Here is a 288,358-nt window from a genome sequence, read left to right as displayed (position 1 = left end):
CAACACCCCCCCCCTCCCCCCCACCCCCATACCAGACACAGTTTATGCACAGTTTTTCATGAAATGTTGTTATTTTTTTCCTGTAAATGCCTGCAAGAAACTGAATTTCAAGATAGAATACAGTAACATAGAAGTATTTAGATCATACATTTACTTGCAACATTGAACTTTGAGTTTTACTATTGATATGGAAAGTGGTCCATTTTGACCCATGATTCATGGCTTCAATTTGTAATGTCAGCAATTCCTTTCCTCCTGCAGTTGCATCCAGTTCCTCCAGCATTTACTCTGATTTCCAACATCTGCAGTATCTCCTGTGTCTATTGCTCCATGTTTTCCAGGGTCTCGCTGTTTTGTAAATGTTCATTGTTGGAGGGAAGAGTGGGTAGTGTGGGCAAATTGGTGAAGGAGCTTGGTCTTCAGGATGTTGACTGGAAGGCTATTCTTATACTTGCTCTGCTAAACAATGCTTGTGGATTGGCCTTTGAGTAGCATAAGCACAACACTTCTCTCAATGACACAGCTATGTTTGACACCTGTCTTCACAAGGTACTTTGTCAGGGCATTAGTATGAATATAATTAACATCAGATTATCACTAATGAACATACTGTATGAGAATACATGGCTGCTACCTGTGACAGAGAACACCTGGTTCTACGTGTCCTTAAACCCATACACACAAACATTGCTTTGTCTCCCTGCTGTCACTGCGCTGCGTGTTCTCCCTGACCTGTTCTGAGAACGGGTCCTGAACTGAGCTGGTGCGCTCAAGATGGCTTTGTGGTGCCCACTTTTTTAGTAATGGGGATGTTCTTTGTATACTGTATTTAAGGTAGATGCTTCTGTTGATTTTGTAATATGATTTTCACTACATTGTGGGGTGCACCATATTTGAATATCATTGGTAGTCTTAAGTTAACTGTTGCAAGTTAAAGATTGTATACTCTAGTATTAAAAAAAAGGGGCTGATCACCCTCAGTGCAGGGTGGGGTGGGGTGGGGTGGGGTGGGGTGGGGTGGGGTGGGGTGGGGTGGGGTGGGGGGGGAGAAGGAGAGAGATTAGGGCTGCCAGGAGTTCACACTGAACAAAAATAGTATGGAGTTATTGTTGTGTTTTCTGGTAGATAACTTTTCGTAAACATTGGCAGTTTTCTTTTGCTATTTTTGCTAATTTTTGTTCAGCAACTCTAGCCATTTTTTTCTTTGGTCATGATGTACATATGCAACACAACCTTTTTATTTCCCGTTATTATTTCCAGTAGCCCTGCCTTTGTCTTACTGCAGCATCATAATGGTTAGTAAAGGGATTCAACTATACATAGCAATATCTAACCCCTGTACAAGAAAATTGCCATGTTCTACAACATCCATTAATTTAATGCTGACATGTTTGTAGGAAGCGGCAAATTTCTTTTCTGAACTTCATTTTAAGAATTGTGTCCATTCCTGACATTTTATTTTCAAGCCTTTATACTTTTCCCCTCTTCTTGCAGCTTGTAATGTTGCCTAGAAACGGGGATGGTGATACACACACAGAGAGATAGAAAGGCTGCTGCAAAAGTGTTGCCTACACTGCCCTTGGTATGTACTGAAATGTGAGGGAGTGGAAAGAACATTCTGCATTGAAATAGGAATAAAGCAGCATGAATTATCACAGTGGGTAAATTTTGCTGGAAAGATGCAGATGCAAATTATCTGCAGTGGACTGGAAATCCTACTCAACCACCTCAGCACAAGTCGTGAATTCTTAATTGTTTGAACAATATCTCCATTGGATTTAATGTGCTGATTTTCCGATTAGAAATAACCCCTCGCTGTTCGTACCAGGCATCTTTCCAGTACTGTATTTCATGAAGCTGCAATCACAAAGTACAAAGCTCTCGTTGTGAGTCATCTTTGGAATACATGTATTAATTGATCAAACAGCATGATCAGTTGCAAGGGACAAACTTGTTAATATCACAGTAGCTATCTTGTGTTGCCATACACCTTCAATATCACATTTGCCTGTCCACAAGTAGTGCTGTTTTAATCACATAGTCAAAAGACTGAAGGAAATTATCTTGTGTTTTTTTTAAAAAAGACTGTCCTTGTGAGGATACATACCTGGGAGTGAGTCAAGTTTGCAGTTGAGTTTTGGCATTCAGTTGGTTTTTGCAAACAGCTGCAAATTATATGCCTCTCGTTCCAAAGGTAGTTATTATTCTATATAAGTCTTGGCTTCTAACTGTGACTGCGGGTGTCTTTAATTTTTCTCAGACATGTTAATATTGGGGTTCAGTATTCCAATCTGTGTGAGTAGAATTAAATAGTATTATCCCTGTTATATTTAGATTTTAGGCTGACAATTCAAAAGCAATCCATGTATTTTTGTTATGAATGTACAATGACCTAAAATGCCAAATAAAGGTGAAGTGATGTTGAAGGTGAGATGTCTGAATGGTCCACATGAAGAGTAAGAGACAGAGAGAAAAACAGGGAGAGAAAGATTGCAACTGGCACTGTAATGTCAAGCTTCTCTGGGGGAAAAAAAAACAAATAGACATGAAATTATTTCCAAAAATAGCTGCAAATGTTGGAAATCAGGAAAAAAAAAACACAGTAAGTGCTATGAAGAGTTTCAGGGAGGGAGGAGAAAGTACAAGCATAAGCATTCAAGTTGATGTTTCATTGGAACTGCTTGTCACTTATCACTTCCTTCCCACTATCCTCAGCACCCTCCACCATGATAGCTGTGAATGCAGATTCCTCAGAGGCTTTGTAAATAACTTAATGGAGAAGGCATATTACAACTGTCTATGTGTAGTTATTATAAATCCAAAAATCTTTGGTGGTGAAAGGTCACTAAGTAGTAGTGAGAAAGTGGAGTTGAAGTGGAGCTTTGTGCATACCATGTAAGTAAAGGACAGATGCAGTTCAATTACCAGGCTTGATGCCCGACTATCCTTGTTGAAATGAGGATTATTCTGTATGCAGCGGTTCTCAGTCCAGCAGGTTTCAGAATTACTATTCTCCTCACTACTATAATGTCAACTATAATTGGTCTATTGTTCTCTTCTCCCTCATGTCTGTCTCTTATTAAAATTTCATCCATGTCTATCACCTTTCCCAACCCTCAAAGTTCTCCGCATATCTGCAATTCCACCTTCTTCTGTACATCTGCTTTCAATCACTCCACCATTACTGGTCAGTCCCTCAACAGTTTGGGCCAGAGCTCTAGGATTCCCTGCCTAAACATCTCCATATTTCCCCTCCTTTGGGTCCTTTGAAGAATAATCTCATGTGCAAATCTTTTTAACCATTCTGGTTCTTGATGTATTCATATGGGAAGATAAAAGAAAACAGGAGAAAATTTACTGTAGAACTTGAAAACAGATAAATAGGTTTAGCAAGTGAAAGCAACACAAGATATCTGAACTATTCACAAAATGATCAGTGCTTTTGCCAGTCAAGGAATAGAGAAACGGGAATAAGGTGACTGCAGAATAGATTGCAGATGCTAAAATCTGGAATGAAAATCAGAGGGCTAAAGGAACTCAGCATGTCAAGCAACATGTGTGGAGGTAAAAGGTGCAAGTCAAAGTTTAGAGTCAAAAATCTGTGCTTCCCTTACTAATTGTTACAAAATAACATGAAAGAAAAAAGTAATGTTGATGGAGTGCAAAAAAAAAGGTTGCTCTGTCCTGATTAACACTCAACTCAATTGCAGTTGGAGTTGCAGTCCTGACATGCGCTTTATCACTGTCTTTGCGATGTCAGGAGGCAAGTTGCCTGCTGCAGGATACCCAGTCTCTGACCTGCTCTTACATACACAGTGTTATGTGGGTTTCTCATCAATAATAACCCCATGACAGCATGGTAGCATAGTGGCCAGATTTATAAATTCTAGGGCCAGCAATGAGCATCCACTTCCCAGCGGTATACATTTCCTCTTTCACTCCAAAGACTTACAGGTTAGGGCAAGTTTATGGGCATGCTATGTTGATGCCAGAAACATAACAACTGAGGCTGCCCCCAGCACATCCTCAGACTGTGTTGGTCGTTGATACAAATGACGCAATATGTTTCAATATACATGTGACAAATCAAGCTAATCTTTAGAAGGAGGACATTGATCATTGGGGACTTTGCTATGGTAATACTGTTTAACACAGATGATTCAATTCTCCCCTTGTGGAGAAGTGGTCATCATCTGAATATTACTTGTGACCTGGATTTTCATCCAGGTCATTCTGAACTCAAGCATAGACAGCTCATTGGCTGAGGAACAACAATAGAATTGAACATCATGCAATCATCAGGAACACTACTGCTCGGTGGAGTCCATTTGTCCAAACCTGGAGTACAGAGAACTGTTAAAGGAAGGATACATTCATCTTCAGGGATATGCCTCACAGATTTGACAAAATGATACTTCAACACCAAGCATTAAAATACTGGTTGAGTTTACGCAAGCTAAGAATGCATTCAAGAAAACTAGAAGGATAAGGTCAATTTTATTGAAGGTTTCAAGATACAAATGAGAACTTACAGGTGGAAAAGTAGAAACTCCATTTCCTTGGATACCCAAATCATGGGGAATAGGTTAAAGATTTGAGACAATCCTCACAAGAATCCTCAGAAAAGTACTGCAGGCAAAGAATAGTCAAAGTTTGAAATTCTTTCTAACAAGCCACAGCAGATGGTGGGAGAATTGTTACTTTTAAATAAAGCAAAAAGATTTCTTTTTAAACGTAGATTTGTGGAAAAGGCAGGCATTTAGAATTTGATCAAAGATAAGCCATGACTTTCAAACGGCAACAGGGCCCCAAGGGACAAAACAGTCTAATTATATTCAACCAGGTAAGTCCAATGAATCTGGGGCATGGATAGCTACATTAGACTGGGATATTATAGCTTTTATAATATATTATATTATATTTTATATTATAGCTTTTATAGCTGGCTGCTAAAGAGAGGAGGGAGGAGTTGCATTTTTGACAAAGATGAATGTCAATAGTCCAAGATGTAATTACTGAAGGATGATCCAGTGAGGCTATGTGGGTGCAGCTGAGAAATAAGGGGATGGTTATCTTGTTGGGAATTGTACTGTAGATCTCCTAATAGTCAGCAGGAATTAGAGGAACTCTTCTGGCCTCTAGAGCCACAATTCGTTTTGTGTGCAGGTCACTTGTATGAACACCACTTCCACTTTCTGTTTTTATATCATTTCCTGTGTGATTAACTTGGATTTCAATTTGAAGCACATGGTGAAAAGACATCCATCTCCATTCCTCTTCATTTGCCCTTAAAACAGCAATATCTGTAAGTCTTGTTAATATTGGTAAACGTCGTCGATATTGGGTAGCAGGATCTCTACCAAAGGAGGTGTAAGGCACTCCTTCCCTCTGCTAGCCTGCAGGTCACTCTTGGGCAAAGTGTAGTACCTGCTAACTCCCCCGATCAGGGTCACATGATGCCAGGAAAGCAGATAGTGGATGAGCAACTGGTGCATATCACAAGTCCTGGTTATGCAAATGACCTGAGCAACATTGATTGCCAAGACCTGGAGGTGAGGTCAGAATATGGTGCATCGATCACACCTTCACAGTGCTTGAACAAATCCATGATTTGCATAGCCACAGCAGGAATTCACAGAAGGCCAAAGTGGCAAGAATGAGGGCTTATACTAAATGCGAAGCTGAGGTGCAAACAGAGACTGCTCATATCAATATGGAGAAAGCATGTATAAACATGTAGAGGTTACATTAAGTGCACTCAGGGAAGAGCATGGAGGTGAGGCTGTCTCAGCAGAGGCAAAGGTGTATGAAGCAGCAGGTGACTGAGATAGTCCATCTGCTGGATGGACCTCTACCTCACTGAGGCCAAACAGCAGCTCTCTGACACCACCTCTTACTTACCCCTGGAACAGGACCCCACCAAAAAACATCAAACCATTGTCTCCCGTACCATCACCTCCCTTATCAACTCCAGAGACCTTCCATCCTCAACCATTAAACTCATAATTCCCACACCCCATACCGCTTGGTTTTACCTCCCCCCCCAAGATCCACAAGCCTGACTGTCCCAGTAGACCCATAGTTTCTGCCTGCTCCTGTCCCACCAAACTTGTATCTGCCTATCTGGACTCATAGTTCAGTCCCTCCCCACCTACATCCAGGATACATCCTATGCCCTCCACCTCTTCAATAACTTCCAGTTCCCCGGTCCCAACCGCTTCATTTTCACTATGGATGTCCCATCCCTATACACCTCCATTCCCCATCAAGAAGGCCTCAAAGCCCTCCGCTACTTTCTGGGTAATAGACCTCACCAGTTCCCCACCACCACTACCCTCCTCCGGTTAGCGGAACTGGTTCTCACACTCAGTCACTTCTCTTTTGGCTCTTCCCACTTTTTTCAGACTAAGGGTGTAGCTATGGGAACTCTCATGGGACCCAGCTACGCCTGCCTCTTCGTTGGTTATGTGGAACAGTCTGTGCTCCAAACCTATTCTGGTACTGCTCCCCAACTTTTCCTTAAGTACATTGACGACTATATTGGTGCTGCTTCCTACACCCATGCTGAGCTCATCAATTTCATCGACTTTACTTCAAACTTCCACCCAGCCCTCAAATTCACCTGGTCTATCTCGGACACTTCTCTCCCCTCTCGATGTCTCGGTCTCCATCTCTGGAGACAGACTGTCCGCTGATACCTTCTACAAGCCCACTGACTCTCATAACTACCTCAACTATACCTCTTCCCACTCCGCCACAAGCAAAAATGCCATTCCCTATTCCCAGTTCCTCCGTCTCTGCCGCATCTGCTCCCAGGATAAGGCTTTCTGTTCCAGGACAACTCAAATGTCCTCTTTCTTTAAGGATGGTGGTTTCCCTTCTGCCATCATCAATGTTGCCCTCACCGCATCTCCTCCATTTCCCGCACTTCGGCCCTCACCCCATCCTCCCCCCACCACAACAGGGACAGAGTTCCCCTTGTCCTCACCTACCACCCCACCAGCCTTCGGATCCAGCACATTATCCTCCGCAGCTTCCACCACCTTCAACAGGATCCCACCACTAAGCACACCTTTCCCCCTCCACCCCCTCCACTTTCCGCAGGGATCAGTACCTCTGCGGCTCCCTGATCCACACGTCCCTCCCCACGGATCTCCCACCTGGTACTTATCCCTGTAAGCGCAAGTGCTACACCTGTCCCTACACCTCCTCTCTTGCCTCCATTCAGGGCCCCAAACAGTCCTTCCAAGTGAGGCACCACTTCACTTGGGAGTCTGTTGGGGTCATCTATTGCATCTGGTGCTCCTAGTGCGGCCTTCTCTACATCGGTGAAACCCGACGCAGATTGGGGGACCGCTTTGTCGAGCACCTCCGCTCTGTCCGCCAAAACATACAGGATCTCCCAGTAGCCACCCACTTCAATTCTGCTTCCCACTCCCATTCAGATATGTCCATACATGACCTCCTCTACTGCCATGATGAGGCTAAACTCAGGTCGGAGGAGCAACACCTCATATACCGTCTAGGTAGTCTCCAGCGCCTTGGTATGAACGTAGAATTCTCCAACTTCTGGTAATTCCCTCCCCCTCCCTTCCCCGATCCCTATGTCACTCTGCCCCCTCCCCCAGCTGCCTATCACCTCCCTCATGGTTCCGCCTCCTTCTACTACCCATTATGTTTTCCCCTATTCTTTCTTCACCTTTCCTGCCTATCACCTCCCTGCCTCCCCTCCCCCACCGCTTTATCTTTCCCCTTACTGGTTTTTCACCTGGAACCTACCAGCCTTCTCCTTCCCACCCTCCCCCCACCTTCTTTATAGGGCCTCTGCCTCCTCCCTCTACAGTCCTGACGAAGGGTTGCGGCCCGAAACATCGACCAATCTTTTCCACGGAAGCTGCCCGACTTGCTGAGTTCCTCCAGCGTGTTGTGAGTGTTGACTGAGATAGTGGCCAGTTTACAACTAGAACCACTCGTGCTTTGCTGTCACAACAGTTGATGCAGTTTACTAAAGAATACTTCTCCAAGCACATTTTAGCTATGAAAAAGACAGTACTCCAGCTCTACAAGGAGAGGCTGTCTACACCACATAGCCAACATGAATTCACATTGTCCAGGTATTGGCAGTCAAGGTCCATAAGAGCAAAGACCTATAACACCCCCTTTCTGCAGTTTCATCACTGGAAAGACTTCGGTCAAGACTTGCTGTGGATGCCAATCACATTTACACAGACAGAGACAGGTTGAGCTTCCATCCATCCCCAGGACACACATTTGGCAAACTGGTCTCTACAATGCCCTCTTCAAGGAGCTTCAGGTGTATTAGATTTAGCTCAGTATCTGGCTCAACTAAACCAAGTCACAGCAGGACTAAAAATGTTCAGCAATCAGTCTGCTAGTTATTTGTCCTGGAATCAAGCTTTTGCAATGCCGTGAAAGAACCAAGTCTCAAACCACATCAAGAGTTAGACCTTCTCTGTAAGTGGCTTGATAGGGAGTCATTGCAAAATGTACAAGGGTTAGTGCAGTGCACATTAATAATCCAGCTACAGGTTTGCAAATGCTGTAGCAGAGGCTGGACAGTGCTATGGCTCTCTAGAGAATCAAAAAATCCCTCCAGCAGACTTAATTTTCCAAAGCTCTCACACAAAGAGTCGCAGAAGCAAATGGAGCTTACCGATCTGTTGTCAGAACTGCAAGGCACAAAAGATGAGGGTTATCTGCCAGGACTGAGTTTCTTGGATTACAGCAATTGGAATAAGCCCTATAGTGAATAAGGGGGTCATCAACTCAGACCATGAGAGGCCTGCGTCAGGCATTTTCATGCCTTACAAGGCGCAGATTGGAAGTCTGTGTGGGGCGTCACTCCTCACAGACACTAGAGCATTGTGTAGTTAAGTGCCTTGCTCAAGGACACAAACACGCTGTCACAGCTGAGGCTCGAACTAATGACCTTCAGATCACTAGACGAACTCCTTAACCACTTGGTCACATGCCCAACACTGAATCCAGTATATAGTAAATAAAATGACGAATAATATGAAAGAACTGTGGATAACTAAAGGGTTCAAATACAAAACAAAGTAACGTGCTCACTGTCCACCATTTTCATTCTTTGTGGAATATATATACTCCAACTCTGGTAACATGTCATTCAAAGAAAGGTCTTTAGCAAAAACCATAGGAAACCAGAACCCTGATCATGGGGAACAAAACTGAAGTAGAAAACTCCATCATGAACTCCGATAGGCAATGCCCTATTGTTAAAAATTCTCACTCCTTAAGGAAATGCAGAGGATTCAGGGGAAACTCAGACTGGAGGCACTTTCTAAAGGAGCACTCAATACGTTTCAAATGTTATGCTTCAATAGAGCAAAAGACTAAAGCTATCATACAGTGCACAGTGACCAGCACATATCAGCACTTGATTCAGGGCCAGCACCTTGGGCTATTACTAGTTCCAGCAGGGCTGAGTATCCATCAGGTGTAGCCATTTCCTCATGCACAGATGCATGTGGGAAAAATTTTTTATATATATGGCAAATCCTGCTCTAAAATGTCTAGCCAACATATACCTGAAAGTACATCCTGAGTAAAATAAAGCTATATATGAAATTAGATGATCAGAGCAATGTACCTTTCGCAAAATCATTTTAAAATCACACAGGACCAGGTAGCATGTTTAGGTATTTCTACTGAATTAGGCATAAGATTTCTCAGCAAAAACCTTATATTTACGGACTCTGGTTCCTGTCTCATCCACAACTAGAAACATTTCCAAAACCACACTTTTTAAAACTGTGCACAGTATTAAATATCTGGAACGATGTTCTGTAAAGTACATCTTTTCATTCTTCAGTCCTTTGACCCACAATCACCAAATTACTTCAGGCCAACTTTGTCTTTGCAGTGGCTAACGGGATCAATATGAGACCTAAAGACTTTGCTATATCTAATGCTCAATAGATTGGGTGGTCATTTTGACAGGTGGTGCATTCTTCCACTGCCTAGGGTCAGCTTCTGTGTGGCTTCAACAGGTCTTGAAATTCTCATTGCTTTTACAGAATGGTTCTTCTCCATTCTGACCTCTGAAAGGAATGTAATACTTTCTGAAGACTTTGAGAACATCCTTATTTTGATCTGTCAGCCTAGTAATCTATTGCAATGGGAAATAGTACACCTGATTTTTGACCTGTTGTTGTGATACAATATAATATGGCCTGCTTAATGAACCTAATTGAGTGTGATGGTCTTCACTGATCAATGTCACCTTCTTGATGGCTTCAGTAACAGGAAGGGTTGTGCCTATAATGGAACAGGCTGAATTTACTATCCTTTGAATTCTCCTGCATTGCAATCCTGTGCATCAGAAGCTCCATACCAGGCTGTGATTCAACCAGGCAGGATACTCTCCATTATACATTCACAGAAATTTGTAAGGGTTCTTGGTGACATACTAAATCTTCTCAAACTCCTAATGAAGTAAAACCACTGGCATGTCTTATTTGGGATTACATCAATGTGTTGGGACCAGGTTAGATCCTCTGAGATGTTGACACCAGAAACTTCAAGCTGCATACCCTTTCTACCACTGACCAATGAGTTATTTGACTTCCCACTCCTTAAGACCAAAATCAACTCCTTGGTCTTGCTGATGTGGAGTCCAAGATTTTTGTTGCAACACCATTCAACAAATCTCACTTCTGTATGCTACCTCATTGCCACCTGAGCTTGTACTAACTATTGTGGTGCCATTGGTATATTTATAGATAGTGTTGGAGCTGTGCCTAGTCAAATAATTATGGGTGCAGAGAACAGAGCTGTTAGCCAATCACACATCCTTAAAACACCTGTTTTGCTCAGCAACAAGGAGATATCATTTCTAATTTGCACTGACTCACAATCTCCCAAGAGGAAATTCAGGATTCAATTGCAGAGGGAAGTACTTGAGAATGAAGTTTTGTAGCTTGTTGGTTAGTACTGAAGGGATGCTAGTATTGAACAAAGAGCTAGAATTGTTCAACAGCAGGCTGACAGGTTTAGTTGTTGTCTAGGTGCTCCAAGGGGTTGTAATGATGGGAACCACACATGCACCCCCCCCCCCCCAGGAACTCAGCCAGTCAAGCAAAATCTACAAAGGGAATAAACAGTTGATATTTCAGACTAAGACCCCTCAGAACTAAAAAGGAACAGGGAAGAAGCAATAAATGGCAGGTGATAGGTGAGGGGGAAAGGTGGTGGTGGTGGGGGGAGAAGAAGAGTGATGAACTAAACAGACAAGGAGGAGAGAGGGGAAGAGGTCAAGAGCTGGAGGAGGATATATTGGGTTAGATAAAATAGTTTGGAATTGCATAGAGCATTAACACTGCATGATGGAATGGCAAAGATTGTGACCCAAGGCACAATGAGTTTATTTCACTAGTATACAGCATCGAGTTGAGGCAAGAGTAGATGCTAGCAATATGTACTTTTTAAAATAACATACTGCATCTCATCCCACTTCCCTTAAATAGTAGTAGAAAGATGCTGTAGGCAAGCTTTAAAAGATCTGTTTAAGATGTTATTGTTCTTTGTTTCATTTGCAAAGCTTATATTAAGCAGAAAAAAAATCACAAGGAATAAGTAACCAAAGTCAAGTTTTCAATCCAATTTCCCTCAGAATGGAAAGAAATTAATGCAATTAGTTTTTAAACTGAAAGATTTTTAAAAGGCAATTTTAGAATTTATTCAGGTTTTGACTTCCAATACAGAGCTTCTGAAAATTTCACTGATTACTTCAGTCATTCTCCTTGTATGGGGAATGCTGCTCTCTGGTGGCCAAGACATGTTACTGCAGTAAAATCATCAGGAACAGCACCACGCCTCAAGTAGCCAGAGCCTTTCATTTCCAAAGAGACTCAACCTCAGTATCTCACTAAGAGCCACACAGTACTGAATTAGCATATCATAAATTGCAGTGTTACCATTTCAGACCCTTCACCCCTAGGCATAAAAAAAAAATGCTCATCTTCCCTCTAATCCCACTATTCACCAAATTTGCCCCTAGTTTTAGAGACCTCTCAGCCCCTCCAATGCACACCTCTAATTGGTGTCTCTTGCACAAAACAATCCTTGTTTATCCAATCACCTTTCATAGGTACAATTTTCTTGTCTCAATTCTTGCAGGTCTGCACTGCATCCTTTACAGTGCAATCACATTTCTTACAATGAGTATCTGAACTCATACTATTTAACTTCTGCATACCCTCTGGTCCAAGCTCAAATTATGTATAATATCTTGAAAGCCTTTCTGAAACCACCTTACTCTTTTCTGCCACCTTAGATGCTTGTGCATACTCTTCCAAAAAAAAGTCATGTTTCATGGGCATTTTTGCTAATGGACAATTCATCTCTGGGGTTCTTCAGGGTTCAGTGTTCTAGTCTTTGCTATTGGTAAAATATATTCATGATTTTAACTGAAAGCTTCCAGATCATACAAAAAAAACCTGCTATATTTGACAGGAAAGGAGACTTTAGAATGGCAGGAAGTTATAGTTTGGACATGGGGCTCTGAAAGATAAAATGAAGTTTAAAACAGATATCTGAAAGATTTGCAGAATTCCACCAAGGCAAGGGAATTAATAACAAAAGAGACAATATTGAGCAGGATTTTGAGTTGTATTTATCAACCATTACTTTTTGGGAAATATCACATGCATCTTTAAAAGGAGGCTAAACTCTTCTTGCCAATTCCTGCTTCCTTTTAAAGATGCATGTGATACTTTTCACAAAGTAATGGTTCCAGGAATTGGCAAGCAGAGTTTAAAATGATTTACTGGATGCTGTACTTTAGCTGATGTTTGGAGCAAAGGTATGCCAAAATTGTTTACAAACCTAGTTAAGCAATCCTTAAGGGGCACATTAACCCCCTTCATTCATTAGGGAAAGAAAAGTAGGAAATAAAAATCTTTCTTTGATAAAATGCTAGTAGAATGTGGAGCTCTGACAATGCAAATTCCATCAGGTGATCCATCCACTCAAGGTAATGCAAATAGAGTTTTCAATAAAGCCCAACAAGATGTGATAAGTAACCAGGTTTATTTTTGCCTTTCATACACCAAGATCCACCATAAAACTTTTGTCTTTAAACCCAATGGTTGAAGAAAAATATTAAAATGATTTAGTTACCAACAAAACTAAAGCAACTAAAAGCAGAGTGACTTCAATTGTCTGTAGCTGACAGAATATCAGATTTCAGTCATTGCTCAGACATGTTCAAATACTTTCACTTTAATGCAAAGAACTGGCACAAGAACAGAAATATGGAACCCAGCTCCTCGCTATCATTTAGGTTTTTAATAGTATTGCTGTATAAAATTGTATAGAGTGGAGTGAAGACATTCTGAGCACTTAATCTCAACCAGTCTCAAAAACTATACAGAATATTGCCATCTTATTCAAGGAATGCCAGGTGTTGCACACAACTCTTCCCATGTAGTTTCAAAACAATCTCTGCATCTTTCCCATTTCTGTCATTCCTTTCATCAAGGAAACATCTTAACAACAGGCCAAGTTTTTCTTGCAGGCAAACTGATCATCTCAGAATCAGTTTCTTGATCACTCACTTCTTCAGGTATTGGTTGAAATTTTCTGAATGATATATAATTTACACTTCATGTCGCACAGTAAGTAATGATTCCTCACTTTCCAATTCCTCTGAAGATGAGTATCTTCCCAATATACTGGCTGCATATGGGTTATGAGTTTTGAAATAGTTTTTGTGCGATCTTTTAAATATCACAAAGCAGAGGGCTAGTGCTAATGACACAAGCAAGAATGCTCCGACAGCAGATGCAGTTAAGATTTCCTTAATGCCAAATGAGAACCGAAAACCAGAATCTGAAAGAAATCAAACATTAACTCAAATTTAATTTACTTTCCTACCCAAAAAAGTTAATCTACTTCATTAACATTAAAGTTGGTTGAATGTTGTTGAAAGGTGGAACATAGAGACATTTAATTTTTCCTGAAAGAAATGAACAGAAAATTCAACTTTTCTGATGACGACATAGAATGGTGGTGGTGAACCTCAGATCATTGCCAATTTTGGCACACACCAAGTAGCACTTACATCCCGTGGTAATTTTGGGTGGAGATTAATGCATTAAGAATAATTATGGACTAAATGGGAAAAAGTCCAAGTCTAGTTCCTTATTTATATGTATTTTGTTTTATTATAGTACTATTAGTATAACAAAGATTGAAAGCATGTTAAAATATTCAGAAATTATTAATATTAATCTTTAAGGTCAATTGAAAAACATTTCTAATTATTGTACCACATAAATGTAAAGATATAACAACTTGGTTATATGCACAAAAGTAAACAATTTACATCAAGACTTTTGTGACTGCACCAACAATGACAATATTTTGTATCTGGCTTGTATTGTTGTTTGAGAGTCATGTATGTAGCATCATTTTCATCAGCAAGACTATGCCTGTAGTGAGACTTTACCAAGATAACTGAAAACAACTCATATCGATAAATGTGTGTTAATATTGCCTTGCAAGATTTTAAAGAGTTAAAAGTTTCAGGGATCAAATTCCAGAGTTTCAGAACCTCTAGCTTAACTTTTTGCTTTGTTCCAGTCACGAACTGATCTCTTGCCAGTATTTTCTAGCTCAGCTTTTAAGTCAAATTTCTGCCTTCAAATTGAGCTGCTTTGTAAAACAATCACATTTCAAGATTATCCAGATCAATCCACAGCAACATTTTCAACTTTCCTCATGTTATCCTGTCAGCATACATTATGAATTTTGCAGTTTCTTTAAATAACCTGATCTTAGTGAATCTTAAAGAAACTTGTTCAGTAGTTCACCAATGATGCTCAAAATTTGCATTGGAAGGCCCAGAATGACTTGTTCCAGGAATTTCAATATTTTTTGGGGGGGGGGGGGGGGGGGGTGTGTGTGTGTGTGTGTGTGTGTTTGTTTTTTTTTTTAAGGTTTGGGAAATATTTAAAGTGCCATTTTCAGCACCAGTTAATTACTTCATTTGATGTCAAAATGTTTTTACATCATACATAACTAAACAGCATTTTACCAGATCCCTGTAATTTGGTGCAAGTTATTTGAATGAGGAGCAATCTGCAAAGCTGTCTGCAAATCCATGCAATCTCAATTCTTGACAAGAAAATTTCACACTCAAAAATTGCATTTATGTGTTCAAATTATTTAGAACAAAAATAAATACAGCACAGGCCCTTTGGCCCACAATGTTGAGCTGACCCTTAACCTTCCCCTCCCACATAGCCCACCATTTTTCTTTTATCCTTGTATCCATCCAAGAGTCTCTGTAACATCCCTGATGTATCTGCCTCTACCACCACAATAACACACCTACCCCACATTTTCCTCCAAACAGCTGAAGGTTGTGCCCTCATTAACTACTTCCACCCTGGAGAAAAAGTCTGGGTGTCCAGTCAATCTGTACCTCTTACTTTGTTCACCTCTATCAAGTCACCTCTCATTCTCCTTCACTTCAAAGACAAAAACTGTTGCTCACTCAACCTGCCCTCATTGGACATGCTCTCTAATCCAGGCAGCATCTTGGTATATCTACTCTGCACCCTCTTAAGGCTCCACCTGCCCCTTGCAGGTGACCAGAACTCAATACATACTACAAGAGTTGTCCAACCAATTTTAAACCTGCAACATTACCTCAGCTCTTGAATTCAATCCTCTGACTAAAAGACCAACACAACATACACAACTAGACCACAAGACACAGGAGCAGAATTAGGCCATTCAGCCCATCAAGTCTGCTCCCCCATTCCATCATGGCTGATCCTGGATCCCACTCAACCCCTTACACCTACCCTCTCTCCATATCCTTAGATTCTTGATTGCAGGGACATCAATCAACTTCCACTTCAAATATACATACAGCCCTGGACTCCACTGCAGTCTGTGGCAGAGCAGTCCACAGATTCACTACTCTGGCTATAAAAAAAAAAAAAAAAATTCCTCCTTACCCATTCTAAAATGTTGCCCCTCAATTTTGAGGATGTACCCTCCAGCTCTGGATTACCCCCACCACCATAGGAAACATCCTCTCCACATCCACCCTATCTAGTCCTTTCAACATTCAGTAGGTTTCAATGAGATCCCCCTGCATTCTTCTAAATTCCAGTGAATATAGGCCCAAAGCTGCCAAGTGCTCATGTTAACCCCTTCATTTTCAGAATCATCCTTGTGAACCTCCTCTGGACTCTCTCCAATGAGAACACATCCTGAGATTATGGGGCAAAACTGTTGACAGTACTCCCAAGTGCAGCCTGACTAGTGTCTTATAAAAGCTCAGCATTATCTCGTTTGTATATTCTATTCCCCTTGAAATACATGCCAACATACCATTTGCCTTTACCATAGACTCAACCTGTAAACCTTCTGGGAGTCCTCTGATGTTCAAACCTTCACCCCATTTAGGTATTAGTCTGCACTATCATTCATTTAACCAAAATGTATTATTTTATGTTTCCCAATACTGCATGCCATCTGCCACATTTTTGCCCATTCTTCCAATTTGTCCAAGTCCTGTTGCAATCGCATTGCATCCTCAGCACTGCCTACACCTCCACCCATCTTCATATCACCTGCAAACTTTGCCAAAGCTATCAACTTCATGATTTAAATCATTGACAATGAAAAGTAACCGTCCCGGTACTGACCAGAGGATCACCACTAGTCACTGACAGCCAGCCAGAAAAGGCCCCCCTCACTGCCTCCTGCTTATCAGCCATTCCACTATCCATGCCGGTACATTTCCAGTAATACCATAGGACTTTATCTTGTTAAGCAGCCTTCTGAAAATCCAAATGACATCTGTTGCCTTTTTGTCCAACCTGCTTATTACTTCCTCAAAGAAATCTAACACATTTGTCAGACTAGATTTCCCGTCACAGAAACCATGCTGACTGACATATCTTTAGTCTCCAAGTACCCCAAAATGAATTCTTAATACTCCAACACCTTCCCCCAACCACGGAGGTTATGCTAACTGACCTACAATTTCCTCTTAGCCCTCCTTAATGCGTGGAGTGACATTTGCAATCTTCCAGTCCTCCAGGACCATGCCAGAACCAAGTGATTCTTGAAAGATCATGAATAATGCATCTGTTATCTCTTCAGCAGCTTCTCGGGATTCTGGGATGTAGTCCATCCTGTCCAGGTGTCTTTCCACCTTAAGACCCAGCACTTTTCCCCCCTTCATAATAGCAAGGGCACTCACTCCTGCTCCCTGACTCAGTTCTCTGGCATACAGCTTGTCTTTCACAATGAAGACTGATGCAAAGTACTTCAGCTCATCTGCCATTTTTTTGTCCCCCATTACTACCTCACCAACTTCATTTTCCAGTGGTCCAATGTCAACTCTCACCTCCCTTTTACATAACTAGAAAAAAAACAACTTAGTATCCTGCTTTATATTGTTGGCTAGTTTTCCCTCATTTCATCTTTTCCCTTATAGCTTTTAGTTGGATTTTTAAAAGCTTCCCAATCATCCAATTTCATTTATTTTCTTTTTAAACCAACTTTTGCCCTTTCCTTGGCTTTTACACAGTCCTCAACCACCCTATCCACTTCTCATTGCCCTCTTCTCATTGTTACCATCAGGAAGGCAGCATAGTGATTCAGGAATAGCTACTCTGCCATCCAATTCTGAAATGGACATTGAACTAACGATCACCACCTAGTTTTACACTAATATTTTAATTTAGCTATTAAATATACATATACTAACAGTAACACGAGGAATTCTGCAGATGTTGGAAATTCAGGCAACACACATCAAGTTTGCTGGTGAACGCAGCAGGCCAGGCTGCACCTCTAGAAAGAGGTACAGTCAACATTTCAGGCTGAGACCCTTCGTCAAGACTAACTGAAGGAAGTGCTAGAAAGAGATTCAAAAGTGGGAGGGAGAGGGGGAGATCCAAAATGATAGGAGAAGACAGGAGGGGGAGGGATGGAGCCAAGAGCTGGACAGGTGATTGGCAAAGGGGATACAAGAGGATCATGGGACAGGAGGTCCAGGGAGAAAGACAAGTGGGGGGGGACCCAGAGGATGGGCAAGGGATATAGTCAGAGGGAGAAAAAGGAGAGTGATAATGGATGGGGTACGAGGGGGAGGTGGGGCATTAGCGGAAGTTAGAGAAGTCGATGTTCATGCCATCAGGTTGGAGGCTACCCAGACGGAATATAAAGTGTTGTTCCTCCAGCCTGAGTGTGGCTTCATCTTTACAGTAGAGGAGGCCGTGGATAGACATGTCAGAATGGGAATGGGATGTGGAATTAAAATGTGTGGCCACTGGGAGATCCTGCTTTCTCTGGCGGACAGAGAGTAGGTGTTCAGCAAAGCGGTCTCCCAGTCTGTGTCGGGTCTCGCCAATATATAGAAGGCCACATCAGGAGCACTGGACGCAGTATATCACCCCAACCGACTCACAGGTGAAGTGTCGCCTCACCTGGAAGGACTGTCTGGGGCCCTGAATGGTGGTAAGGGAGGAAGTGTAAGGGCATGTGTAGCACTTGTTCCGCTTACAAGGATAAGTGCCAGGAGGGAGATCAGTGGGGAGGGATGGGGGGGGGGGGGGAAACGAATGGACAAGGGAGTCGCGTAGGGAGTGATCCCTGTGGAAAGCAGACAGATGGGGGGAGGGAAAGATGTGCTTAGTGGTGGGATCCCATTGGAGGTGGCGGAAGTTACTTAGAATAATATGTTGGACCCGGAGGCTGGTGGGGTGGTAGGTGAGGACCAGGGGAACCCTATTCCTAGTGGGGTGGCGGGAGGGTGGAGTGAGAGCAGATGTACGTGAAATGGGGGAGATACATTTGAGAGCAGAGTTGATAGTGGAGGAAGGGAAGCCCCTTTCTTTAAAAAAGGAGGACATCTCCCTCGTCCTGGAATGAAAAGCCTCATCCTGAGAGCAGATGCGATGGTGATGGAGGAATTGCGAGAAGGGGATAGCATTTTTGAAAGAGACAGGGTGAGAAGAAGAATAGTCCAGATAGCTGAGAGAGTCAGTAGGCTTATAGTAGACATCAGTGGATAAGTTGTCTCCAGAGACAGAAAGATCTAGAAAGGGGAGGGAGGTGTCAGAAATGGACCAGGTAAACTTGAGGGCAGGGTGAAAGTTGGAGGCAAATTAATTTCTATATTTATCATGTATTGCATTGTACTATCACCAAGTGAACAAATTTGCCAGTGATATTAAACCTGATTCCGATCCTGAACTTATGCTGCAACTTTGAGGGATCCATTAATGTGCACCTCAAGATCCCCGTTTCTCCATATTGTTTAGAACCCTGCCAATAACCTTGTACTCTGACTGCAAATTTAACCTCAAAGTGTATCACTTCACTTTTCCCAATTGAACTCCATCTGCTACTTTTCAGCCCAGCTCTGCATTGTCAATGTTCTGTTGTGACCTACCGTACAACATCCTTTAACACTATCCACAACACCACCAACCCATGTCATCTGCAAACTTACTAACCCATCCTTCCACTTCCTCAGATCATATAGGGATCCCAATGATCCACAAATCTGAAATCCTTTCCTGCAGTCCCACATTTGCCAAGTCACCCTACTCTTACCCTCAATGGTGTGTGGCACAGGCAGGAAAGTAGAGACTACTACGCTTGAGGTACTGCTTTTCTGTTTTCTGCCCAACTCCCTATATTCTCTCTTCAGGACCTCATCCCTTTCCAAATCATTGGGACCAATACATACAACATTTGGTTGCTCACCCTCCCCCTTAGGAATTTTGTGGCCCTAACCTAAGACATCCCCCAACTAACATTTGGGAGGCAACACGGCATCCAAGAGAGTCTTTCCACATCCACACGATGGCCCATTGTTTCCCTGTCACCACTCTCCTCCCTTCCCTTCTGAGCCAGACTCAGTTTCAGATAACTGGTCGCTGCAGCTTTCCTCTGGTATGCAATTCCCCACCAACACACTCCACAGTGGTCCTCCACACAAACTGCCTAAACCTTTCCCTCTCCTGACAGTCACCTATCTGTCTGCCTCTTGCAACTTGGGTACGACTACATCCCTGCAAGTTCTTGTCCATCACCTCCTCGTTCTCCCAAGCTGAAGGCCATTCAGCTCCAGTTCTCTGACACTATCTACAAGGAACTAGACCTAGATGCACTGCTCACAGAGGAGGCATCTCCCACATCTTGCTTGATGATCACACCTGGGACTACAGATCCATCATTCCTTGAAAGTGGCATCACATAGGGTTATAGAGAGAGCTTTTGGCACATTGGCCTACATAAAATGAAGTACTGAGATGTTACGTGAAGTTTGCAAGATGTTGTCAAGAGCAAATTTGGAATACTGTGTGCAGTTCTAGTTACCTATGTGCCAATAGGAAAGGCATCAATAAGATTGAAAGAGACAAGAGAAAATTTACAAAGCTGTTGCCAGGACACACATTACAGGGAAAGGTTGTGTCTGTTATAAGATTTTATGCCCTGGAGTGTAGAATTGATAAAAGGTATACAAAATTGAGAGGATATAGATAGAATTAATGCAAGCAGGCTTTTCCCACTGAGGTTAAGTGAAACGTGAACTAGAGGTAATAGATTAAGGCCAAAAAAGTGAAATAATTAAGGGGAACACAAGGAGGAATCTCTCTACTCAGAGCGTGGTAAAAGTGTGGAATAGGCTGCCAAGAAATAGTCGATGCAGGTTGGATTTCAACAGTCAAGTTTGGATAAGTATATTCCCGAGGGGTATGGATGTCTATGGTCTGTGCGCTTGTTGATAGGATGAAACAGCAGAACAGTTCAGCACAGACTAGACAGGCTGAAGGGTCAGCTTGTGTTGTAGTGCTGTGACTACGACATGCATGGAGTTATGGTGACAGTTGCCATTTCCAAGATGTTTAATTTAGAGAAAGGATAGCCATGCATCTTCATTACAGGTGGGGCTTAAAGAATCAAAGGGTAGCACTGCTATCTTGGGCATGTGTGGCTTTGGTTTGCCACCCAATTGTGTAATGAGTATAATAAGTTTCTATAAATTTCAGTTACTGACATTTGAATAATTTTATTCAAGGATTAATTCAAATTTGTTGTTTCAGTGCAAGATCATAAAACCCTGAAAAAAGTCAATGCCCATTTCTATAAACTTTCCTTTATGGTCTCTTACAGCTTCATTTGATTTCATTCTCAAGGAAAACTATGATGAAAAATCATAAGGTATTAATCAAGTTCAAATTTTTGCGATGGGCATACATACCTAGAGTTATAGAGAAGTACAACTCAGGAACAGGCCCTTCAGCCCATCTAGACTGTACTGAACCTTTTCAACTGTCTCATCTCATCGATCTGCACCTGGACCATAATCCTCCATATCCCTCCCACCCACGTATCTATCCAAACTTTTGTTGAAGCAGAGCCGACATGCACCACTGGCATTGGCAGCTCGTTCCACACTTATGACTCAGAAGTTTCCCCTCAGGTTTTCCTTAAACTTTCACCCTTAAAACTACCTCTGGTTGTCATCCCTGCAAACCTCAGTTGTAAAAGCCTGCTTGCATTTACCCTATGCCCTCAATTTTATATACTATACTCATGTATAAATACCATGAAAGTTAGCAGCAGCACAGTACATTACTAACATTTCTGAAAACAAGGTTATTGAATTAGCAAACAGCACAGGAAGATTCAAGCAGACTACAGACCAAGTTTTTAATTAAGCTAACAGTTCCACTCAAATTTCTTGGAAAGCAGTTTTTTCCAAAAGGAGAAGATTTCCCCCCAGTACTACCCTCTGCCATCTACCAACCAAGCCACCTCAGCAGTACTTCGCAAAACATTTAAACCACTTACTTTTGAACAAAGACCCAGTGAAGAATAGGGTATTTGTAACATCTCTGGAATTTTTTTTTGGGTCAGGCAGGTGAAGAGCAGAACTGGCAGGCAAGAAAAGCTGAAGTTGCATTGACAAAATGAACAAATCCAAATGGCAGTGTCAAACACTGAATAAAGTTAGTTTTTTTTAAAAAGTGATCTTAAACATTCATAGCACTTTCACATTGATTTGTGCAAACAGCAACATTTGTTTCTTGTAATGCAAAGGATTTCTGACAATTAATTTCATGGCCATATGATGTGGTCTAAGTTTATACCCATGTTTCATACCTAGTTCCATACTACAGTGAAAGGTGGAGTACTTCATTGTATTGTACACAATACCCCACCATATTCCCAGAACAAGAACTGCTTGCCAGCTCCTCAGTTGTTTCCAACAACTTGTTCTGACTTTGGTAGTTTACAGGTGCCCTGGGTGTGAAACAAGCAAATGGCAGAAGTGCTGTTTGGATATGGTAACATATAATGCAGTAAACCTTGCTACATTCTTTCCCATCATTAGAGAGAAACTGATTGTTTTCTTGAATCAAGTTAACTCTGTAAAGATGTTGATAACCCCAAATGAAAGATCACATCTATCCAACTTTACATATGCACTTAGAGAGGTTGTTGATAATTAAACTGGAAAAACATTCAGCATCTGAACAAAAACAGAGTTTAAAAATCTACAGCTTCACACCAACATACAAATTGAAATATTGTCACAATTAATAATGTGCTTTATTCATCACCATGAACAGGAAAAACCAAATGTAATGAGACAGACCCATGAGGAAGTAGTCTTTCCACATCCCTCTACACTGATCTTTGGTGTGTAAACTAGCTTTCAATTCCACATTTGGCAACTAAAAAATAAAAATTTCCATTTACTGTTGGTATTCAAACTCTAATGAAGCTCCTTCCCAAATCACAAGACTGTGTCAATATTATTGGATTCTTTATATAGCTCCACCAAAAAGATTTTTTTGTATGATCCTGCAATATAAACAAATCGTACTCCGGTGATCCAAGAGCTGTTGATACTGGACTGAATCTGCTGGGAAGTCCTGATACAGGTTTTTGACTTAAAACATCTACAATTCCTTCACTCCCCCACCCCCCTGCCATCCATTCCCCCTTAGATGCTGCTCAACCTATTGAATTCAAATTCGTTCCTCCATACGCAGCCTCTAATAGTGAAAACTACAGACCAAGAGGCCAATATCGCCTTGCATTCACTTCAGACACAAAGATCAAATTTAGTTCTTTCATTTCTGTACCCCCACTGAATAGCAAAACATAACAAAGGGTGAATTTCAGGACTTTAGTTTTGTGGAATAGTATAGCCTATTGATACAAGGGAACAAGGCTACATCTAATAGACGAGTGTCTTTAGTACAATCAGCAGTTATTCCTACTTTGGCACCAAGAATTTTAAGCTCATTTCCTAGCTTTTAAGCAGCATATTTTAATTACCTTTCACTGTTATTGACACCAAGTGGACTTGTCCTTTCTGTATGTTAGCTACCAACTTATTTGACAAGCTGTTCATATGCGTCTGTAGAGTGTGTTGGACATTCTCTCCATTTGGACCAAAGTGCAGTTCATAGACAAAGTGGAATCCTGAAGGACTGATCCTGCAATGAACAATCACTGATATCATGAACAACTACAAATACTGGAAATCCAAAGCAACACAAATAGATGCTGCCTGGCCTGCTGAGTTCCTCCAGCATTGTGCTGCTAACAATCACTGCAAAACTGGATTAGCCAACACTTGACAGTTGAAATAACTTGCTTGTCCATTTACTTCCTCACTAAATTCCAAACCAAGATATTTTTCCCCACGTCTTAAGATGTTGTGCACATTGCTTTGTGTGATCAATACTAGTTTATGCTTCATTAAAAATATTTCACATCTACATTTATAGTCACTGCACAGCACCTTACTGCATTCTTTCACTAGTTCACTGCTGATATACTAGACTTCAAAAATATTATTTAATTGGTCCAAGTTAGTCAAACAGTGAATAATTAAAGAACAAAATTAGACTAAGTGAGCTAAAAATAAAAGAACAGTTGCAGTTTTCACTATTTTCCACAGAGCAGGTAAAATTTCAGATTGTGGGAATGGATTGGAACAACTACTTTAAGCTTTGGATCAATTATTCTTGCATCATAGAATGTACATACATGTTGCATATGCCTATAACAAGAGCAAAGACAATGGAGCCAGACACCATTCACCAGTCGAGTTTAAAATCGAGATTAGTTTTACTTAGAAGTACTGTTTCCCCATGGCCGTTACCAAGATTGGCACAGCAAATATTTGAGTTCATTGAATTGTCAGGCATGTTGTTTGACAATTATACTAATCAGTCTACATGTTTTGACTGATTTACAGAAAATGACTAAGGAAAATTGTGCATTTTTCCATGGAGGTGGCACAGAAGCCCAGTACAACTTCAGGAGCAGTTTCTTCCCCAGCACTATAGGATTCCTGAACAGCCCATGACCACCACCTTGTTATTTGTCTTTTCCACCAATTCTGAAACTCCAATTTTCATCTTCTGCACAGTACTACTGCCACAACACAACTCAGTGACAATAGGGTGCTATAGTACATAGCAGTTAGCACAATGGTATCCCACAGTTCAATTCTGGTGGCGTTCTGTAAGGAACCTTCACACATCCTCCCCGTGGGATGGGTGGATTTTTTTTCCTGGTCATCTGGTTTTCTCTCGGCTTAAAGACATAATGGGTAGGTTAATTGGCCTTGTAAAATTGTCTCTCAGGGATTGCAGGGTTGGCGAGGCTCAAAGGGCCAGAAGAGCCTACTTTGTACTGTATTGCTGAATAAACAGATTCCAATTCCAAATTTTATGATTTTAATGTCCACTCAGTAGTGGTAGACAAGGGAAGGGAACTTAAAGAACAAGGGGATAGCATACTTGATCAAGAGAGCAGAGCTGTGCCGAGTCATGTTTAGGTTGAAATTATGAAAGGCAAAACAAAGATCGTCATGTTGGTGTAGGCCAGACTCTTGAGAAAATAGTTGTCATTAAACTATTCTTTCCAAAGAGTGGAGTTCTCTTGTTAGCATGGCAATTATCCCTTAATGCATTTGTGCATTGCATACGAGTTTAGCCCAATGGGTTGGTGTCAAATATTTGAATTTCAAGATTCAGGATCATTTCTTGTCGTTCAGTACACTGGTGTAAACAGACAACAAAATGATTGTTACTCCAGATCCAATGCAGCATAAAAATACACTAAGCTTAAAGAACAGAAAAAATAAACCCACAATAAATATGGGTTATGGGGAGAACACAGGAAAATGTGGGGGGGGGGTGGTTTGAGGGGGATAATAAATTAGCCATGAAGTTGCAGAACAGACTCCATGGGTCAAATGGCCTAATTCTGATTCTGTCTTAAAACACAAGTCAGAGTGATCTATACATCCCCTAAATGTGACTCTCAGTAGGTCACAGCATGAATGGCAAAATCTCAAAGGGCATAATTGAAGGAAACAGCAATTATCATGGAAGATTTTTAATCTACACATCAATTGGACACTAAATTGGCAAGAATATGGATTGAATTCTTTTCAGAGCAGTTTCTCAGAGCCTACTTGCAGTGGGCTATTTGATCTTTAGGGAGCAGTGTCTCAGAAAGGCAGTGTTCATTATTAAGGACCTCCAGCACCCAGGGCATGCCCTTTTCTCACTGTTACCATCAGGTAGGAGATACAAAAGCCTGAAGGCACTCACTCAGCGATTCAGGAACAGCTTCTTCCCCTCTGCCCTCCGATTCCTAAACGGACATTGAATCTTTAGACAATACCTCACTTTTTAAATATACATTCGTTTTTGCACATTTTAAAATCTATCCAATATATGCAAATTTACTTATTTTTTGTTTTCCTCTGCTAGATTATGTACTGCATTGAACTGCTGCCGCCAACTTAAATTTCATGTCACATACCAGTGATAATAAACCTGATTCTGATTAACTTCAGAAATAGAAGTCAGGAGTTACAGTTTTTACACTCATTGTCTGCAAGAATCTTATAATTTTTTGCTTTTTACATTTGACTTTCCTGTACTCCACTTTGTTAACTTTTGCATTGTTTTTTAGTGCCTAGGTTCCTATCCCTTTGTCATAGTAGTTTAAACCCATCTGAATGGCACTAACAACCCCCCCCTCCCCACACACACACACACACCCCAGGACACTGTCCTCGTCCTGCCCAGGTGCAGACTATTTATTTTATTACTGGTCTCACCTCCCTCTCAACCATTCCTAATGCCCCAGCAATCTGAAACCCTCTCCTGCACTACCATTCAAACCACATTTACCTAAATGGAAAAAGACAAAGCACAGAGCTTTTTGTTCCAATGCATAGAGCACGAAAAGCTGGAGGGCAAGTCCAAAAAGTGGTAAGACAGCAAACACCATTTTTGGTGGTTGTTGCAGAGGATGCAGGTATTTTTGCAATTGGGCAAGCCTCCGTTGAGATACTGCCGACAGTTGTCACCTTATGTAAAAAAAAAATGGCAAGGTTGGAAACAGTACAAGAGGTCTATCAAGTGAATTCCTGGAGATGAGCGTTGTCCTCTGAAAAGAGAAAATTGTTTTGCCCTGTCCTTGAAGTTCAAGATAAGGGTGACATTATTCAAACATACAAGATTCTCAGAGTCTTGACTGGTTAAATGTTGGGATGTTTTCATTAACAGGAAAATCTCAAACTGGGGGACATAACCATAAAGAGCCAGTCATTTAAAACCACAATGTAGAAATTTATACTCAAGCTAGAATTTACTGTCCAAACAGTTGGTGGAAGCTGGAGCATACAAAGTCTTTAAAAGGGAGGTTGTTCAATATTTGGTGGATCAAGTGAGAGGGGAATTTGGAGAAATACTAGAGAAAAGTTGACATCAGCATAGATCAGCCTCGAGGTGCTTCATGGCTCCCATTTTGTGCATTTCATGGGAGTTTACGAGGGGTGATTGATAAGTTCATGACCTAAGGTAGAAGGAATCAATTTTAGAAAGCCTGGCACACTCATTTTTCAACTTAGTCCCCTCCTACATTTACACACTTAGTCCAGAGGTCATGAAGCATGTGGATCTTGGACCTCCAGAAAGTGTCCACAGCAGGGGTGAATGATAAGTTTGTGGCCTACGGTAGGAGATGAATTATTAACTTCAAACTTTCTGCATAATCACTCAGAGTTGAGCTGCATGGGTGTGTAATGAGAGCTGCATAACTTATCTCCTTCTACATGGGGCCACAAACTTATTAATCACCCCCGCTGTAGTCACTTTCTGGAGGTCCAAGATCCGTATACTCCACGACCGCTGGACTTAGTGTGTAAATGTAGGAGGGGACTATGTTGAAAAATAAATGTGCTAGGTTTTCTAAAATTGACTCCTTCTACTTTAGGCCACAAACTTAACAATCACCCCTCGTAATTACCTAACAAAGCCAGTTGTACCTTTTTGCAATATGTCCAAGTCTATCAGCTGAGCCTCAAGCTGCTGATTTCTGCCAACCCTTCTGTCTCTTTCCTCCATCCATACTTCCATGTTGATCTGAACCAAACTCAAGTATCTAGAGATCCAAAAATACTGGGATATATGGGAATGGTTGAGGTGGGGGTGTAGAATTTATGTTCTTCCAAATGGGCTGTCAAGTCAATTTTCTCCTAAACCTCTGCTTGTGTCCAAGAATCCTGAAGTGTCTTGTACCTCACAGGCACATGTGTAGCACCTTAATGTTCCTCTGTGCCTTTTAATTTCATCATTACTAATGAAGGAAATATTTCAGGTTACATTAATCTGTACCTTTTGGCTCCTTTGGGGAGAATTTTCTGCAGAGGTGGGTAAAATGACATCAGACTGTTCATAATCTGCATGAAGAAAAATAAAGACCGTTTAACAAACTTCCCTTGTCTCACCATTGGGAGGGTTAGCAGGGTCAAAAGAACAGGTCCCAATTATTCCTACCAGGTTCTGAACAGATTGCAGGAGCCGTTTTTCCAGATGACGAAGATTCTTATAAACAACATTTGCCAAGTACACTCTGGCAGAAACTTCCAATAAGTGACCTGTACTTTCTAAAAAAAGTTTAGTTTAAAAATAAACAGTTAAAGGACAAAAGTTTGCATCAGTGGTAACTTGCATTTCCTCCATTTAATACTTTCATCTGTTGCATCATTATTCTGTGTTCAATAATTTTGCAGCAATTTAGGATTGTGTCACCAGTCAGACTTGATCAGTCTACCTACATTTTTGCTGAACACTACAGACCAGAAAATGAAGTTGTGGCTGGAAAAGGAAAAAAAAAAAAAGATACTGTGGGGAAAAAACATACCAAATCTGAATATCTATTAGGAACTACAAAAGGATTAAACATCTTTGGATGAACTCCCCCAACATTTCATTCTGGCAATAAACACCACTTACCTACATCTTCATCTTGAAGTTTTGGTACTAATGTCATCGACACAGGTGGATGTGAAACAGATGGATTAATTGTAGGTTGAGCACCAAGTAAACTGGTCTTATCAATCTCCTTTTCAGTAGCTTCAGTATCCTGCTGTACTAGCTCAATAAAAGTCCTGCTACTCAACATTTGTGTTTTTAGCCACTGCACTTCAGAATTCCTGGATTCATTTCCAGTCACCAGACTGGAGTTTGTTTCCAATGTTGTGGGTACATGGCTTGGTGCAATCAATGGCACTGTTTCATCAGTTTGGTACAAAGTCTGCAAACCACCCTCAACTACAAACAAATTCTGGGATTTAGTTTTCATCCATATACAGTCATGAAATGAGGGAGTTAATGAAGAGAGTACCATTTGATCCAGACTAACAGAGTAGATCATTTCAGATTCTCTCATTCCAGCATTGATGATTTCCACTGAGCTCTGAGGCTCCCATGGCTCATTATGATCAGTTTTGGTTTGCATGTATTTATATGTCTGCAATGTTTCCACTGGCAACATCCTTTTATAGCCCAAATTTCCACTACCAAGATTTTCAAACACATCCCAGCTAGGTGAAACCCAGTCATCAGATACAAGATTACTTTCCAGTGCCATCCACCTGTCTGCAGAGTCAAATGATTTCACGAGATCCATTGAGATTCCTTTTGATATATCTAACTGCACAGATTTCCCTCTGTATTGCATTTCCTCTGAAGGGGTGCTTCCATAAAAGCCTACATGGGAAAGTGATGGTCTCAGTAGACTGGAGAATTCAAAATGAGTGGAAGGAAGCGTTTGGGAGATCCTACTGAGTAGTACTGCACAAAGAGAATTCCACAAATGGACATATTCTAAATTTGATGCATGCTGTTGAGCAGATACTTGCACTCCATGGCTGGAAACCAGAAAGTAATCACTTTGCTCAGTGGATTTCCAAGCGCTCTGTTTTTTAGCCATTGGTTGGGCAAATACCTGAAAATGAGCATCACTCCATCTTCCCTCACAATTCCAAGATACCAGTTCTGCAGCTTCACCACTGATCAAATTGTTAGGCTGGTTCACGATAGACTTTTCATCAGCTTCACTGTCAGGAGCAACATTAATTTCCTGGGATATTCCAAAATTAGATAGCATCAGCACAGCATAAAGTGAAGGGCTAGAAGCCTGAATCTCATTTGACATGTGAGACTCAACTTGGAAACACTTTTCAGCTTGGTTTGATCTCCCCGGCTCAAAGGTGGCATACACTGCTAAAACACTATTGACAAAGTTTTGAGTTTTGTTGAGACAGGCTTGTGCCACCTGCTGAGCAATTTGTTGTGAAATACAAATTTCATCCCTATTCTGGTTGCAGTCTTCTGGTGATGAGAATCCGTGTATTTGCACTACAACACCTTTCCAGTGACTTGCTGCAACAGTCCAGTTGCACCATGTGTATTCAAACATACAAGGGTAGACTGCAGTGAGACATTTACCAGAGTCTCCCTCAATGGTCATGTGACAGTTCTTCAATGCAGAGACGAATTGAGAAGAAAGCCTTTGTTTCTGAAATAAAAAAATGTACTTATACTTTTTATAAAAAAAATTAGAACTTGAGCAATAATCATGGAGATTCTGGGTAATTAGTAGGTTCCCCCCTGCCCCCACTAAACTTGTCACTAAGAGCTGCAGAAATATTCAATCTGGGCTAAATGTAAATATTTTTGGACCTTTCCAACAGCTCAAGATTAACATTGCGATTGTGTGGAGAAGGGTAGCATGATGTAGTTAATCTCCAAAATCCCAGAAAGTACAGCCAAGTCTGAGACTCGAAAGAGAACAGCACACTAGTCAACATCTACATAAACAGTATTTTGGACTGAGTGGTGGGGCTGATGTATTTTCAAGTTAAATACTACGTCATAGATAATAACAGTGCCTGCCATTTACAAGATTAGCTGCAAAACCTCAAGACTTTTCTGGCAAGATAATGCATCTGTAACTTGTTATCAAGGAAATCAAAAGCATAGAGGTATCTCTTCCTCTTGTTATAGATCTACAGCAAGTTTTAAGAATCATTCACCTGAGCATCTTCAGTGTAGCCAGTTTTACCATTGACAAGTTAAATAGACAACTTATTTTTCCAGGCCTGTTTTCATCCACCAAATGACATCCATTAAAACCAAATAGATTGAAAAATTTACAAATTTATAAATTATCATGAGCCTGTGAGGAGTACAATTCATCTTAAAGTTTCTTCATAGATTTTAAGTGCAGCAATTTAAAAAAAAATTGAGAATGGACATCTGATAAAATACTGACAACAGCAGCGAAGAATAATGGAATTGTTTTTTCATGTTGGTCATGAGAACTTGCTCTTCTTGAAGACAGTCCTTTGTACAGGCTTTGACAAATTCTAAACTGGAAAATTCTAAGCTCGTCAGTTAATATTCATGTATTTGCTGCAAGTTGCAGTGCAAACTGGACTTGAACCAAATTATCTAGTTACTTTTCTATGCCTTGAAAAAATGATTATGGTGCATACAGATGAGCGTTTAAAACTCGTGACTTATAGGATAGCAAATTCCTCATTGAATAAAATCACAAGTAGAATATTAAATTATGAAAGACAAATTTAGGAGTTACAATTCAGAGTAAATCAACTCATTGAATTTACTTTACTTGAGAGCTATATAAAGAACTGACTTAGAAATACAAATACTCTCACTGCAGACAATAATGATAAATACTTGGATTAACAAAACAAATACTCCAGGACAGAATTAGATAACTCAAAAGTAAAAACAAACAAGTATTGATGAATACAATTTATTTTTGTTTCCAGAAATACATTTTGAAAATAAACATTTAGAATTGTTAACTCAAGAATTCCCAATCCAAACAGGAATGTATTCAACATTATATTCAATAAATTGCTAAAAATCAACAAATTGGTTTAAGACATGCCCACAAAAGATTTTCTGGCTTTCATCCTCCTGGATGCATTGAGCTTTGTAATTTTGAAAACCAACTCAAAAGCACATATATCCAAAGTTCAACACTGCCTCCTGATCATTACAGTCTCAAAACTAAAGAAATTATTCCATACTATTAGCAATTAACCACCCTTCATTGATACCATTCTTCCCTATTGTTCACCAACTCAGGTTAGCAGTTGCAGCATACCAACACTACCCAGGTCAGGAATGTTCTAACCCTTGAACTCGAAGTTTTCATAATGTTTGAAAAACAATTAAACTTTATGGTTAAGACCATTTGAGGGAAGTTACAACACAATTTACAATATTGGTAGCAACTTCAAAATTTTGCATAATCTATATAGATTTTTTTAGTTATCAATGGCAGAAAACAAATGAACATGAATAGTAAATGTCAAAAGCATTGACATAAGGCATCGAGATATTATGCATCTATGAATTAGGAAAACCAATTAGCATATAGCAAGCTTTTCCCACTATCCCACCCCATTGTTTGGGTTGTGTTTTTTTTCCTTAAAAGATGGAATTTCCACGGTCAATTGTTTTGCACTGATTTACATTCAGTGCCATCAAGTTGGTGTCCAACCACAATGTCAACTTGTTCAACTTTCTTGAAGACAATTCTGCTATTTTGTGTTTCAGATTCAAACACTACTAATTCTTCACTTCTCATTTCTTGAGGGAAAAATGGTTCAACCATTGGGAGCAAGTCATCTGAACTCCAGTCACAAGATTCTTTTATTTTGCCTTTTACTCATCACAAAAAGGAGAGCTAAAGTTATTGCCAGGATCAAAATTATAAACGTGATAACACCAGCTAGGATTTTGTGTAAACCAGATGAGGACATAAAGCCAATTTCTATAAAGAGAAAGTCTATATTTACTGAAAATGGTTGACCAAACCCCAAATAGCATATTGAAATACAGCTGTAATAGTCTTCACTATTCTACACTTTGTCAGTTATATTGTTGGCAACAGCTTCCAATCCCACCCTGCATAACTTTTCCAATACACTTTTTAAAAAAACATCCAATACAGATTCTATTAATCCAGCAGCATCTTTGTGTCAACAGATTATGAGTGAGGAAATACTGGGCAGTGGAATACTGCAGGTTCAGACAGTTCCAAACAGTACATTAGATATTAAATATAACCAGGCTAATTTCAGCCAATTTCTCCAACCTTCCCACATAACAGTATTCTGTTATTAGTATTTTTATTCATCTCCAGTAGGATCTTCTTGCAGCATGTCAATAAAACAAAAGATTAAGTTCTGCAGGAAAGCATCCAAGTTGTTGCAGTAGTTAATTGAAACAAACAGCAGAAAACTCATACTTAGCAGGCTTGTGGGGAAGCTAGCTGTTCTACCTTTTGGTTTCTCAATGTTTACAATAATGCTGCAGTGTTAATTCACAATCTTCAACATTACCAAGTACAGCCTCCAATAAGCATAAACATTTCAAATGGCAACCATTGTTAATACAAAATTTTCAAAGTGTATTAAAAATTGTCTTAAGTTACAATTCTATGACACTTACTCCAGTTCTTCAGAAACCCAACCCATCTAGGAAGCTATAATATTTTAATATCCATTTCCCCAACAAAGAAATTCGTAGCAATGGAATTCACTTGCTAGGATGTCAGTTAGAAAGCCAAGAGCAATAATGACTTGCTACAGATCAATTCATAAATACCTGATTTCACATTCTTGACACAGTTGATGCCAGAAGCAATTGAAGATGGGTCATTGAATCCCTTGGCACATTGACAAGAGTAAAAACCAAAAGTATTCAAACAGTTGGCTTCAGGATCACACATGGAAAGCCCAGAGACACATTCATCCACATCTGTAGGATGCATCAAGCAATTAATGTTTCTCCATTCCTCAAAATGGTAAAGTTCAAGTTACTGGCAAGTCAACCATCAATTGTTGGTTGCTTTGAAAGTTTAAACAGTTCATACCCTAAAAATAATAAATCTTTTGCATTAAGATTTAATAAATGATTTTTCAAGAAACATTTCTTTTACCTTCAATAGATGTCAAAACTACTACAGCCTTTCCATAGCGCAAATTAGATACAGATAACAGTTGCTTCACTCTTTTCTCAAGGGAAATGTAGACATTTTCTTGCCCTGAACTGAAATATGACCAATAGGCAAAGACCAAGCCTGGAGCATTGATCCTGAAATTGAAGGACAAGTAAATTAGAGTAAATGCACTTTTGGGGGGGGGAAAAAAAATCAAGAAATTCTTGCAGACTGAACTTTTCATCTTGTACTACAGATATCAAATCAATTCCCTGTGCAAGTTTCAGGACTTCTGTTGCTCCATGAGAAACAGTAATCTCCAAAGGAAATTTTGCCCAGCATCAATCCAATTAAAGAAAGGAACCTATACAGGATGAACACTGATCAGGCAAGTACTGAGCAACTCCAATTAAACATTGTGGACTTCAAATTGCTCTGCTAAACAAGCACATGATGAAACTTCACTCAGCTTAGTGTAGTATTGAAATTCTGAAATCATTTTAAAATCTCTTAGAATCATAAACTGATCAATACAATGTGTAATCTATGCCACTATCTGCAAGGAGTTTCTACATTCTCCCTATGACCATATGGGTTTCCTCCGGGTGCTCAGGTTTCCTCCTACAGCCCAAAGACATACGGGTTGGTAGGTTAACTGGTCACTGCAAATTGTCCCATGATTAGGCCAAGGTTAAATCAAGCGTTGCTGGGCAGCATGAAGGACCAGAATGGCCTTTCCCACACAGTATCTCAATATGTGAAAATTACAAAATGCATAGAAATCATTTGAATTTTACCTCTTAACAGTTAGAAGGAACAACTCTTTAAATGTTGAAAATGTTGAAAGTTTTTCCATTAGCTGAAAAATAGTAAATGATTCAATTAATAAGGAGAAAGGATCTTGGCACAGAAGCAGCAAGCAACTCACCAGTCTTTTAAGCGATCTTGAAATTCTTTTGTCCATCTCTTCAAATTCTTTGAAATTTGCACCAAATTTTACTTCAATAGACACTTGAAACAAATTGTCTGTAGATAGAAATACATTCAGATATATTCAATGTGAATACTGCGAGAAACAAACATTCAGAACATCCTCAGCCAGGGCCAAATTTTTCCAAAGAGCTGGAATCTTTTCTTAGCTCATTCTTTTGCCTTCATGTCAAATTCCTTTCATTTATCAATTTGCTTGTTGTTTGATTAAAAGCTCTGATTACACTGTTAATTGTTATAGGCAACAGCTAACATTAACCTTCAACTTCAGTAAAGACTAATGTTCCACTGCTTGAAGGTTTATTAAAGTCTTCCAACATCTTGAATCCAAATGTGTCTCTTGCTTACACTGGAATAGAAATTTTTAATATTTATTTACTCAAACAAATTGTTACAAGTAGGCAAACGTAACCATATTGCTCATATTGACAGGCTTTAGATTCCAATTTTTTTCCCCTCTAATGAAAGGCAACCCCAAACCAAATTTATTCTCACAATTAGGCCAGATCCCTGATGGCATCTCAGACAAGTCTTCGACCTTTCATTCTTCTCAAGTGTTGGCAGAGCTAGTTTTTGAACCTGATCTGTTGGCAATATCACTCATGTAGTCACATCAAGCAAAAATAATTGGGCCAATTCACGATCACAAGACAGAATAAAACTGGACCATTAGAATTCTGTACTGATGTTTATGTTCTGTAGTAAATGGTTCTCACACTTGGATTCCTGCAATACTCATCCTTTTTTAAACTGATTTTCAGGCAGCCTTTGACAAGGTGCCACACGAGGCTGCTTAATAAGCTTGAGCCCATGGTATTACAGGAAAGATACTAGCATGGATAAAGCAGTGACTGATTTCCAGGAGGCAAAGAGTGGCAATAAAGGGAGCCTTTGCTGGCTGGCTGTCAGAAACTAGTTGTGTTAGATCCTTTTTACATTGTATGCCAATGATTTGAATGACGGAATTCATGGCTTTGTTGCAAAGTTTTCAGACAATACGAATATAGCTGGAGGGGCAGGTAGTTTTGAGGAAGTAGAGGGGCTACTGAAGGACTTAAGAGAGTGGGCAAAGAACTGTCAGATGGATGTATATGGTCATGCACTTTTGGAAAATAAATGAAAGTGTCGACTATTTTCCAAATAGAAGGAAAATACAAAGATCTGAGGCGCAATGGGACTTGGGAGCCCATGTACAGGATTCTCTAAAGGTCGAGTTGCAGTTAAGTCTGGTGACAAAGGCAGATGCAATGTTAGCATTCATTTCAGAGGACTAGAATATAAAAGGATGGAATGTTGAATCATAAAACACTGAGGCCTCACTTGGAGTATTCTGAGCAGGTTTGTGCCCCTTAATCTTAGGATGTGCTGAAACTGGAGAGGTTTCTGTAATGCCCTGGGAAAGATTTTGCTGCTAATGTAAATGGTTTTTCTGTAGCAGCAGTGTTTGGGTTATGATCAGAAATAACCGGGGCTTTGGAATGTGTACCATCCAATGAAGGGAGTGCTTTTTTGTGTGCCTGAGAGCAAGGTGTTCTAGGTCTTCTGTTCAGTGAGAAATGGAGAGAAGATGTGAGAAAGGAGAGATGGTAGACCGCAGGACGGAGTGGACTCGGAGTGGGTCCGGGAGTTGACGAAGCGGTTGGGGGGGGGGGGGGGGGGGAAAAAGGGGTGGTAAAAGGACAATGGAGGACTAATGGACTGGAAACTGAGCTCCAACGTGCACATTAGACTGTTTCATTAAAATGGGCCCTTTTCTTTACTAACCCTCTAGTCAAAATTATAAAGTTAAATCATTAATTACATATGGTGTACTGTCCACTATTTCATGGTACTATTTGTACCAGGGTAACATCACACAGCATCCACACAAAACTCCAGTTCATATCTAAATGATTCCAGGATTGAATGGCTTGAAATCTGAAGAGCATTTGATGGCTCTTTCGGAAGAACAAGATGTGATCTCACTGAATCTTATCAAATGGTACAAGGCCTTGATAGAGTGGGTATGGAGGGGATTTCCCTATGGAAGAGTTGAACACCATCGGACATGACCTCAAAACAGAGGAGTCTAGAACAGATGAGGAACTTCTTTTACCCAGAGGATGGTGAATCTATGGAATTTTTTTGCTACAGGCAGCTGTAGAGGCCAAGTCTATAAATATTTAAGGCAGAGGTTGAGAGATCCTGATTGGTCGGGGCATGAAGGGATATTGGGGCTGAGAGGAAAATTCAATCAGCCATGATGAAATGGTGGAGCAGACTCGTTGGGCCAAATGGCCCAATTCTGCTCCTATATCTTCATGGTCTATCATTAAATCAGACAAGATGTTTTAAGAACTGAACACACTCCAAAATTCCAGTATTTTTGGATTAGGCAGACAACTCCAGCTCATATCTAAAAAGCTATGACAAAGACATCAGTTTTCCTAATTTCAAGTTACCCACTTCCCTCCATCTTCTCTCCCCTAATCTTACAGCTCATTTCTATTTCCACTCCTCCCTCCTCATCACCCTCAGCTCACCTGGAACCGCCTTCCAGTTACCAGCTCTTGTCCCACACTTCCCCTTCGTCTCACCTCTTTCAGTGCAGAGGGAGGGCCACGCCTCAAAAAAAAAAAATGTCAGCTATTTCCCTCCACAAATTCTGCCTGACCTGTGTTCCACCAACACTTTTCTTGCTTGTAAATAGGAACAATTATTTTGTTATCTACAAACAAGTCAATTCATTGAATTCAGTTTCACGATTTGCCAAATGTCTTCACTCCTAATTTAAGATGTGGACCAATATTTTGACAACTATGCATCCAGTAAAAGCCTTAGAGACCACTACAATATTGTGGACTATCTGACATTCCATCCGTTTACCTCCAGGGTGCACTTTTGGTGGATCTGATAGTTCATGAGCCATCTCTCCATCTGTAGAAGAATCATTTCAGACAATACTTAATGCAGAGTTTAGACTGTTACCATGACAAAACATTATTCTGCCAAGTTATGGCTTTGCTTCAAGAGGGCCATTTAAAAGGCCAAATTAAGTTTTCCAGATTACTACATTGAATCAAAAACAATCACAAATCAAAAATAAATTGCACAATGACAAAGCAAATAAAGTACATGAAGAGTCTTAGACTCAAAGAACATAACATAGCTCAATTTATTTCTCCCCTCATAGGAGGAATAGATAATTACTGAGCCATTTCAGAAGGCAGTTAAAAGCTCATTGTTAACATGTCACAATTAGAGCTAACTCAACATATTACAGGAAAATGGAAAGGCACAATTTAGTGTTTTAAAGTGACCATTTGTCATATTTCACACTTACTGGTAGTGTGAATAAGATCAAAAATACACTTTTGACATGTCCAAGTCCAAAACCAGTGTTTACTTCCACAAGCATTTGATTGGATATTGAATTTAACCTTACTGTGAAGAAATGGAAATGACATTACTCATTCTGCAGGTATTTCACCAAATACCAGTTGGAAAGATTCATAAAGGGCAAGAATTTTGTGTCTGAGCAAATAATTACTTTCACAAGTTAACATTTGCCTTTAGTTTTAAATTTGGGCAGCCAGAAATAATGGCAGGAATAATTGTGGAAGTCTATTGGATTCAGACCTATCCTCTGACCGCATTGAAGTGAAAAGATGCCTTTCTGAGAGGTTAGTTTCACTCACATCAGTAAGGAATGACTTGAGAACTGCCCCCCCCCCCGAGATAAAACTCCTTTTCGTTTTGCAGTGAAATACACCACGTGCATGTACAGCTAAAGGCAACATGAAGGATTTCATTGACTATTTTTGTTCTGTGCCATTTCCCAACTTTAACCAACGATAATCACAAAATGCTGGTCCCAGTAATCTATTTATTGGGCATTTTCAAAGTGTTAATATTTTCAATTCAAAACAAGCCAGAACCATTTTGATACATTCATTTCAATACACATGACAGCTCAGGAGGTCAATGCAGGAACCAAGGATACTGTATTTTGTTATGCTTGACAAATCCAACCGCCATAAGTTTATTTTTGAAAAACAGTTAGCAACATTAGTGCCTCAGCTTCATGTGTTGTTGTGTGTTCTGTTTTTTTTTAAAAAGCAAGCCAATGTCAATAACTGATTCTCAATACTGCAGACTTCCTATGCATTGTCATTTTATTCCGATTCTCATCATTTCATTAAAAAAATACATTTTATATCTTATACTCTTGTAGTAGTATACTCAAGGCAAGTTTCCAGTCAGAGAGAAAGGGAATTCCTTTCGTGATCACTGACAGCCCCCCTCTCCTCCTATGTATATCCAAGCAAGGATGTTTAAATACAAAGTACAAACTAGAAAGCTTTGGCAGCATTAAACACACACAATTCATGATACAGGGAGTTCCATGGTTGCACTCAAACAGGTTGTGCCAGACTTCAAGAGCAAAGCAACAACATCCTCGTACATTTTGGTACACAAGGTCCTCCATTCTGACTCAGGCAGAAAGACAAACACCAATTATCTGCTTCAAGTGACAAAGCTTCATTTATTAAGGTAGAACCACTAAAATACTATTTAAGTATACAGCCCCCCCCCCACCTCCACAGCACACCACACATTCTGATCTGTGGTGTTTGAAACTGGCCCATTGGTAAAGCCCAAAAACTACCCCGAAGCACCCCCTCCCATTGATCTTTTATACCCTTTCAACCAATATGCAACATCCTCTTAATGAGGATGTTGCATATTGGTTGAAAGGGTATATTGGTTGAAAACATATGGCAGGTGCAAGTATGCTATTTGAACAGCAGCATGTGCTATTAGCTTCTACTGTATACACCATCTTACAAGTTCCTTCTCTCCCCTGCAGTTAATCTGATCAACCATTCTAGCTGGATCCCACATCTATTAACCCAGTTATGCATTGCACTGTAAACACTAAACCACATTATAGTGTTGTTTGGTTTGTAAATATATGCTGGTAATTATACTCACTCCATATCCATGATTGTAAAGAATTGAGGCTGGAGATTCAATGTTTGAATGTTGTTTTTTCTTCTGCATGCCATGCCAACACCACAGCAAATTCCTGATACATGTAAATGGCAAATAAAGTTTATTCTGAAGAACAAATCCCATCTGTATTTTCAGCTGCTCTGCAAGCATCTGGGAGACAAACCAATCTGCAACAAGTCAATTTCTGAAAACCAAATGCCTTAACTAGTTTACAAAACACTAGTCTACTCGGACAGCTTCATTGTCATTTCATCATTCCCATTCATCTGCAGGTCATAAATTAACCAATCAGGCTAACAAATGATAATCCATTCACCTCAAAATGTTTGTCATGTGTAAACATTCAATGCACCAGTACTATCCATTAGGAATCACGTTTCATTGAACAGTCCAAAGTACCTTAGCTTTGGACCTCAAGGAGCCAGAGCAATTTGTGCATTTGCCAACAAATCTTTCCAGCTAACCACATGAACAACATTTTTCAATACAAGCTATTTTCAGGCACAATCTGATCCTCAGATTCAGCATCTGGCTTGAAGTTAAATGGTGCAAATCAATACAAAAAAATTAGATGGTATTGCATAGATTGGGCCTTTATCACCACAAATGCTGCTGCTGGCTATTTCCAGCAATTATTTATATTTTAATCAAGCTACCATTACATAATAAAAAAACTAGCCTGCACAGGCTGAGATATGTTCCAAAATATAACCATGGCTAATCACATATTTCAATACTTCCAAAACCAAGCTTCCAATACTATAAATGTTTGGATCAGTGCATTCCACTCCAGGGGACAGATTAATGGTTAATTTACCTCTTTCAGACCACCTTTCTGCTTGGCTCTCCAAAATACATGGAACAGCCAAGCACAGGAATAGACTGTTCCGCCTACAATGATTACCTCACCCTACACAAACTGCATCCTCAATCCTCCACATTCTTCCTCTGATGGGAGAAGCAGAGCTCAATGCAATACTCCAAATGCAGTCTAACATGAGTATACAAAACTACATTACTTCTCAATGCCTTGACTAAAAGGCAAGTATATCATTGCCCATGGACCACCCTGTTAACTTGTGCATTTAAGGAGCTATGGACTCCAACCCCAAGATCCCCCTGCTCATCAACACTTTAGGGTCTTGGCATTAGCAGTGTACTGTTTTACATTTGATGTACCAAAGTGTAGCACCTCACTTAGCCAGATTAAACAGCATCTGCCATTTCTCCACTCATATCTGCAGCTGGTTTATATCCTGATGTTTACTTTAACAATCTTCCATGGTTTTCACAAAATGTATCTTGGTAACATCTGCAAACATACCCTCAATCACATTTGTCCCTTCCTCAAAAAGCTCAAGTTGTAAGACACTTACCTCCCCTCCCAAAGCCATGCTGACTGTCCCCAATTAGGTCACAGTTTTCTCAAAAACCAATTCCCATCCTCCAGAATCATCTCCAATAGCTTTCCTACCATTTACTGAGACTCATCAGATTAGTGTCTCATCAGTCTATAGGATTCAGCAGTGACTTGAGTGAGGCAACATCATGTTTGGTGAAGGGAAAGAAGAGAAAATGCTGCACAAAGTTAGAGACAAACATCAAGATAAAACCTAACAGCCATCCACCACCTGTGGTGGTACCAAATGGATCTTGGGTCTGATGTATGAGGAAATACACAGGGTGCTGAGAGTTCCACTAGGTGAAGTGATCAGGGGTGCAGTCACCGACATGGAGTGCAAGACCATCACTGCCATGAATCTACTATACGCTTGGAAATACCAGGATCACCGTGGCTTTAACAGTTGAAGAACTTTCTCCCCAACAAAAAAGGCTAGTCTCAGAGCAATAAAAACGATTAAAAGCCAATCTCCTATTTCTGATCAGAGGAGTCAGAGCCTCACAGAGCACTCAGCATCAGCAATGGAGGCATAAGCCTAGGATCAATCAAACTGAACAGTCCAAGGGGAACAAACTTAGATTTTCCACACTCACATTAAAGATTAGAAATACATTAAAGTCTTACCACGCCTTGGTTTTACAGTCCAATTGTTCAAAAATCCCTGAATAAAAAAAGTTAAAGATCAATTCTATAAACTTAATTAAAATTGCATCAATACAACATCAAATCAGATTATCTTAATTTCTCAATGATAACACCTCTGTGAAGATACCAAATTTTTTAATGAAGTGTTATGTTGACTTTTCAGGACCAATTTTTCTCCACAGGTATTCAAGAGCATTTCTAGCATTGAATTTATGGTTAAATTCACCAGATAGATTATAAAACAAAACATTATCTTTAATCTGCAGGTAATTATATCTAATTTAATTCACAGTACAAGAAAGCACACATCTGAAACTACTTCAAAAGCATACATGCCACACTGCGTGGACCACAATCACTGTTCCACACTGATGGCACTGAAGGCCTTATGTCTAAACCACTTTAATTATCTGTCAAAAACCCATGGGAAGCATTGGGGCATTTAGGTGCCAACATGAACAGTTGTTAACTGATGAGAATTGTTGCAGTCCATAGTCCAAAACTCTACTGAAACTTGGTTACACTTATCCATCAGGCTGACATTCTATCAATATTATCTAATACCATTGCAAATTGAAAACAATGAAACCAAATTTCAGTGCATCTTTTTACTATGCAATACCTTATGTTCTGACACGGGAAATGTGTACTTTTTAAAAACACATCAATAGCTGTTCAAATGGGACATACTTAAACACAAAAAAGTTATGTTTTAACAAGTCTTCACCACTTTCATTTCTGTCACTCAGTTTTTGGGTCTTCAACCATTTAGTTATGTTCTGCCCTCCACTGCTCTGTAACCCACAAAGTTTGATTGAATTTTTCTTCAGTTCTAATGAAAAAAAAAAATCATCGGCTTCATCTCCAGATACTATTTAATCCATTTAGTACCTTCCATATTCAGTGGCTAGTCTAAAAAAAAAAAAACCTGATATTGGGATAATAATCGTGGGACTACTTGACTGGAAGCTCAAGCCAACATAATAAAGGATTCAGACCACTTCAGTTGCTCAATACCAGTATCAGTATCCACACATCTCTTCCTGTGCTCATTTCCTTCCCAAGGCCACAACCACAGCCTTTAGACAAGGGATCCACATCCTTGCCATTTGAGTCAAGTGTTTCACACAATTATTTGGTGGAGTTGGTAATAGCCCTTTCCCTTGCACACCAAGAATACAATATCTGAAACTTTTCATCTACCTTCAGGTCCTCTTGGCCTGCACTTCTACATGGAAGACTTAACCCATTTCAAACTTTCCTAACACATTCATGAATATTGCTAACCATGCAAACACTCATTTCTCCAGTTTCCCCAAACTTTAATAGGAAATCAATACTAGAGTCTACACAATATTCCAAAATGATCTAAACAAGATTCTACACAGCCACAACTTACCTGTCAAAATTACAAACCAAAAGCTTAATTTTCTTTAAGATTTCTAAAATACCATTAACACTTAAATTCTAAACAGCAAAGCTCAAAGGAATTTCATCCTTTTCATTGTAATTAATTCAATAATTGGAAACATAGGCAGGACTTCATATATAGTTTATATCATTGCTGACCCCAGCATTCTGTACAAAACCAAAACTCCACTCACTGACATTCATATTCCATGCAATGTTAAAGAGACAAACAGGTGTCACAACTAGTCCACTTTCATCTGCATAGGGTCTTTCTAAAACTGCAGAAAGTGTTTGGAAATATTAGCAGAATATTTTTGCACTAATTGTATCAAGACAAAAATTAAATCAGTTTATTCCAAGATGGATCCCTTCTGAATTTTATCTTCAATTGGGGCAATCAGGTCCACAGCTTCATATAAAATCAATACAAAATTGACATCTCCAGAACAAAAAAAATGAAATTTGAAGACAATTGAAACTCATCAGAGTAGACCTTAAGTTTAAGTAAGATCTTTAATTTAAATATTCCTACCATGTTCAATGTTTCATCTCCAAGCACCAACTACATTGCAGGAACCAACATAATCAAGCTGTGTTCCACCTCAGAAAGCAAACACATCCTTATTCAACTAAGCAACCAAAACACTAACAATACCAACAGGTTATCTCATAAGCTCCTTGTAGGCTTGCAGCAAGTATTCAAGTTTACTGCTTCATCACCTGTGAAGTATCAAGGCCAACATTCCAGTCCCTTCCTAATTGGTGATGGTATCTACATACTTCATTTTGTGTATAAATACACAGACATCCCCTTACACAGTATCAGTCTGCAGTCTTCATTTAAACACTTTTTCTGCTTTTCTATTCTTTCCAACAAAGCTAAAGGGAACACATAATATTTGTTCAATAAAAAACACTCAAAGTTAGTTCATGCCTTGTTAATACTTTACCATTAGATTCAAGTATTGACACAATTCCTTTTCAATAATAACTGATCATTATATTATTAGAAGGGTTTAAAAGAGACCAACTCACTTCCACAGGAGACACTCTGCTTTCTGTTGCAATATTTTCATTTTGCCATTTAGGACTAGGATCAGCCACAGACTTGGAAACAACTGCACAAAACACAAACAGACTGAAAATAGAAAGAGCCAACCTGCCCATCCCAGCAGTTGGAAACCATAAGACTCAAGGTGACATTTCATAACAACTGAACTGGTTTATATAATTGTTTTCCCAATTATGATTTGACTAATTGATAAATTAGAACAGTCAGCAGGAACGAATTTAGAGGAATGCCAGTTAAAAACAATTCAATGTTTAACTCTTCATTGCCTGAAGAGAGGCTTAAGTTCAAAGTTCAGGTTTAATTGTCATTCAACCATACGAATGAATACATTCAAACAAAACACTGTCTGGGGCCAGGGTGCAAAACACAGAACCAACAGTCACACACAGCAAATATAACACATATAATTAGGATAGCAGAAAAACATACTAAAAAAATTTGAAAATAATAATAATATAGCCAAGACCCTGAGTGTTGTGGTCTGTAGATTGATGGTGAATGGATGTTGTCCTGGAGCCACAACTCTGCAAGAACAGCCCACAGCGGTTCCTCATATCATGTCGTGCAGCTACAGACAAAGGCAATCTTGGGAGTGAACACTGGAGAGCAGCAGTGACGGGGAGGGCCGACCTCCAAACCAGCACTGACGGGAAGGGCCGAACTCCAACCCAGCACTGACGGGAGGGGCCGACCTCCAATCCAGCACTGACGGGAGGGGCCAAAGTCCAACCCAACACTGACGGGAGGGGCCGACCTCCAAACGAGCACTGACAGGAGGGGCCGACCTCCAACCCAGCACTGACGGGAGGGGCCGACCTCCAACCCAGCACTGACGGGAGGGGCCGACCTCCAACCCAGCACTGACGGGAGGGGCTGACCTCCAACCCAGCACTGACGGGAGGGGCCAACCTCCAACCCAGCACTGATGGGAGGGGCGAAAGTCCAACCCAGCACTGACGGGAGAGGCCAAAGTCCAACCCAGCACTGACGGGAGAGGCCAAAGTCCAACCCAGCACTGACGGGAGGGGCCAACCTCCAACCCGGCACTGACGGGAGGGGCCAAAGTCCACCCGGCACTGACAGGAGGCGCCGACCTCCAACCCAGCACTGACGGGAGGGGCCGACCTCCAACCCAGCACTGACGGGAGGGGCCGACCTCCAACCCAGCACTGACGGGAGGGGCGAAAGTCCAACCCAGCACTGACGGGAGGGGCCGACCTCCAACCCAGCACTGACGGGAGGGGCCAACCTCCAACCCAGCACTGACGGGAGAGGCCGACCTCCAACCCAGCACTGACGGGAGGGGCCGACCTCCAACCCAGCACTGACGGGAGGGGCCAAAGTCCACCCGGCACTGACAGGAGGCGCCGACCTCCAACCCAGCACTGACGGGAGGGGCCGACCTCCAACCCAGCACTGACGGGAGGGGCCGACCTCCAACCCAGCACTGACGGGAGGGGCGAAAGTCCAACCCAGCACTGACGGGAGGGGCCGACCTCCAACCCAGCACTGACGGGAGGGGCCAACCTCCAACCCAGCACTGACGGGAGAGGCCGACCTCCAACCCAGCACTGACGGGAGGGGCCGACCTCCAACCCAGCACTGACGGGAGGGGTCAACCTCCAACCCTTCACTGACAGGAGGCGCCGACCTCCAACCCAGCACTGACGGGAGGGGCCGACCTCCAACCCAGCACTGACGGGAGGGGCCGACCTCCAACCCAGCACTGACGGGAGGGGCGAAAGTCCAACCCAGCACTGACGGGAGGGGCCGACCTCCAACCCAGCACTGACGGGAGGGGCCAACCTCCAACCCAGCACTGACGGGAGAGGCCGACCTCCAACCCAGCACTGACGGGAGGGGCCGACCTCCAACCCAGCACTGACGGGAGGGGCCAAAGTCCACCCGGCACTGACAGGAGGCGCCGACCTCCAACCCAGCACTGACGGGAGGGGCCGACCTCCAACCCAGCACTGACGGGAGGGGCCGACCTCCAACCCAGCACTGACGGGAGGGGCGAAAGTCCAACCCAGCACTGACGGGAGGGGCCGACCTCCAACCCAGCACTGACGGGAGGGGCCAACCTCCAACCCAGCACTGACGGGAGAGGCCGACCTCCAACCCAGCACTGACGGGAGGGGCCGACCTCCAACCCAGCACTGACGGGAGGGGTCAACCTCCAACCCTTCACTGACAGGAGGCGCCGACCTCCAACCCAGCACTGACGGGAGGGGCCGACCTCCAACCCAGCACTGACGGGAGGGGCCGACCTCCAACCCAGCACTGACGGGAGGGGCGAAAGTCCAACCCAGCACTGACGGGAGGGGCCGACCTCCAACCCAGCACTGACGGGAGGGGCCAACCTCCAACCCAGCACTGACGGGAGAGGCCGACCTCCAACCCAGCACTGACGGGAGGGGCCGACCTCCAACCCAGCACTGACGGGAGGGGCCAAAGTCCACCCGGCACTGACAGGAGGCGCCGACCTCCAACCCAGCACTGACGGGAGGGGCCGACCTCCAACCCAGCACTGACGGGAGGGGCCGACCTCCAACCCAGCACTGACGGGAGGGGCGAAAGTCCAACCCAGCACTGACGGGAGGGGCCGACCTCCAACCCAGCACTGACGGGAGGGGCCAACCTCCAACCCAGCACTGACGGGAGAGGCCGACCTCCAACCCAGCACTGACGGGAGGGGCCGACCTCCAACCCAGCACTGACGGGAGGGGTCAACCTCCAACCCTTCACTGACAGGAGGGGCCGACCTCCAACCCAGCACTGATGGGAGGGGCCGACCTCCAACCCGGCACTGACGGGAGGGGCCTACCTCCAACCCGGCACTGACGGGAGGGGCCTACCTCCAACCCGGCACTGACGGGAGGGGCCTACCTCCAATCCAGCATTGACGGGAGGGGCCGACCTCCAACCCAGCACTGACAGCAGGAGCCAAAGTCCAACCCAGCACTGACGGGAGGGGCCAAAGTCTAATCCAGCACTGACGGGAGGGGCCAACCTCCAACCCAGCACTGATGGGAGGGGCGAAAGTCCAACCCAGCACTGACGGGAGAGGCCAAAGTCCAACCCAGCACTGACGCGAGGGGCCAACCTCCAACCCGGCACTGACGGGAGGCGCCGACCTCCAACCCAGCACTGACGGGAGGGGCCGACCTCCAACCCAGCACTGACGGGAGGGGCCGACCTCCAATCCAGCACTGACGGGAGGGGCGAAAGTCCAACCCAGCACTGACGGGAGGGGCCGACCTCCAACCCAGCACTGACGGGAGGGGCCGACCTCCAACCCAGCACTGACGGGAGGGGCTGACCTCCAACCCAGCACTGACGGGAGGGGCCGACCTCCAACCCAGCACTGACGGGAGAGGCCGACCTCCAACCCAGCACTGACGGGAGGGGCCGACCTCCAACCCAGCACTGACGGGAGGGGTCAACCTCCAACCCTTCACTGACAGGAGGGGTCGACCTCCAACCCAGCACTGAATGGAGGGGTCGACCTCCAACCCAGCACTGATGGGAGGGGCCGACCTCCAACCCAGCACTGACAGGAGGGGCCGACCTCCAACCCAGCACTGACAGGAGGGGCCGACCTCCAACCCGGCACTGACGGGAGGGGCCTACCTCCAATCCAGCATTTACGGGAGGGGCCGACCTCCAACCCAGCACTGACAGCAGGAGCCAAAGTCCAACCCAGCACTGATGGGAGGGGCCAAAGTCTAACCCAGCACTGACGGGAGGGGCCAAAGTCCAACCCAGCACTGACGGGAGGGGCCGACCTCCAACCCAGCACTGATGGGAGGGGCCAAAGTCCAACCCAGCACTGACGGGAGGGGCCGACCTCCAACCCAGCACTTACGGGAGGGGCCGACCTCCAAACCAGCACTGATGGGAGGGGCAACCTCCAACCCAGCACTGACGGGAGGGGCCAACCTCCAACCCAGCACTGATGGGAGGGGCCAACCTCCAACCCAGCACTGACGGGAGGAGCCAAAGTCCAACCCAGCACTGATGGGAGGGGCCAAAGTCCAACCCAGCACTGACGGGAGGGGCCGACCTCCAACCCAGCACTGGGGACAGGCCAAAGTCCAACCCAGCACTGACGGGAGCAGCCGACCTCCAACCCAGCACTGACAGGAGGGGCCAAAGTCCAACCCAGCACTGACGGGAGGGGCCGACCTCCAACCCAGCACTGACGGGAGGGGCCAACCTCCAACCCAGCACTGACAGGAGGGGCCGACCTCCAACCGAGCACTGACGGGAGGGGCCGACCTCCAACCCAGTGCTGAGTCCAGCAGTATACAGCTGGCTCCGACGTCTCCTTCCTTGGCGGCTGCAAGAATGGACCGGGGCAGATGTCACAGAAGCCTTGTCTACTTCTTCAGTATCAGCAACCCAAGAAAGCAGACGTTTAACACCCAAGTCACACTGCAAATTACATATTCTCATTCTGAGGACAGTGCACACACACTAGATCCCAGCCTGCCCACTGACTGTGGAAGGCCTCCATTATTGCAGCAAATCCACATGCTCCCTCTCCAGGGAGAACGCATGGATAAAGAAAAGACATGGGGGTCACATTAAACTGGAAGAGAAAGAAACACAACAGTAGTTCCGTTTGCATGGAGAGAACATACCTGCACTTGTTTGGGGTGTAAGGGCTGGAAACATGCTGGTCGTCATACTTAAAATTCACCTCAATGTTTGATACAGGACTGCTTTGAGTCGGTGGACTGGACAGGATTCAGGGATTCATCTTCAAGGCTGGATGAATATGCCACAGCTGTCACTGACTTCATTAAAACCTATGCAGATGAGTGTGTGCCTACGGGAACATACCGTAGACACCTGAATCAAAAGCCGTTGGTGAAACAGGGAATTCATAGTCTTCTGAGGGCTAGATCTGTGGCATTCAAGTCTGGTGATTGAGGAATACACAAGAAGGCCAGGTACGATGTATGGAGGGCTATCTCAAGAGCAAAAGAACAATTTTGATTGAGGTTAGAGGTGGAACTAGATGCAAGTCAACTCTGACAGGGTTTCAGGCCATTACTTCGTATAAAACAAACCTAACATAATGAATGGCAGTGATGCTTCACTCGCAGATGAGCTCAATGCCTTTTATTCACACTTTGATAAGGAGAATAAAACCACAACTATGAGGATTCCTTTAGCATCGGGTGACCCTGTGATCTCTGTCTTGGAGGCCAATGTCAGAACATCTTTCAAGAGGGTAAACCTTTACTAGGCAACAGGCCCTGACGGTGTACCTGAAAGGGCTCTGAAAACCTGTGCTAACCAGCTAGTGGGTCTGATCAAAGACATTTTCAGTCTATCATTCAATGGCTACAGTTGGAAGTTCCCACCTGCTTCAAAAGGGCAATAATCATACCAGTGCCAAAAAGAGCGGGTAAACTGCTTTAACAACTAATGTCCAGTAGTGCTCACATCAACAGTTTGAAGTCCTTTGAGAGGTTGGTTATGGTGAGAATCAACTCCTGCCTAAACAAGGACCAGGACCCACTGAAATTTGCATATTGCTACAATAGGTCTGGAGCAGAAGCAATCTCATTGGCTCTTCATGCAGCCTTGGATTACCTGGATAGTATCAATAGTTACGTCAGGCTGCTGTTTATTGTCTACAGCTCAGCATTTAACTCCTACAGTTCTGATTGAGATGTTCCAAAACTTGAGCCTCTGTACCTCTCTCTGCAACTGATCAGAAATAACATCTCCACTTTGCTGACAATCAACACTGGCGCACCTCAAGGATGTGTGTTTAGCTCACTGCTCCTCTCTCTGTACACCAATGACTGTGGCTAGGTACAGCTTAAATGGTATCTATAAATTTACTGGCAACACAAGTACCGTTGGCAGAATTTCAGATGCTGACAAGGAGGAGGATAGGAGCAGGATCGATCAGCTAGTCGAGTGGTTCGCAGCAACAACCTTGCACCCAACGTCGGTGAGATTGAAGAATTGATAGTGGACTTCAGAAAGGGTAAGATGAGGGAACACACATCAGTCCTCACCAAAGAATCAGAAGTGGGAAGTGTGAGCAATTTCAAGTTCCTGAGTGTCAACATTCCTGAGGATCTATCCTGGGCCCAATTATTGGTGCAGTTATAAAGGCGGCACTAGAGACAGCAGATATATTTCATAGGGAGTTTGAAGAGATTTGCTATGTCACCAAAGACACTCAAATTTCTACAAGTGTATTGTGGAGAGCTTTCGAACCAGCTGCATTACCCTCTGGTTGTGGGGGAGGTGCACTGCATAGGATCAATATAGGCTGCAGAAAGTTGTAAACTCCGTCAGTCCACCATGGACACTAGCCTCCCCAGTACGTAAGATGTCTGCTCTTCTCATTGCTACCATCGGGAGTCCGAAGGCACACACACAACAATTTAGTAATTGCTTCTTCCCCACTGCCATCAGATTTCTGAATGGGCAAGGAGCCCATGAATACCACTTTTTTTCTCTCATTTTGCACCACTTACTTAATTTAACCTTTTTTGTATACGTACTGACTGTAATTTCCAGTCACTATTATTATGTATTGCAATGTACTGCTGCCACACAACAACAAATTTCATGACATATGCAGGTGACATTGACCTGATTCTGACAGTGTTTCCATCAGTATGATCAATCAACAGAGCATTTGACCAGCAGAATACTTCCAGCAAAAAGACTGAACTCTGTTGATCCATTCCAAAAGCCAGCAAACTGTATAGTGATTGTTCTTTAAAGAGATCTTGAACGTCCACTCTACTGTGTTAAAGAACAGAGGATCTGATTGTAGTAAAGGAATTAACAAAAAAATCAAAAATTGAATTGAAATCTTCTGTGACAGTTATTAATGGTAAAGCTTTGGTAAACTAATGGGCTAGAAGCTGAATGTAAGATGAATGCAGACACTTTTTATATTCCAAGGTGCTGTGCAGTGCATACTGTAGATGTGTTTGATGATCATTTCCAGAAACTCCTGCAAACAAAATACCTTCAATAACCACATGAAGTGCTGATGTTTTGCTACCAGTAACTATACCTGAGCTCTGAAATCCTGGCTTTGGCATCTCTGCATCTTTTATCACTCCACAACAAATTTCTTATCCCCCTCCCCCATCATACTCAGCATTTCACCAATGTTCCTCACAAACATAGCTTTGCAGGGGACATAGCCTCAAGATTCAGGGAGTAGATTTAAGACGGAGATGAGGAGGAACTGCTTTTCCCAAAGAGTAGTGAATCTGTGGGATTCCCTGCCCAATGAAACAGTGGAGGCTATCTCGGTAAATATATTTAAGACAAGGTTGGATAGATTTTTGCATAGTTGGGGAATTAAAGATTATGGGGAAAAGGCAGATAGGTGGAGATGAGTTCATGGCCAGATCAGCCATGATCTTATTGAATGGCGGAGCAGGCTCGACGGGCCAGATGGCCTACTCCTGCTCCTATTTCTTATGTTCTTAAACAGTGTCCTCGCTTTGTCATGGTGCTTGTCACGGTGAGTGTAGATGATAGGGTATCTGAAAGAACCATGAAGAAGAGCTTTAAAACATTCGACTAAACAAGGGCATTGAAGCACACTGACTTTTTGTTCTACAGGTCAGTGTGCATGGATGTGAGTGTCAGTGTGTGAGCAATCTCTCAAGGAGAAATGGACCAGAGTCTTGGATGAAATACCACAGAGATCCCAGACACTGCAGAACCACTGCTATCATGTGCCAGAACCGTGCAACAATTGATTGTGAACCCTCTTTGATGTACGTCAAATTCCCAACCAGACTCCCAATATAGATAGTTTCCTTGGAAGGTTGGGCCCTCAAAGTCGGTGGTCTTGCCTTCAGCAGAGCGAGGACCTGAGCCATCTGCTGATATAATTTTGCACATATGACCTGAGAATCAGTCTGTGCAAATCCCTCGACATCCGTGCTCCAATCAGTTGTGGCCAATTTGTACCACTGCCTGGGACAGGGGGAGCAAGGGATGATGCGCCTTCAGAGGGTTGTATCCAGCATTGGCATGGATTCAAGGGTCTCAACACAGGTTAGTAAAACTAGGAGTAGCCCTTAACTGCAAGGTAGAGCAGGGGAGCATGAGAGGCTGTGGAAACAGGCCCAAGCAGTGGCACATTAGGCATGGAAATCTGTGAAACTGTTATGCAGTGCAAACCAGAGAATGGAAGGAAGGAAATACAGTATATTCAAAGAAAACCCTCATGAAAAATCTTCATTTCCCGACTGAAATGATGGAAAATTTACTATTTTGTACTCTAAGCAAGAATGAGAATTAAGTTCAAAGTTCAAACTAAATTTATTATCAAAGTGCATGTATGTCACCATATACAACCCGAGATTCATTTTCTTGTGAGCATACTCAGTAAATCCATAATAGAATAATAACCATAATAGAACCAATGGAAGACCACATTCAACCAGTGTGCAAAATACAACACGTTGCAAATACAAAAATAAAATAGTAGTAATAAATAAATAAGCAATAAATGTAGATAATGTGAGATAAAGAGTCTTTGAAAGTGAGTCCATAGGTTGTGGGAACATTTCAATGATGGGGCAAGACCATAAGATACAAGAGCAGAATTAGGCCATCTGGCCCTTCGAGCCTGCTCTGCCAATTAATCATGGCTGATCCTTTTTTTCCATCTTCTCCTCAACCCCAGTTCCCAGCCTTCTCCCCATAATCTTTAATGCTCTATCCAATCAAGAACCTGTCAATCTCTGCCTTAAAAACACCCAACGACCTGGCCTCCACAGCTGCACTTGGCAACAAATTCCACAAATTCACCACCCTTTGGCGAAAGAAATTTCTCCGCATCTCTGTTTTAAATGTACGCCTCCCTATCCTGAGACTGTGCCTCTTGTCGTAGCCTCTCCCACCATGGGAAACAATCTTTCTACATCTACTTTGTGTAGGCCTTTCAACATTTGAAAGGTTTCAATGAGATGCCCCCTCTTCCTCCTGAATTCCAGCGAGTACAGACCCAGAGCCATGAAATGTTCCTCATTTGATAACCCTTTCATTCCTGGAATCATCCTTGTGAACCTCCTATGGACCCTCTCTAATACCAGCACATCTTTTCTAAGATGAGGGGCCCAAAACTGTTCACAATACTTAAGGTGAGGCCTCACCAGTGCCTTATAAAGGCTCAGCATCACGTATTCTGGACCTCTTGAAATGAATGCTAACATGGCATTTGCCTTCCTCACCATGGACTCAAGCTGCAAGTTAACCTTTAGAGTGTTCTGCACAAGGACTCCCAAGTCCCTCTGCATCTCAGATTCTTGGATTTTCTCCCCATTTAGAAAATATTCTGCACATTTGTTTCTACTACCAAAGTGCATGGCCATGCATTTTCCAATATTGTAGTTCATTTGCCACCTTTTTGCCCATTCTCAGAATCTGTCTAAGTCCTTCTGCAGCCTACCTGTTTCCTGAACACCACCTGCCCCTCCATCAATCTTCATATCATCTACAAACTTGGCAACAAAGCCATCTATTCCATCATCTAAATACATTTATATCAACCATAAAGAGAAGTGCCAACAACAACCCCTGCGGAACACCACTTGTCACTGGCAGCCAACCAGACAAGGATCCTGTTATTCCCATTCGCTGCCTCATACCAATCAGCCAATGCCTAACCATGTTAGTAACTTTCCTGTAATACCATGGGCTCTTAACTTCATAAGTAGCCTCATGTATGGCACCTTATCAAAGGTCTTCTGAAAGTCCAAATATACAACATCCTCTGCATCCCCTTTATCTATCCTACTTGTAATCTCTCAAAGAATTCCAACAGGTTCATCAGGCAGGATTTTTTCTGAAGGAAACCATGCTGACTTTGTACTATCTTGTCCTATGTCACCAAATACTCCATAATCTCATCCTTAACAGTTGACTAAAGGCTTTTTTTAAAGTATATAAAGGGTAAAAGAGAGTCGAGGGTAGATATAGGACCAATACAAAATGACACTGGAGATATTGTAATGAGAGATGCAGAGATGGCAGAGGAACTGAATGTGTATTTTGCATCAGTCTTCACAGTGGAAGACATCTGCAGTATACCGGGCATTCAAGAGTGTCAGGGAAGTGAAGTATGTGCAGTGAAAATTACGACTGAGAAGGTGCTCAGGAAGCTTAATGGTCTGAGGGTGGATAAATCTCCTGGACCTGATGGAATGCACCCTCGGGTTCTGAAGGAAGTAGTTGGAGAGACTGCGGAGGCATTAACAATGATCTTTCAAGAATCGATAGATCCTGGCATTGTACTGGATGACTGGAAAATTGCAAATGTTACTCCGCTATTTAAGAAGGGTGGGAGGCAGCAGAAAGGAAATTATAGAGCTGTTAGCCTGACATCAGTGGTTGGGAAGTTGCTGGCATTGATAATCAGAGATGAGATTACGGTGTATCTGGCAGCACATGACAAGATAGGCCAAAGCCAGCATGGTTTCCTGAAAGGAAGATCCTGCCTGACAAACCTACTGAAATTCTTTGAGGAAATTACAAGCAGGGTAGACAAAGGAGATGCAGTAGACGTGGTGTACTTGAATTGTCAGAGGGACTTTGACAAGTTGCCGCACATGAGGCTGTTTAGCAAGATAAGAGCCCATGAAATTTCAGAGAAGTTACTAGTGTGGGTGGAGCATTGTCTGGTCGGCAGAAAACAGAGAGTGGGAATAAAGGGATCCTATTCTGGCCGGCTGCCGGTTACCAGTGGAGTTCCTCAGGGGTCGTTGTTGGAACTGTTACTTTTTACGATGATTAGGACTACGGTATTAAGGGATTTGGGGCTAAATTTGCCAATGATACAAAGATAGGTGGACCAGCAGGTGGTGTTGAGGAAACAGAGAGCCTGCAGAGAGACTTAGATATTTAGGGGAATGGGCAAATAAGTGGCAAATGAAATACAATGTTGGAAAGTGTATGGTCATGCACTTTGCTGGAAGAAATAAACGGGCAGACTATTATTTAGATGGGGAGAGAATTCAAAATGCATAGATGCAAAGGGACTTGGAAGTCCTTGTGCAAGCTACCCTAAAGGTTAACCTGCAGGTTGAGTCAGTTGTGAAGAAGGCAAATGCAATGTTGGCATTCATTTCTAGAGGTATAGAATATAAGAGCAGGGATGTGATGTTGAGGCTCTATAAGGCACTCATGAGACCACACTTGGAGTACTGTGTGCAGTTTTGGGCTCCCTATTCTAGAAAGGATATACTGACATTGGAGAGGGTTCAGAGAAGATTCACGAGAATGATTCCAGGAATGAGAGGGTTACCGTTTGAGGAACGTCTGGCAGCTCTTGGACTGTACTCCCTGGAGTTTAGGGGAATGAGGGAGGATCTCATATAAACATTCCAAATGTTAAAAGGCCTGAACAGATTAGATATGGCAAAGTTATTTCCCATGGTAGGGGATTCTAGGACAAGAGGGCATGACTTCAGAATTGAAGGACGTCTTTTTAGAACTGAGATGCAGAGAAATTACTTTTGTCAGAAGGGGGTAAATCTGTGGAATTTGTTGCCATGAGCAGCTGTGGAAGCCAAGTCATTGGGTGTATTTAAGGCAGAGATAAATAGGTTCTTGATTAGCCAGGGCATCAAAGGGTATGGGGTGAAAGCAGGGGAGTGGGGTTGACTGGATGAAGTGGATCAGCCCATGATTAAATGGCGGAGCAGACTCGATGGGCCAAATGGCCCACTTCTGCTCCTATATCTTACGGTCTTATGGACTCTTAACATCTTCCCAACCACTGAGGTCAGGCTAATTGGTCTATAATTTTCCTCCTGCTGCTTTCCTCCTTTCTTAAAGAGTAGAGTAACATTTGCAATTTTCCAGTTCTCTGGCACCATGTCAGAGTCCAATGATTTTTGAAAGATCATTTTTAATGCCATCACAATCTCTAACATTATCTCAAAAGTTACCCTAGGGTGCAGTTCATCTGGTCTGGGTGACTCATATACCTTCAGGTCTTCAGGCTTTTTGAGCACCTTCTCTCTTGTAACAATAACTGCACCCACTTCTCTTCCCTCACACACTACAACATCAGGCATACTGCTGCTGTCTTCCATGGTGAAAACTGACACAAAATACTCATTTAGTTCATCAGCCATCTCCTTGTCCCCTGCTATTATTTCTCCTGCTTCATATTCTAGCAGTCTTCTATCCATTCTCATTTCTCTTTTAATTTTAACATACTTGAAAAAATTTCTACTGTCCACTTTGATATTATTTGCTAGCTTGCTTTCATATTTCATTTTTCCCCTTTTAATGATTTGTTTTAGATGCCCTCTGTAGGTTTTTAAAAACTTCCCAATCCTCTATCTCCCCACTAATTTTTGCTTTGTTGTATGCCCTTTCTTTTGCTTTTACAACAGCTTTGACTTCCCTTGTCAGCCACGGTTGTACTATTTTACCATTTGAGTACTTCTTCATTTTTAGAACACACATGTCCTGCACCTTCCTCATTTTCCCCAGGAATGCACACCATTGCTGCTCTGCTGACATCCCTGCTAGAAGCTCCTTCCAATTTACTTTGGCCATCTCCTCTCTCATACCACTGTAATTTCCCTTACGCCACTAAAATACTGCTACATCAGACTTTACTTTCTCCCAATCAATTTTCAAGTTGAACACAATCATATTGTGATCACCAGTTCCTAAGGGTTCTTTTACCTTGAACTCCCTCACTGCCTCCGGTTCATTACGTAACAGCCAATCCAGTATAGGTGATCCCCTCGTAGGCTCAAATGCAAACTACTCCAAAAAGCTATCTCTTAAGCTTTCAACAAACTCACTCTCTTGAGATCCATTACCAACCTGATTTTCCCAATTGACCTGCATGTTAAAGTCTCCCATGACTACCATAACATTGCCCTTTTGACTCACCTTTTCTATTTCCTGTTGTAACCTGTGGTCCACCTCCCAGCCACTGTTGGGAGGCCTGGATATAACTGCCATCAACGTCCTTTTGCCCTTGCAGTTTCTTAACTCAACCCACAACATCTTCTGATCCTATGTCACATCTTTCTACTGATTTGATGCTATTCTTTATCAGTAGAGACACACCACCCCCTCTGCCTACCTTCCTATCCTTCCGATACAACGTGAAATGAAGTTAGAAACATAAAACGTAGAAAACCTACAGCACAATACAGGCCCTTCAGCTCACAAAGCTGTGCTGAACATGTCCTTACCTTAGAAATTACCTAGGTTTACCCACAGCCCTCTATTTTCCTAAGCTCCATGTTCCTATCTAAGAATCTCTTAAAAGACCCTATCATATCCGCCTCCACCACCATCGTTGGCAGCCCATTCCACACACTCACCACTCTCTGCGTAAAAAACTTACCCCTGACATCTCCTCTGTACAGACTTCCAAGCACCTTAAAACTATGACCTCTCGTTCTAGCCATTTCAGCCCTGGGAAAAAGCCTCTGACTATCCACATGATCAATGCCTCTCATCAACTTGTACACATCTATCAGGTCACCTCTCATCCTCCATCGCTCCAAAGAGAGAAGGCCGAGTTCACTCAACCTATTCTCATAAGGCATCCTCCCCAATCCAGGCAACATCCTTGTAGATCTCCTCTGCATCCTTTCTATGGTTTCCACATCCTTCCTGTAGTGAGGCGACCAGAACTGAGCACAGTACTCCAAGTGGGGTCTGACCAGGGTCCTATGTAGCTGCAACATTACCTTTCGGCTCCAAAACTCAGTCCCATGATTGATGAAGGCCAATGCACCGTATGCTTTCTTAACCACAGAGTCAACCTGCGCAGCAGCTTCGAGTGTCCTATGGACTCGGACCCCAAGATCCCTTTGATCTTCCACACTGCGAAGAGTCTTACCATTAATATTATATTCTACCATCATATTTGACCTACCAAAATGAACCACGTCACACTTACCTGGGTTGAACTCCATCTGCCACTTCTCAGCTCAGTTTTGCATCCTATCAATGTCCCGCTGAAACCTCTGACAGCCCTCCACACTATCCACAACACCTCCAACCTTTGTGTCATCAGCAAATTTACTAACCTATCCCTCCACTTCCTCATCCAGGTCATTTATAAAAATCACAAAGAGTAGGGGACCTAGAACAGATCCCTGAGGCACACCACTGGTCACTGACCTCCAAGCAGAATATGACCCGTCTACAACCACTCTTTGCCTTCTGTGAGCAAGCCATTTCTGGATCCACAAAGCAAGGTCCCTTTGGATCCCATGCCTCCTTACTTTCTCAATAAGCCTTGCATGGGGTACCTTATCAAATGCCTTGCTGAAATTCATATGCACTACATCTACGGCTCTACCTTCATCAATGTGTTTAGTCACATCCTCAAAAAATTCAGTCAGCCTCGTAAGGCACAACTTACCTTTGACAAAGCTATGCTGACTATTCCTAATCATATTATACCTCTCCAAATGTTCATAAATCCTGCCTCTCAGGATCTTCTCCATCAACTTACCAACCACTGAAGTAAGACTCACTGGTCTATAATTTCCTGGGCTATCTCTACTTGCTTTCTTGAATAAGGGAACAACATCTGCAACCCTCCAATCCTCCGAAACCTCTCCCATCCCCATTGATGATGCAAAGATCATCACCAGAGGCTCAGCAATCTCCTTCATTGCTTCCCACAGTAGCCTGGGGTACATCTCGTCTGGTCCCGATGACATCCAACTTGATGCTTTCCAAAATCTCCAGCACATTCTCTTTCTTAATATTTACATGCTCAAGCTTTTCAGTCCACTTTAAGTCATCCCTACAATCACCAAGATCCTTTTTTGTAGTGAATACTGAAGCAAAGTACTCATTAAGTACCTCTGCTATCTCCTCCGGTTCCATACACACTTTTCCACTGTCACACTTGATTGGTCCTATTCTCTCACGTCTTATCCTCTTGCTCTTCACCTATTTGTAGAATGCCTTGGGGTTCTCCTTAATCCTGTCCGCCAAGGCCTTCTTATGACCCCTTCTGGCTCTCCTAATTTCCTCCTTCTTCTCCTTCCTGCTAACCTTATAATTTTCTGGATCTCTATCATTACCTAGTTTTTGAACCTTCTTTTCTTCTTGACTAGATTTACAACAGCCTTTGTACACCACGGTTCCTGTACCCTACCATCCTTTCCCTATCTCATTGGACCATACCTAGGCAGAACTCCACGCAAATATCCCCTGAACATTTGCCACATTTCCCTGACAACATCTGTTCTCAATTTATGCTTCCAACTTCCTGCCTGATAGCCTCGTATTTCCCCTTACTCCAATTAAACGCTTTCCTAACTTATCTGTTATCTATCCCTCTCCAATGCAATGGTAAAGGAGATAGAATTGTGATCACTATCTCCAAAATGCTCTCCCACTGAGAGATCTGATACCTGACCAGGTTCATTTCCCAATACCAGATCAGTGAAGTTCAGTTAAGTTACCCAAGAACCATATGTTTGAGGGGTAATAACTGTTCCTGAACCCGGTGGTGAGTCCCAAGGCTCCTGTACCACCTTCCTGATGGCAGCAGTGAGAAGAGAGCATGACCTGGGGGGTGGGGGTCCTGATGATAAATGCTGCTTTTTTGCGACAATGCTCTATCGTAGAATGTGCTCAATGGTGGGGAGGGCTTTACTTGTGATGGACTGGGCCATTTCCACTACAGTTTGTATGAACTTCCGTTCAAGGGCATTTGTGTTTCCACACCAGGCTGTGATGCAGCCAGTCAATATACTCACCACTACACATCTATAGAAGTTAGTCAAAGTTTTAGATATCATACCAAATCTTCGCAAACTCCAAAGGAAGTAGAAATGCTGCGATGCTTTCTTCATAATTGTACTTGCATACTGGGCCCAGGACAGGCCCTCCAAAATAATATCACTAAGTGCTGTCCGTCTCCACCTCTGATCCTCTGATGAGGACTGGCTCACGGACCTCTGTTTCTTTTCACCTCCCTCTGCATGCTGATTCATCACCACCTCTGATTCGGCCTACAAAAGTGGTGTCATCAGCAAACTTGAATATGGCATTGGAGCTGTTCTTAGCCACACAGTCATAAGTGTAAAGCAAGTTGAGCAGGGGGCTGAGCATACAGCCTTGTGGTGCACCTGTGCTGATGGAGATTGTGGAGATGTTGTTGACTATCTGAATTGACTGAGGAAATCGAAGGTCTAATTGCACAAGAATGTATTGAGGCCAAGGTCTTGAAGCTTATTAATTAATTTTGGGGTCGGGTTGGGGATGATGGTATTGAATGCTGAGCTGTGGTCGATAAAGAGCATGCTGATGTAAGCACTTCTGTTGTCCAGATGTTTCAGGGTTCAGTGAAGAGCCAATGAGATGGCATCTGCTATGGACCTGTTGCTCCAGGAATCTAGTTGGAGCAGATCCAAGTTACTTCTTAATTAACTCATTTTGAGAGATTGTGAAGACGCGAATTGGTCACATAGGTGTAATTGGGCTGGAGGGGCCTGTTACCTTACTGTAGTACCAAATAAAATATTTCATTTTCTCCAGCACGGGTAGCAGTGCTACAGCATTGACCTCAGTTGGCTCCACCTCATGATCCTTCTTAATCTTCCATGACATCCATTTCATGAAGTTTCTTTTCTATTCATTATCCCGAACTCCGTATTTTCTTTTTCTTGGCCCAATCTACATACATACAAAATCAGCTCAAAATAGCCATGCTTTAATTTTTTTTAAATTGCTGATGCCGGAAATCTGAAATAAGAACAGAAACATCGATTGAAGGAGAAATAGAGATAGCATTTCAGGACAAAGGCACTGTTTGGCCTGCTGAGCATTTTCAGCATTTTTTGTTTTCGATCAATGCTTTAATCTAACCGTTCAAACAAGTCCTCAGCTCAGTTCTGTGATTCCTATACTTCTAGCAGCCAAAATGTATTGATTTCCTCTGACTCTTTTATTAAGCTCCCAATATGTACTGTGGTTTCAGTATTAGTGTCCTTTACCTCCAGGGCACAGTAAGACAAGTGTTCAAGAAATGATGGTCAAAGCAGAAATAGTAATGGAAAAAGAAGCTGAATTCAGGCTTCAAATCTGAACTCCATCAGTGTGAAGCTTGTGAAATAGACTAGGAATACGATACCTTTTAAAGCCTATAAAGTTGTGGAAGCTCACTTGTATTATGATAAGAACTCAAAAATATGATTCATTTTTCATCAATAAACTAATCACTTACGTAGAATCCCAAACAATGAGAAATGTTTCACGTTTTCACTTTCCCATCTGATGTTTCTCCCTCAAGGAACACTTCCAAATGCATATTGAAGAATTATTCGTCTTGCTACTATTTTTGAGACCATGTTGTGTACAATGTCTACATAAAGAATAATTCATACTAAATAATTTGTAATATATTTGTCACAAAATTCTCATATATTCCATTAGGTGGCGGTCTAATGCAGCAATTGTTTAGTAATGTCATCTGGCGCAGTTACTTTTTGTATGTCAGGAATTCCACACACAATTCATGCATGGCATTGCTGTGACTTAACGACATATTTGCAATTCAGTTTTCAAACACGCAGATATTCTTACCATCACTTATGTAATAATGGGTGCTGGGGCAGTTCCCTGACAGATTGTGTTTTTATCTCTCTTCTGCCATTTGACACTCATATTGGTGCATGTACGTGCCATTGTGCAAATGACCATGTACTAGTTTATTTATTGGAAGTGTTGTTAACCCTTAACATCTCCCTTGGTTTTCTTTAAATGGAATACTGGACTCTTCAAGCTTCTCTCGATTCTACCCCCCCCCCCCACCGCTTCTTTTTCCTCTCAGATACATATGCAATTTGCATTTTGTGTGATAGTGTGAAATGAATTGGCAGTAAAACTCCATTTCACTCCCTAATTGTTACGATGAATGTCCTTTTCAGCCCAATGACAGGCTGCTGCAATTTATGTACAACCATCGACAATTACTTCTTAAGTGACCTGTGTTGTTGCACTGGCATTAACGTTCTGTTTTATATAAATTAGAGACGATTTTTCAAATCCAAATTATGCAAAACGAGGAGGCTAAGTGAACTGAGAGGAGCATCATATTCAAAGAGATAGACAAAAGGTGGGAAAATTGTGGCATATAAAATAATGCGTTATGTTTTGCTCAAGGTTGGGAAATGGCAATATAAACCAGAAGGAAAAATTGTAATATTTCAAATAGACAAGAGGTTCGTCTACTGGGATGGCAGGACTTTCATATGATGAAGACTGGATGGACTCGGCTTATACTCTCTGGAATTTAGAAGATTGAGGGGGGATCTTATTGAAACGTATAAAATTCTAAAGGGATTGGACAGGCTAGATGCAGGAAGATTGTTCCTGATGTTGGGGAAGTCCAGAATGAGGGGTCACAGTTTGAGGATAAAGGGGAAGCCTTTTAGGACCGAGATGAAGAAAAACTTCTTCACACAGAGAGTGGTGAATCTGTGGAATTCTCTGCCACAGGAAACAGTTGAGGCCAGTTCCTTGGCTATATTTAAGAGGGAGTTAGATATGGCCCTTGTGGCTAAAGGGATCAGGGGGTATGAAAAGAAGGCAGGTACAGGGTTCTGAGTCGGATGATCAGCCATGATCATACTGAATGGCACTGCAGGCTCGAAGGGCCGAATGGCCTACTCCTGCACCTATTTTCTATGTTTCCACTCACACCATTGGAGATGAAAATACCGGCTCATAAAAAAATAACAAAAATATCCACAGCCCTAGGTTTTATAAACAGGGCCACTTACTTCACAGAAAGGAAATCATAATGAACCATTGCAAAACACTGGTTTGGCCACCACTGGAGTACGTACTGTGCAACATATATAAAATGCGGCAGGAAATGAGCAAGTCAGGCCATATTTACGAAGTGGCTTAAACAGTCAACGCTTTTGGGACAAGATAATAGATTATTGTGCCAAGTTCTGGGAAGCACGCTTTTGGAACAGTGCAAAAAGTCCCATACATAAATGTTTTGTTTTATTTTATTCAGAGATGCAGCATGGCAAATGGCTGTTCGGGCCCAGCGCCCAGTCACACTCATGTGACTAATTAACCTTCCAACCCGGCGTCGTTGGAACGCGAGAGGGAGGTGGAGCACTTGGGTGAAATCATACAAACTCCTTACAGACAGCTGCAGCATTGATCCTGCGTCGCTGGCACCGGAATAATGTTATGCTCTCCCTTAGGTTGCTGTAATGTGGGACTTCAATTACGGAGAGCTGGAGTTGTTCTCTGGATGCCAAGGTACTTGATGTTGCAGTATTCGCCGAGCTTGGCAGTTAGCTTGAGATCACGAAGTAGACAGATCGATTGGATAGATGTAAACTGCTCCCTTGGCACATTGAGAACCAAATAAGATGAATAAAAGGGACTGGTACAATTTTCAGTTAGTTGTCTATGAAATGAACTGCCAAGGCTTGGAGTGGATGCAGTTTTAGAACTGTGGAATGGGAGATGTGGGAGGGAAACAAGGTAAAAGGGGTTTTCCTGCATGGAACCGATAAAGACTCGGCTAGCCAAGTGGCCTGCTCGTATGCTATAACTGTTCCATGTTTCTAAGATTGCAGAAAGTTCAATTCTCCTCAGAAATCTGTCAAGACCAAGAGTAGTTTTGAAGCAGGGGCTATTTGTAGTAGATAGCATTTGTGGAACTCGGGTTCCAAGCAATGACGGCTTAAGCAAGAAAATTATGAAAATTAAACCGTCTAACTTTGTTACCCAACATCATCTTGCTCATCTCTGACTAGAAGCATAACTGTCTAAGTCACATAAATACTGTGGTGACAAGATTAAGTCTGAATCTGGGCAAGACAATGATAGAAATAATAAAGTCCACTGGTTTCTAAATATTATCTTTTCAAACAATGCATCAGTTTGTTTTTGACTACGCCCCTGATTCTTAATCACGTTACCACTTGATCAAATGTAGAAAACTGGTTTCAAAAGCCTCAACTGTGAAGATCTTGCTTCCCACAAACTGAGACCTTATACAAGATATTTAGAAATTAGTGGACCTCCTTTTTCCCATCATTATGCTGCCCAGATTCTGACCTTGTGACTATTAGTTATATTTCTAGTCTCTGGTGAAGAATGTGAAAACAGTCATGATTTGAATAACAATGTTAGACAGATTAGTTCTAATCTTGCCTTATGTATTGCCTAACACATTTCATAGTCTTCATTTCACAATATGATGGCATTCTGACTATGCTTTATTGGTGCCCTATTGATCACTGATGCATCATAGCTGTAACATAAACCATTGACAAAATGCACTAAAGTTATTCAGCTGCTTTGAAACCTACAAGCTCTTCCACCAAGGGTTTGAGGGTTGTTCAGGGAAAAGGCAGCACCAGCATGTGTTTATATTCCAAGACACCTGATATCCAGGCCTTGTTCCAACACCTTGTTTTCCTAAGGGGTGGCTCTCTTTCGCAGCAACACCCACCTATGGATAAAAATGTAAAACAAGATTGAGTGGCAGGGCATCACAAATTCTACTTGCAGGTATTATAAGGGTTGCAGATTCTGCAGAGTTACAAGGCATTTGCTGGAAAATCATGAGATTCCAAAGACGCCCTTAAGCAACGGACAGAAAACACTGAAAGAGCCCAGGTTAGGCTGCATCTAAAGAGGGAAATGAATGGTCAATATTTTGGGCCAAGAAACTTCACATCAGAACTTGCACTTCAATCTGTTCACCCTCATGTGTAGGGACAGTTCTGTACTTAATGCATCACAATTGGTATTCATGAGAGGGGATATATGTCCCCCTTCAAGATCATGGGGATTTTACACAGACGTTCGCCTTTTCAGACGTAACATGCATAAGCTGGACAGGTTTTTTTTTTTACAATACGTGAATGCACAAAGATGATCTTGGCTTACTGAGTCAAAGCGCAACTTCTGTTTATTGAGTCAGTATGATTCAGTAAATTCCAACCTTATTAGCCACATGGTGACACACCTAAAATTACACTCATTGCAACTGACTCACCATGCTACAGACAAAGCACTGTGGTTTAAAATAAATCTGGTTAATTTAATCCAATTCTTTGTCCCTCATGAAGTGGAGGTGAAGATTGAAATGGTTTTGCAATGAGAAACTTAATTTATAAGCTTTTTAAAAAATGATACACAAGTTTAATGTGCCATTTGCAATATTTTTAATATTGCTTTATAGATATGTGAATTTTATAATTATCATTCACACATCAAACAACATAACCTTTACCCAATACACAAGTTAATTGGAGAGTTATACCATGTTAGTCTATTATATAGATTAAGGTTTATTTCAGACATTCATGAAATATTACATACTTATTATATGTCACTTCAGGGTAATACATTTAATGTCACAGATCAGCAAGTGATATGTTACTCCCTCTGAATTGCTCTAATTTTTTTTGATTGGATTAAATTTGCTATATTTGGTAAAACAAGATTACCGTGAATTAGGTCAAGAGTATGCACAACAAACAATGACATTTATGACCTCAGGTACATGATACTTAACAATCTTCATTATTCAAGCACAGAAAGAGAATTTGGTAGAAGAATGAAATGTATACATTTTAGTACATAAAGAAAAAGTGATTTTAAAAAAGCATGTTTTACATTACATTTTTTGAACATTGAAAGTAGACAGGAGCCCTGACATCTATCATATTTAAATAATTTTATTTCAATAATTAAAGTACTTATGCAATGTTTATTTTACTAAAAGGCATTATCATGATTTCCGAACCACAACCCCACCTAGTCCTCCACTAGGTCAGCAGGATCCACCATGCAGGCAGACACAAATTTTTGTCACAAGAGCTAATGGGATTGCTTGGGTGTTTCATGAAATGTAACAATAAGGTGGTGGGAACTTTTGATGTTAATATCTGAGAATCCTGCACTAAAGGATTAGTGTGCATTTTGATGTGGTCTGCAAAGGGCTGGAAATTGACCTGGGACAAGCTAAAAGCAAAATACTGGACAATAAGTAAATCTGAAAAATGGCCAACACTGAAAAGGCTCAGAAGCTTAAGCAGCAAGTGTGGCGAGAGAAACATGGCTAACGTTTCATCCCAATGATCCTTCACAAGAAAGCATACCTTAATTGAAACTGTTACAGGAAATGTTTGGAGTCAGCCATCAGGAGTACTGCATCATTTGTGTGTTAGTGATGACATGAAAGATGCAAAGGGCTGTTGCCACCTGCCCCCCAACCTGAATATAAAGTGGAAGCTTAATACAAAAATTTGCATGTCTTCAAAAGCAATTAAACTTGGCCAATGCCAAAGTACAAAGGCACAAGGAAATACTTTTCCAGCAAAGGACAAACTTTTCTCCCTGTTCAAGTCTGGTCTCATCGCAAATATATTATTAACTGCAACACTCTTATTCAATCACCGCTGAATCCCACACATTTTAAATGTACATTTGAGGGGATTTACTGAGAAAAATAAAGAATATATTTCTGAAATGGAGGTAAAAAGTGGGAAATGAATTTGGTTTGCAAAATGGTGAAGTCACAACATAAATTTGACAAAACAATGAGCTAACTGGAAGGGCTCAGTTTCACATTTTTCATTCCCACATTCCTTCTGATAATCTGCCTCACTTTATGATTTTAGATTCCAGACTTATACAACATCTTGATGGTGGCTAAGGCAGCACAATCAATCACTCAACAGAGTTATGTAGCTGTATACAAAAGGGTAAAAACTATAAATAAAATAAAACCTGGGATGATTAGCCTGAACTCAGATTTAAATGTTATGAAACTTCGCAAGGACACAATCTTCTGATCATTTGGCCAATTTGCCCTTGGAGTGCTAACTCTTGAATTTACAAATTTTATCTTATGACTGCAACAAAGAACCTGGTGCAACTGATGGGGTACAAACATTTCTCAAAACTTCCACTTTGAAATAATACAAGTCTGTTGATATTGAAGGACCCAGCTTCTAACCCAGCATTTTTGGGAGCTGAATATTTGTGTCTTTGGCTCAGATTTTTCTTGAATTATATTTGGAAACTAAGCAAATAGTTGCAGCATTATTAGATACTAAATTATAACTGCTTTATCTCAGTCAGATAAACACGTAATACAAAATAAATATACCTCATTTGCACAGGGCAGAAGATAATTTCCAGCTGTCCTGTCTTGTATTCCAGTTGTCCTGCACTCTTAAATTCTCTGTTCATGTTTAAAACTATACTAATCTTTTTCCAATTTGAAAAGGAGCAAGTATTTAACTACAAAGTAAGGGCAATTACTGAGAAAAAATACATGTACTCTTTCAGTAACAATCAGCAATGGTTAATTACATTCTCACCAGATCTTACCACAACTCTTTTCTGAGGAATTTGAGCATGTACTCTCCTTTAAATTCGATCTATACTCATGTCTTCAGAGCACTGACCCTGTCATGTTACTGTATGCATAATTATCATAATCATGCAGGACTCCAACAAGCAGATCTGGGTTGAGATAGAGTTTGACATTTTTTTTTAAATTGGCTGAACTGGTTAAATTATGATGGTATGTTGCACAGACAAAGCTTGAATTAAATTGAAGCATTATTCCATTCAAAGGTGATTGGAAAATCTAGCCTCTGCCACAATGGCAATTCCTAATGTCGCTTCTTGGATCATGGGCAAACTACTACTTGGTTGGTCATATACCAGTGTAATTCTCCTACAGTTCAAATAAGGGGTTGCCTGTATGATTTAAAGGCCACAACTAAAACAACAAAATTACCAATAGGAAAACGGCAGATCAACATTTAATTGTTCAGAGTCTCAAGGAAACACACATCATATTATACTGTACCATCTGGGGTCATTTATTTAGAGATCTAAATGGCTTATTCACTTTAAGACAATTATTAGCACTGACTTTCAAATGGAAGATCTGTTGTCACTTTTTTTTAAAGTCTGGATTAGATGGCGAAATTCTTGAAGCTTTCTTTTGTACTGTGCAATTACTTCTAATCGTGTTTCAACTCAAAGCATGTCAATACCCATTATGAACTAAATCATGACCTTCAGCACCAAGCAATCGAGAAAGCAGGACACAAGGTAAACCATTAAGGAAAAAAACTATTTGAGAACTATTTGGCTTGCCTGCAGAAGACAGAGGGTGGTGGTGGAGGGAGTACATTCAGATTGGAGGATTGTGACTAGTGGTATCCCACAAGGACCTGTTCTGGGACCTCTACTTTTCGTGAGTTTTATTAACAACCTGGATGTGGGGGTAGAAGGGTGGGTTGGCAAGTTTGCAGACGACAAAGATTGCAGAGAGACATTGATAGGATGCAGAAGTGGGCTGAGAAGTGGCAGATGGAGTTCAACCCGGAGAAGTGTGAGGTGGTACACTTTGGAAGGACAAACTCCAAGGCAGAGTACAAAGTAAATGGCAGAATACTTGGTAGTGTGGAGGAGCAGAGGGATCTCGGGGTACATGTCCACAGATCCCTGAAAGTTGCCTCACAGGTGGATAAGGTAGTTAAGAAAGCTTATGGGGTTTTAGCTTTCGTAAGTCGAGGGATAGAGTTTAAGAGTCGCGATGTAATGATGCAGCTCTATAAAACTCTGGTTAGGCCACACTTGGGAGTATTGTGTCCAGTTCTGGTCACTTCACTATAAGAAGGATGTGGAAGCATTGGAAAGGGTACAGAGGAGATTTACCAGGATGCTGCCTGGTTTAGAAAGTATGCATTATGATCAGAGATTAAGGGAGCTAGGGCTTTACTCTTTGGAGAGGAGGAGGATGAGAGGAGACATGATAGAGGTGTACAAGATAATAAGAGGAATAGATAGAGTGGATAGCCAGCGCCTCTTCCCCAGGGCACCACTGCTCAATACAAGAGGACATGGCTTTAAGGTAAGGGGTGGGAAGTTCAAGGGGGATATCAGAGGAAGGTTTTTTACTCAGAGAGTGGTTGGTGCGTGGAATACACTGCCTGAGTCAGTGGTGGAGGCAGATACACTAGTGAAGTTTAAGAGACTACTAGACAGGTATATGGAGGAATCTAAGGTGGGGGCTTATATGGGAGGCAGGGTTTGAGGGTCGGCACAACATTGTGGGCCGAAGGGCCTGTACTGCGCTGTACTATTCTATGTTCTATAAAGAACATTCATGCTTCAGTTGAGAGTGAGACAAGTAAAAACTGAAAAGCTCTCTAATACTGGTGAATGGTGTAGCTCTAATTTAAATATGGGTCCAACCTACACAAAGACTTATCAGTTTAATACTTTAAGCTAAATTAAAGAACCCCATCTACACACCAGGTTTATTAAACCCCAGGACCCTTACTGTTAAGGTGCAGAACCACACTGTCCCAGTCCCTTTCAATTCTAAACAGTTGATAATTTCCCAGTTTTAGTTCCTATATAGCACGAAGAAAAGCAGTGAATGTAAGCACATCTTCAGTAAATAAGTCACACATTCATTGGTGCTGATGTTTCTTCCCCTAATATGACAAAATCACGAACTATGTTATTTCTTAAGTGAACTAGCAGAGAAACAAAAGTCAATTCAATTATAATACTGCAACCTAGCTCATAATGGAAAAGAAGAAATGTACACCCAAGAGCCACAATTCATTCATTTTAAATACACTCATCCTGAGATGCATCCATGTTATACAATGAACTCAGCAGTTATTTCTCTTGACAGGCATGTTAAATGATTTAAACAAGAAACAATGTTCTAATTTAAAATTTCAGATACTAAATTATTGTAAGTATTCATAAATCCCAAGAGAAGATTCAACAACTCCCAAAAATTGAATATCCTTAACAGCTTGCACAGTAAAATCAATGGGATCTAACTGCATCTCCAACCATCTTGCCGAGAAAATTGCAACATGGTGAAAATCTGATGTCATAAATAGTCAGAAAAGGAAGCATTTTTCTCCCATCACTTTCACACATACTGAGGGCCCCGTTTACAAACCAGCAACCACAAAGTTGAAATTCATTACATCTATTTTTTTTGAGGATGAAGTAGGATGAGATATTTTAAGGTTTGTGGATTAGGATGATTTTAACATCATTTATTAGCTGTTGGAGAGAGCAGGGTATCTCTTGGTTTAACTTGTTGGTCTATGTGCAGCCACTACCGAGGGAGTTAGATCTGTGTAATGTGCAGTTACAGCCATTTCCCTCTCAGGTTTAAAGAAATGCTTCAGGAGTATATCTTGAAAGATGCCAAGGATTATATTAACTGTTTATTTAGAGACAAGTCACATTTAACAGGTTTTACAGACAAAATAATACATTGTATATAGTTCCATTTTAAAAACAATTTGGTCTTAGATCTGAATAAATAAAATGGCAGGCACTTTTCCACATAAAACACAAGGAAGCACACATGCTTACATATTATGGAGTAAGTCCAGCAACCTTTAATAGATTGGAAATAGTCTGGTACAAATCCAGAATTATTACAAAACTTCTGGATTTTTTGCCACCCACACTAAAATTTAAATAGCATTGACTTTCTATTCAGAAATTAGATTTATTAAACAAAATTAATTTACATTCTTCTTTGAAGACATGAAACATCCCCTTTCATGATGTACAGCACAGATAATCACACACAATTGATAGTGAATCTCTAAAATAATCTGCTTGCACAAGATTGAAAGAGACATAATTACACTCATGGCTGACACTGTCCAGGATAATATCCTGTCATCTTTTTCTGCCCCACATTTTACTTGGCTACCATGTACGGAGTGAAGCACGCAATTACAATTCCCACCAGACCTTATTTCAATTGGCTCCAGAATCATCTCCTGGGATACATTTTGACAGAGAACGCAAATAATCCTCCACAGGAGATCAGACAGAGAGTAAAATGGTGGAAATTGTGAAATTCATAAAACCATTCTGTGCGTTCAGTGAAGTGTAGCATTCAGGTTGATCAGCACAACAAATTCAAATCCTGACTAAGCGATACAGATGACCTTGGACCCACAATACTTTCCAGGTTCACAACTGGTATCCTTGGAGAGAAACCTTCATACACAGATTTTGCACAGCCCAATTGCAACATAATATCACTAAGTGATTATAACTCTGCAAAATCCGATGACCCTCTGTGTCCAATGGAAGCTGGTATCAATGCCCTCAACCATTTTTCCCCCCATATAGTATTTCAGACTAACATTTCAAATGGGGATCCTGAAGCCTGCTCCAGATTCTGATCATTTCTTGAGGATTTCTGCTGTGAACTAATATTAAATTTTTGTATGCACAGGTGATTTGTCTGTCTTTTTGCATAATATCAAAAGTCCTGAATCCCTTGTGTTTCTCTGGAGCAAGGCCAAGTTTTCGAAGGCACATTCCAGTATACACATCATCAATTGGATATAGTGCTACTTGATATGAAATATTATGAAGTCTCTTTGCCAAGTATCCAGAGTAGAGAAACCCACCTCCACCTGCATAGGGAGGATACACACCTTCAAATACGCTTTCGGGAACATAGTACTTTAGTTTCTTCTCTCGATGAGGTCCTGCATTTGTAATAACATCACCGATAAACAGATCTTTTGCTTTATCCTTATCCAATGCATCTATATAGTCTATAATCTGTAATGTGTTTACAAAGACATCATCATCTCCTTTAAAAATGTACTGAATATTGGAGCAGGATTTGCTTATCCATTCTAAAAACAATACTTCTTTTAGTGTCAGATTAAAGAATGTGTCTCTGTAATCCCACAGAAGAATATCTTTGTGTTGGTTACTCTCAAACTGAAGCATATCCGACAAGTTGGGAAAGTCATCTATTTCAGAAGACCTGCCCAGTAAAAAGATTCTTGCAATGGTCTTATTTTTTATTGTTACTTCACTTCCCCAGGACTGACGAATGGCCTGCCTTCTGTCAAAGTGCGATTCCAGTGATTTTATAGCCAACAGAAGCACAGGCTTGCTCTGGCATTTCGTCGGTTGGTCGATTATTAAGGGATAGCTCCGACATCGCAAGTATGTTAGAAAATCTTTGAAACGGTCCGGCAAACTATCAAAGTTACTAATCTCCTCCTTTAAATTTGTATTAGGTTCACAAGTATACATGTTTGTCATGTTTACGTTCTCCATCACAGTTCTGTTGTGTAGAGCAGCAGTAACAGGGTTGTACAATTCATCTAACTTGTGCTGTTCTCGATTCCAGTATGGTTTAATATGCGTCACCTGCTTCCAAAAGACACTGTCTGCAATTATCATTTTTTTGGTTGAGTTTTTGTCTTCATGATCATTCCATGAAATCTCTACCATGATATAAATGAAGAAATTTACCATCATCATAATCACAACCAGCTTTGTTCGTTTGCGTCCCACACTCATTTTTTCATAACTGCAAAATAAAAAAGAAATAATTACCAAATAGAAATAGCATGAAGTTGTTTTAATACTTATTAGACAGAATAGCTGCCAAAATGTTGGTGACTAAGTATTAATCATTCCAGGGTTCATGGACAAATGTTCACCGAAATCACTCAACTGAAGAGGCAGGTTAAGAGTCTTTGGTAAGACTGGTGTCTCATGTAGGACAGACTTGATGAACTCATGAGCCAGGTAGGATTTTATAACAGTCTAGTAATATCGTGGTTCCTACTACTAAATCCATTTAAAAATATCTCTACAATATAATAACTTGAACTTGCTTGAATAGCTGCCACAGTGAGTTTCATGTTGGTGTACTTGAAACAGTAATCCAGAAGTTGTGCCAACAGTCTCCAGAAACCGCCGCACAACTGTAACTAAATCCATAGGTCTACACCCATGAGGAACTCCTAAGTGGATAATTTCAATTCATTATTTGTATTTCTATCCAGAGTCACAATCCATTTTAACACTCAGAATAAAACTTCAATTCTTACGCTCTGAAATCAGGTTACCAGAGCTTGGTATCAAAGGTCAGAGAAGGGAGACAAATACGGCTCCAACAAACTCCTCACAAACTGAAGCAGGAGTTCAGGTAGCAAAGAAAAAGTGTAAACTTGAAAGAAGTGAAAGCACAGCTGGCAACCATCATATGAAAGGATAATGAACATCTACAGGAGGATATGATCTCTCATCTCCACCCCTTCTGTACTTCCCAAGAAATATTTCCAAGTGTTAACAGAGGCCTTGCTTTACTGAAACAAACTCCTCTGCAAAGTTTCACAACCCACAGAACAAATTTACATGATTCTAAATGGGAAAATTAACTCTATTCACCACAGATTCACTTGATCTGACAAATACACTGTGTTTGCTGCACAGGATATGGGTCACTGCACGACTAGAGAAAATCATCTCCAACATCTCAAGCTTGGTACAACAGTCGTAAAAGGATTAATGCACCTGCTATTATTCTGAATATTACAAAATTTTAGGTAGATCCTTTTTATTTTTTACACCACAGATTAGCAAAAATATACTTAGCAGAATACAGAAACATAGCAAGGAAAACCCTTGTAAAATTTGTACCATTTGCTTTCATGAAACACTGTCATCATGACCATCTTCAAAAAAAAAAATTAAACCCCGGCATCTCTCTGCCATTTAATAGAGTCATTGAGTCATCCCCCTCAACTGCTTTCTCAGAGTGATGGGAAAGCTGCTCCCCAAAACCCACCAAAGGGAACGATGGATAAGATCAGTCTGCACCATGTAATAACTCAAAGTGATTGTGGGAAGCAGGAACAACTACCACACATGATCTTCCTCAACCTCGCCGCAGACTGTGACTCCATCAGACACAAACATCCTCTTTAAATTTGACAAAAAATTTTTTCCCCCCTTGTGTTTGTTTTGTGATAGCATTAATGCTGTTATACCAACCAGCTGGCTGAAAAGACATATAATGTCAGTGCAACTATGTCAACGAGATGATCAATACCTCTACCATCCACTCACGACATCCAGTGACATTATTCCAGACTTCATCACTGATAAGCTTCGCTCAGTTCTAAAAAAAAACTTCTTGGTGTAATGAAATTTATTGACAAGACAGACAGTGATCCACTTAAGCAACACAGCCTCTATTCCAGAATAACAGTCATCCTATCCTCAAGAGTTGAGCTGCTCCATTGTCACCTCATTCACTGAAGCTTATCAATGGACATATTTTGCAATTATTGTCCACAAAAGATTCTCTACCAATCTCCCCCTGCTATACAAATCGACTTCTAAATGTAAGATTCCACAAGAAAACCCTGCAAACCATGGACTGTTTCCCACAGTTTGGACATCGCCTCTCAGTGCAGGTGAACGTTGATAATGAAATTCTCCAACATCTTCACTGCCTGAGCAATCCTAGGTAGCAGCAAACAATCTGCTGGAGGAATTTGGTGACTTGAGCAGCTCCTGCTAGATTTGGGGGGGGGGGGGGGGGGGAGGGGGGCACAAAAAAAAAAGTAAATGTTTTGGGTCAAAACCCTGCATCAGGAATGCCAGAAACTACTTTCCCCTCCACAGATGCTGCTTGATCTGCTGAGGGGGTTCCTCCAGTTAAGAACTAGAGAGTTTGTTGCTTCGTGTTCCTCCAGTGACTCAGGTTCTCTTGAGAAAAAGGGAGTTGCACAGATCAAGACTTCAAACCAAGCACAAATCCCAACAACAGTGATCCCTTCCTTTCTCCTCCTGACTGCTTGCAGTAGGTACCATGAAAGCATTTGAAAGATACTTTCCAACGCTGTTCCTCCAACCTGCCGTAAGGATAAGCAAATTAATGTTACAGTTTCAAGGGGAACATCCCAAGCATCAAAGGGCTAATTACACTCAGCCAGTTGTTTTCGACAGGCCATGTAGTGGCATGTTCTATACCAGAATCCTGAGACACTGTTTGAAACTCCATTGTGGGAATGAGATTACCAAGTGGAGAGAGGGAAGGATTCAAGGTGGTTTTCAAAATCTTTTTGGAATAAGTACTACATTCTCAATGACACTTGCCAAACCATTCTCAATCAATGTTCAAAGTGAAGGCAGCATTTTCAGTGCACTGTTGAGGATTTTGAGGTCACAGATCAGGAGTACAGAACAGCCCAGTATTGTGAACGAGTTCAAATTAACCACTTCAAATCCTATTAATCACTCACTGCAGCTGTGGCAAAAATATCCAGGTCCCACAATGCACTTCATTGGTCGTCCCAAAACTCTCAGGGGTGAAAACAAATCCTCCTCAATCCTGAGAAACTGCCTCAGAAAGAAAGACCAAATGGGTTCAACTTACATCTGTTGGCACACCCAAAAAACCAAATTCTCTTTTTTCCCTTCTGCTTGCAAGTTCTTGTATTTGCTGAAAGAGTAGTTACTTTAGCTTACTGGCTATCATCCAGGATCTTACAGACAGATACAAGGTATTAGAAGCACTGGTTAATGAAACACGGAAATTTAGACATCACACCTGAAAATTAAAATACATGCCTTTGAGCCAAGAAACAACAGGCTCCAAGGTTCAGTGAGATAATACACCACTGAACAAACACATGGACGAGCCATGAATCTTCTATGCAAATAACCCATTTTACAAATGGAGACAGTGAGCAAAAATGTTACACCAAAGGAGCTGACAATGCATAAAATACAACAGCTGAAGGTAAACAAGCTGTTCTTTCCAATAGGCAGAGAATTGTAATGTATCATCAAGCACTCAAATGAAACCAGGGAGAGTGTATTCAGCACATTACAAACAACCTGCCTAAAAACTAAAATGGAATGTCACAAGCTTTGGGAACCAGAAGCAGGGATGCCTTCCTAAATCAATGGGAGGGGAAGTAATGCACTGAAAGCATCAAGTTATTTCCTTCTACTGCCTGCAGGGAAAAAATGTGATTTTCTTTCCAACACTGTGGATTATATTCCTCTGCATTTTTCTCTGAAAATACAAAGAAACAAAAATGGAAACTGAGGGAAAAAAGCAAATTAAAAGAAAACTTTAAAAATCTATAAAGGTAAAGATAGGCTTTATTTGTCACGTGCACATCAAAACACAAGGTGAAATGCATCGCCATGCTTCTGGCAGCAACATAGCATGTCCACAACTTATTGACTCTTGCGTCTTGGGAATGTTGGAGGAAACCAGAGCAACTGAGGAAGCCCCATACAGTCATGGAGAGAAAGTACAAACTCCTTTCAGACAGTTGTGGGACTTGCATCCACAATTGGCATGTCATTATAATATTTATGGTTCCACTGGAAATGGCAATAACCCTGAGCCAATGAATTGCATTCACCTGAACTCAAAGCCTCAGGAAATGCTCTCCCCAATTCCCATCAACATTAAATGTAAAAATTCCTTAGCATAGTTCATTAGGATTTTAGAAATTCTTTCTAATTAGTGCTGAACTTACATTTCTAGCATTTCACTTGGGCAATGTCCAGCTGCCAGCAGACAGAAACAAGAAAATCCTCCACTCTCTGTTCATCTCATTCTGACAAAGCAGTCCAATAACATCAACATCTAGGATTCCAAATAAAACAATTAAAATATTTGCTACGCTGAGTAAAACCTCTTAAGTCTCCAAGTCAAAAACTTTAAGTGCAAGAATCTGCAGCACCAGTGTAGCAAAAGTGACAAAACTTTACAAAACAAAAAAAACAGCTGAAACTAGAACAGTAAAAGGAAAAATCATGGGATCACTCCACATTTCCTTGGCAAAGGACAGTTTGCTTTAAGCAGTGTTAAGTATTTCAGAGGTAAAAATAGAACTAAAAAGATTTTAAAGGTGGTGATAAAAATAATAAAGATAGTGAGCTCTCAGCTCTTGGCATTTGTTCCATGCTCTCCATCGTGCAACATTAAAATTTCTGATCAGCCAATTATAAAGTACTTTTTGAAAAGAAGCCATTAAAATGGTGCATTGGAATAAATATCATTAATGTTCAATGGCAAAGAAATTGGTCTTTCGCACAATGGTGGCCTACTGCGGAGGGTATGTTGCAGGAAGGATGTGAAGACTTTGTAAAGGGTGCCGAAGATGTTTCCCAGGATTAGAAGCTCCGAGCTGTAAGGAGAGGTGGGACAAGCTTGAGCTGCTTTTCCTGGAGCTATGGAGCTGAGGGTAGAGCCTTAGAAGGGTTGATGGTCAGAATCATTCTCATAGGGCAGAAATGTCAAGTAGAAGAGAATATGCATCCAAAGTGAGAGAGGGATAGATTTTAAAGAGATGCAGTATGTAATGAGATATATTTCACTGTATAGAGTGGAAGGTGCCAGGAACAGTACTGGTGGAAGCAGATTCGATGGTGATGTTTAAGTAGTTCTTAGACACATTATATGCAGGGAATGGAGGGTTATGGATAACATACGGGCAGAAGAGAATGAGTTTAATCTGGTATCATGTTAAGCACAGATATTGTGGATCAAAGGGTTCCTGGGCTGTACTGTTCTGTATCTGTTCATCAAGAACCTTTTAATAAAACTGCAGGTTTGTCAGATATTTAATGCTAAGCTTCTGTGGAAGTCAGCATCAGGCATCACTCCTAGCCTTAAATTCTGCTAATAACAAAGAGTTAAGAAAATTCCTCTGTGGGAAGAGTACTCAATTTCCATATTGGAGAAAGACTACGTCAACCACTCATTTCAAGTTCCTCTGTGGAAAACTTGTCCAAACATCAAGATATAGAATTTGTGAAGGGATGGACAAAATTGTAAAGGAGAAAGAGAAGCTCTGGTAAAGAAATGGGGATTAAAGTAATCAAGTAAAAGCATCAGAGAACGCACAAATAAAGTAATTATGGGTGGAGCCAAGAAACAGCATGGGGCAGCAAAAAATGATCAAGATTGTCTGCAGGCAATCAGCAATAAAAGTTATGTAAATCATGGTAAAAATCAGGGAATTAGAGACACATGTAACAGAAGTAGTACAATAACTATAGAGGAGGGGGCAGGTTTAAATCTGAATATAAATTCTACTAGCAGTAATTGCATGGAGGATGAATTCATGGAGTATAAAAGATGTTTTCTGCAACAGTGTCTTGAAGAACCAAAAAGGGAATAGCTAATTACAGTTATAGTATTCAGAAAGGTTTCTTTATACAGTATTTTGGTTAACGTGCCTTTTGAAAATAGTAATCACAATATAATGGTACTTTATTTTACATAATGATTTTAAGTGATGAGTTCAATTAAAAACATTGGTTTTAAATCTTAACAAAGGAATCTACAATGGTATCAGTTAGGTTACTGAGACTGTCAGGTACACAACGTACTTGGAAACCACTAGACATAGGAGCAGAATTAGGCTATCTGGCCTATTGAGTCTCCTCTGCCATTCACTCATGGCTGAATTATTTCCCTCAACACCATTCTCTGTGCCTTTTTCCCATAACCTTTGATGTTCTGACTAATCAAGTGCCCATCCCCTTCTCCTTTAAACACACCCAAGGACTTGGCCTCCACCCTCTGGCTAAATAAATTCCTCTCATCTCTGTTCTAAAGGGACATCCTTTGATTCTGAGACTCCACCCTCTGGTCCTGGACTCTCACACTATTTGAAACATCTTTCCACATCCACTCTATCTCAGTGTTTCAATATTCAGGAGGTTTCAATCAGATCCCCCCTCACTCTTGATTACTCACAGCCATCAAACACTCCTCATATGTTAATCCTTTCATTTCCAAATCATTCTCATAAACCTCCTCTGAACCCTCTCCAATGTCAGCACATATTTTCTTAGATATTGGACCCAAAACTGCTCAATGCTTCATATATGGTCTGACCAATGCCCGATAAAGCCTCAGCATGACACTTGTTTTTATATTCTAGTCCTCTTGAAATGAATGCCAACATTATATTTGCCTTCCTTACTGTCCACTCAACTACAAGTTAACCTTTAAGGAATCCTGCACTAGGCCTTCCAAGTCCCTCTGCACCTCCGATTTCTGAACTTGCTTCCTGTGGAGAAAATAATATACGCCTTTATTCCTTCTATCAAACTGCATGATCATAGACCTCCCTATACCATATTCTATTTGCCCATTCGCCCAATCTGTCCAAGTCCTTCTGTAGACTCCCTGCTTCCTCAACAGTTACTACCTGCCCCTCCACCAATCTTCATATCATCATCGGCAAACTTAACCACAAAGCCATCAATTCTGTCATCCACATTATTAACATACACCATGAAAAGTAACAGATCCAACATCAACCTATGTGGAACACTACTAGTCACAAGCAGCCGACCAGAAAAGGCCCCTTTTATTCCCACTCTGCCTCCTGCAAGTCAGACAATGCTTAATCCATGCCAGTATCTTTCCTGTAATAACATGGGCTCTCATCTTATTAAGCACCCTCACGTGCAGCACCTTGTCAAAGACCTTCTGGAAATTCAAATAAACATCAATTGGCTATCCATCTATCCTCAAAATTCCACCAAGCTTTTCCAGACAAGATTTCCCCCTGGCCACTAAATATCCCAGGAGATAGAAGAGTTGTGCGGTACGTGCAATCTTACAGCCCTCCAGAACCATTCCAGAAGCTCAAAATTCCTGAAAATCTCCACAGTTACTACTGGGGTGTAGTCCATCTGGTCCAAGTGACTTGTCTACCTTCAGATCTTTCTGCTTAGCAAGCATCTTTTCCTGAGTAATAGAAACTGCACTCATTTTTGTTCCCTGACTCTCTGGAGTTTTGGACATCCTGATGAAGTCTTCACAGTGAAAACTGATGCAAAATACTTATTCAGCAAATATCCACTATCTCTCCAGCAGTCTAGTGCTAACATCTGCCTGTCTAATCTTTTGATATTTTCTTTTATATTATTGGCTAACTTACCTTCATACTTCATCTTTCTCTCCTTTAATATTTTTATAGTTGTCTTTTGTTTTTTTTTTAAAATTTCCCAATCCTCAAGCTTCCCACTAATTTCAGATCTATTGTATGCCCTCTCTTTTGTCTTATGCTGTCTTTGACTTCCCCTGTCAGCCACAGTTGCCTCCTCCTCCCCTTAGGATGCTTCATTTTCTTTGGAATAACCAATCCTGTGCTTTCTGAATTACTAGAAACTTCAGCTATTTCTGCTCTACTCTCAACCCTGCTATTCACCTCCCTCTTCCTATCAATTTTGGGCAGTTCCTCTTTCAGGCATCTGTATTTCCCTTTACTCTATTGTAATACCAATACATCCAGTTTTATCTGCTCCCTCTCAAACTGCAGGGCGAATTCTACCATATTACAACAAATGCCTCCAAAGAGTTCCTATACCTTAAGCTCCCAAATAAAACTGGTTTCATTGTCCAACACCCAATCTAGAATTAGCTTTACCCTAGTGGGCTCGAAAACCCATCTCATGGGAATTCTACAGTGTGACAGTATATCTACTTACGAATAAATGAAAAAGGATCTAGTGTTTTCCCAGCGAATAAACTCTTCTCAGTCTTCCAGCCAAATACAAGTATTGATAATAAATTCTGCAATCAGATGCCAGGCATCAATAACAAGAGTTTGTCATTGAAATGTCAGTTATAATTAATACCTGCACTTGGCTGGAAGCCCAAGAGGAGTTTATTCATCTGTTTGCAAATACTTAAATGCAAAATCTACAAAAAAAAATCCTTTAAGGTAAGGGAAGCCAAACAGGAAGAGTTGTCTCACTCCAGCCAACAAAAGGCATTAACATTGTATTACCTCAAAGGAAAAGACCAACAATGTCAAAAAGCACAGTGGGCAAAAAGCACAATAAACAACAGAAAGAGTGCATCACCTCTCAGACTGCACACTCATTACTTGGTGCTTGGCCCATGGCAAACCTACGGATTTCACATAGGCCTTATCATCCACATCAGATTTCAAAGATTCAAAGACTCAAGTACAACCTTGAAATTTGTTTGCTTACAGACAGACGTAAGGCAAGGAACCCAAAAGAACCTAAATTTTTAAAATTACCAACTCCCAATGCACACAGAGAAAGAGGGAAAAAAAACCCACCAGGTTGGATCGGTAGTAAGGAACGCGAATGCTACGTTGGCATTCATTTCAAGAGGAATAGTGTATAAGAGGAAGGAGGTGTTGATGAGGCTCTATGGGGTACTGGTGAGACTTCATTTGGAATACTGTGTGCAGTTTTGGGCCCCCTATCTTAGAAGGGATGTTCTGATGTTGTAGAGAGTTCAGAGAAGATTTAAGAGGATGATTCCTGGAATGCAGGGGCTAACATATGAGTAGCGTTTGTTGGCTCTTGGACTGTATTCATTAGAGTATAGAAGAATGAGAGGGGATCTCACAGAAACATTTCCAATGTTGGAAGGGTTGGACAGAGTAGATGTGGAAAGGCTATTTCCCGTGGTGGGTGAGTCCAGGACAAGAGGCCACAGTCTTAGAATTAGAGGGTACCCATTTAAAACAGAGATGAAGAGAAATTTTTTTAGCCAGGAGGTCATAGATTTATGGAATTCGTTGCCACATACAGCTGTGGAGGCCCGATCATTGAGGGTGTTTAAGGAGGAGACTGATAGGTATCTAATTAGTCAGGGTATCAAGGGATATGGGGAAAAAGCTGGAAATTAGAACTAGATGGGAGAATAGTTTAGCTCATGGTGGAGTGGCAGAGCAGACTCGATGGGCTGAATGGCCTACTTCTGCTCCTTTGTCTTGTGATCTTGTGAAAACAAATCATGCAAACAACAGAAGCGAGGAACAACAATCTGAACCAAATCCCCGGAGCAGGCCCAAAGCCTTGGTATTCAATAGACAATATTATAGACAGTATTCAGTTCATCATATCAGTGGGGCAAATCGTCAGAGTTCTTAGATTTGAAACACAGCAGCAAGGGGCAGTCTCACGGCCTTAGTGTTCAGAATTCAGAGATTTCTGAAGCAATCATGCACCAAAAAGGGGATGAAGTAGCAATTTTGTACAAATTAATTACTGTCATTTGCTACACTCAACTACTTTAAACATTTATTTTGTGGCAAATTCAAATTCAAGTAGGAGTTGCATCAAAGTGCAACGATCTCAGCCAGGAATAAAAATATCAATCTGCAGTTTTATGCATTTGTATCATATAGCTCATGGAGACACAGACAATGATTTTGCAAAAATATCTCATGAAATTTAGTGTATTGTAGTAAAGCAAAATAAAGCTTTGGGGGAGATGACAGAAGAGAGCAGTTTTGAGGGAACAAAGTCCACTTGGGGTTAAGTGACATGGAGGGGCATTATCAAGCACGTGTAGCAATGCTGAGAAGTGTGTAAGTGTATACAGAAATCTGAATTCAAGGGACAGCATAGAGGGGGGCATTGTCTTCCAACACACATATTAAATGTTACCCTGGATCACATTTTCAAACGATACTGAATATTTTGTTAACTCACCCATTTACCATGACCTAATTCTGTACAACAAAAATTAAATTGATTTTTGCAGGAGCTTACATTCAAGTTTCCTGCTGGACTTCGCTGCAACGGGGACTGCATTTAAAAATCATTGCACTGGATATTACACATATGGAGGCAACTCAGGAAAATGAAAGAAATTATTCATGGTATTTCTGCATTGTTTTGACACTGCAAAAGGTATATTTCAGAATGGGAAATGGCAGGAAGGGAATAAGTAGGACAATGAAAGGAAAATTAATATTGGGGTAAGCAGAGCAGTGTAGATACACTGCAGAAACGCTCCCAAGTTCAAAACAATGAAAGGCACCAATGAATAACCGCCAGCAAGATTTGATTTTAAGGAGGTCAAGAAAGGGAAACTACCTGTAAATTGCGTACAATTTCAGGGCACAAGTGTGCTGTGTTTGAGAGCAATCTATTCGCCTGGACACCAGGATATGAAATCTATCTGGACTCTTGAAAAAACAACTGCAGAAATGAAGGAATTAATTCCAACTAGATTAATAGGCAAGTTTGAGATTTTAAAAAATTCCCTTAAGAATTTGCTGGAAGAGCATCTGTGAGTTCATCGGACAAAAATAACTAAAGCTGAAAAGGCATGGGAACAAATCACTTTACCCACTGCAAAGGTACCCCATTCAGCAAACTGTCAAGTGTTTGCTGAATATTTGCCAGAACTGAATTGGCAAGACATTTAGGTTACAAATATTGCAATTTAAAAAAGAGGCTTTGTGCCATGCACTTAGTGCATATCAATTCAATCAAACAATTAACCACAGTGCTCATCTTTGTTCAGTATTCAAAATAAAAGCAGTATGGAAGCATAGTGACAGAGCTGATATTCAGGAGCCTATTCTGCTCCTCTGACTTATGATGCTTAGATATTTTGGTGGATACAGAGTCTAAAAATAACATAAGAAACCACTACGTTACAGTAAAGCAGAATTGAAATGCTAACCTTGCCTCCCTGCTCACAGATAGCGGCCAAAGAGATAGGAAGCCTGAGAAGACAAGAGTTTCACTCAGGTTCACTGATCCGAGATGAAAAGGCAGCGACTTGCAGCAGCTTTGGAGCTTTGAGCAGTGCAGCCAATCAATGTTCTGGATCGAGTGACAAGAACAAATTAAAGCAAGGTAGGGTCAAGCAGAGCGGCCATAGTTAGAGTGGAGAATTTGTTCTCTGGATCATTTGGGAGGCTGACAGTGTGATAGATACAACATATAGAGAGGTAATTACATCTAAGGAGCAGGAAAACAGGAACCTGAAAGACAGTCAGGAAGGGGAAGTGCTTAAACAGCCAGTACAATGCACCCTTGTAGCCATCCCCTTAAACAACGGGTATCACTTTGGATACTGTTGGGATGAATGGCCTAGCAGAGGAAAGTCACAGCGGTCAGATCTCTGGCACCAAGACCAACTCTGTGATTCAGAACGGAAGGAGGGAGAAGAGGTGAGCTGTGGTGATAGAAGATTCTTTAATTGGGGAACAGAAAGGAGGCTCTGTGGACAAGAACAAGATTCCCGGATGCGATGTTCCTCCCGGATGCCAGGTTCTGGGATATCTCAGATTGAGTCCTCAGCATTCTGAAGTGGGAGGGTGAACAGCCAAAGACTGTGGTCCATGCAGGTACCAATGACATGGGTTGGACAAGTGGCAAGGTTCTGCAAAGGGAGCTCAGGGAGTTAAAGGGCAGGATCTTCAGGGCTGTAATCTTAGGATAGCTACCCATACCACATGCTAGTGAAGCCGGAAATAGTAAAATAGAAATAGTATACAATTTAATATGTGACTAAGGAGTTGGTGTAGGAGGGAGAGCATAAGATATTTGGATCATTAAGCTCTCTTCCAGGGAAGGTCAGACCTGTACAGAAGAGACAGTTTGCACCTCAACTGGAGGGGGACCAATATCCTAGCAGGAAGGTTAGCTAACGCTGCATGGTGGGGTTTAAACTAGAGTTGCAGGGAATGGGAACCAGAGTGCCAAAACAGTTAGTGGAGAGGTTGTGAAGGCAGATGTTTGTAGGACCTGGTCAGGAATTGGTCAAAGTCAGGAATCAAAAGGTTGACCGTGGTGTGACTTGTGTCCTGAGCTGTATGTATTTCAATGCAAGAAGTATCATAGTTAAGGCAAATGAGCTCAGGGCATGGATCAACACATGGAATTATGATATTGCAGCCACTAGTGAGACTTGGTTGCAGGAGAGGCAGGACTGGCAGCTCAATGTTCTGGGATTCCTTTGTTTTAGACATGACAAAGCAAGGGGGATTAAAGGAGGAAGGGTGTCGTTACTACAAAGAGATAATGTCATGGCAGTGCTCACTCAGAACAGACCGGAGTACATGCAAAGTGAAATAATATGGGGGAATTGAGGAATAAGAAAGGTATGACCACATTAATACGGCTTATATTACAGACCACCCAATGGTCTGAGAGATTTAAAGGAACAAATTTGCAGAGAGATTGCAGACTGTTGCATGAAACATATCATAGTTGGTGTTTTTAACTTTCCACATATTGACTGGGTCTCCCATACTGTAAAAGCACGAGATGGGATAAACTTTGTCATAAGCGCGCAGGAAAGTTTCCTTAATCTGTACATAGATACTTGATCTGCTACTAGGGAATGAGGCAGGGCAGGTGGCAGAAGTTTGTGTAGGAGAACACTTTGCATCTAGTGATCACAATAACATTAGTTTCAAAGTAAATATGCAAAAAGACAGGTCTGGTCTGCGGATTGAGATTCTAAATTGGAGAAAGGCCAATTTTGATGGTATCAAAATGATCTTGCAAGTGAAGCATGCTATTTTCTGGCAAAGGCGTACTTGGTAAGGCACTGGTGACCATATAAGTATTGAGAATTGTGAAGAGTTTTGGGCTCCTTATCAAAGAAAAGATATGATGGCATTGGAGAGGGTTCAGAGGCAGTTCAAAGGATGATTCTGGGAATGAAAAAGTTGTCATATGAGGAATATTTGATGGCTCTGGGCCTGTACTTGCTGGAATTTAGAAGGATGGAGGGGATCTCATTGATACATTTTGAATATTGAAAGGCCGAGGGAGTAGATGAGGAAAGGATATTTCCCATGACGGGGGAGTCTAGGACAAGAAGGCACCATATAAAAGTTGTGGAGAAATTTCTTTAACCAGAGGGTGGTGAATTTGTCGAATTTGTTACCACAGGCAGGGTGTATTTAAGGTGGAGATTGGTAAGTTATTGATTAGCCCTGCCATCAAAGGTTACGGGGAGAAGGCCAGGGAGTGGGGCTGAGGAGGCAGGTAGAAAGGGATCAGCCATGATTGAATGGCAGAGCAGACTCAATGGGCCAAATGGCCTAATTCTGCTCCTATGTCTTATGGTAAGTGGGAGGCCTTCAGAAGTGAAATTTTGTGAGTACAAAGCTTGTATGTGCATGTCAGAATAAAATGTAAAGATAACAACTGTAGAGAACCTTGGTTTTCAGCAGATATGGAGACCCTTGTTAAGAAAAAAAAAGTTGTATAGCAGGTACAGGCAGGTCAGAACAAATAGGGTGCTTATGAAGTGCAAGAAATACAGAGAACACTTAAGAAATCAGGAGGGCTAAAAGAAGGCATGAGGTTGCCCAAGGAGACAAGGTGAAGGAGAATCCTAAAGGGTTTCTACAGCTTTGTTCGGAACAAAGGATTGTAAGGGACAAAATTGGTCCTCTGGAAGATCAGAATGGTAATCCTGTGTGGAGCCAAAAGTGATGGGGGAGCTCTTAATTAAATTTTTTTGCATCTGTATTTACTCAGGAGATGGGCACAGAATCCATAGAAGTGAGGCAAGGTGGCATCAACTTCAGGGACCCTTTACAGCTTACAGAGGAGGAGGTGTTTGATGCCTTTAGGCAAATCAGGGTCGATAAATTCCCAGGGCGTGGCAAGGTATTCCCTTGGACTCTACAGGAGGCAAGTGCAGAAATTGCCGGGGCCATAGTAGAGATATTTATATCATAAGACCATAAGATACAGGAGCAGAATTAGGCCATCTGGCCCATCGAGTCTGCTCCGCCATTCAATCATGGCTGATCCATTTTCCTTCTCCTCAACCCCAGTTCCCGGCCTTCTCCCCGTAACCTTTGATGCCATATCCAATCAAGAACCTACCAATCTCTGCCTTAAATACACCAAACAACCTGGCCTCCACAGCTGCATGTGGCAACAAATTCCACAAATTCACCACCCTTTGGCTAAAGAAATTTCTCCGCATCTGTTTTGAAAGGGCGCCCCTGTATCCTGAGGCTACGCCCTCTTGTCCTAGATTCTCCCACTATGGGAAACATCCTTTCCACATCTACTCTGTCTAGGCCTTTCCATATTCGAAAGATTTCAATGAGATCTCCCCTCATCCTTCTGAATTCCAGCAAATACAGACCCAGAGCTATCAAATGTTCCTTGCATGATAACCCTGTCATTCCTGGAATCATCCTTTTGAACCTCCTCTGGACCCCTGCCAATACCAGCACATCTTTTCTAAAATGAGGGCTTCAAAACTGTCCACAATACTCAAGGTGAGGCCTCACCAGTGCCTTATAAAGCCTCAGCATCTTGTATTCTAGAGCTCTTGAAATGAAAGCTAACATTGCATTTGCCTTCCTCACCACCGACTCAAGCTGCAAGTTAATTTTTAGAATACCTGCACAAGGACTCCCAAGTCCCTTTGCATCTCAGATTTTTGGATTTTCTCCCCATTTAGAAAATAGTCCCCACATTTATTTCTACTACCAATGTATCAACCTTAACAACAGGGGAGGTACCAGAGGATTGGAGGATAGCAATGTTGTTCTGCTGTTTCAGAAGGCTCCAAGCATAATCCAGGAAATTATAGGTCATTGACTCTGACATTGGTAGTGGTAAAGTTATTGGAAGGTATTCTATGGGACTAGATAATCAAGTATTTGGATAGACATGGTCATAGTCAGCATTGCTTCATGCTTGGTAGGTCATGTCTAACCAATCTTTAAGAGTATTTTGAGGAAGTTACCAGGAAAGTGGATAAGGGCAAGGCAGTGGATGTTGTCTACATGGACTTTAATAAGTCATTTGACAAGATCCCACTTGGGAGGTTGGTCAAGAAGGATCAGTCACTTGCCATTCCAGATGAGGTGGTAAACTGGATCAGACATTAGCTTTGTGGGAGAAGCCAGAGAGTGATAACAGATGGTTGCCTCTCAAACCAGAGGCCTGTGACTAGTGGAGTGCCATAGGGATCAGACCTTGATCCATTGTTGTTTCTTATCTATATCAATGATCGGAATGATAATGTGGTTAACTGGATCAGCAAATTTACATATAATGCCCTGATTAAGATTTCTACTGCCATGCTATGCTGTGAGGTATTTTACTTCAGTAGTTTTCTGTAAAAGCAGTGTGCTGGTACAGTGTTTTGGTTTCAGCTAAAGATAAGGAGACACGTTATTCACCTTAGGAATGCTGGGTCAGCCAACCGGATGGCGGGATGAAGCGAAGGTTCTGCAGAGAACTGGGTACAGCGAGATTTCTGATGGACAGTAGGCAGGCTCGGGGTCTTTTGGTGGGGGATGCAGAGAGGAGAGGATCATATCTGAAGGGAAAACCTTAATGCATGGAGTCCAAGCAGGGAAACTCTACCTATGATTGGCAATGAGAATTCAGTGCCGTGAGTAAAGCAGTTCACCCAACTATTACAGACATGAGCTCCAACACTTAAGTTCATTTAGACAGGATTCATTATAATGTGCTGTTTTATGTTTCTTCTTTTCTTGTTAATTGTTTGATAAAGCTGAAGTTTAGGAAATATACTTTCAGTATAATTTTATGCTGGTGTACGATCTGGGAAACTGATAACCATGTCTGGGTAGTATTTTCACAGCTTTCACTGCAATCACTGTTCCATAATTGGAACATCCTAACATTCCCGTTTGGTTGAACTCCAAATAATATAAACTCTAGCCGTATATTGTTCATGAAAGGTGGACACCACTGAGTCACCTGGCTGTTGGTAGAGTTAGCTAATGAGGCCAAGACTGTATATGAGCCCCAGTGACATGTTACATGTGATGACACCAAGAGTGGGGTGCAGTGGACAGCAAAAAAAGCCATCATGGCTTGCAGACGGATCTGCATCAGCTGAAAAAATGGGCTGAAAATGGTGAATGGAATTTAATGCAGACAAGTGCGAGGTGTTGCACTTTGGTCGAACCAACCAGGATAGGTCTTACACATTGAAGGTTGGACACTGAGGAATGTGGCAGTAAAAACAGATCTAGACATACAAGTCCACAATTCATTGAAAGTGGCATCACAGGTAGATAGGGTCACAAAGAAAACTTTTGGCACATTAGCCTTCATAAATCCATGTATTGAGTACAGGGGATGGGATGTTATGTTGAAGTTGTACAAGATGTTGGTCAGGCCCAAAGTGGAGTGTCATGTGCAGTTTTGGTTACCAACTGACAGGAAAGATGTAAACAAGGTGGAAAGTGTACAGAGAAAATTTACAAGGATGTTGCTGGGTCTGGAGGATCTGAGTTATGTGGGAAGATTGAATCGGTTAGGACTGTATTCTTTAGAATGTCGAAGATTGAGAGGAGATTTGATAGAGGTATACAAAATTATGAGGGGTATAGACAGGGTATATGCAAGCAGGCTTTTTCCACTGAGGTTGGGTGGAACTGCATACGTCATGGATTAAGGGGGAGAAGGTGAATGGTTTAAAGGGAACACGAGGGGAAGCTTTTTCACTCAAAGAGTCATGAGAGTGTGGACTGAGCTGCCAGCACAAGTGGTGCACGCAAGCTTGATATCAACATTTCAGCAAAGGTTGGACAGGTACGAAGATAGTAGGGGTATGGAGGGCTATGGTCCCGGTGCAGGTCAATGGGAATAGGCAACTTAAGTGGTTTCTGCATGGACTAGATGGGCAAAGGGCCTGTTTCTGTGTTGTACTTTTCTATGACTATCTGAACTCCTGAGTGGCTCCAGCATTTCTCGCTCAATTGTCAGACTGGCCAATTCTAACACAAACTGGAAAGGCCGATTATTTGAAACTACCGACTTCAATATTTAGCCCTAAGAATGTGGCACAACCAGATACAAGATAGATCCTATCATTCAAGCTGATATAGAACACAAACGGGCCAAAGGTTTGAGTGATTGCACGATAAAAAAATAAACTGACAGACAACTAAAAAGTTTGATTCTGCCCTTAATGAACTAAAGGTGGATGCTCTTCAAAGTGTCTGTGTTGAGTCAGCACTGCACACATTACAGAGAAAATCTGAGTGAATGACTGCTTGACTTGCTCAGAGCATTGACATCTTTTGACAATGGGAAGGGAAAAGGAAAATTGGCAGGTATTGCATCTCCTGCAATTGTATGGGAAAGTGCTGCGAGAAGAAGTTGGTGTTAGAGATGGAGATGGAACAGTAAACCAGAGTCCCACAGGAAATAGAGGAGGGAGAAGAGGAAAGGAAGAGTCATCTGTTAGCAACACCTTATTGACAATAGAAGAAATTATACGTGATGTGATGGCTCATGGAGCAGGTTAAAAGATCTTACAACTATCAATTCCATAGAGTTCCATCACTCAGCCAGAGAAAGCTAATCAGTTACCAAACAAAATATTCAGAACATTTCAATCATAACCCCAGGTGATATGATTTGATACCTTACAAAAGTGAGAAATAATGGTGTTTACCTCAGAGACAATGCAGTCTGAACTCCTAACTTGTCAGAGCAATAGTTGAACAAATCAAAAAGGAGAGCTAATTTAAGGAGATGGTGGAGTACTGAGAAACACAAAGCTTGCCTATACTTTCCACATGATCTATTGGGATTATGTAGCTTAGTCAATGGAGAGCATTAAAAAATATTTTTGAACGAAGGAACACACTTACATGTCTCACTTGCTGGCACAAGTCATGACAGATCAGACATAGCCCCTTCTAAACTTGTCCATCTCAGATCTACAGATAAAACAGTCAAGATGGTGAGAGGCATTGATCGTATGTATAAGAGAAGTAGGCCATTCAGCCCATCAAGTCTGCTCTGCCATTCAATCATGGGCATAGTCAAATGCTTATTGCCAAGGCTGAAATAGCTAATACAAGAGGACACAGTTTTAAGGTGCTTGGAAGTAGGTACAGAAATGTCTGGGGTAGTGTTTTTTTTTATTTGTCTACTTATTTGTTTTACACACAGAGAGTGGTGAGTGTGTGGAGTAGGCTGCCAGCGATGGTGGTGGAGGCAGATTCAACAGGGACTTTTAAGAAAAATAGAGGGCTATGAGTAACCCTAGGTAATTTCTAAAGTTAGTACCTGTTCAGTACAGCATTGTGGGCCGAAGAGCCTGTATTGTGCTGCAGGTTTGCTATGTTTCTAAGATGTTTATCACCCAGCAACTGGTTCGAAGTAAGTGGTTGGTAGCAGGAAAATACTAGTTCATAGAACAGTCACCAAATGATGAGATGCCAATGACAAACAGAGAGAATGGAATGCAAAGAATAAGTTGCACCAAATGAAACAAGATGACTAGTCTGATATAGCAGACGCCAGGGGATGTGCATTTGTTTTACTTGCCAGGACTGCACATCAATGAGCAAGATCAGCATTCACTGCCAATCCCAACGTGCCCTCAAGAGGGTGGAGGTGAACACTGTGGAACTACTTCAGTAATGTGGTCACAGTTTAAGCTGTTAGGATTTCAACACAGTCAGAATGAAGGAACAGCAAAATACTTTCAATGCAGATTGTCGTGTGTGACCGAGGAATGATCAGGTACAGGTGCACATTCCTTTATCCAGAATTCTGAAATCCAAAAAGCTCCGAAAACCTAAGTTTTTGTCGCCAACAGCTGACGTCACTCAGGTGTGACATGGCAGCACTAGCAGAGGCCGCCAGATGTCAGTTGTGGCTCAGCGCTCGTACTGGTTACACGTGCATTTGCTGTTCACTGATATTTTGTGTTCACTGTTGACTTTATGTTTAATTTCACTGTGAAAATGTCAAAAAGAGCTGCAGATACCCCTATGGGTAACAATGAGAAAAAGAGAAGGAAACATCTATCATTACCAATAACACAGAAAGTGGAGTTATTGCAGAAGTGTGATCGTGGTTGTCTGTGCGGCGACTTACTTAGGAAAATAGTGTTGGAACTACCACTGTATATGATTTAAATAAATAGAAAGACAAGTTACTGAAGTTTTATAGTGACAGTGACGTTCTACATTGATTTGGTTCACTTGAAGCTGTATATTTTCATGTTTTATTGCATGTTTTTGTTGGAAATAAAAATTGTTCTTGTCTTTATTCCCTAAACAATACAGTATAACAACTATTTACATAGCATTTACATTGTATTAGGTATTATAAGTAATCTCGAGATGATTTAAATTATATGGGAGGATGTGCATAGGTTTCGTGTGCCGCCGGGTCCTAAAGTCCACCACACTGAGACAGGTTAAGTAAGGGACTTGAGCATACGTGCTTTTTGGTATCGGGGGGGGGGGGCGGGAAGGATGGTCTGAAATCCGAAAAATTCTGAATTCCGAAATGCAACTGGCCCCAAGGATTTCAGGTAAGGGTTTGTGGACCTGTATTACAATGAACACATCTGCTGAATGCGTGCTTCAAGGTGGTAGATGTCTTAAGCTTTAGAGGTTATTTTAACAAAGCCTTGGAGAGTTCTACAATAACTAGCAAAGGGATTGTGGTTACAGTGTGCAATTCGAGGGAGAGAGTATTTAAAATGATGGAAGTAAAGTCAAGTAATCTGCTTTACTATTTTGTTATCAAGTTTCTGAAGTGTTGAAGATGCTCTTGTAAGGCAAGCTCAGAGTATTTCTTCAAACTCCCTGCATATTTTGTAATGGTAGACCTGCTTTGGGTAACCATAAACTTCTCTGCATGATACCTAATCACAGACATACTCTTGTATCTACAGTACTCAGGCCACCAGTTCAGATACATTTCTGATATCAAATTACAATTGTGTTTGGAGTATGATTTGGCCTTGGCAATACAAGTTCTACTGTTTTGAGTTTGCCAAGATGTCACAGGGGAGGTCACAACTCTGACAGCAGAAAATGGTTGGGCATCAAGAACAGTTATAGTTATGTAGAAATCAGGCCTTCTCGTTCCTGTTTGGACCAAACCTACAATTAAGTCTGAGGGCGAGTGGTTCTGGCAGAACCCGAACAGAATAACTGGTGAATGATGTCAACAACCATTTCAGCAATTTTCCATTGATGATTAACTTGCCAAGGCTTTCAGCATGTTTGGAGCCTCACCTCAGGAAGTTAGCCACCAAAGGAATGAAATTATGACTAAATACAAGTGGGCACTGGAATCCTTTTGATAAATGAGTTGTTAGGAATACGTTAAAGTAATCTAGGAGATGGAAGTAAAAGGAAGTGCTGTTTTTATTTTACTTCCACCTATTTTCCAACTGTATCATTTTTCTTTTTCCTCACCTTTTATCATTTTTGTTTAGTGCTTCTCGAGCTTCCTTCAACCACTTTACTGAATTTGCACCAACTTTTGTACTGAGACACCACTTAAAAAATGCCACAATCAACAAACACTGTGCAGTGCATCATTCAGAATAAATCTGAACTTGCAATGCTAGCACAATCTCTCAGGGGAACTCTCCTTGTGACAGTTTAGACCAAACGAAACTTAAATCGGTTGTTCATATCAATGGATTTCTGGACACTTTTTTGAAAAACCTGTTAAAAATCTGTACAATAAATGGAGATGGTCATGCTGAGTTCACTATCAACTGGCGCTCTTCAGTACAGCAAATTAACTTCAGATCTACAGCCATCATTGACCCAGTTCATGACAACTGACAACCACTGCTGGACTGTTTGTGCAGGAATGATGAAACACAGAATTAACTGAGTCAGGGATTTCAGGTACTGATTACTTTTCATCAAGATCTGCTTCCAAATGGCAGCTCCAAGTGCCAACAACAGACAGCATCAGGAGTAGCTCCTGATCTCTTCATGTATCCATCACTTTCCAACCAATACTGTGATCGATCTGGAATAGGCAAACCAGAACAACCTGGCAACAATCACTGCCGGTTGCATTTGCATGCCCTTTACTAGTCTCAGGAATAACATTTGACCCCAGCATTCCAACTTTTAAAAGATCTAATGCTGGGAAACTGCCCATCACCAGAGGACTCAGGAATGAAAAACATTAAGGATCTGCAGAACCCTTTCAGAGTCTGGCTTTTCAGAGACAAGCCCTCGAAATGTTATGCCTGATAATGCAATTATTTCCAGAGGTCACATCTCGCAGGCTTTGTACATAAAAAGCTAATCTTTATGTCTCTTGCACGTCGGTTCCCTGAATAGTGTGCCCAACTTTCCAAAAGATGCAATGTCACTCCATACAATCCTCACAAGCAGATGTACCAGACTTCACAGTAAACTGGGTAAGGGAGGTTTATGCACAGTAAACCCTGTTTAACCACAAGGATAAAAGGTTTTGGACAGCAGCCACACCCTAGATAAGCAAACAAACATGTGACAAATGTCCTGATGAAATTCTGATGAAATTCTGATGAAGAGTCTTGGCCGGAAAGGTTGACCTCAGAGATGCTATCTGACCCACAGAGTTCCTTCAGCATTTTGTGTGTGTTACATGACAAGGCTACTGAGGACAACAAGAAGCAACCTAATCGTTAGTACATGTATACCAGCAAGTTATAGTTGAATATTCACATGCATTGATCTTCCAAATCCAAACATTCATATACGCCTCCCCCTATCCCACCTGTTTGCTGCATTATGGCATCAAGAGAACTTCACTGTGACTCATTTTCAAACAAAAATTACATGTGGAGTACCTCAAGGGTCAATACTAGGGCCTCTTCTGTTGAACAAATACATACTTCCTCTCGCTCGAATCACGGTAAGCAACAAAATATCTTACCTTAATTATGCAGATGACACTCAGATTTTTATAACAGTGTCATCAAGTGACTACGGTCCCATACAATCACCAAAAAACTGGATTGAACAAATCACTGATTGGACGAGCCAAAATTTCTTCCAGTTAAAAACAGATATCTGAAATAGTTGTTTCTGATGCCAAAAAGGAACAATTAAAAGTCAGTGCTCACTTAGAATCCCTGTCGTTACAGGCCACAAACCAAGCCTGAAACCTTGGTGTTGTGATGGACTCTGACCTACATTTTAACTTCCACATTAAGACAATTATAAAGTCAGCCTACTACAATTTTAAAAACATAACAAGAGTTAAAGGGCTTATGTCTCAGCAAGATCTAGAAAAACCTGTCCATGCACTTATTTTTGGTAGGCTTGGCTACTGTAATGGCATTTTCACAGGCTTTGTAAAAAAAAAAAATCCCTCAGACAACTGCAGCTCATTCAGAACACTGCTGTTAGAGTCCTCACTAAGACAAAGGAAGTAGAACATATCACTCCAGTTCTCAGATCGCTACACTGGCTTCCTGTCTAGAGGATTGACTTTAAAATATTCCTCCTGGTTTATAAAGCACTGAATGGTCTAGGGCCAAAATACATCTCTGATCTCTTACTGCAATATGAACCTTCCCAAGCTCTCAGGTCGTCTGAGGTGGGCCTGCTTACCGCCCCAAGGTCAAAACTAAACATGGTGAAGCAACTTTTAGTTACTATGCTCCACATATCTGGTATAACCTGCCAGAGGATTTTAAGTCAGCCCCAAATTTAAGCGCTTTTAAATCAAGACATAAAACATTTCTTTTTGCTATAACTTTTACTTAGAATCTTCTGCACTATAACTTATAATTATCATTTTTGAGTGATTTTATTCTCTCATATATTGACTGAAATTTTGTTAGATTTTTATATCTTGGTCATGTAAAGCACTTTGAACTGCCCTGAGTTTGAAAAGTGCTACACAAATAAACTTGCTTGCTTACTTCCTCCATTCAGAAACAATACATGTAATGAATATAACACCACCCAAGGTTTACATTCAGTAAGTGAATAAGGAACAAATTTCAGAGGCCCTGATTTGGTTTAGTACATAAAATGTGGAAACACAAAAAAATTTGTTGCATTATAACTAGACAAAAATTGATACCAAGGCAGAAGGAGAATACAGTAAATTGGGAGTACAGGAAAGCTTTACATTGTCAGTTTTGGTTAAGTTTAAGCTGAGTAACAAGGATACCAGTTAAAGTCTCTCAGCCAGTGTGAAAATTCCAGTCCACCTCTCCAGCCCAGCAGAGGAGACCTGCACATCAGGTCTATAACCAAAACTATAACCAAGGCAATATCTGCCGTCTCAGATGACTTCAAAATACTGCAGCATTATTACAAAGAAGAACAGAAGACATCTCCTGTGGGCTGTTCAAATTTATTCCTCAGTCACTCAAATGAGGAAGTGTCTTCTCTCCCTAGAGTGTGGTTGAGATTTGAAACTCACTGCCAGGAAGGGTTGAAGTCAGAAACTATTACCACATTACCAAGACTCTGGATGTGAATACAAAGGGCAAGATCTGCAGTGAAGGGCTAAGGGGTGGATAATGGAACAGGGCAAAGGAGCTCTCTCTCCAATCATCATGAAAATGATGAACCAAGCAGCCACTTGTGTAACTTCTGTCCTATGATTCGACAGAAATTGAAAAATGTCTGCAAAATAAACATTGATAAAACAGAATATTTGAAGAAATTGATAAAGATCTAAAAATTGTGCACATTTAATATTTCAGTAACAGCTGAGTAATATTGTAAATATATTGTCTGATTAAGCATTCTTTGTCACTCAAATAATTCATTATTGTACATCCATGGCAGATATCAGCACACCACTGCATATGTGTATACCTCACCAAAAGTAAAAACAAAACTAAAGACCCATTCTCTTAGACTCTCATCTTTTTCTTGCAGTTAGATTTGTGTTTTGGTGTTAAAAAACATAACCGTAGCGATGAGAAGGTTTTAAAGCAAACCCAAGACAACAACCTACATGCTGAAACACAGCAAGATGATGGGAGTTTTTTCAAAAAGCGTAGTGAGGCACTTCAATTTTAAACAAAAAGCAGTATGGGTTTTTTTTATGCAAAAGAAGACATCCAAGGTTTTTAAAAAAGGCAGAAAATGGGAGAATTCACAGGTTACCATTGCAGCAGGGCTCACATACACCAGACCATTGCAGGTTCAAAGACAAAATTTGCAGCCAATGTAACAAAGTGTGTCACATACAAAGAGCACATCGGGCAGACAAAACAAATCGACTGCTCGGGGAAGAGAAAAAGATTAAAAGTCAAGTTGCCATTTCAAAAAGAGGACTCATCTGTATGCTGTTGATAAGAAATCTGATAATGATGAGAGCGACACAGGACTATGTAGCCTTGAGATTTACAATGTGCAAGCTAAAAATAGACAAGCAATATGGCTTACACCAGAAGTGAATGGCAAATTAACTAAAATGGAATTGGACACCAGCTCAGTTGTTTCAGTCATTCCACAAAATGAGTTTGAACGGCACTTCAAAGATACTGAACTGAAGCCTGCGGATATCCAACCAAGAACTTATACTGGAGAAAAGATAACTCCTCTGGGAATGACATTCATAAGAGTTAAATACAACAAATAACAAGCCTCCTTGTGCTTATATGGTGTAAAAACAGGAAGGACAGCATCGTGGGGACATAACTGGCCGAGACAACTACAACTTGAACAAAGATCGATCCACCATTTGCATGCCACGTCCCCTTCAAGACAGTTGATTGAAAGTGAATTATGAAAGGTACTGGATGATGCCAGCGTTCAAGACTGGCATTGGAAAACTCTAACATAACAAGGGTAAAATAGTATTAAATGAAAACACTGCACCCAAGTTTTGCAAAGCCTGTCCGGTTCCTATACCATCTGTGATAAAGTAGCCACAGGGAGCTAAATCACATGAAGGCTTCAAGGTTGAGTGAAGCTCAGGGGCAACACCAGTGGTTCCACCAGCCAAGAAGAATGGGTCTTTTAGGATCTGTGGCAATTTTAATGTCACCATCAACCCAGTACTGAAAGTAGACTAATACCCTCTGGCCAGGAAATAGGACATCTTTACAAACCTTTCTGGAAAGAAACACGTCAGCAAAGCAGACTTAGCTGAAGCATAACTGCAAATGGAGATGGAAGAAGAATCCAAAGTGTTTCTCACCATAAACACTCAGAAAGGGATTTATCATTATAATAGGCTTATTTTTGGAGTAGCAACTGCACCTGCACTGTGGCAGAAAGCTATGGTCTGGATCCTGCAAGGCCTCCCAGGCACTGTGTTACCTGGATGACAGGATGAGATTACTGTTACAGGCAAGGATGACAAGGAACATCTCCAAAATCTCAAGACAGTATTAAAAAGATAAGATTATGGGCTCAGAGCATGATGCAACAAGTCTGAGTTCTTTAAACCAAGTTTCACTTAGTGATCACACCACTAACGCACAAGATTTACACGTGCCCTGAAAAAATACAAGCAGTAATGGATGCCCTGAGGCCACAGGAACGTGTCACTTTTTTTTTTAAGGATTTGTCAATTATTGTTATTGGTTCCCACCAAACCTGTCTACTGTGCCCTACCCCTTGAACTCATTACTACAGACCGGGAAGAAATGGATAAAGAGCGTGAGGTGGCTTTCAAAAAAGTAAAGGAAATGTTGAGGTCAGACACTATATCCAGACATTATGATGCACACCATCCAGTGAAGTTTGTCTGTGATGCCTCACCTTATGGTATAGGTGCAGCCATGTCATGCTACGAACATGCCTTTATCATGTTCACATACCACTGTTACACACAGATCAACCAGCTTCAATGCACTGCTTGGAATGCCAACACATCAGAAGATGCCAAGAGCATCTTGGAAAAGAAAGGTGGTTGTCCAGAGCTGTCAGAATCACTTCCTGCAGTCCCAAAGCCAACTCCAATAGCCATCATCAAGGAGGCCCCAGAACCTGAGATTGTATCACAGCCACAAGTCTCTCCTACCAAGCAGTGACCCTCCTTGTCAGGAAAGATATTATCCCCCATAACAGTCAGAAATCCTCCACAGAGGTTAAATCTTTAGGTCTGAATAGGACAATTTAAAATTTACTATGCTAGGGATGTCTATATTGTATTACATTTCAAACAGTGTACTTACCCTGAGATGTATTCTATATTTAGTTGGAGTTTATAGCCAAGCAGGGAGGAGTGTCGTGTATTTAATATTTCAGTAATATTTGAATATATCGTAAATATTGTTTTTTTGCTGTTTAAGTAACTCATTTCAGGTTATATATAAAAGTTCATGCATGGCATAGACATCACACCACCATCTGGAGTTGCTAAACATAAGAATAATTTTGTAGGTGAAATGCAGGAGTCTCTGGGGTAACCACAAGTCTGTTGCTTTGCTCACGCTTGAGTGCTTGGTGGCGGGTGCTGATGCTTTCTTTTTTGCCAGTGGAGGGGAGGGGGGATTGTTGCTTGCTGCCAATTATACACAGGAGGGAGGGGAACTGGTGGGGGGACGGTGGCGTTCTAACATTTAACTGTCGTTCATTCTTCGGGGCATTCCTCCGTTTTCGTAGATGGTTGCAAAGAAAAAGCATTTTCAGGATGTAAATTGTATACATTTCTCTGACATTAAATTGGACCTTTGAAAATAATAGGAAACGGTAAAGGTTGGTGGTTGGAGATACCTTGGTGTAACAAGCCATGAAGTGCAGGAAATTAACAAAGATGCAGAAAGTAATCAACACATTAGCCGTTATTCAAAGACAGCCAAAATAAATCAGTGAGAAAGTTTTGCCACAATGATACAGGCCCTTTTGAAAATTTGATAGCCCAAGATGAGATTCACTTGCTTTGGAAGTGATGGCTGTGCAGTGTAGATTAATTGCACTGATACCAGAGGTAAATGACTTGCCCTCTGAGAAGGAGTGGCCTACACATGAAATAAGATAAAATAATGAAACGTGGTTGCATTGATGGATACATGGTGCAAAGACAATAACCTATCCCTCAACGTCAGCAAGACGAAGGAATTGGTTGTTGACTTCAGAAGGAGTAGCAGACCGCACAACCCCATTTACATCGGTGGTGCGCAAGTGGAACGGGTCAAAAGCTTTAAGTTCCTCGGGGTCAATATCACAAATGACCTGACTTGGTCCAACCAAGCAGAGTTCACTGCCAAGAAGGCCCACCAGCGCCTTTACTTCCTGAGAAAACTAAAAAAAAATTTGGCCTGTCCCCTGAAACCCTCACTAATTTTTATAGATGCACTGTAGAAAGCATTCTTCTAGGGTACATCGCAACCTGGTATGGAAGTTGTCCTGTCCAAGACCGAAAGAAGCTGCAGAAGATCATGAACACGGCACAGCACATCACACAAACCAATCTTCCATCCTTGGACTCACTTTACACCGCACGCTGTCGGAGCAGTGCTGCCAGGATAATCAAGGACACGACCCACCCAGCCAACACACTTTTCGTCCCGCTTCCCTCCGGGAGAAGGCTCAGGGGCTTGAAGACTCGTACGGCCAGATTTGGGAACAGCTTCTTTCCAACTGTGCTTAGACTGCTGAACGGATCCTGACCCGGATCTGGGCTGTACCCTCCAAATATCCGGACCTGCACCTTGGTTTTTTTGCACTACCTTACTTTCCATTTTTCTATTTTTTATTTATGATTTATAATTTAATTTTTTAATATTTACCATCGATTTGTAATCAAGGCAGCAGGAAGCACAGAATCAAATATCCCTATGATGACTGTACGTTCTAGTATCAATTGTTTGGCGACAATAAAGTATAAAGTACAAGTATAAGCTGCATTAATGGGCTGATGGTTTGTTTCAGAAAAAGGATTTGAGCAGAGGAGAAATTTGTTGACCCTGGAGGTTGTACATCGGTAGAATGCATCAAACTATGTATATCCAGTTGCTGAATGTATTTAATCTAAGATTAAGAGCTTTTGCTGTAATAGGATTGGGAAAGCAAGTCGGAATGTACACAGAAACTTAACCATGTTCTCACTGAACAGTGATGCAATCTCATGGGACCAATTAACCTATTCCTGTACTTCCTTTTACACGATTGAATGGTGAAACTTAGGCTATGTCACACTAGACTAGATAAATCCGTAACAGAAGCTTTTTCTCTTCGTTTTGACCCTCTGTCCACACTGAAACGATGTTTTCCTCCCCCAAAAACGGACATTTTCTACAACGCCCTTCAGAGTGTGTAAATTTGAAAACGCCGATTGTGCAGAGCAGTATGGACGGGGTAAATGGATATTTTTAAAAACGCTGTCACAACGTGCTGGAATAGATGGCGGCAGCGCAGCATTTCATTGTTTTCTTGAACGCAACCTCCCCACACAACCTAGCAATTTCGGAATAGACGACAACGAGACTGAAGAGTTAGAAATGTACTCACCAAATACTTTGACCCATAGCTTACTGAATAAATAAGTATACGCACCTTGCCCTGTTTTCTGTCCTTGCTTGTATGAAGGTGGTTTACCTATTTATGCAAGTACTTCTCTGACAATAGAGGTGTAACAGCCTAATGTAACATTGCATGGAAATACATGATAACTCTGATGCAGGCATGTTTTACACATTTAACAAGGTGCTTTATTAATGCAACATAGTCAGTCAGTTTTTCAATGTTGGTCATCAGCCGGGTCATTCTGTCCGTGAACTCCCTGTCAGATGCCTCTATACGCTCCAGTATTTGTTATTTTTTAAAGTCCTCCTGCGCGAGAGCCAACAGCAATTCCTTTTAAGTTTTTCTAGTCCGTAACTGCACAAACGCGCACTTTCACAACGAGATTCGACCTCAAACATGTCGCTTGTTTTCTGTAGATGTGTCCTGCGCATGCCCAGTAGGAGGAGATTCACCCAAATACCCATTTTAATGTGGACAGAGGTATTTTCAAAAACGTTTGGTGTGGACACCTATCGTTTTTTCACGAAACTGGCGTTTTCAAAATTATTCGGTCTAGTGTGGACATAGCCTTAGTTTAGCAACCATCCTCACCACATTCAACAGAGGTTGCATTGAGAGCATCCTAAGCAGCTGCATCACTGCCTGGCTCGGAAATTGCACCATCTCAGATTGCAAGATCCTGCAGCAGATAGTGAGGTCAGCTGAGAAGATCATTGGGATCTCTCTTCCTGCTATTACAGATATTTACACCAAACGCTGCATTAAGATGGAGTGCATCTCTTTTGGGAGCATGTTTCAAAGCAAATTATCCGCCAAGATCACTACAATCAGACTTTGAACTAAAGTGCCAATTTAACAGCAAATGTGGTTTAGTATACAAGCTGAAGCACATACTAAGAATGGCAATCTGGAGGGTAACTGAAGAGCTGATTGCAAGGCAAACTGGCCCCTGGTGTTCGTTAATGAAACTTAGTGGCATTTTCATGTCCAGTACCTGAAGCACCGAACTCTCTAAACAGCGACCAGCTAAACAGGAGAAAGGAAGTTTTGTGATGTTGCTTTCCAGAAGGCTCAAAGAAACTGAAAAACATTACAAGGCACTGCTGGACATTGTAAACACTGCAACATGCATCCAAAATTCCAAGAGAACGCAATCAAAAATGAGATGAGCACTGTGTAACTGACATTTACAGGGACCTCCAGACAAAAGGATCAGGCCTTGCCTAAGCAAGGTGAGGCAGGAGGGAGACAATGAGAGAAACAACAACACAGAACATCAAAAGAACAAGATGGATTCCTTTAACAACACACATCAAAGTTGCTGGTGAACGCAGCAGGCCAGGCAGCATCTCTAGGAAGAGGTACAGTCGACGTTTCAGGCCGAGACCCTTCGTCAGGACTAACTGAAGGAAGAGTTAGTAGGGTCTCGGCCTGAAACGCTGACTATACCTCTTCCTAGAGATGCTGCCTGGCCTGCTGCGTTCACCAGCAACTTTGATGTGTGTTGCCTGAATTTCCAGCATCTGCAGAATTCCTGTTGTTTATGGATTCCTTTTTCTGCTTTCCTGCAGGAGGTAAAGGTCAGCCCTCTTGTCTAGAGGTAATTTGCAAGAACCTTCAATCCAATATTCAGGGAACAATCCACCAGTCAGAATCCTCCATCTTTTTAGAAAAGGGTTGTGTGGAATCCATAATGCTGCTTCAAAAAAAAACCACACACCTTCAGCAAATTTATACTGCGGTATTGAACCATTAGGACGAAATTAAGTGCTGAAAAAATGCTTTCCAACAGTCAAGTCTTCTGAGCAGAAGACCTTTATACAAAAATAACCAACTCCATCAACCTACCCTGGGGACATTTTGAAAACCATCACTTCCTATTTTACTCAGTATAAGCATTTTCAAAAAATCAGCAAGAATGTTGAGAAATGCCAAGACAGTCGATTGGTGCAGGTTGTGGTCTTTGTCACAGCGTCGAACAAAGTGAGGACCCTCAAAAATTCAGAGAACGCCACACAAGGTGAGCACTGTGCAAGTGTCAGTCACACAAATTCCAGATCAAACTGCACACATTTTCCAGATTAGAACACGTTTTAAAACTGAAAAATACTATCCACATTAAACGTCATTGATCCGTTTGCATCATCTTTCCCTCATCAGCAAAGAGCTTCAACCACTATTCCTCCGGGTACCCGTCTGCAAATGGCATTGCTGCTCTGTGGAATAACACTGATAGATCAGTGGATCTTGTCTCATCTGTCATCATTATATCCCTATAAATCATGGAATGCAGTTCAAAACAAAACAGATGTACTACCTACTTTTGAGCAATCATTCAATTCTAGCAGAGACAATAACTTAATTGGATCAATTTTCACTGTTGTTCTCATTGGCACAAAAATAAGCTCCCCATTCTCCCCCAAGCAGGACAACATTACAATTTTAATAGGTCTCTTGTGCAGCCAGTCTCATCAATTTGTTACCAACCACAACCCCGATCCAGAGTTGTAAGTTTTCTGGAGTTTTGAAGCATTTCCCCATTTGGTAATAAAATTCCAAATCATGTGCCAAATTCTTTGAAAAAATACATTGCAGATGAGTTTCGATTTCCAAAAAATCTGTTACACATAACCAGTTTAAGGGAAGTCCCAGTAGTGATTGTCACTGCCATTATGACTGCACCACCAGATGTTATGACAGGTGCTTGGAAATGGGTAAACCAACTACAGCACAGAAACAGGCCTTTTGGCCCTTCTTGGCTGTGCCGAACCATTTTCTGCCTAGTCCCACTGACCTGCACACGGACCATATCCTTCCATACACCTCCCATCCATAATAATAATAAATCCCCGCGCTGACCTCTGATATCATTACTGGTCACATAGTTAAATCCCGAGATAGCCAACAAAACTGAGCTGAATGAAAGGGACAGGATCATGGGATGGGAAACAGAAGGGGATAATAACACAGTGACTGAAGTTAGCATCAAACAGCTAAGGTTTGCTGATTGAAGGTTGCAGTGGGTGTGGAAAGAGCTGGGGGATTGAAGGGGGATTGAAGGGGAATTCATTAAGCAGTGTGCAGAGTTAGAAATGCTGGTGATGGATTTGAGAATCCATCACCAGCATCTGAGCAAAAGAATAACTTAAACTCACCCACCAAGAAAAATGAGAGCTGTCACATCTAAATGTGAAGATTATTTAACTAAGTGTGCGCAATTGTTACTAACTACAAGTTTTCAAGCAAGACAGTGCAACACCATATAAAATTTGAGCACTGTCTACCTGTGATTACTTAAAAGGTGTATTTGTACCATCCTCATAAATAAACAGGAAATGGAATTCTGAGTGGCTGCCCAAATTTTTGTTGAAAACTGCCTTTCACTCTCTGCCTCAGAACTAACATGCAGAGTAGCATAAAGGTACATGGTAAATACTCACTGCAGAAAGCTAAGTCTTGTCTGCTGCAGCCCAACTATCCCCTCAATTAATAGTATTAACTCACCTTCTCTGACACTGAAAATGATCTGTAATAACAATGAAGTTTCAATCCTTCACAATGTAGTGACAATTTCAAAAATGCCTACTTATCCCCAAATTTCTTTCTATCCTCAATAGTTTTGCTTTCTATTTCTCTATACTTACAGTGCCTTGTACAAGTATTCAGCTCCCAACCCTTTGTTCACATAAGAGTATTACAACCAGGGATTTTGACCAATTTAACTGGGAATTTTTATTTGTGAATCACAAGCTCCTCTTTTCACAGTGAAGCCAACCAAAACAAGGAAAATTGTAACGCATGAAAAACTAAAAAATCAAAACCAGGTATCAGCAAATCAAAAGAAAATGTCCTCCTTTGCTCAGTACTTAGTTGAGCCACCTCTCTCAACTATTACAGCCAGTAGACCTTTTGGACAAGTCTACCAATTAAATTTGCAGATGATACTACACTGATTGGCTTCATCTCAAATAATAGCAAGGCAGCCTACAGAGAAGAAGTCATCACCTTGACACAGTGCTGTCAAGAAAACAACCTCTCCCTCAGTGTCGTAAAAACAAAGGAGCTGGTTGTGGACTACTGGAAGAATGGAGACAGGCTAACCTTTACTGTCATCCAAGGATCTGGGGTTGAGAGGGTGAACAGCTTCAAGTTCCTTGGTATACACATCACCGAGGACCTTACTTGGCCTGTATATACTGGCTGTGTGGTGAAAAAGCACAACTGCACCTCTTCCACCTCAGACTGGTGAAGAAGTTTAGCACCAGTCCCCAAATCCTAAGAACTTTCTATAGGGGCACAATTGAGAGCATCCTGACTGGCTGCATCACTGCTCGGAATGGGAACTGTACTTCCTTCTATCACAGGACTGTGCGGAGAGTGGTGGGGACAGCCCAGCGCATTTGTGAGCGTGAACTTCCCACTATTAAAGACATTTACAGCAATGGATGCTTAAAACAGGCCCAGAGGATCACAGGGGACCCAAGTCACCACAACAACAAACTGTTCAAACTGCTACCATCTGGGAAACAGTACCGCAGCATAAAAGCCAGAACCAACAGGCTCCAGGACAGCTTCTTCCACCAGGCCATCAGACTGACTAATTCACACTGACACAATTGTATTTCTAAGCTATATTGACTGTTCTATTGTATATCTTACTGTACATACTATTTATTACAAATTACTATAATTAGCACATTCAGACTGAGATGTAACGAAGATTTTTACTCCTCATGTATGTGAAGGACGTAAGAAATAAAGTCATATCAATTCAATTATTAGCTTTGCACAATGTGATGGAACGAGATTTGCCCATTTCTCCTTGCAAAATTGCTCAACTTGTGCCAAGTTAGTTGGGGGGTGGTGGTAGACAGTAATCTTGAGGTTATGCCAGAGATGTTCAATCGGGTTAAGGTCAGGACTGGGCTACTCAAGGACATCAATTTTCTTCATTTGAAGCCACTCCATGGCTGCTCTGGCAGTGTGCTTTGGAATTTGCTCCCCAGTTTGAGCTTTCTTGCAGAGACCAGCAGGTTTTTTTAAAATCCAGGATTTCTCTGTATTAATCAGCATTCATCTTCCCATCAATCCAGTTCCTGCTGCTGAAAGCATCCCTATAGCATGATGCTACCTCCACCATACTTTACATGGCTGATGTGCAGTATTAGATTTACATCACACTAAGTGTTGAGGTCAAAATGTTCCACTTTAGTCTCATCCGATCACAAGACCATCTTCCACATCTTTACAGTACAGGTTTCCCCTGCTATCCGAAGGTAAAGCGTTCCTATGAAACAGTTTGTAAGCCAGAATGTTGTGAAGTGAATAAGCAATTACCATTTATTAATATGGGAAAAACTTTTGAGCGTTCCCAGACCCAAAAAAACCTATAAAATCATGCCAAATAACACATAAAACCTAAAATAACAGTAACATATAGTAAAAGCAGGAATGATATGATAAATACACAGCCTATATAAAGTAGAAATACTTTTCTGCAGCATTGTCTGGTACAGCGAAAATCTTGCGGAAGCACTCTCGGCAGAAACACTCTCTCCAGTATTTAAGATATGAAGCTGCCAAATCATACCAAATAACACATAGAAATACACAGCCTATATAAAGTAGAAATAATGTATGTACTGTGTAGTTTCACTTCACAGAATAGGGAAGACTCCAATAAATTGCAGTTTCGTCACAGTTAAACACTTGCTTATACGAATAACCACCTGACGCAATCGGCAATTGCCTCTGATCTGGGCCGACAATTACGTGCCAGGCGGCACCTAATTAATTAGCTTATTTATTTCAGCTCTTTTCTTAAAGATGTGTTGTGTGCGTCTCGACTACCGCTGCACCCCTGCATTCTTTGCGGCAATGTATCGGTCTGCGGCCCAGAGGTTAGGGACCACTGCTTAAACTGTGAAGCTGCCCTCGCCTCAGAAACCGATCAAACCACCCATGACGACCTTTAAATTCCACTTCCACAACACTTTCATCACCATCGGCCAGTGCTTCCTGTTTCAGATTAAAAAGACTGACTGATTTCTCCATAAGTATAAGAAAACTTAATGGAACACCAAGCTTTGTACACCGATCAATCCATTCAAGCAATAGACTTTCCATTTTATCCGTTATTGGATGCCGATTAAGAGAGACCCTTTGCTATGAGCAGAACGAACAGTAACATCGGCAGCTTTCAAGATTCTCTCTCTCTGCGTATAAATAGTGCGAATGGTGGATGCAGGCAAGTTCAACGTGCGGACAATATCCTTACTTCATTCACCACGATCAAAACGCTTAATTATGTCTAGCTTTACGCTAAGTGTAACACCCTTATGAGCTCTTTCAGGCTTTTCTGATACCTTAGAATTCCTCTTGCTAATAAAATAAATCTAGATAAAGCACGTGTTTAAGCAATGCCGGCTAGAATGCAGTTCCGGGGGAGGAGCTTGGCAGTTCAGGCACACGTTGCCTTTTTTCGTAACAGTGAAAACACCTTCTGTTAGCGAAAACAGGTAACTAATGTAGGTCTTTCGCAACAGCGAGGTGACGTAAAGCAAATGTTCAAAGAACGGGGGTCACCTGTATCTTCTAAGTGGCGCTTTGCAAAGTCTTATGGGCAAGAATGTGCTGATTTGTTTAACTAGAACTTCTTCCTTACCATTCTCCCATAAATACCCTTTTTGTGCAAGGCTGTAGAGATAGTGGAGCCATGAACTTCAACTCCAGTTGCAGCCAAATACTTCCACAGCTCACTTGGAGTTATGGTAACCTCTCTCACAAATGGTATTCTTCTCTGGTGATTAAGTTTAGGTGGGCAGCCTGACCTAGGCAGTGTAGCTGTGATTTAACATTTTTTCACAATGGACTGCACTGAGCTCCAGTGTATGTTCTATGCCTTTGAGATGGAATTATACACTTCTCCAGATTTGTGTTTCTCTATTATCATTTCCCTGACTTATCTTGAATGCTCTTCTGACTTCACTTTGGTTTGGTCTGTTGAAAATCTACCATACTGTTGGACTTTACAAAGAGAGGGGATATTAAGGAGAATATATTCTCATGAATTCAGTGAAAACAAGCCCAATTTTCCAATATCCTCCAATTTTCTGCATCAACAAATTGGATGAGTTGGTATGGTAACATACAGCTTTACACCTGAGGAAACTTAGCACAGTAATTACAAAGGGGATGAATACTTTTTCAGCCTCTCAATTTGGGGTTTTATTTTTAGTAAATTGTTGATAAGTTTTGAAATGTTTCTTTTGATTTCACATGATGCACAATGTTTTGTGGATTAGCTTTAAAAATCCTACTTCAATAAATTTTACATTTAAAAAATGACTTAGTAAAATGTGAAAACAGTTGCAGGGACTGAATACTTTTTCAAGGCACTGTAACTTGATAAAAATTCAACCACTAGAATTTGTAATTTCTTCTCAAGCCTTGGCCCATAATTTGACAATTCTTCATTCCAAAAGGCTTCCATGAACACATTTTCAGAAAAGTGATTTTACAGCAAACCTGCTGAGAGCAATGTGACCTCGTGTGAAGTAGCATCCTTTAAACATTAGCGTGAAGTGAAACAAAACTATCCACAATCCAATGTTTGAAATAGTAAAATAAACAGAGGCTAAACACTGAATTCACTGTGGAAATACATTAATCTTAATCCCAGTCAATACTGAACCTGTGCCTTTATGCAACAACAGCACACAAAGTACCGTTTTACATTTCAAAAGGACTCTGAATTGTTCTGGGGATATGAAAGGCGCAAAAAAAAATCGCTCTTACGATTAAGAGCACCATCACAGCTCAATACTCCCGCATACATTCACACAAAGCCAATCTTGGCTCAACTATCCCTGTCACTGCTGACAGGTGCCACACCGTTTCACACTAAAACTACTTTGGCAAGCTGACCAACAACTGGCTGTGCTCAGCTAACCACCTGAATTTTCAGTCCCTCCTGAGACGGCACACCTTGATTACACTGGATACTTGAAAATGCACTGAAGCCTCCTTTGACAGCCACTCCTGAACAGTGAACTCTGCCACCTAGAAGGGAAACAGCAAAGTTTCAAGAGGAACACATCACCATGATTTGCAAGTACAGCATTGCTACATCATTGCCAAGAGGTCAAAATCCTGAAATTGACTTATCCTCATGATAGGAGTACCTGCTCATGAACTGTTTGGTCCATGGGTTCAAGAAGCAACAGACAATCTGCTGGAGGAACTTGGCTGGTCAGGCAACATCTGTGAAGGGAAAGGGACGTCTACATTTTGGGTTGAGACCCTGAACAGGCTCCAAAGAGCAACTATGTAGAGTTATTGCATGCCGAGCTTGGCTATATTACATTGGAGAACACAACAAGGCAAGGCTGAATACACAATACAGTGTTCAGTAATTGAGAAGTGAGGGCCAGTGTCCTTTGTCACTCTGTTTGGTCCAGGTGACAGGCTTCTCAAGCAGAGCATCTGGGGTAGGGAAGGGGTTACTGGCTGGGACAGGCATTGGGGTCAAGGATGCTGTTGATCATTTAGTCATATTCTCAGAAGATGCTCAGCCTTTTGGGCACAATAAGATCCCAAAGAGCATTCTCACCAGGTCCCTGGTTTCAGTGGCCTCAATCACAATTGGAATCAGGTTTAATATCACTAGCACATGTCATGAAATATGTGGTCTTGTGGCAGTAGTACATCACATAATAATACAACTAAATTACAATATATATATATATATATATATATATATATATATATATATAATTACATCCAGAAAGTAATGCAAACAAAGACCAAAAAAAAGACAGCAGTGACATAGTGAACATGGGTTCATTGTCATTTAGAAATCTGATGGTGGTGTGGAAAGCGTTGTTTGTAAAATATTGAGTCTCTCTCTTCAGGCACCAGTACCTCCTCCTTGATGGTAGCAATGAGAAGAGGGAACATCCTGGGTGATGGGGATCTTTAATGATGAACGCCACCTTTTTGCAGCATCACCTTTCAAAGATGTCCTCAGTGGTGGGGAGGCTCGTGTCAATGATGGAACCGGCTGAGCTTGCAACGTGCTGCAGCTTTTTATGATCATGTTCCGTGGCCCCTCCACACCAGACAGTGATGCAGTCAGTTCGAAAGCTCTCTACACCTATAGAAATAGGTTGAGTCTCCTCAGGCTCTTGATGAAGTATCGCTGTAACTTCTTTGTAAGTGCATCAATATGTTGAGCCCAGGATAGATCCTTAGAGATGTTGACACCCAGGAACTTGAAACTGCTCACCCCTCAATGAGGACTGGGTGTGTTCCCTTGCCTTCCCCTTCCCAATCAATTCCCATGGTCTTACTGACGTTGAGTGCAGGTTGTTGTTGTGACACCAGTCAACCAGCTGATCTACCTCACGAATGTACACCTCCTCATCACCATCTGAAGTTCTACTAACTATATTCATGTCATCAGCAAATTTATAGATGGCATTTGAGCTGTGCCTAGCCTCACCGTCCTGGGTGTAGAGAGACTAGAGCAGTGGGCTAAGTATGCATCCTTGAAGTGCACCAGTGTTGATTGTTAACTGGGAGGAGATGCTATTTCCAGTCTGCACTGACTGAGCTCTCCCAGTGAGGAAGTCAAGGATCCAGTTGTAGAGGGAGGTACATAGGCCCAGGTTTTGAAGATTGTTGATTAGTACTGATGGTATGATTGTGTTGAATGCTGAGCTGTGATCAACAGCAACCTCATGCAAGTATTGCTGCTGTCCAGGTAATCCAAGGCCGAGTGGAGAGCCAGTGAGATTGCATCCGCTGTAAGCATATTGTGGTGATAGGCAGATTGCAACAGGTCCATGTCTTTGCTAGGCAGGAGCTGATTTTGGCCATGACACACCTCCCAAAGCACTTCATCGCATTACATGTGTGTGCAACTGGGTGATAGTTACTGAGGCAGCTGATCCTGCTTTCTTGGGCACTGGTATGACTTTTGGCCTTTTCACGTAGGTGGGAACCTCTGATAGCAGCAGTGCAAGACTGAAGATGCCTTTGAAAGGTCACGCCAGTTAGTTGGTTTATTGCCCTACCACGTACACCATCAGGGCCTGATGCTTTGCGAAGGTTTACCCTCATGTAAGATGTTCTGACGTTGTCCTCCGAAACAGAGATTACAGGGTCACCAGATGCTGCAGGAATCCACACAGCTGTAGTTTTATTCTCCCTTTCAAAGTGTGCATAAAGACATTAAGTTCATCTGGGAGTGAAGCATCACTGTCATTCAAGATGTTAGGTTTCACCCTGTACGTACTCATGGGCTGCAAACCTGCCAGAGCTGACGTACATTCAATTCCGTCTCCAACCTCAATCGGGGGACCGCTACACTGAGCGCCTCCACTCCATTCCCGAAAAGCAGTATCCCCAGTGGCCAATGATTTTAATTCCTATCCCCATTCCTGTTCCAGCATGTTGGTCTATGGCCTCCTCTTCTGCCAAAATGAGGCCACTCTCAGATTAGAGGAGCAACACTTCCTGTTTTGTCCAGGTAGCCTCCTGTAATTTTTCATCCTCTCCTTTCCCTCTTCTATTCCTCACTCTGGCCTCTTACTACCTCCTCCTCCTTACCTACCTTTCACTTCCCCCTTCTCCCATGGTCCACTCTCCTCTCCCATCAAATTTCTTCTCCAGTACTTTACCTTTTCCAGCTATCACCTCCCAGCTTCTGCCTTCATCCCCCCCTCTCCCACCCACCTGGCTTCGCCTATCACAAGCCAGCTTGTCCTCCCTCCACTCCTCCCACCACTTTATTCTGGCATCTTCCTCCTTCCTTTCCAATCCTGATGAAGGGTCTAGGCCCAAAACATCAACCGTTTATTCATTCCCATAGACGCCACCTGACCTGCTAAGCTCCTCCAGCATTTTGCATGTGTTGTTCATTTGGAATTGTTTTTATGCTCTTAAAACAGACTTCTGTAGGTTGTACCTGGATTTCTTGTTCTCATCTGGATCACCGGACTTGAATACCACAGACCTAGCCTTTAGCAGACTACAAATCTCGTGATTCATCTCTGGCTTTTTGTCTGGGTATGTCCAGCATGTTCTCGAAGGCACACACTCAGTCACGGGTCTTGATGAAGTCAGTGACAACTGTGGTGTATTCATTCAGATTCGAAGATAAGTCCCTTAAATATTGTTTAGTCCTCTCCCTCAAAGCAGTCCTGTCAGCGCTTGTCTGCCCCTCTTGACCATAGTTTTTTGGTCCTCACCAGTAGTGCTGCAGTCTTCAGTCTCCGCCAACACACCGGGAGAAGTACAGCCAGGTGATCGGACTTTCCAAAGTGCAGTCATGGGATGACACAGTCAGCATTCTTGATGGTGGGCGAACAGTGGTCAAATGTGTTGGCTTCTCTCATTCCACAGGTGGTAGTTGTTCAGACTTCTTAAAGCTGGCCTGGTTAAAATCCCCTGCACTGATAGGGAAGGCACTGGGGTGCATTGTTTCGTGACTGCTGATCACAGTGCCCAGCTCCTCCAGTGCCTGCCAGACATTGGCCCGAGGTGGAATGTACACCACTACCAGGATAATGGCACAAAACTCCCTCAGCTGATAAAATTGACGACACTTGAACACTTAGATGTTCCAGGTCAGGTGAGCAGAATTGAGACAGAACCATCACGTCTGTGCAGCACGATGAGTTAATCATGAAGTATACTCCCCCCTCCCCTACCTTGAAAAGACTCAAATGACCTCACTTTGCAGAGAATGGTAAAGCCATCAGGCTGCGGAGCTACATCCAAAATGGTAGCGATGAGCCATGTTTTCAAGAAGCCAAGTATACAGCAGTCCCTGATGTCACTCTGGTACTGCAATCTTGCTCCGAGGTCTTCAGTTTTATTGTTCAGTCCGTACATTCACCAGCAGGACAGGGAGTGAGAGTCTGAGGCTTCTGTGTTTCAATCATACCTGTAGACCAGCATATCTTTCCAGTTTCTGCATTCTTAAAGGGGAACTGCACTTGTGACCCAAGTCTGTCATCTGGGGTCAAATGATTTGAAGGATCGATCTTAAAAACATCTTAATATGTTGTTGCTTACTGAAGTAAAGATGGCTGTGACTATGGTTTTCAGCTGTACTGGTCCAAAACAGAAACATTCAATGATTCCCATCAGAGCTGTATGCAAAGTCACCACTTATCAGCACCATCATTTTGGGATTGATACCAAGGGCTTAAAGATAAAATGTGGTGCAGCAATTTGCAAAGGTGATGAGGAATTTGCAAAATAAGGATAGATGAGCTACAAACCCTCTTGAAAAGTAAATTACTGCATTCCTGGAGGGCATCTGACCCATTGAATCTCTTCAGCTTTTGCAGTCTGTTTCAATTTCCCTCCATCTTACAAATGATTTTTATACAAAGACTTAATTAATGGTAAGATTGTCTATATGCCTTTAAACTTTAGTACTGACTCAGGCATTATATGTATATAAAGAATGAAACTGGACTGTAAATGTTTATATAAAAACATTCAAGTCACCATATTGTCCTAAGAGCCTGTACGTATTAAGCATCCATGTATAGAGGCCCACAAAGTCTTTTAAAAGGAAACACATTCTTCTAAAAAGACTGTCCTGATTAAAAACGCAAGCAGGAAAAGCGATTGATGATTAGATAATACATTCAAGATGCCGGAGGAATTCAGTAGACCAGGCAGCATCTATGGGAAAGAGTACACACAACGTTTCGGGCCGAGACCCTTCGGCAGGATGGAGAAGTAAAGATGAGGAGTAGAGTTAAAAAAAAAAGCGGGGGGGGGGGGGGAGAGAGAGAGGGAGAAACACAAGGTGTGTGTTGCCTGGATTTCCTGCAGATTTTCTCTTGTTGATGACTCTGTCTGTGATTTTGTGTATGCTGGCATTGGTGGTGAGACCCATTCACACCCTGAATCACGACTTATGTTCTTTCTGGCAGTTTAATACAACTGAAAAACTTTCTCATCTACAGTAAAACGCCAGTGATCCAGCACAAGGTTAACTTTGCTGTGACTGACAATTGGAGGCCATTTATTTTAAAAGCCAACATTTTTGAATTCACATTATTCAGATGTTACACAGTATTATAACACACTTTCTAGTGGACCTGGTAAGTTTAAGTGTAGCACAGGAAGTTGGCCCCCAACATGTGAAAGTGGTGAGCCAGGTGCTAAAGCATCAGGATTTTATAAAGGGCGGGATAACGGACTACCAGAGTATGTCAGCAGGTTACTTTTTTGTTCTGTTCTCTGGCACACTTGTTTGAATTTGGAGATCAAGCTCAGAATCCTTGACCGAAAATGCCGATGATCACATAATCAGGGTGTCAAGTGGAAACTCAAATCAACATTCAAGTTCACCGAAAACATTAGTTATTAAATTCTGAGAGCATGCCATGCGTCATCATTGTTGATAAGCAGCCTGAAATAAAGATCAAAGAACAACATGTTACACCAGGCAAATCCCAGAATAGCACTAAGTACAATGAATAACGAAAGTAACTGAATAGATGATGTAAACAGCAATGACCCTGTTAATATAACAACCATTGTAATGGTCACATGTAGCAGTTAGCCAATTTTCACCACAATTCGCAGTTTACGAGCTAACTGTAACAAATTATAACAGTCACGTGTCACAATGACGTTACGGCATGGCATTCTGAACTCTGTGCTCCGTAGAATACAAGTCTGTATTTCAGTGCGAATACTATATTAAACATTTATTTTGACGCTACCAAATTATATCTGTCACAGTCAACTAACTGCAATCCCTCGTGATCTTCACAGATATTTTCCTCAAATCATCACCAGCTGGTGAATCATTTCCAAATTTGAGAAAGGTGTGAACTCTGTGCCATTCAGTTAATTGGATGATCGTCACCTCTTTCTTCACTGTTCAATCCTTAAAAGATCATTCATTTCTACATGTGGAGGATGCAAAATGCCCTGGCAGAGCTCAGAGCTGTTAACTTGCAGCAACCTTCAGACAGAATAACTGGGACGATTTTCAAGAGAACCAAAGCCAATTGCCGTGTACAGTATTTTAGCTTCATTTCCTGACTTTTGTTCCTTACATTTTTTTTTAAGAGCCAAGATCGCCACTCCAGTCTATCCTTTGTCAGGTACCCGTGACATAACATTGCCTAGTGTCTCTTGCAGCAAAGTCTTTTTTTAAATAATAATGGTTGCAGTAACTCACAGACACAAAAGTTTCTGCAGATGCTGGAAATCTCGAGTAATACACACAATGTGCTGGAGGAACTCAGCAGCATCTATGGATAGGAATAAACAGCCAACGTCACTGGCCGAGGCCCTTCATCACGGCCAGAGAGGAAAGGAGAAGAGTCAGAATAAGGTGAGGGGAGGGGAAGTAGTACAAGGTGGCAGCTGATCAGTGAAACCGGAAGAGGGGGAGAGGGTGAAGAGCTTGGAAATTGATAGATGGAAGAGATAGAGGGCAGAGAAGGGGGAATCTGATAGGAGAGGGTAGAAGACCACGGGAGAAAGGGAAGGGGGAGAAGCACTAGAGGGAGGTGATGGGCACAAATAAAGAGAAGGTGTGAGAGGCAAACAAGTGTGGGGAATGGTGAAGGTGGGGGGAGGGGTGGTAATTACCAGAAGTTCAAGAAATTGATGTTCATGCCATTAAGTTGGAGGCTACCCAGATAGAATACAAGGTGTTGCTCCGCCAACCTGAGTGCGGCCTCATCACGGCCATGGACTGACAAGATGGAATGGGAAAGGGAAGTAGAACTGTAATGGGTGGCCACCGGAAAATCCCACTTTTTGTGGCAGACAAAGTGAAAGTGCCCGACGAACATTGTGTCTTACCAATATACAGGAGGCCACACTGGGAGCACCGGACACAGAATATGATCTCAACAGACTCACGGGTGAAGAGTCACCTCACTGAGGAGGACTATTTAGGGCCCTGAATGGCAGTGAGGGAGGTGGTGTATGGGCACATGTGGCAATTGTCTCACTTGCAAGAGTAGGTGCCGGGAGAAAGATCAGTTAGGAGGGCAAGTGGACAAGGCAGTCCTGTCGGGGAGGGAGGGGAAGACGTGCTTGATGGTGGGAACCCATTGGAATGGTGGAAGTTACTGAGAATTATGTGCTGGATGTGGAAGCTGTGGGGTGGTAGGTAAGGACAACAGAAGCTCTTCCCTGGTGTGACGGCAGGAGGATAGGGCAGGATCACTTGTGGAGACTGTGACAAGAACTACATTGGCCGGACAGGGCACAAACTCTCAACTCGTTTACAGGAACACAAACTGGCAGTACAGAGGCGTGATCTACTGTCGTCAATCTCAGTACAGGAACACCGGGAAGGACACCACTTTAACCGGGAGACTGCAGAGGTTCTGGCACAGCCAAACACAAAGCCGGCACAAGAATTTCAATTTCTCTGGTTCTCTGGTTCAAACATACCGAAATAGACGTCATCTACGAACCCCTAAGAGCCAAAGAAACGCTAATCAATAGAGTTGCAAAAGTCAACTGAAGAGGTGGGCAATCAGGACTGACGCAAGCAAACAGGGTCCGACATAAACACAAGCACTCCCAGAAAGAACTAGCAACAACCGTGCACTGAGGATATCACATCGACTGGCAGTGAAATGTCTGCAAGCTAGTTGCCAAACACAACATCCAATGCCTCAACCTGAGCTACAACATTCACCGCCATCCCAGTGTGGATGTGTTTTTCAGAAGGAAAGGCCCTCGACTCGCATCTGTTGCATCAACTACTACAACCTCAGCCTTACTGGCTCACTTTAGTGGCTTCCTGCATGGCTTTTCTTCTAACCTTGAATGAAGTAAGCTAATTACTTTGTTGTTTCTAATCTAACTGAACATTTCCTCCATCTAATAAATAGGCTTCTCCATTAATTCAAACTCTTCTCCAGCATGGTGATTCCATCTATTTTTGCAAACTCCATAAGATATGACATGAAGCTGCTTGAAAGGTAATGGGAGATCCCCCTCAATCTAACCACAGTTACTAATGAACTGTAAATGTCCAATGATTGATGTGCTTTCACTCCCTCACCGCCCACACTCCAATTGTTTCCACTGCTCAGGTTGTGAAGTTTTACAAACAAAACTTGAACTCTGCATTCATACCTGTGGTGTATGGAAATCTGCGGTGGGCGTGAGGGCAGGCCACAGCAATGGAGCAGAAAGAATGGAGATAGAGACAATTGGAATGTGGAAATCAATCTGACAGCAGGGCAGGGAGGTCAGTGGTAAACACAGGAGTCATACTGTGAAGGGCAGTCTGGAAGCAGAAACCAGATTCAACCATGCAATGGAGAGGTCTGTCCGTCAGCAAGGGCAGCAAAGATCTCCAATCCAAAACAACATGACAAACTGAATGTGGCCCAGCTTACAACAACTCTGTACAGGACTAAGATGGTACACTTTGACTGTCATACAAGTTGCTCATCACCAACTACTTTTGGCTCCTTAGAAATATTTTTCTGACAGCACTTCTTTGACAAATGTGTTTACTTTATTTCCGATTACCCCCAGATATGTTTAGTCCCAATTATAAAGCAGAGTTTGAAGCAAAATTAAAATTTTATTTCATGTTTTAAAAGCCCTATGCTGCTGAACTAATCCCAATTATATTAGGCCATAATGTAATATTTTTGACTCAGTATTTCACTGGACAATAAAGTGACAAAGCTGGATTTTACAAGATGTACAAGACATACCACAACTTCTGCAAATTTTTTGAGTCCTAAATAATTTTCAGCTGGTAATCCTCCAAATCTGACCTCAACATCCCCATTTCATTGTAAAACACCCTTGGTATTAACCTTATTGGCTTTCAAACAAAAGCCCTGAATCTCTTTCTTAGAAAAGGTTCCATTTAACCAAGTCAACAATTCCCTTGGATCTTAATGTAAAGTCCATTACTCTTCCTTTGAAATGATTCCCCTCTTTATAAAACTTCTGAAGTTTTGGAAATGATATCAAGCAAGGTGCCAATAAAAATCAACACACAGCTCTCAGGAATGACACATTCAGGGAAAATTTCACCTTACTGCACATGGAAAGATGTGTCTCGACTGTGTCTGTATCAGAATGTTACCATCTACCAATATTGTTCAACTCCAAAAAAAAATGCTCTGAATGACAGGGATCCAGAAATCATTTTCTCAGCATTTCAACAAATAACTTCAGCTTCAGTTAAACTTCATATTTTACAATGAGGATTAACACTAGTACCCCCAAAATTGTACGCAAGGCACATTGCTGGGATGTAGACAGGTGGACTTAGTTCACAGCCTTTAACACCCAGAAATAGAAAGGATTAATGTAAAAAAAGAGACTATAAACTGCCTCTGAATGCAGCATGAATAACTTTTCTTAGCATTAAAAATATACACATTATTGTGCAAAAATCTTGGGTATGCTGGATTATTTATGTGGTTTCGGATGATACAGCCTAGCCTCCATAAAGCCCTGATCTCAACATCATTGAAGCTGTTGCAGATTACCTGGAGAGACAGAAGTGATAACACCAAAGTCTGCAGAAGAACTGTAGCAAGTTTTCAAAGATGCTTGGAACAACCTACCAGCCGATTTTCTTACAAAACTGCATGACAGTGCACCTTAAGAGAATTGATGCAGTTTTAAAGGAAAAGGGTAGTCACACCAAATATTGATTTAATATTTTTTAATAGATTACTATACTTTATAGTAATTTTGATATTTAGAAACTTTTCAATTCATTATTTTTGAAGGCATCTTCACTTTACAGCATGTTTTTAACAGGTGCCTAAGGCATTTGCACAGTACTGTGTGTGCATCTTCAGTTCTGAGGGGCCTCCCGCAGATTGCCCCTGTCACTGAAGCAGACAGAGAGGCAGGGACAATTGCTGATCAACAAGCCTCAAGCTTCATGTCAAATAAGGCTATTGTTCCAACAAAGACAGTTCTCTATCATCATCCTGACTGCAGTCTACGTCTCACCTCAGGCAGACGTCAAGCTAGCACTTGAGGAGCTAAGTGCCAAAATCATTGAAAATGAAATGGCGAACCCCCAACACCTGTCACATCTTCGCAGGAGACAGGAAGCAGGCTCACCTGGAGAGGTCTCTGCCCACCTACTGCTGCAGTTTGAGGCACAGAGCATGTCCTGCCACTGGGACTGCCCAGGTAACGGGTGCTTTGACCTGACCTATAAGTACCCAGTGGGATGGCAGATGCTCCCACAATGCTGTTGGGAGGAGGGGAAAGAGGCTCCACTGTCACTGCTGGAGGTGCAGCCACTCTTCACCTTCCCACCCAGAACCAGCATGTGATAATGGTGCACATGCCTGTTGCGGATGTTTTTACCTTCCAAACCCATTCCATCGAGGGAGCAAGTTTGTGGACATCGGGGACCTGCTTGGGATCTGGACCAGTAGGCACTAGGTGAAGATAAAACTATAGGTGGATGCAAATGGAAGCATCGTCCTATGCAGAGCAAGACAGACTGCATCAAACCTGGTGATGTGGTGTCCTAATGCAGTGCTGACATCTTCAAGAAATGCAAGCAAAAAGAGCACCTGACCAATACTACAGAAAAACAGAAGCTGCACCCATGCCCATGGGCACAGGCCTGCCCGCAACGCACCTCCACCCATGCCCAGGCAATGGGAGGCGAAGCTGGCCACCACAACCCCATAAACATCCCCTGCCAATGCAGAGGCCCCAACAAAGACAGAGACTGAGATTAAGCCCAGGACTGTGAAAAAGCCATCCACCTAGAGCTCCCAAACCCCAGCCAGAAGCCCCTCCCCAAGAGCAGGAGTCAACAAAGGGGTGAATGGCAGATGGACAAGCTGTGAAAAGGAAGATGTCAAGAGACAATGACAAGACAAGGAACACCGAGCTTATCAGAATAAAAGTAATGAGAAGAAAAAGGTCACACTACTGAACGGTAGCAGCAACCTCTCCTCACTGGAGGATGAAGTAAATATGGGAAACCAACAAATGGAGAGAGCATCAAAACAGAGGGGAACAAAGAATCAGGGAGTTCACAAATACAGGCAAGGGAAGATTCAGCTTGTCACCTACCCCACCTCCCAGGTCTGGGAGACCAGGAGCAGTAGAATGTCTGACACACCCCAGTTTCAAGAAATAGAGATTGCAGAATAATCAGAGACAGAAATCAGAACAGAATCACAGACAGATCTCTGTCCAGCATCACCACACCCTGGGCAAAACCATTCCCAGTAACCGAGTCAGGTAGTTCACCAAGGTATTCAGTGAGAGGGCTCAGGTTAATTGATAGACTAGCTGTGCCCCTCAGCTATGTGGAGTACTTCGCCATGTATACAACCTGAGCCTGAGGCTCCGGAGGGTTCCTGTACTGTGGAAGACATCCTGCCTCGTCCCTGTGCCGAAGACGCCGCGCCCCAGCGGCCTCAATGACTACAGACTGGTGGCATTGACCTCCCACATCATGAAGACCCTGGAGAGACTTGTTCTGGAGCTGCTCCAGCCTATGGTCAGGCCACACTTAGATCCCCTCCAGTTCACCTACCAGCCCCAACTAGGAATTGAGGATGCCATCGTCTACCTGCTGAACCGTGTCTACGCCCACCTGGACAAGCCAGCGAGTACTGAGGGTCATGTTTTTTGACTTCTCCAGTGTGTTTAACACCATCCACCCTGCTCTGCTGGGGGAGAAGCTGACAGCAATGCAGGTGGATGCTTCCCTGGTATCATGGATTCTTGATTACCTGACTGGCAGACCACAGTACATGTGCTTGCAACACCGTGTCCGACAGAGTGATCAGCAGCACTGGGGCTCCACAGGGGACTGTCTTGTCTCCCTTTCTCTTCACCATTTACACCTCGGACTTCAACTACTGCACAGAGTCTTGTCAACTTCAGAAGTTTTCGGATGACTTTGCCATAGTTGGATGCATCAGCAAGGGAGATGAGGTTGAGTACAGGGCTACGGTAGGAAACTTTGTCACATGGTGTGAGCAGAATTATCTGCAGCTTAATGTGAAAAAGACTAAGGAGCTGGTGGGTGACCTGAGGAGAGCTAAGGTACCGGTGACCCCTGTTTCCATCCAAGGGGTCAGTGTGGACATGGTGGAGGATTACAAACACCTGGGGATACGAATTGACAATAAACTGGACTGGTCAAAAAACACTGAGGCTGTCTACAAGAAGGGTCAGAGCCGTCTCTACTTCCTGAGGAGACTGAGGTCCTTTAACATCTGCCGGACGATGCTGAGGATGTTCTACGAGTCTGTGGTGGCTAGTGCCATCATGTTTGCTGCTGTGTGCTGGGGCAGCAGGCTGAGGGTAGCAGACACCAACAGCATCAACAAACTCATTCGTAAGGCCAGTGACGTTGTGGGGATGGAACTGGACTCTCTCACGGTGGTGTCTGAAAAGAGGATGCTGTCTAAGTTGCATGCCATCTTGGTCAATGTCTCCCATCCACTACATAATGTACTGGGTGGGCACAGGAGTGCATTCAGCCAGAGACTCATTCCTCTGAGATGCAGCACAGAGCATCATAGGAAGTCATTCCTGCCCGTGGCCATCAAACTTTACAACTTCTCCCTTGGAGGGTCAGACACCCTGAGTCGATAGGCTGGTCCTGGACTTATTTCATAATTTACTGGCATAATTTACATATTACTATTTAACTATTTATGGTTCTATTACTATTTATTATTTATGGTGCAACTGTAACGAAAACCAATTTCCCCCGGGATCAATAAAATATGACTATGACTATATTTGTGATCCCATAACTCCAAAAGCTATGGAGAATAAAAACTAGCATTCCTAAACACTCTCACCATGCAATGTGTTAACATCTTGCAATGCATTACCATGGTCAAGGTGGATGTGACTTTTCTGTAAGAGTGAGGGCTGCCTCACCTTTGCACCTATCGGAGGTGGTTGCAATGGTGGTCCCAAGGAAAGTGTATGTGGCCAGTGGGAGGAATAATAATCGCAAATCCTGGGTATTCTGGGAGGCAACTTGTCATTCACTGAAGTCAAAGAGCTGACAAGTGAGCAGTTCTCGTGGCTGATATAAAGTAGTGTAACACTCCACACCACCTAATCAATATCCACACCTCACCCATACTGAGGGAGTGTCTAGCTGCCCTCCACCCAGCTCCTACCCACTGATGCTGACCACATCCCGACCAGTCATTCTGGCCAGTGACTCTAGCTGCATCATCAGTGTGGCTGGACCATCCGGCAGTGCTAACAGGGCAGTGAAGAACAACTCAAGATGCTGGAAACAGCCAAAGGTCAGAGTTTGCAATGCCTTCAGCTCCCTGTAGGTGAAGCCGAGCTGAACACACTTGGATCAATGGGATTTCCTCAAAGGCAGCCACAGTCAGATCCACTGACATCACACCAGTGTTCATCTCTGACCACTGCCTCCTTCATGCCTCCAGTCACCTACAGGAGGACTGGAACGCAGGCAGAGAAATGTGAAGGCTGAATGTCAAGGTGCTGACCTCAGCACATCAAGGAACTAAAGAGAGATTACATAGGTTGGAGAACTGTGTATGCTCTTTGACTCTTTCACCAGAAGGAAGCAACCAAGGAGAACATCAACAGGTTCTTCATGCTGAAAGCAAGAGGGAAACTTGTAGCAACTTCCACAATCGAGCAGGGAGGATATGAGAGCAAAACTCAGAGGTGAAGAACCAGGTAAGTTGCTCTCTTTTCCTCTGAATCCTCTAAGATCATCTTTCAATCCCGGATCCACTTTGTTGAGCAGGATGAGACATGCTCATGCTTTTTCTTCCAGAAGGTTCACAGGGGGAGCTCTGTCGCTCACAGCCTTAAGGAAGATCTTCACAGACAGACGTACTGCAGATCCTTATCTGTCGGTCTCTGTGACAGATAGGCCAACAGACAATACAACCTCCTGGAACTCCCAGTCCTTTATCAAGGAGGTGTTAGATAATGGCAAGCAGAGACGCTTGGATGAGCCAATGTACCTGGAGAAGCTGACTGGTTCCATCTGCTCCTTTGGCACGAATAAACTCGCAGAAGTGACAGCTTACTGGCAGAGTTGTACTTGGCTTTGTGGGACTGAATGAGCCAGGACTTGCTATCCGGTGTAGACTGCTTCTGTTGCTGCACACGGAGAGGTAGGGATGGATGGGGAAGCCCCTTGAACAATAAAAATAGCATCAGACCCCAGGGAGCCGCACAATGGAATGGTGCTATGTTTGTTCTTTCTTTGTATTATAAAAAAGTTTACACCCGAGTGTAACAACTATGAATGCAAATGTTTTTGCACTGTTTCTTACTTTGTACTTATCTTTTTTATTAAGAATATAGCTCAGCCTTCAACACAATCATCCTATCCAAACATATAATCATGTTTCAAGACCTAGGCCTTTAGTTTCCTCTGCAAGTGGATCCACAAATTCATCTTCAGCAGACCTCAACAGTGAGAATTAGTAACACCTCCTCCTTCTCCCTAACCATCAACACAGGTGCAACTCACAGCTGAGTGCTTCCCGTTCCACTTTCTAGACACACACACACACACAACTGTGTGAGGAAGCACAGTCCCAATATGATATACAAATTTACTGATGGTACCATTGTTGTTGATCAAATCACAAGTCCCCATAAAGGAAAAAGGTAGAACACCTGTTGAGTGGTGCCATAACAACAGTCTCCTCTACTCACTGGCAGTAAACCTAAAGAAATGACTGCTCACATCAGCCATGCACTGGGTCACTCACTTTAAATTCCTGACTATTAACATATTGGATGACATATCTGGGTCCAGCACATAGACAGAATGAAAAGGAAGGCACATCAATATATTCACTTTCTTAAAAGGTTAAGGAGGTCTGAAATGTAACCAAACACCAACTTCTTCAGATGAACCTTTGGAAGTATCCTGACTGATCACGATGTGATCCGGTACAGCAACTCAAACGTGCAGGAATGTAAGGGTGGAGTGGACTCAGCCCAATACATTACATCCTTCCCCATAAACAGAACTATCTACATGCGGTGCTGACTTAAAGGGGCAATGTCTGTCAAAGATCCCCACTATCTGGGCCATGCTATCTTTTCACAGCTACCATCAGGCAGGAGGTACAGAAGCCTGAAGCCCATTACCACCAGCTTCAAGAACAGCTACTTCCCTTCAACCATTCGCTTCTTGAATCAATATACACAATCCTAAACACTAGTTCAGTATATTAATACTTTGGATTCTTTGTGATTAAATTTGTTTTTGTTCTGATAATACTCGTGTATAATTTATGTCTTTCTTGTAAACATTATCATCTGATGCTTTTGGCTCTGATCCTTCTGCAGCTAAGGTTTTTCATTACGTCTATGCATTACATGAACTTGCACACATTTCTCCTCAATGATCTAACAGCTGTGCTGATGCCCTGGAGGTGATGGCAAGTTTCATCCTTCCTGTCGGCCTTAAGTGACGAGGTGGTCACGTAATATGGATGGTCATCCATGTTTTCCAGGGGTATATTCTGCAGCTTGATTGTGTGGTGGAAGGAGGAGTGGTTATTGCACCACAGTGGTAGGTTGGTAGATTGCCTTTGTCTTCAAGATATTTAGCGCTTCAGTGGAAGAAGCTACAAGCTACAACCTACTACAATGTGTGTGCACATACACAAGAGTCACCTGTGAACTGTGAATCAGCGAATGAGGCTTTGGAATTCAATGAGAAAGGCCGAACATTTTCCTATTTGTAATGTTCATTAATTCTGTCCCTGCAAGAAGCTTGTTGGAGATCAAATGTATTACTACAGCAAGGAATATTGAGAACAAGGTTGCTGTGGTGAGATTGTCTTCACTGATCAATGACAGCATTTGGCATGGAATTGCACTGGACTCTTTGGTTAGGGTCGTGACTTCATGCCACCACAGAAAAAGCATAAAGTATAGAAGAACTTCCGAACTTGGTCTCAGTCCCCTTTAGTTAAGTCCTACAATCATGGAGCAGTGTAAATTGTCCCACTTGAAATAAGAATAATTCCAATGAGTATCAGAATTCAACAACATTTTCATAGAACATTGCTCGTGTCAGGTATATACATTTGAAGATTCTACACAATCCCTTTGGGTTGATCGCCATTACAAACTCACAAAAGCCAAATTCAATGCTGCTTTTCACACTTCCTTGGATTTCTCTTGGAACAAAAACCACATTCCCTTTTTCCTCTTGTTGGCTAGGAACCCCATTGTGACTGACAAATTTTTTTGCCTCTGGGAAGTGACAATATTCATAATGACTTTCCACATGACAGACATTTGTGATGACAAGTCTTCTCCCTTCTTGGATTATCACTCGAGTTTTTAAGCAACACACACAAAATGCTGGAAGAACTCAGCAGGTCAGGCAGCGTCCATGGAAATGAATAACCAGTCAACGCTTCAGCTGAGGCCCTTCCTCAGTTCCGGAAAAGAAGGGGAAAGACGCCAGAATAAAAACTTATTCTGTAAAATTTATAGATTTTTCTTATTTTTAGCATAATCCCTAGATTTTTACTTCGTTGCATTACCGTAAGCAACTGATTTCTTACTGAGATCATGCTCAGTTGAATTATCTGCGGGGACAAGATTTTCAGGTCATATTTAATGCAACACAGTGAAGTGGAACAAAAACAGAAACCGGAGACCAACAATATAAAGACACGCAGATAATACATTTCAAACAACGGAGTCAAGATACACCTAAAAACAAAAAAAATGTCATTTTAATCCTTGGACCCAACATCAAGGAAAAAAACATCAGAATAAAGCTGCAACTCCAAGTTCAAAGGCTTGACGGTATGTGAAACAAGTAGTACTATATATGAACACCTCGCTAACATACCCTTGGAGAGTGAACTGTAGATTTTCTTCTTAAATTAAACTCTAGCAAAGCAATATAGTACATATTAGGTTGAGCACTGAACTGATTGTGTATACCAGATGATAATTCTAGACCACATGAAGCTACGAGGGGTGATTGATAAGTTTGTGGCCTAAGGTAGAAGGCGTCAATTTTAGAAAACCTAGCACATTTATTTTTCCTACATTACCACACTTAGTCCAGCGGTCATGGAGCATACGGATCCCTTCTTTGTAGAAGTCAGTGTCTTAAACCTCCAGAAGTGGTCCACAGCAGGGGTGATTGATAAGTTTGTGACCTAAGGTAGAAGGAGATGAGTTATTAACTCCAAACTTTCTGCATTTTCACTCAAAGAGATGAACTGCACGTGCATGTAACGAGAGCTGTATAACTCATCTACTTCTTCCTTGGGCCACGAACTTATCAATCACCCCTTCTGTGGACCACCTGGAGGTCCAAGACGCTCTCACGACATGCACGTGCAGTTTAACTCTTTGAGTGATAATGCAGAAAGTTTGAAGTTAATAACCCATCTCCTTCTACCTTAGGCCACGAACTTATCAATTGCCCCTGCTGTGGACCACTTCTACAAAGAAGGGATCCGTATGCTCCACGATTGCTGGACTAAGTGTGTACATGTAGGAGGGGACTATGTTGAAAAATAAATGTGCTAGGTTTCCTAACATAGATGCCTTCTACCTTAGGCCACGAACTTATCAATCACCCCTTGCATAAAGTGTGTAACCAAACAGAATGGAGTAGCACAGTGCCAGATACTTCGGCCCACAATGTCTGTACCAACCCGACTCATCCCACCTGCCTGCGCAATCACTATCCCTCAGTTCCCTCAATGCTCACCTGTCTCTCTAACTGCCTTTTAACACTGATATTGTACCTCTTAAAATTCCCCCCTCCCTTATCTTAAATCTATGCCTTTGAGTACTTGACATTTCCACACCAGGAAAAAGAATCCTGCGGTCTATCCTATTCATGCCTGTCATGATACTCCTATCAGGCTCTGAAGCTTCAGCAAAAACAGTCTAAGTCTATCCAAAATCATCTTATTGTTAAGGCTCTCTAATCAAGAGAACATCCTGAAGCATCTCTTCTGTATCCCCACCAACAAAGCCTCCATATTCTTCCTGTAATGTGGTGGTCAGAGCTACTCACGTTAGCCCTCATATGACCAAAGTGAAAAGCTCTCTACAGCTGCAATGACTTAGCAAGTTTAATACTCAATGCGCCAATCAACAAGTATGCTGCAAGCCTTCTTTACCACCCTGTTCACTAGAGTTGCTACTTTCAGGGAATTAGAAACATAGAAGAATAGAAAACCTACAGCACAATACAGGCCCTTTGGCCCACAATGTTGTGCCGAAAATTAGATTATGAAGACACATAGTCCCCTTTTATTGTCATTTAGTAATGCATGCATTAAAAAATGATACATTATGATACAAAATGTACTTACTTTAGAAATTACCTAGGGTTACCCATAGCCCTCTTTGTTTCTAAGCTCCATGTACCTATCCAGGAGTCTCTTAAAAGACCCTGTCGTATCCTTATGGAATTACAGACTTGTACAGCAAGATCTCTCTATACATCAGTGCCCTGCCATTACTTGTATACTTTCCTCTTACATTTGACCTGAAAGATTACACTCTACAGGGCATTCCTCCTCCCAAATTTCCAACTGATATCATGCTGTATTCTTTGACAATCTTCCTCACGATTTACAACTCCATATTTTGTCTATCTGCAAATTTATTAATCAGACTATGTGCTTTTTCATTTATATAAAACTGAAGTACTCAAGGGCATAGAGCTTTTCAGAATATCATTGGCCACAGACTTCCAAGTGGGAAAAACACGCAATCAGCCTTTGCCTTCACTGATCCAACCATTTTTGTATCCAATTTAAATTCCCCATGGATGTCTCATTCTCCTGGAGCAGCTGACCAAGAAGCAGCTTGGCAAAATTTTTTCTCATGTCCATGTCAATACTCTCAATGATGTTCACACTTCCTCAAAAGACAAAATTTGAGATAGGGCCACTGTCACACAAACCTATGTTGACTTCCTCTCACCAGTCCATGCTTTTCCAAATGCACATATTCAATATCAACATAGTAATATCAAAAAAGTTCATCACAACAATAAGATATAGGAGCAGAATGAGGCTATTTGGCCCATTGAGTCTGCTCTGCCATTTCATCATGGCTGATCCAATTTTCCTCTCAGCCCCAATTTCCTGCCTTCTCCCCGTATCCCTTCATGCCCTGACCAATCAAACATCTACCAACCTCTGCCTTAAATATGAAGACTTGGCCTCCACAGTCAACTGAGGCAACAAATTCCATAGATTTACCACTCTGTGGCTAAAGAAATTCCTCATCTCCATTCTAAAAGGACACCCCTCGATTCAGAGGCTATGTCCTCTAGTCCTCGGCTCTCCTACCAGAGGAAACATCCTCTCCACATCTACTCCTATCAAGGCCTTTCACCATTTGATAGGTCACCCCTCATTCTTCTGAATTCTAGTGAATACAGGCCCAGAGCCATCATATGACAAGACATTCCATCCTGGAATCATTTTCACGAACCTCCTTTGAATCCTCCCCATTCTCAGCACATCCTTTCCGAGAAGGGGACCAAACCTGCTCACAATACCCCAAATGAGGCCTCCCCAGTGATTCATAAAGTCTCCTTACTTTTATATTCTAGTCCTCTTGACATGAATGCTAACATTGCATTTGCCTTCGCCTTCCTCACCACAGACTCAACCTGCAAATTAACCTTTAGAGATTCCTGCACAAGAATTCCCAAGTTCCTTTGCACCTCAGAGTTTTAGATATTCTCTCCATTTAGAAAATAGTTTACCCTTTTATTTCTTCAACCAAAATGCATGACCATTCACTTCCTGACACTGTATCCCCACCTGTCACTTCTTTGCCTGTTCTCCTAATCTGTTTAAGTCCTTCTGTCGACTTTCTACTTCTTCAAAACTACCTGACCCTCCAGATCTCTGCATATCATCTGAAAACTTTGCAACAAAGCCATTAATTCCATCATCCAAGTCATTGACATATAATGTAAAAAGTGGTCCCAAGACAGCCCCTGTGGAACACTAGCCACTGGCAGCTAGGCAGAAAAGGCTCCCTTTATACCCACTCTTTGCCTCCTGCCAATCAGCCACTGCTTTATCCATGCCAGTAATGCCATAAGTTCTTAATTTGTTAAGCAGCCTCATGTGTAGCACCTTGTCAAAGGCCTTCTGAAAATCCAAGTATACAACATCACCCAATTCTTTGTCCATCCTTCTTGCTATCTTATAAAAGAAATCAAACAGACCGGTCAGGTAAGATTTCCCCTTGAGAAAATCATACCAACTACAGCCTATTTTATCATGTACCTCCAGGTACCCTGAAATCACATCCTTCCCAACATCTTCCCAACCACTGAGGTCAGACTAACTGGCCTACAATTTCCTTTCTTCTGCCTCTCTCCCTTCTTGCAATTTTCCTGTTTTCCGGAACCATTCCAGAATCTAGTGGTTCTCAAAAGATCATTACTAACGCCTCCACAATTTTTTCAGCCCTTTTCGGAACCCTTGGGTGTACACCATCTGGTCCTGGTGACTTATCTACCTTCAGACCTTAGTTTCCCCAAGAATCTTCTCCCTAGTAATATTAATTCTAAAAATGCCTTAAGTAGGGTCTACTTAAAATTTCAATCACTAATGCAAATGATTATACGTCATTCAAATACTGCTGCATAAATACTAAATATACTGACAAAGCCACGAAGTTTTATCTTTTATATACTTAAAACTAAGAATCAATCACTGACATCTTCAACATCAACGGAACTGACATACAATTAAATCAGAAATTAAAGTATAACATTTATCTTCCGTACTCAAATTTCCAAATCTGAAAGAACTACTATCCCTGCGAAAACAATTCCTTCATAAAAAGAGAACAAGCAATTTCATTCTTTAACTAATATGTATTAACCTTGAAACTTGATTTTCCTTTTTTCTAGAGATTCCCTCACCGCACAACTCCATTACACCGGGGGGAGGGGGGACTTGCTTTCCACCGCACCATTTGTGACGTTCCGGGCACCTGACAGCCAATTAAGTCGTTAAGAAAAGAACAGGCGCTGTTGGAAAAGATATGCCGCAAGAACCCATGGTTTCAACCGTGTGCGATTACACAGCCTCCGACACAGAGCTTTCTCCAGTCCCACATATTTCATGAGCTAATACCACAGTGAACAAATTTAACACGGGCTAGAGGGACTCACCATTCGGGTGTACAGAACAGAACGCGGGAGAGGTAGGTAAGGTTAAATGCAAGCCGGAGCCTAAAACGCCCAACATTAAATTCCCCGTATCACCAAACAAATTGACGAACCTTTAATAACCACATCGCCAGTTTAAATTCGTGCTAAGTCCATCACAGATCACAGGTTGTTGACGACGAACCCGAGTTCACCAGCCGAGGTACTGGGTCGACGCGAAAAGCCGTTTCCGGCCGCCGACTCTCGGAAATGAAACGTTTCCAAGAACATAATCATCCGCGGAAACTGGCAGAGCGCCTGATCCAGAGGAGCCCGAAACAGAGCCGGCGCCTTCCCCGGCCCAGAGCCGGGCTCCACCTACCTGCCGGCCGGCTGCAACACCAACTCACGCCGCAGCACCGGCCTCCGACTGACTCCGAGCCGTGCAGATCGGCGCGGAAGCACGGCAAGTCCCGGGCAGAGGGCGGGGCGTCGCTCCGGTGGGCGGGGCCTGTCGGCGTGGGTGGGGCCAGAGGGGCGAGTCCAGGGCGAAGGGGTTGGGCCGAAGGGAAGACGGAGCTCCAGGGGCCGGCCGGGGCCGGAGCCGGAGCGGGAGGGAGTGGACTGTGACACAGGACGCTGGAGGGGAGGAGCCGGGACGGAGAAGTCGTGCCAAACAGCGGCGCTGCTGCAGAACGGGGGTGTGAGAAAGCGGGGCGGCCCCAGCAAGTGAAAGGGGAATGGGTCTGCTGTGACTCTGAGGGTGCAATGCAATGAGTGGAGTCCGGAGGGAAGGACGAGTTTGGGTCCCAGGGAGGGGTGGGAGATGTTTCTCTCGGGCCCCTTTGGTTTGTTCGTTGAATCTGACTGCAGGCTTGGGACGCCCCGTCGGCGCGGTGTTGCTCTCTACCTGAGATCATTCCGGAAACGCCGCCGTGTTTCCCAGAACTGCTGCCGTCCCAAGTCGGCGCTGATTTCGCATTTCCCGTGTCATGTGTTGAACGGTGCCACATTACATGGAGATGGCGCCAAGATAACCTGCCCAGCGGCAGTCAGCCACTGACCCATCACAGAAACTAGCGTGGGTAAACCGCCACGAATGATTGCGATTCATCGATGGAGAAGCCGCATATTCTCCAACCGCTACGCCCCGCATAGTGATTTACAAGATCTCTGGTTGCTATTTCCGCTGCAAAGTATTTCCATATTTGGTGAAACACTCCGAAACACTTTAACAGCGAAGAGTCGGCAGCTGCCACGTGTCTGGCGTTTAAAGATAAGGAAAACTCTTATTAAATCTTGACATTGACCCTTTAAAAGTTTGTATCCGTTTCACTTTTGTATTTTTTTTCTGGCATCGATGGTTATATATTTTTCCTTGCAGCACAAGAAAGGATGACTGTGATCGTGTACTTGCTAATAGAACTAAAGATTGGGAGTGATAGGCAGGCCAACTAAAAATATCAATGACAAAGGTAATGTCCTCGCTACTGAAAGAAGTGTTGGAGGGCAGACAGTGTAAGAAAGGACAGGTTGGTATAGGCCTTCGAAAGAGGAGAGCAGATATTTCGCAATCCTCTCAGCTGACTGTCACATTACACAATGGGAAGACAACGCTGTCGTTAAAAACATGAAGAAATTCTTAAATATGCGTAGCACTTTTCAAAAACAGTTAATCTTATTTCACTGAAGTGCCATTTTAGTAGGAAATAAGAGTTGACGAAATGGGGGCCCAACTTCCAAAACCTCATTCACAAAGAACGAGAAAATGACGTGTTGGATAGTAAGATTCCAAAGAGATCTTCGTGACGTTTGTGAGTAAAACATACACAAACTACTGGGCAGCTCAGCAAGTCAGGCACAAAATGCTAGAGGAAGAATCCGGCAGTCAGTGTTTGCTCATAAAGAGTGGGAGTAACCCAGCGTGTCAGGCAGCATGTATTGGAGGAAAATGGACAGTCGACCATTAGGGTCGAGACCATTCACCCAGTCTGAAAGACAGCCAGTATAAAAACTGGAGGAGAGGGCAAGGGTGGGACAAGAGCTGGCAGGCGAAGTGGTGGTTCCCCCATTACACACAGAAAGGGGAACTATTCATGTCAGAGAGAGTATTTTGGAACTCAAAAAGTGATGGAAATTGAGTGATCGTTTCTATTTGGCAAAGGCAAACAAATATCTGATAAGCAACGTGATGAGACAACATTGAATGAGGAAGCAGATTTGAGAGGCTGAGTTGCCTGCTTGTGCTTATAATTAGTTTTTCTTAAATCAGTGCTTATTCAAAGCCCATCTCGAGGGCATATGATGCTCCTGAACCTAATGTCGCTTTTGAAAGACGAGACCACGAATGGATGATGCAGCACTCCCTCAGGCCTATACTGGAGTGACAGCCCGGAGCTTTAAGTCCTTGACTTGATTTTTACTCCGCCAGGCCACTCTGCACCTGCACCCTTCTTGGTTCTGATGAAAGTTCTTTAACTTGAAACATTGATTGTTACTCTTTCCGCAGCGCCTCGTGAACTGCAATGTGGGGGTTTTTTTTTGGCATTTTCTGATATTTTTCTGTTTATTTCAGATGTTCAGCAGCTGCAGTTTTTAGGATTTCACAGCTTTTAATATCGTTCTCAATTTTAAATTATGCTGATTCGCATTTGCCTTCCAGGATTTAAAAAAAAATCAATTTGATAGCAGATCAGGGGAAATCAGTCCCTTCCGAACAATGTAAATAGAGCAATGGCCTATCCCTGCAGACATGAGTAAAGATTTTTGGACTGGATTACACAGCCAGGGCAGTCGTGAAGGCAGATTCAACTGTTGTATTTAAAAGAGAACAAGGAGGGCTGAAATGTGATAACCCGGATTGAACTGGTATTGAAACCGGATTGAAAGGGCCAAATAGCCTCCTCCTCTGATATGATTCTGTGATTCAAATAATATCCACTTTTTTATCAATTCACTTTTAATTACTAAAGCGGCCTCTGGGACTTTTTAAGGTAACATACTTCCGTCCATGACATTTTTGATACATGGGTAGACAAATGTCCTGTGATAATTTACCAGTTTTAAAAATATACTTACATTAAATTTCCTCTTTAAAAAAAAAATCCCTGTGCTAACAATAGCAATCCCTATTACTTACCCACTGGGGCCATCCCAGAAGAGTAATCACGACACTATTCCTATTCTTTATTTCCTTGTAGCTTTTTGACTTACTGTACCTCTCACACACACATCAAATTCCCGTTTTGATTCTTCCACCAGTTATCTAGTGGGAGTTAATTTACAACAGCCAATTTACTTCTCAAGGATATGGAAAAACACCAAACAATCCAGCAAAACCCAACAGGGTCACGGGAAGATCATGCAAACTTCACACAAATAGCCCCCAAGGTTATGATCACGGCACCGACTGCTGCAGCCTTGTTCTCAAGTTCCAAACCTGACAACATTTTTCCATTGCATCTTTTCCTCAGCCTTCTTAATGCAGTAATCCACACGGCACATCATTAAAGACCCCTCACACCCTCTCCATGAACTGTTTGTTCTTCTGCCATCAGGCAAACGTTACAGGAGCATTAAAACTAAAACCACAAGGCTACTAAACAGCTTCCTCCCACAGGCAGTCAGACTGCTAAATAGCTGCTCTACCTGACTCTGCTTTAGATGCTTTTAACTTGCACTGGACACTTATAACTGATTTAACTGACATGTGGCTGTTGTGTTTTACTATTTATTGTTATGTTTAGTATTTAGTGTTGCATCTGTTATGTTATGATGGCACTGCTCCTGGGAAACGCTGTCTCATTCTGCCCTGCAGAGCTGATGTACAGTTAGAATGACAGTAAAGTTTTTTGAATCTTGAATTATGAACAGCAAGCAATCTGCTGGAGGAACTCAGCATGTCAGGCAGCAACTGCAGGGGTAAGGGAATTGGTGAAGTCTCAGGCTGAAACCTTGTATGAGGAATCAAGATCTGTCATCATTACCAGCAGCACAGCTTCTGATATCCAACATGACAACATTCTGACAAAGGGTCCTTGATAGGCAATGCCAACCCTTTCTCATTACACAGATGCCGCTTGACTTGCCGAGTGTTTACAGTATTTCTTGTTTTACTGTATTAGTTCATGAAACTGCTATCCCAATTCTTTTTTTCTAGATAGATAGATATACTTTATTAATCCCGAGGGAAATTTGGTTTCATTCTAGCTTCATTCACTAGATTCCAACCAGTAAGGATGCACTTAATCAGCAAAGGCAATAGAGTGGAACCTGGTCTCACGATTAGCTCTACAACCAAAAAGCTTTGCGAGCACTTTTCTTCTCGACTTTCCATCTCACCTCCATTGACTTCAAAAGTATATGGAATTCATTAAAACTGAAAATATTCATCTCCTTTGCTGCCACTTTTCCATCAAACCATAAGCCCACTTCCTAAACGCTGTCCAATTTTGTCCAGCTTCTGCTTGACTCTGATAAAACCTCCTTTGTGCGAACTTTGTCCACAAAATGCAGGTTGAGATCTTCATGTCAGCTGATACTGAGAATGATTGACATCCATTCTTGTATGAAGTGTAACAGGTTTTTGATATAATGCTTTATTAAAATTCCTACCAAACTGGATCATTTTACATTTTACCTAAATACACTCCATTCACAAGATCTTTGCCCACCTATTTCAATTACCTCTGTCCTTTCGTAACCTACTGACATTCTCTTCACAGCTTTCAAGTTCAAGTTTATTATTGGCCCAGGCATTCATACACGATAGAAATGCCATGGAAAATTAGCTTTTTGCAACAGCAGCACAGTATATTAAAAGAGGAAGAGAAACATAAGTGAACAAACTTCAATTATCAAATTAAACGTAACTTACATATGCAAAAGAAATAATGACCAGAGTTCAAGAATCTTTTCTCCTTATTACTATTCAAATGGCAGTACAGAGTAAATTCACCAGGTTGATTCTGGAGATGAGAGGGTTAGCTTCTGAGAAGAGATTGAGTCGCTGATTCACTCATTGGAATTCAGAAGAATGAAAGAGGATCTTGTAGAAACATATAAAATGATGAAAGGAATAGATAAGATAAAGCCAGGCAAGTTATTTCCACTGGTAAGTGAGACTAGAACTAGGGGACGTGGCTTCTAAGGGATTCAGAACAGAGATGAGGAGAAGCTGCTTTTCCCAGAGAGTAGTGGGTCAGTGGCATTCCCTTCCCAGGAAGCAGTAGAAGCAACCTCATTAAATATACTTAAAAGATTTAAGGAGTATGGGGAAAAGGCATGTAGGTGGAACTGATTCCATAGCCATATTAGCCATGATCTTATTGAATACTGAAGTAGACTTGATGAACCAGATGGCCTATTCCAGTTTCTATTTCTTATGTTTCTTAGACTTTCTGTCCCATCGTGAGTCATTCATATAAATTGTAAGAAGTTGAAACTGCAGCACTCATCCCTATGCCACATTAGCTGTAGCCAATCCTCTATCCATGCCTATATATAATTTCCTACATCATTGGTTTTTATTTTCTGCTATACTTTTTGATGCAGTACTTTATCAAATATATTCACTGATTCCTCTTCATCCACAGCACACAGTACTTCTTCAATGAATTCTGATAAACTGGTTGTTATGTTTTGTAATTCAACTAATTGAAAGAAAAACAAAGGATCCCAAGAGATTTGTTTAAACTTTGTATTTACTTCAAACAAGGTGTGTGCCTATGACGTGGTGGCATGAGGACGTATGCCATTCACATACTTCTACATGTAACCAGCAATGTATTATGTAAACAACACAGAATGCTTAATCAATGTATTTACAATATTACTGAAATATTAAACACAATATACTCCCTGTTTACCTATAAACTCCAATTCAATATCGAATGCATCTCAATTATATACACAATATACTATATAATAAACTACTGTGCATACATCCACAGCATAGTATATTTTAAATTGTCCCATTCCAATCTTAAGATGTAATCACTGTGGAGGATTTCTTACTCATGAGGGATATCGTCTTTCCTGACGGTGTGGGGGGTGGGGTGTCACTCTGCTTGGCAGGTGAGACTTGTGGTTGTGAAACAACCACAGGTTCTGGGACCTCCTCCGTAGTGGTTGTAGGAGTTGACTCTGGGACATAGGAAGTGGTTCTGACAATTCTGGACACCTTTCTTCTCTGACAACTGACTCTGCTCTCCTCAACTGATCAATGTGCTGTCTCCAGATGACATTAGGCAATCTCCACTGTATAGAAGAGTGTTCCAGTTCTGTCCTTAAACTTTCCAAGTACTCCCTTTTGATCACCTCTGTTGTCCCACACCAGGACTGCTTGTCCAGGAGGGAAACATCAAAACTGTTTGAGGAGCTTTCAATTTGTCTCAGCTCTTTGTCCTGCATACTCCTTCTGAGACTGGGCTTGAGGAGATCCAAACGTGACCCAGGAACAGCATGACTGGTGAATTGTTGGTTGTGGAGTTTGCACAGGGAGGGAATTGGTGAACTTCTGATTTGGTGTTATTGTAGTGTGTTCTGCTGACATTGCTCGCAGTGTGTTCTTTAGACTCTGGACAAACCTTTCCTCCAAGTTGTGTATAGCTGGCTGGTACGGTGAAGATGTAATATGTCTTATTCCATTCATTTTCAGGAATGACTGAAACTGTTCCGCAACAAACTGTGGTCCTTTGTCACTGACTAAGTGTTCTGGATCACTAGTCCTTGAGAAGCAGCTTCTCAACACATCAACAGTGTGTGAGGTTGGGGTGGAGGCTATTGGGAACACTTCTGGCCACTTTGTAGCTGCATCCACTACTACCAAGAAATCTGTGCCCATGGATGGTCCAGCAAAATCGACATGAACCTCTGCCAGGCCAAAGCAGGCCATTCTCAGGGATACAGAGGCACTGCTGTTGGCATCTTCTGAATGTGTTAGCATCCTGATCAGTGCATGGCAAACTGCTTGATCTGATTACCTATCCCAGGCCATCAGACAAAGTTTTGAGCCAATGCTTTTATTTTGACCACGACTAGATGACCGGCATGTAGTGCCACCAATGTTTGAGCCCTCAGCTTCGATGGTATAACAACTCTCAATCCCCACACAAGGCAAACTTTGTCAAGGGCGAGTTCACCTTGGCAGGCACTGGTGAAAAAGAGGGAACTGGAATTTCTGCTGCACATTCCAGCCATTTTGGGGGGGCCATGTATTCCTGAGACAGTGTGGGGTCTTTCTCAGCACAGTTGTGTAAATATTGTGCATCTGTGGTGCAACCACAGTAAGAGAGATTTTGTTTAAAGAATTCACACTTGTGCCATGCTCTGAGCCAATAATCTTTTAATTTTCTTAACATTCTTGAGATCTTGGAGAAGTTCCTTGTCATCTTTGCCGGTAACAATGATGTCATCCAGGTAACACTGAGTGTCTCGGCAACCTTGCTGCACCTGGCCCATAGCTTTCTGCAAGACTGCAGGTGCAGATGCTACTCCAGAAATAAGCCTACTTATGAGTGTTTCTGGTGAGATACTCTTTGGACTCTTCTTTCATCTCCAGGTGTAGGTAGGCCACTTTGCTGAATTGTTTTCCTCCAGAAAAGTTTGCAAAGGTATCCTCTATCCTGGGCAGAGGGTATTGATCTACTTTCAGTACTGGATTGATGGTGACCTTAAAATGAGCACAGACCCATTCTTCTTGGTTGGGATTACTGGTGTTACCCATGGGCTCCACTCAGCCTTGGAAAGTATTCCTTTGGCTTCCATGTGATCAAGCTTACTTGCTACTTTATCACAGATGGTATAAGGAACTGGATGGACTTTGCAAAACTTGGGTGTGGTATTTTCATTTTACACTATTTTACCCTTGAAATGTTTGAGTTTTCCAACGTCATCCTTGCGCCCTGCTCTGGCATCATCCAGTACCTCTCTTAATTTGCTTTCAATTGACTCTATTGCGGGCAATGTGGCATGCAAATGGTGGATGGATCTCCAATCAAGCTGTAGTTGTCTTCAGATAATCATGCCCAGTCAAAATGCTGGCCCTCCTATTTTTTTTACCACAGGCAAGCCCAATGTGACTTGTTAAGTGCTGTATTTCATTCCCAACAACAGCATGCAGATTAATGGCCTTTTTGAAAAGGCAACTTGATTTTTTATCTTTATCTCTTCCCTGTGCAGTCCATTTGTTTTTGTCTGCCCAGTATGTTCTTTGTATGCGTCCTACTTTATTCCATTTTCTGCAAGGCTTGTCTTTAAATCTGCATTGGTCAGGTGTATGTGAGCCCCTGCCACAACAGCAACACAATTTGTTCAGCTTCTGTTTAGACGTTGCAATTTTGTTCATGCTCATTTTCATTCTTGACTGCAACTCAGTTGCATCTCACTTCACTTCCCATTAGCTATTTAATTTTCTTCAAAATATTGCTGAATTCATTCTGTATACAAAAGCCAGTTGTTTTTTGTGCAATCTTTATGATGTAGCCAGCCATTTCTTCATTTTTTTAAAGAAATGTTATTGTTATCACCCATTCACAGTGCTTATGAACGCTTGCATTGGTATGTATTGTCATTTATCATCAACCAGCTCTGAATTTCCACTCCATCTTGTAGGTTCATCATCATGTCTGTTTTGTTTGTGTGCCTAGCATCAAATTGTGTGAGTCAGTTTCTCCAGGATGATCATTATTTTCAGTTGCCATGTTCAGCTCATTTGAGATCTTATTTCAGAAAATGAATATAAACATTTTCAGAATTGCTTTATGGTTGTTACAATGATGTTGAATAACATAGAATTGTAAAATTCACCTTGCATCTTTTAACTGACACAATTTTAACATTACCATACAATTAAAGATTTTCAAAAAGAACAAATAGAAATGTCAACCATCCATTTTAACAGATAAGCATCCTGGAATCACTTTGCAGATATACAGTACGTAAAGAAAACAAAAACATTGACTTTCTGCATATATGTCTTTCATTAAACTTGATAGTTCTCTTTTTCTTTTGAAAGATGTTAGGATTTACTTCAGTGAAAAATAGAATATTTTTAAGATTACATAGTCTCGTTTAATTGCTTTCTAATTTGCAAGGTTGTACATGCAAAATATTTTACATTAAAAAATCAATTTAAAAAATCAGAGACAACCACACCTACAGTGATACAAGTCCTGTGCTGTATATTTAATATTTCAGTAACAGTTGAGTAATATTGTGAATATATTGTTTGATTAGGCATTCTTTGTTTACAGAATTCATTACGGGTTAAATGTAGAAGTTTGTAAATGGCATACATCATCACACCATCACATCATATGCATACGTCTTGTGAAAATAAAAATGACACGAACATGCACGCCTTATGCACTCCCTTGTTTCTTTCAATTTGTTTTATGTTTCAGAGTTACAAAACATAACAGTTGCAACGAGGAAGTTTTAAACAAACTCAAGAAGACGACCTACCTGTTGAAGCACAGCAAGATGTTTGAGTTAAAGAAAAGCACAGTGAGAAATACTTGAGTAAAAAAAAGTGCAGCACGTGCTTCTTTGGGAAGGGACAGACACAGACAAGTTTTTTAAAAAGGCAGAAAACAGACAAATTCACGGGTTCATGAACAGTGAGTATTGTGATAGTAATCATAATTTTTTTAAAAAGCAGAAATGGGTGGCTGCATTGGAAAGACAGACACATTCAAGTTTACTAAAGGTAATTGAATATTGTATACTGAGCAAATTGGGCAACAGTTTGAAGCAAATGAAATAGCCAATGAGAAGCAAATGCCAGTTTTGCTGAGTGCATTGGGTTTAAGGACATACAGTTTGCTTCAAAGTTTAACTGCACCAACCAAATGAGCCGAAATAGCTTTGCTGATCTTGTAAAAGTTTTACAGGAACATTTAAAACTGAAACCATTGTTGATTGCAGAGCTCTTTAGGCTTCATAAGAGAAATCAAAAGGAAGGGGAGTCCAGTTTAGTATACATGGCCAAATTAAAGAGATTGAGCATTGTCAATTAGTGATGGGCTTAATGATGCACTGAGAGATCATTTAATTTGTGGAATCTTACAAGAAAACATTCAAAAACGGCTCCTATCTGAAGCACATTTAAACAAGCAGTTGAAATAACTGTATCAATGCAAACAGCAGACAAAGACACAATTGAGTTGCAGTCAGGCATGAAAGTGAGTGTGATCAGAACTGCAACATCTAAACAGAAACCTGACTGACTGAATAAATTGTGCCACAATTGTGGCAGGGACTCACATACACCAGACCAATGCAGGTTTAAAGGAGAAGCTTGCAGAAAATGCAATAAAGTAGGACACACATGAAGAGAATCAGGCAGAGAAAAATAAATGGACTGCACAGGGAAGAGATAAGGATTTTAAAAAATCAAGTTGCAGTTTCAATAAGAGCACTAACCAGCATGGTGTTGATGAAAATTCTGATAGTGTTGAGAGTGACACCGGACAGATAGCCTTGAGATTTACAATGTGAAAATCAGCAATAGACAAGCAATACGGCTTACACCAGAAGTGAATTGCAAATTAATTAAGATAGAATCGGACACTGGTTTGGCTGTTTCAGTCATTCCACAAAATGAGTTTGAACAACATTACTAAAGATACTAAACTGGACCGCAGCTATCCAACTAAGAACTTATACTGGAGAAAAGATAATTCCTGTGAGACTGACATTTGTAACAGTGAAATACAACAACCAACAAGCCACATTGGGCTTGTATGTGGTAAAATCAGGAGGGCCAGCATTTTGGGTCCGTGAGTGGCTGAGACAACTACAACTTGATTGAAGATCCATTCACAATTTGCATATCATATCCCCTGCAAAAGTGCCAACTGAAAACAAATTAAGAAAGGTATTGGATGATGCCACAACAGTATTCAGGGAGGGCATTGGAAAATTCCAATATACCAAGGAAAAAATTGTGTTAAATGAAAATGCCACACCCAAGTCTTACAAAGCCCAATCAGTTCCTTTTATCATCCATGATAAAGTAGCCTGCAAACTGGACTTAGGTGAGACCCACTACAGAAGGAGATGGAAGAAGAGTTCAAAGGTTATCTCACCATAAACAGTCACAAAGGGGTTTATCTTTATAATCAGCTTAATTTCAAAGTGACACCTGCACCTGCAGTCCAGCAGAAAGGCATGGACCAGGTGCTGCAAGGCTACCCAGCCACTCAGTGTTACCATTATTGTTATTGCTAAGGATGAGAAGGAACATCTCCAAAATCTCAAGACAGCATCAAAAAGATCAGAAGATTATGGGCTCAGAGACAACGCAAGTAGTGTGATATTTATAAACCAAGCATCAGTTTCTGTGGTCACACCACTGACACATAATATTTATACGTGTGCACTGAGAAAACTCAAGCAATGCTGGATGCCACAAGGCCAAAAAGATGTCACGGTTGTGGTCCTTTTTAGGATTTCTCAATTATTATATAACAGGTTCCTGCCAAACCTGGCTACTGTGTCCACCCCTTGAACTCATTGCTATAGATCACCAAGAAATGACAAACAAGAGAAAATCTGCAGATGCTGAAAATCCAAAGCAACACACACAAAATGCTGGAAGAACTGATTGTGCCTGTTGTCTAGAAATGGCAATGGGCCAAGCAGTGTGAGGTGGCTTTCAAAAAGGTAAAGGATATGGTGACATCAGACACGGTACTCACACATTATGATCGATATTGTCCAGTGAAGCTTGCCGGAGATGGTGGAGGTGCAGTCACATCACATGTTGTGAGTGATGGAAGTGAACACCCCAGACCCTTTGCATTACATCCCTTACCACTGCAGAGAAAAATTATGCTCAGATTGACAGAGAGGCCTTGAGTCTGGTTTGGGGTGTACATCGTTTAATCCAGTACTTCTATGGGAGAGAGCTTACCCTCATTACTGATCATCAATCACTACTGTCCATTTTCAATCCACAGAAGAGTGTTCCACTAATAGTAGTAAGAATACAGAGATGGGCTCCGTTTCTTGGAGAACACAGTTACAAGATTGAATTCATGAGGACAACTAATCACGGAACTGCTAATGGATTGTCCCGTTTACCTTGGAAAAGGAAATAGCTGAAAAATTTATGAAAGAGGACACTCCACTTGACATATTTTCCCTAATGTAATTGAAGGTCTCCCAGAAATGGCAGAGATGAATCAAAGGGAAACCAGAAAAGACTCCACGTTGTCTTAGGTCTACAAGGGCACCCAAAATGGCTGGAATGTGCAGAAAAAATTACAGTTCCCCCATTCTCATCAGTGCAAGGATGAACCTGCCCTGGATGGAGGATTCTTGATTAATGTTAGAGGAGCTACTTGGCAGTCATCTAGGTGTGGTTGAAATGAAAGTGTTGGCTCGAAGTTTTGGTAGCTTGGGTTAGATCAACAGATTGAGCAGCACTACAGAGAAGTAGTCACCCTCTATTGCAGGAGACTGGTAACTGGGTGGCTGTTACAGGAGGTGGGGAAATGGGGAAATGCACAGTCATTGCAAAGTACACCTGTGGCCGTTCCCCCCAATAATAAGCATACAACTTCAGAAGGGCACTGTCTCGCGGGTCTCTGGCACTGATTCTGGTGCTGCGGCTCGGAAGAGCAGAGAGGTGAAGAGGTCTGCAGATTCCATAGTTAGAGGAACAGAGACAGAGACAAGATTTTGTAGGCACTCTTGACAATATGTTGCCTTCCTGGTGCCAGGATCGGGGATGTCATGGCTTTCTCAAGGCCGAGGGTGAGCAGGCGGAAGTCGTGGTGTATATTGGCACCAATAACGGGTAGGCAAGGTGAGGAGGTCGTGAAGAGAGATTTTTGACAGCAAGGTGGGAGCTGAAAACCAGAATCTCCGGGATTGTAATCTCTGGATTGCTGCCAGTGAGGGTAAGAATAGGATGATTTAGCAGGTGAATGCGTGGCTGAGGAACTGGTGCAGGGGGCAGGGGTTCAGATTCATGGATCATTGGGATCTCTTCTGGGGATGGTAAAGGGACGGGTTGCACCTGAACTTGAGGGGGTCCAATATCCTTGCAGGCAGGTTGGCTAAAGTTGTTCAGGAGGGTTTAAACTAATTTAGCAGGGGATGGGAACCAGAGTGAGAGCGCTGAGGATGAGATAATTGGTTTACAAATAAAGGCAATGAGTAGTGAGACTCCTAGCAAGGAGAGGCTGATGATAGAGCAACATTTCAGTCAACAGGACGAGTTGTAACGTAAAAGGTGGACAAAATTGAAAAGTGTGAAAACGGTACTGAAGGTGTTATATTTTAATGCACATAGTATATGGAATCAGGTAGATGAACTTGCAGCACGTTTGCAGATTGGCATGTATGATGTTGTAGGCATCACTGAATCATGGCTGAAAGAAGATTATAGCTGGGAGTTTAATGTCCAAGGATACCCATTGTATCGAAAGGACAGGCAAGGAGAGAGGGTGGTGTTGCCTTGTTGCTAAGAAAATGAAATGAAATTATTAGAAAGAGGTGACATAGGATCCGAAGATGTAGACTCCTTGTGGTTAGAGTTAAGTAACTGCAAGGATAGAAAGAACCGGCTGGGATTTATATACAGGCCACTGAACAGTAGTAAGGATGTGGCCTACAAATTACACTGGGAGATAGAAAACACATGCCAAAATGGCAATGTTACAATAGTCACAGGGGATTTCAATATGCAGGTAGATTGGGAAAATCAGGTTGGTACTGCATCTCGAGAGGGGAATTTCTAGAATACCTACAACTTCAAGTTGGCTTTTCAGAGCAGTTCATGGTTGAGAACAACAGAAGATGTTGCAGTCGATTGTTAAGGACGTGGGTTCGGGGTACTTGGAGGCAGATGATAAAATAGGCCATAGTCAGCATGGTTTCCTCAAGGGAAAATCTTGCCTGACCAATCTGTTGGAATTCTTTGAAGAAACAGCAAGCAGGATAGACAAAAGAGAACTGGTGGATGTTGTGCACTTGGATTTTCAGAAGGCCTTTGACAAGGTGCCACATGTGAGGCTGCTTAACAAGTTATCAGCCCATCGTATTACAGGATGGATAGTGGCTGATTGGCAGGAGGCAAAGAGTGGGAACAAAGGGAGCCTTTTCTGGCTGGCACCTGGTGACTAGTGGTGTTCTGTAGGGTTCTGTTTCGGGACCACTTCTTTTTGCATTATAGGTCAATGACTGGATGATTGAACTGATGGCTTTGTTGCAAAGTTTGCAGATGATACGAAGATAGGTAGAGGGGCACGTAGTTTTGAAGAAGTAAGGCTTCAGAAAGAGTTAGACAGATTAGGAGAATGGGCAAAGAAGTGGCAGATGGAATACAATGTCGGGAAGTGTATGGTCATGCACTTTGGTAGAAGAAATAAAAGGGTTGACTGTTTTCTAAGTTAGAGAGAAAATTTAAAAATCTGAGGCACAAAGGGACTTGGAAATCCTTGTGCAGGATTCCCTAAAGCTTAATTTACTGGTTGAGTCTGTGATGAGGAAGGGAAATGCAATGATAGCAATAATTTCAAGAGGACTGGAATATTAAAGTGAGGGTGTAATATTGAGGCTTTATAAAGCACTGGTGAGGCCTCACTTGGGGTATTGTAAGCAGTTTTGTGCACTTATCTTCAAACATATGTGCTGACATTGGAGAGGGTTCAAAGGAAGTTTACGAAAATGATTCCAAGATTGAACATTTGTCATATGAAGAGTATTTGATGGCTCTGGGTCTGTATTCACTGGAATTTATAAGAAATGGCCTAATTCTCCTCCTACGTCTTATGGTCTTATGAACAATTGTTGTGGTAAATTGTGTACTATAAAATCAGAAGTACAAAGAACTAAATGTTGCAATGTTTCCAAGGGAGTTGCAAAATAACTTTAATATTCTTTCTCTGTAATTCCATTTATCTAAGTACAGTACTTCCACAATTAGAGAATGGTGTAAATACTCAGGAGATCATATAGTGTCTGTGGTGAGAGAAACAAAGTTAAAATGATGGCTTTCCATCGGAGCACATCCTGCCTGACTTGCTGAGGCTTTCCACCATTCTGATTTCACATTTACCGCAGCTGATGCTTTAATGCATTTCAATCTGACAATAAGATTATGGTCTGGAAATTACAACCATTATTGCTAGAAAATGTGTTGTGATAAGAATATACATAGGAAACAGAGGCTGGAGTTGGCCTTTTGATCCCGTGTGCTTTCTCCACCTTTGAGATTATAGCTGATTCTATGCTTCAATTCCTACATATTCATTCATATTTCTCAATATCTAAAACATATCTTAATTTCAAGTAATAATTTGATACTCATATCTAATTTACCTCATCTCTTTCACTGACCTTCAATCTGTGGCAGAGTACAGAAGAAGGATATGCCCAAGTATAATCAGCAGTGGCACATTTAACAAGCTGTGAAGAATCACACCAGACCAACCCACACTGATAAACCCGTTAACTTCCAACTGGGATAAAGCAATTTGTGTTTGTCCTGTGCCTGAGGACCACACAACCAGTGGATCATGCTGTTAAACCTACCAAGAACAACACATGTCAAATCTATTGACGTCTAGCGCTGAAATACAATGACTTGTCAGAATATTCTTCAGCTCCATATGTAGGTTTAACAGCTATATTCTTAATAACCTTAGAGATTTAGAAGTAATCCATTATGACTGATGGTAATCTCACTTCTGCCCATCCTCCCTTCATTAACAGATATGGAGAAATTAATGCTTTTTTAATCAACAACTGGCAACATTGAGGACATGTGGCCTGTGTTCCATTTCAGCTGATTACTCTTTGGTCCTTGATATTTAATGAGTTGATAAAACAGTGCTCTTGTAACTGCTGTGGTAGGATTAATCTGGAATTGAATTATTTAGTAGCATAGACACTAGAGTTAATTTACAGGGACTAAGCATTTAGTCCCATGGTGAATTTAAGTACAGGCAGTTTGTTTTTGTAGAAGTGGTAGAAGGCAGAACAAGCCAAAGTCCATGCCATGGCACCACAGTAAGGCTGGATTGATAGTCTTAGTTTGTGCAGCAACAGACATATTTTAGTGAAAACTGAATCCCAAAATTAATACAGTTTAACCAAAATCATTACTTGTGTGCTCACTAGCCAGGTTAAAAATGTAAAATTCTCATCACTCACTACTACCCATCTCTGAAATTTCCTCTAGCCTTTAACCCTTTTTATCCTCCTTCAATCTGGCTTCTTCATCATCCTTGGATTTATTCATTTTACCACTGATTGCCATGCTGCTATCGGAGTCCTGAACTTTGGAATTACCTCTTATTTCGCTACCAATATATATAAAACCTCCCTCCTTGACCAGCACAAATAACTTGTTGACTGACACAGTGTCATATCCTGTTTGCAACACCCTCACGAGGTATTCCACATCATTAAAATCAGAATCAGAATCAGGTTTATTATCACCGGCATGTGACGTGAAATTTGTTAACTTAGCAGCAGCAGTTCAAATCAATACATAATATAGAAGAGAAAAATAAATAAAATTAAAATAATAATAAACAAATAAATAAATTACAGTATACATATATTGAATAGATTAAAAACATGCAAAAAACAGAAATAGTGTATATTAAAAATAAGTGAGGTAGTGTCCAAAGGTTCAAGGGTCCAAGGGTTTAGGAATCGAATGGCAGAGGGGAAGAAGCTGTTCCTGAATCGCTGAGTGTGTACCTTCAGGCTTCTGTACCTCCTACCTGATGGTAACAGTGAGAAAAGGGCATGCTCTGGGTGCTGGAGGTCCTTAATAATGGACGCTGCCTTTCTCAGACACTGCTCCCTGAAGATGTCCTGGGTACTTTGTAGGCTAGTGCCCAAGATGGAGCTGACTAGATTTACAACCCTCTGCAGCTTCTTTCGGTCCTGTGCAGTAGCCCCTCCATACCAGACAGATATGCAGCCTGTCAGAATGCTCTCCATGGTATACCTAGAGAAGTTTTTGAGTGTATTTGTTGACATGCCAAATCTCTTCAAACTCCTAATAAGATATAGCCGCTGTCTTGCCTTCTTTATAACTACATTGATATGTTGGGACCAGGTTAGATCCTCAGAGGTCTTGACACCCAGGAACTTGAAACTGCTCACTCTCTCCACTTCCGATCCCTCTATGAGGATTGGTGTGTGTCCCTTCATCTTATCCTTCCTGAAGTCCACAATCAGCTCTTTCGTCTTACTGACTTTGAGTGCCAGATTGTTGCTGCACCACCATTCCACTAGTTGGCATATCTCACTCCTGTACACCCTCTCGTCACCACCTGAGATTCTACCAACAATGGTTGTACCGCCAGCAAATTTATAGATGGTATTTGAGCTATGCCAAGCCACACAGTCATGGGTATATATACTTTATACTTTATTGTCGCCAAACAATTGATACTAGAACATACAATCATCACAGCGATACAGTATTTGATTCTGCGCTTAAATCATAAATAGAAAATAGAAAAGGGAAGGTAAGGTAGTGCAAAAAAACCGAGAGGCAGGTCCGGATATTTGGAGGGTATGGCCCAGATCCGGGTCAGGATCCGTTCAGCAGTCTTATCATAGTTGGAAAGAAGCTGTTCCCAAATCTGGCCGACGAGTCTTCAAGCTCCTGAGCCTTCTCCTGGAAGGAAGAGGGACGAAAAGTGTGTTGGCTGGGTAGGTCGTGTCCTTGATTATCCTGGCAGCACTGCTCCGACAGCGTGCGGTGTAAAGTGAGTCCGAGGACTGAAGATTGGTTTGTGTGATGTGCTGGGCTGTGTTCACGATCTTCTGCAGCTTCTTCCGGTCTTGGACAGGACAACTTCCATACCAGGTTATGATGCACCCTAGAAGAATGCTTTCTACGGTATAGAGAGTAGAGCAGTGGGCTAAGCACGCACCCCTGAGGTGTGCCAGTGTTGATCGTCAGCAAGGAGGATATGTTATCACCAATCTGCACAGATTGTGGACTTCCGGTTAGGAAATTGAGGATCCAATTGCAGAGGAAGGTACAGAGGCCCAAGTTCTGCAACTTCTCAATCAGGATTGTGTGAACGATGGTACTAAATGCTGAGCTATAGTCAATGAACAGCATCCTGACATAGGTGTTTGTGTTGTCCAGGTGGTCTAAAGCTGTGTGGAGAGCCATTGAGATTGCATCTGCTCTTGACCTATTGTAGTGATAGACAAATTGCAATGGATTCCAGGTCCTTGGTGAGGCAGGAGTTCAGTCTAGTCATGACCAAACTCTCAAAGAATTTCATCACTGTAGATGTGAGTGCTACCGGGTGATAGTCATTAAGGCAGCCCACATTATTCTTCTTAGGCACTGGTATAATTGTTGCCTTTTCTGAAGCAAGTGGGAACTTCTGTCCATAGCAGTGAGAGCTTGAAAATGTCCTTGAATACTCCCACCAGTTGGTTGGCACAGGTTTTCAGAGCCTCACTAGGTACTCCGTCAGGGCCTCCCGTCTTGCGAGGGTTCACTCTGTTTAAAGACAGCCTAACATTGGCCTCTGAGACAGAGATCACAGGGTCATCAGGTGCAGCAGGGATCTTCACAGCTGTAGTTGTGTTCTCCTTTTCACAGCAGGCATAGAAAGGCATTGAATTCATCTGGTAGTGAAGCATCACTGCCATTCATGCTATTGGGTTTCATTTTGTAGGAAATAATATCTTGCAAACCGGGCCAGAGTTGTCGTGCATCTGATGTTGCCTCCAACCTTGTTCGATATTGTCTCTTTGCCCTTGAAATACCTCTCTGCAAATCATACCTGATTTTCTGGTACAGGCCTGGGTTGCTGGACTTGAATATCACTGATCTAGCCTTCAGTGGACGATGTACCTCCTGGTTCATCCACGGCTTTTGGTTTGGGAATGTACAGTAAGTCTTTGTGGGCACACACTCATCCACACAGGTTTTAATGAAGTCGGTAACAACTGCAGCCTACTCATCCAGGTCACAAATGTCATCAATTGTGTGGCATTCAAGAGAAGTGGGGTCATAGAATAATCAACATTGAAGGAGATTGCAAATAATTTCCACACAACAATAAACTTACAGAACAGGCATAGAAGTAGAAATTAATTTCAGCGCTAACAGGCGAGCAGTACTTGTCTAGTGAAGAAAACTGAGCTCAGCAGTGTGGCACCACTGTGCAGAAGGGACTCCGTAAATTTTGCATCCCACACTGAGCTTTACAGAAGAGCTATCTGTAACCACCTTCATTGTATGGGAATGATGATCCTATTGAAGAACGTAATAACAAGTAAGACACTGATGAGGCCTAATTTGGAGTAATGTGTGCAGTTCTGGTCACCAACCTGCAGGAAAGATGTCAATAAGATTAGAAGATTGCAGAGAAAATCTTCAAGGGTGTTGCCAGGTCTTGAGGACCTGAGTTATACGGAAAAGTTGAACAGATTAGGACTTCATTTTCTGGAGCGCAGAAGAATGAGGGGAGGTAAACAAGATTATGAGAGGTATATAAAACCCTCACTAATTTTTATAGATGCACCGTAGAAAGCATTCTTCTAGGGTGCATCACAACCTGGTATGGAAGTTGTCCTGTCCAAGACCGGAAGAAGCTGCAGAAGATCGTGAACACAGCCCAGCACATCTCACAAACTAATCTTCCATCCTTGGACTCACTTTACACCGCACGCTGTCAGAGCAGTGCTGCCAGGATAATCAAGGACACGACCCACTCAGCTAACACACTTTTCGTCCCTCTTCCCTCCGGGAGAAGGTTCAGGAACTTGAAGACTCGTACGGCCAGATTTGGGAACAGCTTCTTTCCAACTGTGATAAGACTGCTGAATGGATCCTGACCGGGATCTGCGCCATACCCTCCAAATATCCGGACCTGCCTCTCGGTTTTTTGCACAACCTTACTTTCCCTTTTCTGTTTTCTATTTATGATTTATAATTTAAATTTTTACTATTTACTATCGATTTGTACTCCAGGGAGCATGAAGTGCAGAATCAAGTATTGCTGTGATGATTGTACGCTCTAGTATCAATTGTTTGGCAACAATAAAGTAAAGTAAGTAAGTATTGGGTATATGCAAGCAGGCTTTTTCCATTGAGGTTGGGTAACCCTAGAACCCCCACGAGTTAAGGGTTAAGGTTGAAATGTGAAATATTTCAGGGGAACTTCTTCACTCGGAAGGCGATGGAAGTGTGGAAGGAGCTGCCAGTGGAAGTGGTGGATGTGGGTTAGATTTTGACATTTAAGAGAAAGTTGGGTAGGTGCATAAATGGGTGAGTTATGGAGGTCTATAGCTCAGGTGCAGATTGGTGGGCTGTGGCAGTTAATAGTTCAGCACTAACTAGATTGGCTGAAGGTCCTTTTTCTGCGCTTTAGTGTTTTATGGCTCTGTGACTCTAGGTAAATACTTGAATTATTTTTTAAGTGTTTTAATTTATTCATGATTTTATTGCTTTTACATTATATTTATTACTTCTGAATGTAGTTTTTCCTTGTATAATTATTTAAATCTGTTTTCAAATACCTTTTGGAGCCATTTAAGTACTGTTCAGAAGCCTTTAACAACTGGTGAACTGATCAAGTCTATCAGTGCGTCCTGTAAGCGGAGTTTTCCTGGTAAACCAGTTGATGCCCATCCACCATTCCAGCTTTCAAATTGCCACTCATATCCAGGTTTAACAAACTGTGAATGCTTGGATCCACACACCAATACTAGTTTAGTACGGGTGTGCATTCAGGCCCATTTCTTCTTGTGACTTATAGCAATTTTTAAATTATGGCTTGCACAGTACTGCTGCTGCAAAACAAAAAGTTCCAAGGCATACCTTAGTGATAATAAACCCGATTCTGATCCCTTTTCTATGCACCTGGGCCTCAGTTTTCATATTCTGTTTTTTACTCCATGAGATCGCATCTTTTGTTCTCCTTTTCCTCTTAACTTGGTTCACTCAAAAATGTACTTTCATAATGTATAACTTCTAACTCAAAATGAATTTAAAATTGATCTATTAATAGATCACGGATTGTCCAGCAAACCTGCCAGTTCAAAGTCTAAAGTGTGCTGGTTTATAAGAAATTATTATTAAAATCAGAATCAGATCTAATATCACTGGCATATGTTTTGAAATTTGTTAACTTTATGGTGGCAGTACAATGAAATACATTATAAATAAATACAGAGAAATAAACAACTGAATTACAGTAAGTGTGTATATGTTGTATGTCTATTGAATAGTTAAGGTAAAATAAGTAGTACAAAATTACAGAAAGAAAAAAGTAAGGTAGTGTTTTTGGGTTCAATGTCCATTTAGGAATCGGATGGCAGAGGGGAAGAAGCTGTTCCTGAATCACTGAGTGTGTGCCTTCAGGTTTCTTTACCTCCTACCTGATGGTAACAGTGAGAAGAGGGCACGCCCTGGGTGGTGGGGATCCTTAAAGATGGATGTTGTCTTCCTAAGGCTTGGATACTATGGACGCTGGTATTCATGATAGGGCTGACTAATTTTACAAGTTTCTGCAACTTATTTCGATCTTGTGCAGTAGCCCCCACCTCATACCAGATGGTGATGCAGCCAGTCAGATACATTTGTAGAAGTTTTTGATAAAATTAGATAATGAGAATAAGGATTATATTGGGTATGATGAACAGCTGAGTTACTTTTCTTTGGAAATGAGAGAGCTGAAAAGTGATCTTGAAGAGACCTTTAAAATTTGTGAAAAGTCATGAGAGAGACAGTGTTTCCAATCATAGGAAAGGACAAAATCAGAGGATATAAAAAAAGATTCAAAGCAATCAGAAAAAATTCAGAAAAAAATCCTCACATACTAAATATTAAACTTTCAATCACTAAAAGTGATTCTGAATGGTTTAGAAAAGCTGCATTGAAGTGAGGTGAACCTAAAAATATGAGAGAGAAGTCCAAGTTAAAGTCCAGTTTATTGCCATATCCCCAAATGCAGGTGCAGTGAAAAACTTACTTGCTGCAGCATCACAGACACATAGCATCATATAAGCAGCACTCACAAGAATAAAAGCTTCAAATAAAAATAAATTAGATACAATGTTTACAAGAAAGAACACGATAAGCACGAAAAATGGTCATTCTGGTGCCAAGTGTTAGAAGTTGTCATAGTGTTCGTGAACTGCAGTGATAAGCCCTGTGCTGGTTCGTTCAAGAATCAAATGAATGAAGTAGCTGTTCTTGAATCTGATGGTGTGGGACTTAAGGCTTCTGTAGCTCCTGCCTAATGGTAGCAGTGAGAAAATGTATGGCCCAGATGGTGGGGATCTTTGATGATAAGATGTTGCCCTTCTTGGGCCATTGGCTCCTGTAGGTACCACCAATAGTGGGGAGGGATGTGCATCCTGCAGCTTCTTTTGTGCCTGTACTTTTGAATTGGTGTACCAGTGCATGAGGCAACCAGTCAGGATACACTGAACAGTGCATCTAGAACTTTGTTGGAGCATTCAGTTGCTGAATGATGGGATTCAAATAAGGAAGGAGGGGAGTAACTTCAGTGGAGCATTAAAACTGATATGGATTAGTTGGAAGAAATGGTGTGTTTCTATATTGCATACTCCTTGTAAATCTGTTGAAAATTATTTAAGTACCGACTCAAAATACCAAGAGATATACATGCTTCTCAATAAAACTTCGTCAACATTAAAAAGCAAGAAGGTGAGCAGCATCTCAATTTAGAATAAGAAATCAGTTTTAATTCCAAAGGATAACCTTGATCTAATTTTTATTACAAACAAAACAAGAGAATTAGGAAACCCTAAAGTCCTGCACCAGGAATTGTACTATTAGATACTTTTCTCAAAATATTTATTTGTGGGATATGTGTAATAATTGGTCAACCACTTTTATTGTCCAACCTGAGTATACTTACTGGCTTTCTTTATCATTTCAGAGGTCAGCTGAGAATTAATCACAATGCTGTGTGCCTTGGTTCACAGAAGGTCTAACTGGGTAAATATGGTTGTTAACGTTCCATGAAGCACATGAATGAAGCAGATTTTTAAAGCAGCTGGCAGTTTTGTGACCACAAGTATTGATACCAGAGCTTTTACTCAATGTTTTATTTCAATGTTTAGATTTACATTCCTAGCCGAAAATGATTATTTAGACTAGGAATTCCAGATCAATTGCCTGGGTCCATGACTATTGGTTCAATAATTTAGTTGGACAGATACAGCACTCAAAAATAAATATATTTCTACATTAATATTCTCGGGTCAAAACAATAACTGCAAAAGACAGAGAAATTTAGATAATTAGATGCTGTTTTGGAACCATATCTGGTGACTTCAGTTTGGCATTGGTGGTGGGTTACAAAACAATATGAACACATTCTTGACATTGTTCCTTTTTCACTTTGGATATCTAAGAACAATTGCATTTCAAACCGCAACCTCCCAAGGCCTGAATGTCATCATGCATATGATGACTGCTGCCAACATGGTTCTGAGTTGCAGTGTTCCTGCTGCATCCTAAAGTCTTCCCCAAAATATCCGAAGGATCACTGGTGTCCAAAGTACAGATGTTTTGCTTGTTATCCATTGCTGGAATATGAAAACAATTTTCTCAGTGTCAAAAAGGATATGGCATTCTAAGTACCTTTCTGTTGTGTTTATATGTCGAAGAAGACAAAGCTGGCAGAGTGATTTATCTATTAAATCCATTCAAGGTGCTTACTCACTGTCTTTAACTTGGACAAATCTTGAACTTGGCCTTTGGGAGGTTGGTCATAAATGTCTGCCTGAGAAGTGACCTGGATCTGTTCCAATTTGCCAATTCATCACAACAGGTTAACAGGAAATGCCATACACTTGGCTCTTCACTCAGCTGGTGAAACACCTGGATAATGAAGATCAGGATGTTCTTCATTTACAACGGTTTTGCATTGAACACTATCATTGCTAAACTTCAAGATCTGGGACTCAGTACTTCCCTGTGCAACTGGATCCTCAACTTCTTTATTGGCACACTGCAGCCAATATGGATTGGGAACAACATGTCCCTCCACATTCCCGTCACCATAGGTGCACCACAGGGCTGTGTGCTTAGCCCCTTGCTCGATTCACTTTATACCTGTGATTGTGTAGCTACATTCAGCTCTAACACTGCAGTTAACCTTGCTGACAACACCACTGTTGCCTGAATCAAGGATGATGACAAATTGACATACAAGAGGGAGACTGAAAATCTGGTCGAATGGTGCCACAACAACAACCTCTCATTCAACGTCAGCAAAACCAAAGAACTGATTATTGACTACAGGAGGAAGAAGCTGTGGGTTCATGAGCCAGTCCTTAGTGAGGGAACAGAGAAGCTTTACGTCCCTTGGCATTAATATATCAGAGAATCTGTCCTAGCACAAGCACATAAATGACATTACAAAGGCCTGACAGCTCATCTACTTTCCAAGAGGTTCGTGTATAATCAGCATGTCACCAAAGATTTTGACAATCTTCTATAGATGCACAATAGAGAGTATCCTGACTGGTTGCATCACAACCTCGTATGGAAACAACGATGCACAAGAATGGAGAAAGCTATAGAAAATGGAGGACACATCCCAGTCCACCGCCAGCATCCATCATCAACGAACCCAACCATCTCCTCTCGCTACTGCCTCGGGTCCAAATTTTCCAATGGAAGAAGGACTCTACCATGGCTGACAAGTGAAGTCAGAGCCAAAGTAAAAGCAAAAGAGAGGGCATACAAGGAACCCAGAGCTAGTGGGATGATAGAAGATTGGGAAGCTTTTAAAAACTTGCAGAAGGGAACTAAGAAGGTCATTAGGAAGGAAAAGATGAATTATGAAAGGAAGCTGTTGCCTAATATCAAAGAAAATACTAAAAGCTTTTTAAAATATATAAGGGGTAAAAGAGAGTTGAGAATAGATATAGGACCAATAGAAAATGATACTGGAGATATTGTAATGAGAGACAGAGATGGCAGAGGAACTGAATGTGTATTTTGCATCAGTCTTCACAGTGGAAGATATCTGCAGTATACCAGCATTCAAGAGTATCAGGGAAGTGAAGTATGTGTAGTGAAAATTACAACTGAGAAGGTGCTCAGGAAGCTTAATGGTCTGAGGGTGGATAAATGTCCTGGACCTGATGGAATGCACCCTCGGGTTCTGAAGGAAGTAGCTGGAGAGACTGCGGAGGCATTAACAATGATCTTTCAAGAATCGATAGGTTCTGGCATTTTACCAGATAACTGGAAAATTGCACATGTTACTCCGCTATTTGAGAAGGGTGGGAGGCAGCAGAAAGGCAACTATAGATCTGTGAGCCTTACATCAGTGGTTGGGAAGTTGTTGGAATCGATTATTATTGATGAGATTACAGAGTACTTGGTGACAAGATAGGCCAAAGCCAGCATAGTTTCCTAAAAGGAAAGTCCTGCCTGACAAACCTACTGAAATTTATTGAGGAAATTACAAGCAGGGTAGACAAAGGAGATGTAGTAGATGTAGTGTACTTGTATTTTCAGAAGGCCTTTGTCAAGGTGCCGCAAATGAGGCTGCTTAACAAATATAAGAGCCCAAGGAATTACAGGGAAGTTACTAGCATGAGTGGGGCATTGGCTGATTAGCAGAAAACAAGGTGGGAATAAACGGATCCTATTCTGGTTGGTTGCCGGTTACCAGTGGAGTTCCACAGGGGTTGGTGTTGGGACTGCTGCTTTTTACAATATATGTCAATGATTTGGACTATGGGATTAATGGATTTGTTGCTAAATTTGCCAATGATACAAAGATAGGTGGAGGAACGGGTAGTATTGAAGAAATAGAGAGCCTGCAGAGAAACTTAGATAGTTTAGAGGAATGGGCAAAGAAGTGGCAAATGAAATACAATGTTGGAAAGTGTACGGTTATGCACTTTGGTGGAAGAAATAAACGGGCAAACTATTATTTAGTTAGGGAGAGAATTCAAAATGCAGAGGTGCAAAGTGACTTAGGAATCCTTGTGCAAGATACCCTAAAGGTTAACCTCCAGGTTGAGTCTGTGGGAAGGTGGCGAATGCAATGTTGGCATTCATTTCTAGAGGTATAGAATATAAGAGCGGGGCTGTGATGTTGAGGTTCTATAAGGCACTTGTGAGACCACACTTGGAGTATTGTGGGCAGGTTTGGGGTCCTTATTCTAGAAATGATATACTGACGTTGGAGAGGGTTCAGAGAAGATTCACGAGAATGATTCCAGGAATGAAAGGGTTACAGTATGAGGAATGTCTGGCAGCTCTTGGGCTGTATTCCCTGGAGTTCAGGAGAATGAGGGGGGGACCTCACAGAAACATGCCAAATGTTAAAAGGCCTGAACAGATTAGATATGGCAGTTATTTCCCATGGTAGGGGTATAGGACAAGAGGGCATGACTTCAGGATTGAAGGATGTCCATTTAGAACTGAGATGCAGAGAATTTACCTTAGCCAGAGGGTGGTAAATGTGTGGAATTTGTTGCCACGTGCGGCTGTGGAGGCCAAGGTATTGGGTGCATTTAAGGCAGAAACAAATAGTTTCTTGTTAGCCAGGGCATCAAAAGGTATGGGGAGAAGGCAGAGGAGGGGGGATGACTGGAAGAATCGGATCAGCCCATGATTGAATGGCGGAGCAGACTTGATGGGCCAAATGGCCTACTTCTGCTCCTATATCTTTTCATCTTCTGGGCAGGAGGAACAAAAGCCTTAGGTCTCACACCACCAGGTTTAGAAACAATTATTGCCATCAGGCATTTGAACCTATGTGAATAACTTTAATTAGCACTACACTGAACTGGGTTGCCTGTTTTTCGGCCACTCGCATGGATCCCAGCTATGTGTGCCTGTTTGTTGGCTATGTGGGACATTTATATTCCAAGCCTACACTGGTATCACTCCCCAACTTTTCCTACACTACATCAACGACTCCACTGGTGCTGCTTCCTGCACCCCGGTGGAGCTCAACCTTGCCTCCAACTTCCACCCTGCCCTCAAATTTACCTGTTCATTTCCGACACCTCCCTCCCCTTTCTCGATCCTCTCTGTCTCTATCTCTGGGGACAGCTTTTCCATTGATGTCTATTATAAACCCATGGACTCTCACAGCTTCCTGGACCATACCTCGTCCCACCCTGTTACTTGTAAAAATGCCATCCCCTTCTCCCTCAATTCCTCCATCTCTGATGCATCTGCTCTCAGGATGAGGCTTTTCATTCCAGAACTAAGGAGATGTCCTTCTTCAAGGAAAGGGGCTTCTGTTCCTCCACCATCAACTGCATCTCTTCCATTTTGTGCACGTCTGCCCTCACTCCATCCTCCCACCACAAGGGATAGGGTTCCTCTTACCCTCACCTACCACCCCAGCAGCCTCTGCATTCAGCACAAAATTCTCTGTAACCTTCACCATCTCCAATGGGATCCCATCACCAAGCACATCTCCTCCACCATCCCCCCCCACTTTCTGCGGGGATTGCTCCCTAAGTGACTCCCGTGTCCATTCATCCCTCCCCGCACTGGTCTCCCTCCTCGCACTTATCCTTACAAGCAGAACAAGTGCTACATCTCCTCCCTCACTACCATTCAGGGCACCAAACAGTTCTTCCAGGTGAGACGACACTTCACCCATGAGTCTGTTGGAGTCATCTACTGTGTCTGGTGCTCCCAGTGTGGCTTCCTGTATATCACTGAGACAGTTTGGGAGACCACTTTGCCAAGCACCTATGCTCCATCCGCTGGAAAAAGCTGAATCTCCCAGTGGCCACCCATTTTAATTCAACTTCCCATTCACATTCCAATGTGTCAGTCCATGGCCCCCTCTACTGTCGCCCCAAGGCCACACTCAGGTAGGAGAAGCAACATCTTATATTCTGACTGGGTAGCCTCCAAATGACGGCATAAACATTGATTTCTCAAACTTCTGGTAATACCCCACCCTTCCCATTTTCCTCTTGTTATATCTCCTTACCAGTCTATCACCTCCCTCACTTTGGTGGTCCTCTCCCTTTCTCTTTCTTCCATGGTCTTCTGTCCTCTCCTGTCAGATTCCATAAGACACAGAAGCAGAATTAGGCTATTTGGCCCATCGAGTCTGCTCTACCATTCCATCGTGGCCAATCATTATTTCCTCTCCTCAGCCTTCTCCCCATAACCTTTGATGCCATGTACAATCAAGAACTGATCAAGCTCTGCCTTAAATACATCCAATGACCTGCCCTCCACAGCTGCCTGTGGTAATAAATTCCACAAATTCACCACCTTCTGGCTAAATAAATTTCCCTGCATTTGTTTTAAATGGACGCCCCTCTTTATTGAGGTTGTGCCCTCTTGCCCAAGACTCCCCCACCATGGGAAACATCCTTTCCACATCTGCTCTGTCTAGGCTTTTCAACATTTGAAGTTTCAATGAGATCCCCCCCTCATCCTTCTAAATTCCAGCAAGTACAGACCCAGAGCCATCAAACGTTCCTCATATGATAACCCTTTCATTCCTGGAATCATCCTTGTAAACCTCCTCTGAACTCTCTCCAATGCCAGCACATCTTTTCTTAGATGAGGAGCCCAAAACTGCACATAATACTCAAGGTGAGGCCTCACCAGTGCTTTTTATCACCACTAGTCACTGGCAGCTAACCAGAAAAGGACCCACTCGCTGTCTCCTACCAATCAGCCAATGCTCTAACCACACCAGTAACATTCCTATAATGCCATGGGCTCTTAACTTGGTAAACAGCCTTCTGTGTGGCATGCTTTATTTCCCCTTCTCTAGCACCATTTCTCTTTCACCAATCATCTTCCCAGCTCTTTACTTCACCGCTCACCCCTCCTAGTTTCACTTATCACCTTGTGGTTCTTCCTCTCTGCCCCTCACTTTCTAACTCTGAATCCTCACTTTTTTTTTCCAAGTCCTGATGAATAGTCTTGGCCCAAAACATCAACAATACTCTTTTCTACAGATGGTGCCTGGCCTGCTGAGTTCCTCCAGTGTTTTGTGCGTCCTTGGCTACAATCTACAGGCTCACTTTCAAGTCTCTCTAGAAGTCATGTTCTCAGTATTACTTTTCATTTGCACAGATTAGTTGCTTGTCAGTTTTCATGTAGTATTTTGTAAATTCTATTATATTTCTTTTTTTGTCCAGCTATTCTTACATTGTGTGACTGCTTGCTTACATGATGAAGAGGCTCTTGTTGGGCTTCAAGCCAGGTACAGGTATCAATTATAGGATTCCCTGTGAGTGGAGCAGTGTATATTGGCCAGACAGGACACATGGTGGGTGGAAATCCGCATCAAAGAGCACAGGAGGTGTATCTGTTTGGGTTACCTGGAGAAATCAGTGGTAGCAGAACTCTGTATTTGCAATGGCCATAGGATTGATTTCAGTGGCACAAAACCACTGTACTACGCCAATGGCTTTTGGGATCGCCTAGTGAAGGAAGCCATTGAAATAAAACTAGAGGAAAATAATTCTAACAAAGACAAAGGTCTCACTCTAAGAAAGATCTGGAATTCGATTGTAAACAAGGTGGGAGTGGAAACCTGACTGGATGAGGACTAACCCATCAGGAAGGACAGAATACGGGGGTATAAATACCACCAGATGAGACATGCCCAAGCATCATCCCTGAAGAAGATGACCGAGTTTGTCATCCAAACGTCAGATAAATCAATACTTGAAGTCCGAGAAGGATTTATTCATCATATATGCCAGGAATGCACTAGATATTCTTTTTGCTTGTGTACATGATAAATAAACTGTTTTTGTTCAGTTCTTTCCCTATTTGCATGATTGATAAATATTTTTTGCTAATTTGCATTACGCCAATCTGATCATTTTAAACTCTTGTCAATCCATTACCCTCTTCAGCTGTACTTCAACACACATATACATTTTGAGGCTCCAGTGGTAACTCCAACCACTGTCAAATGGCTTCTATGTTGGAATTTAAGAAATAATTCTCAATCAGAATGCTAGATTATAACATACAGTATTAAAGCCCTTTAATGAACCATCATCAGACAAAAAATTAAGGGATGCTTGGTTAAACCCAATGATCATAGATTAGCAAATTGCAATTAAAAATTTGGAATTTAAGCCTAAATAGATTGTTGTCATGTGACAAACAGGGTATAGTTGGAGTAAACACAGATTTAGTCCTTAAAACTGAAAACTGAGCACCTGCCCCTATTTCTCCTTAAAAAATTACCATTATATTTTATTTGATAATAATGCTGTGAAGTGTCTTGGGATATTTTTTAAATGGAAGGCAATTTGAAATGCAAGTTGGCATGAGAGGTTATTTCGACATCACAAAGAACTGTCATGGAGAGGCTGCAATTTTATATTTAATAGTTTTGGGAACAGGCGTTCAGGGAAGGCTCACATGTGACTTTCATGGGACATCGATAAGGCAGTCAAACAAACATCTGAAATAAAAGCAAAATTCTGGATCTGCTGAATGAAAGGAGATTTGTATTTCAAAGAGACTGGTTATTGAGGAGGAACACCACAGGAAGCAGGGTTTTATTTTTCAGTCCTTGTGTTTTATCTTCCTGTGCCACAATTAATTTCAAAATGTGGCAAAGAAAAACCTTTATCTTAAAAATTGAACAAGGTGAGAGAACACTGAATCAGGTGGGACACCACATTTCTCAGAACACACCCAAGAAACAGGAAGCAAATCAGAGATCTTCCTGAAGCAAAAAGTGCAACAATTCATGATCTCACTGAATTCACAAATAATACATTTCAGAATTTTAAGTTTACTGCATTGACAACTGCCATAAAATACATAACAAAACAAACTCCCTCTATGACACAGCAAGCACATCAATTTCAGTAAAAGTTGTGATGTTATCTAATACAGTACACATTTATTTTTGCAAATTCCAGCAGGCCACAATGCCCCAGCATCTTAAAGGTTTCAAATCAAACACTACCTCTGAGAAGTGTAATTCTGAAAAAAAAGGAGTCCTGCCTCCCCCCCGTCCCCAAAACCAATGGCAAAGGTTGACTACAAACAGGTAATTTCTCTGCTTTGTCTATTGAACTTTGTACAGATTCATTACAGTAGTGGCTCACAATAGCTTTTTTTAAAGTAATAACCTTATGCAATTGACAGTTCTCTATTTTTAATTCAGCTGATGAATAATGGGCTGTGGTAGAATAAAATCTGTCAAAGCATGGCAATCTATAAGCCTTCGTCAAATATTTGCATTATACTTATTTATCTTGAAGTCATTACTGGCTTAGAATGTAACAGTAGACAGGTGAGGTATGGATTTTAACCACTCGTTCATCTGGATTTAAAAGGCAATTTTCAGGCGATTTCATTTAAAACTTCATCTACAAAAATAGACTTGCTTATATTTGAGCAAAGCTCCAAAATCTATTTTTTTAAAAAAACACAAATTGTCAACTTCTAGACTCTAAAAGAAACAAATCATAACACATCTACAAAACACTTACTTGAAATAATACTCTTTACTCAATTAAGTGAACTGCCAAAAATGCAAATTTCAGAATAGGTTTCCAAAATTATCTTATTTATATCAAGCATTTATAGATATTTACAAAAGCCTTATATGTGTTAATTATTGTTTATTGCTTTCTGAAGGATCTTGATTGCAAAGAGAATTCCAAAGAACTGATGGTTATATACAATCAGGTCGAAAAGAAACTGTAAAGTTTTATTTTCCTTCAATTCGTGACTCAAAATGCAATCTCCAAATATACTTAATAATATAGCATAATAAGACAATGTTTAACATCAAGGCATTATAGGTTACTACTTTAATTATGAAAGTTACTTCAGTGGACATGATAAGGAATACAATGATTAACCTCGTTATGTATTTATTCATGAGTGGCAGAATAATTGAATAATATGAATACAGGCTATTAAAGGAAAACCATGAGAATTATACATTACATGACAAATTTGCATGACATTACATGACAATTTTTTCATTATGTCTCTAATACATGATGCATATTGCTTTTCTTCCAGCAGTATCAAGTGCTCTTTGTAATCTCCATGTGATGATTTCACAAGTCTTGCACATTTTTGACATGAGATGCAAGAGAGAGCAATTACTTTTGGGACTTGGTTCAACAACAATCATCCTTGGGTAGGCTACACCTTGGGCTTGATGCAAAGCCAACTGATATTTACATGGTCCATGATGCACTAATTCAGTCTCTTCCATGCCCATATAATTGTCATCAAACACTTGGAAATGTTCCGAATGAGAATATTCAATTCTTATCAACAAGTTGACAAAAAATGTTGAGGATAACTAACGATAATTTTAGATTATTTCCAAGAACTAAAGAAAAGAAAATTCAATTTCAAGATCAAAGTGCAAATTTGGATTCTAAATAAAAAAATCAATTCTATGAGCTTTGAGAAGTGTTGGAAAGAAGTATCAAATTGAAAACCATTTCCTGAATCCAGTTTAGCTATTGAAAAAGAAACAGATGGTGAGGAGTTAATTAGAGGCATTGTTAGTTTTGAAAGTGGCTGTAGATCAAAGGCTTGTAAAGTAAACTCAAATTTTCACTCTACAATCAAAGCAGGGAATGCAGAAAATTACACAAATCAATGGGACAGTTAGTGTTCCAGTTGCTTATTGACACGGCCATCTGTTCTGTTTCATAATCGCCAGCAGCATCAGTTGGTGCAGCTCAGGGCAGTGATGCTCTCTTCAATTTCAGTTAATTTTTTCAGCAGTTGATTCACTTTGTTCTCATTTAACTCCAAGCAGAGAAATTCTGATTCCTAAGACAGAAAAAAAACAGAATTCTTCAAATTCAAAGATAATGACATGTCAACTCTACATTTTGTTTCAGGTCTTCAACAAATCTTGAAACATTATGCCTCAGCAAATCATTGGTACAGGTTGCTAATCATTGTGCCCAGGGCCCACACATCAATCACTTTTACCCCATTCATCAGTTAACCAACCAGAAGCAAAGTCAGAATCAGGTTTACTATCACTGGGATAAGTCTTGAAATGCAAACACGAGAAAATCTGCAGATGCTGGAAATTCAAGCAATACACACAACATGCTGGTGAACACAGCAGGCCAGGCAGCATCTCTAGGAAGAAGTACAGTCCAAGTTTCGGGCCGAAACCCTTTGTCAGGGCTAACTGAAACAAGAGATAGTAAGAGATTTGGGAGGGGGAGGGGGTGGGGGAGATCCAAAATGATAGAAGACAGGAGGGGGAGGGATGGAGCTAAGAGCTGGAAAGTTGCTTGGCAAAAGGGATACAGAGCTGGAGAAGGGGGAGGATCATGGGACAGGAGGCCTAGGGAGAAAGAAAGGGGGAGGGGAGCTCAGAGGAAGATGGAGAACAGGCAAGGAGTGATTGTGAGGGGGGGGAGGGGAGGGAGGGAGAGACAGAGAGAGAGAGCGAGAGAGAGAGAGAGAGAGAGAGGGAGAGAGAGAGAAGAAAAAAGGGGGGAATAAAAATAAGGGATGGGGTAAGAAGGGAAGGTGGGGCATTAATGGAAGTTAGAGAAATCAATGTTCATGCCATCAGGTTGGAGGCTACCCAGATGGAATATAAGGTGTTGCTTCTCCAACCTGAGTGTGGCTTCATCTTGACAGTAGAGGAGGCCATGGATAGACATAACAGAATGGGAATGGGACATGGAATTAAAATGTGTGGCCACTGGGAGATCCTGCTCTCTCTGGTGAACAGAGCATAGGTGTTCAGTGAAACGGTCTCCCAGTCTGCGTCCGGTCTCACCTATAGAAGGCCACACCGGGAGCACCGGACGCAGTATATCACCCCAGCCAACTCACAGGTGAAGTGTCGCCTCACCTGGAAGGACTGTCTGGGGCCCTGAATGGTGGTAAGGGAGGAACTGTAAGGGCATGTGTAGCACTTGTTGGGCTTACAAGGGTAACTGCCGGGAGGGAGATCGGTGGGAAGGGATGGGGGGGGGGGGATGAATGGACAAGGGAGTTGCGTAGGGAGCGATCCCCGCGGAAAGTAGAAGTGGGGGGAGGGAAAGATGTGCTTGGTAGTGGGATCCTATTGGAGGTGGCGGAAGTTATGGAGAATTATATGTTGGACCCGGAGGCTGGTGGGGTGCTGGCTGAGGACAAGGGGAACCCTATTCCTAGTGGGGTGGCGGGAGGATGGGGTGAGAGCAGATGTGCATGAAATGGGAGAGATGTGTTTGTGAGCAGAGTTGATGGTGGAGGAAGGGAAGTCCCTTTCTCTAAAAAAGAAAGACATCCCCTTCGTCCTGGAATGAAAAGCCTCATCCTGAGAGCAAATTTACTTTACTTTACTTTATTGTCGCCAAACAATTGATACTAGAGTGTACAATCATCATAGCGATATTTGATTCTGCACTTCCCACTCCCTGGATTACAAATCGATAGTAAATATTAAAATTTTAAATTATAAATCATAAATAGAAAATATAAAAATGGAAAGTAAGGTAGTGCAAAAAAATCAAGATGCAGGTCCGGATATTTGGAGGGTACGGCCCAGTTCCGAGTCAGGATCCGTTCAGCAGTCTTATCGCAGTTGGAAAGAAGCTGTTCCCAAATCTGGCTGTACGAGTCTCCAAGCTCCTGAGCCTTCTCCCGGAGGGAAGAGGGACGAAAAGTGTGTTGGCTGGGTGGGTTGTTTTAACTGGGCTGTTAGCGCTTTTGCTGTCTGCAAATTCTGTGCCTTTATCAATGGGGATGGCCTATTACAGTTTTAACTTGATTGCGTCTTGATGCACTAGTCAATGCACTAATCAATAGCTTGCTAGGCCTTTCGGATGACACCAAAGTGTAAACAACATAGTTGCAACATCTCAGCCTGAAATCTTGACTCTTTATTCCTTTTCATAGATGCTGCCTGGCCTGCTGAGTTCCTGCAACACTGTGTGTGTTATTCTGGATTTCCAGCTTCTGCAGAATCTCTTGTATTTATGGTTGCATCAGGCTGGATCAGGCAAAGGTGGCAGATTATTTCCCCCAAAGGACATCAGTCAACTGAATCGGCTTTTGTAACAATCTGGTTTCAGTGTCACAATGACTACCAGCAGAAGAAAAGTTAAAGTTCTCATTTTCCCCTGAAGAAAAAGAATGGTCTTTCTTTCCTTCTACAGGCTCTCCCCAGGCTACAAATATCCGCCTTATGGAACTTCCCAGAAATAGTATTATATTCCAATGAGAACCAATCTTGAAAAAGACCCATTGATGGTCAACCTCCCCACAGCAGTCAGACACCATCATCTTTTCAAAGCACAAGCTGCAAATTTTACTGCAGGCGGCCACTTAAGAGGGTTGCTTTTGAAATTGGCAACCAAATACTTCTATTGTTATCCGTGAAACAATACTCTATTAAATAAGGTAACAGACTGTCACTTGAAAAGATCAAAACCAGACACCAAGTGTCAGGCATCCCAATTCTGTACCATTGTAACTAGGCAGCTGAAAACGATAAATAAATATTGATGTTGATTAGCCTTAGAGTACTGCAAAGGTACGATTACACATCAAGTGATTGTGTATTTCCTGACTATGGAGACATGTATAAACAGACTGTAATGGCAATCAATTTTTTTGTTAGTTACATTTTTCAATAAACATCAAATTTTCACACAACACACATAAAAGTTGCTGGCGAACGCAGCAGGCCAGGCAGCATCTCAAGGAAGAGGTACAGTCGACGTTTCGGGCCGAGACCCTTCGTCAGGACTAACTGAAAGAAGAGATAGTAAGAGATTTGAAAGTGGGAGGGGGAGATCCGAAATGATAGGAGAAGACAGGAGGGGGAGGGATGGAGCCAAGAACTGGACAGGTGATTGGCAAAAGGGATATGAGAGGATCATGGGACAGGAGGCCTGCGGAAAAAGAAAGGGGGGGGGAAGCCCAGAGGATGGGCAAGGGGTATAGGGAGAGGGACAGAGGGAGAAAAAGGAGAGAGAGAAAAAGAATGTGTGTATATAATTAAATAAATAACAGATGAGGTACAAGGGGGAGGTGGGGCATTATATTTATTTTGCTTATAGGAAGAACAGGCTCAGGAATATGAATAAATCTTGAATGAATGAATGAGTGAAACCAGCAATTGTTAACTGTTTTTGTCAGCTTTAAACAACTTGAAAGAGCCAAACTTAAATAATTTTATACTACACAAGCAGCAAAGCAGCTGTTGTTCCAATAAACACCTGAGACAAAGTTTATCTCCAATTTTTGGGCCTGATAGCACTGATGGTGGGTCCATGGAATTATTACAACATAAATGGATTCAGAAAATGCATGTGCTGCACTTTAAAAATAAACAAATCAATGGGGTAAATGATAATACAAAGCTTGAGAGTACACAAGGCCATTACACTGCGGTGGACATTTCATTCGAACTGAGCTTTTACAGATGACTATAAACATGTGAAATTCAACAATACAAAACATGCCCAGCATACGTACGAAGGCAGATTTCCATTAAATAAGGATAAAATAAAATATCGTCCTTGTAACACAAACTGAGAAAATGAGCAAAACTACACAAGAATTACAAGTTTGACAAGATCTTGAAAAGATCTACAAGTGAACATACAATTAAATGAGAACAAAAGGAATACATGCTTTTTACAAGAAACAAAATTGGACAAATAAAATTTTAAGATCAGCAAGCCACTGACTTGAAGTATTTGAATACCTGAGCACTGGCAATCCAGGCATGTGAAGACAATGGCAAATATTACAGCATTTTGTTGACACAGCCAGAACACAAAGGACATTGATTAGCACAGTGGATGGGTACTCAGTACAGGGCAGACTGTTTTTCCAAAATAGAATAAAGGAATATACAAAGAACCTTAACATTTCGAACAAGCACCCACTCACTGTATCAGTATGATAGCATTTTATGTATCACCAACCTTCACTCATTTTTGCTTGAAAGGAGAAAAATGCACGTGTCAGTCAGAATGACAAAGTGCACTACAACAGCCCTTACTTTCAATTCAAGAGTTGACAAGAGGCTGAGTATAGTGAAAGCAGTAATTAGCGCATGTTTTCTAAAAATTAGAAGTCAAGAGTATAACAGAAATTCTGTACCTTAAATGAGCGGGGCATTACCAAAAAGACTGGATTTATAATCCAGGACATAGGACTGCAACTATTCAACCAAGCATACAATTCCTCCAGCACTTTGTGTAACCGTTCAAACAAGTGGCTCATCACCATTTACTCAGAGACCTTAAACTGGCTAGCGAGATAGATTGTAAGTTGCTTTTTCTTCTTTTTTCCAGAATTCTCTTGGTTCTCAAAAGGTTTCATTATACTGGCAAAGAAAACAATTGCAGCTTCTTCACTCAAAAAGTGAGGGAGACAAAATAATATGAAATGACAGGCCTTTTAGTTTAACATCTATAAGGAAAATATTGGAAGCCATCGATAAAAATGTAACAGAAGGGTTTTTAGAAAAAAAAATCAAAACTGTTTTGTAATGCTGGAGGAACTCAGCAGACCAGGCATCATCGAGGGAAGAAAAGTCCCTTCCCCTTTTCCGTCTCTCACCTCATTTACTTGCCCACCCATCACCACCCTCTGGTGCTCCTCTCCCCTTTTTACTTCTTCCACAGCCTCCTGTCTCTTTCACCAATCCATATCCCAGCTCTCTACTTCATCCCTCCCTCTCCAGGTTTCTCCTTGTTTCTCTTTCCCCTCCCCCAACCTTTTAAATCTACTCCTCAGTTTTTTTTCTCCAGTCCTGCCAAAGGGTTTCGGCCCAAAACATCGACAGTACTCCCCCCCCCACCCCAATAGATGCCGCCTGGCTTGCTGAGTTCCTCCAGCATCTGCAGATTTTCTCTTGTTTGTGATTTGTAAAAGGGAAATCATATTTTATTAATTTGTGCTGTGGATGAATGACACTAATATTTCCACGCAAATACGAGGAAATCTGCAGATGCTGGAATTTCAAGCAACACATACAATGTGTGTTGACTAATATTTCCAGAAGGTTTCTGAAGGGAGCATCAGAGGCTTTTGATGAAAATAAAATCATAGTGTAATTCTGGTGTGGATGCAAGATAGGCTAACCAACAGAAAACAGAGGAGGCATTAATGGGCCTTTTTCTGGTTGGCAAGATTAGATGAGTGCCAGAAAAAAGTGTTCAGGCCTCAACTTATTATTAGCAGAAGAGACAGATAAATAGACAGAAGTTACTACCGCTCGGTCTGCAGTTGAAGCAAATATAGACAAACACTAAGTTTTGAAGAGCACACAAGAAGGCTACAAATGGAAATTGAAAGGTTAAGTGAATAGTCACAATCAAGCAAATTAAGTGTAATAGTGCAATATGACATTTTCCAATTGACCAGAAAAAGAAAAATTAACATCAAAATGGTGAGAGATTGCACAGCGCTAAGGAACAGAGATCCAAGTGTCTTTATGCACGGTTTTCAAGCAGTACATCACATTAATTAGTTACAGGGAACATCATCTGGAGCGCTGTGCTATTTAATGGGAGATGATAATATATTGGAAGCAGTTCAGAGAAGGTTTTTTAAACAGATTCTCAGAATGGGTGAGCTTTCCCCCTAGGATGGACAAGCGAGGTTTATACTCACAGGAATTTAAAGAGTGAGGGAGGTTAGATTGAAACATAAAAACTCCTGAGAGTTTTTTTTAAACTGGATGACTGAGGAGAAGATTTAAAAACGCAAACATGAGGAAATCTGCAGATGCTGGAAATTCAAGCAACACACACAAAATGCTGGTGGAATGCAGCAGGCCAGACAGCATCCATAGGAAGAAGCACAGTCGACGTTTTGGGCCGAGATCCTTCGTCGGGACATACTTTTGTGTGGCTGAATTTAGATCTGTGTGGGTCACTGTTAAAAATAAGGGTTTACAGATTCTAAGACAGCAATGCTGTCATTTGAGGTTTGTTGGTTTTAGGAACTTGTTTCCTCAGAAGCCAGTGAAAACACAGTCTTTAATCCAGAGGTTGTTAGATTCCTGCTGTGCAAGTAGATTAAACATTACTGGAGTAGATGCAAATGTGAAATGGGATAATAACAAATCAGCCACAATCTTATTGTATGGTGTAGCAGGCTCAAAAGGACCAGGTGGCCTACATGATATTCCTAAATGAAATGAGAGGTAATGGCAAGAAGGAATGGGCAAAAAGCAGTGGCCAATGACACTCACATTAAAAAACATTTTAGTACAGTGACTTGCCTCAAATTTATCCAGGCCTCAACAGGCTGATACAGAGTGTATGATTGAACTGAGATTAGGCCTATGAACATAAATTTAGTCTGTACACAGTGATATTATGCACAATTGATTCCAAGAGGAAAGACACTAAAACATATTTAGTCACTGGGAAGGGCAAAACTACCTTATTTTTATCCAGAATCCAAAGCAAAAATCAGAGAACCACTGAAGTAATTTTAATGTTGTCATTTCTTCAGTCAGCAGTACAGTAATGTTGGTTGGACAACCCTCGCTCATGCAATAATTTAGGGAGCATTTCTAATTAAATACTGGCTTAGCATTCATTGGGCTAGTAATCTGATCTGGAGACCTGAGTCTCACCATGGCAGCTGAGGAATAAAAATTCAAGTTATTAAAACAAAGAAAAAAAAGAGAAAAAAGATGACTCCAAAACTATAGCTGTTAAAAACCCAAAAGTTCAGGGATGTCCTTCAGGGAAGGAAATCTACCACCTGAAAACAGATTTGACATGTACATGACAAGAAACCCACTCACCAATCAGTTGTTTAATCTTAGGGATTAGTTATATGATGACCAATAAATAAATGATGGCCTGCCCACAGCCTGTAAATTGAAAGGTTTTGAATAGTTTAGCTTTGTTACCTCATGCCCATAGTATCAATATATAGTACAACTCATACTGCTTTGTGGCACAAAGTATTGAAGTGTTATACCAGGCAAGCCTATCCAGTGACAGAAGGAAAGCAAAATAATGCCCTGCTTTGTAAGGTTAAAAGTAACTGTAACTAAAACATGACTCCCAATTTCTACAATGATGCATTTTTGGAAGGCTGGAAGAACTGGGAACAGGAAACTATCAGTGGGGATAGTAACAGAAATAGATGAATAAAAATGAGAAACTAGGCTAAATGGGTCAGGCAGAAGCGCTTACATAACAGAACCACAACTGTTAAGATGAATGGCCTCTTCATGCTAAATACTGAATATGAGGTCCTTCAAGTAAAACCTCTTCTGCAACCTCCACTGCTAACAGAATAGTACGGAGGGAAAAGTTGCATGATTTGTGTATATGAAAGTCCTTTTATCTATCCTAAGTACTTGCCTACTTGTGTGAAAAAGCCTGTTAAAAATTGCGTAATTTGAAAAGTGATGAGATAGCATTCCATCTTGGACATGCCCTCTTCTCGCGAGGTGGTACTGAAGACCCACATTTATAATTCATAAAAAGTTGCTTCCTCTTCACCAGACTTTTCAACATTCCCTAGTTATTTTTTTTAAATAGATGAATTATTTTTGTAATTTACTCAAAAAAATGTCTTTGTACTGTTACTGCAAAACAAAGCTAGCATAATAAGTTTGTGATTAATAAATACCATCCAACATCAGATGTCATCAACACGCAGTTCAGAAAGTATTTTATAGAAGTGTCATTATCAGAAAGTTATACAAAGAGTGATGAAAATCTTCAATTAAAAGAAATGCAGGATTCTTTTGGTGCTTTATTGATTTTTGTTGTTGTCAATGAAACAACAAGCAAAATAGCTTTGCTTGAAGCGCCTTGGCATTGCAGGTCACTGTGCTAATAAGATGGAGAACTCAACTATGTAAAAATGCCCCACAGAACAGTCACTCAATCTGCATGTGGTTTCTTCAATGTAAAATCTTCAACAGAGATAGCAAATGTAGAGTGGGTGACTGTTATGCAGAGCACATTTCCTTTTATTTCTCATACTTTATCTCTTTAATACATTGAAGGACTACAGGAAAAAAAGGGCTTTGGCCTGAACCATTAACTGTTTTGTTTTAGCAGATGACGCCTGATCTGCTGAGCACTGCCAATATTTTCGTTTTCTATTTCAGATTTCTAGCATCATCAAGAGCTCTCACCCACATTTCCTGTTTCCTCTGTTTGTTGTCTCCACCTCTCCCCGGAACAGAACAATGTGGTACTCTCTTTTCACCATCACCTTTTCCATTCAACTCAAAATCCTTTGCAATTTCCATAAGCTCTCACATCATCCTATCACATTTTCCCCTTCTGTACTTCCACAAGAGCCACTCTGTCATGGCCTGGTTCACGCTTATGTTCCCACCCACCACTTGCCTTCCCACGGAACCTATGATGTAATACCCATCAGTTCGCCCCTTCTCTTCCCACCGTCCAGGGCTCAAAGCAATCATTTCATGTGAAGCAGTGATTCACCTACACTTCCATCAAATATATGGCATTCAATACTCACAATATAGCTTCCTCTACAATCAAGAAACCAAATGCATATTGGGTGAATTGCACCATGGACTACCGATGTTCAGTTCACAGGAGTGATCATGAGCTTCTCACTGCATACCATTTTAATTTCCAATCTCGCCCATTCCCATTCCAGTTGGCTGACTGCAACCTCCTCCACAGCCACAGTGAGGCCTAATATAAACTAGAATACTGTATCTCAGTTTAGATCTGGGCTTTGGGCAACTTTCTTGAATGAACACTGACATTTTTCAACTTCAGGCAAAACTGCTTTCCCATTATTCCATATTCTCATGCTTGTATTCCTTGAACACCTAATTTAATTAAAATACTCCCAGCACTTTGTTGTTACAAAAAAAACCGATACAGTTGCCTTGAATGATCTATCTGAAGAGGTTTGCAGATTTGTGAAGTGAGATGTGCAATTCCTGACTTGATGTGTTTTATTTTGGAATTTGAAAAGAAATCACCCATGTTGGCTTAGAGGCTGGAAATGATTAATCTAAATAAGGATTTGGCTTTACTTTGGTACAAGTCTGATTGTTTTTGTAGTATTTATTGAAAATACTGTAGAAACTAAACTTAAACATCATATTTAAGTACGTTTATCAATTAAGACTAGTCTTTAATTTCCAAGTTCAAACAAATTTGAAAGGATAGGGTATGGCTTCCAATAATTATTTTATTCTCCTTAGGACAAAATAGTGCACATTTTAATGTCATAAGGCAGTAAGAACTCTGTATTGTAAATAATTAAACTATGTATGGGACTGACAATATTTTCAGTTCCCAATCACCCTGGGTCTAAATACAGGAGTTTTCTACTTAACCAAACTGTTCAATGCAACCTTTGCAAGGACAATTAGGGGTGAGTGAGTAACAAATACAGGGCTTGATAGTGATAGCCACATCCAGTAAAATTAATAATAAAAAGGATCCAAGTTAAAATACACAATATAAAGTGATAACTATACACACCTTCATCTGTCATTGCATATAAATCTTTCTCCTCACAGTCTGACAAATACACAAAGATATATCAGATGGGAGCAACATCTAACTTTCAGCTGTCCTGCATATCTAATTAACAAAGATGTCACATGCCAAATCCTCTTCAAAATAGAACAAAAACATACCCTGTCATTGTGTCCGTTGGATGAAGAGCATAGTCAATTTGTTTGGTAGATCAATTCAGGCATGGATCAAGATCCCCCCGGTCTTTTATATCTGCTCATTAATAACTGAGAAACAACAGCTTAATTTTCCATCATTGAGAAATGACATGTTGTGAAACAGTTCTCTGACATAGATTATTTCTGGAAGGAAGGATCATCCATTCATCAGGATGGAGGATAAAGCCTGAAGACACAAACTCAACAATTCGGGAATATCTTTACCCCTCTGCCAGATTTCTAAATGGACAATGAACCCATCAACATTACCTCTTTACTTTTTTTTCTATTTTTGCACTACTTATTTAACTTTTTAAAAAATATATGCTACTTACTGTAATTTATAGGTTTTTTTATTCTGTATTACAATGTACTGCTCCCACATTAAAACAAATTTCATAACATACCATAGGGTCCTTTAAGAGACTTTTGGTTAGGTACATGGAGCTTAGAAAAATAGAGGGCTATGGGTAACCCTAGTAATTTCTAAGGCAGGGACACATTCGGCATAACTTTGTGGGTCGAAGGGCCTGTATTGTGCTGTATGTTTTCTATGTTTCTATATGCCAGTAATATTACACCGATTCTGATTCTGACCAATGGAATAAGTTTAAAAAGTTTAAGAATATACCAACAATTTTTCTTTTATTTATTTTCTTGTTGTAGGTATCAGCTCTTCAAAGGTTACCACTGTCTCACCTTTGAACACAGAGTACATATGTACAAGTATTTGGGAGACTGGAGGGATAGATTTGCTGGCATCTTCTGCCAGGTGGCAATGGACATTTCTATGTGCTTTCTTTCCCCACCAGCCCACCCTTAAAAATCTGAGGCTGGGTCAGGCGAACCCATGCTGACAGCACTGAGCAGACTCAAGGGTTCACTCACCGAGTCAATGAAGCTGGCTGAGGGCCACTCTTCCCGTGCCTAGTCACCCTCTAGTCATTACTGTTTCTATTATCCACTTGAGCAAACCATTTCTGTTCATTTCCAGCTTACAAACGGTTCAGGTTAAAATAGTTCTGAAGTACAGAACCATGTCAGGACTGCCTGCATTGCCATGAAAAGCTGTACCTGCCACTTACAATGCTGACATCCATTTCTTAATAATAGCTGGAGCTGCTTCTCTCCCCCCGCCCCCCCCCCCCGACAAACTACTACTTGAAGTCCAATGGGAGGATGTGTTGAATCTAGAACTTCCAGTTGACCCAGTGTCATTAGTTATTGTAAATCAGAATCAGGTTTAATATCACCATCAGATGTCTTGAAATTTGTTAACTTAGCGGCAGCAGTACAATGCAATACATGATAATATAGGGGAAAACAATCAATTACAGCAAGTATACATATATATTCGTATTAAATAGTTAAAATAAAAATAGTGCAAAAACAGAAATATTAAAAGTGAGGTGATGTTCATGGGTCCAATGTTCATTTTGGAATCAAATGGCAGAGGGGAGAAACTGTTCTGGAATCACTAAGTGTGTGCCTTCAACCTTCTGTATCTTCTTCCTGATTCAATGGAAAGAGGGCATGTCCTGGGTGGTGGGATCCTTAATGATGGACGCTACCTTTCTGAAACACCACTCCTTGAAGATGTCTTGGATACGAGTTATAGCCTCCTAATTCATATTTCTGGATCATTGGGATCTCTTTTGGGGAAGGTATAACCTGTATAAAAAGGACTGGTTTCACCTGAACTAGTATCCTTGTGGGCAGGTTTGCAAGAGCTGTCGGGGTGGGTTTAAACAAATTTGGCAAGGGGAACGGGAACCAGAGTGATAAGTTTAGGCAGCTGGCATACAAATGTTTGCAGTGAGAAGTGAGACTATATGGAACGATAAAAAGAAGGCAGTGCAAAATCAGTGAGATGGGTTGAAGTGCATCTTTAAACTAAATAGTAGTTCAACAGTTCAATAGTTTGGAAAAGTGAGGATAAATTAAAAGAGGAGAGTGCAGGAGAGATTATGAGAGTCTATAGAATAAGTAAAAAGACGAAGTTTAAAAAAGGATAGGAATTTAAACAAATCGTAACATTGGTCAAAACTGAAAAGGGTGATAAGAGTACTGACTGTATTATATTACAATGCAGGCAATATAGGGAATAAGATAGATGATCCTGTTGTGCAGTTAAGAGGTCAGCAGGTATGAGGTTGTGGACATCACTGAGTCATAGCTGAAAGAAGATCATAGCTAAGAGTTTAACATCCAAGGATACATACAGTATTGTATTGGAAGGATAGGCAAGTAGGCAGAAGGGATGGGATGGCTCTGTTGGTTAAAAAAAAAATGAAGTCAAATCCTTAGAAAGAGATGACATAGGATCTGAAAATGTAGAATTCTTGTGGGTAGAGTTAAGAAACTGCAAGGGTAAAAAGAACCTGATGGGATTTATATAGAAGTCTCCAAACAGTAGCCAGGATATGGGGTAAAAATTACAACAGAAGATAGAAAAGTATATAAAAAGAGCAATGTTACAATGTCATGGGGGATTCGATATGCAGGTGGATTGGGAAAAATCAAGTGGTGCTGGATCTCAAGAGAATGAATTTGTATAATGCCTATGAGATGACTTAGTGCAGCTTGTAGTCAATCCCACTAGGGGAAAAGCAATTCTAAATTGAGTGTGTTATAATGAACCAAATTTGATTAGGGAGCTTAAGGTAACAGAAACTTTAGGAGGCAGTGGTCATACTATGTTAGAATACACCCTGCAGATTGCGAGGAAGCAGCTAAAATCAGATGAATCAGTATTACCGTGGAACTAGAGGCACGAGAGATAACACTAACAGGGATGTCACCAGAACAGCAATAGCTGCAGGTTTTGGAAGAGGTATGGAAGGTGGAGGAACAAAAGGAAGAAGAGACAACTGTGGTTGACAAAGGAAGTCCAAGGCAATATAAAAGCAAAAGAAAGGGCATACAATAGAGAAAAGATTTGTAGGAAACTAGAGGCAAACAAGAGAAAATCTGCAGATGCTGGAAATCCAAACAACACACAAAATGCTGGATGAACTCAGCACGCCAGGCAGCATCTCTGGAAAAGAGTACAGTTGACATTTTGAGCTGAGACACTTCTTCAGGACTGGGGAGAGTGGTGAAATAAAGAGCTGGGAAGTTGATTGATGAAAGAGATACAAGGATGGAGAAAGGGGAATCTAATAGGAGAGGACAGAAGATCATGGAAGAAAGAAAGGGAGGAGGAGCACCACCAGAGGGAGGTGATGGGCAGGCAAGCAGACAAGGTGAGAGAGGGAAAAATGGATGAAGACTGGTAGGAGGGGGGGCATTATCGGAAGTTCAAGAAAATGATGTTCATGCCATCAGATTGGAGGCCACCAAGATGGAATATAAGGTGTTGTTCCTCCAACCTGAGTGTGGCCTCATCGCGACAATAGAGGAAGCCTTGGATAGACATATCAGAATGGGAATTGGAAGTGAAATTAAAATGGGTGGCCACTGGAAGATCCCACTTTTTCTGGCAGACGGAACATTGGTGCTCAGCGAAAGTCTCCCAATTTACACCGGGTCTCACAGGAGGCCACACCAGGAGCAGCAGGCACAGCATATCACCCCAACAGACTCAAAGATGAAGCGTTGCCTCAAGAATAAGTGCCAGAAGGGAGATCAGTAGGGAGGGATGAATGGACAAGGGAGTCGCATAGGGAGCGATCCCTGCGGAAAGAAGAAAGGTGGTTGGGGGGGAGGGGGGGAGGGAAAGACATGCATGGTGGTGGGATCCTGTTGGAGATGGCGGAAATTCCGCAGAATTATGTGCTGAACATGGAGGCTGGTGGGGTGGTAGGTGTGGATAAGAGGAATCCTATCCCAGGTAGGGTGTGTGGGTGGATGGGGTGAGAGCAGACGAGCATAAAAAGGAAGTGATGTGGTTGACGGCATCTTTGATGATGGTGGAGGAAGGGAAGCCCCTTTCTTTTAAGGAGGAGGAGGAGGACACCTTCATCCTGGAATGAAAAGCCTCACCCTGAGAAAAGATGTGGTGGAGATGGAAGAATTGAGAAAAGGGGATGGCATCTTTATAAGTAACAGGGTGGGAAGAAGTATAGTGCAGTTAGCTGTGACAGTCTGTGGGTTTATATCTGTAGATAAGCAACCTCCAGAGATACTTTATACTTTATTGTCGCCAAACAATTGATACTAGAACATACAATCATCACAGCGATATTTGATTCTTCGCTTCCCGCTCCCTGGAGTACAAATCAATAGTAAATATTAAAAATTTAAATTATAAATCATAAATAGAAAATAGAAAATGGGAAGTAAGGTACTGCAAAAAAACCGAAAGGCAGGTCCGGATATTTGGAGGGTATGGCCCAGATCCGGGTCAGGATCCGTTCAGCAGTCTTATCACAGTTGGAAAGAAGCTGTTCCCAAATCTCGCTGTAAGAGTCTTCAAGTTCCTGAGACAGAGATCAAGAAAGTGGAGGGATAAGTTGGAAATGGACCAAGTAAATCTGAGGGCAGAGTGGAAGTTGGAGGTAAAGTGGATGAAGTCAACAAGTTCCACATGGATGCAGGAAGCAGCACCAATGCGGTCACTGGTGTAGCATGGGAAGCTAGAGGATTGGGAAGATTTTAAAAACCAACAGAAGGCAACTTAAAAATAGCAAGAAGAGAAAAGATGAAATAAAAGGTAAGATGGTCATTAATAAGAGGATACCAAGTTTTTATAAATATATAAAGAATAATAGAAATGTGAGAATGGATATCAGACTGCTGGAACATGATGCCAGTGAGGTAGTAATTTATTCAGCAGTGAATTACTTTTGAAGCAAGGAGCCTCTTTCATCAGTTTCTAAATGCTACATGGTCAGACTGTGTTGGTGAGACATTCCAATAGGTTACTGATGATCAATAGTCAAGTAAATCAAAATTGTTAAACAAAAGAGAGACAAAATTGGATGCTAAAGGATAAAATGTAGTCATTCTAGATATTTCTAAGTCACCAAATAAAGGACAAGCGGTATATACAATATATTAATCGAAACAGCATTCAAAGGAAACTTGGAAACATAATACATGGATGAGGAAGAAACTATTATCTACCCAACTTGTCTTCAACCATGCTGGGATTCACTTCATACAAGGATAAAGGAGTTATTGATTTAGTTTCAACAATCAATCTCTATCAAACCGTCAATAATAGGGCCAAATCTTTGGATTCTTCTCAAGCATGCTATATTCTCACACATTAAGCTTCTAATTACTGAGAGTGAGAAATGGATACAGCTGTACACGTCAGCAGAGATTACAAATTCAAATCCCAGTAGGGCGAGTTGAAAAAACCGGTTAAATAACAATGGTAATAAAAAAAATGTAGAAAATGACCAAATGTCATCTAGTTAATTCACCTCTTCTGGAAAAAGCAACTTCACAACCACATTTAAAACTTTAAAGACAGTTAAGAAAACAAAATATTTTAACGATCTTATATGCAAGGAACAGAAAACAAACAATGAACAGACAAGCCCAGATGTAAAGGTGTAGTCACAACTGCAAGTTCTGACCCACTTCTCAGGATGGCATAGTGCCACACAGTTCCTTACTTCCACAACAAACCACAAAGTCAGAGCTGTGTAAACAAACAATTATACCTCTGTTATTTACTCCCTTAAAAATACCATCTTGCTGACTCTGAACCCAATTAACTAATCAGAACCCTTGATGACAGTATTCAAAGACATGTACTTTTTGTTTGTTGTCACAGGGAGTTAGAACTTTTTCATGATTGTGAGAAAACAACTTTTACTTGGAGTGGTCTCCATTTTCTCATGAGATTCAGCTAACTCAAATGGGAAAAAAGAGAAGGCAAGGAGTTAACTGTGGCTCCATGTTACGGTAACACTAAATAGAATCTTGATTATTCAACAGCAGTCAGCTCAGATAGCTCAAATCCCATAACATTTTGACAGAACCACATTTAGCTTGCATTCAACCAAAGATATAACAAATACTGTAATGATTGTTCAGTATGCAGAATTAACCACTGCAATGAACCTTGCTCTCAACGTTGAGTCAGTGCAAGCTCAAAGGAAAATAGTCTTTGCTGACTTTTCTTGTTCCACTTGTTCATTCAATGTGTCTGTTAGGCCTTTCTAACAGAAATAATATATTGTGTTCTGCCAGTCCTGTAATCAATTTCACTCAGTGCAGCAGGACAAGTATGCAAGGTGGACTCACTGAGAAGTTCTCTATAACTCTCTTCATTAATCTATTAAATAGAAGGTCCCATAAACACAAGATTCATGTGAGTAACTCTAACTTCATCTTAGAGATGCACCCTTACCTGATCCATTCATTCTCTATCTGCCCTATGCCAACTGTTTCTCTCATCACAAATGCTATCTGCCAGAGCAAGCATTTCTATCATTTCCTTTACTTATTTATTTCAGATTTTCACAATCTACACTGCTTCAATCTTTCATTATGACTGGGCACTGAGCCCAAATGCTCATCCTTATGTATTTCTGAGCAAAGAAGGGGTGCACAGTAAGAACTCACCTGTCATTTTATCCTTTCAGGTTACAGAAGTGCAGAGAGTGCTCAACTTATCCAGCATCATCATGGGTACAATTCTCCTCGCCATTGAGGGCATCTACAAGGCAATTGTCTCAGGAAACTGACATACTTTGCTCAGAACCACCATCACTGAAGCCACGTTCTCTTCTTGATGATAACGTCAAGCTGGAAATACAGCAGCCTGAAGACCCACACCTTGGGGCTCAACAACAGCTTCTTCCCCACTGCCACCAGGTTCTCAAACCAACCTGAAAAATCCTAGTATCACTGTGAGCTATTTGGTTTGTCCCTTGACTTCCATTAACAGCATTGTGCTTATCTTAGTTTACTTCTTCATCTGCGTATAATTTGTCTATAGTATCTTATCTTACATTTGTAATGCTTGTACTCTGCTGTTGCGATAAAAAGCTACCGTTCATGGCATTTACACCCTAGTTATGTATACCTATAACAAAAAATTAACTTGAAACTTATTCCTTGCCTTTGCAAACTGCTGAAATGCCTGTCCAGGTGTAAACATTGCAACGGGCAGTGAGCAGTGAGTTCCTTAACATACAAGTCAGTATCATGAAAACATGTGCCACAGCAAACAACCAAAATTTAAATCTTTTGTCCTGATTATTTTAAGTTATTGGTCATAAACTGGACTAGAAACACATGGCCAATGAATTCTGTAGTCTTATCAGAGGTGGCATCTTACAGTTGGGCAAGTAGGAAGAGTTTAAATTATGAGGGGCAGAATGATTCTCCATTGACAATGTTTCCACAATCGATAAACCATCAAGGAAAGGTATTGTTCACATATTTGCTATTTTCTGTATTAAAATTAACTGTAGCAGCTTTTAGTGGTGAATCTTGGATGAGATTGTGGAGTTTAAAAACTGTAAAGATGGTATTTCAAAGCAAAATAATAAAAGAATTATGAAATATAATACTACTGCGACATAGATGTGAAAATATTCACTACACATTTACAGACAGGGATGGCTGGTGGTGTAGTGGCATCAGCACCGGACTTCAGAGCGAAGGCTCCCAAGTTCAAACCCAGCTGGCTCCCCGGCACGCTTTCCATCCGTGCTGGGTTGAGTGTCGAGCTAGCAACTCGACCTCATAAAAAAGAAATTGCCTGCAACAGAAACATCAACAGCAAAAAGTCGATGGCCTACGCTCTCTCGTGAGCTTAAAAGGCAATTTTCTTTTTATTTACAGATCAGGGATGGGCAAAGCAGCAATATTGCTGTAACAAGGAATGATGTTGTAGTATGTGGTGTGGAAAGGGAGCTTTGATGTGGGAAGAAGGTGCAATTTCAAAGTTCAAGCATTAAGCAAAGACATTCTTGAAAATATAGTGTAAAGCTCTGTTCAAACTGGAGAGTGAACAGTTTGGGAAGCATTGAAAGAATCTTTAAGATCTGTGATATAGGGATCGCTGGAGGAATTATGAGATATTTCAAGGAATCCCAGGAGAAATTGAAATTAGAGACAAGATAAGGGTAGTAAATAGTACACTTGAAAAGAATCTGGAATGCTTAGGTATACATATAAGCAGTCAGGAACAAAACGCATTATTATGCTTTATAACTCAGTGTTTTTGAAGTGTGTTCAACGTAGAGTAAATGCAGCTCCATTTTGTATGCACCAAGATCCCACAAACTGCCATGTGATAATACCAAAATGTTTCTGACTCACCTTTCATGTCCAATTGAAAAAGCCACAGCTGAAATTGTAACCCTAACAGTGGTAAAGTCTCATACGACTGCACTTGGATACTCATACTTGTGGATTAGTTCTTGACCCACAAGGAACACCAGCGACTGAATCACAGCTGACAAAATACAATAAGTATGAAAGGGGTGGTGTGGGCTCATATTCCCAGGATTATACCCTCACTCAAGAAACTTCTTTTGCGAGGGACTGTGTGACTGGGATACACTCACTATTAACATGGCAATGACTCATGAATTCAGCATAACGCACCTTATGCTTAGAATACCAAATTTTCAAAAGAATCTTCCTTGGCATTTTCAACAAAAGGTACATCTACCTGAAACTTGTGAAAATCCACTGAGGACAGTAATAAGGCGAAAGGTGTTACAAGACTGAATATACAAATTACATTCATTTGCACTGAGAAGTGGATCATGTGACTGGATTCAGCAGTCAATGAATATTGAAGCAGCTTTTGGCAGGTTGAGTGGATTCTGTGAAGAGCCATTCAATAATCACTTATTTGCATAAACTTGCCTTCGACTATAAAATTAAAATAGATATTACATCATATATTTTGTGCAACACACAAAGTGCTGGAGGAACTCAGCAGGCCAGGCAGCATCTTTGGAAAAGAGTAAACAGTTGATGTTTCAGGCCAAGACCCTTTATCAGGACTTGTATTTTGTAATCATTTCTGATCTTCATACAACACTACATTCAAATTATTCATATCAATCAACTGAAAGTAAGCTTGGAAAACCATTTCTGTTGGTTCTATCTGCTATAACAAGTCTATTGCTTTGGATATAATTCAATCGGCGGGGGAGGGGAGAATAACCTAGCCAGGGAAAGCCACAGCAGTCAGGTCCCTAGCACAGTGGTCCTGCAAAATGAGTTCAAGGAGTTAGTTGCTCAGTTAATGACAGGCCTCCAGGATGTTGACCTGAGGACTGTTATCAGAAATATGTACTAGTGAGGTTAGAGTGAGAAAGATAATACAGTTTAACATGTGCCCAAGGAGATGGTGCAGTAGGTAGGGCTTCAGATTTTTAGATCATTGGGCTCTCTTCCAGGGAAGGAGTGACCTGTACAAAAGGGATGGTTTGCACCCGAACTGGAGAGGGAAGTTTTGTTGGTGCTGCTTCAGGAAGTTTAAGCTAGAGTTGCAGTGGTATGGGACCCAAATTGCCAGGGCAGCGAATGGAATGGTTATGGAGAAAGTAGATGTTAAGCCTACATACAAAGACAGGAACTGAAAGGCTGAACATGGTTACGCATGTTCTGAGTTGTATCTACTTCAACTCAAGGACTATTGTAAGGCAGATGAGCTTGGAGCATGAAGCAGCACGTGGAATTATAGCCATTAGAGAGACTTGGTTGCTGAAGGGGAAGGAAGGGCAGCTCAGTGTTCCAGGGTTCTGTTGTTTTAGACATGTTAGAAGGGGTGCTATTAAAGGGGAGGGATGGCATTACTTGTCAGGGAAAATGTCATGGCGGTGTTCAGACAGGACACACTGGAGGACTCATCTACTGAAGCTATATTTGTGGAACTAGGGGGCAAGAACGGGATGACCATGTTAATTGTATTATATTATAGGCCACCCAATAGTCAGTGGGATTTAGAGGAGCAAATTTGTACAGAGATAGCAGACGGTTGTAAGAAAAAATAAAAAGGTTGTGGTAGTAGGGTGATTTTAATTTTCCAGAAACTGACTAGGACTCCCATAGTCGATAGGGTTTATCAAATGTGTTCAAAAAAGTTTCCTTAATCAACATGGAGCGGTCCCCCCTAATGAGAATGTGATACTGGATCTCTCCTGTTAGGGAATGAGATAGCAAGTGACAGAAATCTATATTGGGGAACAATTTGGATCTCATGATCATAATTTCATTAGTTTCAAGATAATTATGGAGGAGGACAGGGTTGGTCCTCGGGTTGAAATGCTGAGAGTAGAGAGTATGTATGCTTCTGTTAGAAGCAAAGGCAAAGCCAACAGGTTTAGGGAACCCTGGCTTTGAAAGGATTTTGAGGCCCTGGTTAGGGAGCAGGAGGAGGAGGTGCAGAACAGGATTAATCAGCAAGGAACAAGTGCATAAGTACATGGATGGGCGAGATATGGAATGCAATGGTCCAAGTATGGGTCAATGGGACTAGGCAGCATAACAGCTCAGCACAGACTAAATGAACGAAGGGTCTTTCTGTGCAATTGTGCTGAGACTGTCACTCTATGACTATCACTACAGGTTACCACAATAGGCAGAAGGCACTCAAAAACTCACATTTAGAGCAGTTATATGGATCCTTCATGGAAACTGGAAAAGTGAGATTTTAAAATGGAAATGTAAAAAATGTTTGTTTATTTAAAAATTGTAAGGAGAAAAGTGAGACCCCCTGCTCAATGAGGGCAGTGTTCTATTTATAACATAAATGACCCTTTTGCCTTTAGCTGGTGGTGCCAAAACAAACATGTTACTGTTTCTAAAACCATTTTCTCTCAGTGCCACTTACAATTTTTCATACATTGTAAATTGTCTATTCCCATGCTACTGAATACAATAAATAAAGGGAGACATGGGCCAAGTATTAACACAGCATTCATTGAAATCTGCTGCAGTGAAGTAAATAATACAACAGTGCATCTATCCAATTACATTTCCATTTCTTTTTAAACAGTACATGGTGAGACTCTGTTTGCACTATCACTTTGTTTATCTGATGTTTCTCCTTTAAAGACAGTACTTGACCAATGGAGTGGAAAAGCAGCTTGATTCATGGATAGAATTTTACACATGCCAAATAAACGTTCATCCTAATAATCGTTGACCAACTATGGTTTATTGTCACAACAGGCATCATAGGATCAATCACTCTCAACTGACCTTTGCTGTAATTTAGCTATTGTGCATCAGGTAACATTATATCACAAGGTTAAATGGAGTTATGTGAACAGCGAAAATGTCTGTGTAAACAGGTTTCAGCATTTCCCCTGAATTCTCCTCAGGCACCTAGTAGTAACAATATTAAAAACCATTAAGATCCAGACAAAAATAAAAGAGTTCGGGGATGTGGAATCAAGTGAATAGCTCATACAAAAAATCTAGAGGAATAAATAATTCAAGTGTACTGTTTTAGGTGCAATAAGCGAGGTGTTATAATATTTTTTGTCTAACTGACTCAAAAATTTTCTCTCCTCTTCACATCAAAATTTGAACTGGCAATGTTGTACAGTATTCAGGCACAGTAGTACAAGTAATAAAACTGGTTACCCAAAGAGCTGAATTAATAATCCCAAGACCCCAGGTTCAAGTCCCACTATGTAAATTGTGGCATGTAAAATTGGTTAATAATTTTACAAAAGCTACTGAAGTGTTTCAAAAATTACTGGATGAGTTCACTAAGGTCCATGAGTTGCTTAATGTGCTCTTTGTGCAGCACTTGAAAAACAGGTTAAAAGAAATCGGCATCCCATGGCTTTGTTGTTTTTTCACCCATGTGTGCCTAGAGACTAGTTCTATCATTTGTAGACTCACAATATTACACCACCAAGTTCCTAATACAGAAGTATTATCGCTGAAAATACTCATGCATGAATTTTCCTTTGAATTTCCATCATCCACCCCAATCAAAAAAAACAACTACTCTTATCCAAAGCTTTGGTGTTCAACTTTCTGCTGAGTTCTAATTAAAATACCAATTTAAAACTTGGTCTACAACAGCTGAAATTATGGGTCAACTCAAAATGAGCACAAAATGTCAGTCAGGCGGTTGAAGGACCCTAGTATGCTTCATGAAAATCTGAATGAGCTATTGGACAGATATGCCCTTTGACACAGCATTCCAAGGTCAACCACCAGATACCAATCTACATTTAGTCTGCAGCTCTCCACATTTTGACAATTCAAGTGCTTATTTAGAAAGTTCGCAAATGTACCCGTCTCCACCTTCCACCCAGGCAGTGCATTCCACATTCCAATACATTCTGGGTGAATAAATTCTAATTCTCATCCCCTCTAATCCACTTTTCCCACGACACTAACTGCACAATAACAGTTCACATTACCATGAAATATTTTTTCAATCCTATGCACCTCGAAGAAACTTAAAGAATTGTGATTTCATCAATGGAATTACTGACTTTACATGGTCATTCTAATACAAACCAAGAAAACCTTGCCACCTTCACAAAGCTTAAAATCAACTTCTAAAAAAAATCATTGGAAGCTAAGCAAAATTAACTCAACAGAACTTGAACATCCAGCAGATAAGTGTTTTCATGGAGAAGTATATTTTTGCAGTTGGTGTGAAATTTCTTTCAGCAAGATGTTGAGTGACAATTTAATAAAATCTAATAACAGTATGAAGCTGGTTGTCAAATCATAAACCCTGCAGGAGTCTAAAATAACTGCTTGATTTCTTGTTTGGTGCTAAATAAGCTACTGGAAGATTTGATTTTCTTTTTTCAAAAAAAGAGAACTGTTCCAGTAAAAAGCGAATTACAGCCCAAAATACCACCTAAAATTAATTCAAGTATTTCAATTGTACTTTCTACAACTAGCAAACCAAACAGGAGCAACTTTGCAAGCTGGATAGAGTAATGCTGAATTTTAATTACCTACCAACACATTTTGCAATATCAGGTGATCCGTTTGGCATGGTATTTTCAAGATGACCTCCACAATAACTATTCACTTGTGTGTTAGGCAACAGAGGAAATATGAAATAGCAATTTTACTGTAAAGCAACACGTGGAATAACATTAAACAGTTCAGACATGAAAACAGAAACTACTTTGAATACTCAATAGCCCAAGCTTCATCCAAAGAAAAGAATGTGGTGAACACAGCAGAAAAAGAGATCAACCTTCCTTCTTCACCAGTTTTGACGAAGGGTTATTGATCTGAAACATCAACTGTTTGTCTCCACAGAACATCACGCCTGTTGAATAATTACCATACCTGCAGTTTTTAATTTCAGAATTAGTATCATTGAGAACAATTAAGCACACATCTTGTTTCAAACACATTGTCATTTGCATTTTATTCTGAAATTGCTAGATTTTATTCTCAGTAACAAAATTATCTCATGATAACATACCCATTTGGCTAAGGCAATTATCCTTTCTCTGGCTTTTAACACAAATTAAATTAAGGCACTTTCATGGCCATGCATTCCACGGATTATAAGATCAACATAAGCCAACCATTAACCTCCAATTTGTCAATAGCTTTCTATGCGCTGCATCAAAGAATGCATTTTGATTTAAACGTTTAATCTTCAAGCAAACTGAAATTCCAATTTTGAAATTGGTTTAACTGCACAGGTGAAAATAATGGCATTCTTTTGTCCTTGGCTCTAATAAGAACAAATACAATTCATAATATTTAGCTCTCGGCACTTCAGCCAAGCATTAATTCTAGTTGGCTTATCTGGAAGAGCTGTTTCCAGAACACAATCAATGGAATTTGACATTCACCTAGCAATGTCATTATCCAAATTACCTGATGCATATGGTACATTGCAAGGAGTGCTTGCGCTAATCTACCAGCAAGAATGCAACTGCATTATAAAAGCAATTGTAGCAGAAGGAACTTTTCTATTTCCCACTTTTTTACCAAAATTAAAGACTTCTTGACCAGTGCTTTAGACACAAATTTATTTCTTCTGTTTTGTCAAGTTTCTGATGATATAAATAGCCACAGGTAGAAGTCTATAAACACAAGACAGACATTTTTTGCTCAAACTCTAGTCCTTACAGCATCAGCACCATCAACAAAACTCACTTTTTTTGTGAAATAATTCCCTACTTTTAATTTATCTGGAAAAGGGGGCAGATGTCTTCTAAAACAAAATGAGATTTATTGTCACAGACTTAAGTAGTGAAATTTGTTGCTTTGTGGCAGTAGTACAGTGCAGGCAAAACAAATTACCACACGTTAGAAATTTTTAAAACTATTACAACAGAAAAGCAAGGGGAACTGTTAATTGATTTATGGACCGTTCAGATATGTGATTGCAGAGGGGAAGAACGTTGGGTGTGGGTCTTCAGGCTCCTGTACTGCCTCCCAGATGGCAATAAAGAGGGCATATAAAACAGTGGTGCTATGAAGTTTGTGAACCCTTTGAAATTTTCTCTATTTCTGCATAAATATGACCTAAAATGTGATCAGGTCTTCCTCACGCAAGTCCTAAGACTAAATAAAGAAAACCCAATTAAATAAATGACATGAAAAACATTATACTTGTACTTCTATTTATTGAGAAAAATGATTCAATCTTACATACATTTGTTGGGTAAAGTATGTGGACCTCTGGGGTCATGCCTTCTACAAAAGCTATTTGGAGTCAGGTATTCCAATCAATGAGACAAGATTGGAGGTCTGGGGTGCAGAGGTGCCCTGCCCTATATAAAAAAAGACACACGGTCAGGTTAATGACAAAGCCTGCTCTTCTAAGAAAGATCTGTTTATGTGCACCATGCCTTGATCAAACCAACTTTCAGAGGACCTTAGATGAATTGTAGAGATGCATGAAGCTGGGAAAAGCTACAAGAGCATTCTAAAGACTGAGTATTCATCAATCCACAGCAAGAGAAATTGTCTACAAATGGAGCAAACTCAGTATTATTGCTACTTCACTAAGGAGTGGGCATCCTGCACTGATCACATCAAGAGCACAATGTGCAATGCTGAATAAGATGAAAAAGAACCCAAGGGTAACAGCAAAAGACCCACAGACATCTCTAGAACTTGCTAAAGTCTCTGTTCATGCGTCCTCTATAAGAAAAACACTGAACAAGAATGGTGTTCATGGAAGGACACCATGGAGGAAAACCATTGCTCTCCAAAAAGATAAAATTGCTGCATATCTCAAGTTAGCAAAACACCACCTCGATGTTCTACAACACCTCTGGGACAATGTTCTATGGACAGACGAGACAAAAGTTGAACTTCCTGGTAGAAATGAATATTGCTATGTTTAGAGGAAAAGGGCACTGCACACCAACACCTCATCCTAACCATGAAGTGTGGTGGAAGGAACATCAAGGTTCGGGGCTGCTTTGCTACCTCAGGGCCTGGACAGCTCACAATTTTGAATTAATTGTTCCCTCAACAATCAAATCAAGACATTTTACAGGAGAACGTCAGGGTAGCAGTCCATCGCCTGAAGCTTAATAGAAGTTGGATAATGCAACAAGATGACGATATGAAAGACAGGAGTAAACCAATAACAGAATGGCTTGAAAAGACGAAAATTCGTGTTCTGGAATGGCTGAGTTGGAAGTCCTGACCTTTATCCTAAAGAAATGTTGTGGAAGGACCTGAAACAAGCAGCTCGTGCAAGGAAGCCCACAAATGTCCCAGAGGTGAAGCAGTTTTGTAAGGAAGAATGGCCTAACATGCCTCCAAGCTGATGTGCAGGACTGATCAACAGTTACCAAAACATTTGATTGAACTTATTGCTGTGCAAGGGGGTCACACCAGTTACTGAAAGCAAAGGTTCACATACTTTTTCTAACATATAATATTGAATAATTTTTCTCAATAAATAAATGAACAAGTATTATGTTTTTCTGTTATTTAATTGGGTGCTCTTTATCTAGTTTTAGGCCTTGCATGAAGATATAATCACATTTTAGGTCATATTTATGCAGAAACAGAGATAATTCTGCAGTGTTCACAGACTTTCTAGCACCACTGTAGGTGGTGAGGGTTCTTAATGATTGATGCTGTGCTCTTGAAGGACTACCTTCAATGGTGGGGATGCTTGTGCCTGTGATGGAGATATCCGAGTCGACATCCGTCTGCAGGCTTTTACAATGCTGTACCAGTCAAGATTTCTACATTTTTAGAAATTTGCTGGAGCCTTTGGTGACATAACAAATCTCATACACCTAATAAAGTAGAGTTGCTGGTGTGCTTTTGTTGTGATTGCATCAGTATGTTTGGGCCTAGATCCTATGAGACGTGTTATGGTCTTAATATAAGAGTAAAATTAGGCTAATTGACCCATAATCTTTAATGCAATTATTCGTGAAGAATCTTTCAAACTCCAATTTAAAATTCCCAATGACTTGGCCTCCACAGCAATCTGTGGCAATGAGTTTCAAAGATTCACCACTGTCTGGCTGAAGAAAATCCTCATCTCCATTCTAAATGGATGTCCATTCTGGTGGCACAATGCATATATGTCCTTGATGCCGGGTAGGGTGGTTCCAGTGATACATTGGGCAGTATTGACCTGTTGTGGAGCCTTGTCTATCGCAGAGCAGTTTCTGCACCATGTAGCGAAGCAGCATGTTAGGATGCGCTCTACTGTGCATCTGTAGGACAGATTGATGCGCATACTCCAGCTCTCTTTAGCATTCACAGAAAGCAGAGGTGTTGGTGAGCTTTCTTTATTGTGTTCTGGGACCATGAGAGGTTGTGCAAGATGTGCACTCCAAGGAGTTTGAAACAGCTCCTAGTTTCCACTGTTGTGCGGCTGATATAAAGAGGGGTGAGAACGTTATGAAATCTCCAGAAGTGGATAACTACCTCTTTTGTCTTGTTGATATTGATGATGTGGTTATTGCCCTGGCACTGGGCCTCAAGCTCTTCCAACTCCGCTCTCAAGATTGTATAATGTACGCACCTTGATAATAATGTACTTTGAGCTCTATAGGCTATGTCTTTGTTGTTGGTGATGAGTCAACACTTACATTGTTACACAACTCGGCTTTTATTTGACTATATCATGCAAAACATCTTAGGATGTTTTTGTTGTTGTGGACTTGACAATGTGATTAATTGGGTGTTTGGCTGTGCAGCTGTGTGTGAGCAGAGTGTACAGCAGTGAGCTCAGCATACAGCTCTGTAGTGTAACTATGTTGAGGATGATGGGGAGGGAGGAGTGGCTGTGTGTCCTGACTATCTAAGATCTGTTGACAAGGAAGTCCAACACTCAGTTGTACAGAGGTGTATTTAGACCAAGAAGTAGGAGTTTGTTCACCAAGTCTGTGGGACAATAGTGTTAAATATAGAACTGAAATCCAGAAAGCATTCTGACACAAGTGTTCTTGCTTTCTCAGTGTGCCAAGGCCAGGTGCATGATAGATGCTAGAGCATCTGTCATAGAGTAGTTCTGTCGGTAAGCATATTAGTAAGTGTTCATTGTGGCAGGAATTAAGTTTTTGATCTGTGCCATTACCAGCTGTTCAGAGCACTTCATGATATTAGGCATCAGTGCCACTGGATGGGAGTCATTTAGTTCTGAAGATATAGAGTTCTTTGGTACAGGGATGATGGTGGCTGACTTGAAGAAGGTGAGGATGGCAGCCTGGATGAGTCAAGTGTTGAAGATGTCTGTGAAGACATCAGTGAGCGAGTGTACCCACCCCCTGAATAATTTGCACTAAGCCAGGTTTACCAGATGACCTGGTTAAGTGATGCTCTTGATACGGTTTCCTCTATATTGGTGAGACATTATGTAGATTGGGGGACTACATTGTTCTGGACCTTCGCTTCCACTGAGAAAAGCAGGATTTCCTGGTGGTCAACCATTTCAATTCCAATTCCCATTCTGACATGCCAGTTCATGGCCTCATCTACCACTATGATTCTCAGATTGGAGGAACAAAACCTCATTTCATCTGGGGAGCCATCAACCTGAAGGTATGAATATCAATTAGCATAACTTCCTGTAGTTTTCCTCCTCCCTTCTTTAATTCCCCCCTTACCTCTTCTCCTCACCTGCCAATCACCTCTCCTTGCCCTTTCTCCCATGAACCAGTCTCCTCTATCAGATTCCTTCTTCTCTGGCCCTTTACCTTTTACACCTCACAACTCTAAACATCCCTTTTGCCCACCCTCCTGGCTTCACCTATCACCGAGCCTGTACTCCTTCCCCTCTCCCCCACCTTCTTATTCTGGCTAGTTCCCCCTTCCTTTCTCATCCTGATGAAGGACCTTGGCCCGAAACATCAACAGTTTATTCATTTCCATAGACGCTGCCTGACCTCTGAGTTGCTCCAGCATTTTATGTGTGTTGCTCCGGTGAAGCAATGCCTTGACTTTAAAATTCTCTCACTTGTTTTCAAACACCTCCATCAGAATCCCCATTAAATCTGCTCTAGCAATCTTCCAAGAGATCTGCATTTGCCCAACTCTGACCTCAAGTATTTCTGAATGTAATTGTTACCTTGGATATCCAAGCTTAAACACTGAAATTCCCTTTTGAAACATCTGGCTTTGAAATTCTCAACTCCATTAATATAGTCTTCAATGGTCTACTCCTTTGGCCACTTACATTGTTACACAACTCTGCATCAGCTTTTATTTGAGTATATCATGCAATACATCCTAGGGTGTTTTGTTACACTGACATCAGCACAAAAGATCTTTAATTTTAATTAAATTAAATTCTAATTAGCAGAATTAGAAGCTGTTCCTTTTGATGGAGGGTATTTGACCAAGGCGTTCAAGACAAGGTTGTTAAAGTTATAATAAATCTACTTCAATCCAAGACAATATTCTGGCAATGGCAGATCTTTGTGGTTTTAGATTCAGTTTAGCTGGCCAATAATACAGGTCAATAGGCAATGTATATTGTTCAGGCCATGTCAATGTATCGAGTTAAGTGTATTGGTAGCAGTGTGGCATTTTGGATGCTCCCCACAACCAAAGTTGGTAACTTCATATCCATCTACCTTAAATTCTACTGCCATAAAACTATCCACTCATTCAACTGCCCAAAATTACCTTGAAGGTATCCTCCTCACAACCCAAAACCATTTCACACTGTCTGAAATGTATTTGGTTCCTTCACTTAAGTTATCAATACATTTTGAATATTTGGGACCCAAACATATAATGGTGATGACTTGGTTCCCCACAAGTCACTACCTCCCACCCTTGACAAAATCCATTATTTCCTGCTCTCCATCAACTAATTTCAATCCATCCATCCTTCATCACAAATGGAGACCAGAATTAGAGATTACATTTCATACTTTATCATCTAAGTATCCTTGAAAACATTATCCATTGTTAGAGTGCACAGGTTAGAGTACTGATCTTGAGGCTTAGACTGGAAGGAGTTAGAGGGTTCAGTCAGAGAAAAGAAAAAGCTGCAGGTAAAGTTTATTCCCTTTCCCTTCTTTATATTTGTTCAGCGAGGACAGAGACTGTCCTTTCAAGGTGGGTGAAGGGAAGCTCAAGGAGGATTTCAGAGATCTTTTGAAATATAAAAACATAAAGAAGGGCAAATGCCCAGAATGCATTGCTGCTAATAGGAGCTGATACATTAGGGACATTTAAGAGTCTCTTAGTTAGGCACGTGGATGAAAGAAAAATTGAAAGTGATGGGCAATGTAGGAGGGAAGGGTTAAGATGAACATGAAGTAAAAAAAAATTGGTAGAACAGCATGGGCCAAAGGGCTCATACTGTGCTGTACTGTTCTACGTTCTATGAAATACTGCCAGTTACAATACATGAGACCTTGATTCTATACTGTCAGTTTTGAGAATCACACAGCTTTCAAAATTCCAGCTTATTTATTACACTTGTTATTAGTACTGGAGAATTCATTGATATTCTACTTCCATTGTGTGAACAAAACTATTTAACCTTCAGACCTTCTTCATATTCAGAATGGCATGATTAACAGCAATGTAAAGGAAAAATTGATTTGACAGAATTATTTTAAGTGTAATTAGAGAATGATAAATTTGTAAAATAAAAAAGGAGGAATTATATAAATGAACAAAATGCTTGGGGACAAGTTCTAGGAAAGAACATACATTAAATGCCAAACACTGGTAAGAGTACATACAGAAATGCTCGAGTAATCTAACTTGCATCAGCAGTCATTTTGAGACTAAATGTCTTCAAAATACAAAGAAAAATTAGAAATATGTCCTGATTATTATTGTTACATATCTCAAGGAGATCTTGTGACTTTCTTGTGAAAATGATGTAATGGTCTTTTGAAGGTCACCTGATGTAATTTTCCCACCGATGTGAGGTCACTTGATGACATGTTCACCCAGGGTATAAAAGGGAAGACCCCTGGTGACGCAGTTAGTTTTCCAGCTAGAACGTTAGTCACTGTCTCCATTCCGTTGCATATTTGTTTTATGACACAGTTTCATTTTTAAAACTGAGTGTTACGTTCCATTGTAAGGTACAATAGTGCTGAATTGGCAGTTTACCCTTTTCTGCCAAATTTGTCGATGTATCTTTTCAGTAGTATTGGAGAGTGAAGACTTTATCGAAGTACAGGATATGAAGGATTAAGAGAAGTTGGTGATGTTCGGCAGTTTAATAAAGGATCGACCTTATTGTGTCTTCGTTGAAGTAGCAACCTGCATCGAAGATAACTCCTGCCAAAAGAGCAAGGTAGTTCATGCAGGATTTGCTCGCCAGAAGAAAGGTCAGTTGTTTTAAGCCGTTTATTTCCTTCATCGTGAATCCTTTTGGACAGAACCAGCAGGAAAGTCGCCTCTATGAAGAAATCCTTCTCCAGAGGAGTCTCTCCCAATTGAATATATAAGTCTGTTGGACTTTCAAATTTACCATGTTAAGAACTGTATTTGACTTTACCGCTTTAAGAACTGTTTCCGATTTATCACTTTAAGAACCAGTACTGAGTGGCGATTTGTTGAACGGCCGCATAGTGGTTAACTTCTGGTTAAGATTTTCGTTTGTTTTTTTTATTGTTTATCCGTGTTTAATAAATGTTTGGTTGTTTTTATATAACCTGACTCGATTGATATTCATTGTTGCCGGTTACGTAACAATTATCAACTCATTTCACAATAAATCAACTAAATATGCTTTGGTAATAGTACTACTTCAACGTCCAGCATAGGAAGGAGTTTTCTTTTCACTGATTGCAATACCAATTTTTCCCCAAAAGACAGTCAGGAGTTTTGGATAAGAATAATACTGTTGGGTCAGATCTATGATGAAATAATTCATGTATATGGAAGGCAAAGGAACCCAGATATACTTTTTGGATCTTAAAAACATCTTAACCAGTTTGTACAATACAAATTTAAACAAATATTGTTCCTTCATTTAAGGACTTTCAAAAGAGTACAAGATGTTTCTTGTGTTATGTGGATTATCAAGAACTGGCTGAAAGAAACAAAGCTACAATTTGCTATTTACAGCACCAAGTGCTGCCCAAGGCAGTTGGTGAAAAACACAAGGAGTGTCTCAGAAGATAAACTATTTATAAAATGCTCTGTGTTATGAACGTAGGGTGGAGTTTCCAGCACTATAGTGCTTCAAAGAGAAAACGCTCTATATTTCACGAACACGTCAAGATTCAGTGGATGAATGTGTGACAGTGGAAAGAAGTTATGATTTGATTCAAAAAAAAAACCAAAGCCACCATGGTTTAAAATATTTACAATTTCCAGTGTGTTATTTGGTGTCAAAAATGTGTTTCTTCACTGACCACTTCAGTGAAGAACTTAAAGGGACAATACCTTTTCATTTACAAGCGCAGTCAATAAAGGACAATGAAAAATGGGTCAAGGACATGACTCAATCCAAGCACATGAATAATTTCCACCCATCCTTTACTTCCCATCTGTAACCTGTGACACAGTTGGCAATGCCACCCTCTAATGTTACTTCTCCAAAATAGCTCAGTTGTGCAGAATTCAAATGGCCTGATTCCATTCCGATCCATCCATAGGCAAAATGTCACATGCACCGGTTTCACTTCCAGCTCCCTGCCATAATTATGATTTTCCTTTAATACTGCACTTCCATTTGTTATCTGTGTGCCAGTAACCCTTGGCTCCACATGTGGTGAATTGGGACCACCTTTTCTGATCGCTCCACTCTTTAAATTATTACACTCAATGAAAAGAAATTCCTCTTAAACTGTGATGACTAAGCCAATGTTGTCATTCTCTGATTATAAACTCTTCTCTCCTCCAGCGGATCATCTTGATCTAAACCAGATCACATCCCATCTTACTCAGGAGCACTGAGTATGATATCACATTTGACATGAAAATAAACTTTCAGCTACATAGCTGGATTACAAGAAAGTCAATTAACTCCCACTCTGTAACGTTGCTGTGATTCAGCTCAACTGCTGTGAAAATCTATCCATGCCTTTGTTAACCTTTAACCTGACTACTTCAGCAAAATTTCCAACTCTTTGTTCTAACTCCCTACAACCAAGGTCTGGTCCCCTCATTAAATTTTACCAAATCCTGTCTACCTACCATCGATGTTTACTGATCTTCAATGGCTCCCTGTTATGCCATAGCCTGAATTTTAAAATTTTCATTCCAGTTTCCAAATTTATCAATGGCTTAAACAAAATAAAAATAAACTACTGGAGGAACTAAGTGGGTTGAGAAGGGGGAAAGGGGATAAAGGAATTGATGACTTGGGGAGTCAGGAATGACTAACAATGAGGCTTGATCTCTTCCTGTCTTCAGAATATTTCCCCAGCTCTGCAGCTCACCAACTAATTTCTGTACTCCTCCAATTCCAGCACACAGGATTTTGTCACACTATTATTACTGTCTTTAATTTCTTAACTATCTCCTTACTGCCATCTCTTTTCTCTGATAAGATGTTCCCTTAAAGACATCATCCAACTGACCAAACTTTTACTATCTGACCTTAAAATATCTGACATTGCACAAATAACTAGCTGGACAAAATCCACTGTTTGGGATGCTCTTCTGAATTAAAAGAGACTAAATTATTATAAATAAGATAGTCCTTTGGAGTATACCAAGTCAGGCAAGAAACAACACTCGGGTTATGCAAAGGATGATACAAGTCCAAAAGAAAGATCAGATAACCAAAAAGTAATTTTGGCCAGGAGTATACTATCCAAGAACACATGAAAAAAGGCCGTGATTGGAAGAGAAGGGGAAAAAAAAAGTAAGAAGGGCTTAAGGAAGAAAAAATTTGAGACTGCAGCTCAGAGATGCTGCTGGAGTGGGTAAATTGAGAAAGTGTTAATTCAGATTTACTTATTTATCACATGCATATTGATTTATACAGTGAGATGCGAATGCATTAACAAACAACAAAATCTAAGGGTGTGCTAGGGGCTGCTCCCAAGTGTTGTCACACATTCGTACACCAATATCGCGTGCCCACAATGTTCAGCAGAACAACACAGGTAACAGCAGCAACTGACCATCAGCAAAAGAAGCCCTTTTTCTCTGTCCCACCAACCCACCCACTCACACATACATACAGACAGTCCTCTAACCCTAGGACAGGCCCCTTCTGGGCCACTGGCCTCCAATAGACTTGCAGTCATGCAGTCCAAGAACCTTCATCATTGGGTCCGACTTCCTGAGCGGTTATCGACCCCAGGACTCAATGACAGGACCCTATACTCCAGACCTTGAGCTCCGGACTCGCTGATGACAGGATCCCAAGCTCCAGGCAGAATACCTCGGGGGTCACTGGCACACATGCCTCTGATCCCAGAATCCACCAACCTGAGGGGACTCGTCCAGGAGGGGGGGGGGGCCACCAGCCTTCATCCTCGCTTGTCTAGCTCCATCCACAGATGTTGTTCGTCGTATGCTCACATCGCTGGGCTTCAAATGTGATGCAGAAGCCTACACTCTTAGCCTAACTCTAACTCCCTGACATCCCTGTCCCTAAACTGTAACTTTCCTCTCTTTCTCTGTCCTCAAAGCCATCCCTATGAATCTAAAAAAAGAACCAAGTTTGAGACATGACCTTGATGGAGACTGCAGCTTGACACCATCTTGACCAAAATTTTGATAATGGTAAGACACACATATAAACAAGATACCTATACTCAGCATCTAGGTTCATACACAGTGAGGCAACTGATAACAAATAAAGAAACTGGGAAACGTAGTCAATAAGTCATCATGATCATTATGTGCCGTGTTGTATGAGGTGGGTAATCATGATCCTGACCATGATTGGCCTTAGCAACTTTTTCTACCAAAGTGGTTTGCCATTGCTTTCTTGTGGGCAGTGTCTTCACAAAACTGGTGACTCTAACCATTATCAATACTCTTCAGAGATTGTCTGCCTGGAGTTCTGGTTATACAACCACTGACTTGTGATACGTATCAACTGCTCCTACAACCAACTCTCATACAACCTGCTCCCGTGGCTTCATGTCACCCTTATTGGGGAGGGGGGTGCACGAAGCAGATGCTACACCTTGCCAGAGGGTGATCTGAAGGCTAGTGGAAGAAAGGAGCACCTTACACCTCCTTTCATAAAGGCACATCTCCATCCTGCCACCCAACTAAGTCACTATATTACATAAAAATATGATTAAAAAAAAGCAATACATGGAAAACACACAAGTTTGAGAAAATTACTTACCATACATGTTCAGCTTTCTCTCAAATGGACTTTCACTCAAACAAAAGGTGTAAAAAAATTATTCTGAAAGTGTATTTATTCACTTGATATTAAAACTAATGTATCAAATATTCCCTGTTAATTATGAACTAGAGTTGGGAATTATCCACTTGATCGTAGAATGGCAAAGCACTGAGCAGGGCATCTGCCCCATCAACTCTGTAGAGATGAACAATTTTGGTGGAAACCCCAATCACCAGTGAGTTTAGCCTAAGCATTAGCTATGGAAACACGAGGCATCAATATTTTCTGGAGATGAAGAATTAACTCATGGCTCTTGTTTACATGTGACAAACCCTGCAGATCTCCATGTATGAAAATGCCCAGTTGAGACAAAACCAGATTCACTAAAGTCCACTTGTGTCCACTACTTCCCAAAGTCTCTCAAATTTGGTAAATGGATATTATCATACATTTATGAGATACATAATCATTAAAGTCAGAAAGTAAATACAAATGCAATAACCTTACAACTATAGTTAGTATGAAATAATTCCCTTTAGGCAAGGGTGAATGAGGGAACAGCAAAGGGAAAAAGTATTAATTTTATACTTTGAATCAATGAGCATTATTAAACATATTCTGCAGAAGGATTGTGGGGTGATATTTCTCAAGAGTTCTTTTGAGTCTCTAAATGGCAATGCAAGAACAAAGATCTAGATAGCAATTTCTGCCACAAATACTCCCAATGCAGTGTGGATATTTTTTACTCTGTGGCATCATCTACAACAGAAACTCCATCCTTACCTGATCATTTTTTCCAAGTTCCAACTCCACAAGAGCAACTGGTGTGTTAGTTTGATCCAAGTGTTTAGACTGAGTCTTCAAGTCAACTCTCCAACTGAAATTTCTCAAACAGTTTTCCCACTTGTTCTGATTAATAAGACATTCACGAATTTTAGCTTTATGACTTTTCCAGAATTTGGTTAAAACTGCAGCCTGGTCCGGTGTAATTCCCTTTTGTTTCTTGGTCTGTGCTGTTAAGAAGGCTTCCAGTTGGTTGAATTCCATGTCAGCAGACGTTATAGACTGTTGAAATAAAGACTCAAGTTAGACCAATCGCCTCAATCTTCCCAGAGCAAAAGCTTTTATTTGAGATATTAAACTCGGACAACTTAAGATTGCTGACAAGCAGATCACAGTCATTGTCTATCCTGCTTGTCATTTCCTCAAATAATTTCAACAGATTTGTCAGGCAAGATTTACCCTTAAGAGAATCACACTGACTTTGGCCTATTTTATCATATGCCTCCAAATATCCCAAACCTTTGTCCTTAATAATGGACTCCAACACCTTCTGAACCACTGAAGTCAGGCTAACTGGTCTATAATTTCTTCCGCCTCCCTCTTTTCCTGAGTAGATTGACATTTGTAATTTTCCAGTCCTCCAGAACCACTCCAGAATCTAGTGATTCTTCAAAGATCATTACTAATGCCTCTGCAATCACTTCAGCTGCCCTTTTCAGCACCCTGGGGTGCATCTGATCCAGGTGACTTCAGATCTTTCAGCTTCCCAAGCACATTCTCTTTAGTAATAGCAACTGCCCCCTGGCACTCTCGAATTTCTGGCACACTTTTTTTCACATCTACAGTGAAGGCTGACACAAAATACTTATCAAGTTCCTCCGCCATTTCTTTGTTCCCCATTACTTCCTCTCCAGCATCATTTTCCAGCGGTTTGACATCCACTCTCACCTCTCTTCTACTCTTTATCTATATGGAAAAGAACTTTTGGTATTCTCTTCGGTATTTTTTGCTAGCTTTTCACGTTTCTTCTCTTCTTATAGTTTTTTTTTAAAAGAAGAAGCTTTCTGCTGGTTTTTAAAAAGCTTCCCAGTCTTCCACCAATTTTTTTATTATATGCCCTCTCTTTTCCTTTTATGTTGTCTTTGACTTCTCTTGCCAGCCAAAGTTGCCTCATCTTTTCTTTAGAATACTTGAATAGTTTGTCTTTGAGATGCATTTATTCTGTGCCTTTTGAATTTCCCACAGAAACTTCAGCACTGTTGATCTAACAACACACACAAAATGCTGGTGGAACGCAGCAGGCCAGACAGCATCCATAGGAAGAAGCACGGTCGCATGATAGGAAGCATGATAGGAGAAGACAGGAGGGGGAGGGATGAAGCTAAGAGCTGGAAAGTTGATTGGCAAAAGGGATACAGAGCTGGAGAAGGGAGAGGATCATGGGACGGGAAGCCTAGGGAGAAAGAAAGGGCGAGGAGAGCACCAGAGGAAGATGGAGAGCAGGCAAGCAGTTATTGTGAGAGGGACAGAGAGAGAAAAAGAGAGAGAGAGAGAGAGAGAGAGAGAGAAAAAGGAAAACATAATAAATAAATAAATAAATAAATAGGAGATGGGATAAGAACAGGAGGGGAATTAACGGAAGTTAGAGAAGTCAATGTTCATGCCATTAGTGGAGGCTACCCAGACGGAATATAAGGTGCTGTTCCTCCAACCTGAGTATGGTTTCAACCTTGACAGTAGAGGAGGCCGTGGATAGACATATCAGAATGGGAATGGGACGTGGAATCGTGGAATTAAAATGTGTGGCCACTGGGAGATCCTGCTTTCTCTGGCAGATAGAGCATAGGTGTTCAGTGAAACGATCTCCCAGTCTGCATCGGGTCTCACCAAAATATAGAAGGCTGCACCGGGAGCACTAGACACAGTACATCACACCAGCCGACTCACAGGTGAACTGTCGCCTCACCTGGAAGGACTGTCTGGGGCCCTGAATGGTGGTAAGGGAGGAAGTGTAAGGGCATGTGTAGCACTTGTTCCGCTTACAAGGATAACTGCCGGGAGGGAGATTGGTGGGAAGGGATGGGGGGGGGGGGGGGAACAAATGGACAAGGGAGTCGCGTAGGGAGCGATCCCTGCGGAAAGCAAGGGGGGGGGAGGGAAAAATGTGCTTGCTGGTGGGATCCCGTTGGAGGTGGCGGAACTTACGGAGAATTATATGTTGGACACGGAGGCTGGTGGGGTGGTAGGTGAGGACAAGGGGAACCCAATCCCTAGTGGGGTGGCGGGAGGATGGGGTGAGAGCAGATGTGCGTGAAATGGGAGAGATGCGTTTGAGAGCAGAGTTGATGGTGGAGGAAGGGAAGCCCCTTTCTTTAAAAAAGGAGGACATTTCCTTTGCCCTGGAATGAAAGACGTCATCCTGAGAGCAGATGTGGCAGAGACAGAGGAATTGCAAGAAGGCAATTTTTGCATTTTTGCAAGAGACAGGGTGGGAAGAGGAATAGTCCAGGTAACTGTGAGAGTCTGTAGGCTTATAGTAGACATCAGTCGATAAGCTGTCTCCAGAGATAGAGACAGAAAAATCAAGAAAGGGGAGGGAGGTGTTGGAAATGGACCAGGTAAATTTGAGGGCAGGTTGGAAATTGGAGGCAAAGCAAAGAAGTCAACGAGCTCAGCAAGCGTGCAGGCTATTGTTCTGCCATCATTCCTGCCAATGTCCCCTTCCAATCAACCAGCCAGCTCTTCTCTCATGCCTCTGTAATTCCTTTTACTCCCCTGCAATACTGATATATCTGACTTTAGCTTCTCCCTCTCAAACTGCAGGGTGAGTTCTATTATGAACACTGGATCCTCAGGGTTCCTTTATGTTAAGCTCCCTAATCAAATCTGGTTCATTAAACAAACTCACAATCCAGAATTGCCTTTCCCCTAGTGGGCCCAACCACAAGCTACTCTAGAAAGCCATCTCATAGGCATTCTACAAATTCTCTCTCTTCAGATCCAGCACCAACCTGATTTTCCCCAATCTACCTGCACATTGAAATGGCCCATAACTATCATAACATTGCCCTTTTTACATGCTTTTTCTATCTTCTGTTGTAATTTTTATCCCACATCCTAACTACTATTCGGAGGCCTGTATGCAATTCCCATCAGGGTCTTTTTAACTCTTGCAGTTTCTCAACTCTCCCTACAGGGATTCTACAATGACATCAAGAACACCTTCAAGAGGCAGTACCTTAAGAAGGCAACACCTTAAGAAGGCAACATCCATTATTCAGGACCCTGACCATCCAGGACACGCCCTTCTCGTGTTATTACTATCAGGGACGAGGTTGACCCATACCTAGTTTCAACGATAGTTTCACCCCCTCTTCCCATCAGATTTCAGAACGCTTCCTAAACTCATCAACACTACCACTTTATTCATCTTTTGCACTATTTATCTTTTAACTAGCAGCAGTTTTTATGTCTTGAGTGTACTGCTGCTGTCACACTTCACTGATAATAAACCTGATTCTATTCAATGAACCATTTTAAGTACACGTTAGTACATTACCTTATATGTCTTGAGTGTACTGCTGCTGTCACACTTCACTGATAATAAACCTGATTCTATTCAATGAACCATTTTAAGTACACATTAGTACATTACCCTAATTCTGTGTACCCCAATCTTGTTAACTCACCTCTTCAGAACAGAGTCAGGTTTAATGTCACTGATATTTTAGAGATTTCCAAAAGCCTTTCTGGAATTAATATATACCTCATATCCATTGCACCACTTACATCTTCATAAGGACTCCGGTAGGTTAGACCAATTATTTGCCCATTTTATATCCAAGCTGATTCTGCTCAATCCTATTATTCTTTTCAAAGTGTCCCATTTCTTGGTATCCTATTATAAAATGCTCTCTATGTAAGAAGCCACATTCAAACTTGCAAGCCTTTTCATTTTCACTGATCTATCTTGTTTATTTCTCGCCTCCCCAATTTTTTCACCTTCTTGCTGAGTTCTAAATTGTTCTCCTTCCTTGAACATTCTTTGAAAGCTTTTTGATGTAATATGATTTTTGATTTCTCTGGTTAGTTACGGATGACTCATTTCTCCTTTGGGTTTTTGTGCCATAAAAAACCTTTCCTAGCAACTTGCATGTTTTCTTTAAATGCAATGTGTTTTGCAGTCAACCAAAGGCAATTCTCCTCTTGTACTTCCACAGCTTCCTTTGCCTCGTTTCATGTTTAGAAATATGTCAAATTCTACCTCCTTGATGGCACAATAAATAATCAACCTATTTCCATAATGCAAAGTGAGATACAAAATTACTTCGTCAATATCGACAAGCATCTTGAATACACTCAATGAATTCACCTTTAACCTTACTACAGAAAAATATTAGTTAATTATTATTTCTGCAGCATGCGTCTCTAACTTACTGATTTATACCACGCTCAATATTACAGCATATGTTTGGTGGCATCTAATTAGCTCCTCACCACCCTTTCATAACTTGGAACTGCCTTGAAGCAAAATAACTATTTTGTTCCATTGTTATGGAGTCTGAGCACTACAACAGAAAAAGGCCCTTCATTCCACTTAGTCCATGCCAAACTGTTATTCTGCCTCGTCCCATCAACCCACAATTGAGCAACAGTCCTTCATACTCCTCCCAGGAATGTACTTATCCGGATTTCTTTTAAATGTGGAAATCGACCCCATATCCAGCAATTGAGTTAGCAGTGTGTTCTACACTCACACCACCATCTGAGTGAAGTTCCCCCTTAAACATTATACCTTTCAGCCTTAACGCATCACCTATAGTTCTAGTCTTACCCAACCTGAGGGGTAAAAGCCTTCTTGCATTTACCCTATCTATACCCCTCATAACTTTGTATACACCTATGCAATCTCCCTTCAGTTTCCTAGTCTCGAGGGGAAAAAAAAGTCCAAGTACTGTATCAACATATGCATACAGAATGCAACTTAGATTTGTCCTCCCACAGGCAGCCACGTAACAAAGTGCGCAGCCCTCCGGTGAAAAATGATATCGTAAGTGTTAAATGGGGGCCGTGGACAATTCTGATTTGATGGAAAATGGACGTGAAAGCACAGAGGAACATCTGGAGGAATTTCTGAAACGTCCGTTTGCTGTTGTCATCACTGTGTGGTCCAGAATCTTTCGGAGGGTAGGCCTCAAAATCCCCGGCCTTGCCTGCTTTTGGCGACCGAGAAGGAGGCCGAATCGTTCGGACAGAGATAGCGCTCAGTACTTGGCATCGGAGAGCTGATCAGGGCTTGAAATTTTTGGATGACTCAGAGTCAGATTGTGGTCGGCATGGCAAGGAGAGTTTTTCTTCCTTCTCCCATCTGCGTGAGATGTGGGACATTTGAGAGGCTTTGAAATTTACTGTGCTCATGGACTTCTTCATCAAGTTATGGTATTGTTGCACTGTTGTAACTATATGTTATAATTATGTGGTTTTGTCAGTTTTTTCAGTCCTGGTCTGTCCTGCGTTTTGTGATATCACACCGGAGGAAATAATGTATCACTTCTTAATGCATGCATTACTAAATGACAATAAAAAAGGACTACGTGTCTTCATAATAAAAAAAACAGGTTCTTGGAACATCAAATACCCAATACACAAGAAAAAGAACAAATTGTGCAAACTGCAGAAAGCTAGCCAACAGCACTTAAAACATGAAACATCAAACCAATAGTATTCAGTTTTGTACATCTCAGCGCTGTACTGCTAGCCACAGGACCACTCTTGTCTAAAGCGCTCCAGTCTACATCGATTGCCCCGATCAAACTGCTCAAAAACTGAGATAAAGAGTAATCAGAATTCATAAACATGTGTCACATGAACATCAAAGTCCCCCGACACAAATCAACAGCCTTACCCATCAACTCTGGCAACTTGGAACTTCTGACAGCAGGTAGCGAAAGAGGGAGGAAAACTAGTCAAACGCTGACAGACAGCACCAAACACTTGCCCATCCATGTTGACTTCAAACGTGCTCAACACCTCAATTAAAGAGAAGCAATGCAGTCGATCATTGGCTCCAGGCTACCAAGCTGCACACTCTGCTCCAAACTTCAAAGTCCCAACTCCCGCAGAGGCAGCAAAGCACCTGATTACTCAATATGCCCTAAAACACACCATCGAAATGTAAATCACTGGTTCCAGTCGCATGCAGCTTTATGAGTAGAATCATTTAAAAAAAATGAAATTAGTTTCATGAACTGCCAGCAGGATGTTGCATTGTTCGCTGACACTATTTTGCAAACCTTTCCCTCCAACTCAGGTTCTTAAGTCACAGCAATACCCTTGTAAATTTTCTCTGCGCTCATTCAATCGTATTGATATCTTTTTTCTTCCACAGGTAGGCAATCAGAATTGTACACAATACTCCAAATTTGGCCTCGCCAACATTTTATGCAACTGTACTCGATATTCTGATTTATGAAGGTCAATGTACCAAAAACTCTCTTTATGACCTTATCTACCCATGATGCCACTTTCAAGGAATTCCTGGATCCCTTAGTTCTACTGCTCTCCTCAGTGGTCTACTACCCACTGTGCATGTCCTCCCCTCATTTATCCTCCAATGTCATGGCCCATTTTTCCAGAAGGTGAAGATCCCATTGCAAGCTTTGATAAGCCTTACTCATTGTCCACTACGCACTCCCCCCAAAAAAATCCTGGTGTCATTTGCAAATCTGCTGATCCATTTAACCACATTACCATTAATATAGATGACAAACAACAACAGACCCCAGCGCCACACCACTCGTCACAGGCCTCCAGTCACAGAAACAACTATCTACTATGACTCTCCGGTTTCTCCCACTAAGTCAACATTGAATGCAGTTTTGCTACTTCATTTAGAATGCTAAGTGACTGAATTGCCTCCCACAAGTCTGAGGACACACCTTATCAGGCCCTGGGAACTTATCCACCTTAATTTGCCCCAGGACAGCAATGCCTACAGATCTGCCTTACCTACAAAATTCCTTGCATTGAAACAGAGATAATTCAGAACATTAGTCACACCATGTTCAACCTTTTGGTTCCTGTCTTTGTACATCGCCTTAACTGTTACGTTTCCCACAAACACTCTGGCAGATGCCTACTGGTTGTTGACGGAGTAACAGCTTCTTGGAGCTGCTCCAATATTACTTACTTTGCTGATTCCAACCTCTTTTGAAATCTTACTTTTACAGTGCTAAAGCCACTAAAAAAGAATAGGACCCTCCTGCAACTTTGGAATCTATTACGGAGATGCTTTGGAAACATAAAAAAGAATTTTCTGAGGAGTTCCAGCAACTAAGCGCTGAGATTAAACAAACTGATGTAAAATTGGATTCTATTCAAAAAAATCTTAATTGAACATGATAAACCATTACAGGGGAATGAAGATACTTTGACAAATTTGGACGTGAAAATTGAAGACCTGCAAAAGCTTTGTGAAAAACAGTCAAAGTCTAATGAAAAATTAAGACAGAAGATTATCGACTCAGAAAACAGAAGTAGAAGAAACAATCAATGAATTCTGGGTCTTAAAGAGTTAATGGAAGGTAATCAACCTACGAAATTCTTTGCAAACTTCTTGGCAAAATTATTTCCTACAATTTTAAAATCTCCACCTAAGATCAATTGAGCCCATAGATCGCTCGTGCCCAGACCTGCCATAGGAGAGAGACCTCAATCAGTGATAATCTGTCTTCATGATTTTCAAACAAAGGAACTTCTAATTCGTGAATCCCATCGAAGAGGTATGATTGATTACAATGGTCAGAAGATCAGAATTGTCGAGGATTTTTCCACCTGAGGTGATGAACGAGCGCTTCAAGTTTAAAAAGGTTATGTCGGAACTGTATAACAAAGGTTTTAAACCATCTCTCCGCTATCCTGCTCGGCTCAGAATTATTTTGAGGAATGGCTCCGTTCGATACAGGATGTTCAAGAATTTTTAGAACTAAGTGTCTAGCTGTTTAATATCTTCCTACATGATTAATTGCTTCTTTTACTTTTGATATACCTTTGCAGTTAACTCTCTTTTTGAACTCTTTAATGCCTTATTTAGATAAGATTTTAATTAGTTAATACCCTGTGTGTTAATATATTTTGAACTTCGATAGGTTGTTTTCAATATTTTATATTATACTTATTTTGAGGTTTTTTTTCTCTCTTTCAATATTTTCATTAGTTTCGACATAGAATACAGAGTACAGGAAAGTATATATAAAGGTCGAAAAAGCAACTACCAATTACATTATATCTATTCCTAATAACGATCTCATTACCCCATATTTGTGTACGTTAGTCAAGGTTATATTGAAATATACTAATTTATTACAAAAAAAAATCTAATCCCTACCAAGACCGAAGCTGTTTATTAAGGAGAAAAAAAGGTAAAATACCTTCTCGTATAATAAAAATTAATAATAGTCAACATCTAAATTTAAACAACGAATTGAGGGTTTTGAAAGTTTTGAAAATAATTCAGAAAGGGTCCCCACGATGTTTGAAAGTCTGGACGAGATTCAGAAATTGAACAACGGATCTTCTCTAAATCTACGCATGACATAACTTCGCATAACCATTGAGCACGAGTAGGAGGAGAACATCTTTCCATTTAAACAAAAGCACCCTCCCAGCTATAAGAGAGCTGAAGGCCAAAATATGTAAATTAAATGTCTTCAACTTGATATCTTGTCCAGCAACAACACTGAATAGAGCCGTCAGAGGATTAGGCTTAAAATTGACTTTGAAAAGTTACGAAAAAGTTTGAAAAACTTCCGTCCAATATTTTTCAAGACATGGAAAAGTCCAAAACATATGAATTAATGAAGCTTCTCCATTATTACATCTGTCACAGTAGGGAGATATATCCGAATAAAAACGAGATAGCTGATCTTTAGTCATATGGACTCTATGTATCACCTTAAATTGTATGAAGGAATGGCGAGCACATAGCGATGACATATTAACCACTTTAAAAATTTCATTCCAAGTTTCCTTAGATATTGATGTCTGTAAGTCTTGTTCCCAGAGATTCTTAATTTTGTCTAAAGGAACATTTCTCATCTCCAGTAACATACCATAAATATTAGATATTGAACCATTATAAAAAGGTGTCAAATTAAAAATGTCTAGTAAGTTCTTCTCTGAACTTGTAGGAAACGTGCATAATTGAGATCTTAGAAAGTCTCTAATTTGTAGTTATCTAAAAAAGTGAGTTTTGGGTAGGCTATATTTAGCTGACAATTGCTCAAATGAAAAAAGATTTCCTCCAACAAACAGATCCCAAAAACATTTAATACCCAACCTGTCCCATTCTCTGAAAACTAAATCAGTCATGAAAGGTCATATAAAAAAAAATCAGAAAAAATGGGACAAGAAAGGGAAAATTTCAATAAACCAAAATGTTTTCTAAATTGTATCCAGATCCTCAGGGTATGTTTAACTATTAAATTATCAGTTTACTTACAAATAAAGGAAGTGAGGATCCAAGCAGAGAAATAATAGAAAATTTACAAACAGAATTAGCTTCTAAAGAAACCCATACTGGACAGTCTACACCATTAATATAATATATCCAAAACATAAGATATCGTATATTAACTGCCCAGTAATAAAACCTAAAATTAGGTAAGGCAAATCCTCCAGACTTTTTAGGTTTTTGAAGATGAACTTTATTTAAACGAGGACGTTTATTTTTCCATATATAGGAGGATAAAATAGATTCAAGAGAGTCAAAAAAGGATTTAAGAATAAAAACAGTTAAAGCCTGAAAAAGATAAATAAATTTGGGTAGAATATTCATTTTAATAGAACTAATTCGTCCAATCAACAATATTGAAAGAGGCGACCAATTTAATAATATCTTTTTTACATGGTACAATAAAGTAAGAAAGTTTTCTTTAAACAGGTATTTGTAATTCTTAGTGATTGTTACACCCAAATACAGTTGTAGTCAGAAGTTTACACACACCTTAGCCAAATACATTTAAACTCAGTTTTTCACAATTTCTGACATTTAATCCTAGAAAACATTCTGTCTTAGGTCAGTTAGGATCACTACTTTATTTTAAGAAGGTGAAATTTCAGAATAATAGTAGAGAGAATGATTTATTTCAGCTTTTATTTCTTTCATCACTTTCCCAGTGGGTCAGAAGTTTACATACACTTTATTACTATTTGGTAGCATTGCCTTTAAATTCTTTAACTTGGGTCAAACGTTTTGGGTAGCCTTCCCCCCTTACACAAGCTTCTCACAGTAAGTTGCTGGAATTTTGTTCCATTCCTCCAGACAGAACTGGTGTAACTGAGTCAGGTTTGTAGGCCTCCTTGCTCACACACGCTTTTTCAGTTCTGCCCACAAATTTTCTATCAGATTGAGGTCAGGAAATGATGTCAAGTCTGGTTCATCCTTGGGAGCAATTTCCAAATGCCTGAAGGTACCACATTCACCTGTACAAACAGTAGTATGCAAGCATAAACACCATGGGACCACGCAGCCGTCATACCGCTCAGGAAGGAAACACATTCTGTCTCCTAGAGATGAATGTACTTTGGCACGAAAAGAGCAAATCAATCCCAGAACAACAGCAAAGGACTTTATGAAGATACTAGAGGAAACAGGTAGACAAGTATCTATATCCACAGTAAAATGAGTCCTATATCGACATAACCTGAAAGACTGGTCAGCAAGGAAGAAGCCACTGCTCCAAAACCTCCATAAAAAAGCCAGACTATAGTTTGCAAGTGCACATGGGGAGAAAGACCTTACTTTCTGGAGAAATGTCCTCTAGTCTGATGAAACAAAAATTGAACTGTTTGGCCATAATGACCATCATGATGTTTGGAGGAAAAAGGGCGAGGCTCACAAGCCACAGTACACCATCCCAAACGTGAAGCATGGGGGGGCGGCAGCATCATGGTGTGGGGGTGTTTTGCTGCAGGAGGGACTGGTGCACCACAAAATAGATGGCATCATGAGGAAGGAAAATTATGTGGATATATTGAAGCAACGTCTCAAGACATCAGCCAGGAAGTTAAAGCTCGGTCGCAAATGGGTCTTCCAAATGGACAATGACCCCAAGCATACCTCCAAAGTTGTGGCAAAATTGCTTAAGGACAATAAAGTCCAGGTATTGGAGTGGCCATCACAAAGCCCTGACCTCAATCCAATAGAAAATTTGTTTGCAGAACTGAAAAAACACATGTGAGCAAGGAGGTCTACAAGCCTGACTCAGTTACACCAGTTCTGTCTGGAGGAATGGAACAAAATTCCAGCAACTTACTGTGAGAAGCTTGTGGAAGGCTACCCAAAACATTTGACCCAAGTTAAACAATTTAAGGGCAATGCTACCAAATACTAACAAAGTGTATGTAAACTTCTGACCCACTGGGAAAGTGATGAAAGAAATAAAAGCTGAAATAAATCATTCTCTCTACCATTATTCTGACATTTCACATTCTTAAAATAAAGTAGTGATCCTAACTGACCTAAGACAGGGAATGTTTTCTAGGATTAAATGTCAGGAATTGTGGAAAAACTAAGTTTAAATGTATTTGGCTAAGGTGTATGTAAACTTTTGACTTCAACTGTAAGTAAATTGATTCCTTACAATTTTAAAAGGAAGATTAGTATTAATTGATACCAAGTTATTTAAAGGAAATAACTCACTCTTATGTAGGTCCAGTTTATATCCTGAAAATTGGCTAAAATGGGAGAGTAAAGAAAGTATACAAGGTAACAAAATCTCAACATTAGAGATAAAAAGCAATATACCATCAGCATAAAGCGAGATTTTGTGGGTAATACCTCTCCTTGAAATAGCACAGATATCATTAGATTCTCGAAAAGCAATATCAAGGTGTTCTAAAACTAAATCAAAAAGCAAAGGACTCAACAGACAACCTTGTCTAGTCCATGGTGAGGTTTAAATGGTTTGGAATTTTGAAAATTAGTAAGAACCCAAGCAGAAGGAGATAAATAAAGTAATTTAATCCATTGAATAAAATCTGGTCCAAAATTAAATTTTTCTAAGGTTTTAAATAAATAATTCCATTCAACCCGATTGAAGGCCTTCTCAGCATCTAAGGATATCACACATTCAGATATCTCCTGAGAAGGAGAGTAAATAACTTTTAATACACGGCGTGTATTAAAATGGGAATGTCGGTTTTTAATAAATCCAATCTGATCATCAGAAATAATAGAAGTTAAAATATTTTCAATCCTACGAGCCAGAACTTTAGAAAGAATTTTAGTATCTACATTAAGCAATGAAATTGGTCTATATGAAAAGCATTCAGTTGGATCTTTGTTCTTTTTCAGGATAAGCGAAATACGTTTGTAGAAGCTTCATAAAAAGATTGAGGCAAACTACCCAATTTGAAAGAATCCAAAAAGACTAAGTGCAACTGTGGTATAATTAATGAAGAAAAAGCCTTATAAAATTCTCCAGAAAATCCATCTGGACTCGGAGCCTTCCCCAAATGAAATGAACATATAGCCTTGGCTATTTCCTCATAAGAAATGGGTTGATCTATCTGTTTGCAATTATCTGCAGGAAGTGCAGGGATAGTTAAATAATCTAAAAAATTGAGGAGCAGAAGATGGTGGCGTGACGCAGCGCGCAGTGGCCACTCTGGTGAATGATATCTGTAATCTGTCAAGTAGGGTTCCATATACAATCCTGATTTGATGGAGACAGACGTGAGAGAATGGAGGAACATCTGGAGAAACTTCTGAAATGCCTTTTTCGCTGCCGCTGCTACTGTGTGATCCAGAGTCTCCAGAGAAGGCCAAGTCCTCGGCTTTGCTTGTTGTTTGGCGGCCGGGGCAGGATCGAGGCGCTCAGCAGAGATGGTGCTCGGTGTCGGAGGCTCCAAGTTTTCGGACGGACTCAGAGTCGGCTGTGGTTGGGTGCTTCCAGGGTGCTGCATCGGCAGCTGTTGGCGACTGGAGGTTTAAGGCAGGGAGAGTTTCTACCTTTTGCCGCCTGCTATCGGGGACTATTGGGAGTCGATCGGAACTTTCAGACTTTTTTTTTAACCATGCCCATGGTCTGCTCTTTATCAAATTATAGTATTGCTTTGCACTGCTGTAACTATATGTTATAATTATGTGGTCTTGTCAGTGTTAGTCTTTGGTTTGTCCTTTTTTTTTGTGATATCACTCTGGAGGAACATTGTATAATTTCTTAATGCATGCATTTCTAAAAGACAATAAATGAGGACTGAGTGTCCTCATAATCTTAAATCTAATTGTTCATTACAGTATTATCTTTAGAGAAGTCAGAACTATAAGGTTTAGAATAGAATTCTCTAAAGGTATCATTTATTTCAGAGTGATCATTTGTCCTATCACCATTAGTTTTAATTTTCTTTAATTTGTCATTTAACTACAGAAGTTTTTAATTGGTAGGCCAATACGTTGCTTGATTTATCTCCGTGAATGTAGAATTTAGTTTTATTTTTAAGAAGTTGAGTTTCAATTGGAAATGTTAACAGAAGATCATATTTAGTTTTAACTTCAACATGTCTTTTATATAAAACAGGATCTAGAGCTATAGCATATTTTTGATCCAATTGTTTTAATTGATTGGCTAATTTAATTCTTTCATTATTAGCTTTATTCTTAACACTTGAAGTATAATAAATAATTTGTCCTCTAATATAGGCCTTGAAAGTATCCCATACAATAAGATTAGAAGTCTCTTCCTTTTTATTCTCTTCAAAAAACAAAATAACATGCTTTACTAGAAATTTCAAAAATTCCCTATCAGATCACAAAGTTGTATTAAAATGCCAGAATCTGTTGGTTTGAAGAAGTCCAGGGAGTTTTAAAGATAAAAATATGGTCCGAAACAGCAATCTCTTTATATTCATAGGAACGAACTAATGAAATCATTTGACTATCAATAAAAAAAAATCAATCCTGGAATATGTGTGATGAACATAGGAAAGAAAATGAATATTCCCTGTCTAAGGGATGTAAGAAACGCCTAACATCAACTGTATCACACCTCAATAGAAAGGATTGAATAAACAAAGCTGAGTTATTAAGAGACGCTGGTTTAGAAGATGATTGGTCTAAGATTGAGTCTGGCCAACAGTTAAAATCTCCTCCCATCACCAAAGAATAAAGATTCAGATCTGGTAAAAACGAAAAAAAAAGCTCAAAGAATCCTGGATCATCTACATTTGGGACATACACATTGGCAAATACTATTAACTTATTATCTAGTTTCCCTAAGATTGTAACAAAACGTCCATTAGTATCAGACACTACTTTATGTTGGACAAAGGAAAGTGTATGATCTAAAAGAATCCAAACTCCTCCAGATTTGGCCTGAAAAGAAGCGTGAAAACAAAGTCCGTTCCAATGGCTAAAAAACCATAGATTATCACATTTGCGTGAGTTTCTTGTAAAAAAAAAAATAGGGACCTTAAATTTCTTAATACAAGCAAAAATCTTATTACGTTTAACAGGATGATTTAACACTTTCACATTAAAACTGAGTAAATTAACAGCTTGGTCCATTTTTAATATTATTTAAAGGAAGGGTTAAAATGTAAGTTAAAAACCGAGCCGTAAGCCTTGAGAAATGGTAACCAAGCAACAAGTTGGCTAAAAATTCGAAAACTGTTTCTAGGGGGGAAAAAACCACAACCCCACCCACCTCCCAAAGAAGGAAAACCGACCAACAGAAAGTCGGCATCTACAAACTACTGACAACCCCCCCAAAAAATCCAGTGGTCGCTCCAATTAGTTTCAAGGATATTTATATTCCAACCTAGACTTAACAAAACCCAAACAAGAGATTCAGCTCCAGTATATCAAAAATACAGTACTAAAAAATACGAAAGGAAATGAGTTACAAAGGTTTACCGAAAGTAAAAGATACAATTATTCATACAGATAGATGTTGAACATTAATCTTATATCTTCATGGAAAAAACAGACTAAGCAATTAGCCTTCAAATTTTAAAAAATGTGCTTCAACATTCAAACGAAGCCATTCGAAGGACTCATTTTTAATTAGATTCTCAGTCAAACTGGGTAGCCAAGGGACAGATTAAAACACGTCTAAAAAAAATTCCAACAAAGCTTGTTTAAACTTAGCACACTCCTGCATAACTTCAAACGAATAACCTTCGAAAATCTTAATATTTCACCCTATAACCAGGCATGCCCCTTCGACAGGATTTGCAAACTAGAAGTTTCTCATTTAATCTTATGTCTTCATGTAAGGAGAAACTAGACAGTTAGCCTTCAGATTTTTAAAAACTTTTGTGCTTCAGTAGTTGAGCAGAACCATTCGAAAGAATCATTTTTAAAGTGTAATTCTGAGTCGGGCTGGGTAGCGAAGGGAAGGCTTGAATCCCATATTAAAAACTCGGACATAACTTCTTCGAATTTGACACGTTCCTGCATAACCTCAGGCGAATGATCTTCAATAATTCTAGTCTTGCGACCATTACAGTCAATCATGCCTCTTCGACAAGATTCGTGAATTAAGAGTTCCTTTGTTTTAAATTCATGAAAGCAAATTATTACTGATCTTGGTTTCTGAGCGTTAGGATATCTAAACGCAGGAGACCCGTGAACCTGTTCGATCATAGGCGCAGACGTCAAAATCTCCAGAAACAATTCTTGCAAAAAGTTTGCAATACACTTCATAGGATGGTTCCCTCCGATTAATTCTTCGAGACCCAGAACCCATAAATTCTTCCTTCTACTTCTATTTTCTAGGTCGATAACCTTCTGTCTTAACTTTTCGTTGAATTTCAATTGCTTTTCACAAAGCTTCTGCACTTCATCCACTTCTGTTTCCAGAGCCAACAAATTTTCCTCATTATTCCTGATACGCTTATCGTGTTCATTAAGAGTTTGTTGAATAGAGTCAAATTTACCATCTATTTGTTTAAATTCAGTGTTGAATTGTTCAAACTTCTCAGAGGCTTCTCGTACATGACTTTGTAGCAATTCCATAATAGAATCCAAAGAGGCAGGAAAATCATCCTTCTTAGTACCTCTAGCACTCCTTCCAGCCATAATGAAAGAATATCATAGTTTAAAAAAAAGCAGTTTCAAGACAGGTTGGAAATAGTAAGATAATTAAAACTGGAGCAATGACAGATTGCTGTTACTCCATCAGCCACCACCAGGAAATCTTGAGGTTTTTTGTCCAATACTGTTTTGTCTTGGTTGGAATCTAGTTAACCTTGAAAATTTATTTGGAGCAACGCCAGCAGGTTTTTTTGGGTGGGTATTGTCTTTAGGTTTAGCTGTCAACTGTCTATTGGTCGACTTTCCTTGGGTGGTGGGTGGGGGGTTGGGGGACTTTATTTTTTACCTAAGCTGTTTCGGTCTCTTAACCACATTTGTTGCCTGGTTACCCTATCTCAAAGTTTATAGTTTGGATTTAATACACATTCCAGTGCTTACTATTCTAACCTTTCTTTTAAGTGATATTAAAAAATGGACCATACTATTATTTTACTTAGTTTTAACGTGAAAGGATTAAATCACCCCATGAAACGTAATATTTACCTACATTAAAAAACTTTGAAGTCCCAATTATCTTTTTACAAGAAACTCATCGTCGTAAATGTGACAATTTACGCCTCATTAGTCATTGGAAAGGACCTCAATTTCATTACTCCTTTCAGGGGAGTTTCGATTTTTATAGATAATACAGTTTCTTTTGTTCAACATAAAGCAGTGTCTGATACCAATGGTAGTTTTGTTATAGTTTCAGGAAAAATAGATAATAAATTAATGGTATTTGCTAACTTGTATGCACCGAATATAGATGATCCAGGGTTCTCTGAGCATTTTTTTTCCCACCTTTTCCAGATTTAAGTCTTTACTCACTGGTTTTGGGCGGAGATTTTAACTGTTGCTTAGACACAGTTTTAGATCGGTTATCTGCTAAACCAGCGACACTTAGTAAATCAGTCTTGTTTATTCAATCTTTTCTAATGAAACGTGATATTGTTGATGTCTGGCGTTTCTTATATCTAATAGATAAGGAGCACTCGTTTTTTTTTCCCCACATCCATCATACGTATTCCAGGATTGATTATTTTTTTTGATAGCCAAATGATTCCACTGGTTCGATCCTGTGAATATAAAGAGATTGCCATCTCAGATCAGGCTCCTGTGTTTTTATCTTTAATTCTTCCTGGTCTCCCTCAAATAAACAGATCTTGGCGTTTTAATCCAACTTTGCTATCAGATAAGGATTTTTAAAATTTTTTGTTGAGACAAATTACTCTTTTTTTCGAAGAGAATACGCGGAAAGAAACTTCTAGTCTTATTATATGGGATGCCTTTAAGGCTTGTGTCAGAGGACAAATTATTTCTTATACTGCAAACGTTAAGGAAAAAAGCTAATAAGGAGAGAACTGAACTAGCTAATCAGTTGAAACAATTAGATCAAAAATATGTCTTGTCTCCAGAACCTGCTTTATATAAAAGGCGCGTTGAAATTGAAACCAAATATGACCTTCTTTTAACATATCCAATTGAAACTCCACTTCTAAAAGATAAAAGTCAATTTTATATTCATGGAGACAAAACAGGTAAATTACCAATTATAAACCTTCATAGTTAAACAGCAAATTAAATAAATTTGTAAAGCTAATGGTAATAGGACAACTGACCATTTAGAAATAAATGATACCTTTACAGAATTTTATTCTAAACTTTATAGCTCTGACCCTCCTAAAGATAATATGGTAATGAATAATTTCTTACACCAATTAAACATCCCTACACTTTCTGATGATAACCAAAAACAGTTGGATCAACCTATTCCTTATGAGGAAATTGCCGAAATTGTACATTCATTGCACTCTGGGAAGGCTCCGGGTCCTGATGGATTTTCTAGAGAATTTTATAAGGCTTTTTCCTCATTGCTTATACCTCATTTCTATTCAGTCCTTTTGGACTCCTTTAAGTTGGGTAGGTTGCCACAATCTTTTTATGAAGCTTCTATTTCGCTTATTCTTAAAAATAATAAGAATCCAACCGAATGCTCTTTATATAGACCTATCTCCTTACTTAATGTTGACACTAAAATCCTAACTAAAGTACTGGCTCGTAGGATTGAAAATATTTTACCTTCTATCACTTCTGACAATCAGACTGGATTTATTAAAAATCGATATTCCCATTTTAATATTCGTTTACTAAATGTTATTTATTCTCCTTCTAAAGAGATATTGGAAAGTGAGATATCCTTAGACGCTGAGAAAGCTTTTGATTGGGTTGAATGGAATTATTTATTTAAAGCCTTAGAAAAGTTTAATTTTGGGCCTGATAATATTCAATGGATTAAATTACTTTTTTATCTCCTTCTGCTCGGGTTCTTACAAACTCTCAGAATTCCAAACCATTTAAACTTCAACACGGAACGAGACAAGGCTGTCCTTTGAGCCCTTTGCTTTTTGATCTGGCCTTAGAACCCTTGGCTATTGCTTTCCGAGAATCTAATGACGTCACTGGTATTTGAAGGAGAGGTATTATTCACAAAGTTTCGCTTTATGCTGATGACCCTATTGCTTTATATTCCTTTTAGTCAGTTTTCAGGATATAAACAGAATTTTCATAAGAGTGAACTTTTTCCTTTGAATAATTTGGTATCAATTAATACTAACCTTCCTTTTAAAATTGTAAGAAATCAATTTACTTATTTGGGTGTAACAATTACTAGGAATTATAAACACTTATTGAAAGAAAAATTTTTAACCCTATTGAGTTATGTAAAAAGGGCACTGTCAAAATGGTTGCCCCTTTCATTCTCATTGATTGGCCGAATTAATTCTATGACAATGAATATCTTGCCTAAAGTTTTATACCTTTTTCAGGCCCAACCCGTTTTTATTCCTAAATCCTTTTTTGATTCTCTTGACTCTATATCTTCATATGTATGGAAAAATAAACTTTCGACTAAATAAAATTCATCTTCAAAAATCTAAAAAGTATGGAGGTTTAGCTTTACCAAATTTTGGGTTTTATTACTGGGCAGTCAATATACGGAACCTCACGTTTTGGTTATGTTATATTAACCGAGAGGACTGTCCAGTTTCGGTTTCTTTCGAAGCTAATTCTCGTAATAAATTTTCTATTATCTCTCTGCTTGGATCCTCAATTCCTTTATTTTTAGATAAACTAACTGATAGTTTTGTAGTTAAACATACTTTGAGGATTTGGGTACAATTTAGAAAATATTTTGGTTTATTGAGATTGTCTCTTTTAAGTCCCATTTTTTTCTCACTTTTTTAAAAACCTTTTATGACTGTTGTAGTTTTTAAAGATTGGGATAGACTGGGTATTAAATGCTTCCAGGATTTATTTGTTGGAGGAAGTCTCTTTTCGTCTGAGCAGATGTCAGCTAAATATAGCTTACCAAAAACCCACTTTTCTCGATATTTATAAATTAGAGACTTTCTGTGATCTCAATTACATACATTTCCTAAAAGTCCCCATAAGAATTTATTAGATGTAATTTTTAATTTGAAACCTTTTCATACTGGATCAGTATCTAATATTTATGCTACGTTGTTGGGAATGACATACATTTCTTTAGACAAAATTAAAAATCTCTGGGAACAAAACCTAGACTTCAATTTCTGAGGAAACTTGGAACGAAATTTTTAAATTTAATACCTCATCGTTATGTACCCATCACTCTCTCCTACAATTTAAAGTGGTCCATAAGGCCTACATGACTAAAAATAAGCTGTCTCGTTTTTATTCGGATAGATCTCCTTATTGTGACAGATGTAACAATGGAGAAGCTTCACTAATTTACATAGTGGAGAAGCTTCACTAATTCATATGTTTTGGATATGCCTAAGTCTTGAAAAATACTGGAAGAAAGTATTCCAAACTGTTTCCTGTACTTTTTAAAGTAAATTTTAAACCTAACCCTTTGACAGCCTTATTCGATATTGTTGGAGGAAAAGATATTATTATGGAGACACCTGATTTGTACATATCTGCTTTTATTTCTCTTATAGCTAGGAGGGCATTGTTGTTTAGGTGGAATGATGTTGCTCTGCCTACTCATGCTCTATGGTTAAATGATGTTATGCAATGCTTAAATTTAGAGAAGATTTGCGGTTCAATTTCTGAATCAAGACAAGACTTCCTAACATTGTGGGGACCAGTTTTGAATTATTTTCAATATCTTTGATTTGTTATTGTACAGATGTTGGCTAATAATATGTTTTACTATATGATAAGGATTTTTTTTTCCTTTTTTCTTTCTTTACCAAACAGCTTTTTTTTGGGTATTGGGCTTAGATTTTTTTTGTATCATAAAATTGTTATTTTTCAATATTACGATTTGATTTAACTTACATGAATTATGGGGTTTTGAGACGATAAGTGTGATTCTAATATATTGTATTCTGTACTCTATACTCTTTTTATATGTGAGAAATCAATAAAAATATTGAAAGAGACAGAGAAACACTCTGGTTCCCCTGAACTCTGGTTCTATCCCCCCGCAACTCCAGTTTAAACATGGTGGCATAACGGCCAGCACATTGCTTTACAGTACGATGATCATTGATTGGGATTCTAATCCCACCACCATCTTTAAGGAGCTTGTGCGTTTCCTCCATGACCACTTGGGTTTCGACTGACTGCTCCAGTTTCTGCCTACATTTAAAAGACTTGAGTTGTGAGCATGCTATATTGGTGTTGGAAGTGTGCCTGGCACAATCTTCACTGATCAATTTGATGCAAATGATGTGCTTCACTATATGTTTTGATGTATATATGACAAATAAAGCTAATCAAATCTGAACAAGAGTAATACAGACAAAATGCTGGAGGAACTCATCAGGCCAGTCAGCATCTATGGAAAAGAGTACAGTTGATGATTCGGACTGAAACCCTTCATCAATTAACACAGCTAATCTAACACCCCGGAGAAATACTATCAAAATTTCCTGCAAGAACATTGGTGCCCCTCCAGTTCAAGTGGAAACGTTCCTAAAGGGGCGATAAAGATAAAGGGGGGCTATGGGGGCATTCATTAACAAACAGTTGAGGGATTACAGGCTTAAATTAAGACATTATTTACTCAATACTCAGTGCTTCATAATTGATTACAATGACTATGTAATCCCCTCAAGTGTTCCTAACCCACTATTCTCTGAGACTTTGCTTGAAACGTATTAGAGTTGTTGAAAAGCAATGCGGCACTTCCGTATTTGGCATATCATGAGAAATATCAAAAAATCACGTTACTTCTGGACCTGCCCTGTGCATTATTGCCATTCACTACCGTGGCAGAGTGTTAGCTAGTACGAGTCCCATACTCTAATTATGCAGTGATACATTTCCTGTCAATGAGGGCAAGGCGTTCAATGGGGTAAAGTTCAAAGTCTGCCCTTTTGAATGGTCTTGACTGCATTTTTCTAGCCAACCAAGATATTGCTGCCCCACTTCATGTACCTTCAGGCAGAGGCAGGTTTTAACTGAGCTGTAATAATGTCATAACTTTCCCATTTATTGATCACAGCACTCGCGGATGGACTTCAACTACAGATGATTAAAATCACACAGAAAATGGCAGAAGTAGATAAACAAAATAAGTACAGACAGTATAGTGAGTATCTGAAATAAAGATTTACACCAGGACCAAGTAACCAACAGCAGCCCATATATCTGTTGTGTGAAAAAGTTCCCCCCCCCCACCCAAATGAGGCAATGAAACTGTCTAGGCTCCTTGAACATTTGAAGAGAAACACTTTGATAAAGCAAACAAGAACTTGACTTATTTTTAATCATTCCATGAAAAGTTTCAGAGATGGAAAACACTTCAAACCATGCTTGCCAGCATTTCACAAAAAGACAGCCTGCTTCATATCAAATTTCAATGCTAAATCTGGAAAGCCCCATACAATTGGATAAGAACTGATTCTGCCAGAAGAAAGGGAGGTTTTGGATAAGTCACCAGACCAAATAATTAAAGTGATTCCATTCAGGGGCAACTTGGTTCAAAGATGGATGAAGTTTGAGAATGTGGAAGATATACTGTATAACATGGTTGTTCATCCATCGTTGACGTCGATGAGGACCTCAACACCATTATAATGGTGTCAAGACTAGCGCGTGATTTGGATTTAAGTGAGGGAGAGTTGCGCAGCGTCAGCCTCACTCTCTCTTCCCAATTCTCATCTGGATCCAGTGGCAAGACAGAGTCTAGACGGCTGGAGATGGGACTAGGCGCAGTGGATGACCGGGACGTCTTCTGTGTCTTGTCCTGCTCTACACGTTCCACGACGCTTGCAGAGACCGCCTTCTTGACCGTTGGACCTTACATAGGTCTCGTCTGCTCAATCCGCCGGAGTCTGTCTTCACATGCTGGGATAGACAACTCCCTATCTCATCGAGGGTTTGAGACCCGTCAGCTACCCTCACCTGGTTTAGCCGGATTGTTGAAGCCGTTGCCCGGGGTGTGGCCGCTGTCGCATGCAAACAGCTACAGGGAGCCACAGGTGAGAGCTGAGTGCCAGGTGGGGACCAAAGGTGGACTAACATACTGTATAACATACTTAATTTAAGACAACAGAATTTGCTCTGCAGTTGGATGAGTCAACTTTGCCAGACAATGAACCTTTGTTTCTTGGTTCACCTCATAAAAGGAAAAAGCATGATTCAAGAATTGCTGTTCGCAAGGGGACTGGAAACAGATACGAAAGGGGAAAATCAACATTTCTGGTTGTTGAGCAATTTTTCAAAGAGAAGGACATTCTGCTCACCAATATTTTTGCTTGTGTGATAGATGGCACACTATCAATGACAGGAGGACACTGTGGGGTCATTACTTGAAAAATAAATCTGTTCTTAACATATTTACCATCAACAGTGTAATTCACAGGCAACATCTTGTCACAAAATCTTAAGTGAAGGGCTACACAAATCACTAAATACTATTACCACAGCAGTAAATAAAATTAAGTCCCATGCTCTCAATTCTCAACTATTCAAGCATGGATCTTAAAAGGAAATTGCCAGAGACACTTTCATGCCTTTTTGAAACTGATACAATTCTTCAAAGGCTTGAATGCTTCATCCAGCAATTCTGGAATTGCTGCACCAGACCATGATGCAATTGTTCAGAATATGTTAACAGGGCACTTGTGGAAGTCGGGAGTAATTAGTGATATGCCAAATCTCCTTAAGCTTTTAAGAAAGTAGAGGCACTGATGTACTTTCCGAGATGTTAACAGGCAGCAATTTGAAATTGCTTACTGTCTCCATTGCTACCTCACCAGTGAGAATTGACATGTGGTTACCTGACTTCCCCTTCCTGAGGTCAATGATCAGGTTCTTGGTTTTGTTGATGTTAAGAGTGTTGTTATTGTGACACTGCTAAATTGGAAATTCTCACTCCTGTAGACTGACTCATATCACTTATGATTTGACCAGGAATAGTGGTATCATTAGTGAGTTTATAGATGGTATTGGAGTTGTGATCAGCCACAAAGTTGTGACTATAGGTATGTAACTTGAGCTGCACTTGTATTCATAAGTGAGGAGGAGGTGTTACTATTGACCATTCTGATAATGGCTTTCTGATGAAAAGTCAAAGATTCAATTGCAAAGGGAAGTATGGAGGCCCAGGTCTTGAAGCTTGATGATATGCTTTGAGGGGATATCTTTGTTGAAATCTGAGCTGCAGTCAATGAACAGCTGCTTGCAGTACGCATTATCTTTGTCCCAATGATGCAAAACTGAGTGGAGAGCCAGTGAAATAGCATCTGTTGCTGACCTGTTGTAATGACAAGCAAATAGAGGGGGATGCAGGTCATTTGAGGTCATAACCAACTTCTCAAAGCACTTTATTATGGCGGCTATTAGTGCAACCAAACACAGAAACCTTGCACCACAGAAGCATATGAGCATATGGTTGAAAATGTCTTTGAATACGCCAGCCAGTTGGTCTGCACAGAACTTCAGAATTATGGAGAAATTTCAGGTGGGTGGCTTATATGAGAACTTAAGGTATATGGAGGAATTTAAGGTGGGGGGGTATATGGGAGGCAGGGTTTGAGGGTCGGCACAACATTGTGGGCCGAAGGGCCTGTACTGTGCTGTACTATTCTATCTATGTCAAGGACAGTTAAGTCGTCTGAGCTGGACACTTTTTGTGGATTCACCCTCTTGAAGGGTGCCCTGGTGTCAGCCTTAAAGACGTAGATTGCAGGTTGTCTGGAACTGTGAGGGCTTATGTCAGAGTCTAATTATCCTCCCATTCAAAGTGTGGATCAAATGCATTGAGCTCATCTAGAAGTGAGTGCTGTGGCCTCTAATGCTGTGCATTTTCAGTTTGGAGGAAGTGATGGCCTACTAGCATTACTGCAACTGTCATGCACCCATTTAGTCCAGAATCTCGGTGTACTCATGATGGCCTTCAGGGATCTTAACTACATTCCTTGTGCAACTTGGGATCACTCAACTCAACCATCACACATCTAACTTTCAGCAGATTACAAATCTCTTGGTTCATCCATTGCTTTGGGTTGGGGAAGACACTGAATGTTTTTGTGGGTACTTATTCGTCCACGCAGTTCTTTATGAAGTCAGTGATGAATGTCGCATACTCATTCAGGTACACTGTCATATTGAATCTGGCTCAGCTCATCAACTTGAAGTAGCCCCGCATTTACTTCTCTGCTTCTGTTGGCCAGCTTTTCGTAGAGCTCTGTTGTAGTGTTACACTCTTCAATCTCTGCCTGTACTCAGAAAGAAGAAATACAGCTGGGTGGTTGGATTTACCATAGGTGTGGGCAAAGGATGGAGTAATAGGTTTTCCTAATGGTAGTACTGTATAGCAGCAGTGAAGTGGTTTTCTTAAAATGTAACAGAATGTGCACCTTGAGTTGGAGAGAGAGGAAAATACAGAAAGAATGATATGCTAAGCCCTACTTGGTTGTTGTGTACATCCCCCCCCCCCCCCCCCGCCAACCCGACGTCGGCATGTAACATCATTTACACCGTCATAGCCAGATTACAAACCCAGCACCCAACTGCCCTCATTACCATCTCGGGTGACTTCAACCAGGTTACCATGGCTAGAACACTGCCCAACTTCACGCAGTATGTGAGCTGTACAACCAGAGGGGAGAGGACTCTGGATTTGATGTACGCTAACGTTAAGGATGCATACAGCTCCTCTCCCGTCCCCCCTCCCCCCTCCCCCCATGGGGAAGGTCCGATCGCAACCTGGTGCATCTAAAACCCTCCTACGTGCCTCTGGTGAAGAGTAAACCTGCAACCTCGAGGACAGTGAGGAAATTGTCGGAGGAGGCTTATGAGGCGCTCCAGGGTTGTTTTGAGGTGACAGACTGGCAGGCACTCTGTGAGCCACATGGAGAGGATATTGATGGGCTCACAGAATGCATCACTGATTACATTAACTTCTGTGTGGACTGCAATGTTCCGACAAGAACTGTCCTTTGTTATTCAAGTAACAAGCCATGGGTGACAAAGGACATCCTGAACACTAAAAAGAGGGCGTTTAGAGATGGAAATAGGGAGGAGCTGAGGGCAATACAGAGGGACCTGAAAGCCAGGATCAGGGTGGCTAAAGACAGGTACAGGAGGAAGCTTGAGTGGAAACTCCAGCAGAACAACATGAGAGAGGTCTGGAGGGGGATGAAGACCATCACTGGGTTCCAGCAAACTAGCAACAGAGGAGCTGAGGGCAGTGTGGACAGGGCCAACGAACTTAACCTGTTCTTTAACAGATTTGACATTGTGACCCCTGCCCATCCCCCACATGAACCAACACATATTCCACTCTCCGCTCCTACCCCTCCTCACAGTCCCCCACCCTGCTCTCATGACTATACCCCTCCCCCACACAAAACCACCACGGTGGGCTTCACGGCTGAACAGGTGAGAAGACAGCTGAAACGTCTCAACCCAAGCAAGGCTGCAGGACTGGATGGTGTCAGTACCAGGGTGCTCAAAGCCTGTGCCCCTCAGTTATGTGGAGTACTTCGCCATGTATTCAACCTGAGCCTGAGGCTCCGGAGGGTTCCTGTACTGTGGAAAACGTCCTGCCTCGTCCCTGTGCTGAAGACGCCGCGCCCCAGCAGCCTCAATGACTCCAGACCGGTGGCATTGACCTCCCACATCATGAAGACCCTGAAGGGACTTGTTCTGGAGCTGCTCTGGCCTATGGTCAGGCCACACTTAGATCCCCTCCAGTTCGCCTACCAGCCCCAACTAGGAGTTGAGGATGCCATCGTCTACCTGCTGAACCATGTCTATGCCCAACTGGACAAGCCAGCGAGCACTGTGAGGGTCATGTTTTTTGTCATCTTCAGAAGTTTTCGGATGACTCTGCCATAGTTGGATGCATCAGCAAGGGAGATCAGGTTGAGTACAGGGCTACTGTAGGAAACTTTGTCACATGGTGTGAGCAGAATTATCTGCAGCTTAATGTGAAAAAGACTAAGGAGCTGGTGGTAGACCTGAGGAGAGCTAAGGGACCGGTGACCCCTGTTTCCATCCAGGGGGTCAGTGTGGACATGGTGGAGGATTATAAATACCTGGGGATACGAATTGACAATAAACTAGACTGGTCAAAGAACACTGAGACTGTCTACAAGAAGGGTCAGAGCCATCTCTATTTCCTGAGGAGACTGAGATCCTTTAACATCTGCCGGACGATGCTGAGGATGTTCTACAAGTCTGTGGTGGCCAGTGCTATCATGTTTGCTGTTGTGTGCTGGGGCAGCAGGCTGAGGGTAGCAGACACCAACAGAATCAACAAACTCATTCGTTAAGGCCAGTGATGTTGTGGGGATGGAACTGGACTCTCTGACGGTGGTGTCTGAAAAGAGGATGCTGTCTAAGTTGCATGCCATCTTGGTCAATGTCTCCCATCCACTGCACAATGTACTGGGTGGGCACAGGAGTACATTCAGCCAGAGACTCATTCCACCGAGATGCAACACAGAGCGTCATAGGAAGTCATTCCTGCCTGTGGCCATCAAACTTTACAACTCCTCCCTTGGAAGGTCAGACACCCTGTACTGATAGGCTGGTCCTGGACTTATTTCATAATTTACTGGCATAATTTACATATTACTATTTAACTATTTATGGTTCTATTAGTATTTATTATTTATGGTGCAACTGTAACAAAAACCAATTTCCCCCGGGATCAATAAAGTATGACTATAAGCTGCCTTTGCCTTTGGTCTGGTGTTTCATAGGAATGCCTCACCAGGGTGCTTTGTTTTCAATTCTTCTAACATTGCCGTTATAATCAAAAGATTTTAATTCACATAAATAGAAGATTCACTGTAAGTGTAATGTGGTTCATTAGATCCAAAAAGTCTAATAACTACAAAAAAATTAGAATCTTTATGATAACTTAATTGAGACTGATTAACAACGTGAAGAAAATCTCTCGAACATTTGAAGAACTTCTGATCTATATCAAGGCTAATGACAGATCATTTTATAATTGAAGTCCATCATCAAGAGAGGAACCATACTATATTATTATAACGTGAGAAGTTTCAGAGCTAAAGCTGCAAGTAATTGGTCTTTATCCTGTGCTAAATGGGCACTTTCTCACTTCTCAAAGAAAACCAATGCTGTAATCAGATATTTTATCTCCTGGAATTACATTTTTAAAAGATAAGTTAGATTTGTATTTCCTTCCAAACCATGCTATTTTCAATTCTGTTATTCATGTATTTCACTGTACAATAATGCTGCAATCTGAAGATTACTTTTAATAGCAGATTGGCTCCTTGCAAAATGAGCCTGGCATATTAAAGGACCTGGTGGGAAAATACTAAGTATTATATCATTGTTCAATTTTAGTTGATGTCAGTACGTTAAAACAAGAATATCCATGATGACCTATTACCCTTTCCCAAATATTCTCAAGTTTCATTTTAAAGGTAGGAGATGAGGATAAAAGATGGAATTCACTGAATTTCTTCCATGAAGAACACTGGATAACTAAATTCAAATGTTAACATGTAACTTTTACTTATTTGTTTACTACTATGGGCATTGTTGTCAACATCAGCATTTTTCTTTTTTTCCCTGCTTTGGAGATGGTGTAGATCACTGGTTCCTAAATTTTTTTGGGTTACCACTCCCTTAGCGCGCAGCCAGAACACCACCACAGCCCCCCGCCCCCCTCCCGACTTTCATTTTTGGCCATTGCCTAAAAAAATTTTATTTACGATGCACAATGAAAAAAAATTGGAACTGCATATTTTCAAAGCAGTGACTAATAATTATTAAAATTATTCAAATCTATTTAAAAATGCAAATAAAATTTAAGGTAAGACAATTTTCATCAATATTTTCAGAGATACATTAGTAGTCCAACTATTCACTTCCTTATTGCTTTTCACCTTTCAATGAGATGTATGGGCTTGGTGCAGTGATACCAGCTTCTCAACATCAGGCTGAATGTCACTCAGGTATCTTAGATCACATGTTTAGTAATTTACAGTTTGTTTACTTGCTTTGGAAGAAGTAGGTGACTGCACTGAAACCTCTCGCCATTAAATAGTATGTTGGAAAGGCAATAAGGACCTTTTTCCATAGCACAGAAATTGCTTTCTGCAACCAAAAGTCTTGATGTAATTTTCTGAACCTTGGCTTCAGCTCAGTCATTTTGTAGCAAGATCAATTCTTCCTCCATCTTTCCTGTTAATCCCCTACTACAGGTATTCAGGAATGGATTTATTACCCAATATGGAATCTGCATCAAGAAAAGATGATGGAGTCTCTCTGACATGTCTTTTTGTAGCTCACCCAGATGGGCACACTATACTTGAAAATCATCGTCGGTATTCCTTCTATCTCTTCCTGATCAGAGAGGTTTTGAAATGGAAAAGGTTGCGACAACCATGTTGCACTTAAGTAAGATTAACTTGTGGAGATAGCTGATTTGACTTGGATATGATTCACATAATTTCCTTGCAATTGAAGATGGAGTTCATGAGACTGTGAATAATTCTGCCAAATAAGAATTATTTGTCTCGGCCTGAAACGTCGACTGCACCTCTTCCTACAGATGCTGCCTGGCCTGCTGCGTTCACCAGCAACTTTGTTGTGTGTTGTTTAAGTTCCACACTACCAGGTTCAGGAAAAAGCTGTTTTCCCACAACCATCAGATTATTAAACCTACTTACACAGCATTAACCCTACCTTAGCAATGGAATACTATGACCACGTCTTGCACTACCACAGACTTAGGTTCGATTGTGTCATTGTTCTATTTTGCACTGAAATCTTACTTTTGCCAGTCTTTCTTTTCCATGATATAATTCTAATTTATATAGTTTTGTCTGTACCTACCTTCCTGCAATGCTGCTGCATGCATGTTTCCCATTGAACAGTACACCACATACTTATGCAGAAGACAAGTTCAACTTGACCTTCAATATTTCTGCAGAAATTTTCCCTGCACTGAAGACCATCTTGTTTTTCCAAAGGTTTTTTTTATTTAAAATATTTTGCGAATTGAGTTAGTGCCAGAATTACAGCAGTTAATGCATTTTGAGTTCTTATATTAATCCATTAATGCCATGCCTGTAAGCCAGATTTGCTCTTCACATTTGAAGTGCATTTTTGCATTTCAGCCTTCAAATGTCTGTAGAATTGCAATTCTTAAAAATCATTTGGTGATTCCAGACCAGGTACACCAAGTATTTATGATTTTTCACTCCTGGAGTTTTAAACTGCTCTCAAACCAACCTGTTTTCTGCTGATAAAAAAAAAGAGGGGCTTCAGAGCGCTAATTAAGATGGACTTGAGGACAAGCCAAAAACTACAGACACTGCCTTTCCCATGGGTTCAGATTATAGTGGATTCCAGTTAATTGGGATACATTGGGACCAGTACATTTTGGCCCAATAAGCCAGTAGTTAAAAAAGATTTTTAAAAAAGACAAATTTCCTTTTAACTGAGTAACAATTAATATATTTACATTAAATACAGAATCAATTAGAATAGTACTACAGCATTATAAAACTGTATTAGAATTGGAGTCGAGTTTAATATCACTGGTATATATAGTGAAATTTGTTCCTAATGCTTATTAGAAGAGTATTTCATTCAACGTACACTGCTGTGTTCTTTTGATTAACTGTAAATGAATAAAATCAGCATAGGCATCTAGTGCAGACAATATTCTGCCTTCATACAATGTTTTTAGTTATTGCATCCTCCAAATCTTCACTTTTGTTGTAACATTTAAGATGATTTATTGATACCTTTATATTCTTCATAGATCGACTGGCGCTTCTGAACATCGGGAAGATAGCATTTACCCACAACGTGCTGCCTTTTCTACGCTGGGGACCCCTGCTTACATGGCCCATGAGAGGCTCATTTATTATCGGAGGCGAGGGAGAAGAGTGTCCTGGTGAGGTTGAGACAGCGTGCTAATTGGCCGCCACTCCCTAGCATACTCTTGGCTAACATTCAGTTACTGGACAACAAGTTGTGCAAACTGAGAGCAAGAATTTCAGTGGGAAACAAAGGAATGTAACGTTTTGTGCTTCGTGGACACCTGGTTGATGGAGGAGATAGCGGGTCATGGCATCGAGCCCACTGGGTTCCCCCCGTTGTGGGCAGACAGGTCTGAAAATCTCCCTGGGAAGAATAAAGGAGGTGAGGTATGCTTCATGGTCAATAATGTTTGGTGTGATCCTCGGAATGTGCATGTCCACAAATCCTTTAGTTTCCTGGATCTGGAGTACCTTGTGCTGCTGTGTAGACCCTTCTGGCTGCCTGGAGAGTTCACAGTTGTGTATATTTCGCCGTAGGCTGATACTGACCTGGCTCTCAAGGAACTGTACGAGACCATCAGCACCCTGGAGACTACACACCTGGAGGCTGTTTTCATTGTCACTGGAGACTTTAATCAAGCATCGCTGACTGAAGTCTCTCTGAAGTTTTGTCAACACATCCAGGTAAGCACATAGGGAGACAGCATACTTGACCACTGCTGCTCTCCCTTCAACAATGCATACAAAGCTCTCCTCTGCCCGCCACTTGGAAAGTCTGATCACGCCTCCATTCTGCTTTTGCTCACGTACAGGCAGAGGCTGAAACAAGAGGCAGCCATAGTTAAAACCGTCCACTGTTGACCCAACCAATCAACATGTTACAGGACCGCTTTGATGACGTCAACCGGAATGTCTTTCGTGATGAGGATGTCTCCGAGTTCACTGAAGGGGTCACAAGCTTCATCCGGAAAACTAGAACGTTGTCCGCCAAAAATCGGTCAGGGTCTATCCAAACCAGAATCTCTGGATCAACAGTTCCATACACACTGAACTCATTGTGTGAGACACAGCTCTCACCGCTGGTAACCACCAGGAACTCAAGAAATGCAGCTATGATCTATGTAAAGTCATCAAGGCAGAGAAATGACAATACAGGGACAAGATCCAGACACATCTCTCCACCAACAGCACACGCAGCTTATGGCAAGGTCTGCACACCATCGCAGACTTTGCAGACTTGGTGCTGTCAACATTGCTGCCTCTCTCCCAGATGTGCTAAATCTCTTTTACACTCTGTTCGATGTCGCCAACACTGAGCCCCCGAGGAGAGCCGCCAATGTGACCTGTACCTTGGTCATCTCTGAGCTGAAGTACGCAGGTGTTTCCAACAAGTAGACAGCCACAAGGCTGCGGGACCAAACAGCATTCTAGGGTGGGTACTCAGAGTGTGTGCGGCACAACTGACTGGTGTGTTTGCAGACATTTTTAATCTCTCCCTTTCCCAGTGTAGAATGCTCTCCTGCTTCAAAACATCCACCATTGTCCTTGTACCTAAAAAGACCAAGGTAACATGTCTGAACGACTGGCGTCCTGTCGCACTCACCTCGATAATAAGCAAATGCCTTGAGAGTCGGTCAAGGACTACATCTGCAGCATGCTACCACCCAAACTGGACCCCTTACAATTCACCTACTGATACAACCGATCGACAGATGACTCAATAGCCACAGCTCTACATACTGTCTTTACACATCTGGAGAAGGATGCTTATGTGAGAATGCTGATCCTGGACTACAGTTCAGCATTCAACACCGTAATTCCATCCAGGCTGAACAGGAAGCTCAGAGACATTGGCTTTGACCCTGCCTTGTACAGTTGGATCCTGGATTTCCTGTCAAATCGCTGACAAGTGGTAAGAGTGGGCTCCTTCACCCTCAACACTGGAGCCCACCAGGGCCGTGTCCTCAGCCCACTTCCTTTACTCTCTGTACACCCATGACTGTGTCACCACCCACAGCTCCAATCTAATTAAATTTGCAGATGATAGTACATTGATTGGCCTTATCACAAATAATAATGAGGCAGCCGACAGAGAAACCAGGACCAACAGGCTCTGGGACAGTTTCTTCCACCAGGCCATCAGAATGTTTAATTCATGCTGATAATCATATTTCTGAGCTATATTGACTGTTCTGTTGTATATCTTACTAAACATACTATTTATTACAAATTACTACAATTTGCACAGAGATGTAAAGATTTTTACTCCTCATGTATGTGAAAGATATAAGAAATAAAGTCAATTCAACAGTTCCTAACTTGAAGTAGTGAAATCATTTTATTTTCAACTCCAGGCTGTTTCTGGCATCTCCAAGGCTGAATGCAATGAGCAAAACAGTTCCAAATTTTCTTTCTGCTTATTTCTCGCCAACTATCAGTGACAATAAACATTGCTTTTTGAACAAACACACACACAAACACTATTTAAAACTGTTTGCTCTGAGCAGTGTTGTGTCTAACAACCACACAAGTGACACTTGTGAGAAAAGTCTCCTGCCCATTTAAATTGCATGGTATCCCAAATAAATGAAGGAAATCTCAGCTATTTTCTCGATTAGGAAGTGGCTGCTCCAATTAACCAATTGCCCAATTACCTGGAATCACTGGATTTTAGTTTCCTGAGTAGAGTTTCCAATGCTCAGAGTCTCTTCGTATTATTTTTTTCTCCCATTTGGTTGTTGAGAGATTAAATACCGGCCAATACCACAGTTATCGGCCACCATCATTTGACACCCTTGCAGTCTCTCACTTAGATGATGGCACGGCCTAATGTACGGCAATACTTGGATCCATTGTGTTGTCATGAATCATTGTAATTGTCTGATGTAAAAGGATATTGATTATGGCAAGACCATGCTCCAAGCAGTCATCAGAAGTGCACTGAAATAACCTTCTCTTACCCTTCCCTTTCCAACTTTGCATTGAAGCCAGAATACACAAAATTAAGGTTTTTGTATTGCTCTCAGAGCATAAACTATTTCACCATTGCAGCTAATAAATATACAAAAATACACTCTGTGGCGTATAAATCAGCAGAAGACTTTCCACATATATTTTCTATACGTCAATAGAGTTCAACCAGGACAAATACAGGAAGAAATGGAAATTTGTTTAAACAAAAAGCAAAGCCTACCATCCAGCAGAAGATCATAATCTTAATTGCAGCCTGCACCACAGCATTTCAAGGTATAAAAACGCTTTCTTTCCACTTTAAGATAGTTCTCTGATGTGGTTTCTGGGAGGCATACTAAGGCATTTAGTAAGAAGCACGTTAGACCATTGAATAGCAGGAAATCAATTGATGAAGTAGCAAACAAAATAAAGTGGGCATCAAGTCATCTTAACAGCGTTTCATCAGCATTTCCTTCCCATGAAAAGAGCATGTAACTCTGCAAACTGTCAAAGCTTCTACAAGTCAATATTAAAATTAATATTTAGAATCGCAATAAAAATTACCTTTGTTGTGGCAGTTAACAATTCCTTCAATTCATATACTTCATATAAAAGTTAATGTACTTTTCCAAGTATTTACAATTTAGTGATGACTGAACATGCAATGAGTATTTATTCATGGATACAGCATGGTAACAGGCTCTTCTGGCCGAACAAGCCCATGCCGCCCAATTACACCCAAGTGACCAATGAACAAACTAACTGTACATCTTTGGAACATGGGACGAAACTTGAGCGTCCAGAGGGAAGCCACATGGCCATGGAGAGAATGGACAAAATCCTTACAGACAGCAGCAGTTATTGAACCTGGCTATGCTACAATACCACCCAGTATTGTTGGGAGAGGGTTTAAATGGTGGCGAAAAGCTTTAGTTGGTTAGAATTAGAATCAATAATTAAAATGGTGACAATTTTCTTACGTCCAAGGCTCGATTATGGCAGGCTTACGTGTAAATGTTGCACTAACTTGGAATTCATACATTTAATTAGCCTCCAACTCAAAATTTGGCTCAATGAGCTAGCAGAGCTGTGAGAGGAATTCCCACAAAGGAAAAGCAAGTTTTAAATAGCTAAGAAAGTAAAAAAAGAAAACAGCTGCAAGTGTTACTTGCAAAATTTTCAGCAAACCATCAATGTAAACATAAGTATACATGTTGGAACATTTCCAGTATATTTGCATAAGTTTTTAATGTTTCAATTTTCACACAAATGTAATAAAACCATAAGATATAGGAGCAGAATTAGACCATATGGCCCATCAGGTCTGCTCTGCCATTTCATCATGGCCGACCCATTTTTCCTCTCAGCCCCAATCAACTGCCTTCTCCCTGTATCCCTTCATGCCCTGAATAATCAAGAATCTATAAACCTCTGTCTTAAATATACTCAATTTTCTTGGCCTCCACAGCCGCCTGTGACAACAAATTTCAGATTCACCACTCGCTGGCTAAAGAAATTCCTACTCACCTCCATTCTAAAAGAGTGCCCTTCTACTCTGAGCACAAACAAGGGAAAATCTGCAGATGCTGGAAATCCAAGCAACACACACAAAATGCTGGAGGATCTCAGCAGGCCAGGCAGCATCTATGGAAAAGAGTAGTCAACGCTTTGAGCCTAGACTGTTCAGCAGGACTGGAGAGGAAAAAAAAGATAATGAGTAGACTTAAAAGGTGGGAAGGGAGAAACACAAGGTGATAGGTGAAATTTGGAGGGGCAGGGATGAAGCAAAGAGCTAGGAAGCTGACTGGTGAAAAAGACAGAAGGCCATGGAAGAAGGAAGAAATAAGAAAGCGGGGGGGGGGGGGCGGTGGTGCTGGTGGAAGAGGAGCACCAGAGGAAGGCAATGGGCAGGAGATTTCATGAGAGGGGGACAAGGGGAAGGGAAATGGTAAGGGGGTGGGGGGGGAGGCACCTGGTGTTTCTCTGTCTCCTCCCCCCATCTTTCAAATCTACTCCTTAGCTTTTTCTCTTTCAGTCCTGCTGAAGGGTTTCGGCCCAAAACATCGACTATACTTCTTTCCATAGGTGCTGAGTTTCTCCAGCATTCTGTGTGTAGTTGCTTGGATTTTCAGCACCTGCAGACTTTCTCTTGTTTGTGATAGGTGAAAGCTGAAGGGGGAGGGGTGAAGTAAAGAGCTGGAAGGTTGATTGGTGAAAGAGATATAGGGCTGGAGAAGAGGGAATCTAATCGGAGAGGGCAGAAGACAATGAAGAACGAACAGGGGAGAGGAGCACCAGAGGGAGGTGATGGGGAGGCAAGGAGATAAGGTGAGAGAGGGAAAAAGGGATGGGTTTTGGTGAGGGGGCGGCCATTATCGGAGGCTACCCAGACAGAATACAAGGAGTTGTTCCTCCATTGCTGCATCGACGACTATGTTGGTGCTGCTTCCTGCAACCATGCGGAACTTGTCGACTTCATCCATTTTGCCTATAACATCCACCTTGCCCTCAAATTTACCTAGTCCGTTTACGACACCTCCCACCTTTCTCAATCTCTCTCTTTCTCCAGAGACAGCTTATCTACTGATGTCTATTACAAACCCACGGACTCTCACAGCCACTTGGACCATATCTCCTCCCACCATGTTACTTGCAAAACCACCATCTCCTTCTCTCAATTCCTCTGTCTCCACCGCATCTGCTCTCAGGAAGAGGCTTTTCATTCCAGAACTAAGGAGATGCTCTCCTTATTCAAAGACAGGAGCTTCTCTTCCTCCATCATCAACACTGCCCTCAACGAGATCTTTTCCATTTCATACATGTCTGCTCATCCCTCTTCCCCGCCACCCTACCAGGGATAGGGTTCCTCCTGTCCTCACCTACTTCTCAAAGGTTCAAAAGTCCAATTTTATGCAGAAAAATGTACACAATATACATCCTGAAATGCTTTTTCTTCGCAAACATCGACAAAAACAGAGAAGTGTCCCAAAGAATGAACGACAGGTAAAACGTGAGAACCCCTCAGTCCCCTCCGCCAGCTCCCCCCCACTCATAAGCAGCAGCAAGCAATGATTCCCCCCTCCCCCTCAGCAAAAAAATAGTGCACCCGTCGTCGACCACAAGCGTGAGCTAGGTGATAGCAAAGACGCAGACCTAGCAGTTACCCCAAAGACTATCGCATTTTGTCCCACATTCGAAAAACCACAGGTCCGCTCTCTCCCTAATAAGGAAGAGGGGGGGTGTCCCCCATTTTCACAGCGAGTGGGAGACATAACAACAACCTGCTGGTTTACGATGTTAAAAAGTCCGTTTCATCGCTTTTTTCGAGCTCTGTGCCTGAAGATTGCAAAGATCTTGAGTCTTCAGGCCCACAGCAAAAGATTTTCTGGCCTCCCCAACGACACACGAATCTCCTGCCATGACACCAACCCTCGATCCGCCAGTCTCCAGAGCCCCGAGATCTTACATTTTGAATTTGAGTCAGATTCTCAAGCTGAACCCTTGGCGTGCCAAACAGCAACGGCCGGTCCTGAAACACCGAGAACTGGTCCCATTCCTGCAAAGTCTGCGGTTCACTTTTGCTCCACTTCCATGTATCCACCACCCACCTCTATGTCCAGCACATAATTCTCCGCAACTTCCGCCATCTCCAACGGGATCCCACCAATAAACATATCTTTCCCTCCCCCCACTTTCTGCTTTCCACAGGGATTGCTCCCTACACAGCTCCTTTGTCCATTCGTCCCTCCCCACTGATCTCCCTCCCCTTACTTATCCTTGCAAGCGGAACAAGTGCTACACCTGCCCCTGCACCACCTCCCTCACTACCATTCAGTGCCCCAAACAGTCCTTCCAGGTGAGGCAACACTTCACCTGTGAGTTGGTGGGGTCAAATCCTGTGTCTGGTGTTCCCGGTGTGGCCTTCTGTATATTGGTGAGATTCGTAGATTGGAGGACTGTTTTGCCGAGCACTTACGCCCTATCTGCCAAATAAGTGGGATTTCCCAGTGGCCACCCATTTTAATTCCACTTCCCATTCCCATATGTCTATCCATGACCTCCTTCCACTGTCGTGATGAGTCCACACTCAGGATGGAGGAAAAACACCTTACATTCGATAGCCTCCAACCTGATGGTATGAACATCGATTTCTTGAACTTCCAGTAATGGCACCTCCCTCTTTCACCATTCCCCATCTCCTTTTCCCTCTCTGACCTTATCTCCTTGCTTGCACATCGCTTCACTTTGGTGCTCCTTTCCCCATTTTCTTTTTCTTTCTTTCTTCCATGGCCTTCTGTGCTCTCCCATCAGACTCCCCTTCTCCAGCCCTGTATCTCTTTCACCAATCAACTCCCCAGCTCTTTACTTCACCCATCCCCCGGTTTCACCTATCAACTTGTGTTTCTCCCTCCCCTACCTCCACCTTTTAACTCTACCCCTCATCTTTTTTTCTCCCGACCTGCTGAAGGGTCTCAGCCCAAAACGTCAACTGTACTCTTTTCCATCAACGTTGCTTGGCTTGCTGAGTTCCTCCAGTATTTTGTGTGTTGCCCCTCTATTCTGAGGTCACGTCCCCTGGTCTTAGCCTCTCCCATCATAGGAAACATCTTCTCCACATCCACTCTCAAGGCCTTGGAAAATTCAATCAGTTTCAATTAGGTCACCCCTCATTGTAATGAATGGGACTTTAAACTTAATGGTATAGCAGCTGGACAAATGATCAACTTTTACTAATCTAAATTGTTTCACAATGGTTTCTGGAAGGAACAATAGGGCACGATAAAGAACTCCAATTTAATTCCTCCCATTGAATGAAATGCTTGATCTTGACTGCAGAACTATAAATACTTGAACATCGTTCATTGCAGAGTGGGGAAAATGACTATTAGATTCACTGCATCTTGACTCCTTGAATGATATCTTAAGGACTAAAAGGTTTAAACACACGGATTGGTACCTTGTCTCCACTGGTCTTTTTCTTCATTTAAAACAAGGATATTTATTACATAGTTGGTTTATAGATTAATGGCCCAATACCAATTTGCATGAAGAATACCAAGACAACAAAATTACACATACGCATGCTATCTTTCTCAATTGTTTTACATCTCTACTTAGCATCAAAGTTGGCTTGCTTCCTCTCAAGTTTTGTAGGTCCCAAGATGATTGTAGAATCTATACAGGCTGCCGTAGGTGCAGAAAGTCTCTGACAAGCAGGCAGTTAGGTAGTTTGGGAAATGGAACACTACTTCTACCAATTCTGCTCCACTTCTGAGTGTTCCCAAGAATGTACTCACAGTACTCAAAGTCATTTGAAATGTTCTTCGTGTGCCAATTTCCATAAGTATTACTGTTTTATTTACTACAACAGTTGCAAAAAGATTGTCTTTAGTTTAAGTGAAAAATGAATTTCACTATCATATGATTTAGCTGATTACACACAATGGTCCAGATCTCTTCTAAATGCAAGAACTGGACGATAGTCAAGTAGTCAAATAGGTTAATCCAAATTCAGTGAAAATCTACAGAAACAAAGAAAAATAGCTGGCCACTTAGCCTTGTGACTCTGCTCCACCACTCAACGCAGTCATAGTCTCTTTTGATTCAACTGTCTGCAATTTGCTTATTGCTTATCGATATGATTTTTTTAAACCAAACATCATAGTCTCTTTTGATTCAACTGTCTGCAATTTGCTTATTGCTTATCGATATGATTTTTTTAAACCAAACATCATAATGTTTTGCTCAGTGACCCATAGGTGCAGTTTACACTTTTCTAAACTTTAGATCACAAAAGATCAGATCACTTTCTGGAAACAGTGGAGTGAAACTTGCCATCACCTTCAATGTGCCAGCAAGGCCTTAAGCTGACTGAGGGAGATAGTGTTTGAAAATCAGCATGTCGAACTTAACAGCACTGATTCCAGTCTACCAAAATACTTTTGAAGGCTGGTTTATATACTTAGGGGCAAAGATCCCACAAAGATTATCTCCTAAAATCAAAATATGCACTGGAAGAATAATGCAAGATCAGTACCCTCCTCCAGGTCAGGCAATTGACTGTCAAGCCAGATTATTTGCATATCTGACACCAGTTTCTTGAGACAGACTCAATCCTGAACATTTCAGGAGGAGTTACCAGGTTAAGAGAGGTAATAATTCCAAGATCTCTTCCAAAAAAAAGAGCAACATCCCCACCAACCTTGACCCATTTAATTTTTGGGATCATGTGTACCCAATGCATGGACTCATTGTGAGAATCCGGAGTCAATGCATTGGGTGCACCATCTCATAAATTATCTAACAACCCACCCATTCAGTCAGATATCGCTTGACTCAGTGTGCAATCATCAGTCCCAAGGCTGCTTCAAAATAAATGTTATTTCCACTCATTGCTGAGTCTTTAGTAGGAAGATAAGCAGAATTAATTAGAAAACTAATCTGCATAGATACAAAGCAAAAATAATTGCATCATTTAAAATTAAGTCCTGCACTATTTTTAAAGAAGGAATATAAACAAAACAGAAAACTGAATTTAGAACTGAAATAACATTCAAGATCCAGACCCAAGTTGAAAGAATGAACAATTACTGTGGAGTCAACAACAGGAATTCTGCAGAAGCTGGAAATTCAAGCAACACACATCAAAGTTGCTGGTGAACGCAGCAGGCCAGGTAGCATCTCTAGGAAGAGGTACAGTCGATGTTTCAGGCTGAGAATTACTGTGGAGTTGTAATTTGGTAGGCCTGTTCCAAGCAAAAAGGACCAGAATCTTTTGCAGATATAAATGATAAGTAGCAACATAAAGTCACTATATTCATAACACTAATTAAATTTAAAAATAAATACATTAGTGACTGATAAATTACAACTACTGATGCCTGATCTGAAAGGCATTTGCAAATTGTACATTAAAACAATCAGTTAACTCTTCAAAAATATTTAGTAGAAAAAGTATACATTAATGGATTGAGTTAGTAAAGTGGCAAATGGAACTTAATTCAAGTGCATTTTGGGAGAGCAAACAAATACCTTTAAATATGCATCCATATCTGCAAATGTCATTGGGTAGGGAGATAATATGGTTTCAAAGGCATTAAAATAAAATAAATCATTTATCAAATGATCAAGCCACGGAATATAAAAACAGCAAGATCAAGATAAAGTTCAGCAGCTAGAATACCACATATAGTTCAGATTTCTGATGTGTAAAAAGAATGTGAAAGCACAAGTTTGTCTAGAATGTTGATCGAGGCAAATGCCAACTTGAGAACTTATGTTACAAGGTATGACTGGCTAGGCTGAGAGTGTTTTCTTTGGAAAAGGAAAGCTGAAAAGAAGACTCTGGATAGAGATCAGTGATAAGTGGGTATAGATTTAAGTGTAATCGGTATGAGTAGGGAAAAATTCCTCAACATTTTCAATATCGAGGGTGGTGTAGCGATTGGTGCAATCACTTTACAGTCGGAAGTTCGATTCCTGCTGCTGTCTGTAAGGAGTTGGTATGTTCTCCCCATGACCGCATAGGTTTTCTCCCACATTACGAGTTAAGATTAATAAGTTGTGGGCATGATATGTTGGCGCCAGAAGTCTGGTGACACTTGCAGGCTGCTTAATAAAATACTCTTGATTTGATGCAAACAGCGCATTTCACTGTAAGTTTCAAAGTACAAGTGACAAAGCTAATCATTTTTTGAAAACAAAAACACTCAATCACATTTAAAACATACTTCAACAAGTGCTCCTTGTGCAATAATTTACAAGGCCATGGACCAAGAGCGAGAAGAGATGGAACCCGATGCACGTGTGCACTCCCATTACAAGCTAAAGGAAAACAATGAAAGCAAGGAAGACAAAGATTCTTTGAAATCTTCTTCCCATTGAGTGACTGTGGAATATCAGCTTAACCTGCTGACACAGATGGCTATATATATGCTGATTGAAGACCAATCTAACACCTCTTTCCAAACAGCAGCCTGCTATAACCCATTGAGGGCCTCAGTGATGGGAAGCTCTTTGCAAGGAAGGTCTAAATAGAACGCTACAAACTTCAGACCAAAGACATCTACTATTGCCAGGATTTCCTCAGTAACAGATGTCTTCATGTTATCTTCAATTAATCTGTAGGATGACAGAAGCTGTTGTAAGATTTCTAGGGGAATGGAATTGAATTGTTAATATCTTTCATTACACCTACGCAGAAGGAACATCCTACGGTCACAAACAACAGGAATTCTGCAGATGCTGAAAATTCAAGCAACACACATCAAAGTTGCTTGTGAACGCAGCAGGCCAGGCAGCATCTCTAGGAAGAGGTACAGTCGACGTTTCAGGCCGAGACCCTTCGTCAGGACTGAAGAGTTAGTAAGAGATTTGAAAGTGGGAGGGGGAGGGGGAGATCCAAAATGATAGGAGAAGACAGGAGGGGGAGGGATAGAGCCAAGAGCTGGACAGGTGATCAGCAAAGGGGATATGAGAGGATCATGGGACAGGAGGCCCGGGCAGAAAGACGGGGGGGGGGGGAGGGGGACCCAGAGGATGGGCAAGGGGTATAGTCAGAGGGAGAAAAAGGAGAGTGAGAGAAAGAATCTGTATGTAAAAATAAATAACGGATGGGGTACCGGGGGAGGTGGGGCATTAGGGGAAGTTAGAGAAGTCAATGTTCATGCCATCAGGTTGGAGGCTACCCAGATGGAACATAAGGTGTTGTTCCTCCAACCTGAGTGTGGCTTCATACAGTAGAGGAGGCCGTGGATAGACATGTCAGAATGGGAATGGGATGTGGAATTAAAATGTGTGGCCACTGGGAGATCCTGCTTTCTCTAGCGGACATAGTGCAACTTGCAGGCTCCTGCTGTACATGTGCTAACTACCCTGTTCGGATTGGTCAAGGGAGCAGGGAACTAAATTAACCAGAAAGATTCCTTTGAGATCTGAATAAGCCATTTTGAGGGTTGACAAAAGGGGAGCCAGCATTCAGACTCCCTTGGTGTTTGCATTTGAAGGAAATAGTGGGTCCATGGTACAGAAATGATAACCAAGGTGTGCTGTAACTGGAAAAACCTGGGCACCTTTAAGAACGACTGCATAAGCTGTAAGGCCTCCAAACAAAGGAGAAAGAGACCAGTGCTGCAAACTGGGAAGCAGGCTAATTCTGCAGAATCTGCCTCAACACTACATGTACTCATGCACAAGGACTAAAGTGGGGATTTGGCAACAAATTCCACCCTCACTCAAGGAATGCAAATAACAGCCTCCTGCCATGACTCATGTGGAGAATGAAAGTAAGGAGAAGCCCCACCTCATCTAACTCCCAATCCCCAACTATCAACCATGGCTTCTGCTTCTAGTGACTGAATCAATGGAAGGCAGCCAGGGAAGGAAAAAGAAAAATGACAGATGGTAAAGAAGAAAAGACACAGATAACACCAGACTTGAGACAATGGGCCTCCAATAACGAGGAGACTGATATGAAAAGACTGACCTCATATCTACAATCTCTCTGCATCCAAGAATGAAGCCCAAATAGCTAGTTGATGAAGCAAGCAAGGGAAGCATCATATAACTGAGAGGGGGTGCAGTCATCCTATCATACCCAACTACAGGAGACTGAGAGCACTGCAGTACTGATTGCACATCAGCTCTGGGAGACAAGAGGGAAACCTCAGACAATATTCAAGACCACTGGGCTATCCCACACCTTGGAGATACATGCCCAAAAACAATGCAACAGCTATGGGCATGCTGGATAGATGTTTTCTGACTGTAAATCTGCAATAAATGGTGTACACAGGCATCAGTGTTGGAATGTTTGTTGTTTGTAATGTATGTAACTGACAGTGATAAGAATGGAAGTTGTCTGATTAATAAGCTTGCAGATGAAAACAAAGTGATACGACTGTTTGTGGATAAAGCACGACACAGATCAGGTGACACCTCTAAGAGGACCACAACTTTGTCTTTGGGTTTGGAGGTTTACGTTGCTCAGTGACCCAGAGAGGTATGTTGGCTGGAGTCAGGGCCTTGTGCTTTGGCTCTTGGTAGGGTCACCCATGCCAAACAAGTCAAAGGGTAGAGGCCAGACTAAGAGTGGTCCACCAGCCTTCCAGGTTCAGAGTTCAGCTCAGGGCTAACAACCCTGACTGGTCAAACAAAATTCTTAAGGAACGAGCAATGAATAATCTTCCTAAATCTGTGTGCAACAGTATTCCTGAGTCTCTACCTGGGATTTCCATGGCTGACAGTAGTGAAAACAAAGAGGAAACCACTGGCATGATGAAAGAAGCCTTGAACGCTGCAAAGACCAGGAATAGAGTCAACTCCGCCATCAAGGCAGGACTTCATTGGACCCCTGAAGGAAAGGAAACATGAGAGACCAAAGACAGCTTGGTGCCACACCATAGAGGCAGAAATGATGACCCTGAACCACCTGGGGTACAACAGAGAAGAGAGCTAAGCATAAACAGAGATGGAGAACTACTGCTACCCTAAACAGCATTGGTGTAACAGGCCGTAGGTAATAAGGTCAGCTGAAAAGCTCGGTACAACAGTGACAGATTGAGTTTAATCCAGACTATTTAAAGGTAAGTCACTTTTGGAGATCAAATTATGGTTGGACATATAAAGTAATTACCTCTCTGTATTGATATACAGAGACACACAGAAGTGCATATCCTTCGCTTCCTGAATGTAACAATGCAGCTGCATTGGGTCCTAACAAAGGTATTTGGTACATTTTCCTTCATACATTGAGGCTTTGTCAGGTTATACGTTATAGACAATAACCAATTTTGCAAAAATTAAGTTCTCATATTTAGGACAGACGGGTTATTTTGGAAAAAATAACTCAATGTTGATCTGAAACTCAACCTGCATTTTCAATACTTGAAAATATGCCTTGTATTTGTTATGTCATATACTTTGATGGGAAATTGTCAAGGTTATCAGACACATAATCCAGAGAAGTGGACTGAAGATCCAAAGACAAACAGCAAGCCTATCTGAAGATGTTCAATTCAGTTAGGTAACTAAAGTGCATTTTTTTTCCTAAACTTGCATTAGCATGGTAATATACAGTGCCTATAGAAAGTATTCACTCCCCTTGGAAGTTTTCCTGTTTTATTGTTTTACAACACTGAATCATAGTTCGGCTTTTTTTTTTTGACACCGATCAACAGAAAAAGACGTATCAAAAATCAAAAAAAATCTCCACAAAGTGACCTAAATTAATTACATATTATAAAAAACAAAATAATTAATTCCATGAGTATTGCCCCCGCCCTTTAATATGACATACCAAATCATCACTGGTGCAGCCAATTGATTTTTAGAAGTCACATAATTAGTAAAAAATAGAGATCACCTGTACGCAGTCAAGGTGTTTCAATGATTGGAGTAAAAATACACCTGTATCTGGAAGATCCAACTGCTGTTGAGTCAGTATCCTGGCAAAAACTACACCATGAAGACAAAAGAACACACCAAGCAACTCCACAAAAAGGTTGTTGAAAAGCACAAGTCAGGAGATGGATACAAGTTACTGAATATTCCTTGGAGTACAGTTTGGTCAATTATCAAGAAGTTGACCTTTAGACATAGGGGCAGAATTAGGCCATTCAGCCCATTGAGTCTGCTCCACCATACCATCATGGCTGATCTCAGATCTCACTCAACCCCATACACCTGCCTTCTTGGAATAACCTTTGATGCCCTGATCAATCTGGAACTATCAATTTTCACTTTAAATACACTCACAGTTTTGGCCCCTTCAGCTGTCTGTGGCCGAGCATTCCACAGATTCACAACTCTCTGGCTAATAAAATTACTCTTTACCTCTGTTCTAAAGGGTCACCCCTCAATTTTGAGCCTGTGCCCTCTAGTTCCAGTTCTAGTTCTAGTCCTACCTTGGGAAACATCCTCTCCACATCCACCCCATCTAGTCCTTTCAGCGTCTGGTAGGTTTCAATGAGATCTCTCCCCCACGTTCTTCTAAATTCCAGTGAGTGCAGGTCCAAAGTTGCCAAATGCTCCTCGTGTGTTAACCCCTTCATTCCCAGAAGTATCCTCATGAACCTCCTCTGGACTCTCTCCAATGACAACTCACTCTTTCTGAGATATGGGGCCCAAAACTGTTGACAATACTCCAAGTGTGGCCTGACTCATGTCTTACAAAGCCTCAGCATTTTATCCTTGTTTTTATATTCGATTGCCCCTTGAAATGAATGTCAACATTGCACTTGCCTTCTTTACCAGTCACTCAACCTGTAAATTAACCTTCTGGGAGTCTTGCAGGAGAACTCCCAAGTCCTTTTGCACCTCTGATGTTTGAATTTTCTCCCCATTTAGATAATATTCTGCACTTTTGTTCCTTCAACCAAAATGTATTATCATACATTTCCTAAGACTGTATTTCATCTAACAACACACACAAAATACTGTGGGAACTCAGCAGGCCAGGCAGCATCTATGAATCTACGTTTCAGGCAGAAACCCTATTGCTCAGATTTCCAGTATTTCCAGATTTTCTCTCGTTTGTGACTGTATTCCATCTGCCACTTTTTTGCGCATTCTTCCACTTTGTCCAAATCCTGCTGCAATTGCATTGCTTCCTGAGCACCACCTACTCCTCCACCTATTTTTGTATAATCTGCAAACTTTGCCATAAAGCCATCAATTCCGTTATCTAAATCACTGACAAACAATGTGAAAAGTAATAGTCTGAATACTGACCGAGGAACACCACTAGTCACCAGCAGCCAACCAGAAAAGGCCCTTTTTATTCCCCCTCACCTCCTCCTGCCTGTCAACTATTCCTCGATCCATGCCAGTATCTTTCCTATTATGCCATGGGATTTTTATCCTTTTAAGCAGCCTCGTGTATGGTACCTCATAAATGCCTTCTGAAAAGCTGACATCTACTGTCTCTCCTTCGTCCATCCTGCTTGTCACTTCCTTGAAGAACTCTAACAGATTCCCTTTACAGAAACCATGCTGACTTTGACTTATGTTATCATTAGTCTCCAAGTACTCCGAAATCTTGTCCTTAATAATATACTCCACTTTCCCAACCACTAAGGTTTGGCTAACTGGCCTATAATTTCCTTTCTTTTGCCTTCCTCCCATCTTAAAAAGAGTGGAGTGACAATTGCAATTTTCTAGTCCTCCGGTACCATGCCAAAATCAAGTGAGTTTTGAAAGATCATAACTATTGCATCTGCTGTCTCTTTAGCAACCTTTCAGAACTTTGGGATGTAGTCCATCTGGTCCAGGTGACTTATTCACCTTAAAGCCTAGCACTTTTTCTGCTTTGTAATAGCAATGGCACTCACTCCTGCTCCCTGACACTCACGGACCTCTGGCACTGCTAGTGTTTTCCACTGTGAAGACTGATGCAAAGTACTATTTAGTTCATCTGCCATTTCTTTGCCCCCCATCACTACCTCACCAGCATCATTTTCCAGTGGTCCAATATCCACCCTCACCTCCCTTTTACTCTTTATATAATTGAAAAAACTTACAGTATCTCACTTTATATTATTCGCTAGTTTGCCCTCATATTTCATCTTTTCCCTTCTTATGGCTTTTTTTAAAGTTCCTTTTTGTTGGATTTTAAAACCTTCCTCATTATCCAAATTCCCACTCGCTTTTGTTACGTTATATGCCCTTTCCTTGGCTTTTATGCAGTCCTTAACTTCCTTTGTCAGCCACGGTTGCCTACCCCTGCCATTTGAGAACTACTACTTCTGTTGGAAATATGTATCCTGTGCGTTGCGAACTATTCCCAGCAACTTCAGCCATCATCCCACCAGTACCCTCCTCCAATCTACCTGAGCAAGCTCCTCACTCCTGCCTCAGTAATTCCTTTTTCCATTGTGTTACTGATAAACGTGACCTGTGCTTCTCTCTCTCTCTCAAACTGCAGTACGAATTCAATCATATTATGATCACTGCCTCCTAAGGGTTCCTTTACACTAAGATCTGGGTTATTACAGAACACCCAATCCAAGATAGCCTTTCCCCAAGTAGGCTCAAGCGCAAGCTTCTCTAAAAAGCCACCTCATAGGCATTCAACAAATTCCCACTCTTACAATCCAACACCAACCTGATTGTCCCAAACCCCTATTACATGCCCTTTCCAGCTCTTTGCAACCTCTACCCTACATCTTGGCTACTATTTGGAGGTGTGTATGTACAATTTCCATAATGTTTTTTTAACCCTTGCAGTTTCTTAACTCCACCCACAAAGACTTGACATTATCTGACCCCATGTCACCTCTTTCTAAAGATTTAATTCCACCTCTTACCAAGAGCCACCCCACCTCCTATTCCTCGATACAAAGTATATCCTTTGATATTGAGCTCCCAACTGTGACCTTTCAGCCACAACTCAGTGATGTCTACAGCATCATACCAACCAATCTCTAATTGCACCACGAGTTCATCCACCTTATTCTGAATATGACATGCATTTAAATACAGCACCTTCAGTCCTGCATTCTTTGCACTTTTGAATCTTGCCTCTGTGGTTCAACTTAACTGTTTGCTTTGTCTGCATTTGTACCCAATTATTGGCTTGTCCTTCCTTACACCCATCATCTACTTGCAAATCTGCAGGCTTATCCTCAGCTCTATCATACTGGTTCCAATCCCCCGCCATATTAGTTTAAACCACTGCCAACAGCTTTAGCAAGCCTGCCCACAATCATGTTGGGTTGGAAGCTGGCCCTGCCCATCGGTGCTGTCCCCAGTGTTCACTCAGTGGAAGACAAGCTGGATTGCGTTCTGTGGACTGCTGTGGGTTTGATCTTACTGACGATATTAAAGCACCATCAATCTACAGGATATGACACTCAGAGACTTGGGTTAAAATATATATTTTTCTGACTACACGCAGACCCTGCATAATGCTACTCTGAATTGTGCTGATTCATTACAATGCAGTTATTCAATTCTTTATTGACATTTTTAAAAAGGCCAAAAATCATTGTAAATACTTAAAAACTTCTCAAAAGCAGTCGCCATTACAGTTAACATTCAATCAGCCAATGAGAATGTTTTACATATGCTCTGAGCTACTCACAGCCATTCACATATTAGTTCACACTCTGCCTCCCCACTTGTATAAATGCTCTTACTTCCTCACCAATTTATTCCATTTTTTTTCACCCATGAAGTCTGGAAAATTGCCTGCAACTTCCAGTGAGGGTAGTATGTCTGAGATGTGTAGAAAAAGCATTAGAACGGCTGTGAAACTGCAAATGATACAGCATTTGGAAGCTGGTGAGCGTCAGGTTGATGTTAGCACCTCTCTGAAATTGGCTACATCAACGATTAGAATGACCCTGACTGAAACTTAAGAAAAGGCAGTCAAATATCAATGCCTACTCGAAGAAGCAGTCAAATTTAGAGGACCCACAGCCTGGTCCCTCCTCTGGGATGTGACCACCACCCACTTCCCTCCGCCGCCGCCGCTGCGATGTGTTGCTGCTCCACCGATGTACTGGTCAGGCCTATCTGCGTGTTGTTACTCCACGAATTACTGTGTATGCATAATATATGTACCTCGGGTTTTTTTTTAAAAATCAGGCACATGTCTATTTACATAATGTTATAATGATGCATAACACTGATTAACATACGCTCCACAGTTGAGGAACGCATTCCCAGTGTTAAGCGGGGTCTGAGTGTATACGTTTATTGATATCTTATATGTACTACGGTTCCTTAAGTTGTTATAGCCAGGGGTGGTAGTCGGGATCAGCTCCTACTATCAATTAAATGCTCCCAATGGCATGCATTGCAAATAACCTCTGACAACCAAGTTCGGCTCCTGGTCTTCACATGTGGTTTAGCGACCAAGCCCAGCGGAGCTGTTTCTACAGACCAGAGAAGGGGCAAAGGTGGGTGACAAGCACCTGAAAAACCAGTTTCTCTGGGCAGATGCAGCTTATCAGCCATAGTTGGCAGCTCATCCAGAAGGAAATCTCTGATCTCAAACCTCCACTGCCTTGCAGCTACAACACCCATGGGGAAAGCTTTAAGAGCAAACCCCAAGGAAAAATCCAGAGCTGGAGTTCCTTCGGCAGTCCTTCATGGAGTTCAACACCAACTGGCAATTCCTGCAATGCCGGTGTTCAACTGTATTGGTCTTGGCCGTTCCTTTGGATCATCAGCTATGTGGAAAGGGGGAGCCTGCTACCTGCACAACAGCTTGCTCTCTGTATCGTATTGCCCTACCATGTGTAACAGTAGACAGCTGGGTTGCAACATCCGTAGTCAACCTCGACCAACAGAGAGCCTCATAATATGTGCTATATGGCTGTGGTTTCATGTTTTGCACCCTGGTCCTGGAGGAACACTGTTTCGTTTGGCTGTATTCATGGGGATATATGTATGGTTTAATGGCAATTAAATGCAAACTTGATTTGATTAACAATCAAATTATACCAAAATGCTACAACCTTGACCACACATGTTGAAGTGGTTCAACAAAAGGCTAATCACAAATGGGAAAATTAAAAGGGAATGCAACTCAGAAAAACTCGATGTCATTAATTCATAAGCAAATATGCTGCATAAAAATGAACTTTCTGTATTTGATCACTCATTTTTATTATCAACAGAAGCAGCAATCTTTAAAACTGGCAGTCAAGTGAAAAGCAAACCCACCCAATATGAAATGAAAGTGATCATGAAGACAAACAGAAAAGTCATTAACATACTAAATCAAAAAAGGTATTCTAACACAGCTTTGACTCAAAACAATGTTTTAAAGTGTTATTTCCACATACTGAGCTCAAAAAAGTGAAACTGTAACAAATTTTTAGTTTCCCATCCTTTGTAATAAATTAGCTTTTGGATGTTTTGGGGCAGGAGCCAAGCTAGAGAGAAAAAAATACACAAAATTCTATATTTAGTTTGAGCAATGTAACTATTAAGTGAGATCAAAGGCATACTTATTAAGGATAGTTAGTAAGCTTGCAGATGATACTAAAATAGGTGGTGTCACTGACAGAGAAGATTGTTATCAGCTGGATAAGCAGGTGAGGAATAACAAAAACAACTTAATTTAGATAGTGTGAGACTCTGCATTTTGGAAAGACAAAATGAGGGTAGACTTTCACAACAACTGGTCAGGATCTAGGGAGTGTTGTTGAACAGAGCAACCTAAGAATACAAGTCCATGGTTCCCTGAAAGTGGTGTATCAGATAAACATGGAGGCCTTTGACGTGCATCAGTCTGGGCTCGGAGTACACATTGGGATGTAATACTGCATTTGCATAAGATACTGGTGAGGCCACATCTGGAATATAGTGTTCAGTTTTGGTCAGCCTGGTAGAGAATCTACGAAGCCGAAAAGAATGCAGAGAATCTATTTTGCCCAACTGAGTTCAGAGGATTCAAGGGACTGAGTTATGGAGACAGCATGGGACTTCAGTGCAGTGTAGAGACTGAGAGGGACTCTTATCGAGGTGTATAAAATCATCAGGGGCATAGATATGCACACCTTTTTCCCCTGGGTTGGAGAATCAAGAGGTAGTGAGCACAGGTTTAATAGCAGAGGAAAATATTTTACAGAACCCAAGAGGCAACTTCTTCACCCCGAAGGAAGTCCGTGCATAGAATATGAGCTGCCAAAGGAAATTGTTGAAGCAGGTGCATTAATAACATTTAAAAAGATACTTGGACGGGGTACATGGGCCAAACACATGTAAGTGCGACTAGTTTTGATGGGAACCTTGGTTGGCATGGAGTAGTTGGGCCAAAGGTCTACTTCCATGCTGTATGCCTCCAAATGCCATTTCTGTAAAAAAAAACGCTTGTTGCCTGTACCTTTTAAGAATACTCATCATCATCCCATGGCATTGCAGAGTTCAGAACTGATGAACCAAAAGCAAAATTCCCTAAGAATGAAGTAATAATAGTGCAATCATTTGCAATAGTAACAAGATAGAAATTAAATATCGAAACAGAACTTTTTTTTAAAAAAGGTAAGAAGCCACGAGCAATCAAGTCTACATAACTCAAAGTGCAAAACAATAGAGATCAACACAGTAATCCAGTTTAGTCAGCAGTGAATTAATGAAACATATACAGAGTATCTTTCATATGTATTAAACAGAGGAGAGCTACAGAAAATTAAACAATTCAGAAAACTAATAATAAATTAACTGAGGACCAGGAACTCATGAATTAATTCATAAAACAACAAATGAATATATTTGGAGAGCATAAGAGAGCCCACTATCATGGTCTTGAACCCCCAGGCCCAAATAGTAAATATCATGGGTTGAGGACATGAGGACAGTGAGGAGGTTAACAAGTTTACAGCACACAAATAGGATTTCAATTCATATGATTTGTTGCAGATTACAAGGTGTGTGGTCTATAAACACATTTGTCCCATATTTAACTTGGCAGTCTTAATGATAAATGTTGACAGAAAAATTAATGTTCATTAATATTCCACACCTAATGCCAGATTTTTAAAACTGACCAAGGAGGAAAAGGGTAGCTAGTGCAGTGGAACATGACCAGCAGGATCCCTTGCTTGAAAAAAAATGTCACTGACCCTTAATTTTTGCTGCCCCAAACTGACTGAACAATTTGGACAATGAAACTACAGAAGAAACTTTACTGAAATTACAGCTCCCCGCAACATAAATGGGTTGTGACAATTACTCAGATCATATTCATGTAATACATAATAGTTTTCTGCATATTTTATGCCAAAAAAGGAGTTAGTCAGCATTTTATTTTATCAGTTAGTAATACAAGAAAGGCAGATTATGAGCCATTTTGTTGGCTCAAATACAACACAGCCATTTTAAGGATTTGTACCATTATGAAATTTACTGCTTTTATCCTTAAAGATATTTCATAATAATGCCAACAGAAAGTACTGTGGCTATTTTTTGCTACACGAATAAATCCCAAGTTAAATACTGATGATGCTTTCAATTTGAAATTAATCAATTTAGAAATTTCTTGACATACTTAACACATTGGACAGAGAAGCAAGGCTACTATTATAAGAGAGCATTTTGTGTCATTTTATCATCAATCCAAAACACTTCTCTAACATTTATTGTACCTCAAATTGATAATATTTTCTTGCTGTTAATGCAAACTATGCATTTCACCGTATATTTTGATGTACATGTGATATTTAAGTTTGAATCTTGATCTTAAATGTTAATTTTGTGGTGCCTCTCTTCGTTCTATTCCTGCATCAAATTGTATCGGTGATATGCCTGGTTATTTTACTAAATGCTAAGTGATCTACTGAATAGACATTGCATTTTCTATTTTTAATTCACCAAAATTATTAATAATGTACTAACAATCATTTGATTCCAATTGTAATGCTATTGCTGCCATCAGGTAACTTTGCAAGCACTTTTGAAATAAATCACCTTATAGTTTGAATCTGAAAGTCAAGTACAAAGGATTTCAAATACAATGCTATTAGATTTTTTAAAAAATAACATTTTGTCACTGAAATGAGCAATTAATTGCCAATTCCACTACTAAAACAGGAGACAATTGAGAAGTCACTCCCATTAAAAACTCAAATGCATCCTATTGCACATGTCTGAAATTGATAAATGCACTATTAAGTCATGAAGGTTTAAAAATATCTATACAGGTGATGAGATGCTGTTCTGGAAGCTTACATTGGGCATCATGAGAGCAACATAGGAGGCTAAAAACAGAGGTCAGAGTGAGAGTGGGGCAGAGACTTAAAATGAATAGCAACCACAAATTGAACCTACCTTTGCAGACCAAACAGAGGTTTCCGGTATAACATTCAAATGTTACACAAAAGGTTTCTCCAATACAGAAATGTTCACTTCTTTTGTTCTGACAAAGGATTATTGGCCAGAAAAACTAACTCTGCTCCCACACTTGTGCTACCTAACCCTCTGTGCTTTGAGCATTTTCTTTTGTTTATGTGTTGAGGGCTGAGGGAAAATATTTCCCTCAGGAAACCACTCTTGGTTCTCTCAATTTTGCAATTAATAACCTCTTCTACACTTCACCAAAGTAAATGCTAGGTTATGAAACATTTAAATTTGAAAACTGAAGGTCAAAGAAATATCAGGAGGAACATCAATAAGCAAATAAATGTGGCTCAAAGAGCAAACTCACTTGAGCTTGTGATATCAAACTCAAAAAGTACCAATCACAATTTTAAAAAAAGGCCCAAAACAAATTGTGTACTACCCAACAACTGTTTTCATGTGCAGGATGAACACACACCTAACCTAATCCTGTGCACCATTTGAAAAGTTTTTAAACTACCATGAAAGTTGGCAACTACCATGACACTGTAGTAGAGCTACTAGGACTTGATGTTTCAATCCCTATGGTAAGTCGGCACTCTTGATGTTGGCAGTGGGCTTGGAGTGGTGACAAGGAGGGAGGGTAGGTACGTCATCGGGGTCATCAGGTGGGCACCCTCCTTCTTTGACATTTCGTTGATAAGCCCGCGACGTCTCCAGAGGGCTCAAAGGTGCTATCTGGCCTCCCAGATACACACCCCTCAGTTCCATACCCTCCTGTCTTCATCTTGCAGCCCAGTTGTTGTCTTTCCTTTTAATCCAAATCCAATTGCTGTTTTCTTCTGCTGCATTTGACAAGGACCTGATTGCTTGTTGGAGGGAATGACCCCTCACCCGCATCTTCAAAAATTTCGGTTTACAATTTGTCACTGATACAAGGTAGTACAATTTAAAATTAAGTGGAAAGTAATCACAAAAAGTATTCTAATGCTAAAACGCCTGTATTTGGGTGGTTGTAAATTACAATGAGAGATAATGCATTAATACTCCAGCCGTTGTTACAAAGCACATGGGGAACCTCTGGTGGCAATATAGTGTTGCAGCAAGTAAGGACTGAAATTACTGAAAGAACTGGTGCTTATTTCTGCACCTAGTTGTGTCATTAACACAAGAACTAGCTCTGATTTCATGTTCCTTCAAGTGCAACTGAATCAGTCAAGTGCATGTTGTAAACTAGACGCAAAGAAATAAAATGCCATATTTGAGCAGAACCAATTCAACAGGACATGATACAGTCATTAAAACACCAAACTGTTACATCGTTGACATGTTCGTTTGCCTTAAACAACTGATGAGACTCAAAGACAGACAATAGAAATGTATAGAATTCAAAATGAATGACCCTTTGCTCAGTAAAACTAAACTAGTCTCAAAACTCAACCCAAAATCACACTCAGCAGAATGACTATTTAAATGGTTTATCCAAGACAATCGAGTCCTTGACTGGAACAACAACCAGTGGAAGTCAGCCTGGGATTGGTTTCCGCTGGCTGTTAGGTATGATTGTTTTGGCTCATCATAACACCTCCCTCTTGAAGATGATGACTTGTAAGATTTGAGCCAAGGGTTGACTTGGAATGAAACGACCCGTTTATGCTGAAAATTAGTCCTCCTTAGCAGTTACAGGCTCTCACTTTCTTGTGATATTGCTTACCGCTGGTGATAGGTTTGGTTTGGGTAATTTGACCCCTTCCAGGAGGAGTTGAAGGTCCAGCTCTGTGTTTGAACATCTGCCCAACAAACTTGTGGTGCTTTTGGGAGAACGCGGCCACAACTGGTTGATGTGGTGTCACCAGTGACATTTGTCTATGATAACTTCATAGAGCAGTACCACAACAACACTGTGCAGTCTTCTTCTCAAAAGCACTTCAGCTGGAGACTTCCCCTCAAGGCCCAGATGCGGTGTTGTTTGATTTGTCAGTAGGAATGGGTTGAGAGCCTCAGACGATGCTCCTTCCCTTTGATTTAAAAGCAATAGTTTGAAGGTAACCACAAGACCTCTCCGTTAGACTGTGGATGATATGGGGGGGGGGCGGGGAGAGAGCAGATGTGGACAATTTCAGTGTTCTGGTAGACTGCAGCAAACTGCTGTGAACTAAATTGAGTGCCAGTGCTAGAAACAACTGTTTCTAGCATCCCGAAGTGGCTGAAGATCTGCAGCAGCTGTTGAGTGGTGGCCTCTGTCATTTGTTGACTTGATAGATAGTACTTCTGGCCATTTGGAATAGGTTTCAACCGGGACAGGGTAGGTACACCTGTTGATTGGGCCAGCAAAGTCATTATGCACTCAACTCCAAGGTCTGGTACCCCTTGGCCATGGTTGTGGATTGGCTCTACTTGGATTCTTTGCTGCCACAGAGCACTGAGTACACTGCCTGCATATGGGTGTAGTATCTTTGTCTATACTAGGCCAGTACACAAAGCTTCTGATGCCTGGCTGACCACGGTGGAATTGTTTTCATACTTTTTTACTCTGAAGTATTTGTGGAATTGCTATTCTTTCTTCAAACATTAGGCAAGAGTCCACAGTAGAGAGCAATGCATGACGGCGACAGAAGGGTACAACATCATCCTCAACCTTGCCTGCCCATCCATTAATGAGGCATCTGGAGATACTTTGAAGAAGAGGATCTGCAGCTGTTTCTGCTCTGATTTTATTGCCTGTGACTGGAAGACCTTCAGCAGCATCTGAAACAACCTGGAGGACCTCAATCAATTGAAATCACAGCAACATCTTCAATTTCAGTAACCTGCTGGTTCCCAAGTCTGGAGAGGTCATCTGCCTGACCAAGTTTCTGGAATGTTGTGTATTTGATTTAAAAATCATAGGCAAATAATATCATTGCTCACCTTTGCAACAGTTGGCTGTACACACTGGCATGGCTTTCTTTGACCTGAAGATGAACATCACAGGTTTGAGATCAGTGAGGGTGAAGTGTCTGTCATTAAGCATCTTGTTGAACTTCTTCACAGCAAAGATGACTTCCAAGGCTTCCATCTCAATTTATCCATAGACTTCTCTGCTGCACTGGCCTTGAACACAGTGAAGGATGGCAAAAGCCTTTTTTGTGACCATGGCAATGGCATTTACTGCAAATGTGTTTCTTGTATTTGCATTTTCTTGCATAATACAAAGCACCACGGTTCCAATAGGCTGTGTTTGGCCACTTGTAGATCTGGTGAGTGATGATGTCTGGGCAACTAGACACTGCATTGACCTTAGTCTGTTGGAATAGAGTTTCAGGTTGATCAAATGCTGACATTCTTGAGTAACAGCTCATAGCATCTTATCAATGCTGTGCTCCAGTGTGGCCAGGAGCAGTTTATGTATATCTGCCTCAGCAGGTGTTTTAAGTGCACAAACAAAAAAAAAATCAGACATTTGAACAGTAATTCAGTCATGTTACCCAGCTTGAACTTTTCACATTTGTGATTGACAATACTGGTGCATGTAATAAAGTCAATGGCATCTTGTTTATCAAGTTTTAGACAATGGTAGCCTATACTGATGAGAGATGGCTGCTCTCCAAAAATGCTTGTTAGCTGTTGGTCAGTTTCATCAAATGCTAAGTCCCACAGGTTCTTAAATAGAATGAAGTTGAAATGGCATTCATGTTCAGCAGTACCCAACACTTCAGAGCAAAGGGCATGTTTTCCAGGAGTCGACTTTACTGGCAAACTGGACACAGAATACATCTTCATAGTGCTAAAACCATAATTCAAACACAACTTCCGAAGCAGCATCGAACTGTAAATTGGAAATGTACACAACAATCGACTCAAATGAGTCCTGTTCAGTGTTTGACACTGATGTAGTTGAACTCACTGACAACCTGCTGGTTAGCATTTTAATTAACTTCAGCTTAGCAGCCTCAATTGAGCTTGCTTCTGTTACAGGATTACGTGCAAGTCTTTTGCTGAAATTGCCAAGTTGATATAATACAGCACCTTGTTACCAATTTGGTGTGTTCACTCGCCTATACCTACTGATGAGACCTGAAGCCAGACAATAGAACAAGCTAGAGATTGAAATAACCCTTAATTCTGGAAGACTACACCAGACTCAAAACTCAACCCAAACTCTCACTTCCCAGTATGACTACTTAAACACTTTACCCCAGAACAATTGAGCTCTTGATCTGAACAACGAGGAATCAGTGAAAGTCAGCTGACCACAAGGTGCTGATCGTTATGACAAGCCATAACAATCAGCTGCTTGTTTTATTTCTCCTGATAGCAGTTCCTATTTAGAAGAATATGCAAAATAAAAATCTGAAATATAAACAAAAGAAATCTTACTATTAAGTTTTGTAGCAATTAATTTTCCTGAAATTAAGATTAGATACTCTGCATACACCTGCCCTGCCCAACTATCAAGATCATAAGACACAGAAGCAGAATTAGGCCATTTGGCCCATCGAGTCTGCTCTGCCATTCAGTCAAGGTTGATCCTTTTTCCCCTCCTCAACCTTCTCCCCATAACCTTTGATGCCATGTCCAATCAAGAACCTATCAAGCTCGGTCTTAAATGCACCCAACGATCTGGCCTCCACAGCTGCCTGTGGCAACAAATTCCAGAAATTCACCACCTGCAGGCTAAAGAAATTTATCTGCATCTGTTTTAAATGGACACCCCTCTACCCTAACACTGTGCCCTCTTGTCCTAGACTCTCCCACCATGGGAAACATCCTTTCTCCATCTACTCTGTCTAAGTCATTTGATAGCTTTCACTGATAGTTTCCACTCATCATTCTAAATTTTAACAAGTACAGACCCGGAGCTAACAGATGTTCCTCGTATGATAACCCTTTCATTCCTAGAATCATCTTTGTGAACCTTCTCTGAAACTTCTCCATTGTTAGCACATCTTTTCTTAGATGAGGAGCCCAAAAATGTTCACAATATTCAAGGTGAGGCCTCACCAATTCTTTATAAAGCTTCAGCATCACATCCCTGCTTTTGTATTCTAGACCTCTTGAAATTAATATTAACATTGCATTTGCCTTCCTCACCACTGACTCTACCTACAAGTTAACCTTTAGGGTGCTCTGTTTGCATCTCAGGTTTTTGGATTTTCTCTGTTTAGAAAATAGTTTGCACATTTATTTCTACTACCAAAGTGCATAACCATGCATTTTCCAACGTTGTATTTCAATTGCCATTTTCTTGCCCATTCTCCTAAATTGTCTGTCCTTCTGCAGCCTGCTTCCCCAACATTACCTGCCCCTCCACCAATCTTTGTATAATCTGCACAACTGGCAACAAAGCCATCTATTCCATCATCTAAATCATTGATATACAGCATGAAAAGAAGTGGTACCAACACCGACTCCTGCGGAACACCACTAGTCACTGGCAGCCAACCAGAAAACAATCCTTTTATTCCCACTCGCTGCCTCCTCCCAATCAGCCAATGCTCTAAACATGCCAGTAACTTTCCAGTAATACCATTGCCTCTAAATTTGGTAAGCAGCCTCATGTGTGGTTCCTTGTCACAGGCCTTCTGAAAGTCCAAATATACAACATCCACTGCATCCCCTTTATCTATCCTACTTGTATTCTCTTCAAAGAATTCCAACAGGTTCGTCAGGCAAGATTTTCCCTTAAGGAAACCATGCTGACTTTGTCCTATCTTGCCCTGTGTCAACAAGTACTCCATCACTTCATCCTTCACAATTCACTCCAACATTTTCCCAACCACTGAGATCAGACTCACTGGTCTATAATTTCCTTTCTGCTGCCTCCCTCCTTTCTTAAAGAGTGGAATGACATTTGAAATATTCCAGTCCTCTGGCACTATGCCAGAGTCCAATGATTTTTGAAAGATCATTACTCATGCCTCCACAATCTCAACCGCTACCTCTTTCAAAAGCCTAAGGTGTAGTTCATCTGGTCCAGGTGACTTACGTACCCTGAGGTCTTTCAGCTTTTTGAGCACCTTCTCTCTTGTAATAGTAACTGCACTCACTTCTCTTCCCTCACACTTTCCAACATCTGGCACACTTCTAGTGTTTTCCACAGAGAAGACTGATCCAAAATACTCATCTGCCGTTTCCTTGGTCCCCATTATTATTTCTCTGGCCTCATTTTCTGGTGGTCCTATATCCACTCTCATCTCTTTTTTTTTTAAACATACTAAAAAAGCTTTCACTACCCACTTCGATATTGTTTGCCAGCTTGCTTTCATATTTCAACTTTTCCCTCCTAATGATTCCTCCAGTTGCTCTCTGTAGGTTTTTAAAAGCTTCCCAATCCTTTATTTTCCTGCTAATTTTTGCTTTTTTGTATGCCCTCTCTTTTGCTTTTACATTAGCTTTGACTTCCCATGGTTGTAATATTTTGCCATTTGAGAACTTCTTCATTTTTGGAATACATTTATCCTGCACCTTCCTCATTTTTCCTAGAAACTCACACCATTGCTGCTCTGCGTTCATCCTTGGCAGCATCTCTTTCCAATTACTTTGGCCAACTCCTCTCTCATACCACCATAACTTCCTTCACTCCACTGAAATACTGCTATGTCAGACTTCACTTTCTCTGTATCATATTTCAAGTTGAACTCAATCATATTGTAATCACTGCCTCCTAAGGGTTCTTTTACCTTAAGCTCCCTAATCACCTCCAGTTCATTTCACAACACCCAATACAGTATAGCTGATCCCCTAGTAGGCTCACAACAAACTGCTTTAAAAAGCCAAGTTGTAGGCATTCAACAACTCACCTTCGAGATCCACTGCTAACCTGATTTTCCCCAATCAACCTGCATTTTGAAATCTCCCATGACTATCATAACATTCCCTTTTGAATTCCTTTTCTACTTCCCATTGTAATCTGTAGTCCACATTCCAGCTATTATTGGGAGGCCTGTATATCACTGCCAAAAAGACTCTTTTACCCTTACACTTCCTTAACTCAATCCACAAGGATTCAACATCTTCTAATCCTGTGTCACATCTTTCTACTGATTTGATGCCATTCTTTACCAGCAAAACCACACCACCCCCTCTGCCTACCTTCCTATTCCTCTGATACAACATGTAACCTTGGACATTCAACTCCCAACTACTATTATCCTTCAGCCATGATTCAGCAATGGCCACAACATCATACCTGACAATCTGTAACAGTGCAACAAGATCATCCATTGAAATATAACGATGACAGTTGTGTTGAACAATTAAATAGCTAACTAGAGGACATCATCACAATGTCCTTATAACACTGGCAAAAGTGAGGCTAAGTGCCAAAATCAAGTCTGAATCATTTGAAATCTACAGATAGAAATGACAAGTCAATGAACCCTCTCAGCTTCTTCATGGAAAAAAGGGAAGGAGGGAAATATTTAATATTGGAAATAAAATTAAAATTTCCACATTCAAGATGTATGATGTACAGAATTTGAATGCTTGAAAATGTGTTAATGGATGTTATTAAGTAAATTGCAATGATCATGTTAAAGTATTTGCCATATACAAGAATTAGTTTGAATAAACCCTTGACAGTTTCCTAAAACGTCAACTGTTTACTCTTTTCCATGAATACTGCTTGACCTGCTGAGTTCCTCCTGCATTGTGTGTGTTACCCAACAAGTAACTTGTTTACACAGAGGACAGTGAGTTCTTGGAATGAACTGCCCAAGAAAATGGTCAAGACAGGGAAAATTGCAACATCTAAAAGGCATTTGAATAAGTACATGAGGGGAGGGGCTCAGAGGTTATGGGATAAACGTGGGCAACTGGGACCAGCAGAACTGGCATGGACCAGTTCAGCCAAAGGGCCCATCTCTCTGCTGTATTACTCAACGACTCACACTCGCGTCTCATTACAGACTTGCTCAAGAACAAGAGCTGAAATCCACAAGAAAGGAGAGAATGTCTGCCCTAAACCAAACAAGCATTTGACCAGGCACGATAATCGAGGTGTCCAAGAAAAAAAATCAAAGCAGTGAACCAAGTGGGGACCACAAGTTGGAGATTTTAGCTCAATGATATAAAAGTATCAGCAATAATGTCATAAGTGATATTTATGAAAAGGCATCTGTGGTTCTGGCAGCCACACATTCCAATCTTGGTTAAAATATGAATAAAATAGCTCAATTCCAATGGAGGTATGAACTTTTCCCCTTAGCATCAACAAGTCTGGTAAAACTGCTCAGTAAGAATGAAGGGTGAAAAATGAACTAGAACCATTCCCTACACAAGGGTTCCCCAACTTTATTTTTCCATGGACCAATACTAAAAATCAAGGGATTGGTGGGCCCCAGGTTAGGAACCTCTGCCCTACACAAAATAAAATGGTTGTGCTCTTTGGAAATCAGCCACCTCAGCCCTAAGACAATGTGCTGAACAATTCATTCACCTATACCCAAGGCCCATTCACCTCCAGTTTCTTCAGTGAACTACCTTCCATTGTGTCATAAGTTGATTGTCAGCTGATGATCACACTAAGTTCAAACCTCTCAGCCAAAACCATTATTGCAAGTAACAGGCGCAAGGTGATAACAAGCAAATAACATTCACAACAAAAAGTGCCAACAGGTGTAATCTAGCCACACAGATTTAACATTCATCACCATTATCATCTCTGAACTTCCTCGCACAGCATCACCGTAAGCATACTTGGAACATCAATGACCTACTCAATTGGTACAGGCACATGAATATTACTGCAAGATAAGGTCAAGCCACAGGCTGGAAATTTGCAATGAAAAATCTGGGGCTCGTTTCCACAAATCCAATCTTTCAAACAAAGGATGAATTGATTTTCAGCCAGAATGCTGCCCACTTACCTGATTGAGTGCAGCTCCATAGGTTCTTAAGGGGCGCAATCCCTTACAAGATAAAGTAATCTTGTTGACATGTATCCAATCTAATAACTTACACATACAGATTTATCTGTGCTAGTGTACCTTGTCCACCTCGTCTGTACACATGGTCTATAAAAACAGTGCATTCACTCATTCTAAAACTGCAACCTCTAGAATCAATAATAAGAGCAGCTGACAACAGGACTACTCCCCTGCAATTCGCCATCCTGACATGAAAATTACCCTCAATCATTCTTTTCTGTTGTAAATCCAAATACAAAACTCCCTGAATAATGCACTTCAGAATGACTAATATGAGTCTGACACACAAAATGAATGTTCAGGACCAAGGAAATATTGAGGAACACATGAACTTTGGTGTACAGTCAAAGGAGGAAGTAGAAAATTCTGTAGGGAGTAGAAAATTCTGCAAAGGGTACACAAACTTTTTCTTCCACCTGTATTTTATGGAGTTATACCAATTATATCAAATATAGTTGCAAGTAAAAGTTTCTGAACCCTTTGCAATTACCTGGTTTTCTGCATTACTCAGAAAATGTAGTCTGATCTTCATCCAAATCACAATAATAGACAAACACAATCTGACTAAACTAATAACACACAAACAATGTCCTTCTTCTCATCAATACTGAGTACACCATTTAAACATTCACAGTCTAGGGGCAAAAAGGTACGTGAACCTCTGGAGTAATGCCTTCTGCAAAAGCTATCTGGAGTCAGGTGTTCCAGTCAATCAGATAAGATTGGAGGTGTGGGTTGTAGAGATGCCCTGCCCTATAAAAAGACACACAAAGTCAGGTTACTGACAGAGCCTGCTCTTCTCAAGAAAGATCTGTTTATGTGCACTGTGCCTCGATCAAAAGAAACTTCAGACAACCTTAGAAGAATTGTAAAGATGCATGAAGCTGGGAAAGGCTACAAAAGCATTTCTAAAGACCTGAGTGATCATCAGTTCATGAGAAACTATCTACGAATGGAGGAAATTCAATAATTGCTACTCTTGCAAAAAATGTGCATCCTGTGAAGATCACACAAAGAGCACAAAGTACAATGCTGAGAGAGATGAAAAAGAACCCAAGGGTAACAGCAAAAGAGCTGCAAAACTTTCACTATAAGAAAAACACTGATCAGGAATGGAGTTCATGGAAGGACACCATGGAGGAAACAATTGATAACCCAAAAAAAAATCTGCACCTCTCAAGTTTGTAAAAGACCACCTGGATGTTCCACAACACCTCTGGGAAAATGTTCTGTTGACTGATGAGACAAAAGTTGAACTTTTTGGCAGAAATGCATACCGCTATATTTGGAAGGAAAAGGGCACTGCACACCAACAACAAAACCTCACCCCAACTGTGAAGCATGGTGGAAGGAGCATCATGGTTTGGAGCTGCTTTGCTGCCTCAGGGCCTGGACAGCTTGCAACCGTGGAGGGAACAATGAATTCCAAATTGTATCAAGACGTTTTACAGGGGAATGTCAGGGTAGTGGACTGTCACCTGAAGCTTAATAGAAGTTGGATGAAACAAGAAGACAATGATCTGAAATACAAGGGTAAATCAACAACATTATGGTTTAAAATGACAATAATTTGTGTTTTGGAATGGCCAAGTCACAGTCCAAACCTTAACCCAATTGAGATGCTGTGGCATTACCTGAAGAAGGCTGTCCATGCTTGGACTGTGAACGATTAAACAACATGTTCAATAAAGAAAGGAAAAGCGCAATTGTCAGTGTGTTATTAGTTTAGACAGATCGTGTTTGTCTATTATTGTGGCTTAGATGAAGATCAGGTCACATTTTATGAGTAATTAAAGCAGAAAACCAAGTAATTGCAAAGGGTTCACGAACTTTTTCTTGCAACTGTATTAATTGGATCAGAGCTGCAATGTCAATTTTTTTCACTACTCTAACATTCAGATGTGATTGCACTGCAGTGAAATTGCTTCACCACAGAAACACTGTTTCACCCCCAGGACATAAATAAATGGGAAATTGATAACATCACTTGCAGCTGCATAGGAACAGACCAGAAGAAGGGAATGATTAATGCATTTAGCAGTGCAAACGAAGAAACTGTGTGTGTAATAATTCTCTTGGAGTTTTGAAAGGGAAGGGAGAAGATGTATCTAGTGGTTATATCATGTTCGGGTGCAATAATTATGTCAAATAATTCATTGAATGAACGCTGAAGGGATGGAAGGCGAGGAGAACAAACAAACAGTTGTTCTGATTTGGATTACGGGTGGTAAGGGATGAAATGTGGGAAACGAGAGCCTTCTGATCAATGAGAAGCCACAGTTAAAGACATTGAGAAGACATCTCGGATACACTGATATGGATGAGAAAATCTTGAGGATAGCTTCTCCATCTGTTATTTGTTCTGATTACCACTACAGTCCCTCCAAAATATCTCAACCGTGGCCTCCCCTCTACCAGAGTATACAAGCCACCTACCTCCACATGCCCTTTCTGCCCAGCGAGAACCAGAATAGGGTTCTTGTTGCTCTCATCTTCCATCCCACTAGCTTTCACATTCCAAGGATCATTCTCAGTTATTGCTGCAATCTTCAACAGGATTCCACAGCCAGATTCATCTTCTTTTTACATTTAACACTCTGAAGAGAGAGGACTATTTGCAATTTCCTGGCTTACACTTCCAACTCTACCAACCATCCCTTCCTTGAGGTAGTTGCTAACATAATGACACAGCAGCAAGTGAAACCTTTTCTAGTACTCTTCTCAGTCTCCTGAGACTCGAATAGTTCTTCCGCCTGCACTCTACAGATTTAGTGCATCACATCCTGTATTCAGGATGCGCTCTCCGCTACACTGAGGAAACCAACGCAGGTTGGATGACCACTTTGCGAAACACCTCTGTTCAGTCTGCAAAGCTGACTCTGCAAATCCACTCTCCTGTCAATATAATTCTGCATCCAACTCTAACCTCTGACTCTGCCTCCATACTGACACAACAAAGTCCAATATACACTCAAAATAAGGCACTCATCTTCCTACTGGACATAAAGCAGCCCAGAGAACTCAGTAGCAATTTTAAGTACAATTGTTCCAGTCATCAATGTGAGGTATTGATTACTACCCCCCTACCCAACCCCCAACAGGAACTGCCTGATCAGAACAAAATACTAAACTACTGAATGTATAACACTTTCAACACTTCCATTAAGTATATTTTGTCGTATTTCAATGGCTAACTGCACACATTTATTAAATAGCAAGAGACCCTTAATTCCACCCCTCCACAGCACACCAAAGACATTTTGTTCACTCTCTCCACTCCAAGACCTCTCCAAAACATAAAATGCATGTGGTTTCCTATTTTCCCACTCTCGTCAAAGATCATTGACCTGCAACACTCGATCTATTTCTTTCTTGTCACACACGACCTAACCTGCCGAGTGCTTCCAATAATTTCCTTCTTTCAGATTTCCGGCAAATGTAGTCTCTTGTTTTAATTATTGATAGATACATAGAAGTATTCGTGAATGAACTGATTGCAGAGGGCTCTGAAAGATTGGGACACTGGTATTGAACAGGTCTCCTGAAGGACATTACTGGCTCGGTAATGACTGGTCTTGGAGGATTCAATTAACGAACACCAATCAAACTATATCAGTAAAGCTGTACAACAAATGCATTACACAATGCATTACTACATCAAACGACAAGTCAGCAAACACACTTCTCGGATTAGAGAAAGCTGATGTAAAGGAGCGTGCTGTTCTCTGGAGAGCAGTTGGCGGTTGATGGGGTCGCGCTCCCTTCTTCACCTACCCGTAGGATACCGTTCATTTTCTCCACCAGAACTTGGAAATCTTGCTCTGATAGCTCGGGGTAGAGTTCATCCTTGAGCATCTGCTCGGTAACGGCAGGGTTACGGTAAAAGGTGATCTGAACCAGGCCAAACAGCAGGCCGCTCAAAGACTTACTGGCCACATCAGCCATGATCTACTGACGTCGTGTTGACCTGCGTTGACCTTTCAGAAGGCGCCAGTCTCTTCGCTCTTGTTGCGCCGCCTCCTCTAACACGCTGCGATCATTGGCTCAGCGGCTCCGCCAAGAGCCAGTCAGGCGGTACTGCACCCAGCAAATTTGAAGAGTCCCATTGTTAAATTCAGAGCTTGGTGCAGACAGAATTTAACATGAAAAATTTATATTACCGCCATCGTAATGTGCTTGAATGTGTATTCGATCTAATGAAAAGCATTAGACCTTTTGATTTTTTTTGGGAGGGGAGGAATTTAGAAGGTAGACCTCCTGTCTCTTCCCTCCACACTCACTTGGCAATGGTCATTCACTTAATATTGATCTGTCAACCACCATTGAAAGGCAAGAAGATGGGTACTGGTTTTTTTGTTGTCACATGTACCAAGGTTTGCAAACTGATCAATCCATTACATCGTGCATTGAAGTAGTCAAGGTGAGACAATAACAGAATGCAGAATAAAGTGTAAAAGCTACGGAGAAAGTGCAGTTCAGGTAAACGATAAGGTGCAACATCATAATGACAGAGATTGTAAGGTCAAGAGTCCACCTTATCGACCTAGTGAGGCATTCCATAATCTTATGACAGCAGGGTGGAAGCTGTCCTTGATCCTGGTCACACATATTTTTAGGTTTTTGTATCCAACTATAAAAAACCAACAAAATGTAGTGGATCATAAACAGGAAAAAGTCTGCAGACGCTGGAAGTCCAAAGCAACACACGTAAAATGCTAGAGGAATTCATGTCAGGCAGCATCTACGTTTCTGGCCAAGACCATTCTTAAGTTCTGAAAAGGAAGGGGGAAGACTAGCTGGAAGGTGATAGGTGAAGCCAAGTGAGTGGAAAAGATAAAGGGCTGGAGAAGAAGGAATCTTATAGGAGAGGAGAGTGGATCATAGGAGAAAAGGAAGTAGGAGCAGAGCCAGGGGTAAGTAATAGGCAGGTGAAAAGAGGTAAAGGGCCAGAGTGGGAAATAGAGGGAGGGTGGGGGAAATTTTATTTTACCAGAAGGAGAAATCGATACTGGAGGAAAACACACAGAGGATGCAGAGGGGGATCACAAAGTCGAAGAAAGAGGACCGGGTCGAGACAACAGAGACTTTTGGAGAAGAGGAATTTGGTGGGTAATAAAATGGACGAGTTCACAGCGTTAGCCAGGCGTCAGAGAACATTTCGGGAGTGGAGTGTTATGTGTTTCACTGGAACGGGGCTGCACGAGGACATACCTGATCAAAACTTTTCCATGGACGGCTTCCAGACTGTTCCAGCTGACCGGAAGTGCACTGAGAGCAGTAAGCGTAAAGGAGGTGGGTGCTTACTGTTCTGGTTAACAACGGATGGTGCAATCCGGATCATATTACGATCCAGGAACGTGTTTGTAGACCGGATATTGAACTTTTTACTGTTGGACTTCGGCCATATTCCACTGAGATACAACACTGGATGGCATGGGAGGTCGTTCCTGCCTGTGGCCATCGGACTTGCAGCTCCTCCCGTGGAGGGTCAGACACCCTGAGCCAATAGACTGGTCCTGGACTTATTTTCCATCTGGCATAGTTTGCATTTTGTTGTTTGATTGTTTGTGGTTTTTGTATTGCTATATTTATGCTCTATTCTTGGTTGGTGTGGCTGTAACAAAACCCAATTTCCCTTGGGATTAATAAAGTATATCTATCTATCTATTCATGCCATCAGGTTGGAGGTTACCCGGACAGAATATAAGGTGTTGCCCCTCCATCTTGGCACAAGAGGAGGCTATGGTCCAAAATGTCAGAGTGGGAATGTGAATTGGAATTAAAATGTTTGGCCACTGAGAAGTTCTGCTTTTGGCAGATAAAGCAAAGTTGTAGTGGATGCAGCCCAGTCCATCGTGAGTAAGGCCCTCCCCACCATTAAGCACATCCACACAGAGCACTCTCACAGAAAAGCAGCATCCATCATCGAGGCCCCACCACAAAGGCCATGCTCTCTTTTCACTGCTGCCATTAGGGAAAAATGGACAGGATTCTCACGACTCACACCACCAGGTTCAGGAACAGTTATTACCACTAAACCATCAAGTTCTTGAACCAGAGGGGATGACGTCACTCACCCCATCACTGAACTGTTCCCACAACCTATGCATTCTAAGGTCTCTTCATCTCTTGTCCTCTCTATTTAATTGTTTATTTATTATTGTTATTATTTTCTTTTGTATCCACACAGTTTTTTTTGTATATTGGTTGTTTGTCCATCTTTTGAGTCCAGCCTTTCATGATTTTATTGAATTTCTTGGATTTCTACGGACGAACCACGGTGAGCATGCTAACTGGCTGTATCACCGTCCAGTGTGGGGGGTGGGGGACTACTGTACAGGATCAAAGTAAGATGCAGAGAGTTGTAAACTTAGTCAGCTCCATCTTGGGCACTGGCCTCCATAGTATCCAGGACATCTTCAAGGAGTGGTGCCTCAAAAAGGCAATGTCCATCATTAAGGTCCCCATCACCCGGGTCAGACGATGGAGGACACATCTAATATGCCAAAGGAGGATGTTATGGACAAAATGGGAGGTGAGGACCTCGATAAAATCACTGTCACTAAAGAGATAGTGATGAGTAAACTAGAGGGTCTGAGGGTAGATAAGTCCCCTGGTCCTGATGGGACGCATCCCAGGGTGCTGAAGGAATTGGCAGTGGTTATAGTAGATGCGATGGTAATCATTTATCAAGACTCCCTAGACTCTGGGCATGTCCCAGTGGATTGGAAAACAGAAAATGTCACACCACTTTTTAAAAAAGGATGTAGGCAAAAGACGGGTAACTATAGGCCAGTTAGCTTAACATCTGTAGTCGGAAAAATACTTGAAGCTGTCACTAAGGAAGAAATAGCGAAACATTTTAAAAGGCCGCACCTGAAGTACTGTGTGCAGTTCTGGTCTCCATACTTGAGGAAGGATATACTGGCTTTGGAGGCAGTGCAGAGGAGGTTCACCAGGTTGATTCCAGGGATGAGGAGAGATTGAGTCGCCTGGGACTATACTCTCTGGAGTTCAGAAGAATGAGAGGGGATCTTATAGAACCATGCAAAATTTTGAAAGGGATAGATAAAATAAAAGTAGGAAAGTTGTTTCCATTGGTAGGTGAAACTAGAACTCGGGGATATTGCCTCAAGATTCAGGACGGAGATGAGGAGAAACTGTTTTTCCCAGAGACTGGTGAATCTGTGGAATTCTCTGCCCAGGGAAGCAGTTGAGGGTTTTTCACTAAATATGTTTCAGAAACAGTTATGTACCATATAGCCTACATTACAATAAGGGACTACTTTATGTTTTAGTAGCACGTCATTGCATGTGCTATAAGGCACATATTGATCTATACGGGTGTGTCAAGTTCAGACTCTACCAGTAAGGAACCATGAAACTTCGTTCCCATCTCCAGCATTTTTATTAATGACATAGTTGTGTAACCAGGCCACATACACAACAAGTTAGATAGGTTTTTACATAGTAAGGGAATTAAGGTTATGGGGAAAAGGCAGGTAGATGAAGCTGAATTTATGGACAGATCGGCCATGGGGCAGGTTCAATGGGCCGGATGGCCTACTCCTGCTCCTATTTCTTATCTTCCTATGTCACGTCCTGTTCTCATAGCTCCCATCAGGAAGGAGGCACAGAAGCCTGAAGGAACACACTCAACAATTCAAAAACAGCTTCTTTCCCTCTGCCATCAATGTCTGAATGGACATTGAACCCATGAACACTACCTCACTATTTCTTTTATTTCTATTTTGTGCAGTACGTACTGATTTTAACATTGTGTATATACTTAGGTGATATATTTTCATACTTTTTCACCATTATTATGTATTGCATTGTACTGTTGCCCCAAAGTCAGTAAATCTTACAACACATGCCAATGATATTAAGCCTCATTCTGATTCTGTGAATACCCGCAAGAAAACAGATTTCAGGTTTATATATGGTGATATATATGTACTTTGATAAGAAATTTATTTTGAACTTTGATAGGTCGCTGCAATCATTCTCAGTCTAAATTCCCAACTCCCAACAATTGTTGCAATTGGTAGACAAAATGATCTATTCCCAAAGTGTTTGCCAGTGAACAAATTTATAATAACTTAAACAAAAAAAAACCAAAACCTGCAGATACTGGAAAATAATATAATGAAAACACTTAGCGGGTCAGGCAGCATCTGTAGATAGACAACGAACTTTCATTCAGAAAAAATATTAGGAAGATAATTCTTGCCTATCAATTGACCTTTTATTCTGTATTTAATAATCTTATCAATAATAAATTGAACCATTCAAGAAAAATAACCTCCACTCCAGTATCTTTCCAAACTTGGTGATGTTTACCAGGCTTTGTTCATATTATTGAGTTATGCCTTTTAGTTTTGCGACGAAAACATGTGCAATAGAATTGTTATTTAATCGCTTCAGCACGATCACTTTGTGTCGTATTTGAAACATTTCAGTATTATTGTTCGGGAATTTACGCCCGGCACCGGGTTGAACGCCCGCTGATGTCATTGCCTGCGCCAGGCTGAGGTCCTGACCATTTCTGGAAGCTTCTCCACCGCAGTCTGCTGCCGGCGATCCACGCTCTCAATCTGCAGCCATCTTCCTTGTGCTCGGCGACTGAAGCTGTAGCTCAGCGAAATTCTTTTGCGAAATGCCTGAGAAAAATGCCGGCAAATCCGCCAATAACGTGTCGAAGGGCGTTTATCAGGACCGTGACAAACCTGCTCAGATCCGTTTTAGTAACATCTCGGCCGCCAAAGGTAGGGAGGATGGGGTAATGGGTGGGGAGCGCGGGAGGATAAAGGAAGGAAGGGGAGGACGGGGATCGGGAGGACCGGGGGAGAATGGGAGGGGGATGGACGGGAGGACTGGGTGAGAGAATTGGCAGGGGAGGACCGGGGGAGAATGGACGGGGAGGGGAGGGGAGGGGGACCGGGGGAGAATGGACGGGGAGGGGAGGGGAGGGGAGGGGGACCGGGGGAGAATGGACGGGGAGGGGAGGGGAGGGGGACCGGGGGAGAATGGACGGGGAGGGGAGGGGAGGGGGACCGGGGGAGAATGGACGGGGAGGGGAGGGGGACCGGGGGAGAATGGACGGGGAGGGGAGGGGGACCGGGGGAGAATGGACGGGGAGGGGAGGGGGACCGGGGGAGAATGGACGGGGAGGGGAGGGGGACCGGGGGAGAATGGACGGGGAGGGGAGGGGGACCGGGGGAGAATGGACGGGGAGGGGAGGGGGACCGGGGGAGAATGGACGGGGAGGGGAGAGGGGACCGGGGGAGAATGGGGGGAGGGGAGAGGTGACCGGGGGAGAATGGGGGGAGGAGGAGGACCCGGGGAGAATTGGGGATAACCAGGGAGAATGGGGGGGAAGGACGGGAGGACCGGGGAGAATGGGGGGGAGGACTGGGGGAGAATGGGAGGGTGGATGGGAGGACCAGGGGGAGAATGGGGGGGCGGGAGGGTCGGGGGAGAACGGGGGGGGAGGATGGGTGAAGGGTGGGGAGTGTGGAGGATGGGGAGAGGTTGGGAGTTGGAGGGTGAGGGGAGTGGCAGTGAGAGGATGGGGGTGTGGAGGGGCAAAAGGATGGGAGACGGAGAGGGGTGGTGGGGTGAATGGGAAGGGTACAAGGAGAATGAGGAAGGACTGAGGGGCAAATGGGGTAGTGGGTGGGTGTGAGGGGTAGATAGTGGGAGGGTGGGGAGTGAGGGAGGAAAACTGAGGAGGTGGTGATGATGGTAAGGTGAGGTTGAGATTCATGATGCAGTGGGGACAAGGAGATGGTGAGATGTTTGCAGTAGAGAAAGGCAGCAGAGTCTTGGGATTTAAATGACATAGAGACAGGATGAGAATGGAAGGGTTCATCAGTGAAGATATTGGGATGGACAAGAGGTGAAGGAGGGGAGATGATTTTTAGGGTGTAAACAGGGTAATGGAGGGAAGGATCAAGGAGTTGGTGGGAATAAGTGGTTGAGGGGTGATACAAGGAGTTACAAATTAATTGGAGGGTTATTGGGTAACAGTTGGGAGTATCAGAGATTGTGGAAGGCTAAACTTTGGTCTTGGAGCTGGCATACTGCTCTTGGTGGTTTAAGAGGCAATATTTTGGGATTTCTTGTCTGGAACTACGGGTTGAGGATTTCTTATTAACTGCCAGTCTTCTGTAAATCATCCAGTTCATTGAGTGACAATTTGAGCAATGGATTTGAAACACAGAATAGATTAGGTGGTATACTTTATGTCTAACGAAAGTAGGATTTTAATGAAGCAAGATTAAGTTATAAAATGTCTTTTTCTTTCTTCTAGCTGTTGCGGATGCTATAAGGACAAGTCTTGGTCCAAAGGGCATGGATAAGATGGTACGGAATTACTATATTTAGAATTAAACATAATCTTTCTTTAATTCTTTTCATTAAAAAGAGGTCAACAATTATACCAGTGCCCAAGAAGAGCAGGGTGAGCTACCTTAACGACTGTCATCCAGTGGCACCCGCGCCTGCAGTGATGAACTGCTTTGAGATGTTGGTTATGGCTAGAATTAACTCCTGTCTCCCCAAAGTCCTGGACCCACTGCATTTTGCCTACCACCACAATAGGTCTATGGCAGATGCGATCTTCTTGGTTCTTCATGTGGGCTTGGATTCCCTGGACAATACAAATACCATAATCAGGATACTGTTTATTGACTACTGCTCAGCATTTAACACAATCATTCATGCACATCTGATGGAAAAGCTCTAGAACCTGGGCCTCTGTACCTCCCTCTGCAAATGGATCCTTGACTTCCTAACTGGAGGACCACAATAGGTGCAGATCAGAAGTAACATCTCCACCTCGCTGACAATGAACACTTGTACACCTCAGGAATGTGTTCTTAGCTCACTGCTGTACTTTCCCTTCACACATCACCGTGTGGCTTGTCAGAATTGTTGGCATAATTTCAGATGTAACAAGAGTGAGGTATCAGCTAGTTGAATGGAGTCACAGCAACAACCTTACACTCAATGTCAGTGAGACCAAAGAACTGAATGTGGCCTTCGAAAAAGATAAGATGAGGGAACACATACCAGTCCTCATAGAGGGAGCAGAGTGAGCAAATTTAAGTTCCTGGGTGTCAATATCTTTGAGGATCTAACCTGGATCCAACATATCGATGCAGCTACAAATAAGGTACGACAGTGGCTCTACTTCATGAGATCTGATATGTCGCAAATTTTTATAGATGTTTAATGCATTCTACCTGATTGCATAACCTATAACCGGGGAAGTGATGACCCCCTCCTGTTAGGCTGTTTGTGGTAACATATTTTTTATTCTTTCTACTTCTACTCTTTGTATCTGTGCACTTGTAATGCTACTGTGACACTAATTTCCTTTGGGATCAATAAAGTATCTATCTGGTATGAGGGAAGGTGGGGTGTTACTGCACAAATCGATATAAGCTGCAGTTGTAAACTTAGTTAGCTCCATCATGAGCACTTACATCCGTGACATCCAGGACATCTTTGAGGATTGATGCCTCAAAAAGGCAGTGTCCATCATTAAGAACCCCCATCGCCCAGGTTATGCCTTGTTCTCATTGCTGCCATCAGGAAGGAGGTACAGAAGCCTGAAGGCACACACTCAGCAATTCAGAAATAGCTTCTTCCTCTCTACTATCTGATTTCTGAATGGACATTGAACCCATGAACATAACCTCCATACTTTTTATTTTTGTACTGCTTATTTAACTACTTTGTATGTGTACATATGTGTGTATATTAACATACACTGTATGTAGATATTGCATTCAGGTTTTTCCTATATTATGTGTTGTACTGCTGCTGCAAAGTCAACAAATTTCATGGCATATGCCAGTGATATTTAACCTAATCCTGATAATCTGTTTCTGTTATCAATTTCTTTGTTACTGAGGAAGTTATTGAAATGGAATTATTCATTAATTGACAGCTGAAGAGATGTCATTAGATCCAAACAATTATTTGTTTCCATCTTGTCTTGTATTTTGAATAACTTAAGGATGGTCTGCTGATGTACTTAAGTATGTTGATAACCAATGTCCTAAAGGTTTAACCACAAGCTTTGTGCAATCCTTAATCACTTGTTGCATTCACTGCCTGCCGAATTTGGTGCTTTGAGAACTGATTGGTATGGGATACAGCAATGGAGTTCTTTCAGATTGAAAACTGTGAATTATCTCTGGCTCAACTCAGCCAAGAAGTGGGAAACATTTCATTTTTAAGATTGTACATCCATTTGCCGCCTTTAGGGTTTGTTTTCTTGCACTGTGCCTTTTCAGTTCACATTTTGATTAAATTCATCTCTCTTAATTGCTCTACCCATGCCATAGATTCAAGATGGAAAAGGTGATGTAACCATTACCAATGATGGAGCAACTATATTAAAGCAAATGCAGGTGTTGCATCCAGCAGCGAAAATGGTAAGGGTTGAAAGAAAATCTGTGCAAAACATTTTAGATCAAATAAGCATCTGGTTCTCTGGTGCAATGAAGATCAAGTTATCAGTTTTAAGCAGTCTTTATGTAGCATGTTTTTGCTGTCTGATCTTAAATGAGAATAATTCATCAAACACTACAAATTAATTTTCCTAATGAATAACTGTTAATGCATGCACACAATACTTGAATGCTTGTAAATTAACAAGAGAATTTTTTTTAATATATAACTCAGCTGGTAGAATTGTCAAAAGCCCAGGATATTGAAGCTGGTGACGGGACCACTTCTGTTGTAGTAATCACAGGAGCCTTGCTCGATTATTGTGCTAAACTACTTCAAAAAGGTATGTTGCATTTACTGTTTGGGCATGCCTTAAGTCATTAAATTTTGGGAATGCTGGAATGATTTTCTATATTAATGTATTTCTTATTGTGGAAAGCTGGTTACTTGGATGCTTAAAGGTAATACATACCTGTTTTAACTGTCTTTTGGTTTGGATGAAACTTTACTTTCCAATTGATTTTAGCATCCCTTCTTTTAATTGCCTGTCCCAGAGTGGTCTGAATTCAGTGAAAGATACAGTGCCTATAAAACGTATTCAAATCCTCCCCCACCCCCAGAAGTTTTTGCATTCTGTTGTTTTACAACATTGAATCATAGTGGATTTAGTTTGGCTCTTCTGACACTGATCAACAGAAAAAGACTTTCATGTCAAAGTGAAAACAAATTTCTACAGATTGGTCTCAATTTATTACAATTATGAAAAAAATTAATTGCATAATTACTCACTGCCTTCAGTATTTAGTAGATGTACCTTTTGGTTTGTGAGCCAGGACCCCAAATTTGGGCCACCGGTACCATCTGGGGGGAGTAATTCTTATAGTGATTTTTGGCAAGGTATATACCCCTAGTGTGAGAAAATGTGATAGCATTGCAGCAGTGGTAGCTTTCTGTGTATATCAGAACTGATATCATACCCAACAAGATGATTGTACAAGTCACTTCTTTGGTCACGAAACTTGAATCTTTCATGCTATCTGGTGGAGTTATACTCCTGCAAGATCCTACAAGGAAGCACGTTCGTAGGAAACTGGAATCTGAGCTGGGCCTTTGACTGCAGCAGAGGGTTTTATGGGTGTCCCGAAGTACGTCATTACAATAAGATTTAATTATCTCTTGATCTGTCCCAATCCTGCACATGCTGATGGTGATTAGCAAAGTGTGACCCCTCGAAATAGAGCTGCCTTGCCCTTTTGCTCCGGTAGGTGTCGCTGCTGAGGCTGGCCGTGCACTTGCGTTGGGCTGTCGTGTCCTGATTTCCATGATGGCCCATTGGGTCTCGGGTGAAAGCCAGCCTGTTGATTTTTGGTGAATGAGCAATTTTATACGAATATATAACCCTGAACTTTGCCTGCATTCTGTAAATTAGCACATTTTAATTTGATTTAGCCAAAAGAAGTGCCGCTGTAATGCACCATTTGCGCTAATTGGAGGTCATAAACAGACAAAGCATGAGAGTTTTAGTAGTATATAGATAGTTGTCTGTTGTTATTTTGGAAAAGTCAATAGAAACCCTAGGACACACATACTACAATCAATTGAAACATCATGACTACACATAGGTGATCTCCATTTAATTAAGTAAGTGAATTCTAAAACTAATTTGCTGCATCAGTGATGATTTGGTGTGTCATATTAAGGGGGTGAATACTTATGCAATCAATTATTTTGTGTTTTATATTTTTAACTAATTTAGATCACTTTGTAGAGATCTGTTTTCACATTAACACGAAAGAGTCTTTTTTTCTGTTGATCAGTGTCCAAAAAAGCCAAATTAAATCCACTGTGATTTAATGTTATAAAACAAAATATGAAAACTTCCAAGGAGGGATGAATACCTTTTATCAGCATTGTATGGTTTGGTCCAAATTTTAAATTTATCAATGGCCACAAAGCTTTTTTGGTAACAGGTTGCCCACCCAACTCTAAGTTGTAAATCTGACCTTCTGTTACCTTGCTTCCTCTTAATGTTTTCTTAGATCACACACAGCCATCGATAGCCTTAAAAATCTCAGTTCCTCAAGATCATTTAACCTCCATATCCTTTTTGCTGTTTGTTTCTGCTGTGACATGATTATCAAACTTGTTGACTGCAGCACCTCCAGCAGATGGAATATATCTGGCTAAAAGGCACTTCGCTGCTTAGCAAGCAGTTAATGGTGGCAATCTGCCACCATCCCTCCCTAGACCATACACTGTATCAGTCCTCTTTCCAAATTTTTGTGTGTTTTTCATTTCATCATAATCAAAGACTTCCATTTCTTCTTCAAGGTTGCCTCTTTTTTCCATGTTTGCTATATTTTGTTTTGTTCTGAATTTTCTTGTTTGACTTTTGTTGTACAAAACTAACAAATGAACTATTTTTTTATTTTAGGAATTCATCCTACAATCATATCTGAATCTTTCCAAAAGGCTGTGGAAAAGGGAGTTGAAATTTTGAATGGCATTGCACAGCCCGTAGAACTAAGTGACCGAGAATCCCTCCTGAACAGTGCAACTACTGCTTTGAACTCCAAAGTAAAGACACCTATCATTTGATAATATTTAGTACTTGGTCTAAGAAGTTAGTTTTGGTTATTATGTGCGATTTCAACACATGAAATCTGTTAAGCAGCCTATTTTGTATATTCACTGTATAAATTTAGCAATTCCATCATTGTCACTAATTTAGTTGAAGATTGTCAAGCCATCTCATTTGGAAAGAGAAACATGGGGTAATTGCTTTTCTGTGTGTGTAACGCTCAAGATGCCCGTGAACTAAAATGGCTGAATACTTGGATTAAGAATGTGGAAACCTTGGAGGCAGGAGTAGCATTGTTCATCTGCCAATTTTGGCTGAAGATGCTTAAGGTGTTTCAACTAGATGTGGGTTCGCATATGGCTCAGTGTGTCAAATTTTCTGTAATCCAGTTGTGCACTGATTACCTCACCCAATTTTATTTTAAGCTGACATTTTTGGCCTGATCCATTGAATGCTTCATGGTATTGGTTTTTAAGCACACTGTACTTCAGTTTCATTGTATTAGTACATCAATCCAGGTGTGGCTGGCATTGCCCATGGAGTAACAGTGATCAGCAAATGATAAATTGTCTTACTGTGCCATTTTGCTGCTCATGCTTTTGGTTACTTTATTTGCTATTATCCATCATATTGCACCATTGATTTGCTATGCCCAGGAAGAAGGAATTAAAATTTTTACCTTTAATGAGAACTGTTTGATAGATGAATGAAAGGTCTTAGGTTATGAAGTGCAATCAAGTACAATCACAAATGATGTACTCCTGAACCATCACTCCTAATAAAACATTGTCTTTCCGTAGGGTGTATTCTACTTCCAGCAAACTTTTTCCAGTTGATCTTCAATGTGGATAGTTATTGACTTATCTGCAGTTGGTGGTGATGGTTTTCCTTATGGCATGATCTCAAGTTGGATAATATGAAGGATTCTGAAATAAATGTCAAGTTCCTTCAGCTCCAACCTGACCCATTGCTGCCCTACCTTTGGGCTAGATTACTCCTAAGGTTGATGATGGGGAAACTGGGAATTGTGATAGATGACATTTTTTTTAAGTATCAGTTATTTGATCAGTCTAAGAAAAGCATATTTTAAACATTTGTGTTCCAGTGTCTGGATATTAGTTAAGATTTGAGGTTAATTGGATTGGTGATTCAAATTCTCATCATGATTTTTCACTGTATTTTGGTGTAACCGGAAGTTGGGAAAGAACCAAAAGTAAACCATGAGGATTTTTATGAAATCCACTGATTAGTTAAGATCTACAAAGTAGTGCTAGATAAATAGTGAAGGTAGGATCATGGTGTTCAAAGTAGAAGTGGATAATTCTTGAAAGGAAGTAATTTGTAGGACTGCAGGGCAGGTGGGGAAAAGTCAGATGACGTTTACTGGTAAACAGAGCAATCATGGACATGCTCAATTAAAGTAAAGAGCTCTCTTGGTTTTACAGGTGGTTTCTCAATATGCTAGCCTTCTTGCTCCAATGAGTGTTGGTGCGGTAATGAGCGTAATTGATCCTGCAACTGCAACTAGTGTGGATCTCAGAGATATCAAAATTATCAGGAAACTGGGGTAAGAAGAAATATTAGTCAATCTGTTTATGGTTGATGTTTTGAATTTCAAATTCCTGAGATGATTTTGTATGAGCGGGGGGAAAAAAAGCTTCACGAAATCTTGATCACTAATATTTGGGGCACTTGACAGAGCAAAGGCCAAACTAATTTTCGAAGTCTTTAGTTTGAGATGCGGTTTTCACAGCATTGAGAAGGTGTTAGTGAACTGCCACCTTAAACTGCTGCTTTTCTGCAGGGAAGCCAAGATCCTGTGGATAGGGAATTAGAACCAACAATGTTGAAAGCTGCATTCAGTACTAAGTGCTCTTACTTTATTATTTTATTCTTAAAATAAGGTGGTTATGGTACAACTGAGTGCCTTGTTCAGTCATTTCAGGAGATAGTAGTAGCAAATGGCCTTGCTGTGCTTCATGAGTTGCATTTAAGCCAGTTTAAGATAGTCAGTTTCTTCCCCAAAAGGCATCAATGAATTAAAAGGATTTTAAGAAATTGTTGAATGATGGCCATTATTTAGATTTTTTGATCCAAATTATTACTTTCAATTCCATTGCTTCTGTGGTGTGATTTGATTTGCTGAGGATCTTTATACCATAGTATACAAAATATATTACTGCTTCATTTAGAAGCCTTGGCTTTCCCTGTAAGATGAAATGCACGTTAATGGGTAATTAAAATTTGCTTTGCAGAGGAACAATTGATGACTGTGAATTGGTGAATGGACTGGTTCTGACTCAGAGAGTTGTCAATACGGGTATAAGTCGTGTAGAAAAGGCTAAAATTGGACTCATCCAGTTCTGCTTGTCTGCTCCAAAAACAGATGTAAGTCCTTTTATACTTGTAGATTGCTTGAAATAATAAACCATGAGCAGCCATTAATTCCTTCAATTGCTCAGAAAATTTCATCACACAGTAGGGGGTTTTTTTGGAATTCTGAAAAATCTATTGGTAACTGTTGATCTAACCTTGTATGTAAACTTTAAAGTACAGAGAAAGAATTTGTAAGAAATTATAGCAGAGTGGATTTTAAATCCAGTACCATGTATGCAAAAAAAAAATTAATGCTGTTTCTGGTATTGGACTTGAAATTTGATGAGTTCTGTTGTGTGTCAGGTTTTCCATCCTCTTTATCTTGAACTACTTTAGAATAGCTTAAGGCTTTCACGTTGCCAAACTTAGGATGTTTTTTCATTTGTGTTAAAACATCTGAATATAATTGAGGGAAGAAGGCTTCTGTGAGGCACTGCAACCTTGATAGTATATCTGGTGAAAATTATGTGGTGTTTTTTTAATCAAAGTTCATATATGAATGCAGTAATCACTCTATTCCATTCTAATCTCAATGGAAAGGGCAATACATGATTCAATTTTTCTTGAGTTTAATCTGAAACACATAGTCACATTTTTTCTTCTTTGGAATAAAAATGTGACCGTGTGCTTAAAAGGTCTGAGGGCTATGTATAATGGTTTTACTGATAAGTAATATTAATGATGTAGATTGTGTATTGTATTTCTGATATTAATAAGATCATAATAGCACTGAGGTAATGTCATACTTGGTTTTCATTAAGAATTACAAACAGAAACCAAACCTCAAACATTGTTTTTCGAATTGGTAATTTACTGGACATTTCTTCTTGCGGTAACATGATAGCATAGCAGTTAATGTAACACTTAGAGCACCAGTGCCCAGGTTCAGTCCCCTCTGGTGTCTGTAAGAAGTTTGTATGTTCTCCCTGTGGCCACGTGGGTTTCCTGAGGTGCTCTGGTTCTCCCCAACCCCTACTCCCACATTCTGAGACGTGTGGGTTAGTAGGTTAAGTGGGTCAAATGGGTGTAATTGCGTGGCATGGGTTTATTGAGCTGGAAGGGCCTGTTACCTTGCTGTATCTCTAAATTAAATAAATGTTAGCATACCCATTTCAGTGCAACAAGCTACTTATTGAATGAGTAAGCCATTCAAAACCATGGCCAACTTCATCCTCGGAGTACCCAGGTCATACGAAATCAAACGTGTTAACAATGTTTGGCTATTTTCTTTATGAAATTGGGAGAAGCAGTAAAAGAGTTGTTAAAGATGTATGAAGGTAACACAAATGCGATACATCTCTCTTTTCACAAAAAAAATGTTGGCAGTTAAGGCAAACTGTGTACTACATGCCTGAATGGACTTCAGTTTGAATTTACTTATCCATAAGTTTGGTCTGCTTTCTAGTTAAGGTTATGTGCATCATTTCACATGTTGACCTTGTAAAATGCAAAGTGCTGCTCTAGTATAAGCATAATATAACAATTTTTACAAGAGTTTTTGTTATTTTACTTGAGTTAAGTAGCAAGTAGCATTCAATACTTTTGCCATAAATAGTTGGAAGTCTCTTGCTTTAGTACAACTTGGCTTTTGAAGATTCCCATGCAGTGTGTTGTCAGCTACAACTGACGTTGATCTTTGAAAATAGCTGTTTTCAGCTGTGAAAGACCGCGCCGACTGGGTGTTGTACCAGTGTGCAAAAGACAACAAATTGTGCAAATACAAAAAGAAATAAATAAAATAAAATAAGCAAGCAAGCAATAAATATTGAAAGCATGAGAAGAAGAGTCCTGGAAAATGAGTCCATACGTTGTGGGAATATGGGGCAGTGATGGTCCCTTTGGTTCATGAGCCATATGTTTGAGAGGTAATAATTGTTCCTGAACCTGGTGGTGAGTCCCAAGGCTCCTGTACCACCTCCCTGATGGCAGCAGTGAGAAGAGTGCATGACCTGGGGGGTGGGGGTCCTGATGATGGATGCTGCTTTTTTGCGACAATGCTCTGTCGTAGAATGTGCTCAATGGTGAGGAGGGCTTTACTTGTGATGGACTGGGCCATATCCACTACTTTTTGTAAGGTTTTCCTTTCAAGGGTATTGGTGTTTCCATACCAAGCTGTGATGCAACCAGTCAGTATACTCTCCACCACACAAGTATAGAAGTTTGTCAAAGTTTTAGATGTCATGCTGAATCTTAGCGAACTCCTAAAGAAGTAGAGGTGCTGCTGTGCTTTCTTTGTGCTGAGCCCAGGATGGGTCCTCTGAAATGATAACGCTAAGGAATTTTAAGTTGCTGACCCTCTCAAACTTTGATCTCCCGATGAGGACATCCTCATGAACCTCTTGTTTCCTCCTGGTCAATAATCAGCTCCTTGGTCTTGCTGATACTAAGTAAGAGGTTGTTGTTTTGGCACCACCGAGCCAGATTTTCAATCTCCCTCCTATATGCTGATTCGTCACCACCTTTGATTCGGCGTATGGTAGTCGGGTAGTCAGCAAGCTTGAAAATGGCTTTGGTGCTGTGCTTAGCCACTCATTCATGGGTGTAAGACAAGTAGAGCTAGGGGCTGAGCACACATCCTTCTGGTGCATCTATGTACAGGCAGATGGAAATACAATGTTGTGGTCACAATGGATCGATTAGTTATGATCTCTATAAATGAAGGAAATGACCTAAGTGCCTATACCTTGTCCAAATCAATGTGTTCAGATGTACGGGGCATAAATGTTTCAGATTTCCCATTAGATGTATTGTATATCCAGAAGTTTCATAGATCCATATCTTACTCTCTCCTTTTAGGCAGCAGTTGGTGATTTTGTCTTGTACTCATTATCCTCCGACACAATGAATTGCATGCTGGTGCGTGACCGCAGAAAACATCAGAGTTGTGGACACAGCTCAGCACTTCATGGAAACCAACCCGCCCTCCATGGACTGCCTGTACTTCTCAGCTGCCTCAGTTTAGCAGCCAGCATAATCAATGACCCGAACCACCCCAGACATTCTCTCTTATCCCTTTTCCCATCAAAGAGAAGATATAAAAGCCTGAAAGCATATATGCCCTAACTCAAGGGAAACTTCTGTCACGCTGTTAAAAGATTATTGAGTCATTCCATAGTACAATAAGATGAATTATTGACTTCACAGTCTAACTTATTATGACGTTGTATCTGTTTGTCCATTTGCATTACACTTTCTCTGTAACTATAACACTTTTATTCAGCATTCTGTTACTGTTTTACCTTGTATTTCCTCAGTACACTATTACTATATGATGTGAGTTGTTTGAACACCACGCAAGACAAATCTTTCACGATACCCAGTATGTGTGTTTAATTAATGGCCAGCTAATGCACTTGTCAAAGGTCATTAGATATTTTCTTTCTATTATATTGCCCTATCTTTGTTTGGCCATATCAAAAAAGATCAGGGATTGACGTTCAAGCTATGGCACTTCTGATTGGGGTGGTATTGCAAAATGCATCAATCCATAATTATCGGTGTCCTCTTTGTTATTGTTTACAAAATTTTCTTGTCACAGCATTTCTGAATTCTTCATTTTATTCTGTAGATGGAAAATCAGATCGTAGTGTCTGACTATACTCAGATGGACCGAGTTTTACGTGAAGAAAGAACCTACATTTTGAACTTAGTGAAGCAGATTAAAAAAGCTGGATGCAATGTCCTGCTGATACAAAAATCAATTTTGAGGTAATGTTTTTAACCTATAGATACCTAGTTATAGAAGAGATTCTTGGAGGATTTGCTGATGGAACAAAATACTAGGTTTTGGACTTACTTATGTTATTATCTACTGTAGTGGATAAATTTCTGGTAACACTGAAGTTTGTTTATAATGTACTAAGTCATTTGAAATTGTTGAGGGTATGTTAAAATACAAGCTCCCTGTTTTATGAGTGGATATTTCTCATTAGTGATTTCATCACGATGTAAAAATATGTTCAGCTTAATTTGAGTAAACCTGTTTAGTTAACTTGTAGAAATTTTACTTTGGATTAATAGTAAAATATTTTCATAGACACCTGTTTGGAGGTAATTATTGGAAATTAGGAAGTCACTTTATCAAGCTAAAAATTAATTAAAACCCTGGATGGGACAGTTATACAATACAGAAACAGGCTCTTCAGCCTAACTTGTTCTTGCTGACCAAGATGCGTTTCTGAGTTTGCCTAATTTGCGTGTTTGGCTATCCCTACCTTTTCTTTCCGTTTGTCGAAATGCTTTTTATATATTGTAATTTTATCTGCTGCCACAGTTTCCTCTATCTACTTGTTCCATATATCCACCACCCTCTAAGTGGGGGAAAGAAATTCCCTTGGAGTTTCTCCGAATCTTTGCCCTCTTGACTTAATTCTCCCATTTTTGACTCCACTGCCCCAGGAAAAAGACCGTGATCATCCACCTTATCTATCATCTTCCTTGCCTCAAGATTTTCTATACCTCTCAGCTTCTTAAACTCCAAGAAAAGTAGTCCCAGTCTGCCCAACCTTTCCTTTTCACTGAAGCTCCCCAGTGCTGGTAACATCCTCGTAATTTTTTTCTGTACTCTTTCCAGACTAATAACTTGCTTTGCATGACCAATACACCAAGAGTGGTCTCAGTGACTTGTACTGATGCATTTACATCACAGCTGTTGTATTCAGTGCATTGGCTAATAAAGGTGAGCATTGCAAATGCAACCTTCATTGTCGTATCAACCTGTGTCTCTGCTTTCAGGGAACTATGTTACTTTGCCCAAGGTTTCTCTGTTGTACAAAACTATCCAGGGCACTAATGTTTACTGCTGCCCTGGTTTAACATGAAAAAGCGCAATACCTTTCACTTTGAGTCATAGCATTACACAGTGTGGAAACAGGCTGTTCAGCCCAATTGGACCATATTGAACAACATGCATTTCCAAACTGGTTCCATTAACTTAGAAACCTTTCCAATCCTTCAACCTGTCCAATCATCTTTTAATACCTGTTATACCTAACTCAGCCACTTCTGCTGACAGTTGATTCCACATAGATACTACCCTTTTTTTGTATTAAAAGTTTCCTTATTCTTACTACATATTTCTCCTCTCATCTTTAACCTATGCCCTCCAGTTCTTAATTCTCCAACTCTGAAAGAAAAAGAATAAGTGTATTCACTCTATCTTTGCTGCACACAACTTTTTTCGCTTCCATAAAGATCACCTCTAAGTCTCCTGAGCTCTAAGGCAGGGATTCCTATCCCTGGGCCCCAGGGTTAATCGTAAGGCTCCGTGCCATAAAAAAGATTGGGAACCCCTGTTCAAAGGCGTAAAGTCCAAGCCTGTCCAACCTCTCCCTCGAATTCAGTCCCTCAGGGACTGGCAGCATCTTGTAAATCTTTTCTGCACTCTTTCCAGTTTAATAATATCTTTCCTATAGCAGGGCAACCAAGACTGAACACAACACTCCAAACATCATTTGCTAAAGGAGGAAGTATTTTTATCAAGTAACCTGTGCTTCTGAATCTTCTGTTCCTTTTGGACCAGTTTATGTTTGATGGGATTAATATTAATGTTTTTTTAAAACAGGGATGCATTAAGCGACCTGGCCCTCCATTTCCTCAACAAGATGAAGATTATGGTGATTAAGGATATTGAGCGAGAAGACATTGAGTTCATCTGTAAGGTATAAGAGAATAATTAAATCTTTCTGAAAGTACAGCTGCTTAGATTTAATTTCCATATTAATATCTTGTCAGTTTTAAATTTGTTTATTTGTTTCTTTTGATTTGAAAAAAAACATTAAGTATATTTCTTTGCAGACTTTAGGCATAAAGCCAGTTGCTCATTTTGAGCAGTTCACACCAGACATGTTGGGCTCTGCAGAGTTGGCAGAAGAAGTCACTTTGAATGGATCTGGCAAATTAGTCAAGGTAATAATGAAAAAAGATAACAGCAGATCTATCTAATTTTCAAATAAGCTGTGCTAAAGCTTTAACATCAGATGTAATTATATTTGTTGTAATAGTCTGCGGAACAGGAGATTGTAAAGTGAGTTGGAGATGATTCAGTTTGGACTTCATGTGCCATTTCTAAAAAGCAATCTTCCACTCCTGCCTGCGGAGTGGAAGATTGCTTGGGCTAATAGTAACTGGCGTTGAGTAACAAGACTTGAGGTGTTGAATTTGAATGCACGCAGTATACAGAATAAGGTAGATGAGCTTGTGGTGCAATTAGAGATTGGTAGGTATGACGTGGTCATCACTGAGATTGTGGCTGAAAGAAGATCATAGTGGGGAGTTTATCATCGAAGAATACACCTTGTATCGAAAGGACAGGCAAGTGGGCAGAGGGGGTGGGGTGGCTCTGTTGGTAAAAAAAAAATAATTGAAATCCTTATAAAGAAGTGACATAGGGTTGGAAAATATAGAGTCATTGTAGATTTAAAAAACTGCAAGGTTAAAAAGACCCTGATTGGGAATTAGATGCAGTCCCGAAACAATAGCCAGGATGAGGGATATCAATTTCAACGGGAAAAAGAAAAGGCATGTAATAAGTGTATGTTAGGATAGACATGGGGTATTTCAATGTGCAGGTACATTGGTAAAATCAGATTGGTGCTGGATCCCAAGACGGAATTTGCAGAATGCCTAAGCAATGGTTTTATTAGAGCAGTTTGTTATTCAGCCCACTAGGGGAAAGGCAATTCTTGATTGGGTGTTGTGTAACAAACCAGATTTGATTAGGGAGTTTAATGTGAAGGAACCCCTGGGAGACAGATCATGATATAGAATTCAACCTCCATTTTGAGAGGAAGAAGATAAAGTCAGATGTATCAGTATTATAGTGGAATAAAGGTACTTATAGAGGCATAAGAGAGGAACTGGCCAAAGTTGATTGGAGGGGAACACTAGCAGGGATGATGGCAGAACAGCAATGGCTTAAGTTATTTGGAAAGCATAGGATTGATGCATCCCAAAGATGAAAAGGATGAGGCAACCGTGGCTGACAAGGGAAGTCAAAGACAGCATAAAAGCAAACAAGCTTAAGTGTTTTGCATCAGTGTTCACTGTGGGAGACACTGGCAGTATTCCAGAAATTCGAGGGGTCTAGGGGGCAGAAGTGAGTGTATTTGTTAATATTAAGGAGAAGGTGCTTGAGAAGCTGAAAGGTCTGAAGATGAATAGGTCACTTGGACCATCTGGACTACACCACAGGATTCTGAAGCAGGTAGCTGAAGAGATTGTGGAGGCATGAATCATTAGGTTCTGGAATGGTTCCTTGGGACTGCAAAATTGCAAATGTACTCCATGGTTAAGAAGAGAGGGAGACAGAAGAAAAGAAATTATAGGCCAGTTAGCCTGACTTCAGTGATTGGGAAGATGTTGGAGTCCATTTTTCAGGATATTCGGAAGCTCATGACAAAGTAGACCAAAGTCAGCATGATGGTTTCTTAAGGAGAAATCTTGCCTGACAAATCTGTTTGAATTCTTTGAGGAAATACCAGGCTGTGTTATAACGGTGTATGCTGTTTACTTGGGTTTTCAAAAAGTCTTTGCTGAGGTGTCGCACATGCAGCTGCTTAACGAGAAAGGTCCAGGGTATTACAAGAAAAATACTAGCATGGATAGAAGATTGGCTGATCGCCTCCAAGAGTCAGAATAAAAAGGACTTTTTGTGTTTGGCATATGCGACCACTGACGCCAGGCAATCTCTGAAGAATGTCGACAATGTCTGGGGTCACCCATCTTGTAAAGACATTGCCCAACAGGCATTATTGGCAAACCACTTCTGTAGAATTTGCCAAGAATAATCATAGTCGTGAAACCATGATTGCCTATGTCATACGACACAGCATGTAATGATAATTCTGATTGGCTGTTGGTGACAAGTGGTGCTCCATAGTGGTTGGTAGTAGGACTGCATCTTTTGGCAGTATATGTTAATTTAGATGACAGAATTGATGGCTTTGTAGCCATGTTTGCAGATAATACGAAGTAGGTGGTGAGGAAGCAGAGAGTCGGTACAACAAGGGTTCCCAGTGTGGGTTCGCGGAACCCACGGTTAATGGTAGGGGTAAATGACATAAAAAAAGGATGGAATCCCTGCTGTAGAATGACTTGCACAGATTGGGAGAATGAGCAAGGTAGTGGCAGAAGGAATATAGCTATAGATTATTTTCTAAATGGAGAAAATTCGAAAATCAGAGGTGCAAAGGGTTGAGTCAGTGGTGAGGATGGCAAATGCAATGTTAGCAAGAGGACTAGAATATAAAAGCAAGCATGTGATATGAGGCTTCACAAGGCAATGCTCAGATTGCACTTGGAGTATTGTGAGCAGTTTTGGGCCCAGATAAGAACAGATACACTGGCATTGTGGAAGTTCACAAGAATAATTCTGGAAATAAAAGGGTTAACGTGTGAGGTGTGTTTGATGGTTCTGGGCGTGTACTCATTGGAGTTTTGAAAAACGGCGAGGCGGGAACCTCATTGAAATCTGTCAAATATTTTAAGACCTAGATAGAGTGGATGTGGGTGAGTCTAGGACCAGAGGACACGGCCTCAGAACAGAGGGACATCCATTTAAAACAAATATGAAGGACCTTCTTCAGCCGGGGGTGGTGAATCTGTGGAATTCATTGCCGAAGACGTCTGTAGAGGCCAAGTCATTGAGTACATTTAAAGTGGAGCTTGATAGGTTCTTGGTTAGTCAGGGTGTCAAAGGTTACGTGGAGAAGCCAGGAGAATGGTGTTGAGAGAGATAGTACATCAGCCATAGTGTAATGGTGGAGTTGACTCGATGTGCCGAGTGGTCGAATTCTGCTCATATGTTTCATGGTCTAATCCTTAAATTGAATACTTTGTCCTTTAGATTACTGGTTGTGCCAATCCAGGAAAAACAGTATCCATTGTGGTTCGAGGGTCCAATAAATTGGTTATGGAAGAGGCTGAGCGTTCCATTCATGATGCTTTATGTGTTATTCGCTGCTTGGTAAAGAAAAGGTAATTTTCCCTCCACCTTTTATTATGATGAGCATTAACTGGGAGTTGTTCAACAAAAGGAGGACTTCCATTGAATATTCATAATTGAGCTACTTAAAATTCAGGGTCAGATTTCAGAAAAAAGCTGCTTTCTGGATGCCACTGTTCACAATGCTGGTTCAGAAATTGATATTACTTCAAAAGTTGATCTCTGGTTACTTCTTCCTCTCATCTGGTAGCACCTTTCAAAGTGAACTGATGATAAACAATTATAGAATGTATTTGCTTTGATGTTTTTAAATGTCCTTGGTTGTGGAAGTTCTGAAATGAATTTCTCAGAATTCTCAGTTGATGCTAGGTGATGTTGAAAGACACTGGCTTGAGAGAAAAAAGTTGGCCTGCCCAGTGAAACTATTTGCTTAATAAACTTGATATTAAAAGTAAGACCACTTAAAATTCTGTCTGATATAATGTAAAGGAAGAAACTGTAGTACTGTAGGCAGAATCAAACATCTTACTGGTCTGGGTAAATTCATTGTTTGGATAAACAGAGTATAAAAGGGAAATGATTACAAAGTTCAGAAAATGTAACTTTTCTTCTAAACAGGGCTTTAATTGCTGGAGGTGGAGCTCCTGAGATTGAGTTAGCACTGCGTTTGACCGAGTACTCTCGAACGCTTAGTGGTATGGAGGCATATTGTGTACGGGCATATGCCGATGCCCTGGAAATTATCCCTTCGACTTTGGCTGAAAATGCAGGTCTTAATCCTATTTCTACTGTGACGGAGCTGAGAAATAGACATGCACAAGGGGAAAAGACTGCAGGAATTAATGTGCGAAAGGTGAAATTTTCATTACTTAATCAGTCTTTGTAATGTAATGAAGAAAAATGTTTTGCATTAATATATCAGAATTGCTTCTCATTCAGCAATTTGTTTCTTCAGGGTGGTATTTCTAACATTCTGGAGGAGCTGGTTGTTCAGCCTCTGCTGGTCTCCCTCAGTGCCTTGACCTTGGCAACAGAAACTGTTCGCAGTATCCTAAAGATTGATGATGTGGTAATTTTCATTTGTAAATTTAATTGGAGAAATGGGGGAGGATTTTTAAAATATTTTACAATGTTCCAAAGAGTTAGTTTTTGTAAACACAATGTGAGCAGAACAATTATTTCTGTTGGACTTTCTGTTGATGTTACATGATTATGCTCATCTTACTGCTCTAAACTTGGATTTCCATTGAGTTTGAAGACCAAAAAAACACAAAACAAGAAAAGCTCAATGTATTTAACAAATGCAGTTAACTAAATAGGGCTACTTTTTTTTTCTTACAGGTGAATGCACGATAAATCCAATGTGTTCAACATGTGAAAGATTTCGAATTCCCTGTGGTTTCAACAGCTTTGTCAATGAACCTTGAGACAAGCCATCTGTTCTCATTGACTTGTTTGTGTAGATTTGCCACATCTGTTTTTCTCCAATTAAAGACTGCTATAACTTAATAAGATGTTGGGAGTTTCAAATTTATTTTTGTTTGGGTTCATAGATTTTGTTCTTGTTTCATAGTTTTGAGGTATAGTTAAGCATGACACAGTTCCATTTTTTAACAACTGACTGGATATTGAAAATGTAATCAGAGGCTTTGTTGCAAATTGGTAGGTTGATAGTCTTTTAAATGTTAATGTTTGACATGAAATGTGCACGTTAACTTTTCATTTACAGCCAAATTAAGTAAAATGATGACTACTAGGCAACCTGGTACTCCTCAGATTTAACTTTAGTGCAGCGCTCTTGACTTAGCAGCATGTTGCTTAAAGCATTTCACATATGGTGGTGGAATTCCACGCATTTCCTTTAAATCAGGTATCTTTCAATTTCAACTCAAGGTGGATATATTTTTAGCTAGTGTTTAGTACTGTGGATGTATTATTCAGTAATGGTAATTTTGTTCACCAGCCATTTTTCAAAAACAAGCTTCTGACAGTCTCCACTTAAGTCTTAAATCGGCTCCTTGGTCTTGCTGACATTGAGTAAGAGGTTGTTAGGACACCACTTAGCCAGATTTTC

General features: G+C 41.0%; 4 protein-coding genes and 1 long non-coding RNA gene across 9 annotated transcripts; 2 read left to right on the top strand and 3 right to left on the bottom strand.

Annotated features, from left to right (window-relative positions):
- Positions 1 to 13,076: 13,076 nt before the first annotated feature.
- On the bottom strand, positions 13,077 to 39,549 carry LOC140202208 (uncharacterized). Of its 2 annotated transcripts, none has more exons than XR_011887036.1 (8): positions 39,361 to 39,549; positions 37,252 to 37,302; positions 34,325 to 34,422; positions 33,397 to 33,551; positions 33,063 to 33,215; positions 28,368 to 29,934; positions 23,377 to 23,537; positions 13,077 to 13,875 (listed from the first exon to the last, which is right to left on the bottom strand). XR_011887036.1 is itself a non-coding variant. In XM_072267073.1 (8 exons), exons 6-8 carry the CDS (start codon positions 29,884 to 29,886, stop codon positions 13,834 to 13,836), a joined length of 1,626 nt encoding a protein of 541 aa, XP_072123174.1. In that variant the 5' UTR covers positions 29,887 to 29,934; positions 33,063 to 33,215; positions 33,397 to 33,551; positions 34,325 to 34,422; positions 37,252 to 37,302; positions 39,361 to 39,549; the 3' UTR covers positions 13,077 to 13,833. The 2 variants fall into 2 exon arrangements, 1 of the variants encoding a protein (XP_072123174.1); XM_072267073.1 differs by lacking the exon at positions 23,377 to 23,537 and adding an exon at positions 27,747 to 27,811.
- A 30,629-nt stretch (positions 39,550 to 70,178) lies between these two features.
- LOC140201375 (N-acetyllactosaminide beta-1,3-N-acetylglucosaminyltransferase 2-like) lies at positions 70,179 to 131,028 on the bottom strand. 3 transcript variants are annotated; one of them, XM_072265400.1, is made up of 2 exons: positions 130,843 to 131,028; positions 70,179 to 72,327 (listed from the first exon to the last, which is right to left on the bottom strand). In XM_072265400.1, the coding sequence occupies exon 2, from the start codon at positions 72,315 to 72,317 to the stop codon at positions 71,130 to 71,132; it is 1,188 nt and encodes a 395-aa protein (XP_072121501.1). In that variant the 5' UTR covers positions 72,318 to 72,327; positions 130,843 to 131,028; the 3' UTR covers positions 70,179 to 71,129. The 3 variants fall into 3 exon arrangements, with proteins under 3 accessions (XP_072121501.1, XP_072121500.1, XP_072121499.1); XM_072265399.1 differs by lacking the exon at positions 130,843 to 131,028 and adding an exon at positions 130,315 to 130,490; XM_072265398.1 differs by lacking the exon at positions 130,843 to 131,028 and adding an exon at positions 130,067 to 130,487.
- On the top strand, positions 130,490 to 180,091 carry LOC140201377 (uncharacterized). 2 transcript variants are annotated; one of them, XR_011886846.1, is made up of 4 exons: positions 130,490 to 131,251; positions 152,849 to 152,907; positions 160,821 to 160,951; positions 179,101 to 180,091. It is a non-coding gene; the product is annotated as an uncharacterized lncRNA (long non-coding RNA). The 2 variants fall into 2 exon arrangements; XR_011886847.1 differs by lacking the exon at positions 152,849 to 152,907 and having other exon boundaries at positions 179,101 to 180,090.
- Positions 161,706 to 263,885, bottom strand: commd1 (copper metabolism (Murr1) domain containing 1). Its single transcript, XM_072265401.1, has 3 exons — positions 263,693 to 263,885; positions 197,940 to 198,221; positions 161,706 to 162,708 (listed from the first exon to the last, which is right to left on the bottom strand). The coding sequence occupies exons 1-3, from the start codon at positions 263,861 to 263,863 to the stop codon at positions 162,601 to 162,603; spliced, it is 561 nt and encodes a 186-aa protein (XP_072121502.1). The 5' UTR covers positions 263,864 to 263,885; the 3' UTR covers positions 161,706 to 162,600.
- Positions 263,886 to 268,456: 4,571 nt separating this feature from the next.
- cct4 (chaperonin containing TCP1, subunit 4 (delta)) lies at positions 268,457 to 287,798 on the top strand. The gene is made up of 14 exons (XM_072265397.1): positions 268,457 to 268,686; positions 270,234 to 270,286; positions 272,278 to 272,367; positions 272,618 to 272,726; positions 274,818 to 274,960; positions 276,410 to 276,531; positions 277,220 to 277,352; positions 280,909 to 281,048; positions 282,904 to 283,000; positions 283,137 to 283,247; positions 286,186 to 286,316; positions 286,903 to 287,137; positions 287,240 to 287,353; positions 287,626 to 287,798. The coding sequence occupies exons 1-14, from the start codon at positions 268,578 to 268,580 to the stop codon at positions 287,638 to 287,640; spliced, it is 1,602 nt and encodes a 533-aa protein (XP_072121498.1). The 5' UTR covers positions 268,457 to 268,577; the 3' UTR covers positions 287,641 to 287,798.
- The last annotated feature ends 560 nt before the right edge of the window (positions 287,799 to 288,358 follow it).

This window comes from Mobula birostris, chromosome 8, assembly GCF_030028105.1.
Source record: "Mobula birostris isolate sMobBir1 chromosome 8, sMobBir1.hap1, whole genome shotgun sequence".
Classification (NCBI taxonomy): domain Eukaryota; kingdom Metazoa; phylum Chordata; class Chondrichthyes; order Myliobatiformes; family Myliobatidae; genus Mobula; species Mobula birostris.
Note: the sequence above shows the minus strand (reverse complement) of the source record. Positions and strands in the feature narration are given on the sequence as shown.

What these genes read in the sequence shown, in the direction of transcription:
- LOC140201375 (XM_072265400.1), bottom strand. Translation starts at nt 72,317, where the DNA reads ATGAGTGTGGGACGCAAACGAACAAAGCTGGTTGTGATTATGATGATG.
- cct4 (XM_072265397.1), top strand. Translation starts at nt 268,578, where the DNA reads ATGCCTGAGAAAAATGCCGGCAAATCCGCCAATAACGTGTCGAAGGGC. An exon ending in GATCTGGCAAATTAGTCAAG is followed by an intron (nt 283,248 to 286,185) that starts GTAATAATGAAA and finishes TTTGTCCTTTAG; the next exon opens with ATTACTGGTTGTGCCAATCC. An exon ending in CAGGAATTAATGTGCGAAAG is followed by an intron (nt 287,138 to 287,239) that starts GTGAAATTTTCA and finishes TTGTTTCTTCAG; the next exon opens with GGTGGTATTTCTAACATTCT.
- commd1 (XM_072265401.1), bottom strand. Translation starts at nt 263,863, where the DNA reads ATGGCTGATGTGGCCAGTAAGTCTTTGAGCGGCCTGCTGTTTGGCCTG. An exon ending in AAATGAACGGTATCCTACGG is followed by an intron (nt 198,222 to 263,692) that starts GTAGGTGAAGAA and finishes TTATTTCAACAG; the next exon opens with TCTATAACGTCTGCTGACAT. An exon ending in AACTTGGAAAAAATGATCAG is followed by an intron (nt 162,709 to 197,939) that starts GTAAGGATGGAG and finishes TTTCTGTCTTAG; the next exon opens with GAATCAGAATTTCTCTGCTT.
- LOC140202208 (XM_072267073.1), bottom strand. Translation starts at nt 29,886, where the DNA reads ATGACCATTGAGGGAGACTCTGGTAAATGTCTCACTGCAGTCTACCCT. An exon ending in ACTTCAAGATGAAGATGTAG is followed by an intron (nt 27,812 to 28,367) that starts GTAAGTGGTGTT and finishes TTCTTCATGCAG; the next exon opens with ATTATGAACAGTCTGATGTC. An exon ending in CTCCCCAAAGGAGCCAAAAG is followed by an intron (nt 13,876 to 27,746) that starts GTACAGATTAAT and finishes GATTTCTTTCAG; the next exon opens with ATTCTGGTTTTCGGTTCTCA.